At 38.8% G+C, this 267,612-nt stretch overlaps 3 protein-coding genes and 1 non-coding gene across 9 annotated transcripts; 1 reads left to right on the forward strand and 3 right to left on the reverse strand.

Moving 5' to 3' along the window:
* Positions 1 to 8,855: 8,855 nt before the first annotated feature.
* Positions 8,856 to 195,261, reverse strand: CCSER2 (coiled-coil serine rich protein 2). 5 transcript variants are annotated; one of them, XM_045783492.2, is made up of 11 exons: positions 195,031 to 195,261; positions 167,229 to 167,434; positions 150,278 to 151,727; positions 148,992 to 149,188; positions 111,933 to 112,023; positions 102,773 to 102,935; positions 90,089 to 90,284; positions 56,830 to 56,913; positions 51,067 to 51,153; positions 41,671 to 41,760; positions 8,856 to 13,688 (listed from the first exon to the last, which is right to left on the reverse strand). In XM_045783492.2, the coding sequence occupies exons 3-11, from the start codon at positions 151,686 to 151,688 to the stop codon at positions 12,867 to 12,869; spliced, it is 3,141 nt and encodes a 1,046-aa protein (XP_045639448.1). In that variant the 5' UTR covers positions 151,689 to 151,727; positions 167,229 to 167,434; positions 195,031 to 195,261; the 3' UTR covers positions 8,856 to 12,866. The 5 variants fall into 5 exon arrangements, with proteins under 5 accessions (XP_045639448.1, XP_045639447.1, XP_045639451.1 ...); XM_045783494.2 differs by lacking the exon at positions 167,229 to 167,434 and adding an exon at positions 26,596 to 26,680 and having other exon boundaries at positions 13,444 to 13,688; XM_045783493.2 differs by lacking the exon at positions 167,229 to 167,434 and adding an exon at positions 26,548 to 26,680 and having other exon boundaries at positions 13,444 to 13,688.
* On the reverse strand, positions 123,074 to 123,179 carry LOC123783157 (U6 spliceosomal RNA). The gene has a single exon (XR_006777139.1). It is a non-coding gene; the product is annotated as a U6 spliceosomal RNA (small nuclear RNA).
* Positions 195,262 to 240,844: 45,583 nt separating the features above from the next.
* Positions 240,845 to 252,080, reverse strand: RGR (retinal G protein coupled receptor). Of its 2 annotated transcripts, XM_045783598.2 has the most exons (7): positions 251,818 to 252,080; positions 249,802 to 249,958; positions 248,551 to 248,672; positions 245,706 to 245,859; positions 244,152 to 244,269; positions 241,934 to 242,047; positions 240,845 to 241,495 (listed from the first exon to the last, which is right to left on the reverse strand). In XM_045783598.2, the coding sequence occupies exons 1-7, from the start codon at positions 251,894 to 251,896 to the stop codon at positions 241,364 to 241,366; spliced, it is 876 nt and encodes a 291-aa protein (XP_045639554.2). In that variant the 5' UTR covers positions 251,897 to 252,080; the 3' UTR covers positions 240,845 to 241,363. The 2 variants fall into 2 exon arrangements, with proteins under 2 accessions (XP_045639554.2, XP_087719099.1); XM_087862973.1 differs by having other exon boundaries at positions 240,845 to 242,047.
* Positions 252,081 to 254,708: 2,628 nt separating this feature from the next.
* On the forward strand, positions 254,709 to 263,218 carry LRIT1 (leucine rich repeat, Ig-like and transmembrane domains 1). The gene is made up of 4 exons (XM_045783137.2): positions 254,709 to 254,830; positions 256,877 to 257,343; positions 260,896 to 261,201; positions 262,245 to 263,218. The coding sequence occupies exons 1-4, from the start codon at positions 254,709 to 254,711 to the stop codon at positions 263,216 to 263,218; spliced, it is 1,869 nt and encodes a 622-aa protein (XP_045639093.2).
* The last annotated feature ends 4,394 nt before the right edge of the window (positions 263,219 to 267,612 follow it).

The raw sequence follows: 267,612 nt of genomic DNA on the forward strand, positions 1-267,612 counted from the left end.
GAATTTACACTACCGTGAAATTATTTTTGGTAGCCAGACTGCATTTTGTATTTTTCATTTCACCTAGCATCAACACTGAACAAAATGGGTCCTTCATTTATAACAGTTGCATTTATAAAGCATTTAACTCTATTCTTGCAAATAGAAAGCCTTCACTAAACATTAACCCTTATTATGTGCAAAGCTTCCTCATTGGGCACCAACCTGGGGGCCAGAGTAATGGTATTTCCCCAGTGTAGTCTCTACCAGCAAAGTGGCAGCAACCCCTACATTCCATGTTTCCTTTGACACTCGCAGTATCTTCTGCAGTTTTCAGTAACAAAGATGACTTTGTTGAATCTAATTTTTTTGTTTATACTGCAGCAAAAAGAGTTTACATTTGGAAAACAAAATTCAAATTATAGAATTGAATATTCTTTCTTTAGAGTGTACCCATCAGACATTGTAATCTACCCCAATGAAGGCAGCTTAACCTTCCTTAAAGTGTCTTGGTTCCCATGAAGAATAATCTCCTTCCTCTCACTCCCTACTCCTCATCTCTATACCTCTTACTGTGCTAAAAAGTATATATGTATCAGGCATGAGGCTCTATATTCCATTTGAGGAGCATATATCTAAAACCATAGGTCCTACAGTCTGGCATGCTCAGCTTCCCAAATGCCTCTATACTTTATTTCTAAGATTCCTAATATTTCAGTAAGGGAAAATACAGATGAATTTTATCACAATGTAGGGCCACCATTTGGGGCCTAGGCAGTCAGCACCTCTGGCAATGTGTGTTTGCAGGAATAAAATACTTAAAGCCTTCAGTGGGGCTCTCAGAACCAGGAGATCCCAGACTAGGGAGTCCAGAGGCTCTGCACACTTTATGTGCTTCCTGGCTCCATGGGCCTGTGTGACAAGCCTCTGATGAAGTGAGCACGGGCTTTACCCTCCTTGCCCTACAATGCTGTCCAGGCCACTAAAGACCACAGCAGGAGTTTGTGGCCACAGGGAATCTCTCGAGTTTGTCCCACATCAGCAGCCTGAGCCTCAAGAGGGCCATGCAATCAGACCAGGAAAAGAAGGAAAAAGACATCCACATTGGAAAGGAGTAAGTAAAACTGTAACTGCCTTTTTTTTTTTTTTTGCAGATGACATGACGCTATATGTAGAAAATCCCATAGAACCCACAAAAGCCCTTTAGAACTAATACATAAGTACAGTAAGTTGTAGGATACCAGATCAAGATGCAAAAATTATTATATTTTTATATATGAACAATGAATAATCCGAAAGGAAATTAAGAATGTAATTCCTTTCACAATAGTCAAAAAAATAAATAAAATCTTTAAAAGTAAATAAATAAATAACTGAAGAGATATTTCATGTTCATGGATTAGGAGACTTGGTGGTGTTAAGAAGACTATTTCCCCCAAATTGAACAGATCGCATGCAACCCCTATCAAAATTCCAGCGTGCTGTTTGCAGAACTTGACGAAATGATCCTAAAATATATATGGAATTATAAGAGGCCACGAATGCTCAAAATAATCCAAAAAAAAAAGAACAAATTTGGAGAACTATAACTTCCTAATTTCAAAACTTACCATAAAGTTACAGTTAGGGTAAAAGCAAGGTCCTTGTAAAAGGTTAGACATATGAATCCATAGACCCTAAAAGAGAGCTGACTGTCCAAAAAAAAAAAGTTCTTTATATTTGTGGTTAATTTATTTTCAACAAAGGTGCCAAGACCATCCACTGAGTAAAGGATAGCCTTAACAAATGGAGTTGGGACCACTGGATAGCCACATGCGAAAAGATAAACTTTAAAACTTTAACTCACACCCTACACAAAAATTAATGCAAAATGAATCACAGACTTATATATAAGAGCTAAAATAATAAAACTTCAAAAAGATGACATAGGGGAAAATCTTCAAGACCTTAGATTAAGCCAAGATTTCTTAGATATGATACCAAAAGTACAATGTATTTTTTAAAAATTGACAAAGTTGATCTCTTTAAAATTGAAAACTTCTGAACTTCAAAAAACATTACTCTGAAATGAAGACAAGCAGTGGATGGGGAGAAAATATCTGCAAAACACGTATCTGGTAAATCTAGAATATAAATAGAATCCTCATACTTCAATAATATGACAAGCAAGCCCACAAAAAAAAAAAGGACAAAAGATTTAAATAGACATTTTACCAAAGAAGATTTATGAATGGTGAAAAAGCCCATGAAAACATGCTCAGCATGGCAGTCATTAGGAAACCACAAAGCAAAACCACAATGAGACACCATTTCACACCTGGTAGGGTGGCTGTAAAAAAATACAAATGATAACAAATGTTGTCAAGGATGTGGAGAAATAAGAACCTTGTACGTTGTTGTAGGGACATAAAATAGTACAGCAACTATGGAAAACAGCTTTGTGGTTTAAACAAAAATTTGTCCTATGGCCCAGCAATTCCACTGTTTAAGGTATCCACCCAAGAGAGATGGAAACATATGTCCAAACAAAGACTTACACATGACTGTTGTTAGCAACATGATTCACAGTAACCCCAAATTGGAAACAATGTCAATGCCCGTCAAGAGCTGAATGTGGTGTTTCCATGCAATGGAAAACTATTTAGCAATGAAAAGGAATGAACCGATTCATTCTATGAATTGGATGAACCTTGGCACATTATGCTAAGTGGAAGATACTATACCCAAGAGACTATATCTTATTTGATTTCATTTATATAAAAAGTTCAGAAAAGGCAAACTTATAGAGACAGAAAGTAGAATAGTGATGCCTAAGACAGTTAGGGGCAGGGAGTAACATTAATGAGCATATGGGATCTCACCAGGGTGAGGAAAATGTTCTAAAACTGATGTATACTGAGGGATGCACGATCTGGCAAATTTTTAAAAAAGCATTGACTTGTATGCTTGGAATGGGTGAATTATATGATATGCAAAGTGTGCCTTGATAAAGTAGCATTTAAATAAAAAAGTAAAATGAGGCCACACAGCTTTGGAAAAAACAACCCACTTTATCTCCCTCCCAGTGAGTATCAGCTCTGGGAGGGCGAGATGTGACAGGCAGGGGAATGAGATCTTATTTAAGGGTGCTAAATCAACATAAAATACAAAGACCTCAGGGAGGCTGGGGCAACATCCTCTTGCCTATTGGGAACACTCAGAAACTGGAGCAAGAAAGTATAGACAGCAGGAATCAAAAGGGGTTAAAAGGGGCGTTGTGTCTTCTTGCCCACGTCATGCAGAAGAGGAGCAGCCCCTCGCCCCATTCCCCACAGAGCCACCCGCCCCCTGATCTGCACAGCTCGCTACTCTGAACATTCGTCTCTTCTCTCTTCTCAGCCCCTACAGAGAATCAGACGTTGGATGCATGTGGCACAAAAGCACATGTCTTTGAAGTGCTGAACTTGTCACATACGATTTACAAGTGTCGAGTGGCATAAGGACAAAATGGTTAAGCATGGGGGGCTTGTTCAGATAAAAGGAAAAATAACCATTTCCTAAGGCAGGAGAAACACAGTCCTTAGTCTAATAACTTCATTTGCAGTTAGAAGCTACTGGGGAAGTGGTGGTGAGGTTAGGCCACCAGCTACAGAAAAACAAGTATTGATGAGAGAGACACAGTTGTCATAGGAAGAATTCTTTCTGCACAGTGAGTGAATACACGCTTGGATTTTCACCAGGTTGCTTGTTAGGGATTCTTTTTCCTGTTCTGCTTCTCGACCGCGTGCAGTTGTGTGTGGTGTTCCTTAGGGGAGGAAGCTGTGAGCTGGCCCTGGACTGTTCAATCCTGGGGGCCTGGACTCTGGCAGACTTTTCCCACTCACTCCAAACTGCATTGAAAATTTAATGTTAAGGAAACCATCAATCAATGGTATAATATAAAGCGGAAGGTCTTCCTCCTTGGCTCAAAGCAAGCAGAGCTGGGTGGACTATTCTTCAGCTTGCCCAAGTTTGGCCAAGACAGGAGGCAGCAGAGACTGAGATGAACTGACCAGATGAGTCTTTGGTCTGTAATCAAAGCATGGCCAGGCAAAGCTCTGAGACTTGTGTGTTCTGGTTTCTAGCATCACTGAACCATACTTTAAAAATCTATACAAGCACATGATGATAGACCTGAAGGTCCGGTTATATAGGATGAGTTAATATCCCACAGCAAACAGCTCTAATGATGCAGTGGGACCCAGGTAAGGATCAATCAACCTATACAGATTTTCACTCATGGCACTGACATTTGAGAGCTTGTACATAAAACCAATGACTAATAAGAAAACAGTACAGGGAGAAGGGTTGGTATAGATATGAGTATCTCCAGGCCCAGTTAGTACATGCTAAGTGTGTAAACTATTCAAGTTTGGGAGAAAGATATTTTGTCACTGATAGTGGCCCTACCTCTGATACAAACCCCAATTACCAAACGCGAAATGGAGTAAAACAATGATGCAGTGGCACTACACTTGGTGTCAAACAATCTGCCACTAGCTGTGTCTTTGCATAAATGACTTAAAATTTGCTGACACATCACCCTATACCAGGACACCGTGAACAAAGATGGTTCACCACTCCGTGGCTGTACCCCTGTAACCAGAGACTGCTGGGCCTGGGGACCCTGCAGGGGGTTGAAGGAAGCCCAGGACACATCTATTCCTGCTCCAGAGAAGTGTAGAGGGACACAGGAGACAGGGAACAAGCAGCCGTAGGAAGGGGACAGTGCAGGTAGATTTAAACAGGTAGGTGAGAAGGAATTGGCTCTAATGGATACTGACCAATATACTGATGGGTTCCTGGGGGTCATGCCAGGGCAATGGGCCCAGAGGCCGCTAAAGGAAGGTTTCCAAAGCTCCTGCCATTTTCTTCTGGCTCGGACTCTCTCTACATGTAAGGATCATCACTGCCTGCCACATCTTTTTGGAGTGCCTTCCTCTAGGGTTTTACCCATGCTGTTGAGTGGGGCAACATGGTTAGTAAAAGTAACCATTTAAGAAAATGCAATGATTTTGTATGCCATGGATTTTAATAATAGTTCCAGTTCCTGTCCAATAGCCCCAAACGTATGTCCTTGCTCCACGTAAGTCTGGTGGGGCACAGGTGGTGAACATGTTGTGACATACTAGTGACATCTCACATTCCGTTTTATCATGTTCCTAGAAAACTAAGTATCTTCTATTTCAAATGTTTTAATTCACTGTTGCTAGTTAATAAGAGAAATTTTAAAGAATTGAAATGCCCCACTCCATCCCCCACCTTTTCCCAACTTCAGCTCAATTGGTTGGGGGTTTTCAAATTCATGGTCACTCTGCAGGTCTTATCCTGACCTTCCATTTGTCTACTCATGTAACAATGTATCAGTAACCAGATAGAGAGACATGAGTGTCAGTCCCAGAGGAGTGGTGGAGAGGACCAGCTCGCTCCAGGGTGTTGAGGGCTCCCACTGAGGAACGGCTTTCGGATGCTGTGCACACCCAGTGGAACCAAAAAAAGCTGGACAAGATGGAACCCTGAAGGATGAGTAAGGTTCAAAGGCAGACCAGGCAGCACCAGGAGCTTGGAGGAAGCCTGGCTGCACTAAGGATTCCTGTCCTCCTTAATTTTACTAAGTCACAGCCCAAGTCAGCTGGGCTCAGGGAAGGCTCTAGGTCTACTTCTGGGTTCAAAACTTAAATGAGGACTGTAGGATTGTGGTGCTAGCCACGAGTAAAGTCAGATTCCTAAGGACAAGGTGACCCAACTTTCCTTTCCCATAAAACTTTTTCTCTAGGCTCAAAATAGTGTGCGTGCTAGGGGAAGTGGGGTGTGGAATAAGGAGAATCAATTATTGAGTGCCTTTGTGCCAGGTGCTTTACAAATGCTGCCTAGGCAATAGAAATGACCTTGCTATTTAAAACAAACAAAAAATCCCCTTTCAGACTATAAAAGCACAGTCTCTTGATTTAAAAAAATATATAAGATGAAGATCAAAAAATAAAACCATCCATAATCCTATCACTATTCTTAACTATTGTTCTTTTATCTAGGTCTTCATAAGCACATATAAATTGGGATTGTCCTGCATTCACGGCTTTGTTACTTTGCTTTTGTCCCAGTTATGGTGTGAGTACTTTGAATAATTGTTATAATGTGAACACTCTATTTTTTTAAGACATTAAGAGACAGTCTAATTATTTTCATAGTGGATTTTCCTATGTGAATAATTTAATTATCCCCCTCCTGTCAGAAATTTATCTCCCATTCTTTTAAATCACTCTTTGTATACAAAGGTATATAAATGGCCTGCCATTCTATTTGCCTCACTCTACTTGCTAGCAAAGGTCAAGTTTTCATGTTTCATTATACTTTTGTCTGTGGTTGGTCCATTCTGCAACTTCAGTAATGTTTTTTAACATTCACAAATGATTGTAAGTCCATGGTCTCCTCTCCTCCCTTAAATTCTTGGGGAGCTCTGAAAGGCAGCTTACTATGCTCCCATTCCGCAGCCCTCAGCCCAAGCTCCCTTTAGAGGGAGAGCAGCCAGACCAAGATCTAGGGTTCTCAGGAAGTCCTGAGATGAGCTGCCTAGGTCAGGCCTAAACCCATTCCCAAAAGTCTCCTCTAAGCTCTGCCTAACCTTGGATGTTTGAACCGGACTGCGGTAGCAAGGTGCCTGGAGTACATGTGTTTGCATCTCAGCGTTAGTCTGGAACACAACTTAAGAAAAACCATGAATTAATAATTCATCAAAGATCCTCTTTTTTCTTTTCATTGTAATTAATGAAAACTACTTTTAATTTACATTACATAGATGTAACATTTCATCTAAAACTTGTTATCAAAACTCCTTAGAACTCTAAAGTATTTTGAACTAATCATGTCCTTAAAAAGGACTTAAGTTGGTTGAATGTATCATTACCCACTACATATTATGTGATAATAATTTTTACCTGTAGTTGAATAAAAAATTCTAACACAAATGCACATTTGCCAAGGGAGAATGGTTTTGGAGGTAGCCCTCCACTGTTTGGGGATCTGTCTGTTCTGCTGTAATGTGATCTCTTCCATAGCAGGAACGGTCTCATTCCTCCGCTACAAGATCAAATCCAGGGTTTGGCACACAACAAGCATTTTAACAGTATTAATTGGGAGGAATCAAAGGAAACTGATACCTTTTTCACTTTAACAGATGAACATTTTAGATGTATTTTTGCAGAAAACTATGATCACCTAAACTATTACCAAAGAAGCATTATTCATACTCAAAATGAATGCCTGAATAAATTTAGTGTGGATTAGATCAGATGACAGGTCACGTTCCCAAATCTGGAAAACAGCAGTACTGTTCTTATGGTTGGGAAATCAGAGAAAGGCCTGTAAGAAACAGTTTCTCTTTTGTTTTTTTTTTAAAACATGGATGCTAATTTGAGGATTTTGGGGGAGGAATTCATGAATGAGGAAAAGGCTCTTCCAGATGACCTAAATTTCTCCAGAGAGATCACACAGCAAAAAATGGCAGGTAACCAAAAATATCAACTAGGCCATACTAGATTTTGTATGTATATGAGAATGGGACAGAAGGAAAATAAAGCCTGGGCATGAACTGTGTGAACTGAATGTTAGACTTCAGGTAGACTTCAGAATGTGAGATCCTATGGGCCAAGGTCTAAAAGGGAAGGTGATTTAAGAGAGTTGAGAAGCCTCAAAATTAAATCCTGACTGATGACATAAGAAAGAAAGGGCAAAGATTTTAAGAATATTTGATATGGCTAAAGAAGGAATTCCTGAATCAAATCAGATTATCAAAGGGAAATGAAGGCATGTAACCAATAATTAATACAGAAGCAAAGATGTGAATAGTAAAAGGCAGTTAAAGCCCAGAATGGAATGAAATGAGGGGAAAGGAGTTTTCCTGTTACGTTCTAAACAAGATGATGAATAGGGCATTCCTGCACAGGATTAAAATCACCTGCAGCTCCTTCAGCTCCATGAGGCAGGAACCACATGGTCTTCACCTCAGTACACCCAGCAGCTAGCACAGGGACTGACTTCCGTAAGATATCCACAAAAATTACTTAAACCCCATTAATAGAAGGATAAGTCAGATTCAACTTCTATTTGTCTTTCTGTGGGGGGGAAAAAGGATTTTCAGAATGGAAAATGTGGAATGAACACGAGAAACAAATGAAATTACTACACTTGATAACAACCTGAAAAAGAAAAATTTGGAGTTAAACTAAGAAAGTATTTGCTAATAACTCAGAGGGCTTTAAAACTGATACAGATGTCTTAGGAGGTGGTAAATGTCATTATTAAATTTATTAGTAATGAAATTTCCTTCATTCTTTTTCCAGCATTTATAAAACCATTTGGAATTAATATCACTGCGTCAACTTTTTATATCCCATTATATGATTACCATATAAATTGGAAAATAAATTATAAATGCCCTGTTCCTTTTGTTCCTAAAAACTACATAAAATTTCATTAAGCCCTCTTGTTGCTTCAAGCTTTTTAATGTATGTTATGTTTAAAAAAAACAAAATAATTAAAATTATAATGTCTGCCTCTCTTATGCAGTATTCTCACTCAAGGTGCTAATATTTTAAGTAAAACTTATGTTATCCCAATCATTCGTCCGAGATAAAGCAGGCATTTGATTAAAACGGAAACTGATGTTTAGATCACTTACAGAGTCTGTGGAAACAGTACACTATTGTTCACCTCCTACTCAATCAGGGCTCAGAGTGTGGTATGTGTGTAGAAGGGAGCATGTAAAATGACACAGTTTGAAAATCACCCGAATGAAGAGCATTTTGGATCTTTGTGGAAAAAAAAGATATCCAAGAAAAAATACACTATGGAAGGCAGTGTTGAGGACAAGAAAACTTTTATAATTATGAACTTTATTTTTATTTACTATGCCAACATTTTCAGGGAAGAGACTTTACATCCAGTTTTTATAACTCATTTTACAAGCAAATTCTAATATACAGTATTTACTCTGGTTTTTAAAATCAACGGGGAAAACAATCCTGCAGGTATTAAAGACTGTGGTGTTTTTGTTTTTAATTAGTAATGACTTAGAGACTTTAAATTCGTAGGGTATTATTTTGTTATGGTGACGCTCTAACGAGGAGAAAGTGGGTAGCTTTTCCCCCAACACAGTTAAAATAGAAGATGTATCTTTAATTCATAGCATAGCTGTAGATCGGCACCCACCATCATAATCATTTATCCAAGTGTATTCTTTCAAATTGCTGCAGCAGAAAAACCGAAGGGAGGTGTGGAAAGAAAATTAGAAAATGTAATTCAAGCATCAGAATTAAGAAAAACAGCAAGGCCATCATCCTCAAGGAAAAACATCAGGTACTGGTATTACAGCTATAATTAATTTTCAGATGTGTGCACAGGCATGCAAACATAACCACCTGAACTAATTTATACACACGAAAACGACTGTGTAAGAGGAAGAGTAAACTGAAACTATGCTGCAGTCTTACTGAACTTCATTGCAAGCCTAGTTGGTGACTCCAAATTACATCATCAGTGCCCCAGAGACCAGGAAACCATCATGACAACTCTGCTCAGAAATGAAAAGTACACTTCTGTGTCTGTAACAACCATCTATGCTACAGGAAGACCAGAAGTGACAGCTATGGGAGGGATCGTGTTCCTTGACGCGCTGAGTAAAATACTTAAGGGTACCATGAAACATTCAAAGAACTTAGTGCTTTAATGAGTAAAGTGACATGCTGAGGATATAATTCTGTGAAAGGCTGTACTTCAAACAGCAACAATTATAGAGAAATTCATTTCAACAAAGAAAGCCACGCCCAAGAGGCATTTCGATATTTCAGGCACAACTCCAAGCAATTAAGCTCATTTAAAGTGCAAATCTGATACTTTCTCTCATTATTCAGATTTTTACTTGTTAAAATACTTACTAAGTTCCCTAACATCTATATAAATACAATGAACATAGTCTATATGCCTGAAAATATTGCACAAATTAAAATGAGACTCCAAAAGAAAAATGCTAGAGGGTCTCAGTTATTAGAAACATTCTAGATGATATAACTATATAATCCTTTGTTTAATGCCTTAAAATCATCTGCACCTGTGCTGATTAACTCCTTAGGCCAAGCTTTCGCTAAAGAATTTGATGTACATCCATCCCATCAACAGCTGAATGTCTAATTCTACATGATCTATTACTTTTCTCATTCACAAATGTGAAACTTCACCAACCCCCACAAAACTTTTTCTTCAGGATTTACAATTCATATACTGCAGCCATCTTCACTGAAATCACAAGAACTCAGGAAAAAAGTGATCTGCGTTCCCTTAGAGGAGGATTTTGGCACAGAGTTGACTTATAGAAGCACTAAACAGAGATCAAGCCAAATCTGAGAGTGATCCCTGATTATTCAGGTGAGTTAGAGCCTCACCTCATTTCTGACTTAATTACTATGGAGTAGTTTTTAAAGAAATACTCATGCAGTTTTAAAAAGCAAACTGCAGGCAAAACTCGTTTTGTACAAGCATCCTAGATTTTTTTCTCTTAAATATATTATGCTTCATAATTATATTGCTGAGCCAAGACTAAGGCTCAACAAAAGCACAGAGAAGTTGATAAACTGATGGGTTACTATTTCTATAAATTCATCAGGGAGAAAAAAATAGAGCAGGAAAAAGACTGGAATAAACAAATTGCAGGAGTCAACATTTTTATATAACAAAGATATTTCCCTCAGACTAGGGGGTCAAAAATTAAGCAAAAGTTTTGAACTTTTCTCTTAAAGGCCTACTTGTAAATAATATTTTACAAGAGTCTACACCAACTTCTAAATAAACCCAAAACCAATTCATCAATGTTTACTTTAGGAAAATACAGTGTGATAACATCCCATTTGCAATATATGAGATCAATTTTCTTTGTCCTTCAAGATGATACACCACATGTACCCACTTACAGCTGCCAGACATCACTTCTTGTCTCTATGAACAAAGAAGAGTTTGCTGAGACGTCTGAGTACTTTACACTAATAATATCTGGACTACGTAAAAATCTTTCTGACTTTTAGAGCTTCTCTGACAAAAGTGCTGTTCAATGAGACTATGGTACTAGATTTGTGTTGCTCACCTGTTACCAAATCCAAGAATGTTTTTTTTTTTTTTTGTATCCAGTGAATGGCAAATTCACTGAATGGTCCTCTGGTAGGTAAGGGAAGACTGCACCAAAATGACAGTGAACAGCTCTTCCTAAATTTCCACTAAAGCACTTGCTGATGTTTTCCTTAAAAGGGGCAATTTCACCAGTGTACATTTTTTAAATGAAATCCCTAGAACTCTGAGTGACTAACTTTTTGGTCATAATCACTTATGATACATTTTTGGTCAACTGATCACAAGAAAAACTGACTTTGTAAGAGGCTGTCTGAAAAACATTAATTCTAATTAAAGCAGCAACAGGTGAGCAGCCTAAAGATGACATGATTTGGGAGAACAGAGGGCAAATTTACTGAACCATCTGATGAGTGGCCCGCGGCATGATGGGGTAGTGCATATGGTCCCCTTGGCGGTTCCCCAGCTACCTTCCTAGAACATTAAGATAGCTTTTAACACCTTTTAATAAAACACAATGTCCCCTCTCCAATTCTATTTTTTGTCCCAAATCTACTTCTCAAGAAACTGCCATTCAAACACACTAACATAAAAGGGAAACCTGGAAAACTCAGAAAAACAAAAACTTAAGAATTCCAGCTTTCTTAAGATAGTCTTACTTAAATTTATAATTATTCTCAAAATATTTTAACTGTTTTGCTATAGAAAATAGTTTCAATTCTGTGGGGTATTTATAGCTCATCAAAGGTTTGTGCAAACATTTCAAGTCCATTATTCCAGTCTTCAGATATTAGCAGAAAGTCAATAAATATAAATATCATAATAAAGACTTAATTTAAAATATAAGCTGTGGAACCTTAAAACAGCTATCACGGATCCACATAAGCCTACAGGGCTCAAAACAATTACCAGCCAAACTCTAGCACCAACAACACATGTTACAAAATGAATACATCTTCAGGTACAGGTTTCAAGATGTAACCCAGGCTTTCCAAAATTTATGGAATAGCGAAAACAAATACAAATGGGGTGTGTGTGTGTGTGTGTGTGTGTGTGTGTGTGTGCACATGTGCACGCACGAACAAGATGCTAAAGCAACATATAATTGGTTTTCATATCACACGAAACATTTTTAGCCAGGGGAATTTGGTAAATAAATAAATACTGAGACTAACTGGCTGATCCTAGCAAGGAAAAATAAAACTTACATAGACTTCCCATTAAAAGCCTGATCTCTTTTATTCATCACAAAGCTTTTGCATAGACCTTTTGAATACACAAATCACTGGCCAGAATTTTACTCACAGTCTACCATCTTCAATTATCACCGTATCTTTAGTTAAAACAGTGACCATATTCACAGGAGGGACAAGTGAAAAAGAGTGAGGCTCTAAGAACCACATTTAATACAGACCTTAAAAGGACTATATGAACAAAAGCACATTTCTTGCCTGCTAAGTGGAATATTATGAACTTTCTGATGTGCAGAGGGATGGATAACATGATTACAGCCTTCTGCAGGCCTCTGAAATGGGTAAGCAAACTTTTGTGTTTACCTGAGACAAATATGCTCAAATGCTGTGTACTTCAACCAGGATATAAAATGGAAGAGCCAAACTATTAGAAGCTTCCACATTTTAATTTTAAGATTTGCAAGCTTTCAATGGAACCTCCATCATGGTAGCAAACTGCACGTAAAGCTATTACAGAACAGACTGTTTTTTAAAAAAACAAATTGGCAGGTGATGGCTATGCATTTAATGTATCTTTGGTTTAGGAAGACGGGAGTATCGATTAGAGGCCAAACAATCCCCAGAATTCAAATTGCCGTTCAGATTCTGCATGATTTCTTTTCTTCTTGTTAGAGGCCTTGGGATGCTTGTCTTGGCCTGGAAGTTTTGAGGCTCTAGTTGGGAGCTGCTTATTTGTTTTTGTCTGAAAGAGCCAGAAGGGGGGCGGAGCTTAGATGCTTTTGGATTTGGATTACTTGCAAGATTTGTTTGACTAGATGTTGGCTGAAGTTTTGATGAATTCCATGGTGTGATTATTGGTGACTTTTTACAAGTGGGAGTCCTACTTGGAGATGATTCAGAAACTGGAGGAGGTACCAAAGAATTTGAGATGGCTGGCTTACAAAGCGGTAAGGATTTGGGCTGGGATGTGTAGCCCTCCAGTGAAGACTGATTTTTTCCAACTCTCTTAGTCTGGTCTACTGTACTTGACTGGGGAAGCGTCTGAAGGGAAGTAGGTACAAATTGCATGTCACTAATTTGATTATTTGCCGAATGATAAGGCTCTTGAGCATTCGTGGTCATGTTCAAGTTTGCTTCAGAAGGTGTACTCTTAGTAGCCACATCCTCAGCGAATTGTGGGCTTGAAGAAAAAGGCCGGTCTTCCAGACCATAGCTGCTTTCTTGCTGTAAGCTGTGTGTAAAGCTTTCATCCAGATGTGCAACACCCTGCTGTATGCCCTGGACTGTGCATTCACTGTGGGCCTCGATATGTTGCGGCTTTATTAGTTTTCCCTGGGCGTGGTCTGTGGGTCTGGGAAGGCTGCTGGAAGGCTGTAGTACTTGAGGCTATTAAAAATAAAAACAACATTAAGCAACAATTCACTTTACAAATGCCACCCAGAATTTATATAAGTTCCAATTAGGCTGTGTTGATACTTACATTTTAATATGAGAAGTATATGGGTTTTTTAAATAGAAAAATGTACTGTATGGTGACTAACATAATATAATAAAAAATCATTATTAAAATAAATAAATAAATAAATAAATAAATAAATAAATAAATAAATAGAAAAATAAATTGCAATATTCAAGTGAATTCATGAGACACATACAAGAGTGATAATGCAAACAAAAAATGATACAGGCAGTAAACACTAAACAAGATTCTAAATCAAACAGGAAAAGATAAATCTTAAAGTACTTATTTATTATAGAAAAAAGATTTCCTGCCTTGATTCATTAAGTATTTAAAAATTTATATGTAAGATGGCTTGACAGAGTATCTATAGCACTTTGATTTAATCTTCAGAAGCACAGATAAAAACTATGACCATTCAGAATATTACCCATTTTAAAGACTTTTTTTTTTTTTAAAGGAAAGCTGTATAACACTTTATCACACTTGGCTAGAGAAAGTATTAATTTAAAAGTGTCAAGGTGCTGTACTTCTATCAAGAGTTAAAATTACCAGCAGATAAACAAAGCTTAGATTGATTATATTCTCCGTTGATGTGAAATTCTAATTATTCAAACAAAAACAGGTCAATACATTTAGCTAATACTAACCTACCTTTAACATTCTTGTTGAAAAGTTTCAGAATAAAGTGTTTTCACAGCTTATTTGTTCTGTCTCACTGCCATATGAGGAATCAACTAAGGTTCTGGTAAATGGAAAAGACTTACCCTGCCCAAGAGTGAACATTCATTTAAGATTTAAAATGATCAGTCTTTTGAATAACAACTGAGAGTAAAACGAATTTGAAATTACCTGTAACTTTTTTTTTTAAGATTTTATTTATTTATTTGACAGGCAGAGAGATAGCCAGTGAGAGAGGGAACACAAGCAGGGGAAGTGGGAGAGGAAGAAGCGGGCTCCCATTGGAGGAGCCCAATGTGGGGCTTGATCCCAGGACCCTGAGATCACGCCCTGAGCGAAAGGCAGACGCTTAACAACTGAGCCACCCAGGCGCCCCTGAAATTACCTGTAACTTGGAACTAAAGCTGAAGCCTACAATAGCAAAACTCTTTAGGCCAATTTGCCTCACACACATTTCTCTGGAGCTCACTGTGTGATTATATTCTATATAAATCAGAGTAAACATGCAACTCTTGGGCAGTCAGTAAAGAAATATGAACCTTAAAGTTATCTTTCAATGGCCCAGATTAAAGTTAGAGTATATGGGGCAAAGCCTACTGGTCATATCCTATTACAGGGGAGGTTATTATCAATGTATAAACACACTACACATAATTTTCTACTAAATAATGTGGGCCGAAAATATAAAAAAGTTTGCCAAAGGGCTATGAAACATAAACTTTAAAGGGTCAGCTTTTACTAATAACTTTTTTTTTTTTTGCTACACTAATCCACAAATAAATCTACACAGTATCTCTAATTTCTCCAACAAAAGGGGCAAATCTATTTATACTGCATCATTCATGTTTTGTCACTTTTTCACCTCCTTCACCAGTATTCGATGATGGCTGCTGGGGCCAGGAGTCAGGCAAATTATGGCAGGGTTAAGATGACTGCGAGCAAAGTTTAATGACTTGTAGTTGGAGGGCAGGCCAGGATGACTACTCAAAATTCATACAGAATATGTTACATTAAACTCTTATTTTAGAATATTTAAAACAAATAAGCCACCTCAGTTTCTGCTTCAAGCTAAATTTACTAAACTTTAAAGTCCAATGGGCATTTTCGCAATAAATCCCCACAGAGATGAATAAACTGTCCTTCAAAAGAAGGTACTAAAATCACCAGGTAATGACAATTAGCTGGGATTCCCTAGAAAAAAATGACAGTTCCAAAGTGATCATACATTTTAGAAAAATTACTAAAAATATACAGCGGGACGATATTAAGCAAAGCAAAATTTACCAAAAGGAAAAAAAAGCAACCAAAGAAGGGAAAGGTGGCAGCAAGAAATGGCTGATTGAAATGGGGATTTCCTTTCCCTTTTCACCTCTTTTCAAAACTTTCAAAAACATCAAAAGATATTCTAATCTTGGGTTAAAAATCACAAAGCAACTTAAGACCTTTGAAAATATGCATAACAATTGAGAAATGACTTTATTGTAATATGCTTATTGCTAGTGAGAAAAAAAGTATAAACATGTGCTATCAGCTCAAAGCATAAAAAGGTATAATTTCCTAATTAAGTAATAAACTTATCATTAAGATAACCAAACCTCCAGAAAAGGGGCACTGTGAACTGTAGATAAATTATCCATTTGTACTGATGATAGTTGTCCCCCCTTATCTGCAGGAATAGGTTCTAAAACCTCCAGTGGATGCCTGAAACCGCAGCTAGTTATGAACCCTATATTTTCTATGTTTTTCCCTAAACGTACATACCTTTGATAAAGTTTAATTTATAAATTGGGCACAATAGGAGATTAACAACAATTACTAATAATAAAAGAGAAAAGTATAACAGTAACTGTAATAAAAGTTATGTGAATGTGGTCTCTCTCAAAATATTTTATTGTACTGTGTTCACCCTTCTTCTTGTGATGTGAGATGATAAAAGGCCTACATAATGAGGTGAAGGGAGGTGAATGATGTAGAAGTTGTGACATAGCATTAAGACTACAATTGATCTTCTGACAATATGTCAGAAGGACAATCATTTGCTTCCAGATGGCAGTCAACAGCAGGTAACCAAAACCATAGAAAGCAAAACGGTGGATAAAGCAGGGGGACTACTGTACTTTTATTACCCAGCTGACTATTACTGCTTATCAGAGAACTAAATGCAAGTACAACAGGAAGTCGTGCTGCCTGTATTAAATGCAATAAAGCTCCATATCGAATATTAAAGAATTAGGAAATAATCAGGTTTTTAAAAATAACAAAATTTTTAGTTTTCTGAGAGTAGGTTAAACAATATATAAAAAACACCTATCACTTAATTACAGTGAATAAATTAGTGGTTTCTAAGTGCTTTATAAATAATGCAGATTTAATATTTTTATTAAAAGTTATTTTAGTGGTATGATCTAATTTCCCTATCCCCAGATAAATGTCCTGTTTTATTATTTATTTGGAAACTAGTTTGGAAATCAATTCCACCACTGTAAGAAAAAAGTCTCTCGAAGAAGATGAAGAAATGACTACAGGGAGGATCAAGAAAATGACTTTTACAGGCGGATGACTGTGTAGAACTGGTTATCCACGAAGGACTGAATTGTCATTAGCTACCTGCGGGCGAGTTAAACAACAAGCTGCCTCTTCACCTCTAGTAAACAAAGCAAAGATGCGTTCTGATAGCCTGTTGTTTGCAGCACAATTTCCCCCAAATTCTAAGCATGCAACTGTATTAACATAAAGGCAAGATATTAACAATTCTTCCTGCCCACATTCATTACTGATTCTATGCCCTCAGACACCTTTAGAATGAATTCTAAATAAATAAATAAAAAAGATCCCATATTCTCATGGATAATAAGACTAATAGAAGGAACATCAAAGACCATTCATTTTTTTTAAAGGTCTACAATATATTATGTGTTGTACTAGGTATAAAAAAATATGGAGCTGAATACAATGCTGTTCCTATGGAACCTAGAGACCTAGTGAGGGAGATAGGTAAACAAATGACAAGACCATGTCTCAAGCATAACAATATATGAGAACAAAAAGAAAAATTATGCCTGATTGTAGAGGTCATAGAAGGCATCCAAGAATCACAAACATCTGAACTGAGTTTTAGGATGAGTTAAGAATTTGCCAAGTAGACAAGAAGGGAAGAACATTCAGGGGAGAGCACCAGTACATGCTAAGCACAAAGGCAAAAAAAAAATATGGTATGTTCCAGTAACTTCCAACTGTTAGACTGAATTTGGAGATCACAGTGTTGGTGGAAAAGCACAGGCAAGTGCCAGCTCATACCTCCCATCAGGCTAAATGGTTCTGACTTTATGCAGCAGATAATGGCAGATGCTGATAAATTTTAAACAAAGGAATCATAAGATCCAATGTGTATTTTACAATGCTATTTTGGTAGAATTAGTGAGGAATGTACAGGAAGGGTGACTGTAGGCAGAACAGCCAGGCAGTATGTTATTGCTAATAGCCCAGATGATAAATTATAAGGGTCTAAAATTAATATACTGAAAGCAAAACTGGAAAGGATTGAAAGGTTTTTTTTAAAGGTGGTCAGGCAAGCAGCTGTTTGGAAGGAATTCAAGACGCGTTACAGGTTTCTTGCTTTGGAGATGCATGATGAGGTCCTAATCTGTATCCACCAGCCCATTCATTTCACAGCATCAGCAGCCGAAAAGACTCAGAGGACAAAAGGAATCCCACCACCTATTGAGGGGTGGGGCAGACTGCAGGAAATATCCTGTAGTCACAAATAAGTAGAGCTTTAGTACTCCATCCTTGCAACTTTCAGAATGGTTGGTTACTGAAGCTTCAAAATGTGGGCACATCCCCAGGCTTGAAGAGCTAAGCGCTTCTAACTAGACCCAGTAATTCCATGTCTTACTTTAGTTAGATACATAAACCTCAGCACACCATTCTGAGAATTCTCAGAAGCAATGGTTACAGGTGTCAAGGTCAAGAGTGAGAGCGGCACTACTGGATAACTGTGCAGGGGACTGGTAGGATCTTCAGTGACAATCTTAAACATCTATTCTGGGCTGCCTACAAAGATAACCAGAGATACGAGCTCCTTACAGGAATGTGCCATGTTTTATTTGTTGTTGTAGTTGGTATTCCTAGTATTTGGCACATTGTAGGGATCAAATACATATTTTCTAGATAAACTAATAAATAAATGAAATTAATAAGTAGTATATTCCAAAATTGCTTCTTTGGTAATAAATGACCAAAATAATACTTCCCTATTAGGTCAGTGATAAATAACCAAATAAAAAAAGTAAAAAAAAAAAAAAAACCTGATGAAAAAGAAATCTTATAACAGAAAAAAAAAGTTTTCTTTAAATAAGTTTGGGGTTAGCATAATGATTAATGTTTAGAAGGGCAGCAGGAAGAATTATAAGTTAACCAGAACACAGCACCTCTCATGACCTACTAGCTAAGCTACAAATATTTTTTATCTGGAGATCGACATTTCTGGATGAAATAAGCTGGGAAAACTATCTTAACAAGCATTCAACTATTTTCCATTTCTAATCCTAATCATTAAATATGATTATACATGTAAAACATGTAGCATAGAACCTCCTAGCACATCAAAAGGGCTCAATAAATGTTACCTATGATTATTAAAATGTGTGAGAATGATGAATTCAAGCCATCGCCCTTTTGTAACTGTGTTTTGAAAAAAGGGGGCAAGTTTTATAGCAGTATCCTAAAGTAGTGGCTATAGAATAAGAGCTTTCCAGGCTTCAAATAAGTATTTCAGTCATGTCAGTTATATCTAAGTGTTTTAAATCCATAGCAGGCATATCTGATATGATATAGAAGTCAAGGTTCCTTAAGTACCTTCCTGAAGATAAAACAGAGCTAGGACATGCAAGGCACTTTAAAGTATAGAAAGAATTTATATATGGCTATATGGAGGAGCTAGTACAACACAATACTGAATCACTTAGCTTTTGGAATCAGACTGACCTGGGTTTGAGTTTTGACTCCATCACTTACTATTGGTGAGTTACTGAGTAAATTATCTTACTACTCTGAGATGGAATTTCGTAATTTATAAAATGAGGATAATAACAGTATTTACAACTTACTGAATTGTTTTAAATAATAAATGATAACATGCATACCAAATTGCTTAGTATAGTGCCTAACACATTATAAATACTTGAGAAATGCTATATTCTGGGCTCTGAGAGAACAGCATTTCCCTTCTTCGAAGGGTGAAGAGTCAAACACTAAGTTTGCATGTAAGTTTGCATGTGTGATCTCTAATTATCACAAGAGCCTCAGGGGAAAGTACTGTCTCATTTATGTAGAGAGTAAACTGAGTTTAAAAGAAATTAAGTAACATATTGAAATTCACATACTTTAGCAAATGGTAAAGCCAGAATTTGAACTGACAGAGAATTTAAAATGCAGCACTAAAACTTTATTATTCTGTGTTACTTGGGTAATTCCAGTGAGTTCACAGACTTTCAGAATATGTAGTATAGCAGGAGGATTATTTTAAAAAGTTAACAGGCAAATTCAATACCAACATTCAGATACAAACTTCCCGGATAATACCCTATGTCTTTCTCAGCTGATCTATCCTACACAAGATAAGTTTCAGACACCAAACTCAAGCCACACTATGCAGCAGTATTTTGGGAAGAAAAAAAAAAAAAGGTCCAAGTGACCTACTGGAGGAAATACACTGAACACAAGGAGAGGCAAATTAGCACTCATCACTGAGAAAAACTTCACCTTCACTGTTTCCTACCATTTCAAAGATTTCTAGCATTAGCATAAGAAAAAATACTCATAGCAGTTTCTGTAAACATTTTTTCTAGAGTTACCAAACGATAAGATGCCAGTTAGAAATGTCAAATCCCGACTGAGAAAAATATGTCTAAGTGTGTAAGGTAGAAAGCAGGAAATGTTCTAAAGCATAATAATGCTACTGCGTAGCAGACAGGAATTACTTAAAATTATTTTCTTGGTACATAGAAGTTTATTATTATTATTATTATTATTATTATTATTAAATACATTTTAAAGGCTAAAAAGGAGATGGAAATGGAGCCATCTGTAACATGCCTGTATTGTCATGCAGGCTCTGACATGCATCATGCAAACTGGGAAAAAAAAACAAAAACAGAAAGTGACTATGAGGAAGGTGGTAGGAAAAAATCTGAAATTGTACTGTACCACGCTTTGTCAGAGAAGTAATGGACTAACTTCTCAACTCCTTGCCAATGGCATAATGGGAGAGCAGAGACAAGAAAAAGACAGGACAATGGTGTCAGAGACCACACACAACACCAAGGAACTGCCATGACTGGGTATAGCAGCCAACAGTATTTGCTTAGCTTTTGTTGTGTTTTTCCAGGCAGTATTATTTTATTTAGTATATTTATGTAAAATGAAAACATTTTAAATAAATTTATACTTTCTTGCTAAAGAGGTTTGCAAGTTAATATAAATATTCATAACCACAGAACAGTATATGTAAAACTACTCACACTTAAAAGGAATCACTTGAAGAATCTTACCAAATAAAATATTGAAAGGGTTTTGACACAATTTAATATTCATATTCCAAAGATCTAAAAAGGTTTAGCCACATGTAATCCCTTACGGAGCAAGTAGAAATTATTTCTTTAATAATTTCAGAAAGCCTTGCACATTATAAACTAAATACAATTCAATATTAGTTTACTTTTATTACTATTGCTGCATTGAAGACCAATTAAAGTATAATCTGATCTTCACGTATGTCTGTCTTAAACATGATGTTCTAATTTATAAGGGAAGCTCCACACATCACTAGAAAGATGGAAGACATGACTGGATCGCGAGTATAACTAGATGCAAAGAATTTTGCTCTGTAATTTACATGAACCCAATTACAACTTCCAAAGTTTTCTAGGAACTAGGAATGCTCTTATTCCTCTAGATCTCAGAATGATGCCTCTAGATCTTAGAGAATTTAGAGAAGATAACTGATTGATAAATAGAAATTACATATAAACAAATTCTGAGATAAGGAGTTCAACAGCTTTTCTAAGTTGATCAGTTAACTTCCTTAAAAACTATCAAACTGATTAATATTGACTTAAGTAATAAGCATTTACAACCGAGGCACAATCAGTGTGAGATGCTTATGTTCATGAGTCTTTATCTCTAAGACACAGAACTCATTAGCATTTAACCTCTGGGATTCAGAGTAGTTCAGAAAACAAAACTAAACATCATAATAGTACCATTCCATTGCTGTGACCAATATGCATGGTATATTTATCCAGAGTACGATACTGCAGGCATTATGGTACAACAAATACGGCTAACAATTTTTCAATCTACAGAGCAGGTTGTTATAAAAGTCTTATGCAGAAAACATCAATTGCTGTGTTTCTCATAATTACAAAGTGCCCAGAGAAACTAGTTTATGGGGCAGCCCCCTGGACCATGAGTTTAATGCACATTTCCAGTCAATTAACCAATGACTAACATAAACAGCACTTGAAATTAGCTACAAAAATGGACAGAGTGTCATATTCTATATTATTTGTTCAGTTTTTACTGAGTTACCCTAGTTTCCATTTCACTGAAAATATTTTATTTTTATGAAAAGTCACTCCCAGAGCTAATTTCTCATTAAAGCACTGAAGCTAATGCTACCCTTACATACAAAATTGATTACAGTCACATGGTAGAGCCAATCAGCTTGAGCCACATTAATGTACACCTTATGAACATGTTTGGCAGCTCAACAATACACATCAAGTGTTTTCAGAAAGTGCACAACCCTCTGATTAAGCAACATCCTTCCAGTAATCTATCTAAGAGAGACGGTGAAACTGATATATACACAAGGATAAATGGCATTGCAAGGATATCTCTATTTAATAGGGAAAAATGGAAACATCAATGCCAACAACAGGAAAAGATTAATTATAGTACAGCCACACAATAATGTATTATCATGTACCCATTAAAATGGTGCTTTTAAGAAATATTTACTATATTGAAAATGTTGATATAATGATACTATGTGAAAAAAGTAAAACAAAAAATTAAGAAAATATGAGAGTATTATATGTTCTAAGAGAAAGTACTATTTCATTCAACTTTTATCTGAATTTTAAACACACTCACATGTTTGTTGGGCTGTTAAGTACATAGTTTCATTTAGTAAATACACACTGGGCTGTGATATAAAATGAATTTTAAGTGTCATTTGTCAAAAAGGTTTGTGAAACATCCCCTGAGGGTTATAAGAGAAGGAGGAGGATATAAGACAATGTAATCATCATCCTTAATGTAATTCTGGGTGGAATAGTTATTTATTATAATATAAATTTAGAAATCAGGCAATGCTAATGCTATATCAAGAAACTGCCAAGCTATTAAGACATAGGTAGGTGCACTTATATTATTTTTGTTGTTTAAAAACAATTTTGTCTCACCTAAGTTACTGCACATTAAAGGTAAAGGTTGGTAAGATTTCTAAATTCTTCCAATCAAGGTGTTAAAGAGCAAATTTAAAAGTCTTTTTAGGCATGACAAGAAATAGGTATTACTTCAAAATACACTTTTTGAAAAGTCAAGTCCTCCTAAAAGTATATGCTCTGACAAGAAGTGCGACTTGAGATTACTATTAGGGCTTTTTACTTGCCAAAAGCAATTACCTTTATTAAATTTTCCTACTATGAGGTAGGTTATTTATCATTCCTAATTTTATACATTGGAAATCAAAAAGACTAAACTAATGTTAGTTAAGTCAATTTAGACAAAAGCTGAAGTCAGGACAACAAGAAGACCCCTTCTATGTCCAAAGGTAGGTATTTTCTACTAGACCAGAGAAAAATTCAATTTGAAACTGGAAGACAAGCAAGTTGAGACTAGTAATATACTCAAGAAAAGAAATGGAAGTCACAATTTCCTGACAAAAAGAAAAATATGTAAAAACCAGGATTTTCCTTTTTTCTCCATTCTTCTAGAGATATTCTTAAATTCAGCAAGAACATCCTTGGCCAATGCAGCTTTCCTAAGTGACCAAAGCTAAGCACTCCCTGTAAACATTAATTATTTCACTCTTCACATATCCAGAACAGGCTATCTCATAATGCTGGAAGGTCTACCATTCCTATAAATTAAAAACAAAAACAAAACCAGATTGTCCTTACTGAAGCCTGCCTGACTTTTGCATTTAGAAGAAAAGTCAGTTCACTTATGTTGATGTTCAAGAGGGCCTCGAAAAGAATTTATTAATGAAACAGATTATAATAAAGAAGAACTCTCTCAACTATCTACCATCACTTACAGAATTAACCTCTCCAAAAATCAGCCCTAGGAATCACATACTAACTAAACATGGAGACAAATATTATTTTACTAAATATAAGTTCAGTGTAGGAAGGGGGAGATCTATTCCAAACCCTATGAAAACCACTGGACTCCATACCTTTCTTTTCTATATATTTTTAAAAGATTTTATTTATTTATTTGAGAGAGAGAGCACGTGCATACATGAGCAAGGGGAGGGGCAGAGGGAGAGGGAGAAGCAGACTCCCCACTGAGCAGGGAGCTTGATGTAGAATTCGATCCCGGGGTCCCAGGATCATGACCTGAGCTGAAAGCAGATGCTAAACTGACTGAGCCACCCAGGTGCCCCCTTTCTATATTTTAGAAAAATTAAAAATATTCTTTAAAAAATTAAATTTCTGTATTTTAGATAATTTACATATAATTCTATATTTTATATTCTATAAAAATTCTATATTTTAGAGAAATTTAAAATATCTTTAAAAAATTAAAATAATAATAATTTTATTAGTAAACTGCTTTGGCTGTTCTCAGCGTAAATCCAAAGTAGTGTAGTAGTTCAGAACATGTTTTTCCTCTAAAGGAACCTTCCCCACTCAATAAGAGGTATCAAAAAGCCATTAATAAGCCATCTAATTATCACTTTCCACAAACAGGGTCCTACAAGTCTCAATCATCAAGTTCCAGGGCCAGTTCTCTTAGCTATGTAAGCTGTCTAGAACCTACTCAAGAAAAGACTCCAATATGTATTATCTTCTGATAGGTGGCTAACACATCTATACTCTAGAGAACAAAAACTTTCTCCTTACTAATTTAAAGATGAGGAGAAGGAAGTTTGATCTACAAAAGCCAGAAAGATCTTGATAGTGTTGCAAGACAGTGCTTCTTCACAGTTGGGAAATGGAAAAGGCAGCTCTAACCCAAGAGGAAAGAAGGGAGAAACATTTAAAAATGGAGGGCCAATGACTCAAGGGAGGGACAAGAAAAGTCTAAAGCTTTGCAAATAAGAAACTAGTGAAATGAGTGTTTCTAAGAAACATGTTTTAAAAATAAACATAGGGGCGCCTGGGTGGCACAGCGGTTAAGCGTCTGCCTTCAGCTCAGGGCGTGATCCCGGCGTTGTGGGATCGAGCCCCACATCGGGCTCCTCCGCTATGAGCCTGCTTCTTCCTCTCCCACTCCCCCTGCTTGTGTTCCCTCTCTCGCTGGCTGTCTCTATCTCTGTCAAATAAATAAATAAAATCTTTTTTAAAAAAATAAATAAATAAAAATAAACATAAATCTTTGTTTTCAATATGACATAATTAACTTAAACTTCAATTCCACATTATAGCTAGCTGAAGGGAAGGAAAACGAGGGAGAAGAACGGTAGGGTAAGAGGATAGGAACTAAAAGGGAGCTATAGTAAATTCAAGGAAGGGATGTTAATCTGAGGTGAACCTGTCAAACCATGCAATTTACTAGCTACAAGCCTAAAAATATATTATTACGTTATAGCTGCCCTTTGAAAGTCGGATTAGTTCACTAGCGTTTTAAAGTAATTTCTTATGTGCTACGAATACTTAAATACAGAAAGGAAAGAGAAGTACTTGAAGACAAGAGAAGTAAAAAGGAGGCCTACAGAAGTGGTAGGGGATGGAAAAGGAAGAAGAGGAGAAGGAAGAATCCCTCTTCTCATTGCTTCCACTAAAGAAATTAACTTGCTACTAAATAATTTGACATAAACACCTATACAAACTTTCTATTCCATTTTCTTTTAAACAAAAAACACACAAGGGAAGCAGAGGCATAATAGCTAAAAAAATAAATAAATAAACCTCAAACCTTGTCTCAAATTCATACTGATACCTCATAATTTTGCTTCATTCAATAAATGAATTTTTATTTGAATAAATCACATTTCTTAATTTTAACTGCTTAAAACTTTGGGACCTTTGATACTTCACATGGATAAAGATAATTTATGAAAAAATTGATCTGAATCAAAAATCAGGGTAAATCCATGCAGGAGGCATGAAAGTGACTGATTGACAATAGTAATATCTCTTTTTCATTAATATTAGCTTTTTTGGGTGACTTTTCAAAAAAGATAAAATATAACCAACTTACCAGGTATACTTAAGTACATAATATAAAATAATAAACACTGTTTTGGAAAGCAGATTCAATGTAAACAAAAATTTTTTTAAGTCAAACAATTACTAAATCATTAGAAATGTTAGTAAACCATGCATATTCAAAAGCCATTTTCTTCTGTACTGTAAAGCAGCTGATGAATTACAAAAACATATTAGTTGTTAAAAAAAACCCCTTGAAATGATTAAATTAGAGACTTCTTTTAGATGACAGTGAAATGCAATCAAAGCTTCTTGATTAGGAAATATTTAAAGAAATGTGCAATGGTCTAGTAAGCCTGCTCCCTCAAACAGTATGCATCTGTCCATGTCACTGCAGATAGTGCGTACATTTTTGAAGTAGCTAGATAAAAAAATTGTTATTCATATATCTCAAGGTCACAAAAAAAGAAAATACATTAAAGGCAGATGCATGTCAGTAGGTCTAGGGTCACTGGCAATAGGTTTAAATAGCATTAGAATGAAATTAACTTCAGATAGTTCTCCTAAAGGCTCTAAGTAGAAGTCTATTCACATGCAGTCAAAGGAAGGGTTAATTAAGAGAAGAGAGCCCAGGGAGTGCTGGTTTAGCACATGCCTGCAGGTCACTCTGGACAGGAGATGGGGTGCTGGGGGAGGGACAGGTCATGCAGAAGGGAAATACCATGAATGGGAAGCCAGAGCAGGATAGGAGTGAGAGACACAGACTCACTCTGTCTGCGGTGCGGCGGAACAGTCCGTGGGATCCCCTGGAAGGAGCCCTGCCAAGGAGAGAAGGAGGGAGCAGAATACCCACCCTGTGCAGAGAGAGACAGGGTAGGGAGGTATAATAAAAAAGGGAACCGAAAAATAGAGAAACCAAAGTCATACTTTAAAAAAAAATAACAACAATAGTGTTAATAAGAAGACAGATTTCATTTTTTTAATATATGTAGTTCAAATGATTAAAAATACATCATAATTCAAACCTAGGTATTATTCATATATTTAAAAAATTATTTTCCCCTAATATTTATAGTTAATGCATAAGAAATGAAATACATATTCTTTCTGGTATACATTACATTTATCATCATATAATTCTTTTTTAAATAGCAGATTCCAGTCTTTTAAAAAAGTGAAAGCATTTAAAAAGGGAGATAGACTTTTAAGTGTTAAGCACAGAAACTGTATCAATTATAAATCAGGCAACAAAAAACTATCATACGAAAATTTTTTATTTCTTTTTAAATCATAGGTTTTCAGAGGATTAGCAGGTAAAATAAAGAACGCTAGCTGAAGATAGCAGAACCAACACAGCATTAAAAAGACTTAGGATGTTCTGAGAGTGAGTACTGTCAAGAATGTGACATACAGGCCACAGGTTAAACATGCATGCTTTTTAATATGAGTAACTTATGGCTTCTTATATTTACTTAATAACAGGTTATCAGAATTGGAATACATCTGCAATGGCATTTACTTTAATTTCCTCACTTTCCAGATAAAACTGGGTTATCAAGAAAAAAAATCTGTTCAATGTCTCACAAATAGAACCAGACTGGGTCTCAGGTCTGTTCCTACCACCCTCACCAACTGAAATATATCCACAAATAAAACTATTAAAATACTAACAAAAACAATATCCACAAACAAAACTATTAAAATACTAACAAAATCATCAAGGAAAATGAGCTGTACATCATTATCATACCCAGTTCAATTTTCAAAAGAAAGTCTGCATAATTTTTCAAATTAATCTGACATAGAAATAATTTATTAGAAAATTACTAATGTAGTTTTATTGGTGTTTACAGATTTCATAAACACTCGTCCAAATAAAATTTTTTTCCACTTCTGGTTCAATATTTCTTGGTTCAGTTCAGTATAATCAGATACTCCAAATTTAAGAGTAATCGTATCTACACTGCTCACTATAAAACAAAAACAGAATGATCCACTTTCTATGTTAATGAAGAGGAAAAACAGCTCCCAGAAACCATGTGGAATTAATGATTTTTAGAATATCCTAGTAAATAAAGATCCTATCTTTTGAAATTATTATCTTTTCTCCACTAATTTAGCCACAGATGTTTGTGAAAATAGCTTAGAAAATATTTAATAGGGTGATAATCCCAAGTGTTCTCCAAAGATATTGCCTGATACAACTCTATTTTGCTGTTTCAGAAATATTTTGGTTCAAAAGCTTTACAGAAAACAAATCCTCAACCAAGAAGGGGCGTGCACTTTTCCTATAGTTTCACCAGGGCCAAGCTTCTACCCACTGTACTGGGTGAAGACACCTTCAGATGGGGATTTTTGTATATAAGCTAAACCAGCAGCCAGAGATTCCTTTTCAAAGAAATAAATTCTCTCTGGAGGTTTGTGAAAATAGTACTGACTGGGGGCCAGGGGAACTGTTTTTCTTTGGATCTTCTGTAAGCTTAAAAAAGTCACTGATCTTCTCTGAGCCTCAGTTTCCTCATTTGTAAGATGCAGGATTAGAAAGTGCTAGAGAATGAATTATTTGTGTTCCCCCCAAATTGCATATGGTGAGACCTATTCCCCCAGTGTGATGGTATTTGGAGGTGAGGACTTTGGGAGGTGAGTAGGTCATGAGGGTAGAGCCCTCGTGAATGGGATTCTTGCCTTTATAAAAGAAACCCAGAAAGCTGTCTTGCCCCATCCACCATGAGAGGACACAAGAAGATGGTTGTCTATGCAGGCCCTCACCAGACACTGAGTCTTTGCTCTTGGACCTCCCAACTTCCAAAACTGTGGGGAAAAGATTTCTATCGTTTATAAGCCACCCAGTCTATGGTGTTCTATTATAGCTGCCCGAACAGACTAAGACAGAATGGTTCATCTCTAAGAAGATCCTCACTTTCAGTTCTTAGAATTCAGTTACTCACATATCTGTCCTTATCCCTACTCCAATCATTGTTATCCTTTAGTTTTATAACTGCTTATATAGCATCTAAAACAATCAACTTTTTATTAAATTGTCTCTCATGATAATTCATTAGCTCTTTGAAATAATTTAAGTGAAAGATCTGTCACAATACCGAGAACCTGGAAGGAGTTTTAAAGGATGTTAAATGTCTTACCTTCTTTGCCTAACAGTCCCTAACACACAGCAGGCTCTAAATAAATGTTTATGGATTTAAACGGAATTAAATGAAGCTATTAAAAAACAAATGAAGTTACTGTATTTAACTAGAGATAAAGCTATAACATCAGGCCGGGATACACATTGCAAGCACCTAAGAATTTTAGAAACAAAAATAATGATACCCGTCTTCACTCACCCAAGATCAACAAAACATGATCTCTGGGATAGGCTTGAGCATGAGAGGTAAAGAGAGACAACCTTGTGAAATAAATACATAAATAGCTCTTGCCTGCTCCTGCTAAGGGGCACCCGTTTATTACCAGGTGAACAGCTGTCATTTCAGCTTATGCCCAATAAGGCAAAAAATATTACTCATTTTACTTACTTCACTTTAAATGTCTCCTTCCACTTCTCCACCCATCTACCTAATTCCTATCATGCCTTCCAAGCCCATTTCAAACCCATTCCCTAAAAGCTTCTCTGGATCCTACCTGAACTGATTATGATCATTCTTGTTTATAAATATCGACATCATTTGGTGGGCATTTGTCTCAGGGAATTTTTCTTCTGCTTTTCATTATGTTGATTTGAATATTTCTCTTTTTCTTCTATGAAATATAACCACCCTGAGAATAATAGCTTTCTCACTTTTCTTGGTGTCAATTATAGCTTCAGTAAGTGACTTTCACAGAACAGAAATATACTTTGATTAAAATTTAATAGAAGTGGTACTTCCAGTTTCAGCACAAGATGGAATAGATAACACTTCCCCCTTTTCCTTCTGCAAAGTACAGGCAAAAACTCTCGACATTATATATAAAACAAACAAAAAACTCTGAAAGGTGAAGCTAAGAAGATGATAAGCTAGGGACTTTGAAAATCTGAGGACAAACATAGTAGAAAATTCTTGGGGTATCTTTTCTGCCTAACGTACCCTAGACTAGGTGATGGAGAAGCCAGCACACAGAAATGCCAATGGGCATAGATAAAAACAAAAACAGAAATAGTGTCAAGAAAATCCTGAACCATGCCAAAGAACCAGGAAAGAGGTAGCTTAGCAGTTCACAAAACCTGTATACAATGACCTGCTAAATGCCACAGGAAAAACTGCAGCCCCAGCCCTATTCCCAACAGAAAAGACCGACGATGGAGCCTAGGCTTCCTTCCCTGGCTCTATTATTGTCTTATGTCACTCTTAATGTATGTATAGGAAATATTTAAGACACTTATAAATGGGGGAGAGAAAGGAACTTTGGGCAGAAAGGTTCTCTACTTAGCAAACTACTAAGTTATCTATGTATAATACCTATAATACCTAAGAGGTATAAGTAAAATACAGAAAGGCAAGAAAAAGAAAACAGAAACAAATAAGAGAGGAAACAAAACAAAAAATAAAATGGCAGACTTAACATATCAGTAATTACATTAAATATAAAGGATGTATAGACACCAATTAGACAGACTGGCAGAGAGGATAAAGAATCATGACCCAATCATATACAGGACACAAGAAATTCACTTTATATATAACAATATAGTTGTTTTAAAGTAAAACAGGAAAAAGTTATACCATGCTAAAAATCACAAGAAAGTAAGAATTGCTATGTTAATATTAAATAAAGGAGGATTCAGAGCAAATTACCAGGCAAAAAAGTGACCTTATAAAATGATAAAAGGATCAATCTACCAAAAAGACACAGTGACCCTAAATGCATAGAAACAAAAACTCAGAGAACTGAAAGAACAGCCAAATCCATAATTGCAGTTGGAAAGTTTAACACTCCTCTCTTAATAATTGATAAAACAACTAGACAATAAAATCAGCAGTGATACAGAAGGACTCAAGGACACCATCAACAATCAGGATCTAGTCAACATGTATAGAATACTTCATTCAGCAAAAGCCAAATAAACATTCTTTTCAAGAGTCCATAGAACATTTACCAAAACAGACCACAGTGTTATGTAGGCCACAACACGAACCATAGCAAACTAAAAGAATAAAAATAGCACAGAACGTGTTTTCTGACCACAATGGAATCAAATTAGAAATCAGTAACTGAAAAATGATAGAAAAATTCCCAAACCCTTGGATACTAAACAATGTAATTCATGGTTCAAAGAAGTTTCAAGCGAAATTGAACACACACATGCATACACAAACACACACACTGAATACAAAAGAAATGAAAGTTGTAGAACACAGCTACAGCAGTAACAGAAAAGAGAAAAAAAAAACCCAAATCAATAAGCTGAACTGTCACCTTAAGAAATTTAGGGAAAAATACCAAAATAAACCAAAAGTAATTAGAAAAAAGAATACAATAAAAAGCAGAAACTGCAGAAATTGAACACAGAAAAACAGAGGTAATCAAGGAAACAAAAAGTTGGTTCTTTGAAAAGTTTGATAAAATTGACAAACCACACTACAAATGATAAAGATGAGAGAGATGATTCAAATTACCAAAATCATGAATGAAACAGGGTCACAATACAGATCCTTCAACCATTAGAAAGGGATACTATAAACAACTCTACAGTCATAAACTTGACAAATGAGAAGAAATGGACAAATTCCTCAAAACCACAAACGATGAAAACTCATCTGAGATGATAGAGATCATCTGAATAGATCTATAACAATTAAAAAAACTCCCCCCAAAAGAAATCTCCAGGCCTAGATGGTCCACTGGAGAATTCCACCAATGTTTAAAGAATTAACATCAATTCTACGTAATCTCTTCCAGAAAACAGAACTAGAAGAAAGAATACTTCCCCCACTCACTTATGAAGCTAGAATTACCCCAACAGAAAACCAATAAGGATAGCATAAAACAAAAAACCAGAAATCAACAGACTATTACTCCTCATGAATATAAACATAAATAAGCTTTAATAAAATATTATTGATTAGAATTCAAAAATATATAAAAGAATTATACACTGTGATCAAGGGGGGTTTAGGTCAACAAGACTGATTCAAAAATGATCAATGCAATCAACAGGCTAAAGTGTAAAAAAAGACATGTTCATATATATTAGTATAGCAAAATGACTGAATAAAATCCAACACACATTCATGATGAAAATTCTCTGCAAACTAGGAATAGAAAGGAAATTTCTCAACTTGATAAAAAGCATCTTTCAAATATCTATAGCTAATTTTTATTTAATGGTGAAAGACCGAATGCTTTCCCCCGTAGATCAAGAACATGACAGGAATGTCCACTTTCATCATTCTTACTCAACATACTATTGGAAGTCCTAGCCAGTGGCATAATGTAAGAAAAGGAAATAAAAGACATATAGATCAAAAAGTGAGAAAATTGTTCCTATTTGCAGATGACATGATGGTCCACACGGAAAATCTAGATCTACAAGAAAAACCCAGAACTAGGAAGAGAGTTTAGTAGTTTATAAGATACAAGATCCATATACAAAAGTCTGTTGTATTTCTAAATACCAGCAATGAACACATGAAACTCAAATTTAAAAGACAATAAATACCATTTATAAATAATCACTCAATATGATGAAATACTTAATAAATCTAAGAAAGCATATGCAGAACTCATATTCTGAAAACTAAAAATGTTGATTAAAGAAATTTTAAAAATGATTTAAACTAATGGAGAGATATACCTTATTCATGGATTGGAATACGCAACATACTAAAGATGTTAACTCCAAAATGATACTTAGGTATAATACATTTTCTCTCAAAATCCTGGCAAGATTTTCTTTTTTTAAGATAAACACAAGCTAATTCTAAAATGACGCGGAAAAGAAAATAAATTAGAATATATAAACAATTATGAAACAGAAAAAGTAGAAGGAATCACTCAAGACTTTTTACACTTACAGCAATCAAGACAGTGAAGTATTGGTGGAGGGGTAGACACATAGATCAATGGAATGGAAAATCCAGGAGTAGATCCATACAAGTATATAGTCAACTGACTTTTGACAAAAACGCACAAGTAATTTAATAGAGAAAGGATAATATTTTTTAAAAAATGGTGCGAAGCAACTGGGTATTTGTAGGAAAATAATGAACCTTGACCCAAACCTCATATCTTACATAAAAATTAACTCAAAATGGATCACAGATTTATTTATTTATTTTAAAGATTTTATTTATTTATTTATTTATTTATTTATTTATTTATTTATTTGACAGAAAGAGAGAGAGAGAACAAGCAGAGGGAACACCAGAGGGAGAGGGAGATCAGGCTCCCCACTGAGCAGGGAGCCCAATGGGGGGCTGGATCCCAAGACCCTGGGACCATGACCTGAGCAGAAGGCAGACACTTAACTGACTGAGCCACCCAGGTGCCCTGTGGATCACAGATTTAAATGTAGAATGTAAACTATAAACATCTCAGAAGAAAACAATATTTTCAGTGTCTTGGCCTTGGTAAAGAGTTTAAACATAAAGTAAAAACCACAATCCATAAAAGAAAAAATATTGATAAATTGAACTTCAAAATTAAAGTCTTTTACTCTTGAATGACTCTGTGAAGAAGATGGAAAGACAAACTATTGGGGGAAAATACTTGCAAACCATATACCTTACTCTTATGTAAGGACTCAGGAGTATATAAAGAACTCTAAATTCAATAGTAAAAAAATAAAAAATCAAGTTAGAAAATGGGAAGACACGAAGATATATTTCAAGGAAGATGGCAAATAAACACAAAAAGGCATCAACACTATTAGCCATTAGGGAATTAGAAATAAAAACTACACCGATATATCAATATACATTTACTTAGAATGTCTAAAATTAAAAAATATTAACACTACTAAATGCTGATAAAGATGCAGAGAAACTATCACTCATACAATGTTGATGAGAATCTGTTCTGGCAGTTGTGATAAACAGTTCAGGAATTCTTTTGAGTACTAAACAGAATTGTCATATGACCCAGAAATCACACTACTGGGCATTTATCCCAGAGAAATGAAAATGTGTATCTGCACAAGATCCTCTACACAAATACTCAAAGCAGCTTTATTTGTAATAGCTAAAAACTAGAGTGATCAAAATGTCCCTCGACAGGATGAAGTGGTTAAACTATGGATCACCTGTATCAATGGAATACTACTTGGCAATAAAAAAGGAACAAATTATTGATAGACACAACTTATTGGATGAATTTCCAAGGTGTTATTCTGAGTGAAAAAAGTAATCTCAAAATCTTACACACTATAATATCACTTACATAGCATTCTTGAAATGACCGAATTATAGATATGGAAAACCAGATTAGTGGTTGCCATTAGGAATAGTAGAGGAAGAAGGGAATGATTGTGACTATTAAAAGGCAGCACACAAGGCAGAACTTTGTAGTGGTGCAATAATTCTGCATCTTAAATATGGTGTTGTTGCTGGAATCTACACAGCAATAAAATGGCAAAGAACTACATATATACTACTGTCAATTTCCTGGTTTTGATATTGTACTGTACTTATATAAAATGTCATCATTGTGGGATATTGGGTGAACCATACAAAGAATCTTTCTGTACTATTTTAATAACTTTTTATAAATCTATAAGTATTTAAAATAAAAATAGAGGAATAAAACCATAATGCATATTAGAATAATAATATAGAGGAAGATTATTTAAAATGCTGATTATATTGGTAGGGTCATATTTTCTTGGGGAGAGATAGAAAACATGTCTAAGAATATTTTCATCCTTAGAAACTAAAGGTAATTTCCCTGAGTATGAAAAGAAGAAAGATTATTTACTCCTTTCAACAGTAAACAACTGAAACAGCTATAAAATACATCACTAACTAAACCCTGAGATCAGGCAAGTTCAGAAATACTAGATATCTGAGCAACACTAAGCAGTAACACTAAGAGCAGGTATTGCCTCCCCTGATTCCCTGTCTATTGGGAGTGTTTCTAAAACAATAGACAACTTATGGAGAAGAATTTAACTTAGAAACTTAGAAGACTTAGGATTTATAAGATGTAAGGAAAGGGTGGGAGACCTGATCTACAGCAAAAAGAGCAGAAGCAACGCAAGTTCCCAGATGCACGGACCTGTTCCATTAGTGAGTGCTGGAATACGCCACACTCCTGAAGTGTACCACAAGTGATGGCAGTTTTAAGATGGATCTGAAAGCCAGGTCTAGTCCCCAAATCTGCAACACATGTCCACCTTCCTCTGGTCCAGAAACAGCCTCATTCTCCTACCAACTCATTTACCCTTTGCTGTCTGCTCATGAGGATCATAAACTAAGAATCAGGCAATATCTTTGACTTAATATCCAAAACCCTTAGCACACTGGGATTGAAATATAGAATTAACTATCCTAATTTCACTGAATGAACAAATAAATGGCTCTATGGTTTAAAAGCTAAAGGAATGTACCCTATTTTTTGGGGGGGGGGTTTCATTAATTCCTGCTACTTAGTTCAGGTTTAAAGCCTAATCCAATGACCAACACACAGAACTGAATTATGGATAGTCTGAAATGAAATGCTGTATAAATGTAAAACACCCCCAAATGTCAAAGACTTAGTACAAACAAAAACCAAAACTCAGAAAGTAAAAAATCTCAATATCTTCTTTTTATTGATTCCATTCTTAAACACTACTACTGGGTTAATAAACTATTTTATTAAAATTAATTCTGTGTGTTTCTTTTTACTTTAATTTGGATACTAGGAAATTTACATTATATATGCAGCTCACATTATATTTCTACTGCAGCACTAATCTAGTGGACACAGAGTGCATAATTCTTTCTTAGTTGATGCCATGAACTCATGAAGTTCCCTAAGCTCTAGCCAAGAAACTACCTTTTGCTCATCTGAATCTACTTTGAATCTTCTGATGACTTTTAAAATGAAATGGTAGATATGAGATGCTTTCTGCTAGAGAAACCACAGTAGTTTCTCTAAAACACTTTGTTTTATATAAAACAAAGAGCAGTAGGTATGCATATGAATATATTCCACCCAGGGGGAAGAATAAAATCTACTTGTAGAAAAACATACCTGGGATATCTGACATACAGTTTAATAATATGCATAACATTCTAATTATACTTTAAATTGGTGGGACATTAAAAAAAAAGTAAAGGAAAAAGAAAACATGAGAAACAGAAGTGTCTGAACTCAGGGTTTTAGAGGCAACTTCATTTCTCTTAAGATAAAGCCTAGCAAGTCTTCACATAAAACACTGTGTGAACTCTGTGTGGGATAAGACAAGGAACTGTGAGGCAATTCCTCCAGAACACTTGTAGCTTTTCCCTCAAACAGCTGCTTTTTCTTACCGCAGAGGTGAGAACAGATGAGCGTTTTCACCTGAAGCTAGAGTGTGGGGGAGTTTTATCTTAACACTGAAGACGCGAAACTCTTCCTGATTCATGATTAGTTTGCCTATTTCTCCCTCTTCTGGGAGAGTTTAGGAAGCTTCCTAGAATGGTCTTTCTTGCTCCCAAAGGGTCTGTGGCACTTGGCACTACAACACTGAGCTCTCCTAGGAGATGAAGCTCTATCACTAACGATTTCTGCCTTCCATTCACTCAAGTCCCCTCCACACCCTGAGTCTACATCTCCACCTAACTTCTCCTGAAAGACTGATTTGATCAAGTGGCTTCTTGAAAGCTAACAGGATTACCCATTTCTCAGTGATCATTAAATTGCTAAGAGTAAAATCTATGTGCTGCCTACATCCTTGATGTACAAGTCAGTAAATCAAAGTCTGTATTATACAAATGAAATGGATTACCAAAGTAGAAAACTTTGGTAAATTCCACTGTTTTCTAACTACAGTGTAGATAAACTTTGCTTCTTCAATGGATACTTTAAACGAAGTTTTAAAAATGCTTTCTATAGTTCTGGCATTTGGTATTAGAGGGTGCCGATTTAGATATCCTTAAAATTTATGACTAGATAAGTCACTCAATTGCTAAAATCATCATATTTAATTTGTTCTTAGCCTTGAAAAACAATTCTATTTTTCAGTCAGTGGTTTCAGATGTATCCATGAAAGTTACAGTACAATTGTTTAAAAATCAGTGTAAAGCTACACATAACAGGATTCTTGTTGTATTGTCATAAATACAGGCGGCTAGCATGTGATGTCTCAGCTACAAAGATGGCTCCTGTCAGCATTTAGCTCACTGAAACACAGGCCATATTCAATAGTCTGTATCTAAAAATGACTAGACATCAACAATTTAAAAATAATTACATGATCACATTATAATTATTTGTTTAAACACCAAAGTATATGTACATGTTACTTAAAAATAGTTCTAGTGGCATATGCTATATATAAACAATAGTGAATATAAATAAAGACCTCCACAAAGAAAGAAATCCTTTAATTCCCTCTGGAATATATATGAGTAATAATATAACACCTCTCCAATTGCGATAAAATGAAATACCAAAGTTTAAAATCAGCACATTAATCTCTCATAAAAATCAACTAATAATGCTCCCAAATCAGGAAGGTGTACAGCGTAAAAGAAAAAGGACTTAAGAGAGAGTCCTCTCAAGACAAATCTTTAGGTTGTGATGTTCCTTTCATTTAATATTTTATCTTATCTCCCAGGCAAGCAAAAAAAAGGGAGGGAGCAGAGTTCTTTAATAGTACATATAGCATGCTGCTAGGAAGTAGCAAACTCCTTCTCCTTCGGAAATTATGAACAGTTGACATGATTTCTGTGATATGTCTGTGATAAAGTTTTCCGATTTTATGTTTTCTATTTTATAAATAGTTATGATAGGAACATACTTGACTATGATATTTTGAACTATATGCATAATCCAGTAAATCTGAGACATGAGAACCTAATTCTAAGCACAAGGAATTGCCGATAATGCTGACCATACTCTAATTGTCGAATTTTTATAAGTTACATACATATCTATCAAATACACCATAAAATGGATTAAATCTTTGATTCACTACTAGAAACTAATTCTAAGAGAACATTTTTAAATGCATATAAAATCATCTTTCCTCACCTCTTTGCTATCTAATAAAGTGAGTTCTTAAAATATGAGAGAAAACTAGTAACAGATCTAATTGTATATATTCTGAATTTCAACTGGTAGGCAACTTTCCCACTGATACAACAGAATTTATTCCTACGCTCGATTTTAAGAGTAATCCAGTGGGTCATTATGTGACAGGCCAGGTAGATCCTTTGGGTCCATCTTACAATCCTTTCTGTGAGATTCAAGGGGATAAATAATAAGAGAATTGATGGTTTGAGTCTAGAATTTTTTTTTTTTAAGATTTTATTTATTTGACAGAGAGAGAGGCATCGAGAGAGAAACACAGGCAAGGGGAGTGGGAGAGAGAGAAGCAGGCTTCCCACTGAGCAGGGAGCCTGATGCAGGGCTCGATCCCAGAACGCTGGGACCATGACCTGAGCCAAAGGCAGACGCTTGACGACTGAGCCACCCAGGCGCCCCTAGAAATGTTTTCTTTTTTGATATTTTGGCTTCTCTAGTTCATCTGAGATATTTAAATAAAGGCTCTGTAAAATGCATATATTGTGAAAATTTAAAATTTACTTAATGTGCAAATCTTCAAACATTGATGTTAAATGCTTTGAAACTATATTGGAAATAGATTAAAAATATTTAATTCAGTCCAAGATAATGCTATTTATAAGAACATACCTGTACACAAATCAATAATGTCATATCTTTAAAAATAAACTTTTATACGTTTATACATTTTAAATGAATCTTCTCACATAATCACCATCTTTCCTCACATAATCACCATCTTCCTAGTGTTCCTAGTCTTACTTCAACTATTTTTGTGCGAATGATTAGATACCTTCCACACTGTTGTTGTTCTTTTCCATGTTCCCCATTTCACCACTTTATCTGGGTATTCTGTCCCTCAGATGAGAATATTTCACCAGAAGCACACTTACCACTTTCCTCTGAAGGTAGCATCTTCTCCTATAGCTCATTCTTATCTCTTTTCCCTCTTTCTTTCCCTCCCTAAATCAGAAATCCATCTCCTTTATTTCCCTTCATTTCTTCCAAAAATGTCTATTTTTTTTCATGTTTCTTTCCATATCCTAAATGGCTGCCAACAAGTATTATGGATGGTATCTCTCTCTTCTTCACCATCCTTCTCTGCCTTCTACTACAACCGGATTTCTTCCTTGGATGCCAGAAAATATTCTGAGGACATGCTTACATATGCCTCACAAACCTCTGAAGTAGATTTTACTTTAGATCCTCAACTAAGTGTGTAAAGAAGGGCATTTAAATTTCCCAAGATATTCAGGGAATGGTAAAGAACAAGGACTCAGACTATAACTTTCAATCTTCCCCAAGTCTTATTAGCCAGATAAAAAAATGGTACCTACACTCAACCTGGGGATTTTGAAACATAACACATTTTGATTCCCCAAACTCCTACCTAACAAACTCATTGTTGCCAAAGAACGATCCCCCTGCACCTCCCCATCATCAACATCCTGTTTAAAGATGTTGCGTTCCTGCTAAAAAATGAACATGTAGAGTCAAGTATAACTTTTTAGAAGAGAAAAGAAAATCTTTATTATAGTAAATGGTTTCTAAGATAATTTTATTTCAAATGAATCCTAAGGCCAAAAATAAAATAAAAATCAGAGAATAAACTCAATATTTAATGTTAACAGTTAATAATTATCATTCAACTAAGTAAATAAATACATGTAACTACCTCTTTAACTAAATACAACTCAGTAAAACTACTTTTCTAGTAATTCCCGGATAAAATTTTTTAATTCTATTTTCAAATGGGCTTTACACCAACTTCGACTACTTCCCTAAAAATACAACTGCGTTGCAGCCAAAATCATATATTTACTATTGCCTAAATGGATCTTCCTACCTCATCACCTTTACTTGTACTATTCATTTTGTCAAGGATATTTCTTCCATTTCAATCTGCAAAACCTCTCTCAATCCTTCAAGGCTCCTCACTGTGCCTTTGGGGGAAGGACCCTTGAACTAGCAGTCAGTAGCCCGATGTTAAAGAGCACTATCTCAGCCACTGATTATGGAAATTTCAATATACCATTTAATCTCCCTGCCTTTTGTTAACTTAGATAACTATAAAACAAAGTTGCTAAGCCAGGTGATTCCTATATGACAAGGAAGCCTAAAGTCTGGGTTTGTTAGCAGTGCTAGGCTGGAAAACTGACCTTCATTTCACCCAAAATTAAAGTAAAACTAACTGAGGAATGTCTTGGGGTTGCTCTGTACCATTTACTTTTGTCTGATTAACAGCCAGTTTTCAGAACAGAAAGATCGAGGAACACAGAGATGGTATAAAAACACCCAGGAGGATGGGAAAATGGAACCTCTCACACTTAAAGAAATCACCTGTCTACTCAGTAACTGTCTGAAAGCACAAACACCTGTGAGGAAAACTGGAGAAATGGGAAAGCCCAACCCCCCCCCCCATCTAGAAGCAAGAGGCATAGTCTTATTTTACAATTTCCTTCAAACAGGAAAGTTCCACATCCTTTAAAGAAATACTGTATCATCTCTGTCTATTGGCATCTTTTACTTTCTAAAATTCAACCACAACCTTCACCTTTTTCACCAAGTTCCCTGATTCTTCCAACTAGACTTTCCCAGTCCTTTGAACATAACAGACTCACTACACTTTTATCACATCACCAGTTCCTTTAATAAACGTTTGCTAATGGAGGAAGGAATCCTTTTTGGTCTGTGTAATTTTTACTTCTACTTCAAGAGCCTAATAACTGAGATGGGAGAGGCTCACAAACTTTTGTTGAATAAGTTAATTATTAGCATTGCACCTTATGTAGAGCACACAAATGAAGAGAGTATTTTATAAACTTTAAAGCCTATAGCTAAGTTTTAAAAATTGGATTGTTGATTATATTAACCATTATGGTTCCCTGTTCATTTCTCTTGCTAGGATTCCCCTGCTAAAATAAGGTAAAGAAGAGTCAAAGGTGGCTTATTAGGCATTTTCTTAACAAAAAATGTCTATTAGTTGGCATCCAACAACAGGAGTATGATGACTGGATGGCCATGTGATGATTCTCTGGTTCAGGCACATCCTGCACTAAGTTTCAGAACTCAGATTAAATTATGGTCAGTGTATATTAGCCTAAATCTGTTTTAAAAAACAAGAAAGCATGGTTACTTTCTACTGTTCAGAAGAAACCATTCCCTAACCATGCCTAAAACATAAACTTTACTATCTGTATCTTAATGCATGTATACTTCTTAACAGCCTCAATATTTGAGTAATTATAATAGAATATATTTGAAAAGTTTCAACAACAACAAAAGAATAAGCTACATCACATATTTCCAGACAGTCATGCTGCTAAAGAGGGAAGACTGCAGTTTTTGGATTTCTGTTTCTTTTAGGGCATGGGGAAATACTACTCTCATAAATACATGCAATGAGAGGAGACTAAACACTCAAATAAAACGGGCTATTGTGTGCAGAACGGAAAAGCTAGTAAATGCACATTCATTTATATAAGACATACAAAAGCAGCTTTAGAAAGCACACAAACACCTAAGAGACAAGAAAAATCAACTTAACCTAAAAAAAAAATATATAGCCATGGCAGAGTCAAAATTATTAGATTAAAAAGAATGGAACAAACATCAAAAGAGTAAATGACATGAGAAGAGGTTAAGGGCATATGTTACTTACAGGAATTCTTCTCCAAGGTGTTTGGGTATATTTATCAGCATATGTGCATTTTTCCTCTTTAGATTTTTGGTGGCAGTTACACCGAGTTGCCTGAATAAAACCATAAATGTTTACACTGGTATGATTCTATATATACACATATACATACAAAAATAGAGACTCTCTTAAAGGGTAAAAGACCACCATCCGAAAAAAAGGGCAAACATCCAGGTCTATTCAGTAGTGTCCCATCTTATTCAGAGACTGAATTCTAGAGTCAGTCAGTAAAGCTAAAATTTTGAATAGTAAAAATTAACCATGGGAATCTCTTACATTGTCCATAAACACACTATCTATGATCTTATGTATACAAATATATATAATACTATGTATATAAATGTAGAATATATATAGCAACATACAGATTACAAAGAATACAATTGCAAAATATAGTCTCTAAACTATGATGATACTATAGTCACTACACCATAGTTTCTTAAATTCATTTTTGATAGCACTCTATGGATATTAAGTACCACCAGTCCACAGGTTGTCTATTCACATGTGTAGTGCTTTTAAGCCCCCTTAATAATGTGTTAACCTTATTGGACTAAAGAATTTGACAAGATCCATCTGACCATTTCAGTTCACAAATGAATTCTCTACATATGATTTCACTCAAAGCATAATCATTTAGTCACTTATACAACACAAAGCAATGTACCTATTGTGGAAACTTTGGTCTCTCAAATAAATAATGATTAAATTTAAAAAAAAAAAGAAAAGATTGATAATGAGAATTTCTCCCTAGTGTGAAGTTGGAATATAACCATATTATTTATTAAACAACCTCACTGGAGGTAAACATATTATCTTGTAGGAAAACCTACATCACAAATTCTTGACTACTGCATCAAATTAAAATTAGGTATCTATTTTTAAAAATTTACCAAATTTCAGAATTTTTCTTAATTTTAATCAGATCATTTCATTTTCCATCTATAAAATAAGATCTAATTAAAAACAAAAATCTCTGTAATGCAGACATTTTTCCATTCCTTACAGTACAGACATATTTCCCATTCCTAAGAAGTGGGATAGTGACTGAAACAAAATTCACTATATAAGTAGGCAACTTAAGAGTCTCACGGGGGCACCCCGGTGGCTCAGTTAAGCATCCAACACTTGGTTTCGGGTCAGGTCATGATCTCAGAGTCCTGAGATGCAGCCCCACGTCTGGCACAGCACAGAGTTTGCTTGAGATTCTCTCTCTCCCTCTCTCTCTACCTGTCCCCTTGCTCATGTTCTCTCTCTCTCAAAAATAAAATTAAAAAAAAAAAATCTTAAAAGAAAAAAGAGTCTCACAGAATTCACTATAATAGGATGTAATTTTAATATATACAGAAGGTATATAAAGAAAATATAAAATATTTATCTTAATGTGAGCACATTATGTATTCTATCCTGACTACTGCAATTCCAGAAGTAATTTCCTTTTGTAGTCTATTTAACTAACATATGAAGAACACCATTTGGCAAATGTTTGAATTTTTCATAACTTGAAACACCTAGTTTTTAGTGACACTTCAACAGATGTAAAAGAACTATCCAAATCATTCCTTGTCCAAATGCTTTTCTTTTTGCTGACAGATTGTTTGGATGCTCACATTCTGTGTTGTCCCATAGTCAAGGAAGTGTATCCTACCTTTTGACCCAATGATGTATTTTGATTAGTGAACCAATCAGATGAATCCCATTCCACCATGCTTAGGAAGGGACAAAGAATCCAAACCTAGCCAATAAAACATGTGAAAAGTCTGGGTAATTTCTGAGAAAGTGCTCTTGATTTTAAAAATAGGCATGCTAGAGGGATGCCTGTGTGGTTCAATCAGTTAAGCTTTTATATATATATATATATATATATATATATATATATACACATATATATATATACATACATATATATACATACATATATACATACATATATATACATACATATATATACATATATATACATATATATATACATATATACATACATATATACATACATATATATATATATACACATACATATATATATATATATCAAGAATATATATATCAAGATAAAATTGAATAGAGTGAAAAACGGGCTAGTATGGGGCACAAATCTATAAAACATAGATGTGAAAAAAATAAAAGTTAAAAGTGACTTAAAAAACATAAGGTGGGAAATAATCTATTTGAAACAGGAACAGGGTAAAAAAAAAAAGAAAGATTAAGAAAAGAAACAAAAAAAGAAATGTAAAATTTTAGCGGGAAGTATAGAGAGTCGTGAGCCAACACCTGGAGGTCCCTATATTATTTTCCCCTGGTGCTAGAGTTTTACAGTCCTGTGGGAAAAAAGCTTATCATTCACCTGTTCTTCCAGTCTGTCTTCTGGGGGAGGGGCCTGCTGCTCAGTTTCTCAGGCATCTTTGCCTGGGTAGAGATGCCCCACCCCTTGTCAGGGAATGGGCTTAATGTGAGCTGGTCGGCTGTGTGGCTTTTGTTCCCTGGCGTCTTTCCAGTTTTCTTTAGAGGGTCAGAGCAAATATGGCCATGCAAGAATCTCTGGCCCAGAGCTGCAAGGTTGCAGTCCCCTTTCTTCAATAAATCCTCCAGGTCAAGCCATCTCTACTTCTGTGCTTACCAAACTCCACGGACTCAAGCTATTTGTGCCAGATGCAGCTTTCCCAGGAGGAGTTACGGGGACCTGTGAGCGTCTCTGTGCTTTGTGACTTTGCAATTGCTAGCGGCCCTGTGCTCACGAGTGCACCCTCTTCCACAGCTCCCAGGTCACACAGGGTGCTGCCCCAGTGTCCCTTCAGAGGTCACATCACCCTGAGAGCTGTTGCCCTATCATGGGCACAAGCTGTTTTATATCTCCCTGAGGATATTAAACAGCCCGCACCTTTTAGTTCTTTTCAGGGTGGCCAGGCAGAGATCGGTCTCCCTACTCAAGGTTTATGGTGACCAGAGTTGAGAGCCCCTTCTGGGCTTGCTGACCATAACCAGTCTCCCCTGTTCTTTCCAAGTCTCCTAGAATCCTGAGACCACAATGATTCACCTAGAATTCTGTCCTATTCATCCCCCTGTGCCCTTTACAGAAAGGGGTGTCTTTCACTAGAGCACATTCCCAAGGGTCCCGGATTTTTGCTCCGGTGATATATCACATTCTGGTGGCCGGCTTATGGAGGATCTCTCCCCCATCCGCTTATCTTCGGATATTTCTCCCGAAGATTCAAGGTTTCGCACCTACTCCCTTGCAAAAAGTAGTCGTTTTTCTGCTTGGAGAGATCCAGATAAATCTTCTTACATCTCAGGTTGAATTTGTTATGTTCAGAATGGTTTGACAGATATCCAGCTAAATTCAAGGGACCAGATGAAAGGAGGTTCCCTACTCTGTGGTCATCTTGCTCCCCCCATCCCAGAATGTTCTGATTATATCTGTTAAATCCATCCATCCCAGTGTGCCATTCAAGCTCCCTGCTATTACTGTATTACTGTCAATTAGTTCCTTTATGTTTGTTATCAACTGTTTCATGTATTTGGGTGCTCCCATGTTGGGTGCATTAAATATTTACTATTGTTATATCTTGTTGGATTGTCCCCTCAATGATTATATAGTATCCTTCTTTATCTCTTGTTACAGTCTTTGTTTTAAAGTCTATTTTGTCTGATACAAGTACTGCCACCCTGACTTTTTCACATCCATTTGCATGATGTTTCTCCATCCCCTCACTTTCAATCTGCAGGGTTTTTTTGGTCTGAAATGTGTCTCATAGCAGCATATAAATGGGTCTCATTTTTGTTATCCATTCAGTCACCCTAAGTCTTTTGATTGGAGCCTTTAGTCCATTTACATTCAAAGTAAATACTGATAGATATGAATTTATTGCCATTTTGTCACTTGTTTCATGGTTGTTCTATATTCCTTCTCCGATCTTTTCTTTTCTTGCTCTCTTTCACGGTTTGCTGGCTTTCTTTAGTGATATACTTGGATTCCTTTCTCCTTATTTTAGATTCCTTTCTCTTTATTTTTTGCATATCTATTACTGGGTTTTGATTTGTGGTTATCATTAGGTTTGTATGTAACATCTTCTGCATATAGCAGTCTATATTAAGTTGATGGTCACTTAAGTTTTAACTCATTCTTTACTCCTCTCCTCTCCACATTTTAGGTACATGGTGTCATATTTTACATCCTTTAATATTGTGAATCCCTTGACTGATTTTTACAGATATACTTATTTTTACTGTTTTTATGTGTCTTACTTTTCTTACTCTTACTTACGGTCTTTCCTTTCCACTCAAAGAGTTCCCTTTAACATCTCTTGCAGGGCTGGTTTAGCGGTAACTCTTTTAGCTTTTGCTTGTCTGAAAAATTCTCGATCTTACTTTCTACTCTGAATGATAGCCTTGTGGAATAGAGTATTCTTGGCTGCAGATTTTTCTTTTCAGCACTTTGAATATATCATGCCACTCCCTTCTGGCCTGAAGTTTCTGCTGAAAAATCTGCTGATGGCCTTGGTGGGGTGGGGTGGGGAGGTCTCCCCTTGAATGTAACTGTCTTCTCTTGCTGCTTTTAAAATTTTCTCTTTATCACTACTTTTTGCCATTTTAATTACTGTGTTTGATGTGGACCTCCCTGGATTAATTTTGTTCAGGGATCTCAATGCCTCCTGGATCTGGATGTCTGTTTCCTTCCCCAGATTAGGAAGTTTTTAGCTATTATTTCTTCAAATAAATTTTCTGCCTCCTTTACTCTTCCTTCTTCTAGGATCCCTATAATATTATGCTTGATGGGAGTCTCTGAGTTCCCTAAGTCTATTCTCATTTTGCATAATTTTTTTTTCTCTCACCTGCTCAGCTTGATTACCTTTCATTACTCTGTCTTCCAGGCCATTAATTCATTCTTCTGCTTCCTCTCGCCTATTTATTCCACCAAGTTATATTCTTAATTTCATTTGTCGTGTTCTTCATCTCTGATTGGTTCTTTTTCATCTCTTTGTTAAGGATCTCACTGATGTCTTCCACTCTTTACTCAAGTCCAGTGAGTGTCTTTATCATCACTACTTTAAATTCTTTGTCCGGCATATTACTTCTTCTATCTGCTTCCCTTAGAAGTCTCTTACTGTGGTTCTGTCCTGTTCTTTCATTTGGGACATACTTCTCTGTCTCCTCATTTTTTCTAACTTCCTGTGTCTGTTTCTATGTGTCAGGAAAGTCAGCTATGTCTCCTGCTCTTGAAAAGTAAAGCCCTTATGAAGAAGAGGTCCTATAGTGCCCTGCAGTGCAGTGTCCCCTGTTCCCCAGGCATTTCGGGGGTGGGGGTTCTCCTATGTGTGTTGTGTGTGCCCTGTTGTGTCCTGGTCACTTTTTCTTTTAGTCCAATTGTTTGTAGAGGTTCTCTTTGCCTGTTATGGGCAGTGTTTGGTCCCTGGCCGGGGTGCACAATTTTTTAACACCTTGGGCTTCCACAGGGCCTGCTGCCAATGGGCCTGCTGCCAACCCAGCCTTGCAAAATGCCTAGGTCAGGAGACAGTGTTGGCAAGGTTTGTACAGGTCTTCTGGGAGAGGGGATCTGCAGTACTGGGGACTGAGGCAAATGTGACTTGGAAGGGTGGATCCCCCAAAGCATGAGGGGGTGGGCAGGGCGTGGTGTTACCAAGTTAGGTAGTGAATGTCGGTACTTGGCTAGTTCACACAGGTGGCCATGTGTTTATGCTGAGGGGTGGAGGAGGCAGATGGTGCCTGCTGTCTCCTTTGTTCCTGGTGAAATCCCTCAGCAATCCCTGTCACTCTGGGACATGCTCCAAAATAAGTAAACTACTCTCCCTTACATACATCCCAGCTGCTTCCATACTGTATCTCGTGGGTTGTTTGTCGTGCTATCTCTTTAAGGGCATTGATTCAGCTTCCTCTCACTTTTCAGGCTCTCCCAGATCCAAGCTCACTGATTTTTAAATTCCAGGCTTAAAGTCCCCCTGTTGTAAGAACTCATGAAATTCAGCCCCTCTTGCTTTCAAAGCCAAATGTTATGGGGATTCACCTTCCTTACACAGGTGTCCCAGTATGATAGTCTGTTTCTCTCCCTTCTCTGTGCCTGGGGCTCCCTCCCCTCTGCCGATGGATGCAGTCTGTTTTGCTCCCAACCACATCTCTGCCCTTCCTACTCTCTTCAATGTAGCTTTCTCTCTACTTTTAGTCACGGAGTTTGTTCTGCCTGCCTTCAGGTCATTTTCTGGGTTATTTACACTGATGTGAGTGTTATCTAGTTGTATCTGTGGGATGAGCTGAGTTTAGGGTCCTCTTGCTCTGCCATCTTCCCAGCCTCCAAAACCTTCACATTTTTGATAAGAAAAGCACTGGAGGGGCTGGAAACTGCCTATGTCATTCAGCTAATTAATACTGAAGGCAAAACAAAGTCCTTTATCCCCTTTTAAAATTCTCTTGATTTGAAAAGTGACTTTGTAGAGTTCCATTACTAAAGTAGGTGATGAGCTCTTCCAAAATAAATATGATTTCTAGGTTTAATATAGCAAATATAGAGAACTTCAAAGCACCTCTTGCTGAAAAGTAATGCTTTCACTTTTCTTCTGTTTTCTTTCTTTAGGATTCTCTTAGATATTTCTAAAACCTTTCTAAAAGTTATCTGCAAGGTAAGATATTGTTCAGGACAATTGGGCCAGTCTCTTCAATAAGTCAGTATAGCAACAACATAAAAGAATTGTTCTAAATGAAGAGACCTAAGAAATGTAACTAGATGTAATGTACAAAGGCAAAGAATATTTTTGAAACTAGGGAAATCAGAAGACGGACTGGATATTAGAAGACATTAAGGATTTACTATTAGTTGGTTAAAGACGATAATATTTCAGCTATAAACCATTCTTATTTTTTAAAGAAACATATTAAGATGAACAAAACACTATTAAAATTTCTCAGCATAAAAAGCTTTACCTTTTCAGTCCTTATTAATCATATATCAATATAAAGTGACCTCTTTTCATAATTCTTTACATCTTAAATTCATTTTTCTATTGCAACCCCAGCTTTTCTGATGAGAATAATTTCATTGTCTCACCCAACCTTTTATGTTCAGCATTATTGTACCATTTTACTTGATCTAAATTTCCTTTATATACAAAGAAAATTAATGGGTTTTGCATTAAATCCTCAATGAAACTAAGGGAGATAAGACCATTTTCATTTACTGTTATATTTTCACCTTTGATCTAATTTCTGTCACCTTAGTTCTGCTCTTTTTAGATATCCTTGGTATTTTTGTACTTTCTATGTCTTTTTTAAACTTTATCTTTTGCAAGATACATTATTCTAACCTAATAGTTATCTTAAAGCATTTCATAAACATTTTATAATTTGTGAGTATATCAAAATAATTTAAAAAATAATTTTAGATATCCATTTGTAGAAGATAAAAACATCAGTACTTCTGACTTCTTCAGGATATTCCTTATTTCCTTCCTCAAACCTTTAATGTAAACATTTTCAAGAATTTAATAATAAATTAAAATTTTAAAAGCTAAAAACTTCTAATTTCAAGAAAATAAAAATGTGTGAATTCAAAAACGTCCAACATTCAAATGATACATAATTACATAAGATAAAATAATGAGCAATAAGTTTTCTCCCATTACTGGTTGGGAAGTTTATTTCATCTAGCATACCTAAAAATGGCTTTCTTTCTTTCTTTCTTTTTTTTAAGATTTTATTTATTTATTTGACAGTGAAAAAGAGAGAGAGAGAGACAGCATGCACAAGCAGGGGGAGCAGCAAGCAGAAGGAGAAAGAGAAGCAGGCTCCTCACTGAGCAGGGTCCTGGGATCGTAACCTGAGGCAAAAACAGACACTTAAAAGACTGAGCCACCCAGGTGCCCCAAAAATGGTTTTCATTTCATTCCTCATTCATTTTCATCTTTACCTCCTAATTCTTTTTTTTTTTTTTTTTAAGATTTTATTTATTTGAGAGAGTGAGAAGCATGAGCCAGGCAAAGGGCAGAAGGAAAGGGAGAAGCAGACTCCCTGCTGAGTAGGGAGCCCCCATGTGGGGCTTGATCCCAGGACCCTAAGATCATGACCTGAGAAGAAGGCAGTCACCTAACTGACTGAGCCACCCAGGTGCCCCCTTTACCTCCTAATTCTTGAGTTATTTTTAAATTTCTCCCTCAAGTATTTGGAATGCATTATTAAGCAATTTTACAAAGATAACCGGGTGGCACAGTTTTAAAAATTTGTTTAGATATAAAATATGAGATATAAAATTCTTTAGTGTACTCGACACAATTCCTGTGCTCTGTAATATATTTTTGCAAAATCTGAAGCTCACTTAATTTCCTAGTGCTGTTTTTCTTCTCCCTGAAAACTGGCTAGGTTTTTATCTTTAGTTTTGAAATACAAATATTAAGGTATTATTATTTTCCTTTTTAATTTTATATTTGGTAGGCCCTCAATTTGCAATATTCATTCATTCGTTTTTCATTTAAGTTTTCTTCATACTCTTAAAACATAATATCTGATCCACTTGTCCTTATTATTTATTCATGAGTTGGATCTCTGTGATCTCACCTCAGTGGCTCAGAGTTCAGTATATCCTTTATATTCGAAGTGATATTAATATTTCATATTACTAAATTACTTTACTATACCAAAATATGCTTTTGACTTCCAACAAAGATTTTCCTTGGCCTACTGTCATTTTTATGACACTATGTTATTATCCTGGCCTTTTAGATTTTACGAACTAAATTATAATTATGTCCAAGACACTGCACATATTGTTTTTATATGAGACTAACATTTGAAATTGTAAAAATTATAAAATTATAAAGATCCAAACATGAGTCTGAGGGATCACTCAACATCATCCACGGGGAAGAAGCATTTTCTTGGAATACTGTTCACTCTGACAGTCTTAGTGACAGAAACCTAAGCCTAAAATCGTTTCGTTTCTGCTCTCAGAAAAAATGCCCTGTCCTCAACTCACCAGTTCATTTATTTAAACATATATGAAGAGAGACAATTACCCTTCATCAATAACATGAACGTAAGTTGGTGAATTTCAGAATCTCCAAATGAAGGCCACTGAAAATGGATTGATGAAGACTTTCTTTACATTTTGAATACTTAATGTTTAGACTAAACTTTCTTAATTTTTAGATTGAAGTAAATCACATACTTTTCAGAGTGCATATAATCTAAATATAATATAAAAGTGCAACTCTGAAAGCCAAAAATGAAATCAAATTCCAATTCTGGCCAGACTTTTATTAAAAAAAACAAACAAAAACAAAACCCCAAAAAAACCCCAACACATATATCATGCAGTTTGAAAAGCCTCTACTTTATGTACTACACTATAATACTTACAAGCTGATGTTCTAATAGTTGGATTTTTTCATCTTTTTTCTTTATTTCCTCTTTAAGTTGTTTTATTTCGTTTAATAAATCTTCATTCTGAAATATTTAGAAAATTAACAAGCATTAAATCAATGATGAAAACTGAATAATGAATGGTTTTTGTTAAGGGGAAAACTCTTTTTTTTTTTTTTTTTAAGATTTTATTTATTTATTCGACAGAGATAGAGACAGCCAGCGAGAGAGGGAACACAAGCAGGGGGAGTGGGAGAGGAAGAAGGCAGGCTCCCAGCAGAGGAGCCTGATGTGAGGCTCGATCCCATAACGCCGGGATCACGCCCTGAGCCGAAGGCAGACGCTTAACCACTGTGCCACCCAGGCGCCCCTAAGGGGAAAACTCTTTTTAAATATGCCAGCTATTAATCTATACACAAACAAACACCTATTTTGGTCTTCTAAGAATTCATAGTGTAGGGGCGCCTGGGTGGCTCAGGTCGTTAAGCGTCTGATTTTGTCTCAGGTTATGATCTTAGGATCCTGGAACTGAGCCCCTCCTGGGGCTCCATGCTCAGCGGGGAGCCTGCTTGTCCCTCTTCCTCTGCCCCTCGCCACATTCATCCTCTCTGTTTCTCTCCCAAATAAATAAATAAAATCTTAAAAAAAAAAAAGAATTCATAGTGTAATGGAGTCCAACATGTGAAAAATGAACAATAACAGCAATAGAGCTAGCATTCATTAAGTACTTATTAGGTGCTAAGAAGGAAATACTTTTAGATATCTAAGCATTTGATCCTGAGTATGACCCTGAGACCCTGAGGTAGATACTACTATCCCCCTTTGCAGATAAAGAAATAGGGACATAGGCCAACAGTAAAATAAATTACATATAAAACAGTAACTTCAGGTAGATTTAAAGGGATATATGAGAGTTGCCTATCAAAAACAATGCAAGGCACAACCAACAGAAGAACAGGATAATTAAGGGCACAGAGTCATTTCACAGCTGGTTCAGAAATCAGCAGAAAGATAAATATGCCTGGCAGGGTAACAGGGAGATTCTTTTTCCATGAGCCACTTTCCTGAGAACTGCCTGACTCAAAGACAAAATACCCTGTCAATTCAGTCTATAAGAAATTCCTAATAGTATTAAATGGAAACTATTGTCAAGTTAAGCAGGATTCCAATTACATTTCCAAGTGTAAACTATCATTACCTTATAGTTAGTCCATTGTGTTTACTACTATTCAATTATCCAGAAATATATACTGAGGAAAGAGTACAAGCAAGGAAATAAGAATATATATACATGAATGATATATCTTTCTGGAGAGAAAATATGTAAGCAAATAATTATAATATGTTGTTACTGAGCAAAGTATGCCATCTCTTGCAGATAATTTGGAACAAACACAAAATATTGCAGTCTCTTTAACAAGAGATCAGAAATAGACATTTTACAAAGGCTTTAACATAACATACAAGCATCACAAACAATGGGGAAGAAAAGATTTTTGTAATGCTGTTATGTATACTGCAATTGGACAAGAATGTTAATTATATATAAAAAAAGATTTCCAGGTGAATTTAAAGAGTTTAATTTTTTTAATCATAAATCAGGACCAAGAAAAGAGAGAATCAGATTGCAGATCATGAAGGATACAATTTTAAGCTATGTGGCAAATGAAGCTATTAAGAAACAATAAGTGTATTTGATTATATAAAATTTTAAAGCACCTATATAATTAACATTAAAGCTAAAAGCTGGTAAAAACCTATGCAAATATGACAAAGGATTTATACTCAAGATTATTAAGAGCCTGTTCAAACATACAAGATCATTTTCTAGGCCCCAAAACAAATAAACCAGTTCTCACAAATATACAGATAATTGGTAAAATATTCTACATGACTTGTTGAAGAAATGCAAATTCAAGTATTAAGGTATTATTTTATAGGTATTAAGTTGGTGGGAGAAATATTCAATGTGATTAACAAAATTGCAGGAAAAATGGTACATTATCAGACCTCAAAACTGGCCTTTCTGAACAAACATATGGCTGTACATAGAAGAGTCATAAAAATGCTTGTACTCTGCTTCAGTTGTCCCACTCTGGAAACTATGCCAAAGAAACGATCCTAAGTATGGAAAAACCCACAACAAGGTATTATTTAAAAGTTTACAAATTTATAATTGTCCAAAAAGGGGGAAACTGAAATACAATGTAGCAATCTGATGAAATACTATGTAACCATCATTCAGTCACTGCTAGGTCCTGCCAGTGTTGGAGGAAAGAGGCCTGAAAATGAAATCCAAATACAATGTGATAACATATTAATAGCCAACACGTATATAGTACTTAACTTTAGGACAGGCAGTGCTCTAAGGACTTCACACATGAAGATGGGCAAAAACATATCAGGAAATGGGGAACTCCAGTGAAGTCTTAAAGAATGAGTAAAAAGTTCTGAATTCAGACACAGAAGTGTATCAGGCTTTGGATTTTAGAGTAAGAGATTCTCAGTATCATACAACAATACAGAGATGAAGGCAAGCACAGCATAGCATAGGAGAATTACAAGCAACGATGTTGTCACACAAAGGCTGTGGGTACCAATGTGGTTAGTAAACTAAGCAAGGGCTAAATCATAGAAGGCCATGAACATCAAGCAAGGCCTAATAAGCCAAGGGAGTGACAGTGCATTTGAGATGTCTTTGACAGCAGTTTAGAGAACCAATTTGACAACAACAACAACAAAATTAGGCTAGGGAACTTGTTACCAAGATGTAATACTTCAGATGACGTAGGAGCTTGAGCCAAGAGAGTGATAACAGGGAGAAGGAGGAAGAGCAGGAATCAAAATTAGGAGATTTTGGTGATTGTCTCCAAATGGAGGAGCACAAGGGGCAGTCAAGAGTGATTACCATATTGCTAGCTTGGGTGATATGGTGATTAGTTGTGCCACCAAAAGAAATGGAGAATAACAGAGGAGAAATGCATCCAAAGAGGAATATTTGTGAGTTTTAGATATACTATTTGAGGTACCTGTGGGTGGGACACAGTGGAAATGTTCAGTGGGTAAATGGATCATCAAGTATGAAAGAGAAATTGTATATGTTATCAACACATATGTCATATATACAGTAAAAAGTTCAAAGAGAACTGGACAAAATATATAAATCTCTATTCTAAAGAAGAGAAGGAACCTACAAAGGAAATGGGAAAACGTGAAAATGTTAAGGAGTGTAAGGAATTTTAGAGAGAAGTGACATAAAAATCAAGGAGCTGCTTTCATCTTTCCAGGTTTCCATGTTAATTGGACAAAGGTTTAAGGAGAGTCAAGGAAAGGTTTATTTGGTTTACTGAATTTATGACAAATTTATGATACAGAAATTTATAAACTGAGGGGCGCCTGGGTGGCTCAGCCATTAAGCGTCTGCCTTCAGCTCAGGGTTGGTCCCAGGGTCCTGGGATTGAGCCCCGCATCGGGCTCCCTGCTCCACTGGGAGCCTACTTCTTCCTCTCCTACTCCCCCTGCTTGTGTTCCCTCTCTCCCTAGCTGTCTCCCTCCCTGTCAAATAAATAAAATCTTCAAAAAAAATTTATAAACTGAGGATAAAGAGAAAGCACAGAAAGCACACTGAAGAGAGATGAAAGGAGGAGGTGGTAGTTAGGTCCTTAACACCTGCAGAAGATAGTCAAGAATCTACCAAAGGATGGTCTTCCACAGCACAGTGGCCATTTTTGTCCAATAACTAGAATAAAGTGAATGAGAATGGTAACAGATACAGGTAAGTCAGAAGGCAGGTAGCAGATCTTGCTTGATGAACACAAGCCCACCTGCAGAAACTGAGAAGAGTGGCTGAGAATGAGGCCTGAAGAGAGCTAGTCTCATCAGGGGAATGGGAGAGGGAGCTGTCTTGAGATAAAAGAGAGATTAGAGACATGGCAGATCCAGTGGAGATTTTAGACCCTAAATTTGCCATGACACAAGTCACCATATTTGTATCATTTGAAACTGTACTGCTAAACCATCTTGGATGAACAGGGGACATAACTGGGAATCTGATCATCAAAGTGCAAGAGTCTAGTGTACTGGAGACAGTATCAGCTATAGCATCTCACCTTGGAAAAGAAGGAAGACTAGGAATGACCTGCTTGGAAGGAAATGGAATAGGGACAAGAAATAAATACTGTATACTGTTAATAATATATTTATCATGTAACATTAAATATATAGAGAAACTATAAAGGAACACAGAAAAAATAGACACTAGTTGTGTAAAAAGATTATTTTATATGTAAAATTTTTCACAAAAAAGAATGCAGGAAAAGTCAACTTTACTTTAAAAATGTCAGTCACAAAACTTAAAATTGAGAGATGATCAGAGACCATCTAAGTCAATGGTTCTCAACAGGTGTGTATGTAAAAGTTTTTTTTAAAAAAGAGATGTCCTACTGCAGACCTGCTAATTGACAATACTATACATACCCACAACAGGATGGAAGCACAGAGATGGGAAGAAATTTGTGCAAGAAGAGGTAAGGTAATATGTTGAAAAACTAAGACTAGATAACCAGATGTGACTATTAATCCTATATTCTTTTGATTTTGGTTGTTTTATATACAGTCTTGTTCCCACTAAGTCATCCCACATCCTACGAGAAAATTAGGCTTCTCTGACCTCTAATACCAGCGTTGGCTACTTGACTTGTTTTGGAAGTGAAATAAGCAACATGCAGGCAGAATCCACATGTGGTTCTGCCAATGCTCTTTTCCCTCAGGTACAAAAGCATGTCCCAGGATAGGGGCTGATCCTTTAGCCTGGGTCCCAGAATGAAGAAGCATAGAGTCCTGGCTGATCTACAGTCAATATGCGACATATTGAAAAATAAGAAGTGAGAAATACATTTTGTCACTGTAAGCCACCAATATTTCAAGATTATTTGTTGACTAGCAAACCCTGAAAATAGAATGTAAAAGAAAAAAATAATTTTACTTGGAAACATTAAACCAAGAATGTTTTAGTGTGCTTAAGAAATATGTACTTCAGAAATAACTGCAAAAGAAGAGAGCTTTTCTTTTTTTAAAAAAGATTTTATTTATTTGAGAGAGCAAGAGATTGAGAGAATGAGTGGGGGGAGGGGCAGAGGAAGCAGCAGACTCCCCGCACAGTAGGGAGCCTGACGTGGGACTCGATCCCAGGACCCTGGGATCATGACCTGAGCCGAAGGCAGATGCTTAACCGACTGAGCCACCCAGGCACCATTTTAGAAAAGAGCTTTTTTTCAACTAAAAATGAGAATTATAAAAAGTATACTTTCAAAAACTAAAATGCTTCTGTTTTCTATAACTATTACTTTTAAACATGAAAAAAGATAAATTAATCTCATTTTCTGTATATTTCTTCAATGTTGTGATTATATGAGGAGTACTTGTTAGTCATTTTAATTGGTAGTTATATTTTAAAAACTGTTATTCATAATTATCAAAAAGAATTTAAAAATTTAATAATTTCTTGATTTAAGAAAAAGAATCCCACACTGGTAATATCATAATTATCCAACTAATAAAATAAATTCAAATTAAAGTACCACAATGTTATCATTTTAACTTAGTAAGGGAGCAAAAGTTAAAAGCAGATCTAATTAAAACTCAACACAGCAGAACCTCAGGTTTTAATACATTTATTATTAAATGTTTTAATTGTTACTGCTTTATAATTTTAGTAATAAAAAAGAATTTTGAAAAATTTGGCATGACTCCTAATCATACCTTATATATTTGATCACCATCTTCTGGTTCTGGACTGGACGGCAATGAGAGTTGAATATCATGCAATGAACCACTTCCATCATGCTGTCAGAAGAGAAGGAAAACATGAAATTAATACAGTAAACTGCAGACACTCATTTTAACCTGAATTCACCCCAACCAAATGCCAGCATGGCAAAGAACAAACAGGAAATAAGATTTTAGAAATCTCCTTTTCATCCCTATGTGCAGGTAAAAGGAAATGTGGAAGAAAAAGAGAGCTAGTGCAAGAATAATTTGTGGAAATAAATAAGATACTATATGAGTGGACGAAGCAAAAAGCCACTGAAAGTTTTAGAGAAAAGGAATATGGAAAATTTCCTAGAAAATTTGAAGATTATCTCACCTACAAAAAATACAAAATGAAAGTCAAATTAAATCTGCTTTAGTTTAGATATAGTTTTTTGAGTTTTGTTTTTGTTTTTTGTTTTTTTTTTTTTTTTTTTTTTTTTTTTAGTCAGAGATAATAACCCAACAAGGCATGGCCACAAAAGTCATTTGATTAAAAATACTAGACAGGAGTATACACATTGCATGACTCTATTTATATGAAGACTCAGAGCCGGAAAACTAATTTATGGTGCTAGAAATCAGAACAGGAGTTGACTCAGGGGAAAGGGGCTACTGACTGGGAAAGAGCATTAGGGAATCTACTAGGATGCTGGAAATCTCTCTTGACTATATGGTGGTTATGTGGATAGGTACATATGAAAAGTTCAAGTTGTATACATAAGATTGGTATACCTTAAGCACCTTACTGGAATGTATGCTACACTTCAAAGAAGGTGAAAAAATTAAACTTCTCATCCTTAAATGCAGTAACAAAAATGACAAGATAAGAATTAAGGCCTAGCCCTTGCTGAACTGGTTAGGAATAATGAACTAAGAAATGGCATGTTGAATAATTCACAGATAACTCTGAGAAAGAAGAACCAGTAAAGAATATGCCTAGGATGATGGTGAGGGACTGAGCCCCTGACAAAGGCAGCACAAACATGTGGCTGGACACCTGGTTTGTTCAGATAGTACCTAACTGCCTTGGGATACCCACTGAATCAACAACCTTCAAGAGTGCTACCATCATAATCCTCCTCAGACATATCTGTCCTGAGGAAATCTCCTAGACCATAGAAATGTCCTGTATTAAAAGAAGAGTGTTAAAGTAGAAGACATAAGCATGTAGGTCATTTTCTTCTTTATTTACTATACTGTACACCCACTGAATCAGAATCTTTAGGTATGGGGTCTACAAATGTATATTTAGTAAAGTTCAATAGGTAATACTGATTGACAGCAAAAAAATAAACATTTGTCAAATTTCTAAAATAAATAAAATTATATTTTTATTGGTGATGTCATATGGAGATTAAGAATTTGACCTGAGAGTGAAGACAAGGTCCTAATGAATAACAAATGTTGTTAGAATGCCACATTAAATGTTTAAAATAAAAAAGAAAGAAATTTTACAAGATTCATCTCCGTAAAAGTTCATCTCTGCTGTAAATACCTTGACATATAAAAACAGTCCTACACATAAACTATATATCTGAGAAAAGAGGAACTGTAAAATCTGACTTATTTTCAAACATCTCAATTATCATCTTCCTGCCCACTGAAAAGCAGGAACCCCAAAGAATGGGACACAATACAAGTATACACCATTTTTGTCTTGGACATGGTTATAGCTGTGGAAAGTAAGTAATAGAACAGGAAAAATAAAACAACAGCTTTCAGGGTGGAGGAACAAAAAGGGGAGCCCCAGGTAAAGAGAAAATATCATGGAGACCATGAAGTACCAGCTCAGGAAAGTGACTCCAGAAAGCTGTACATATGTAACTTTCTAGGTTCACCCCTCAGCAGCACTTCGCTTCAATCTGATCCTAAACATTATATCAAAGACTTTGAGAAATAAACTAAGACCATTGCCCAGACCCAATCTAGCCTCTGAAAGATGTATACTAAGAACAGATCTGACAAGCATGGCAAACGCTTTGAAATAGAACTGACATTACAACCACAATCCAAAGGTGGCTGGCTTGGAAATTATAGCCTGAATCCAACCAGAGTGTTTACCTGCTTTAAAATTAAAACAAAAAAACAAAACCCCAAGAAACCCCACAGTATTCTCTGTAGCATTTATTTATTTTTTTAATGTTTTTTTATTATATTATGTTAGTCACCATACAGTACCTTTAAACAAAATACAGTACCATTTAAACAAAATTAAGTGTCTCATAACAAAATATGCAAAAATATACAATCCAAAACTACTCAACCCACAAACAACAAGGAAAATCTCAACTCACACAGGAAAAGACAATCAATAAACACCAATGCCAAAACAAGACAGAGTTTGGAATTAATTGAAAGAGATTTTAAAAGAGCTATTATAAAAATTCTCCAAAAGTAAGAGAGAACTCCTGAAGGGAATAGAAAGAGAAAGTCTCAGCAAAGAAACAGAATATATAAAGTGGAAACACATGCAAATTTTAAAACTGAAAAGATTCAATAACCAAATTTTAAAATGCACTAGCAGGACTGAATACCAGCATTTGAGATAACGGACTGAACTTGAAGACAGATCAACAGAAATCATGTGATCTGAGTCATGAAAAGAAAAAAGACTAGAGGGAAAAAAAAGAACAGAGCCTGCTGAGGGAGCTATGGGACAAGAACGAAAGATGTAATAATACTCATATCATTAAAGTCACAGAAGGAAGGGTGGAGGGCAAAAAAAAAAAAAAAAGAAGAAGAAATAATGGACAAATACACCTCAAATCTGGTGAAAGACATAAATCTACATATTTGAGAATCTCAATGTAAAAGAATAGAAAATAGACAAAGCATGCTCTCTGAACATAAGGGAATTTAACTAGAAATCTTCAAACTCCTGCAAAGTAAACAACAAACTTCTAAATCATCCATAGATCAAAGAAGAAACCTAAGGCAAATAAGGAATTATTTTGATTTAAATGAAAATGAAGATACCACATTATCAAAATCTGTGGAATTCAAATAACACAATACTTAGAGGGAAAATTACTGTAGGAGATGCTTACATTAATACAAAGGTGTCAAATCAACAACTGGAGCAAAATAAACACAGAACAAGCAGAAAGAAAAAAATAATAAAGAGCAGAAATTCATGAAATTGAAAATCAAGAAACAGAAATAATGAAACCAAAAACTGGTTATTTGATAATTGCGAAACTGCCAAAGAACAAAGATAGAAGGCACAAATCAGACACATACTAGGACACTGAAAGCATACATCAGGAATGAAAACAGGGATATCACTACAGATGTCTCAGGCATTAAAAGTAATAAGGCAATAATCCTATGAGTGACTCTATGCATACAAATTTGACAACTTACATGTAATGGAGAAATTACTCAAAAACCACAGACTCAAAACTCACCCAAAATGAAACAGACAACCTGAGAAGATCTCTGATTATTAATAAATTTAATTCATAACTTGAACCTGTAAAACAAATATTGAAGGCCGGATGTTTTCCTAGCAGATTCTTCCAAAGTTTAAAGGAATAATATCAGTTCTACATAATCTCTTAGACAAAACATAAATCAAGTTAAATTAGAAAATTAATCAAATCAAGTTAATGAGCCTTGGGGTGCCTGGTCGGCTCAGTTGATTGAGCATCTAACACTTGATTTTGGCTAGGGTCATGATCTCAGGGTTATGAGATTGAGCCCGGCATGGAGCCTGCTTAAAATTCTCTCTCCCTCTCCCTCTGCCTCTCCCCTGTTTATAAAAAAAAAAAAAAAAAAAAAAAAGGCGGCTAGCACTTTCCTGATAACAAACAAAGACAGTATAAGAAGACTTCTAGATCAGGGCACCTGGGTGGCTCATTCAGTTAAGCGTCTGACTCTTGATTTCAGCTCAGGTCATAATCTCAGGGTTGTGAGATCCAGCCCCATGTCAGGCTCATGCTGGGTGTGAAGCCTGCTTGAGAGTCTCTCTCTCTCTCCCCCTCTCCCTCTGCCCCTCCCCACTCCTTTCTCCCTCTCAAAAAAAGGAAAGAAAAAAAAAAAAAGGATGACTTACATATCAATATCCTTCCCAAAAAGTCCTAAAGACACAAAAGTCCTTAACAAAACATCTTTCAATCAAATTCAACAATATATGAAAAGGAAAAAAACAATCCTGAACAAATTGAGTTGATCCTTGAAATGTAAAGCTTATTTAATAGTTAAAAAGCAATGTGATTACACATATTAAGAGATAATCTATATGATTACCCAACAGATACAGAAAATGCTTCTGCCAAAATTCAACATCATTCATGACAAAATCTCAGCAAACTAGGAACAGAAGGGAACTTGCTCAACCTGATAAAATCTATCTTAAAAACCCTCAAAATTAATATCACATTAAGTGAAAGACTGAGTGTTTTACCCCTAAAGCCAGGAACAGGTATTCTATTATACTAGAGTTTCTACCTGGTGTAACAAGGCAAGAAAAATAGAAATAAAAAAGGAGGAAAAGAAGAGATAAAACCATCTCCATTCAGGTAATATAATTTAGCTGTAGCAATTCCCAAAATATCTATAATAATACTAATACATGAATTTAGGAAAGTAACAAAATACAAGGTCAATATATAAAAATGTACTATTTCTATGGTAAAGAACTGAAAATTGAAATAAAAAAATTACTTCTATTTACATTAAACCAAAATCCACGAAATAAAAAACAAACAAAACTAAAAAAAAATCAAAATCTAAAATTCTAAAAAAAAGAAATATTTAGGTACAAATCTAACAAAACCTAGACAAACTCTCTACATTAAAAACAAAAAAAAAATCAATGAAAGAAATCAGAGGTGACTTACATAAATTGAGAGGCATATTCTGTTAATGAATTTAAAGACTTAGTATTTTTGAAATGTCAATTATCTTCCATATTTAACTACAGATCATTGACCACCCCCCCAATTCCCAGCAGAATTTTTTGCAGAAATAGAAAAGCTGCTTCTAAAATCTATACGGTAAGGCAATAGAACTAAAACATCCAAACACTTTTAAAAATAGAGATGGGAGATAACATATTACTTCAAGACTTAGTATAAAGCTATAGTAATCAAGAGAATGTGATATTGGCAAAAGGACATTGATCAAAGGCACAAAACAGAGTCCAGAAATAGACCCACATATATGTTCAAAGGCATTTTTGACAAAAGTACCAAAGTAATTCAATAAAGAAAGGATGGTCTTTTCAACAAATGGTATTAGAACATCCCTATACAATTAAATTAACTTCACTCATACCTCATACCATATACAAAAATTCTCAAAACAGTATGCAGACCTATATGTTAACTTAAAACTATAAACATTCGCCAAATAAACAGAAAATCTTTGTAACCTTAGACTGGGCCAAGATTTCTTAAACATGATACCATAGAAATGGCCATAAAAAATACTGACAAATTTGACTTCAAGAGAAGAACTTCTGCTCTTTAAAAAACGATTAACAGAATAAAAAGAGAAGCTATGAACTGGGAGAAAATATTTGCAATAATTCAGGTAAAATACTGAGCATAGTGTCTAACTCATAGAGCGCTTTTATAAACTGTTAGCTATTTTTAAAACAATAACAACAGTAAAAATAATGATAATGTGAAGTTCTAGGGTTTTTAATGGACTTCATTAACTCAGAATTGTACATAGCTGCCGAAAAAGCAAATTTCATTTTTTCAATATTCATTTGTTTCATCATTTACATGCCTGCTAAAGTACTTACATATAAATACATAAAGAACTATAAAAAATCAGTAATAAAACAGACAACATTTTTGTTCATGGGCAAAATAACAGATACCAAAGAAGGTACACAAATAGTAAATAAGTACATGAAAATATGCTCAAAATCATTAGGCATTAGGCAAATGCAAATTAAAACCACAGTGAGATACTACTACACATTTATGTGAAGGGCTTTTGAAAAACACAATACCAGGCACAGGCAAGGTTGCAAAACAACTACAACTTCCGTTAATCGCTGGTGGGAATACAAAATCAGAGAGCCACTTTGGAAAACAGTTCAGTAATTTCTTAAGTTGAATATATACTTACCATACAACCCAGAAATCCTACACCAAGGTACTTACCCAAGAGAAATGAAAACATGTACACATGAAAATCTGTGCATAAATGTTTATAGAAGCTTTATTCATAAATATCCAAAACTGGAAAGTGACACGAATATCCTTTGACTCGGTTAATGGATAAACTATGGTAAACTATGATACATGCATACAATGAAATACTACTCAGCAATAAGCAGGAACAAATTAGTGACATGAGGACAGCATGAATGAACTTGAAATTAATTATGGGAAGTGAAAAAAGCCAGACTCAGAGGCCTATATATGATTCCATTTATATAACAGTCTTGAAAAGGCAAAACTACAGAGACATAAAAAAATATTAGTGGGTTTAAGGATTGACTGTAAAAGTTAAAAAAAGGGGGGGGAGGTGGAATTTTGGGGATGACTGTAATACCTATGCAACTGTACAGATTTGTCAAGCTCACAGACTATACCACAAAAAAGGCTGAATTTTAGTGCATGTAAGTTATACCTCAAAAGAGCTGTACTAGATTGAATAGTGTCCCTGTAGAAATTCATGCCAATCCAAAACCTGGGAATGTGACTTCATTTGGAAATAGGGTTTTTGCAAATGTAATCAAGTTGAGGTCATAATGGATTAAGCATCAAGCTTAAATCCAATATGACAGGTGTCTTTGTAAGAAGAGAGAAATCTGGGGACACACACACACACACACACACACACACACACACACACACACAGAGGTTATGTGAAGGTTATGTGAAGATGGGAGGCAGAGAGCAGTGATGCAGCTATAAGGCAAAGAATGCCCGTGACTGCCAGCAACCACCAGAAGCTACAGAAGCAAGGGCATTCCTCTCCTAGATCCCTCAGAGAGCACATGGCCCTGACAACACCTTGATTTAAGATTTCTAGCCTCCAGAACTGAGAGAACAAATTTCTCTTGTTATATGCCACGCGGTTTGTTGTACCTTATTATGGCAGCCCTAGAAAATTAATAAAAGACCTGATTAAAAAAAAATTAAAAGCAAACGAAAGGAGAGTGTAACACCAGACAAATCTCAACAATGATGAGAAAAATAAAACTGACATACCGATATTATTATAACACAAGAGGCAAGGTAGAACAAAGATAAAAAGTATTAATGAGGATAAAAAAAGACTTTAGTGATCAAAGAAACACTCCAACAAGATGATATGCCAATCACAAACATTTATATTCCTAAAAAAATAGCCTGAAGATACTAAAACAAAAATTAACAGCATTAAAAGAAGAAATTGAAAAAAATGTAATTATAGCAGGAAATTAACACTACTCTCAGGAACTCACAGATCAAAGACAAAAATTTAGTAAGGATGAATAAGATATAAATAATGCAATTAAAAAGCTTAATATAATAGATATACTGCTACCTAAAATATAGAGAATATATGTTCTTTTCAAACAAACATAGAATGGTCACAAAAATTGAACATACTCTAAGCCAGGGAATAATAAATTATGGTCCACGGCCAGCCAGATGTCTATTTTTATTATAGTCCATGAGCTTAGAATGGCTTTTACATTTTTAAATGATTCCATTTTAAATGATTTTATAAATATCAACATAAGAGCTACAATTTTTCTTCTAGCCCAAAAAAGCTAAAATATTTACTATGTGGCCTTCTAAGGAAAAGTTTTCCGACCCCTGCTTTAGGACACAAAAGCAAATATTGACACATCCCAAAGAACTTATATAGACGCTCTTTTTTATTAATGTACTAAGACTAGAAATCAATAAAAAATGAAAGCCCATACACAAACCAGTATTTTTGAAAATTGAAAAAATATTATTCTAAGTAACATAAGTTTATAGTATAGGCCAAGACAATTGAGAGTTACTAATGTTTAAGTTATTTGCTATGCCTCAAAGAAAAAAAAATTCCACTTTTTTTAACAGTCTAGCAGTCTAGATTTAGGCAATCAAAGAGGGAAAAATTTATTTCCATCAGAGTACAAGAGCCTAAAGAACATGAATAAAATCTCCAACTGAATCAATTAATAAAACCATTTCCCCTTCAAATAACTCTGACACTAACCAATGATAGCACTCCCTACTAAACTTTGACTCAAATGAAAAGTACCCAAGTCTAGGTTAGGAAAAGCTTTTTTAAGCGTTAGAGGGGGAAGAAAAACATAAAACGGACAGAAAACCTTCTCTTTCTAAAAAACACTGAATAACAATCATGCATGCAATGTTCACGCTTCATATTACATATACTAATAAGTTAACATTTATTGAACAATGCTGGCACTGTTCTAAGCATTTTGCATAAACATATTTAACAAACTCACAGATGCAAAAATACATAATAACTATAACACACCACTGCATAAAAAATAAGCAATTCATAGTTAACTGATTATCCAAGTATGCTGGGCCGCTTTACTAAGTGAAGTGTCTCAGAAGCTTCTATGGGTTCTAGTTAGGATTTTTGAACTCCAAATACAATTAACCTTAATTAACTCTTGTGCCATTCACATTTTATTTAAGATTCAAAAAGATAGATAAACTTCCCTTTATTCTAAAAGCATTAGGAGACTACTGTCAGCAAGTCATCTTTTACTTTTTTCTTTTAACATAGCATCAAGGTAAACTTTTGTTCTAATATTATGACTCTTCCACATATTAACTTATTGGAAAACCCTATAACAAACTCCATCTTACCCAAGCGGTTCTTCCATGAGTTTGCAAAAACTGGGATCTTCCTATGAGTTCCAGAGCAGCTGCAATGGACATGGATACTTGAAATGACTAACAAAAAAGTTTGGCAGCGTTGACCAATCTCTGCTGACAAGCATCATCAGTGATGTCAACAAAGCTGCCTTGTTTTTCAGATATGCTACAACACAATCACAAGAGGCATCCTAGGAAAGGGAGTAGAGGAAGAGGAGAGATTGATTTTTTCATTTTCTTTTTGAAAAGTTGTTTCTTTAAAAACAAATGTATATGGATGAACAATCACATCACATCACAAAGACTCCACAATGTGCACTGAGAATAATTTTTGAGTAATGCTGTAATTCATCTATGGGATTTAACATCTAATCATTCAAGCTATATTTGAGAGGATTTCTAAAACACAAACTTATAAAGCCTGATTTTCAGTAAGAGCTTCAGAGACGAGGTGATCCTAACAAATGGTTGGGACAAAGATATTTTTAAAACAGAAAAAGCTGGCATTTCAATTGACTAGAACATTGTTACATATGGACAGGTCTGTAATATTCTAAGCAAATATTTACAAATTTCCTGTTTCAACTTTTATACTGAACCTAATTATATATATCTGAATCAGGATATCCTTCTCTATAGATTTCTTTTGTCACTTGAAATTATTAGTTGTAAATTTCTTCTAATTTTTATAATTAAAAAAAAACACACCTCTCCAAACCACCTGTTTACTATAGTATGAACTAAATAACTGCTTCTATACTACTGAGTTTTTCCTCAACATTTCCTTTAAAATCCTTTTGTGTCCAATTGTTTTTTAGTAGATACCTCAGCACATATGTCTGCATTTTCTATTCTTTTCCACTGCTTTATGTTCCTATCTGTGTCAGTATTATATCCTACTCTAAAGAGTTCCCGCCCACTCCCCATTCTCTTTTCATCTTTCTCAAAGAACGCAAAGAGTAAGCTCTTTGGTGTTAACAGTTTTGGAGTCACTTTCATGAATACCACAAAGGTGTTTTGATTTTGATTGAAATAGTATTACATCTATAAAAATAATACCAGGAAGAACTGTAAGTTCCAATCATACACTCAGTTTGTATCTTATCTTCTGCCCTTCGTAACATATCATTTTAATAATTACTTAATGCTTATATGTTCTCCTAGAGTATAAAGTAGCTGCCTTGGTTACAACATTAATATCCATGAAGTAAGTTAATTTTCACAACATTTAGCCTTCCTATAGAACATAGGTATTTTCTTCAAATCTTTTATACAAAATTTTACAGGAGTCTTTATAAAATGTCACGAACATCTTTCAGCGTATTTACTGATGATTATTTAATGTTTTATTGATGCAGTGATCATTTCACTAATTTCAATTTAAATCTATGATTTATTATCTTGGGAGTTTGGAGTATAGCATTGTTTATGTACTAAAACAGGTTTATCCTGGGGGGAACCATAACCCACAATAAATAATTTATAATCCAACCCAACATACATGTTCATGAATATCTGTGCATGTATGTGTGTGTCTGCATATATCTAAATAAGGATGGATGAGGTGACAGTGGACATACAGATATGGATATCACATTAAAAAACAAGTTCTACATGCTACATGTGATGTCCCCGATAGTGCCTATACTATTCTACTTTATTAGGAAAAAATTCTAGTTATAATGGTCAAAATTTATTTCAAAACCCACTAACCAGTTGTAATGTGTAGTTTTAACAACAATTCACTACGTATAAGACAAGAATTGTGTCATCTTTCTTTTTATCTTTGTTATTACCACAATCTTAGTACAATCTTAGTACTCAACAAGTGCTTAATAAAATATACTGAATGATGGAATAACACTAATTAAATGAATACTAAAGTAAATGGAATTAGCTTTTTGAGCAGCCACATAAAATTTTGAGCAATGCAAGCAATTTAAAACCCCTGACCTTCACATTTTTATTGTTACTGTTACCACTATTGTTAGTAATACCTAACATTTATTAATTACTTTTATGCATCAGACATTATGCTTAGCATGTTATTTGAATTTCCTCATGCATTCTTTACAATAGTCCTAAGATAGGAGCTATTATAATTTCTGTATTTTTTTATAGGGAATTTGTCCAAGACCACACAACAAACAAGTAGAAGAATTGGTCTAAATTCAAATTTTAATTTTTTGAAATTACATTCATTCTTATTAATTTTCATCATTAATATTTAGAAATTTAGCATTTTCCCAATTACCCCACAACTAAAAACAACTCAAATGTCTATCAACAGGTATATGAGTAAAAATAAAATTGTGATATGTATGTGTATGTGCATATATATATATATATATATATATATGCACACACAACAAAATGCTATTCAGCAATCAAAAGGAATGAACTACTGATACTTTCAAAACAGATGAATATCAAAACCATTATGATGAGTGAAAAAACCCAGAAACAAAAAGAGTACACACTGGATGATCTCATTTAAATGAATTTCTAGAAAAGACAAAGCTTTAGTAACAGGTTTGAGAGAGGACTGACTTGAAAGGGACATGAGAGGATTTCAGCAGCTATAGAAATATTCTTTATCTTGATTGTGGTGGTGGTGGTTATACAACTGTAGATATATTCATCAAAACATATAAATTGTATATGTAAAATGGGTACACTTTATTTGAATGTGAATATTACCTTAATGAAGTTGAGAAAAAAAATTTTTTTTTTAAAGATTTTATTTATTTATTTGACAGAGATAGAGATAGCCAGCGAGAGAGGGAACACAGCAGGAGGAGTGGGAGAGAAAGAAGCAGGCTCATAGCGGAGGAGCCTGACGTGGGGCTCGATCCTGTAACGCCGGGATCACGCCCTGAGCCGGAGGCAGACGCTTAACTGCTGTGCCACCCAGGCGCCCCGAGAAAAAATTTTTTTTTCTAACTTGCTTCTTCCTCTTCACTATCTTTTCCCTTCCTGAAAAGCCATTAGGTGAGACAGAGCAAGATAAGTCTCTACCCAAAAAAAGCCTGAGTAGAGAACAGGTCCCTGCAGGGAGGGGCAGCTTACCAGGCATGTCAAGAGTCCACAAGACTGAAAAGGACATCCATAGAGGGAGTAGGTGAACAACGTGATATCAGCCAAGCCTGAGTGGAATGAGAAGGGCACATGCACTAACGGGCAGCCTGGTATGGACTGTCAGAGTCCAAGATGACTGAGGGGGGCATACACACATGAGATGCCCTGGAGAGGGCTACCAGAGCTCAAGCAGCATGAGGACGGCATCTATTCAGGAAAAGAACTAGTGCCAGGTGTCAGAAACGATTATGGCAAGAAGTGTGTCCATGTGCAGGCATCAACTGACATATGATATCAAGCCCAATAAGATTAAGGAGGCATCTATGTGGGGAGGGAGACTGGTGCAGGATGTCAGAATCCAGGGGGCTGGTTGACAAGGAGTTAGAGCCCAAGAAGGATAAGGAAGGTGTACACTGAGGATGAAAAGAAGCTATGTATGGGGATCTCACTAAGATACAGAATCTTAACAGGGTGAGGAGAGCAACTACACAGGAGATGGTGACAGCAGTGGCAGGAAATTGGTTGTACCCTGGATGGCTGAATAAATGAATAAATATATTAAGGAAAACAGAAACCAATTTTCTCACTGTCGTTGGAGAGAATTATAAATACAGAAAAAGAGAAATGCTGTATTTAGACTGGAATTAAACTTATGAGAACAAACCCACAGTTTTCAATACATAGAGACAGATACAGAAATAAAGTTATAAGTACACATATAAATACCCACAAATACACACATGCACACTCACACACCTTGAGGGGGCTTAAGGGCACTGACAGCCCAATAGCAATAAGCACACCTAGCCCCCAAATCTTGGCTTCTAAATATCACTCTCCACTACAAGTAACCAGGGTTCCTTAAAAAAATGACTTTCCAGATAGGAATAGGGAAAATACTAAATAAGAATGGGGTATCTTGCATTGCCAAAAAAGTACTCAGAGAATGATGGGTACAAGAAGTCAAAAGCACACAGAAGTCAACCTGAAAGTGTTCTCAAATGCCAAATCTTGGACAGTGTGAGCATCACAGTAAATTATATTCACAGATTATAAATGATGATATAAAATCAGGAACCATGAGTACATGCATAATTACATAAATAATTCAGTGAATAAAGTGGAAATCTAACAAGGAATAGGATATTTATATAGTTTCAAAATTCCTCCCTATAAAATACTTATTACAAAGGGGGAAAGAGTAATGTCAGAGTAGAGAAGGCTAATAGATAATACCTTTATCAAGTGACCGGAGGTAATATCACTAATGAGACAAACCGAAGTCATGAGCCACCTGAGGAGAACAATGAAGCACCTTTTCTGTGATATTCCTGTTGAAGATTTGTAACCTGAATCCAATCACATGGCTACAAAGACAAACCCAAACTAGGGGGTGTTCTGCAGAATAACTGGCCTATAATATTAAAACGTGTCAAGGTCATCAAAGGTAAGGAAAAACTGAGGAAGTACTGCAGTTTGAAGAAAACTAGACACATGACAATTAAAAACAGAATGTGATTCTGAATTGGATCTTTTGCTATAAAGGACATTATTAGGACAAATGGCAGGCCCTGAACAGGCTCTGAAGATTACATGGTAATAATGCATCAGTGCTGACTCCCTGATTTTGATGACTGCATTGTGGTTACATAGGAGAAAATCTTTATTTGTAGGAAAAGCACACTTAATATTTGGCAGTGATGCACTCAGCAGGCAACTTACTCTCATATGGTTCAGGGGGAAAAAATTATGAAACTTAAAGCACTTAAAATGTTTTTGTAAGAACGACAATGGTTTTTTTTTTTTTTAAACTTTCATATTAAAAAATAAAATAAAAAACAAATTTCCTTCATCTCGTTAAGAGTCTCCACAAAAAAGCTACGGTGGATATCATGTTTAACAGTCAAACATTGAAAACACTCCTGTGAAGTTCAGCAGCAAGACAGGACACAATTCAATATTAAACTGCAATTCCTAGCCAGTCCATAAGGCAAGGAAAAATACAAACACTGAAAAGGAAAATGAACTGTCATTACTGCAGATTATATAATAATCTAAATAAAAAATTCCAAATAAATCTATGGGTAAATTATTAAGTAAGTAACAATTGTATCTAGAGTGCTGGATACAAACTCGATAATATATCAAGAGTCTACTGTACTTCTGTAAACCAGCAACAATCCGTCAGAAAATGATAGCACTTAAAATAGCAACAAAAACTTAAAGTACTAGAAATAAATCTAAAAAAACTATACAAGTCTTTTAAATAAAAAAGTGTAAAACTTTATTGAAAAAAATTCTTAAAACAGAATCAATGGACTTATTTATATCATGGTTTTGGATACTAAGTCTAAATATTCTAAGATGTGGGTCACCTGGGTGGCTGAGTCGGCTAAGTGTCTACCTTCGGCTCTGGTCATGATCCTGGAGTCCTGGGATCTAGCCCCGTGTCAGGCTCCTTGCTCTGCCTGCCACTCCCCCTGCTTGTGCTCCTGCTCCCTGTTCTCTCTGTGTCAAATAAATAAAATCTTTTAAAAATAAATAAATAAAATAAATATTGTAAGATGTTAATTCTTTCTGAAATTCATCTATTAGTTCACTGTTATTCCCATTAAAATCCCAAAAGAATTTTTCATAGGACTCAACAAAATGATTCTAACATTTTATGAAAAAGCAAAAGACTAAGAATAGTCAAGTTATTTTAGCAGAAGAGCAAGATAGGGAACCATGATGATGTATTAACAAGCCTTATTATAAATGTTAGATTCTGTTACTTGACACTGGGATAATGTCACATACATGCACAGGCACTGCATATCCGAGGAAAAACAGTGGATTCTTAATACTTTTAGTACTGAAGTCACTGATTATTCACATAGAAAAAAATGAAAGTGGATCTCTATCTCACACTTACACACACTGAAATCAATTCCAAGGTATTTGTAATTAAATTGTGAAGGTCAAAACTCTTAATTTTTTAGAAAAGAAAGGGAGATAATGTCTATAACCTCAGGGCAAGGAGAGATTTCTTAAAGACTTCTGAAAGGAAAAAAAACACACACAAAAAGGTCTGATAAATTCAACTACATTAGACTTGAGAATATTTGTTCATAAAAAGATTACCACAGAATGAAAAAGGAGGCTACAGAAGGGAAGAAGATATCTGCAACACATATAACAAAATACTTATATCTAGAACATACAAAAAACTCTAACACACACACACACACACACACACACACACACACACACACACACAAACAAAACACATGACCAGGCAACAAACATTCCATAAACATACCAAGACACTCATCTTTATTAGTAGTCAAGAAAATGCAGAGTTAAAACCACAATTAAGTATCACTATATTCCCATCACATGTCAAAAATTAAGAAGCTGGATAATAGCAAGTATTGCACGGATGTAGGACAATGGAAAACAGCATAAACTACTTACGGGGAGTGAAACAGATTGAACAATTTTGGAAAACAGTATGGTATTTCTAGAGTACAATGTTTCTATGTCCCATGATTCAGAAATTCCACTCCTAGTTAATCCAGAAGAATTTTCACACCTATGTAGCAGGAAAACGTTCATACTATTTGTCATAGCAGAAAAAAAAATGGCAAACTGGAAAGAAACAAAGTGTACATCAAAAGTAAAATGGGCAAAGAAATTATTGTTCATAAAATACAGAAATGAAAATTTATGAAACAGAATATAAATATGAATGAACCTTATATGCTGAATTAAAGAAGCAAATCACAGAGAAACACTTACAGTATAATTTCATCTATATAAACTTCTAAGAGAGTCAAAACTAGTATCCATAGGACTACAAACTTAGTTAAAAATTAACAGAAAAACAAGGGAAATGCTGGATTCTGGAAGAGAAGTCACTGCAATCAGGAAGCAGTACAAAGGAGTTTCTTGATGCCTCACATTTCTTAGCCCGAGTGTTGAGTACAAACGGTTTCACATTATTCATTTAATTGTACCCTTTTGTTGTATATGTGTTTTCCACGTATATTTCATAAAGGTTTTCCCCCCTAGAATGATGAAAGAAGCCCAGAGATAAAGAACCATGAGTTCCCTGGCTTTTCTGTGGTTCTCTGCTACCAAGAGGCATTATTTCAGCAGCTCCTTAACTCTTAGTACACTCACCCAGGATGCTGCTGCTTTAAATATTCCATCCATTACACACACACACACACACACACACACACACACACACACACTCCCTCACTCACACAGAGAGCAAGAGCCAAGGTAGGGGACAGACAGGAGCATTAGAACAGGGAAAAATTATTGGTTTTATTCTCAACATTGGAGGTGAGAGGAAATAATGAAATAAAACATTTGTATATTATACTTGACCGCTCATAAAACACTATTATACACTTCTTTATTTTCGTCCCCTAAACAGGTAGATAGGGTATGAATCATCAGGGCCAAATATTTTACAATCCCAAAGAAAATGTCAGAAAGAGGTATCATCATGCTCTTCTCATTATTCCATCTTAGAGTTTTCATTTCCTACCCCAGGGTCAAAACAGATGCTGACAATGATAATATGATAAAAGCAACTGGGAAAATAATGAAAAGAAATGGGAGGAAAGCAAATGGATGGGCATAACTACTTTGGAAAACTGTTTTTGCACTATATACTAAAGCTGAATATCTACATACTTTATGACTCAGCTACTCCACTCATATAGACCCAACAAAAATGTACATATATGTTCACCAAAAGACACATACTAGAATATTATAGTAGCATTATTCATAGTAATCCCAAACTGGAAAACTGCTAAATGCTTATCAACTGTAGAACAAATAAAGCAATGTGAATGAATACAGAAAATGGATGACTTACAAACAAAATATTCAGCAAAAGAAGCCAGATACAAACAGAGTATATACAATTTCACTTATATAAAGTTCAAACACAGGCAAATGAATCTATGTTTTCAAAAACTGGTGGTCACCATTAGAAATGAGGGGTAGTGATGCTTCTGTTTGGGGTTTCTGGTAAAGCTCTGTTTCTTCCTGGGTGCTGACCACATGTGTATTTTCAGTTTGTGAAAACGGAGACAGACATTTACTAACTATACCCTTCCCTACATGCAAGTGTTTGAAACGGTATACAGAATTAAAGTAAGGAGACAAGACACCACTGAAAAAAAAAATTTTTTTTGTATGTCCCCATGTTCCAGGGTAGGATCAAAATTCTTATTTAAATATCTCCAAATTAGGCAACACAATAAGAGAAGTACTAAACTAGAAAATTTCAAAAGCCCTGAGTTTAAAATGCATTCTGCATTAGAATGCAACTGTGTGACCTTGAGAAAAACAATTAAATCTGAGAATCTCAATTCTGTCATTAAAATAAGATGACTGCAATCCTCTCTGTCCCACAGTGTCTTTGTGATAAAGAAAATAGGGTACATGAAAGTGCTGTTTAAACTGTGAAATAACCTTGAACTACATACAACCAAAACAAAAAATACATCAAAGCCCAAATAAAATGGTTTACAATTTTAAATTTTATCTGTGTGCAATGAGGACTGTTCAAGTGAATGTTTAAATATAGAGGCCTATTTAATAAAGATTCCATAACTGTGGGTTTGGCTGAGGGGATGCAGGGTGATGGTGAGGAGCTGGGTGCTGCCTTCGCATTCTCCTCTCCCTGTTACCCTCAGTGAATCTCCTAAGAATGCCACTGTGTGCAACAGGCCTTAGAGTCATGATTTTGAGGGGAGGAAAATCCTGGCTTTATCACTAATTAGCTATCTTTTTTTTTCTAAATAAGATTTACTTATTTTAGAGAGCCCATGAGGGTGGGGCACGGGAGTGGGAAGGAGAGAAGCAGACTCCTCACTGAGCTTGGAGCCCTATGCAGCTCAATCTCATGACCCTGAGATCATGACCTGAGCTGAAATCAAGAGCCCGACGCTTAACCAACTGAGCCACTCGGTGCCCCACTAGTTAGCTTTCTGAGCCTCAACTTCTTCAGCTGTGAGATGAAGCAACTATCATCGACTTTTCAAGGACCAGAGATAATGTACATTATTTAAAAAACCAGAAAAATGCCCAGTATGCATTATAAACAACTATATAAAAGTTTTACATACACACCTCTCTAGGACATATGCATGAAAGAAAGCACAATTTTAACTATTTTCAAAGGAATTAAATTTAACAAATTTAGGCTAAAACTTGGATGTCTGCAACAGCCTCTTAAATATTATGATTTAAGTCATTCCCTCTGCTATTCGTTTTCCACAAATCCCTTCAAAAAATATTTTTAAAATTTCAATTTGGCCATTCACTCATCTGGCTTGATACTGTCTAAAGAGTAATGCTCAAGCTCCTTTTGTGGCACACAGGACCTTTACAATCTGCCCTAAACCTTGTATCACTACTGCCTCTTCTCTAGCATCCTATGTTTTAACCATATCCTGTTACGAACTGATCTTTGAATAGGACATGTATTTTTTTCAGTAACTTTTCCAAAATCGTAAATACATATCATACAAAATTAGAAATTAGAAAATGTAGATTTAAAAATAAAAGACATCACATTCTCACCATCCCGGTATCATCACTATTAACACCTTAGTGCATTTCCTTCTGGAGATACACCTATATAGATATATGACTATAATGCACATACTGTTTTTTTTTAATGATTTTTATTATTTTAGTCACCATACAGTACATCCCCGGTTTCCGATATAAAGTTCGATGATTCATCAGTTGCGTATAACACCCAGTGCACCATGCAATACGTGCCCTCCTTACTACCCATCACCAGTCTATCCCATTCCCCCACCCCCCTCCCCTCTGAGGCCCTCAGTTTGTTTCTCATAGTCCATAGTCTCTCATGTTTCATTCCCCCTTCTGATTACCCCCCTTTCTTTATCCCTTTCTTCCCCTACCGATCATCCTAGTTCTTATGTTCCATAGATGAGAGAAAGCATATGATAGTTGTCTTTCTCTGCTTGATGTATTTCACTTAGCATTATCTCCTCCAGTGCCGTCCATGTTGCAGCAAATGTTGAGAATTCGTTCTTTCTGATAGCTGAGTAAATATTCCATTGAATATATGGACCACAACTTCTTAATCCAGTCATCTGTTGAAGGGCATCTCGTCTCCTTCCACGATTTAGCTATTGTGGACAATGCTGCTATGAACATTGGGGTGCATATGGCCCTTCTCTTCACTACATCTGTATCTTTGGGGTAAACACCCAGTAGTGCAATGGCTGGATCATAGGGTAGCTCAATTTTTAACTTTTTAAGGGACCTCCACACTGTTTTCCAGAGTGGCTGTACCAACTTGCATTCCCACCAACAATGTAGGAGGGATCCCCTTTCTCCACATCCTCTCCAGCAATTGTTGTTTCTTGCCTTGTCTATTTTTGCCATTCTAACTGGCGTAAGGTGGTATCTCAGTGTGGTTTTGATTTGAATTTCCCTGATGGCTAATGATTTTGAACATTTTTTCATGTGTCTGTTAGCCATTTGTATGTCTTCATTGGAAAAATGTCTGTTCATATCTTTTGCCCATTTTTTGATTTGTTTATTTGTTTCTCGTGTATTGAGTTTGAGAAGTTCTTTATAGATCTTGGATACCAGTCTTTTATCTGTAGTGTCATTTGCAAATATCTTCTCCCATTCCGTGGGCTGCCTCTTAGTTTTTTTTGACTGTTTCCTTGGCTGTGCAGAAGCTTTTTATCTTAATGAAGTCCCATAAATTCATTTTATCTGTTTCTCTTGCCTTTGGAGATGTGTCATGAAAAAGGTTGCTTTGGCCGATGTCGTAGAGGTTGCTGCCTATGTTCTCCTCCAGAATTTCGATGGATTCCTGTCTCACATCGAGGTCTTTCATCCATTTGGAGTTTATTTTTGTGTACGGTGTGAGAGATTGGTCAAGCTTCATTCTTTTGCATGTAGCTGTCCAATTTTCCCAGCACCATTTATTGAAGAGACTGTCTTTTTTCCACTGTATGTTTTTTCCTGCTTTATCAAAGATTAGTTGCCCAAAGAGCCGAGGGTCCATTTCTGGGTTCTCTATTCTGTTCCATTGGTCTGTGTGTCTGTTTTTGTGCCAGTACCATGCTGTCTTTGTGATCACAGCTTTGTAGTACAGCTCGAAATCCGGCACTGTGATGCCCCCAGCTTTGTTTTTCCTTTTCAACAGTTCCTTGGCGATTCGGGGCCTTTTCTGGTTCCATACAAATTTAAGGACTATTTGTTCCAGTTCTTTGAAAAATGTCCTTGGTATTTTGATCGGGATAGCATTGAAAGTGTAGATTGCTCTGGGTAGCATGGACATATTAACTGTGTTAATTCTTCCGATCCATGAGCATGGAATATTTTTCCATCTTTTTATGTCTTCCTCAAGTCTTTCAAGAGTGATTTATAGTTTCTAGAATATAGGTCCTTTACGTCTCTGGTTAAGTTAATTCCAAGGTAACGTATGCTTTTTGGTGCTATTGTAAATGGGATGGATTCCCTAATTTCTCTTTCTTCAGTCTCATTATTCATGTACAGAAATGCAACTGATTTCTGAGCATTGATTTTGTATCCCGCCACATTACTGAATTGCTCTATCACTTCTAACAGTTTGGGAGTGGATTCTTTTGGGTTTTCCATATAGAGTATCATGTCATCTGCGAAGAGAGACATTTTGACTTCTTCCTTGCCGATATGGATACCTTTTATCCCTTTTTGTTGTCTGATTGCTGTTGCAAGGACTTCTAGTACTATGTTGAATAATAGTGGCGAGAGTGGGCATCCTTGTCGTGTTCCTGATCTTAAGGGAAAGGCTTCTAGCTTTTCCCCATTGAGAATAATATTTGCTGTAGGCTTTTCATAGATGGCTTTTATGAGATTGAGAAATGTACCCTCTATTCCTACACTCTAAAGGGTTTTAATCAGGTAAGGATGCTGTATTTTGTCAAATGCTTTTTCTGCATCAATTGAGAGGATCATATGGTTCCTGAGACTTTTCTTGTTGATATGATGTATCGCACTGATCCATTTGCGAATGTTGAACCACACTTGCATCCCAGGGATGAATCCCACTTGGTCATGATGGATAAGCCTTTTAATGTACTGTTGGATTCTATTAGCCAGGATCTTGTTGAGGATTTTGGCGTCCATATTCATTAGGGAAATCAGTCTGTAATTCTCCTTTTTGATGGGGTCTTTGCCTGGTTTGGGGATCAAGGTAATATTGGCCTCATAGAATGAGTTTGGTAGCTTTCCTTCTGTTTCTATTTTTTGAAATAGCTTTAGGAGAATAGGTATTATTTCTTCTTTGAATGTTTGGTAGAATTCCCCAGGAAAACCATCCGGGTCTGGAGTTTTGTTATTTGGAAGGTTGTTTATCACTGACTCAGTCTCTTCATAATTAATTGGCCTGTTTAAGAAATCAATTTCTTCCTGTTTCAGTCTTGGTGGTTTATAGGTTTCCAGGAAGGCCTCCATCTCTTCCAGATTGCTTAGTTTTTTGGCATATAGCTGTTGATAAAAGTTTCTAATAATCCTCCCAATTTCCTTGGTGTTGGTTGTGACCTCTCCTTTTTCATTCATAATTTTATTGATTTGGGTCCTTTCTCTTTTCTTTTGGATAAATCTTGCCAGTGGTCTGTCAATTTTATTAATTCTCTCAAAGAACCAGCTTCTAGTCCTGTTGATCTGCTCTACTGTACTTCTGGTTTCTAATTCATTGATTTCTGCTCTAGTCTTGGTCAACTGCTTCCTCGTGCGTGGATTAGGCCTGTCCCTCTGTTGCCGTTCCAGCTTCTTGAGGTGAGAATATAAAAACTGCATTTTAGATTTTTCTATTCTTTTGAGTGAGGCTTGCATGGCTATGTATTTCCCACTTAGGAATGCCTTTGCAGTATCCCATAGGTTTTGGACCGTTGTGTTTTCATTCTCGTTGGTCTCCATAAATTGTTTAATTTGATTTTTGATTTCCTGGTTTATTGAGTCATTCCTGAGCAGGATGGTTCTTAGTCTCCAAGTGTTTGAGTTTCTTCCCAATTTTTCCTTGTGGTTGAGTTCCAATTTCAGAGCGTTGTGGTCTGAGAATATGCAGGGGATAATTTCAATCTTTTGGTATCAGTTGAGACCTGTTTTGTGTCCCAGAACATGGTCTATTCTTGAGAATGTTCCATGGGCATTAGAATAGAATGAGTATTCTTTGGTTCTGGGGTGTAGTGTTCTATATATATCTATGAGGTCCAACTCGTCAAGTATGGCATTTAAAGCCTTTGATTCTTTGCTTAGTTTTTGCCAGGGTGTTCTGTCTATTTCTGACAGTGGGGTGTTGAGGTCCCCTACTATTAATGTATTTTCATCTATATGTCTCTTTATTCTGGTTAAGAGTTGGCTTGTGTATCTTGCTGCTCCCCTGTTGGGGGCATATATATTTATAATTGTCATCTCCACTTGTTGGATACATCCTTTAAGAATAATATAGTGCCCTTCTGTATCTCTAACTATAGTCTCTAGTTTAAAATCCAATCTATCTGATATGAGAATTGCTACCCCAGCTTTCTTTTGAGGTCCATTTGCATGAAAGATGGTACTCCATCCCTTTACTCTCAGTCTGATTGTATCTTTGGCTTCAAAATGAGTCTCTTGTAGACAGCAAATGGATGGGTCATTTCTTTTTATTCAATCTGCAACCCTGTGTCGTTTTATGGCAGAATTTAAGCCATTAACATTAAGACTGAGTACTGAGAGATATGATTTTAATGATGCCATGTTGCCAGTAAAGTCTTTGTTTGTATTGGCTGTGACTTTCTGTTCTGTATCACTCTTGGGGCCGTTTTACCTTTATAGAACCCCCCTTAATATCTCCTGTAGGGCTGGTTTCGTGGTTACAAAATTGGTTAATGACTGGCGATTCTGGAATGTCTTTATTTCTCCATCAATTCTGAATGACAGCCTTGCTGGATAAAGGATCCTTGGCTGCATGTTCTTCTCTGAAAGAGCTTTAAAAATGCCCCCCCACCAATCCTTTCTCTCATTCCAGGTCTGTGTAGACAGGTCTGACGTAATTCTGATATCTTTGCCTTGGTACGTGAGAAATTTCTTTGCCCTGGCCGCTTTCAATACTGTATCCTTGGATCTAATATCTGCGAAATGCACTATGACGTGATGTGGTGTAGGTTGGTCATGGTTGAGCTTGGGAGGGGTCCTCTCTGCCTCTTGGACACGAATGTTTGTTTCCCTTGCTAGATTAGGGAAGTTTTCAGCTACAATTTGTTCAAATATCTCTTCTAGACCTCTGTTTTTCTCCACCCCCTCGGGGATGCCGATGATTCTGACATTGGATCGTTTCATTGAGTCAGTAATCTACCGTAACCTACATTCATGGGCGTGGATTTTTTTAAGTCCAGCTTCTATTTTCATTTTTTCTTCTACTAACCCATCCTCCAATTCGCTAATACGTTCCTCTGTCTCATTTACCCTGGCCGTCAGAGCCTCTAGTTTTGACTGCATTTGGCTCATAGAATTTTTAATTTCTGCCAGATTCGCTCTCATTTCCGCCCTTAGAGATTCTATATTCTCATTAACATTTTCGTTAATACTTTTTTCAAGTCTACACATCATCTTGACCATTGTTACTCTGAATTCCATTTCTGATAATTTGGTTACATCCATATCCATTAGTTCTGTGGCGGAGACCATAGACTCATTGTCTTTTCTTTGCTGGGGGGGACTTCTCCTTCTCGTCATTCTGATGAGGAGAGGTTGTGGGGTTGTCCAGAGCGCAAATTATTGACCGGGACCCAGGCCGTGAGCCCTTGTTTTATAGGGATCTTAGGGATGTGGGCTTCTTCTTTAAAGATTTTATTTATTTATGTGGCAGAGAGACAACCAGTGAGAGATGGAACACAAGCAGGTGAGTGGGAGAGGAAGAAGCAGGCTTCCAGTGGAGGAGCCCGATGAAGGACTCCTTTCCGGAACGCCAGGATCACGCCCTGAGCCGAAGACAGACGCTCAATGACTACGCCACCCAGGCGCCCCAGTATGTGGGCTTCTTGATTTTTCAGTCTGCTTTCTGTGGGAGGGGCCTGCCGCGCCGATACTCAGGCAACCCTGTTTGGGTAGAGTCTCCATGTCCCCTGCGAGGGGGGATGGGGATGGGCACTCTCTGAGCCGGTATTTCCAGGCTTTTGTTCTCTGGCGGCTTTCCCTGGCGGTTTGCTGTGCCTCTTCTGAGAGTCAGAGCAGCAGCGGCCGAATCTCAGCCTCTGTCTCAGAACAGATGGATTGCGGACCGTTCTCCACTGATGTTCTGGCCACTTTAACTCTGTTTCTGTTGGTGCTGCTCAACCCTGCAGCGTCCCGGGATGCGCGCCCCACACCTGGCGTCCCAGCCCTCACTTCCAGGGCCGGCGCGTCTCTGTCCTTTGTGTTTCTAACACCGCCAGCCGCCCCGCGCGCGCTCCGGAAGCTCCCGGTCTCAGTCTGCTTCCAGTGAGCACACCGGAGTTCGGAGTTCCCTGAGACACCTGGTGTCCCAGCCCTCACTTCCAGGGCCAGCGCGTCTCTGTCCTTTGTGTTTCTAACACTGCCAGCCGCCCCGCGCGCACCGGAGCTCCCGGTCTCAGTCTGCTTCCAGGGAGCACACCGGAGTTCCGGAGTTCCGTGAGAAGTCTGGTGGCGTGCGCTCCCCGCTCACGGTCAGTCTGTTCTCTCTCGCACGGGTGCCGTCCGCGAGTCCCCTGGCTCCCCCGTGCAGGTGGCTACGGCTTCCCGGCGCCCGAACGCGGCGGCTCCCTCCCCCTTCCGTTTATCTTCTGAGATCTGTGCACGGTTTCACGGCTCCCCGCTTCGTACCTCGATACTCAGCGCTGGAGATGTTCATTTGTAGAGATCCAGATGCATCATCCTGCGTCTCAGGCTGATTCCGTGGATGTTCAGGCTGGTCTGGTACCTATCCAGCTCGACTCAGGGTACCCGCTGAAAAAGGGGTCCCCTACTCCTCCGTCATCTTAACTCCTCCCACATACTGTTTTATAACCTATCTTTAGTCAATGATCTTTTTCTTTCCATTTCAGTAAATTTCTACTTCATCTAAAACATAGGCCATATTCAAATTTCCCCCAATTGGCCAAAAATGTCTTCTATAGTTGATCTGTCAACCAATAACCAATTTAGAATCTCACATTACATCTAGTTGTCCGTTAAATTTCTTTTAATGTAGCACTTTCACCTCCCCACATCAACTTTTTAGGACACTAACAAGTGAAAGGGATATTACTGTTTTTCCTACAGAGTTTTCAACCATATCAATTTGTCTGGTTCCTTCCTTTTTCTTCTATCACCTGTTTATCCTATAAAAAGAAAGTTATAAGCAACGGCTTGAGGAATTAAAATTAAATGGTTTCGCTAGACTATATTATGCACAATTATGTGTATCACATAGGCAGACACATACTATCTGGATAACTCAACTCATTAATAATGGGAAAACCATCTCTGGATTAGGGTGATAACTGTTTGATCTCTCCAGTGAACAAGTATGTTTTTTCTTGCAACCATAAATAATTTATATGGTGTTACTTTGGCACAATAAGAACTGACTAGGAACCCATTGCCCATTCACCTAACAGTTATAGCAACAATTAATAATCTTGGCATAAAGCAGACATTTCTTTAGGGCTTGTAAAATAATGTTTCTCTAATTTTATCACACCTTTTACATTTATTTGCTGGCATTCTTCAGCAAAATTCAATCCTTTTTCATTAAGGATTTAGTTACTGAAATATAGATGCCACTTTAATTACTGAAATATAGATCCCACTATAAATGCAATATAATTGCTTAATTCTTCTTATTAATAAACATTTTTAAAGTAAGAAGTTGTATTAAAAGTTACCTCAAAGTGTATCAAGTGAGCACTGCTTTTTCTGGCTTTCTCTTTATTGATTATCTTACATACTCATGGGTTTTCCCACAGTCATTATGACAAATACAGCTCATGCTCTCAAGAACCTGGAACTATGTTCATGCTGATTCCACAGATCTCCGCCAAATTCTTCACCTGATAAACTCAACTTACAGTTTCCCATCTTCTCCATAATGCCATAGAATGAATTTCTTCATCTCCAATCCCAGGGCAATTTTTCTATTTCGTATACTACATAAGGACACCTTTAGTGTAATATTTGGTTGCATATCTTTTTCATTTCCTGGACTTCTCTTTCACAAGTAAGGCTAGTATCTTTCACCAGTGTTACTTACAGTTTGATTTGCAGATCACTTCGGGCATGAAGTATTTTCTGCCTGTGACACAATAAAAAGCTTGTACCAGACTATAAATCAACTAGTTACTAAAAACAAGTTTAATTTTGGCTCAGTTTTTTTCTTTGATAGCAAGAATTTCTGGAAGAAGGATGAAATGTGTTTACTTTGATTTTGGCAAGAGCTACTTTAACTCTCCATGGACTAATACCAAACACTTGTACAAGCTACTTGAATAGCACTGTCCAGTCATCAATTCACCCTTAACTGCCAGGAACACAAAAGAAATATAAACAATTGTTTGTAGAGAAAGAAGGCAGTGTGCAGGAGTAAGGACCATGGATGTGTCAAAATATACCTTCTAAGTTAAAGGATAAGTCACTGCATCTGGATCCTCCTATAACCAAAAAAGATGTACAATACGTAGTAGGCATCTTTGGATTTCAGGGGCAACATACTCCTCATTTGGGTGTGTTATTCTAGCCCACTTACTACGTGACCTAAATAGCTGCTAGTTTTCAGCAGGGCCCAGAAGGTTCTGCAACATGTCCAGGCTGCTGTGCAAGCTGCTCTGCTGTGTGGGTTATATGACCCAGCAGGTCCCATGGTTTGGAAGTGTCAATGACAGATAGGGATATTGTTCGGAGACTAGAATGGACCTTTGTAGGTGAATCTCAGTGCAGGCCCTTACAATTTTGGAGCAAAACCCTGCCATCCTTTGCAGATACCTACTGTCCTTTTGAAATACAGCTTGTGGCCTGCTACTGTGTCTTAGCAGTGACTGAATGCTTAATCTTGGGCCACCAAGTTACCATGCTACCCGAGCTGCCCATCATGAATGGGGTATTATCTGACACACAAAGTCATAAAGTTGCAGATGCATAGAAACATTCCATCATCAAATGAAAGTGGTATAAATGTGATTAGGCCTAAATAGGCCCTAAGGATATAAGTAAGTTACATGAAGAAGTGGCTCAAATGCCCATGGTCCCCACTCCTGCTACACTACCTTCTCTCTCCCAAACTACACTATGGCCTCATGGGGGGTTCCCTAGAATCAGCTGACAGAGGAAGAGAAGACTCAGGTCTGGTTTACAGATGGTTCCATACGATATGCAGACAGCATCTGAAAGCGGACAGCTGCAGCACTACAGCTCCTTTCTGGTACAGCCTAGAAGGATAGCAGGGAAGGGAAATCCTTCCAGGGGACAGACCTTCAAGCACTGCATGTGGATGATCACTTTACTTAGAAGGAAAAATGTCCAGACATGCAATTATATACCAATACATGGGCCAATGGTCAGGGATTTAGAAGAAACATGATTGGAAATCTGGGGAAGAGGTATGTGGATAGACCTCTGTAAATGGGCAAAAACTATGAAGATATTTGTGTCTCATGGGATAGTCTGATCCACATTCCTGGATACCAGTAAGCCTCTTTCCCCAGTGACCTCTGTCATCCCCCAATGGGCTTATCAACAAAATAGCAATGATAGCAGAGATGGAGGTTACACATAGACTCAGCAACATGGCCACCTTGGCTTTGGTCATTGCTTTGTGCCTAACCTGCCAGCAGCAGAGATCAACACTGAGCCCCTGATATGACACCACTCTTTGGATGATCAGCCAGCTACCTGGTGGCAGGTTGATTATACTAGACCACCATGGAAAGAACAATGTTTTGTCCTTACTGGAATAGACAATTACTCTGAATATGGATTTGCTTCTCTATTCACAATACTTCTATCAAAACAACCTCCATGAACTTACAGAACGCCTCCCCAATGTGGGTAAGCCTCATCCAACCCACTGAAGGCCTGAATAGAAGAAAAGGTGGAGTAAGGGAAAATTCACTCTCTTTCTGTCTGTCTTCTAGCAGGAATATTGGTCTTCTGCTGCCTTTGAACTCAGATTCATTCTGGAACTTAACTGTTGGCTCTCCTGGTTCCCAGCCTTCAGACTCAGACTAGAATTATACCACCAGCTCTCCTACGTTTCTAACCTACCAACTGCTAATCTTGGGATCTCTCAACCTCCATAACCACATGAGCCAATTCCCTATAATAAATCTCTTTCCCCCCCCCCCCCCTCTCTCTCTCAGTTCTTTCTCTTTGGAGAACCCAGACTAATTCCAAAGGCAATTCCTCCAAACTGGTAACAGACACTAAAGGGAAATCTAGAAAATGCAAAGGTGGTTTCTCATTTGTCCTTATCAAGTACGGCCTCTTGATCAAGTCCTCAAGATCAAAAAAATAAAGACAGCAATGAGAGGCCACTGGATTAAGAAATAACCAGCAACTAACCAGGTAAGGCAATTACAAAACTGTCTGATTAAAATCAATCTAACATACATTTACTGAGTAGTAGGTAATAGAAATTTTACATATTTGTATTTTTTCAGGAGCTCTACAAAATTCTGTTGTTTCTACTAAGCATCAGGCTACAGAAATCATTTTTTTTTTTTTAAAGATTTTATTTATTTATGTGACAGAGAGACAGTCAGTGAGAGAGGGAACACAGCAGGGGAGTGGGAGAGGAAGAAGCAGACTCCCAGCGGAGGAGCCTGATGTGGGACTCGATCCCGGTACGCCGGGATCACGCCCTGAGCCGAAGGCAGACGCTTTAACGACTGCGCTACCCAGGCGCCCCACAGAAATCATTTTTATGCTACTTACATTTTCATTAATCATTTCTCTTTAGTTTCCTTTTATGAATTTAATTCTATCTTTTTTTAAGATTTTATTCATTTATTTGAGAGAGAGAGAGAGAGTGCACAAACGGGCGGAGGGGCAGAAGGAGAGGGAGAAGCAGACTCCTCACTTTGCAAGGACCCCAACACGAGGCTCAATCTCAGGACCCTGGAATCATGACCTGAGCCAAAGGCAGATTCTTAACCAACTAGCCCAACCAGGCGCCCAATTCAATTCAATCTTGTAAGGCAAAATAGCCTAACTAAACTGCTGAAAATAATTAAAGAAAAGATTTCTGTCTAAATTTAAGGAACACTGCCTTGAGGTAAACCATTTGGAAGAGAGAACAGCAAAGTAAGCGAACCTAAGAGATAATGCAACCACCTCTTTCTTTGTGGACATTCTTCTTTCTGAGCTAGCACTCAATCAAATCTTGCAGGGCTTCATATTTTACTGAAATCAGGGTGACTTCTCCCTATCATAATCAATCTCTTATGAGTAGGCCCAAGCAGATACTGGTTACCAGTGCTTATTTAAGTTCTTATGTTTGCAAATGAGTGCAAACCCCCCCCCCCACAGCAAATCCAGCAAACAAGAACGTGCAAAGAATAATCAAATTTTGAGCTGTGACAAAATGAAATTTCAAAAGAAGGCATTCACACAGCTAAAGTAATTTTAAAAATATTTTTACTATATTTTTAAAAAGAAGAGAACCTTTTTTTTAAAGAGAGAGTGGGGGAGGATGTGGGGGGGAGAGGGAGAAAGACTCTTAAGCAGGCTCCACACCCAGTGCAGAGCCAGAGGCAGGGATGGATCTCACCACCCTGAGATCATGACTTCAGCCAAAATCAAGAGTGGATGCTTAACAGACTGAGCTACCCAGATGTCCCAACAGAAGAGGATTTTTGATTAGAGATACTTTTATCTTTTCTTTTAAATGTATAATGAAATGATGGAGAAGAATTTTTAAAAACATATAAACCATAATGATAAAGAGAATTACAAAGGTGACAGAAACTTTAATAAGTGATTTAGCAGGACTGGAAAAAGACATAACTGAAGTATGTATAGATGGAGAACATGGAACAAAAGAGAACCAATTTGCTCTGCACAACCCCAGTGAGGGTCAAAATGCTAGATACAGGAAAAAATGAGAATATGACCTATCGGGGTTAAAAATGATGGGAATTAACTGGAAGTTTGCATAAGGCAAGAACAGACTTCCAGTCTTCCACCTCTATTCCAAGCAAAAAAATTAGAGGTTGCTTCTCTGGAGAAAACAGAACAACCTAAGAAGGAAAAATCCTCCACTCAACAGATATTGAGGGTCCTCCAGTATCCATCTAGTACTATAAAATCAAGCCAACCAGTTGACCAGCCCAGCCCATGTACAAAGAATCCTGAATCAACTTTTTAATTCTTCACTCTTAAATATTAATGAACAACAAATAATCATTAGATATTTGAAGACAGATTCCAAAAGAAAGAAACCAAAATAAACACAAGGAACAAAATGACTATTTGGAAAAAGAGAGATAATACAAGGAACCTGAGAAATCTTAACAAAACCTAATAGGAACACTCTACTTAATATAGTCACTGATAAAATAAAAATTGAAAGATATGAATAAGGAATGGCATATAATAGAGTTCCTGGATACTGAGGATACAATTGCCAATATAAGTAATTCAACAGAAATGGAGAGCTGAAATACGATGTTGAGGAAATATCCAGAAAAGATAATCAAATCCGAAGGAAAATATGAAAGAAAAAGAGAAAAAATTGAGAATCAATTCAGTAGTTCTGGTTTGTAATTACCAAGGATTCCGGAAAGTTACAGAAAAAATTAGGTAAAAAAAAAATCATAGAAATAAGAAAATTTCACACAATATAAATATAAAAAGAATCTACTAAATTAAACATACATTAAATGGGAAACATACAAACAACTACAACAAAACTCAAATCCCAGGACATCTCTGTGAAACTACATAATGCCAAAATAAAAGATTAAAGTGCCAGGAAAAGAAAGAAAAAAGATTAAAAATCTCTCAGAAAAATAAAAACAGGCTATATAAAATGTAAAATGGATCAGAATGTAGACTCTTCTCAGTGGTTAACCTGAATCCTAGAAGAGCAATGCATTCAGACCTCTAAGGGAAAACTCATTTCTTCCATCCCTGACAAATCATTACTATTAAATATTAGAGTAGATAAAAGAAATTTTCAGCAATGCAGTAACTAAAAAAAATTTACCATCCATCTACCCTCTCTCAGAAAGTAAAGATACACTCTAGCAAAATGAAGAAATTAAAAAGAAGAAGAAGAAGAAGAAGAAGAAGAAGAAGAAGAAGAAGAAGAAGAAGAAGAAGAAGAGGAAGAAATAATAATAATACAAGAAATAGTGGACCCAATCCTAGAATATGACAAAAGGAAGGCCCTTCATGATAGCTCTAGAGAAATCTTCAGACGGTAATCTGTTCAGACTAAAAAGGTTGACTAAGATGGAGAGGACAGAAACACTGCATTTTCATTAAGTCTCTGAATACTATGTGAATTTTTTACAACTATGTATATGTATCACACTGAACTTCTTTAAATTTAGTAGTATTAAACAGGGGAAAAATATAGGTAGTTATATGAAATCTTAGACTCATTCAGCTTTTAACTTCTACTAGCATTTTGGGAAATTTCAAAGATGCCCTAAAAAGATTCTACAATTTTTCTTTTCCTAATTTTGTTTTCATTGCACAAACAAAAAGTAAAGTTAACTCGATCAGTGTTTACTGTAACATTTCAGAGGTCATAATGACAGAAAAGAGCCATCAAGAGAGTCACAGTTTTTCTTCAAGTGTCTAAAAAAAGTCTTCTATTTTTATGGTGCTTATCATTGGTTACCAATTCATGTATTCTCTCTTGAATTATACTACTTCTCCCATTATTAGACATGATCTGCTCTGATTAGCTGGTATTTATCATGCTTCATGTTTTAGAGCAATAAACCCAGACACAGAAGAGGGTATGTGGTATATGTATAGCATAAGGACTGATTCAAAGTATATATCAAACATATTTTAGTTATTCCCCACCACTTCTACCTTCTCTTTCCTTTAACTCTGAAGCTTCTGATGAGAAAATCTCCCCAGACTAGTGAGCAGAGAAATACTATAAACTAGAGTCTATCTCCTAGTTACAGTTAAAATTTTAAGCTCTATGTCTGGAAATTTCAGTCATGAAATCTCTTTCTCCCTCTAGAGAAGTCCCAGGATCTCAGATCTGAAAAAGATCTACTTCTTGCTCCCAGCCATAGCACAGAAAAAGTTTATTTTCAAAAAGTAATCCAACATCCAAAATAATGGAGAAAAGAAATCCGAAGAATCCATAATCAAGTACTTATGTAACAATTTTCATGACTTTAACAGGATATTTACACTAATCGTCATTACTATTACTAACACAGGAGCCGTTATTTCATTTCAACTAGCCTTTACTGAGCGTGTATCAAGAGACTGGTTTTGATGGACACCAGGAATTCTAAGAATTGGTCCCTAAGAACCTACAACATACAACCCTGAGGAAGGTAATCCAGAAAATAAGTTCAGCAGAGAAGCTAGATTGTTCATTCTCAACCATAATTTTAAGGAAAATGTGGCTAGTCTACAAAAAATAAACATAGCTTTAAAAGTAACCAAAAGATACCCATGATTTAAAATTAGTATTTTATTCAAAAAAAATTAGTATTTTATTCCTTAGTTTTCTGCTATTCATCTGACCTTGTCTGAAAGCTTGAACAAAAAAAAAGTACTACTGAGTGAGAAGCCAGGTCCTAACATCCGCTCACCCTGTGTCTTTGGACTTTGGACAAGTCACATCACTGCTATGAGTCTAGATTCCGCCCCCCCCCCCCGCCCAAAAAAAAGTGAAAGGACTAAGGAAGACTAAATTTGAAGGTTTCAAACAAAAGTTAAATTATATGGCTATGATTATGTAAGTAAAAACTGCTGTTTATTTCCTACAGCCACTGATAACTAAATGCCTGAATACTAATCTTCAGTTGTTAGATCTCTAAATTTACAACTACTATTTCTAACTCTGTCAATAATCTTATAATGCGATAAGGAAATAGGAGAAAAATTGGTTTACCAAATATCACACAGCTCATAAATGCTGGGGACTGTACTGAAAGCATCACACAAAATCCCACGTTTTTTCTTCCAACAAAAGTTTGTTATGTATTATTTACAAGCATTATTTTTACAGAAATTTGAATAGACATCAGAAACCCAATTAACTTAAAAAAAAAAAGTAAAATCAATCCATTTTGCAATTCAAAATATCAGAGCTAAAAATGTTTATATATACTCACCTGATGCAACAGACGTTTCAGTTTGAGTAACTGAGTTTTTACAGCAGTACAATCTTGGACCATGTGCCGGAGCGTCATCTCATCCAGTATCACTGTATTTTCGGGTACATCTACAAATATCTTCTGAGCCTGGAAAAAGGGGGTCCCTCCATAGCTTTCAAAATGACCCAAAGGAGATTCTCTATAGGGAGAGCCTCTGGAAGGGCAGGGGAAGAAGTTGGAGGGAAAAGATATACAATATAATTTCAGAAAGAAATAGGGTAATGAAATTATTGCAGTGATTATTACAAATCATTTACCATTATCACATAGCCTTTGACTTTTGTTTACCTCAGACACTGAATTTGTTTCCACCAAAATTTCCAATCAGTTCTAGTTCTCATTAATATAATTATCTTCTGCATTCTTCCCCCTTTTTGTGCATTTTGAACATTGGTGAATAAACCTTATTCCTTAGGAAATGGAAGAAAAACAAAAAACTCTAGGGAAAGGCCTTGCCTGAAAAAAATTATACTTATTTTCCTTGCCTGAACAGACTGCACTTTAGCTTTTGACTTTCATTGGCCTCTTGAACTTCACATCTTTTTTTAGCCCCATAACTATGCTACCTATGTTAATTCCCAGTTTGGTCACACACCCCTAGTTTCTGATCCTTTGTTAGTTCCGGCAAAGAGTTAAGACAGACAAACTGTTGCTTCTTATTTTTTTACATTATTGATAAATTTTCTTTTCCAATAAAGGTTAAACTTGGTTTTATAAAAGTCTTATACACACCACATATTTCCTAACTGTAAGCTATATTTTTTAAAAAATCGACTCTAAGAAAGTTTAAACTTCCCTCTAGTTTCATACAACATACATACTGAAAAAGCAGGAAAAAAAATAACTAGGGCTAATGTGTTTCATGGATGTGAAAAACAATGTTTTAATCAGAAGTCACTTGCTACAGCCATTTTGAAATTACTACATTCACATAATACATAATTCCAGTTGGTTCTTAAGACATGAACTTTTTATACATGTAAATATGTATAAATATAAAAATTAAAAATATATAAGATATATAGAATAACACACTGAAAAAGTATTCTCTTCAATATAATGGCTATGTTAACATATCAGGATTAAAGTTAAATTCATGATGCATTAAATTTGCAAAAGCCACAACACATTAATTTTTAACCAGACTGAAAAAGTAGAAACATGGTTTTCACTAAATTTTCTAGTTTTTAAACAACTAGTCCCAAATCTCTAAACCCTTAAATATTCAAAATAAGCCTGGTTTTCACAAGATTGTATTTCTCTGAAACTGTTTTCTGTATATGATTTCAGGTCTGATTGTTTTAATCCAAGAGGAAAAAAAATTTAAGAACTTTCAAATTGCTGATCTATAGCTGAGACCTATGTGTTTATATATAACTTTGCTTTATTTTTATTGGTTCAAATTAGAGTTGAATTATTAAATTTAAATACTGATCAATTAATATTATTTAACTACTCATTACTGAATAGATGGGCAATCTATACATGGAATGATAAAAAATATATAGTAATAATAAGTTAGCAAAGCAGTAAAACAAAAATATAGAATCATCTGGCATATGAAGAGTAGAGATAAGCAATATTTTCAGAGAAAAAAGTTGACATACTTTGGAAGATTTTCTTAGGCAGAAAAGAACCTGGGATGAACTATAAAGTATGAGGTTTGAATTTGACTGGAATGAAAAGTGAAGGCTTTCTGGAAAAAGAAAATGAAAAGCAATGGCACAAAGTACAAGGCATGTTTTTCAGGGACAGGGACACTTTTAAATATGGCTTATGAGGCCAAAGATAGCCTGAATCCAATTTATTCTTTAACTTCATCCCTTAACACATCTGCCTCCCTCAGACTGACTTCTTAATCCACAGTCAATTACCTGAGATTGCCTGAAGCACACTACAATCTCCCTCATCTCCAAACCTATGTCAATCTCTCTGTATCCTGGCCAGGCTACCCACCCTGCCCTCCACTGCACACTTGACCTGAAGAATGATAACTCTTCATCTTAAATTAGTTGGCATTTCCTCAGGGAGAGCTTTCTTAATCCCCCAATGGAGGGCTTCGTACTTCCACAGGTGTCCTTCTAGAGCCCTCTAGTATGCCCCACTATATTACCTGACATAGTATATTGTGTTGATTTGCAATCTGCGGCAAATTATAAACTCCATGAAGACACAGACTGTATATTCTTTTCCTCTGTATCAGAGACCAGTTAGCTTTTTGTTTATTTTTGTTGCTGCTTTCACTGAATGATTAAGGATCATGGATTTTTAACCAGTAGGTTGTTTCTTTTCAAGCTTCCATCGCTGAAATTCTAAAGTTCTTTAGTTCTACTTTAAAATTATAATCTGGAAGCAGTTACATTAAAAAGTTCCAGTTAATAATCAAATTAAACTTTACCTGCTATGTTACCAAGTGAATAAAACAAAGATTAGAAAGGGAAGAGACTGAAGGAGACTGCTCTGCAATCTACAGTATGAGAAATAGGTACAGAGTAAAGCTTGTTTCAGGCTGACTAAATATTAACCACATGGAAGGAACTAATGAATTAAAAACATTCAAAGGAAGAGTTACAAGTCTTTTATCACTAACAGTAGTGAAAGATTAGGTATCTAGAAAACCACAATGGTATAAAAGAGCCACCTCTTGACTAGGATTACGGTTTAAGTCCTGACTGACAATAACCAGCTACTGAAAATATTTAATGTCTTTGGGCCATAATTTCTTTAACTCTCAGTGTTCTCCAGTATGAAATAAACAAAGTTCAAGCACCTTAGGTTGAAGTTCAAATACTTACCCCATGAGTTCCAAAATGAAACTTACATCTCCTCATGCTAAAATGCTACTTCCTCTAAAAGCCCTTCCTGATTCCCTCAACTAGATAAAATTAGCACTTAAGGATTCTTAATTTATTTAGTACAAATTAAAGAAATCTATATAGCTATCACCTCTAACTAGATTACAAGCCCTCTGCAAATAAGACCATATCTTATTCATTTTCATATTACCTGCACACATTACCTGAGTTCAAATCTCAGCTTTGTCACTTACTAGCTAGTAACAGGACAAGTTACTTAAACTATCCTTCACTTTTTTGATCTATAAAATGAGGATAATACGAGTACTTACCTCATTAGATTGGTGTAAGTCTCAAATGAGGTAATATATGTTAAAGTGCTTGGAATAGTGCCTGATATATTGTAAATGTTAAATAAAAACTAATTGCTATTGTATTATTGTTGTTACTATAATTTGCAACTTCTTTATATTGAAAAAATTTTCTAACATAAATGTCAAAAGCATACTATAATGTCATATAACCTTCACCTATATTCTTCAATTGATACATTTTAACACAATTTGTTTATACTTGTGTATTTGGTGTGAAACGATCTGACAATACATTGGAAATAACATTACACCTTACTGAACTTCACTGGAAAAAAATGAAAATAAAGGGGAAGGTCAAAAGAAGACAAAGATGGAACAGAAAGCAAATATATAATGGGTTATTTTCAGAAAATAAAAGGACCCTATTAAAGATAGGAGAGGAAAGAAAATAGAACCGGAAGAAAATGAAGATTTTGAGATTCCACATTCTGAGAGGATGATGCAGTTCACACATGGGAATCTGAACCTTAAAAGAGAATGAGAGATAAAATCACTTTCTAGGAGTACAAGCACAAACCCAGGGTTGAAGACATAAAGAAGGTAAAGAAAAAGAAACATGAAAAATAGAGAAATTATTGGACACAACACCTCATAACACTGGACAGTAAGCAGTGTTTTAGCACAGGCAGACTCTCTGCAGCTGACCACAGGCCAGGCAGGCTATTGAACATGAAGAAATGAACCATTACAGGTATGGATTAAGGCAAAAATGAGTTCAGTAGTTACAAAGGCATGAGAAAGAAATGTCCACCATCACCAATTTTATTTAACATTGTTCTAAATATAGCCAATAAAATCATCCCCCCAAAATGGGATCGGAATAACTGTAAAAAGGAATCTCTAAGAGATAAGCTTTTGTTTTTAAACCATTTAAATTGAATCCATACAATAGCAGCACCTGCTATTCAATCCACACACCTAATAATCACAACACTGCATAATCATTATTGCCGTTTTAAAGGAATCTCCCCAAATTACGTGGCTGTACCCATATACTTATATCCTTCACTTCTACCCAAGCTTCTTGATTACTTCGATGTGTCATTCTGTGCTAATCTGAAGGTTTGTGATTCACACATTAGCAGTTGGAAATGTGTATGTGAGAGAAACAGGGAGAAAGAGAATTTTTCTTCTTCATTTATTTCCTAATCTGAGTCACACTTTGATTTCACAAAACCTTTAGTGTTTCTTTTTTCACCTTTAATAAAAACTGTATATTAAAAGTTAAATATATGTATTTTTATATTCATGGTTATTATATTTTTTCAATTTTAGATTCAATACAATCTCAATCAAAATCCCACCAAATTATTTTGTGAATTTCAACAAAGTGATTCTAAAGTTTATATGAACAGGAAGAAGAGCCAGAATAAACAATAAAAAGAAAAAGAAAGTCTGAATACTGACCCTATCTGATTTCCAGACTTACTACATAAAGTGAGAGTAATTGAGACTGGTGCAGATGAAAAAATAGACAAATAGATCAGTGGAACAAAATAAAATATATCCACACATATAGTCAAACGATCTTTGATAAAAGAGCAAAGGCAATTCAAAGGAGACAGGATAACAGAAATACCATATGATCTAGTAATTCCACTACTGGGTATTTGCCCAAGAAAACAAAAACACTAATTTGAAAAGATACATGCACCCTTATGTGTACTGCAGCATTATTTATAATAGCTGAGATACGGAAGCAACCCAAGTGTCCGCTGATAGATGAATGGATAAAGAAGATGTGGTGTGTGTATGTGTGTGTATGCACACAATGGAATATTACTCAGTTACTAAAAAAAAAGAAAAGATCTTGCCATTTGCAGCAACATGAATGGACCTACAAGGTATTATGCTAGGTGAAACAGGTCAAAGAGAGATAAATACCATGATTTCACTTATATATGGAATCTAATAAATAAACAAACAAAGAAATAGACTCTTACATACAGAGAACAAACTGATGGTTGCCAGTGGGAATCTAGGTAGGGGGATGAGTGAAATGAATAAAGGGTATTGATGGGTACGAACTTCCAGTTACAAAATAATAAGTCACAGAGATGAAAAGTACAGCACAGAGAATATAGTCAGTAATATAATAATGTTGTTTTGGTGACAGATGGTGATGATCTTTATGGTGAGCACTGAGTAATGTACAGAACCGCTGAATCAATATGTTGTACACCTGAAACTAATATAACACTGTATGTTAATTATACTTCAGTAAAAAAAAATAAAGAAAATATAGGAAAAGAAAAAAACAAAAAACAAAAACAAAGGAGACTGGATAGTCTTTTCAACAAGTAATACTAGAAAAACTAGAATCCATAGAGAAAAAAAATGATCCTTCACACTGTTCACAAAAATTAACTCAACATGTATCAAAGACCTAAATGTAAAATGTAAAACTACAAGGTAACAAAGAAGAAAATCCAGGTGACACAGCATTAGGCAACAACTTTTTAGATATAATACAAAAAGTATAATCCATGAAAGAAAAAATTTATAAACCTGACTGCATAAAATTTAAAACACCTGCTCTTTGAAAAAAACACCATTAGGAGATTTGAAAAGGGAAGTCACAGACTGGGAGAAAATATTTGTAAAATATCTGATAAAGGTCTGGTATCTAAAATATACAAAGAACTCTTAAAATTCAGTAAGAAAAAAAAAACAACGAAATTTTAAAATGAGCAAAAGTTCTAAACAGACATCTCACTAAAGAAGATGTACAAATGGCAAATAAGCATATGAAACAATGCTCAACATTATACATCCTTAGGGTACTACAAATTAAAACAGCAATGAGATATCACTACCCACCTATTAGAACGGTTAAAATTTAAAACACACCACCAAATGCTGGTGAGGATATGTAACAACAGAAGCTCTCATTCACTGCTGGAGAAAATGTAAAATGTACAGCCAATTTGGCAGTTTCATACAAACTAAACATCTTACTACATGATCCAGCAACCGTTGCTTCTTGTTATTTACCAAAATGAGTTCAAAACTTACACACGTAAAGGTTTAGAGCAGCTTTATCCATAATTGCCAAATTTTGGAAGCAATCAAGATGTGTTTCAGGAGGTGAATTGATAAACTATAGTACACCCACACAATAGATTATTATTTAGTTATAAAAAGAAACGAGCTATCAAGCCATGAAAAGGCATGGAGGAAACTTGAACGCATATTGTTGAGGGAAAGAAGCCAATCTGAAAAGACGACAACTATATGGCATTCTGGAAAAGGCAAAGCTATGAAGACAGTAAAAAGATCAGTGGTTGCCATTAGTATTGGTGGGGGCTGAGGGAGAAGGAAGGGATTATACAAGGAGGACATGGGAGTCTAAGAGCAGTGAAATTATTCTGTATGATAGGTAATGGTAGATACAGATCATTATGCATGTGTCAAAGGCTACAGAATGTATATACAAAGAGTGAACCCTAATGCAAACTATGGATTTTATTAGTTAATAACAGTGTATCAATATTGACTGATCGATTGTAACAACTAATCTGAGATGTTAATAATAGGAAAAATTGTATTAAAAAAGGTGAGGGAGTATATGAGATTTCTCTGTGCTTTCTGCTCAATGTTGCTAAAACTAAAACTGTTCTAAGAAATGAACTCTATTAATTAAAAAAAAAAAATGACAGAAGGAAGTATTTCCAGAATGGAAGAATAAAGATCTCCAAAAAGTCCACCCCTCCATAAAAGCACTGAGAACACTGGTGAATTTGTCAAAATCAACTTAGTCATTACCATGGAAAACAACCAAACGCCTGCCACAATCAAGGAGCACTTATAAAAAAAAGAAAGAAAGAAAGAAAGAAAGAAAGAAAGAAAGAAAGAAAGAAAGAAAGAAAGAAAGAAAGAAAGAAAGAAAGAAAGAGAGGAAGGAAGGAAGGAAGGAAGGAAGGAAGGAAGGAAAGAAAGAAAGAAAGAAAGAAAGAAAGAAAGAAAGAAAGAAAGAAAGAAAGAAAGAAGGAGAGAAAGAAAGAAAGAAAGAAAGAAAGAAAGAAAGAAAGAAAGAAAGAAAGAAAATGGAAAAAGAAAGAAAAGAAAAAAAAAGAAGAGAAAAAAGAAAAAGAAAAGAAAAACCCACTTGAATCTTGGTGAAAACAAACTCTGTGGATTTTAATTTACTCTATTGCCATGCCTATCTCCCCAGCTCTGTGGTAGCTTGAAAAACAAGAGGCTTACAAGCATAATAGCAGTGAAATTCAGTAATTACTAGGGGGAGGAGTGAATGGTAAACTGGGTTTGGAATTCTTTGAAAAGCACCATTTCCAGAAAAGAGTTACTATTTGATCTAACTAGCACCTCCCTAGAAAAGGTCCATTCTCAGTTGTTGTTTTATTTGACCCAATTCTGAGGTTTCTCAGTGGGAACAGCCTTATCTCTAGCGCATTTGTTGAAAAAAATCAGTGCAATTGTTTAAAATTTCAAGCTGCCACAGATGGGCGATCAAAACAAGAGGTGATCACAAAACTTAAAAGAAAAACCTGAAGAAGGAGATGCCCACAGGAGGCTTTGAAATGCCCCAGCATATTCTTGGACACAGAGAAGGCCATACAGCTGTGCAGGGCTGTGTGCATGCCAAGGAAATACCTGGGAAGGCCTTCACCTCTCACCCTTGGCTGACCTTGAGTCTCTGAGCAAGGAGGAAATGAAGGCTAAGGCAGAGCTGCAAACTGCTTACAAGGTTACTGAAGGTATCCCTAAACACATACATATATAAAGCCCCTTGGCAAAGGCTGGGATACTTACTAGTTCAAGGCATTTAAAAAAAATTGTGGTCTAGTCATTAGCTCAACAAACTCCAAGATATATTAAATTAAGAAACACATAAAATAAACTATCAAAAGCTAAAGAAAAAGTGAGAATCCTGAACAAAGCAGGAAAAATATGACTCATTAGAAGACACACTCAGTAAGATTAACAGCTGATTGTTCATAAGAAAGCACGGGGGTCAAAAATGTTAAAAGGAAGACTGTCAACCAAGAATTCTATATCTAGAAAAATTAATGAGTCTTAAAAATTAAAGAGAAATTAAAACATCACCATATTAAAAAAAAAACTGAGAGAATGTGTTGCTATCAGATGTTCACTACAAGATAAACTGTAGTTGGAAACTTTAATACTTCCTCCTCATTAATGGATATAACTAGGAAAAAGGTTAGCAAGGAAACAGAAGACTTGAACAATACCAAAAACTGACAAAACTCAGTAGATAACTATCTACAGAGATTAAATTAGTAATCAAAAAACTTTCCACAAAGAAAAGCCCAAGCCCAAATAATTGCACTGGTGAATTCTATAAGCTCTTCCAAAAACAGAAATGAAAGAAACACTTTCCTACTCAATCTATATGATCATAATACCAAAAGCACACAAAGACATCTCAAAAAAATAAAATTATAGACCAGTATTTATTATGAATATATACACAAAAATCCTCAGCACAATACTAGCAAATTGAATTTAGCAATATATAAAAGGATTATATACCATGACCAAGTATTATCTACCCAAGAAATCCAAGGTTGATTCAACATATTTTAATCAGTCAATGTCATATACCACATTAAGAGAATGAATGCAAAAAAAATGATTATCTCAATAGTCACAGAAATAGCATTTGACAAACTCCAACACACTTTCATGACAAAAACACTCAACAAAATATGAACAGAAGGGAACTTCCTCAACTGATAAAGACTACCTATGAAAAAGCAGAGCTAACATCATACTTAACAGTAAAAGACTACATGCTTTACCCCTAATATGAGAAAGGCACAAATGTTTGCTCTCACCACTCCTGTTCAACGCTGTATTAAAGGTTCTACCCACAGGAATTACGCAGGAGAAAAAAAATGAAAAGCACCCAGGTGGGAAAGAAAAGTGTAAAACTATATCCATTCCCTGATGACATGACCTCGTTCATATACAGAGACTCCTAAGTAACTACGGAGTTAGGAGGTTAAATGAATCATATACATGAGCACTGGAGGTATTCAGGATTGCACCAAAGCTTATAATGAACAGGGAAAATGAGCCAAGGGTCAAGATTTTTGTGAGCAAGGGGTAGGGACCAATAAGGAGGATTTGATACAGCCAAATGCCCTAAGTCTCAAAGGAAAGAGACTGAAAAATACTTTGATTAGAAGCAAATAAGAAGTGAAGACAAAGACCCCAACTCTAAACAGTAAAGTACTGGAGAGACTGGAAAATAAGAATCCCTCATATAAAAATACTACTGGAGAATTAGTACATTTAGGAAACAGATTTCAGTTGTAATCAGGAGAATGTAGGCAAAGAGTAAGAAAAAAAAAAAGGTAAAAAAAAGTGAGTTTGTTAGGATGTGAGAGAATTCCATATAGCATAATGGAAAGTATAGGGAAAGAAGGAGGTTGCGGGAGAAAGAGGAGTGAAAGGTTAGGCCAGATGAAAAGAGAGCATAGTATAATGATAAAAATAAAAGGAAACTGTTCAGTGGTTCTGAATTACCAGTCCCCTAAATTATGGATGAGACAGATTCCTATAATTAAAAAAAAAAAAAGACAATGATGGGAATTAAAGAACAGAAAGGAAAGGGAACTTAACGCTCAAGAAGTCATAGAACAGGAAGAGATACTTTTACACATGCAATGTCAAAAAGGCGTTGGGATTAGTGCATCCAAACTTTTTAAAATCAAGGCATGGAGAGAAAAGAATAGTTTTAAGGTGTACTGGAGAGTAAGGCTTGTCCTGAATGGGGTTTCGCTCTGTACCACCCAACCTCATAACTAGCTCCAGGGGATCTAGATATACCAAACCCAGATGGCCACCTCAAAGGCTGAAGGGATCAATAAAATGGTTAACCTATAACTATTCATGACAAACCAGTGTGCCCACTCGTTGGGAAGTTCTGCATTGAGCCAAATTAGCAACACCCAAGAAAAGGTGCCTATCTCTTTCCTCCCAGAGAATCACCAGGGTGGATGATCCACAAATCACTAGTCCCTCAAAACACACCGTGTAAAAGTGATCTGCGGTCACGTGTTTTGTGAAATGGCTACATATCCTATCTTTTACCACATTTTGCAAAATCATAGTACTATATTTATGTATTAAAGGCAATGCAAAGTCCACTTTTAAAAAAACTCATTTAACATTAATTTGTTTATCCCTGTACTTATTTGATCAGATAATCGCTCCTCTACACCTATGAACATCCAGGAATATGGTTTTTGGAAAATGTTCTTGAACTTTCTGAAAGATGACTAATCAGTCTCAGCTTGATCATTCTCAGGGACAGAGATTACTACCTCTATCCAGGTAATTCATTCCATCTGGAACAGTCTGATTTATAATCTCATTTTAAGCTGAAATTTGCCACTCTTTATCTTAAAATAGGAAGTTTTGCTGTTAGAGATCACATCTATTCATTCCTCCAAATGACCTAGCAATCCAACTATAAACTTAGTTCTCTAAAAATGCCACAGTACTGATACATGGTTTTGCACATGTTATTTTTTCCCATCTGAATACTCATCCTTCTCCTATAGAAACCACTCCTCTGCAGTCTCTAGTCACACTTACCAGTTCAATAGCAACTTCCTTTACACACCACTACCTTAGACAAAAACCAGATGCTGCATACTTCTGGAGTCCTATATAAATCACTTTAATTGAGGCACCCATCATCACTGTACTGCAATATACCTGCCTCTCCCACAGACTCAACATCCAAGAAGTATTTACTACTCAACTTTGTATGGGATGGAAGAGGCACATGAATCTTCTACATAACCAATAACTGTAATGACTCCAACTGAGCTCATGCATTACATAATTGTTTTTAGCATCCTCAGAACAATGCTCTAAGAAGCCATTACCAATCCACAGCTATCACCTCTCACACTATCTCCAAATACATCCCAGATTGAGAATTTAGCACAGGGTTCAACACATAGGTTCTCAATGAGTATTTGTTAAATGGATGAATAAATCTTACCAGAAGTATAAGCAATGGTTCACATTTTAGTTAGCCTTCTAAATTTTCATAAGTTGGCCTTAAATTTACCTTCTTATAAACCAAATATCAATGAGGAGGGAAGCATAATCTTTATTATTTGCAATTATGACTATCTTTACATCATATTCTTGCCTGACAATAACAACTCTCTGATGTCCATTGTTTATCAAAAGCCCAGCTATAAAAAACAACAGCCAAAATAATGCCTGGAAAAATATATACTCCATGTATTCTTCTAGATCTTCTACATTTTATCCTTTTATCAAATTATACCAACAGAAGGATTCTTAGTTAAACCTCATTATTTTGTGACCCACTGCAGAACTGCCTTTTCTCACTAGTCTAGAGTTCTTTGTAGCTTGCACTGAAGAACACGGGTAAAAAATGGACTTAAGGAATTTATCATTTCTATTTTAGGAAGCTGAAACCTGTTCCACTATACCACAAAGTATTCCCCTTCTAAGAATTCATGTAAAGCAGCTTCTTTCAAGTTTCTGTCTCATGAAAGCAAGTCAATTCAGGAGAAACACATTCTTTATCTCGTGTTATAGGATAAATCTTGTAATGGATCAAGGTCTGTTCTTTGTTTTTGCTGCAAGGATTCTTAGAACCAAATTTTTTTCTTACTTCAAGAACTATATGGGGTCATTTTCCTTCCATTGTTTCCTTATCCAATTTTATTATCTGTATGGTAACTGTGCCCCAAAATGACCTCAAATCCCTAGTGAAATGAGATGAGGAAGTGAAAAGGAAAAATATTAATAATAACTACCACCGCTGGGTGCCTACTCTAAGCCATATACTTGCTCAAGCACTTTTGTCTCTCATCCTTGAACACTGAAAGAAAGCTATTATTAACTATGTTTTACAGATGATAAACTGAAGTAGGGAGGGTTTTAAAAAATTATTTAAGCTCACAAAGCTAATTTGTGTCAGGCCAGAGATTGATCCCAGGTTTGATCAACTACAGAGCCATATTATACATAAGATCTTATGAAATTAAAAACTATGCTATGCTTCAAAAAGGAAAAGAATTCTGGTATTGTACAGTATCTTCTGTTTCTAATAGTACTTCAGAAACTTTTACTTTATCTATAAGCAAAGAAGATAAGTCACTTGGCACTAATGTCATACATTATTTTTAAAATAATTAACTTTAACAAATACAACATATAATCATTCCCAAATGAAAACTAGAAAATCATAACAAAACATGAAGTCCAAATAGCAGACATAAATAAAATACTTTTATTTATGATAAAGCTAATGAAAAAGGATTTGGGCCGAAAGGAAAGAATTAGACAAATTATTCCAATTAGTACCACACATAATTTGCAATATTTTTTGGTGCCTCTAAAAACCAAATTAAAAAATAGTTTTGAGGGGGCAGGAGAATATTAGGATTCAAAATTAATCAAAAGATAGGAAATGTAATCTAAATTAGACTCACCTGCTCAAGTCACTTTTTCCATGGTGATGATAGTGGTCAGGATGGCTGAGGTGGTAATGCTCCTGTCCACTCCACCTCTGGGGTGGCCTTTTCCAAAATCCTTCCTGAGACTGCCGAACATTTCTGTCTGACCGGTCAAAGCGGTTCATATTGTCACACTCCACTAGACAGATTCAAAAGCAAAACACTATTAACATGTACACACTCTATAAAAGTTAACTCTTAAGCTTGATAATTAAATGCTGCTGAGAATATAAAAATGATATGCTAAAAATACCAGCCATTTATATTAGCTAATCACAAAATCAAAATTTCCAGAAGAAAAGTAACCAGTTCTTTTGGTGAAAACTGAACTTTATAGTATTCAAATTGAAGTAAATTATAAAACTTTCATATCACAGGCACTTAAGTAACAACAGTCCCAGTGTTTTAAAACAAGCAAATTATCCTTGTTGTCAACATTATACATTTTAAACACCAGTAATCAGTTTTTAGTGGTTTTCATCATTATCACTAGCTGGTTCTGACTTCAGAATGAAAATGATTTAAAAAAGTAGAAGATTTTAAGTCTAGTAGAGAACTCATTCCCAAAAATAAATGCCACAATTAGCTTTCACCGATTTCAAGAAGCACAAAATAAGTTTTCATCACCAAAAAATCATATTTTTTAAATTAAGCTCACAGTTTAGAAAGTAAGAAGCTTCACTCTGTCTACGGTAGAGCTTGTTCAAAAAGTCTAAAATGCCACTGAAAACAAAGCCAGTACTTTGCAGCAACAAACGGTACACTCCCTGAAATCCAAATGCCACAAAAACACAAGAAGAATCTCCTTGAAACACCCCAAGCTTCTCCTTCACTTACCCAAACACTTTTTCCTCACATATCTGAGCACTCACTAAGAGAGTTACTTTGTACAAGGGAGACATTGTGTCGCCGGCTGCCTACTCAGACATAGTTGCATACAAGGCACTGACAAACAGGCCTTCCTTCCTGCTCAACTCCCAGCCCTCCCTGTGGGAAGCAAGCCCAGTTTACCCTGTGACTCCATCTTCGCTCAGTGGTTACATAGCTACTGAGTTAGGACTGTTACTAAAAATACAACTGAACACTAACTCAAGCCAGGGACAGAAAAGGTTTCTCTAGTCTGAGAATTATTACATGAGAAAGTTCAAATCCGGAATGCTTAGAATTCCTTGATAAAGAAGCTGTAGAAACCAATGTATTCCCTAATTTTCAAAAATTCATTATTTAAACGTTTACTTTCACCTAACCTAAAACTTGAATTTGAAATATGGAAAGTATTTCATTACAGTACACCACATAAAAACAAACTTCCCCACTTCAAAAAAGTAGTTAAAATAAAGTACAGATGTCCAATTCTCATATACACTAAACTCACTGTAACATATTTCTTCTAAATACATAATCGTTTTGTATAGCTTTTTAAAATACTTTGAAATTTTGTTCATAACCTTTAGAGAAATCAATTGTGGGGAAAAAACTATACATTTTAAAGTTAAAAAAAATTTAAAGGAAGATTTTTTAAAAGAAGCCTTACATTTGAAATTATTTCAATTTCTTGTCATTTTATTGAGATAAATTATAATATATTCTTAATCTATTTTTTTTAAGTTCAATTACAGAAAACCTGACTGTTAGATAAATAAAGGCATGGTGACCATTATAATGAAAAAAATAAAGATTTTTTTCTCATCTCAGAAGATGAGATCAGAATAGAAAAATAAATTTAAAATATCCTAAAAAGGCTTAAAACTGATTTTAATTCACATTTGTATTACACTCAGAGACTCAGTTAAGCTCATGAAGTATTTCAACATGGCATTTAAATGTCACTTTAGTTCAAGCAATTCTATATAGCTAGAGATAATCTGTATCTACTTTTATCTGAATTCATTAATTCAGGCAAGTAAAATTCCACTCACTCCCCAAACAAGAAATTCTGTCATATGTAATTAGGATATCATTGACACAGGGCATATGGAGTAACAATAAGCAAATGAACCAGGCAAACAGGCCAGGAGATGGGGTTAAATACTGTGGGATATTAAAGTGCATAAAATTGATGTGCCACTTTTGTTTTTGCTAAAGAGGCTGTTGATAACTACAGAGAGGCTACAGATTAAAGCACTTTTATTGAAACAAGAACTCAACCACAGGCACAATGGCAAATAAACAGTGGAAACAAACATTTGCCATTACCACAAAAGACTATTGATAGACACTGAGATAGAGGGGCCTAAATTCTCAGATAAATGACTGCTCCAAGACTCTTAAAGGATTCTTCTTACATAGTTGACCTTTGAACAATGTGGGTATTAGAGGTAGGGACCCCCTGCATAGTCAAAAATCCCTGTATAACTTTTGACTCCCCAAAAACTTAACTACTAACAGCCTACTGTTGACTGGAAGCCTTACCAATAACATAGTCATTTAACACATATTTTGTACATTATATGTACTATACACTGTATTCTTACAACAAAGTAAGCTAGATAAAATAAAATGTAAATAAGAAAATAAGAAAAAATGCATTTACAGTACTGCACTGTATCAAAAAAAATGTTAAGAAAATCATAAGGAAAATAAACACATTTACAACACTCTCCTTTATTTGTTGAAAAACCCCACATATAAATGAACCCACATATTTCAAACCTGTGTTGCTCAAGGGTTAACTATACTCCTATCTGAGGCACCCACCAAACATATATTTATATAATTTAAAATGTTACTAAGAAGATAATGTGAAATAACATTAGTGGTGGTTTCTTAGATAAGATTAGGGGGTTCTCTGACAGAATGAAAGAAATAATAGAGAAAAGAAAATGGAAAGCAAACAAAATTACAAGATGGAGATAAATCAAAACCGTTTCCATAGCCAATGATGGAATGGACAAAGAAGACTAAGAAAGGAAATAAATCCCTCTGAACATGAAATACCATAGGGCATGATGAGGCAAACCAAAACATATCCTGGTTTGAAAAATTTTAACCCAGTGTGTTGATCACAGCTCTCTACACACCATTTCACCCTAACTATGCATTTAGGACTAGAAAATAAAGAAAGGCCCTGTGAAAGAGGTTGCCAGGTCCAAAAGTAAAAGGCAGCAGGTTTTAGTTCTTTTACTGTAAGCAGGAGACACAGATAATATCAGGACCTTTATTCTCTGGAAAGGGAAAAAGGATCTAATACAGATAGCTAACTGAAAGGTATGGGACATGGGATGCCTAGATCTACCACTCATCACACTCATTTCTTCTGATTTGATAAAGGAACAAAATATAATACCAAAAGTAACCTAGATTATTTCTCTGATTATTTAAAGTCATAGGAAGGTAATGGATGACACAGGTAGTATTTCCACCTGTGAATAACAATTGGCTACGGAGATGACAGGAAGAAATTAAACATTACAAAGCCTAGAAAGAATGAGCTTTGCAGGAGGTTTTACAATCTGATCACAAAAGCTTTGAACTAATATTTGGTTTGAAAGTAGAAAAGTTCATCTAAAAAAATATATCATGAACATTGTTATTGCTAAGCACAATTAGCACTGAAAAAGAAAGATAAATTTCCAGAAGAAAATACAGTAACTGGAAACTGATCAAGGACAATACTATAGAACTCATATGACTATACCTCAATAAAAAGCAAAAATGTGGCCTTAGGAAATATAACACAAAGTACAATTTAATAGGAACCATAACTTGGTGGTATGGGATTCAGGAAGTAATTAGAAAGATATCTTTCTTTCTTTTTTTTTTAAAGATTTTATTTATTTATTTGAGAGAGAGAGAGAGACAGCAAGTGAGTAAGAGGTGGGGGGAGGGGCAGAGGGAGAGGGAGGAGCAGACTCCGTGCTGAGCAGGGAGCCTGATGTGGGGCTTGATCCAAGGACCCAGGGATCATGACCTGAGCTGAACTTAACCAACTGCCCACCCAGGCGCCCCAGAAGACATCTTTTTCAACAGAGAAACGTTTAAAAACAGAAGGAGTAGATGAAATAGCACATGTAACAAGGTATACACTATGGAAACATCATAAACCTCAGGATTAAACTATAAATATGCCAAATGCCAGGCTTTTTTTTTTTTAAGATTTTATTTATTTATTTGACAGAGAGAGAGAGATAGTCGGTGAGAGAGGGAACACAAGCAGGGGGAATGGAAGAGGAAGCAGGCTCCCAGCGGAGGAGCCTGATGTGGGGCTCGATCCCAGAACACAGGGATCACGCCCTGAGCTGAAGGCAGACACTTAACGACTGAGCCACCCAGGCACCCCCAAATGCCAGGCTTTAATCTGTAGGCAATGAGTGACCATTAGATGTTCCAGAGCAAGAGAATAAAGGAATACAACTGTGTTTTTTATACAATCTGAACAGTTCATTTGAGAGACACTTTAGAACAAAAAAGGAGCAAATATCAAATACTCAGTAGTCTGCCAAAAGTAATTCAGACCCAAAACTGTTTCCTTAAGAGAGTCCTTGACAAAGGTAAAAGGAAAAAAATGTAAAAGAATTAAAACAATTTTGTCTTTCAGATCCTTCCTAATCACAACTAAAAACTGAAGTACTTTCTCTCTTTATTCTTCTTCCCTCATTCTACACTCCTCGATTTTGCTCTGCCCCATCTGTCCCTTGACCTGTTTCCCTACTCTGAAGCTGGCCAGAAACCTCAAAGGCTCACTTGATCTCTTAAAGTTAAACCTCCTTCTGAAGCGGGAATACCCTGTAAGACTGATTTTTAAGACCTGGTCTCATTCTAAAAGCTGAGAGTCATGGCTGCATGTTTTCTAAGATCTAAATAAGACTGGGAGAAATCTGCAGAGGAATTTAGAATAGATATAGGAATTGGTAATCCAGAATCTCGAGATCTATTATCCATTAGTTCATATATTAGAGGGAACCCCAGGTGCAAAAAATAAAATGGAAAAGGCACAGTGTGAAGAATCTGAAGGTCATGTAACTTAAGAACCCATGACTGGTTGTGTAGAAGAGGAAAGAGTTTTTTTCTTGACCCTTGTAGGGTCAGAAAATTAAACTGACAAGACAGATTAACAGACGGAAAGCATACAAATTTATTTAATATGATATGTGACATGGGAACCTTCACAAGGAAATAAAGACCCAAAGAAACAGTTAGACCTGTGTATTTTTATGCTAGTTTTGATAAAAAGTGGTCACTTGTGGAGGAATATGACAGGTTAAGGAGTATGAGGTAACTGTAGTAAACTGAGGGAAACTTAGCAAGCCCTATTTTTTTAGGATTCTTCTTGGGAGTCTCTTTGTCTTGGAAATAAGAATGTGCCTTTCCTCTAGGTATGGGGAGGGTACCTCTCACATGAGGGTTTTAGGACCTGTTTCAGGGAAGGAGGGTGAGGTCAGGAGGAGGTCAAAGTGACTTTCCTGCTTCTGCCACTTTCTCAAACTCCTTGAGCTTAAGCTATTCAATATGCCAAGGTGCCCTATTTTGGGGTAGTACATACTGAAGTCCATCAACTGCACAGGAAACTAGAAGAGGTTAGAAAAGGACTTTCAGAGGCTGTCAACAAAGTCTTCTCTATGAATGCAGATCGAGCTCTGATTCAGTTCCGTAAGGAAAGAAAGGATAAATCCACTGCAGACTTCAAGAGTAGACTCACACCTTTACATAGCATTCAGAGGTAGATTCTGAAAGAGATGTGATCAATCTCTCTTCTCACGTTCTGTAAAAGATTTTCAAGTAGAAATAGGATAAACATAGCCTCATTGTCAGACTTCTAATACTTGGAAAGAGCCTTAGAAAAAAGCAGAATACAACTCAGAATAAAATGACGTCCTTCACATATCACAACTAGATGCCTCCACCACAGCCAGGTAAACACTAGAGGAAGAGGTCTCTTAGTGCACTTACAACAGCAGGGCACTGGAAAAACAAGAGTCCTGCATTGCCTAAGACATAAAAGAAAAAATAAAGTAGGTGATTAATCAAAGTGTTCTGAAGGGGAGATCAAGTACTCAATTTCCAGTTTTATCCTTGCACTCAAAAGATAATTTTCTCTAAATATTAAAAGAAAATCTTGCAAATGTTTTATTGCTACAGGCACTACGATATCAACCCTAAACCCTACTATTGTTATATAATCTCCCCCTCAGTGTCACCAAACAACTCAGTTATGAATATTTCCAAAAACTCTCAATTCCCAAATCCTACACCATAACAACCCAAGAAACACCTGACCAACAAACATTCGTTCCTCCTTTGTGTTATCACATATGCTACCTAATAGGTCATGATTTACTACACAAATGTAATTGCCAGATGAACATCTTCGTGGCCACCTCCTTGAAATCCCAGAAGATCCCTTATTCATAACGAAGTCATAACAAGCTTGTGTCCAAAGTCAAACCCAAACTTAAGATCTCAACAAGGTCTCAGACTTCTTATTGGTAAAAAATCCACTGATATTGGCAGAATTAGCAATGCTGAACACACCAAGCTTCAGAGTGACCCATTTAAAACTCTACCCAAATTCGTATAATAGCCACCAAAACCAGAAGCTAAAGAGAATGAAAATCAATAGTCAAAAGTATATTAGAAGACTCCTTTAAACTTAGTACCAGTCCTTGTAACATTCCTATCCTCCCAATCAAAAAAAACTCAATGGGGGGTATAGTTATCCAGGACCTCAGAGCTATAAAGAGAACAGTCATTCCTTACTCCCCAGTAGTACCAAACCTGAATACTATTTTATGTTTGGTGCCTCGGAAAGCTACATATTTTAGACTTATGTTCTGCTTTCTTCAGTGTTCAGTTAGCTGAAAACAGTCAATACCTGTTTGCCTTCTCCGAGGAAAATCTACAATATATGTGAGATGTTATACCTCAGGGGTCCCTCCTACTTTTCACAAGTCCCCAGCCAAGATCTCAAAGACTTTAAATTTCCTATGATTCCAATTTTATGTAACATGAGGTTAACTTTTTGTTGTCCTGTAAAGATGAGGCAGGCTCTAATACCGATTCCTTTAGCTCAGAAAGGGTATAAAGTTTCCAAAGAGAAGTTAAAATCTGTCAAAGTAAAATGCATTATCTAGGATGTGATTTATTCCAAGGAAGTATTTCCCTCACTCCTTACTACCAGCCCTTAAAACTTCACATGAAATCTCTTAGATCAACATCTCATTTCCCCCCATAACTGGCCATGGTTATGTTTTCCCTCTGTGTTCTACAATATTTTTCCACTTGTTCTTCCAGGCCACTAATTTGGATTTCAACAGCCGCTATGCTTTCTGTCATCTACTGAACTGTTCTGTTAGGAAATCCAGAAAGCACTGTGCTGCAACTGTATTTCATTAAGTGCTTTCACTATTATACCTTGGGCCACTCTAATCCTGGGAGTTCTGTTGTTTTTCCCTATTCTTCCTGAATGTTGGCTGTGCTTTTTCTTTCTCAGTTGACTGGAACTCAGCTCTGGTTGCCAGAGTATCCCAGGTGACAGAAGAACCATGAGAAAGTGCTACAGTCTCTACCCCTGTGGTAAAGTAGATATTGTTCTCAGCTCTTCACTCTCTCCTTTAGTAGACTTATATATTTAGTGTCCTTTGCCACAGCGTTTCTCACTGCAAACAGAATACACTTTCCAGTCCCACTGGTATTAGGCTTGGCCATATAACTTGCTTTGGCCATCAGAATGTGGGCAGAAGTAACAGTGTGTTGGTTCTAAGTCAAGACCCTAAGAGATATTATATGCATGTTTCTGTTCAGCCTGTTGTCCTTCTGCCATCTGCCATGACAGCAACCTGCTCCAGGTAATCCTGGTCTCAAAATGAAGAAACAAGGAGCAGACCTGAACTTGATCCCACAGCCTGAGCTGTTCCAGCTAATCTATAAATCCATGAATAAGGAAAATATATATTTATTTTGAAAGCCACTGAGATTCTGAGATTGTTACACAGCATCCTGGCAGCACGGAGGGGAAAAAAAGTGACAAAGGTGAGCTCCTAGTACCCTCAATAGCACTAGAACAAATACCTGCCCTCTCCGAAATATCCCTGAATTTTTCTAAAATCATGTATAAAAAGGACTTCACCACCTTGCCGCTGAGAGGCCCGAGAGACCAGGCAAATGTTCACTGACAGGGAATCCACAGATCTTCTGGAGCCATTCCTCTTCCCAGAGGATTCTCATTTCAACCCTTGCCCCAGGGGCTTTTTTAGGCTGGTCTCTGATTCTGGATCAGTCCTTAAGATAGAAAATCCTACAAATATTAAGTCAGTGGGGGCAAGAGTACCTAGGTCCCTCTTGCATACGGATTGTCTAAATCTCTACTCCAGCAGTTACTGGGATCCAAAGAGGAAGAGAGATTGGATGTGGGAGTAAAAAAAAAAGTGGAATGATTCATTCAGGAGGTCACCATTTTCCTAGAATTAATCTTTTTAAAATTTTCAGAATTGATGTTTTAAAAATAATATTCATCCTTAGTAAAACTTATTTATCAGAAGTAAAACTTAATGAGTTTTACTGATGTTTCACAAGCCAAATGATATCTGTTTCCCCAAATTATTTCTTCTTAGAATCAAAATGAAACAAAGGGAAGAAAAGCTGGATATATACACAAGGACAAAAAGGACAAATCCTATCTATTAGGATTTTTTGTAATAGAGATATACAATTTTATTGGATCACACAAAATTATATCTAAGGCCTACAAAATCAAGGTTTTAAACATTTAAATAAGTTTGCAAATGAATCTGTTTAATATCACTTAAGAATGATTCTCAGTCTGACAAGACTTCCTCCATTGAGACTAGGAAGTTTGTAAATAACAAGTATTAAATTGGTCCTAGACAAGCAGCTCAATGATATATGCCTCTGGAGTCTCAAAGTTGTCCTCGCTTACCATTTTATTTTTTTATTTATTTAAAAAAAAAAAGATTTTATTTATTTATTTGACAGAGATAGGGACAGCCAGCGAGAGAGGGAACACAAGCAGGGGGAGTGGGAGAGGAAGAAGCAGGCTCATAGCAGAGGAGCCTGATGTGGGGCTCGATCCCACGAGGGGCTCGATCCCACGTGGGGCTCGATCCCATAACGCCGGGATCATGCCCTGAGCCAAAGGCAGACGCTTAACCGCTGCGCCACCCAGGCGCCCCTCACTTACCATTTTCAAGAGGAGCATCCTCAGGCAAATCCACATCAAGCATAAGGTCATCGTCCTCAAGGTCACATGATTCAAGATTATTCAGAATATCCTGTGAACAAAAGCAGTAAAAAATGCTATAACCTACCTCAAAAAATGTATGTAATCATTAGTTTTAAAAACATCACTCTATGATAGTCTGAATTTACTCAATGTTTATGTTATAAAAATAAATTTTTAGATAAAATTTTTTAATAAAAAAGATTCAGTTTACTTGTTAAACTATCTGTAACATTCTTCTCCTACTCTTCCTCCCACCAAGAAATTTTTAATTCATTTTTAAAAACTTACACAATGCTCACTCTCTGTAAGATATTGTTCTAAGTACTTTACAAATATTAATTCGTTTATTTAATCTTCAAAATAATCCTATGATTTAATGGTTAGTACAATTACTAGAAATTAATGTACAGAGAGCCAAAATAGGATGTAAACACAAAAGGTCTACCTCCTGAGTCCGTGCTTTTACCAATTTCCTTGATAACATGAATAATCAAAGCTGGTAAAGAATCTCCCAAAACTTACTCATATTTGGTGTGAGATGTTGTGTTTATTATTGGACCACTCATGTAAAATAACAAAAGCATTTAACTACATGATTATTCCATTTCCTTTCTTGTGCCAAACCCACCTACTCTTACCTTCAGCACCACTACTATCCTGGCTTGGTTTGCCTTAATTTGTTTTTTCTATAAAAGACAAATAGTACTGGACTAGTCAAACTGGTATAAGCAGCCACTCCTGGGTTCTATTTGCAACTCTGCCAGCTCTCACCTATCCTGAGAAAAGTAATGTTTTGCTTTCAAAGACTCGTATTCTGAAGACTAACTAGCAAAATAAAAACTAGTTTAAAGTCAGGAACTCAGTTTGACCTGTAGCCCACTAAAGGATCCTTCCAATCCAAGAACTGATTCAATACTGCAAGACCTTTCATTAGTATATATAAATAAAAAGATTTAAAAATCCACAAATTTTTAAACAATTTAGAGATTATGGACTTGAAAAACTCTTATAGATGGGGGATGTCTACTTTATTACAGATGATATGAATAAAATTAGAATTTGTTTCCTATGTTGGGTATTCCACCCAAAGCTTTCCAATTTTGTGTTGTTGGCCTTCCTTCCACAATGCACTGAGGACTAAAAGCAAATGGAATAATTGTTTCTGAAAAAGCAGAAACAAACAAACAAAAACACCTCTGGATAATTATTTAACCTTGACACAAAAAGGGATTATTTCACAGAACCGCTTTCCATCATGAAATATCTGCTGTCCTTAACAGATAAGTCTTCCTAAAAGCAAAAAAAAAAAAGATGGACATGGAAAAAAACTGGCAAAGGCCGTAATAGACAATTCACAAAATAAAAAATAAACAGCCAATAAATATGTAGGAAAAAATGCTAACACCAATATTGATTTACCACAATTGAAAATAATCTAGTATTCATTAATATTCCAGATAGGATTAGATCCATAAACTTTCTGAAAGCCAATTTGTCAATATTTAACTAAAACCTTTTTTAAAAAGACAAGTTTTTCCTTTGTCTTTTTAGCCCTCAGACAAATGCAAAAAAATCTATGTGTTAAGTATGGTTACTGCAGCATTATTTAGAATGGCAAAAAAGTAGAAATGCCCAAAAACAGAAAAATGGCTAAACACAAAGTATGACACAGTCATACAAGAGAATATTATGTTTTCTTAAAAAATAATAATGAAAATATATTTACAGACATGGAAAGATGTCAACTGGGGAAAAAACAGACTGGGTTGTTTCTAATCTTTTGCTCTTACAGATGTTTTGATGAGTCCCTATAAGTCAAAAGGAAATTAAAATAAATGAGTCTAACTGTGTATTAAGTTGATGGCATTATACTCAGAGAGAAACTATATGAGGAAAAAATTTCAAACTATTTTCAGTAGTTACATTATGGACAGTAGTACTGGTGTCATTATCCTGGTTGGGCATACATGGGTATAAATAAAAACAGTTATATTGGTGTTTGTTGAAAAATGGATTCTCATATTTAAAAAAAGAAAATAAGGATGTAAAAAACAATGAAATTAAAACCCTATGTTCCTGAATATAAGTACAAAGTATTGGTGTTAACACAAAATGTTTTTAATCTTAAATGAAAAAATACATTTTTCCACTGAAAAGGCCTAGATATTAATTTTAAAAAACTAGGTCTATAAAACAGAATGTACAGAATTATCCATTTTATGAAAAAAAAAAAAAACAATAACACTGTATAACATGCAAAGAAAAAAGCTGAAAGGAAGCCAAAACATAGGTTATGGAGTTTTTCTTTTTCTTTGTTTTCTTTTGTTTTTGTTAGAGTACTTGCATTTTCTCATTTTCTGCATTAAGCATTGACTTATGTACTTTTACTAAAAAAAAAAAACCATATCTCCTACAAAAACATTTAGCTGTCTGTGTATATATAAGTATGTGTGAAACAAATTAATGTTGGGTGCCCCAAGCCAGCTCTGATAAATAAGGATGCAGCAAAGAATCAAAGGCAATAGAGAACCTCATTTTCTTTTTTTTTTTTTTTTTTTAAAGATTTTATTTATTTATTCGACAGAGATAGAGACAGCCAGCGAGAGAGGGAACACAAGCAGGGGGAGTGGGAGAGGAAGAAGCAGGCCCATAGCGGAGGAGCCTGATGTGGGGCTCGATCCCACAACGCCAGGATCACGCCCTGAGCCGAAGGCAGACGCTTAACCGCTGTGCCACCCAGGCGCCCCGAGAACCTCATTTTCTAAATCTAGAACAGGCCTTGGTTTGCTGAGACACACCAATCAGGAAAAGCCGCACTGCCACCACTGCCAAAAAGATGTTCAACTTTTAATGACTAACTAAACCCTACATTTGTTTTGTGTCATTTTCTGTAGGTTTCATTTTATAATGAAAGGTTTAAAAAATTAATCTTAAAGAATGAGAATGAGCCTGTTCTAACGAATGTCAAAGTAACAGAATAATTATGATATCCCTCTTAGAAGGTACTAAAAAAGCCCAGTGGAAAAGGAAGGGGAACACAGTTATCAGTAGTTACAGGAAGGAAGGGAGGGAGGGGAAAACATCCATATTTATGCCTCAAACTTAACACTCACCAATAAATCATTGCATATGTTTCATAAATTTATCTAGTCACATGGGAAGATGGTCTGTAGCATGGGGGTAGGGGAAACAAGACTGCATATGTAAAATATGACTTCATCTTTAATGCTGAAAAATACATCAGGATGGTGATAAGCCAAAGGATTATTACAATTTTCCAATATGTGAGGTAAAACGTACTTATGCTCTTTATATTCTTTTTTATTTTTCTGTAGTAAGCTTTTATAATATGCAAAACTTCATGCTGGAAAAAGTCTACCCTTCTTGGCATCAGCAGAGAAGTTCAAACCACAGAATCCTAGCCTGAGTGTGGGAACCCATCAACCTGACACATCCCTTAACCACACTAAAAATCAGAGCTATCTGCCCCTCTTAACTTCACTCAAACTATCCTGAGCCACTTTGGGTACCTGCCCTGCTCTCCCCAGAAAGCATCATTATGTGAGTAATAAATCATTTCATACCCTCTTAGTATACAGTCTTGACATCTAAACAAATTTGGGGAGAGGGAAGTTGACCCTGTCCCTCCACATGGCAACTGAAAGACACACTCTCTCTTTTTTTTTTTTTTTAAGATTTTATTTATTTATTTGACAGAGAGAGACAGCCAGAGAGAGGGAACACAAGCAGGGGGAGGGGGAGAGGAAGAAGCAGGCTCCCAGTGGAGGAACTTGATGCTGGGCTCGATATCATAACGCCGGGATCACGCCCTGAGCCGAAGGCAGATGCTTAACGACTGAGCCACCCAGGCGCCCCAGAAAGACACACTCTCAATAACTCTGCACATATAGTAACCAATATATGGAAGGCACAAGATATACCCACGTCTTTGTCAAGAGTTTAGCTAAACTACTCTATATCACTGCTTTGGCATCCATTTTGTGTGGACAAGGCACCTGCAGGGGACTTGAACTGAAACTAGCCCCTCCCATGAGTTCATGCCCTACATAATAGTCCCAGCATCACAAGCAAATGTAAATTCCTGATATGACTTCCCAACAGTCCTGGTGAGCAATAATCACCCTGCCTCCCAGGAAGGCGGCCTTCCCCTTGTGCGCCCCTTAAATAATCCCACGTGGGGCTTATCAAAACTCTGCTCTTTTCAGTTTGAACTGACCAATTTAGGAATCCCAAAGCACTCTAATCATCGACCCTAATGAAGTCACATTCCCCAGGTCCTGTGACTCTCCCTACCTGCACTTCTATGGCCCCTCCAGGCATGCCAAATACTTCCTTTAGAAGCTGTTAGTAATAAACTTCTCTATTTCAATTTCCCTTGTGGTCTTTTACTGAACTTGGGTTCACCATCCAAAACTCCAGGGCTCTACTTTACAAATGTTAATTTAACAAAGTTTCAACAGTCCTCCGAGGCTACCTGTCTTCCCTCAAACAGACAGTTCCTTTACAGTATGGTAATGGCTCAACTACCATGAAAGCACAATGGATGGATATCTAAGTCTTGGAATGTCAACGAAAACCTAAAACAAAGTCAAGTCAGAGAAAATCTAAAGGACAAGCAAATATGGGGGCCTCTAGAACATGGAAGAGGGGAATACCTTCTGCATAAACAGTATGCTAAGGACAAGGAATCAAAAAGCATAATCTATTCTAAGTGTTAGCAAATTTATTTTTAAATGACAAAAAGTAAATACTTAGATTTTGCAGGCCCACAGACAAAATCAGTATATTATATAGGTACATATATAACCATTTGAAATGTAACCACCTAAAATGTAAAAAACATTTTTCAGCCTGTGAAAAACCAGGTGGTTGTCCACATGTAGCTTATATGACACAGTCTGCTGACCTGCTCAATGCAAATAATTCCAAGTAGTTCATTAATACTTGTTAAGGACTGAGTGTCTGTATTTTCCCAAAGTTCTTATATTGAAGCCCTAGCCCACAATATGAGGGTATGCGGAGCTGGGTTCTTCAGGAGGTAATTATAGTTTTAAACAGCGTCATGAGGGTGGGAATCCCCTAATGGGATTAGTGTCTTTATAAGAAGGGAAAGAAACCAGAGCATACACTCCCTCCCTCTCCCAACCACGTGAGTATATAGTTAGAAGGTGGCTGTCTGCAAGCTAGGAAGAGGGTCTTCACCAGGAAATGAATTTGCCAACACCTTGATCTTGGACTTCTAGCCTCCAAAACTGTGAAATAAATGTCTGTTGTTTAAGCCACTCAGTCTACAGTATTTTCTTATTGTAGCCCTTGGTGACTAATACACCACTCAAACAGAGTATAACAGGAAAAAACAGAGAAGTAGATCTACATCATGAACAACTATTTAGGCCATATTAAGTAGTTTGGACTTTATGTCAATGAAAGGGGTATGACTGATGAGTTTTCACAAGTGGTAAATTGAGATTCACATTAAAGAAACATTATCCTGGCTGCTGTGTACAAAATGAATTTAAGTAGGGAAGAAAAAGCAGTTTTGCGGATACTGCAGAATCCATGTGACATATGATGGTGGCCTGACATTCATCAGTGTCAGTGAGAATGAAGAATAAGCAGTTATGAAACATACTGAGGAGTTAGGATCTATAGAACCAAAACTCGCTGAGAAGTAAGGAAGGAGCCATGAATAACTCCTTGGTTCCTGGCTTAAGAAACAAATGGATAATTCCTACTCATTGAAATAAAGTATAAAAAAAGGAAAATCAAATCTGGTAGGAGATAAAAGATTTAATATCTAATTTTAGAACCTGGTAATTTTGACATGCTTGCTGCATCTTGAGAAGACATGTTCAGCAGATGACAATATATGAGTGTAGAGTTGGGCAAAGAGATTTGATATGTGGGAGTCAGCACCACAGATGACAGATAAAAGATGCTGAATAAGGAGTTTCACAAAAGAGACAGTGCAGAGTTGAAGACTGGATTCTAACATCTGTTTTAGACAATTTTCCCCTATTCATCTTTATAGGAGGTCTATGTTTCTCAGAGTTATATCAGAGATATTACTGAGACTTTTCAGTAAGGAACCAGGCAAAGAGAGAAAGAAAAAAAAATTGATCTACTGTAATTTTTCTTCACCAGCTTAGAAATCTGTCATCTGTACAGGTTAGGAGCTGTATTATTATAGAAAGAAAGAAAAACATGTAGCATGGAGACTGGTTAACATGGGAAAGAGTTTCTGTTCCCATGTTTGTTACGCCAGGCTCCTCTAACTGGCAAGCCTGTACTTACTGAGAGCCAATATTCACATATATCTGTTTTAGTTGGGAGACCATCTAATAAGACCATTAGCTGGGAGTACGACAAAGAAAACCTAAGTCTGTATATTCTGGCTCCCAGAGGCTTCCCACAAGACTCACTGGAATTAAAACTCTGAATACATATTAGCAGAATCATCACAGGATTTCCTTGACTTCTGAGAATACCTTTCCATTCAAACAGAGCAAGCTATGAGATGGTGGGCCACTTCTTCCTTCCATGAATCCCTCCTTAACTAATAAACTGGAGAAAGCCTCCAAGTTTTTGAGAAATGAATAGCACTATCACTATCTGCTATAATTATCATGCAGTAAAATTAATTTTTTCTTATGGTACATAGTTTATGAAATTTAAAATACATATTAATTTGTGTAAACACCAATACAATTAGGACACAAATAGTATCTTCAACTGAAAAATCTCCCTTGTACTACCCAGTTATATTTACACCTGCCACCCACCCATATCCCCAACAAACAATCCTCTGTTCTCCATCACTACAGTTTTGTTTTTCAAGACTGTCATATAAATGGAATCATACAGTTTGTAACCCTTTCAGACTGGCTTCTTACACTCAACAGACTCCCTTTAAGATTCACCTAAATCAGGGCACCTCGGTGGCTCAGTTGGTTAAGCGTCTGCCTTTGGCTCAAGTCATGATCCCAGGGTCCTGAGTTCAAGTTCTGCGTCAGGCTCCTTGCTCAGTGGGTAGCCTGCTTCTCCCTCTGCCTCCTGCTCCCCCTGGTTGTGGTCTCCCTCTCTCTCTCTGTCTCTCACAAATAAATAAATAAAATCTTTTAAAAAAATTCACCTAAGTCACTGAATATATCAATAATTCATTACTTTTTATTGCTGAGTGGTATTCCACTGCATAGATGTACCAGTTTGTGTATCCATGTACTCACTGAAGGACATTTTGGTTTTTCCAGTTTTTAGCTATTATAAATAAAAGTATTACAAACATTCATGTACAGGTTTTTGTGTGAATACAAACTTTCATCTCCAGGAGTGGTGGGGATTGCTGGGTGACATAGTAAGTGTATGTTTAACGTCTTAAGAAACTTCTAAACCATTTCTCAGAGTTGCTGTAAGGTTCTGCATTCTACTTATCAGTAAGACTGGCCTTTCCCATACTTGACTGCAAATCTGAAGACAGCATCTCTTGTTTCCAGTTTAAGACCTTAGTCCCTGCTTCCAAAGAGCTCAGTGGAGACCTTATTCCAAAAAATTGTTTCTCTGTTCTAACCTGTGTGGGGTTAACTGAATGACTGACACAAAGTGCATGTCTTTGTTTTGCCTAACTTGGAATTCACAAAGGGTGGAAAAGTAATGGGCATTGCTCAAACCCACTGTGAGGCAAACAATCCACAATCACCCTGGAGCAAAATATTATAGTTGACACACATAACTGAATACTGAGAGACTAAGAAAAAGGCTAGGGAGAGTGTTCCCTTGGGAAATTAGATAATTCAAAGGTGCCATGTATAGTGGGGAATTTATTTATTTATTTATTTGAGAAAGAGGAAGTGCACCTGTGCACATGGTGGGGGAGAGGCAGAGGGAGAGAGAGAATCTTAAGCAGGCTCCACACCCAGCATGGAAGCCAACACAGGGCTCAATCTCACAACCCTGAGATCATGACTTGAGCTGAAATCAAGAGTCAGATACTCAACTGACCGGGCAACCCAGATATCCCTATAGCTGGGAATTTAGGAAGCCACAGAAAAATCCAGGGCAGGATACATTCTCAGTAAAGACCAAAGAGGACCCAAAGCTTTCAACTCTAACTGATCTCTAGGCTCAGAAAAAGTAGTAAGTGAAGGTTAAGGCAGAGTTGTAAATCATCAGGCTAAGCACTGAAGGAGTACCCGAACAAAGAGCCAAAATGCAAAGATGAAGGATTTTTTTTACCACAATTAAAAATTAAGAAAGAACAATTAACTGTTAACTCTTAAGAATTAAGAGAGTATACAGTTGTAAACTTACATTTTTGCATACCTACTTGATGCCAGGTATTGTGATAAGCATTTCAAATAAATTATCTTGATTTGGTCCTCATGAAAAAAAAAATCACAAAAATTTCAATAGCAGATTTGAACAGGGAGAAGAAAGAATCAACAAATCTGAAGATTTGTCCATTGCAATTATTCAGGCTACACAGAAGAAAGAAAAACAATGAATAAAAATAAAAAGCCCAATCAAAACCACGATGAGATACTGCTTCGCACCAGTCAGAATGGCTAAAATTAATAAGTCAGGAAACAATAGATTTTGGTGAAGATGCAGAGAAAGGGGAACCTTCTTAAACTGTTGGTGGAAATGCGAACTGGTGCAGCCACTCTGGAAAACAGTATAGATGTTCCTCAAAAAGTTAAAAACAGAACTACCTTATGACCCAGAAATTGCACTACAAGGTATTTATCCAGAGGATACAAACATAGTGATTCAAAGGGGCACATATACCCCAATGTTTATAGCAACAATGTCCACAATAGCCAAAATATGGAAAGAGCGCAGATGTCCATCGACAGATGAATGGATAAAGAAGATGTGGTGTGTATACACATACACACACACACACAGAAATATTACTCAACCATCAAAAAGAATGAAATCTTGCCATTTGCAACAATGGGGATGGAACTAGAGATTATTACGCTAAGCAAAATAAGTCAGAAAAAGACAAATACTGTATGATTTTATTTTTTATATGTGAAACTTAGGAAACAAAACAGATGAACACAGGGGAAGGGAAGGAAAAATAAAGTAAGATGAAAACAGAGAGGGAGGCAAACCATAAGGGCCTCTTAACTATAGGAAACAAACTGAGGGTTGCTGGAGGGGGAGGTAGATAGGAGGATGGAGTACTGGGTGATGGGAATTAAGGACGGCACTTGATGTAATGAGCACTGGGTGTCATATGCAACTGATGAATCACTAAATTCAACCCCTGAATCTAATAATACCCCATATGTTGATTAAATTGAATTTAAATAATATTTTTTTAAAAGCCTGAAAGGTTTCTGAATACACAGTCAAGGCATTCCAACATATGTATGCTAAGAACTTCAGAAGGAGAATGAAAAACAGGCAGAAAGAATATTTGAAAAAATAATGGCCAAAAACTTCTCAAATTTGAAAAAAGACAGGGATTTACATATTGAAGAAACAAACTGAATTACAAAAAGGATAAACGCAGACAGCACACCAAGACATATTATATTTGAATTCTCAAAAGCCAAAGATAAAGTGAAAAGATGTAAAGCTCCAAGAGAAAAACAATGCACTATATGCAAGGGATCCATAGTAAGATTAAGAGCCAAGTTCTCATCACAAAGCATGGAGGCCAGAAGCCTATGGGATGGCATGTTTAAAGTGCTGAAAGAACACTCAACCAAGAATTCTCTATCCAGAAAAACTATTCTTCAAAAATGAAGGAGAAATTAAGAGATTACAAAATAAAACCAAAACCCAAAAAACCTGAGTTTGTAACTAGTAGGCCTGCCTTACAAAAATGCTAAGGGGAGTCATTCAGGCACAAATACATAAAACAAGAATTTTATGTTAATGTGTACACAATGTATTAAGGTATAATTTGTGAAAATAACATAAAAAGAAGGGGAACAAAACTTGTATAGGAACAGAGTTTTTGTATACTACTGAAGCTAAGTTTGTATCAATTAAAAATAGGTTGTCGTAAACAGGATTTTCATTGTAATTCCTAGGTAACCAAAAAAATATTTTAGATATACACATTTGAAAAATTAGAAGAGAATCAAAATGGTATATTGTAAAAAATCAATTAAACCCAACGAAGCAGCAATTGAGGAAATGAGAAACAAAAGTATAAGACATGCAGGAAAAAAAATAGCAAAATGAAATAACAAAATCATTCTATATCTGTGACTACTGTAAATGTAAATGGATTAAATACCCCATATGGCAGAGACTGTCAGTGTGGTTTAAAAAAAAATCCAACTGTACAGTCACCTTAGACTCACACTGTATCCAAAGACACATATAGGTTAAAAATAAAAGGATGAAAAATATATTCCATGCAAACAGGAACCAGAAGACAGCTGGGTGGCCACACAGCAGACAAAACACTTTAAGTCAAAACTACTACAAGAAATAAAAAACAATATTATATATTGATACTATCTGAATTAATCGAGAAGATTTAACAATTACAGACATGTATGTACCAATCAATAGAGCAAAATATATGAAGCAAAGATTGACAAATTTGAAGGGGGAAATAGAAAGTTCTACAATAATACCTGGAAATTCAATACTACACTTTCAATAATGAATAGAATATCTGGATAGAAGACTGTTATGGAAATAGAGAACTTGAACAATACTATAAACCAATTAGACTTGAAAGATAAACATACATATAGGTACAGATATATTTAAATATATATAACACATAGATTTATATTTATATAAATTATAAATATGTAATCATATTTATATTACATTACATATAAAATAAAAATTCAATTATATAAACATACATATATGTATACATACAAAAGAAAAAAAATCTACCCAACAAAATCAGACTACACATGGGACATATTCTCCAAGATACAACATGTTATTCACAAAATAATCCTCAATAACTTTTTAAAAACTGAATTCACAAGAAATCTTGGTCTAAATTACAAACCATAACAGAAAAACCTGGAAAATTCACATATATGAAAATTGAACAATGCATTTTTTTAAGTACTTTGCAACAGGTTTTTATTAAAAATTTGGAATGCTTCACAAATTTGCATGTCATCCTTGCCTGGAGCCATGCTAATCTTCCCCAAATTGTTCCAATTTTAGTATATGTGCTGCTGAACCAAGCACTGAACAACATATTCTTAATAAACTGATCAAAGAAAGATCACAGGAGAAATCAGAAAATACTTAAGAGAAAAATTAGAGTGAAAATACAACATACCAAAACTTATGGAATGGAGCAAAAACAGTGCTCAGAGTGAAATTTTTTGCAGCAAATGCCTACCTTAAAAAGAGAAGAAAAATCTAACACTCAATAATCTAACTACAGCTTATGGAGCTAGAAAAAGAATAGAAAAATAACCCCAAAGTTAGCAGAGGAAAAAAAAAATAAAGATCAGTGCAGAAAAAAATATAGCAGAAAACAGAAAAACAGAAAAATCAATGAAACCAAAAGTTGGGTTTTTTGAAAAGTACAAATATGACAAACCATTAGCTATACTGACAAAGAAAAAAAGACAGACAAAACTAAAAATAACTAAAATCAGAAGCAAAAATGGGGACATTACTTCCAACCTTACTAGAACAAAAAGGATTTTAAGAGAGTATTATGAACACTATGAACAACAGTACACAAATTAACAGATAAATGGACAAATTTTAGATGCATAGAAGTTACCAAAATGACTCGAGAAAAAAATAGAAAATCTAAACAAACTTATACAAGAGACATGAGCAGTAATCACAAACCTCCCAATAAAATAAAAACAACAACAACTTACCAAATCAGATGGCTTAACTGGTGAATTCTACCAAAAATTTAAAGAATTAATACAATTCCTTTTCAAACTCTTCAAAAAAATATAACACTTCCTAATTCATTCTATGAGCACAGAATTACCCTGATACAAATGCCAGACAAAAACACTACAAGAAAACTACAAACCAATATCCTTGTGATATGAATATAAAAATATAAATACATAATAATAAATTCAACCAATCAGCATATCAAAAAGATTATATGCCTGGGATTTATCCCAGGAATACAAAGATAGTTCCAGATATGAAAATCAATCAACGTAATATACCGCATTAATAGAAGAAAATAACCACATCACCTCAATTAATGCAGAAATAGCATTCGACAAAATTGATCATCCTTTCATAACAAAAATATTCAGTAAAGCAGAAATATAATGGAACTTTCTCAACATGATAAAGGACCTTTGTAAAACACCCATACCTAATATACTCGATAGAAAAAGACTGAAAGTTTATTTCCCTAAAATCAGAAGCAAAACAAGGATGTATGCTTTCACCATTGCTATTCAACAATGTACTGGAGGTTCTAGCCAGAACACAAGAAAATTAAATAAAAAGGCATTTGAATTGGAAAAGAAGTAAAGCTATCTTTTTTCACAGATGACATGATTTTACTTTTTCAATACTGTTTTGATATTTGGGGCACCATAGGATGATATATATATATATATATCATGAATCCACAAAAGAACTACTAAAGCTAATAATAAACTCAGCAAAGTTGCAGGGTACAATATCAACACTGAAAAATCAGTTATTTTTTTTCTACACACCAAAAGGAACAATAAAAAAAAAAAATTAAGAAAACAATTCCATTAACAATGGCATCCAAAAAAAAAAAAAAAAGCCTAGAATAAATTTAACCAAGGAGGTAAAAGACTTACATGCTGAAAAGTACAAAATATGGCTGAAAGAAACTAAAAAAGACCTAGATAAACAAAAAAGACATTTTGTGCTCATAAACTGTAAGAATTAATGTTGTTAAAATGGCTACTAATCAAAGTAATCTGTATTTTCAGTGAAATCTTTCAAAATTCGAATGGCCTTTGTGGTAGAAATGAAAAAAACTGATTTTAAAATTCAAATGAAAGTGTGAGGTGCCTCAAATATCAAAACAGTACTGGAAAAGTACAACAAATTTGGAAGACTCATACTTCATGGTTTCAAAATTTATCTTGTGATCAAGTAATCAAAAACATGTGATTACAGATTACTACGGTATTCAAAACGGTGTGCTACTGACAAAATGACAGACATACAGATCAATAGAACAGAACTGAGAGAACAGAAATAAATGTATACATCTCTGGCTAACTGATTTTTGGCAAGGGTGCCACTATCACTCAATAACGAAAGAGTCATCTCAACAAATGATGCTGAAAGAGGTAAATGTCCACATACAGAAGGAAGTATGGGCTGGGGAGGGGCAGGTGGGGAGTAACTACTTAATACCTGGGTACAAGGTTTACTTTGGTGTGATGAAAACATTCTGGAACTAGACAGAGTGGTGGTTGTACAATATTGCAAATGTACTGTCACTGAGATGTTTGTTTTAATATGGTCAATTTTATGTTACGTGAATTTCACCTAAAGGGAAAAAAAGCTGCTGGAAATTAAAAAATCATTGCCCAAAGATCTTACAAAATTACTTGCATGTTTAACCTTTGATTCAACATCACAATTTTATGTATCTATCCCCAAAATATAGAAAGATAAGGTTATTTATCAAAGATTTACTTGTAATAGCAAAAGCATATTATTTCATATGCTTAAAGTTGAGGGAAAATAAATATATACATATTTGCTAACTTTTTCTAAAACCACTGGAGTAACAAAAAAAATGTTAAAAAATTTAAACAAAAAGAGATATATTCATATCTCTTCCACTACTTAGCCTCCATAATATTATATTCTTCTGTAATATAGTTATTATTTGGATATTTGGGTTGTTTCCAATCTTCTTACTATTACAAACAATGCTTGAATGAATCCCTAAAAATCTAAAGTAAAATGTTATACACAAATCCAACTATGTATCAAGTTCATGGAATAACGATTCAGGGAGACACTATTTAAAGTAGGAAAATAAGAAAAAAAAATCCTCAAACTGTTTTCAGTAATTATATTGTCAGTGGTAGAATTATTATTCTAAAACCTTCACAGAACAAAACTATCCCATCAACTGCTGCATCCCTAAGGGTAGCCTCTATCATTAAGACTTCACCAAGCAGTTCTGGTTTTACAATACTAGGAAGGCATATTATTTTACATAAAACATTAAGGTAAAGAAAACCAATCATTTCACATAAAGCCTGTTTAAATATTCCAGGTTTCATCTGAACTTTTCACCTGAATCCCATTAATCCATACACTACCATATTCTCTCAGTCTAAAAGTAGCCACAGTCAGGACATCATCAACAGGTTTTGATACCGAAGCACAGAGGGCTCCTGTGTCAAAGAGTCCCAGAAAGGTCTCGCTTACACCCAGTCACCATTTTACCCATTTGTAAGGGACCCAGACCCTTCTTCAATCTTCATTTTAACTAATCTACCAGACCACTGCCCCGGGTAATTCCAGGTCAGGTTTTTCATTTGCATCTTTGCCTTTCACCTTTGAAATTCTTCCAAACTGGGATAAATAGGGGGGACTTATTTAGGGCCCTTTAGGGTTGTAGGACCAACACTGGCTTTCACTGGTACACTCAATCTTCAATAGTGCTGCATTAACACCTCTGATTCAACCTCATCAATGTTCGATATATTCATTTCTAATAACCATCCAGCCTAGAAAGGCCAAGTCCCTAGGCTCGCTCCCCTTCTGTCTTCCCCTCCTTTCTTGTTAATGGTTCTTTTTTTTTGGGGGGGGGGGGAGATCTTCAAGGGAAATGGAGACAGCAAATATGACAAAGGTTCTTGAACAGCTGCTTGGTTTTACAGCATGGTTACATGGGATGCCCATGTAAAAGGGGCCCCCTTAATCATAGCAGTTACCATGATCTGGGTAAGGGACATATTCAGTAGATGACTATCCCAATCACCATAAAGCCAGTCCAGCAGGGCTTGCTATAAGGTATACATCCACTTCATCTAGGGTTTTCCACTAGGCATTTATAGAGGAAAAACAGTCTCTCTTTTCGGGCAAACAAACTTCATAGCAGGTTTTATCCAGTCCACCAGGCTACCTGCTCCCTTGGGAATAACCTACTCTATACAGCCATTTGTGACTGTTATATAGTGAGCTGTGGGTCCTATATCAACCAAACATTCTCTTCCACTCTATAGCATTCAAAACCAGATACTGCCCCTCAATTAGTCACTCTCACAATCCATTTCAGTAAAATTCTTCAAGAAGCTAATGACAAACAGATCCACAAAATGAGACAACTCCTTGGCACTATAACCACTGGTTTTAGAAGTTTCTTGGTTTTGCCCTCCCTCCAACTGGACTACTTTTCTGGTAACCAGAAGTCATAGCAATACTGTCTGTTGTCCTAGAATAATTTTTCCAATTGTGGGTGGCTTCAAGACTATTGGTTGTAGTCCAACTGACTGAAATCTAAGCTTGGCTCAGCATCAGAATCAGCTCCAGAACTCTATTACTTTCATTTTAGCTATTACACATAACAATAATCAAGGAATTGTATATTTAGTTTGTTTCTTAGGTATGTATCCAGTGAGCCATCTCATTAGGAGTTGATTCTATCATCATTTCTGAATTCCATCCTGTAAATTTGCCTTTAGTAATGGATCACAGCACAGCTGCAGTTTCATATTATGTGTGAATATATAGCCATCTAAAAATAAAAAATCCCAAACTCCTTTGCCCCTTCATCCTTTCTCTTCTCAAACCACATGTTTCAGTGAGTCAGGGTTGACATAGCAAATTTCACTTTTTATGAACCAAACTCCAATTGGACTTTTCATGCTAACCAGAGTTAAAACAAACTTCACAGGATAAAAGCACTCCCAAAGACTGACCTCAATTCAGACACCACTAGCTAAAACTCAGGGGTTCCCAGGCCCTAAACTTCTGATCAAGTGGCTACAAATCTAGAGGTTCCCAGTACTTCCTCAGGTTCAATAATTCACTAGAAAAACTTACAGAACTCAGGAAGGCAAAATAGTTTACAATTACAGTTATATCACAACAAAAAGTGTATCAATCATGCCCAGCCAAAAGAAGACACACACAGAGCAATGTCTGAGATGATCCCAAATGCAAAACTTCCGTATTCTCTCTCTGTGGAGTCAAAAGAGGTCACTTCCTTGGTATAGTGATGAGTAACAATATGCAGAGAGTATTGTTAACCAGGGATGCTCATCTGTGATTCAGTGTCCAGAGTTTTTATTGGAGTTTCATTACGTGGGCATGATCGATCAAATTACTGGGCATATACTGAGCTCAATCTCCAGCCCACTTCCCTGCTCCTCAGAGGTCAGACTAATTTTACATGGCTCAATGCCCGAACCCTATAATCACAGGTGTGGTTTTTCTTGCATAGTTTACCCCATCCTGAGTTATCTCATTAGCTACCTATTAAGGCCATCATGAACAGAAACACTCCTGCCACTCGAGAAACTCCAAAGATGTAGAGGTTCCCATGCACAAACTAGATACAAAAGCCAGCTGAATTCTTTGTTATACAACATAAGACTTACTATAAGACAAAACAACACAATAAGACAGCATGTTATTGGCTAAAGAATAAACACATAGGGGTGCCAGGGTGGCTCAGTGGGGGAGCAGCGGAGGGAGAGGGAGAAGCAGGCTCCCTGCTGAGCAGGAAGCCTGACGCAGGGTTCTGTCCCAGGACCCTGGGATCATGACCTGAGCGGAAGGCAGATGCTTAATGACTGAGCTGCCCTGATCAACAGAACAGAACAAAGCTCAGAAGTGGACCCACACAAATATACTCAACTGATTCTGACAAAAAGGAAGAAGAGGCAGTTCAATGTAGAAAGGACAGTCTTTTCAACAGTGCTGCAAGACTATAAAACTTCTTAAAGTAGAAAACCTACATGACCTGGGGTTTAATAATGATTTGTTAATTAGAATACCAACAGCATTATCTTTGAAAGAAAACACTGATAATTTGGAATTTATTAAAACTTCTGCTCTGTGAAAGACACTTTTAAGAGAATAAAAAGACAAGGCACAGACCAAATATTTTCTATATTTGTAAAACACATATCTGATAAAAGATTTACATCCAAAATATACAGAGAACTCCTAAAACTCAACAATAAGAAAACAAATAAATAGATCTAAACTGACACCTCACCAAAGATATAAAGATGACAAATAAGCATATGAAAAGACGCTCAGCATTACTATTAGGGAATTGCAAATTTGAAAACAATGAGATACCACTGTATACCTATTAAAATGCCTAAAATCCAAAACATTGACAATACCAACTGCTGATAAGAATGCAGAATGGTACAACGACTTTGCAAAATAATTTGGCAGTTTCTTTTATTTTTTTTATTTTTTATTCTTTTTAAGGATTTTATTTATTTATTTGACAGAGAGAGAGAGAGACAGCCAGCGAGAAAGGGAACACAAACAGGGGGAGTGGGAGAGGGAGAAGCAGGCTCCCAGCAGAGGAGCCTGATGCGGGGCTCAATCCCAGAACGCTGGGATCATGCCCTGAGCCGAAGCCAGAAGATCATGCCCTGAGCCAAAGCCAGACACTTTAGGACTGAGCCACCCAGGTGCCCGTGGCAGTTTCTTTTAAACAAGGCTTTTTAACATAGCCTTACCACATGACCAAGCAACTGCACTCTTTCATATTTTCCCAAATGATTTAAAGAAACATCTATTCACAGAAATATCTGCATGTGGATATTTATGGCAGCTTTATTGATAATGGCCAAAAACTGGAAGCAACCAACATTTATTTCCTCTGACAGATGAATGAATAAACGAACTGTGGTACATCCATACAATGTAATATTATTGATCAATTTAAAAAATGAGGTATCTAGTCACAAAAAAGACATGGATGAATCTCAAATGCATATTGCTAAATCAAAGAAACCAGTATGAAAAAGCTATACACTATATGGTTTTAATTATATGGCATTCTTTAAAAGGCAAAACTATAGAGATAGATCAGTGTTTGCCAGGGGCTCACTGGGGAAAGCAATAAACAGATGAAGTATAGGGAACATTTTAGGATGGTGAAACTACTCTTTATGATACTGTAATGGTGAATACAAAACATTAAGCATTTGTCAAAATCCACTGAACTTTACAGGAGAAGGAGTAAACTTTAATGCATGCAAATTTGTTTAAAAATCTTTTAGGAAGTCAGGGTCCCTGGAGGGAGTGCAGAATGTGACAGAAGTCTAAATGTATTTATTACAAATGTGTGAAACAAACTCACTGAAGGGGATGAGTGGTATAAGGTGCTGACCTAAGTAAATTCAGAAATGAATGGAGTCTAAGGCTAAAGGCTAAAAAATTCTATAAGCACTGTACTCTAGTTGATAAAGTTGTTCCCTATTGGTGTACAAATTAACAATTCTGAAATGATTATACATATATACTGGAATTGAATAATTACATAAATGGATGGCTGATAGTTTTCTTCCTCTTAGAGTGGGAGGTTACAAACAGGCAAGGGGAAAAAGCAAGAATGATGCACATGGTAATGGATTAGAATTGGACATATCAACATGTGAACTCATGTTTAGCTCAAAATATAAATGGTTACATACAGAAATATTTATAGGTATGTGTATATACACAGGTTAGTAGACACACATATATCTCTTCTTTCAGTGGACAAAATCTAGAACCAAAACCCTGGTTCCACATACCTCACATGCAAATTTGAGTTTCTAATACAATTCTTCAATTAGAAACTAAGGCTCTTTGGGGTGCGTGGGTGGCTCAGTCGGTTGAGTGTCTGACTCTTTTTTTTTAAGATTTTATTTATTTATTCGACAGAGATAGAGACAGCCAGCGAGAGAGGGAACACAAGCAGGGGGAGTGGGAGAGGAAGAAGCAGGCTCATAGTGGAAGAGCCTGATGTGGGGCTCGATCCCACAACGCCGGGATCACGCCCTGAGCCGCAGGCAGACGCTTAACTGCTGTGCCACCCAGGCGCCCCGAGTGTCTGACTCTTGATATCGGCTCAGGTCATGATCTCAGGGTCATGATATCAAGCCCCATGTTGGGCTCCATGCTCAGCAGAGAGTCTACTTGAGATTCTCTCCCTCTCCTTCTGCCCCTCCCCCTTCTCATGCACTCTCTCTCTCTAAAATAAATAAATAAATCTTAAAAAAAAAAAAAACCCTAAGCCTCTTCAGAGAAAGGGCTCATTCCAAGACTGAGGCAGGAAATATAAAGATGAGTCTGGAGTATCTTATGACAGAAAGTTAAAAAAAAAAAAAAAAGGTACCCAAAACCAAAATAACAAAAAAATACACTGATAGGGGTATGAATTAGAACCAAAAGTATAAAATATGTTAAGTCCATACTGATATAAAGAAACGATGGGATAAATAAATAAATGAAGGATGAGACAAATCCCATTCCATCTTGCAGTAGAAATATAAATAATTTATACAGAGATACTCCACACTTGAGGTGGATCATAACTAGCTATTCCTTAAGTGTGGGCTGCCCAAACTGATGTTTCCCAAAGAGTACAGTATGGAAAGATAGAAGAAAAGAAAAACTTTACTGTGGAGAAACCTGAAAAACACTGTCTTAAGTCAGGGTCAACAGCAACAACAATAAGTCATATTGACAGTATGCATCCTTGCTGTGATGTGAATGTACTTTAACTCTGTGGTCTTCTGCCCAAAAACATATTTCTCCAGTCTAATCATAAGGAAAGCATGAAACAAATCCCAGTTGGGCAACATTCTAGAAAATATCTGACTAGTAGTATTCTTTAAAACTTCCAAGGCCATCGAAATCAAGAAAGTCCAAAGCACTGTCATAACCAAGAGGAGTCTAAGACATGACTACTGATTGTAATATAGTATCCTGTATGGAATCCTACAACAGAAAAAGAAAGGGAAAACTGAGAATATCTAAATAATATGGACTCTCAGTAATAAGATATCAATATTGGTTCACTGGTGTGGCAAATAAGCCTAAATATTAGTGTAATATGCTAATAAATGGGGAACCTGGATGTGGGATATACAGGTACTCTTTATACTATCTTTGCAATAATTCTATAAATCTAAAACTCAAAACTGATGAATTATTGAACCCTACATCTGAAAATAATGATATACTGGCTAATTGAATTTAAATTAAAAAAAATCTAAAACTCAAAAGTTTACTAAAAATTGAACATTTACTAGGATCTTAATGATATTAAGAAATGACTTAATTTTTTAGAGGTACAGTAATGAAATTTAGCTATGTCTGAACACAAGTCCTTCTCTATTAGTAAAACATTGAGAAATAACTATTATAGTTATTTAGTGAAATATAATATATATATATAGAGAGAGAGAGAGAGTGAAATATCTACATATAAATGTACACGTGTACATTTACATATAAAAACTTTAGGGGTACCTGGGTGGCTCAGTCGGTTAAGCATCTGCCTTCAGCTCACATCATGATCTTAGGGTCCTGGGATTGAGCCCTGTGTCGGGCTCCCTCCTCAGCAGGGAGTCTGCTTCTCCCTTTCACTCTGCCTCCTCCTCCCATTCATGCTCTCTCTCTCTCTCTCTCTCTCTCTCTGTATCTCTCTCTCTCTCAAATAAATTTAAATAAATATTTTATATTACATTATTATATCATATAAATCATGATGATGTGTAAGACTCACTCAAATTAATCCTATTTGGGGAGAGGAGTGGGTGAACAGGGATATACATGAAAAAAGGTCATGATTTTGATCATCCTTTAAGTTGAATAACTGGTATAGTGAACACCCTTGACTCTTCTCTCTAGGTTTGAATAGGTGTGAAATTTTCTATAAAAAATTAAGTAACTGTCTGATTTAAAAATTTAACAGAAAGGGCTCTTTCTGTTATACATTAGGAAAGGAGGAAAAAATTAACAGAAAGACTCTAAGAAATCTCTCAGAAAGACAAAGGACTAATAATAACAATAATAATAATAATACAGAAATAGAAAAACAGGAGAGAATAGAAGCTCATAAGCTCATGTGAGATATAATAACCAACTATTAGAAGTTCTAAGAAAAGGGTACAGCAACAATGGAGGGGATAAAATAATACAAAAGAAAAAAATTTCCAGATTTGAAAAAGATAATGGATCAAACTCCTCATTTAAGAAGGCTTCAAAAATTACTGTTTGTAATTATCTCATAGATACCCAAAACAGAGAGAGTGAAAATAAATCCAGACTAACACTCAGCCCCAGTAACTTCTAATCCAGAGTTGTTCTTTGTCTCTCACTCCCATCACAACACTGAAAAAATCCCTGCTCAGAGAAATTTCAGATGTACTATTGCTACAAGACTCTACCTGAAATAAAGGCTGAGGCAGTTAGTCTAACCGTAAAGAAAACTTAAATGGCCGGATGTGATGACAGTGACCAAGTTTAAATAACTTATAAAATATCACTACAATACAAACATTTTACAGAAGAAATTTCCTTAAAATAGAGCTTATCTTAAAATATTGACATGTCTACACAAATTCTTTACAAGGAATACCCTATGACACAAAAATCTTAAAAAAAAATTAAATGACCGTTCATCATTGTATTCCCTGTGAATTATGTAACTAGAAAGAGAAGACTTCAGCTATAGCTCAATGCTTTATAAATTTCTCTTTTGCTCTCAAGAAATGCTCATCTTATATTTTCCTCCATTCTTCCCAGGAACAAACCTACTTTAATACCCAGGTACACCTTACAAAAATAAACACAGTATACAGGGTCACAAATCTAAGAGCTCCAGAAGAAGAAATGACTACTCACTGTTTCATTTTGGGATCTCCATGCTGAAATTATGATTTCTCACAAAATATTTTAAGAATTCTGCTGCAATAAAAACAGAAACTCCAGAGAAATGAAATAATTTTCCTGGTAAAGAGAATAATCCCTGGAATAATACCTGTGAATATGTTAGGTTACACAGCAAAAGAGGAATTAAGGTTGCAGGTGGAATTATGGCTGCCAGTCAGCTGACCTTAAAATAGGGATTTTATCCTGGATTATCCAGGTGGGTCCACTGTAATCACTCTTTGGAGTGCAAGAGGGAGGCAGAAGAGAAGCAGAAGAATGGTCAAAGAGATGCAGTGTTGCTGGCTTTAAAGATGGAGGAAGTGGGGAGGGGGTCATAATCTAAGGGCAGCTCTTTAAAACTGGAAAAGGTAAAAAAAAAAAAAAAAAAAAAAAAAAAAGGATTCTCCTTCTCCCCCAGAGCCTCCAAAAAGAATGCAGCCCTGCTGACACCTTGATTTTAGCACACTGAGACCTGTATCTGACTTCTCACCTATAGAACTATAAGATAATAAACGTGTGTTGTTTTAAGACACTAAGTTTGTGGTAATTTGTTAAAACAGAAAAAGAAATCAAATATATTCTGCTTCTTCAAATTCTATAATAAGACTTATTTCTGTTTCTTCTGTTTCTGAAAAGGAAGGAAAGAAGAGTCAGTGTGCGATCTTGTGTGGGACTTCTACTGGAGGTAGGTAAACTGTCTCTGTCTTGTCAGTCTTGTAATATGTTGTAGACTTTGGCAAAAAATCCAAGTCAGGTTCTGCTTGACTTGACTTAACCCCTTTTTAAATTTACTTTAGCCTTACAGGTTTCAGATGAATAATTTTAGCCACACTGATTATAACGGTGGGTGGCAGATTTCAGTTAACATGTATGTTTGTTGAGAGTGTAGCTGAGCTATTCCATCATATTGCTGCCTAGGCATACATTTTTGGCCAAGCTGCAGCTGCCTGCAAGGGCCTTAACCTGATTTTAATGCCTTGTGCAAGTACAAGCCCTAGATAACAGCCCACAGTCATAAGCAAATTAAGTTCCTTGACTCCCAACACCTTCCCCTTGTATGGCCCTTAGGTAAAACCCCTGTGAAGCTTAACCAAACCCTCGCTCTTTATGGTCTGATTGGACAATCCACCTTAGCCCAGGAACCCCAAAAGCACTCCACCCACAGACCCTAATGAAGGCATGTGCCCCAGTTCCTCAGTCTTTCTGTCTGTACCCTGCCTTGATCTTCCTGTGTGGTCCCACAAAGCAAGGGGTATACTTCCTCCAGGGCCTGTGAGTAGTAAACTTCTCTATCTTTGTTTCTCTTGTGGTCTTTTGGCTCACCATCCAGCACCCTGGAGGCTCTACTTAAAAATGTTGATTTAACAAAATCACAACAATGTTTAATAAACTGAAATGCCAAATGCATTGGTGATTTAGTGTAATACTCTTGTTGGATGATGGAAAAATGAATGTATTTAATGCCCCCAACTCCTTCAGTAGTCTGAATTTCCTTCTTTGAGATTCAATTTTCTTTCCTTAAAACCAGTCTGAGCATCAGACTTACTGCACATTACATTAAATGGAGTTTAATATGCTGTTTCCTATGCCTAAAATGAATGTTTACCTTCTCTTTTCATTGGCCAATTGGTCAATTTTGTATTCATTCTTTTGAAACTCAACTCAGATGTCACTTCCTCTTTGAAACCTTCTGAACACACACACACACACACACACACACACACACACACACACACACACACAGAGTTAACCTCCCTTCTGCATTACTTTGAGACCACATGCATACTAATCATAGCATGCTTATCACTGACATAATTACAGTATGGTAATTTATTTATAATATATCTGCCAATCATACTAGACTTTGTATTCATTAAGGACAAAGATGGCCTTATCCATATGAGTATCTTCAGCAATTAACAGTATGTCTGGAACACAGCAGAGGCTCAATACGTAATTACTAAATTAAACTTCAGATTGTAATAAACAATCTATAATAAATAATATAGAGTGAAGAAAAATATTGTGTTTGAAGGGTCACCACAACTATATTTGATAAATTTAAACTTTTTTCATATATAAAAGTTACATTAACAGGTCAAAAAAGAACCTACAATAATAATTAAAAGCAAACAGAAGATTTACTAGTTCGGCAAAAAAATATAAATTAAAAAAAATTTAGTTTCCTCATCTCATTTGTCCCCTTTAAAAAAAAAAACAAACTGAGTTGTATTAAATCTTTCTTTGTGTTCAAGTTCTGTATTCTATATCACAGCATAGCTGAAAGTATCAGTATCAGTTTGAAATTTTCATTTACCTATATTAAGACGGTCTCAACTTTCTGTAAGCTGTCCCTCCACTATGACATCCATACTACTGTCACATTTTTAGTTACTTGTACCTCGCTATTATGACACGTGGTACCTTAGAAACTTACTTTGTAAATAGGTTATGTCACAATATGAATGGAAAAATACTGAATAGTATTAAACAGTACCTTTAAGTTTTTCTATTTATCTCAAATTAAATGGCATGTCATCACAGCACCCATTTCAACAAGTATATATTGAGCTCTTACTTAGTGCCAGAAACCTAAGAGTGATGAGAGAGATAATGAAATATCAAGTATATTCCAGTATATTCTCCTACGTAGTAGGAGATTAAAAGCAACCAGACAGACCAGCATAAGATGACAACAACCCAGAAAGAACCAAAGGAGTTTAGATTTGACATTACGAGTAACGGGAAAACCATCAGAAAAATAACAAGTCAAACCAACAATTTAGGATGATTTTGGCAGAATGAACAGAAGCAATAATATTATCAGAACTTCTAAAACTGAGGAGGTAACACTTTTCTCCCCTACAGTTAAAAAATAATTCAGTTTTGCCAACTGTACCCACTAAACCTGTTTTCAAAATCACCCACCCCTCTAGACCTCCACTTTGCCACCACTTTAGCCCAAGCCACTGCCATCCTTCTTCAAGAACAGTAGCTTCCAGCATCTTGTCCAGCTCCCTTCTAATTCAATCTTCATACAGAGCATTTTTTAATTGTAAACCAAATTATGTCCCTTTCAAGCTTAAAACCCTCCATCAGTTCCCTTCAATTTTTAGGACAAAGATCCAAATCCTTTGAGCTCCATAAGAGCTCTGTACTTACAGCCTCCTCTCCTGCCACTCCTCCCTTCTGTGTCAGTAGTCAAGCTAAATAGTAGTCTTCTCATAGTTCCTCAAATATTCCATAATCCCTTCCTGCTTCAAGGCCTTCTCATATGCTGTTTACTAAAACAGGTAACATCCTCGCAACTATATATACCCTTTTAATCCTAGGGCAACTTAGCTTGAATATCATTTCCAAAAAAACGCCTTACCTAACACCCACACTAGACCAGGTCTTCCAATAACATACTTTCATATGTTGTAATTCTCCTCTGTAGAACTTTCCTCACTTATTAATTGAAGATAGTTACTAAGTTGGCTAAATATTTCAACTACATCTGCCTCATCAGGACATGAGCACCACTAAAATAAAAGCTATAGCTGCCTGACCAATGTATCCTCAACATCTTGCACATAACCGTCACTCAAACACATAATGGATTGATGGATGCCTTCCACTGGAGGCCAGAGAGAGAACAGTGCTAGAAATAACAACAAAAAGAAAAGTGAATGCCTAAAGAGCTTACACAGACTTATACTGAGTTTGAAAAATTAATTTCTGAATTTTTAAATTATCTGTAGTTTTCTAACGCAGGAGTCAGCAAACTTTTTTAAAAGACCAAATAGTAGGGGCACCTGGGTGGCTTAGTCAGGCAAGCATCTGACTCTTGATTTCAACTCAGGTCATGATCTTAGGGCCCTGGGATCAAGTCCCAAATAGGGAGTCTGCATGCCCCCCCCCCCGCCTCAAATAAATAAATAAATAAATAAATAAATAAATAAATAAAATCTCATAAAAAGAAAAAAGACCAAATAGTAAATATTTTAACATTTTAGGTTTGTAGGCAATACAGTCTCTGATGCAACTATTCAATTCTGCCATCGCAGCATGGAAGCAGACACAGACTATATATAAATTAAAAGGCGTGGCTGCACTGCAATTAGCAGTCTGCAGGCTGCAGCTTTACTGGCCCCTATTAATATATCCCAAAGAAACAGGAGGCAGAAATTAAACAAATGCAAAAAAATAAAGCTGTTCTTTCATTTTAAACTCATAAAGAAGCTTTTCTTGAGATGCCATACAAACTTCCCCAAATTCTGAACTCAAAATGGGTTAACATGTATTAATTAAAAGCACACATGGAATCTTCCTTTAACGGTCAGAATTAAGTACATCTCCTCCTTTAATGTGGATCATAAGTTTCTGTTGAGGCAGCAACAGAATGTATTTCTGAGGAGAGTACAGAGCACACAGTGGAAATTTAAAACACATGCTGAACAAATGAACAATCCAAACATAGATTAGCCTTTCCCCTTTTCATTCTTCTAGTCTACTATAGTTGGGTGCAGACACAAGAGGAGAAGCAATTAATCTGTATGTTTAGATTTTCAAAAAAGCATTCTCCAGTAAGACTGCACAGGAACAATTTTCCAAAAGGCAGACGTTTAATAACAAAGAGAAAACAGAATACAGCAGTAAACACCTTCTTTACCTTAAAGATGAAACCCAATATAAACTTATCGTGCCACATCACACAGTATAGACAATAAACTGGGAGCCAGTTTATTCCAAGTTTTAATTCCTCTGTGTCTCTTAGGTGATTGTGTGACTTAACTTTTCCAGGCTTCAGTATCCTTATCTATAAAATGAGTGGATAAGAGTAAACGATCTCTATGTTCTCAATTCTATAGTGTCTAATTTTTCTGTATATTAAAGACTATATAGCATTGCCAAGTGGATGAATGGAAACAAATGCAAAATCTCATAAAACTGAATAATGAAGGGTGGGAAAGGGTAGTATACAATCTCCATTGTGATAGGTATGACCAATAGATCTAAAATGAAAATTCAGAGTAAATGTATAAATTGCCAGAGTATATATAGGTCCAATGTCCAAGAAAACAAAAGCTGGGAGTTATAAAGTAATCCCATCCTCCTTTTATATAAAATCATAGTTCATAGTGCAGCACACCTAGCATGCTGAACAGATACATCTCAACAGAAACACAACAGAAATGCAGGACAATTAAAATAATGAAAGGAGTGAAAACAGTCCTTAGGAACAAGACAAAAATGAAAAATAAACAACAAAAAATGCTTTTACCTCAGTCAGAAGAAATCTAGATCTGTAGTTACTTTAAGCAGCTATTGATGTAAGGCAATCAATAATATCAAACAGATACATTTATCATGTGCACTGTTAGCAAATAAAGACTATATTATACTTTGTAATCAACACTGTGCTATTAGTGTTACACTTTCTTCACAGTACTGGACACTGTTTTTAAGTCAGTGTCTATAAAGAATTTTTCCTAAAAATTGAATCAAAATACCTAAATTTTAACAGACCAATGATTCCACCATCCCCTTAGTTGCCTTTCTTAGAAATCAGTCATCTTTAAATTCCATGCCAATTTATAGAAAATACAAACACACACACACACACACACACACACACATACACACACACATATTGCTGTAAGTTATTTCCAGTTATTGGAAGATATCAAATATTAAGAGTAAAAATATTCAAATATCTCCAGATAATAAACCTATGATTAACTACAGTGATGACAAACCTTAGTGAAGGCCACGTCAATAACTATGTCATCAGTTTAGAATAACTTAAATTGAAAAAAAAAATGAGTTTGGCTAAACTATGCTTAAAATTTAGTATTTTATTTTTAGTACTAGGGCTAAATTTGTCAACCTCAAAAGAATAATTTCTTCAAATGAATAATCGTATTATTTAAAAAAAAAACTCTAATATGCAAGGCAAAAGAATAATGGCCACCTCAAAGATGTCCATATCTTAATCCCTGGAACCTGTGAATATGTTAGGTTACATGGCAAAGAAGAATTAAGGTTACAAACGAATTATGATTGCTAATGAGGAGACCTCAAAATAGGGTAGTACACTGGTTTATCTAGTTGGGCCCGACGTAATCACAAGGGTCCTTAAATGAAAGAGAAAGACAAGGTCATAGTAACCTTGGCAGGTTGAGTCAACCTGCCATTGCTGGCTCTGCAGATGGAAGGGGCTGTAAGCCAAGCAATGTGGGCAGCCTCAAAGCCAGAAAGGCAAGAAAAGAGATTCTCCTCCAGACCTTTCAAAAGGAAAGCCTTGCCTACCTTTCTTTTTTTAGTCCAGTGAGGGCCTGGGTCCTATAACAGTAAGATAAGTTCGTGTTGTTTTAAGCTACTAAGATTTTTGGTAATTTGTTACAGCAATAAGAAAAAACTAATAACACCTATAGATTTATAAATGTGTTTTTAATTAAAGTCTGAATCTGGTTACAAAAACAATAAAAATCAGAATGCCTAGTATCCTTAATGAGATTTTCTAAGAACAATTATTTAGTTCTTTATTGCTACAAATACACAACAAAGATAGTATTATATGTGCTATATGTTTTCCAAATAAGTACTATTTTTCCTCTCTGAAGCAGTTTTACAATAGATGCCTGTTAGATCTTTATGGTTGAGCCGATCCCAGATTCTCATAAATCCTTCCAACACAAGACACTGTGCACTTTCCTCATTGATTATAATTATTTTCACTGACCATTTAGATAATCTAATTCACATTTCCTAAAAATCAGAGCAGTTCATGTCAAACTTTGAATCTAACCAGTATCTGAAAAATGAACCTTTTAGCTATCTGGACACTTCTAGACCCAAATTTCCATATTAATCACATAAAATAATACAGATTCTATAAAATTTATTACATATAGAAGCATTTCTCATGATTTTTACGAATTTTTTTATCATTTGCTTTGATAATAAAACAGATACATGTACAGGTCTAGGAATGTTTATACTGTACCTATATTATTAAGATTAAGATGTCCAACAACATCTTCATAAATATGCTTTCAAATTAGCAGGTAGGATTGGGGGTGGAGGAGTGAGGCATAAGAAGTCAGAGACTGAGCAAGCTAAGGAAGGCATACATATAAAGGGGCAGTGAACATGGGAAATTAGAACCCAAGTAATGTGAAAAGAGCATCCATGCCCAGGTTGGTCTAGTGTATCAGGGCTTGAGCACATCAGGGGTAATGATGAAGGGTGAAGAGGGAGCATCTGAGGCAGGAGGTTGGCCTGGAATGAGATATGAAAATTTAAGCAGAATATATGTGGGAGATGGCCTGATACAGTAAGTCAGAGCCCAAAAAGGGTAGAGACATTATCCATGCATGGTGGTGACCCACTGTAGGGGTTTCAGAGCCCAAGTAGGATGAGAAAGACCTAAATGGGAAAGAGGAAGTGGTGGCAAAGAACAGAAATCAGTTACACAGAGGAAGACAGATCAAATAAGTACATATTTTAAGGATAACAGAAGCCAGTTTTATCACCATCAGAGAAGGGAGGTTACAAATATAGAAAGGAGAAAACTAGAATGAATCCTGTGGCATTGGATTGGAATTGGAGGTATTAGTGTGAACTAGTGGTTTTCAAATATATATAGATAATGTAGAAACAAATACTGATGTGAATGTGTATGTATATAAATACACACACACACACACACACACACACACACACACACACACACACATACTTATATTCCCTAGTTCTGTCCACTGAAGATGCCTGGAAGCAGCAACTTTTCAACAGCAGTGAGTATACCTAGCCCCCAGAATTTGGCTTCAAAAACAGCATTTTCCATTAAAAAGAACCAGGGCTCTTGGAGGAATGGCTTTCTTTCCCTTTAATACATTTATGTATTTGTGAACAGTAAATAATATTGTTTTATATGTGTTTTTACAACTTATATAAGTGATACATAATGTTCTGCAACTTATTTTTTAGTTTTACATTCTTGTGGTACATGTGTATTGTAAGTGTAAGTTCATTCATTTTCACTGCTTTATAATATACTGTATAATATCACTTAAATATGTTAATTTTTTAAATTTCCCTGCTAATGGACATTTGAGTTATTCCTAATAGTAACATAATAATAATAGTAATATAAGCAGAGCGACGAACATTCTTATTCATGTCTCTGATCATGTATGTTAGGGTTTCTTTAGGATATAAACTTAAGAATAACATCACTGGATCAGAGCATATTTGGATCTTCAACTTTACTAGATGCTGCCAAATATTTTCCAAAAATGACTTAGCAATTTATCCTTCCCAGCAGTGAAGAAAGATTTCTATTGTTCGTCATATGCACCCCACTTGCTATTATCTGACTAAAATTTTAGCCAGTCTGTTGAGTGTGAAATTGTAAGTCTCAGTACACATTAGCTATTTATTATTTTATTATCTCCTATCTGTTGTATTATTTTGCTTTTTTCTTATTGATAAGGAAAGTTTATTATGTGGTCTGACTTTAATTCTTGTTAAATGTGTCACAAATAATCTCTCAGCCAGTGGCTTTTAACTTTGTTTTTTATTTATTATCTATGTCTAGTTTTAAATTTTGATGTAATTAATTTTTTTAAGATTCTATTTATTTCTTTGAGAGAGAGAAAGAGCATGAGCAGGGGGAGGGGCAGAGAGAGAGGGAGAAGCAGGCTCCCCGCTGAGCAGGGAGCCCAAAATGAGACTCGATCCCAGGACCCTGGGATCATGACCTGAGCTGAAGGCAGCGCTTAACCAACTAAGCCACCCAGGCACCCCTGATCTAATTAAATTTAGTGATTTTGGGGGCACCTGGGTGGCACAGCGGTTAAGCGTCTGCCTTCGGCTCAGGGTGTGATCCCAGCGTTATGGGATCGAGCCCCACGTCAGGCTCTTCTGCTGTGAGCCTGCTTCTTCCTCTCCCACTCCCCCTGCTTGTGTTCCCTCTCTCGCTGGCTGTCTCTATCTCTGTCAAATAAATAAATAAAATCTTTAAAAAAAAAATTTAGTGATTTTTTTTCTTGATGGTTTTTACTGTGTGTCTCTGTGTATGTGTGGGTGTGCGTGTGTATTTAAGACATTCCTTCCCATCCTAGGACCATACAGGTATTTTGCATATTGAGAGGCAATACAGCACAGTGATTAAGAACCAGGGCTCTGGGATAAGCTAAATTAAAAATCCCACTCTGTCATGTACTAGCTGTGTATCCTTGGATTCTCTCTGTTTATTCCTTTCTTTTAAGATGGAGATAATAATAATAGCATCTACCTCTTGGGCTGCTATTAGGAAGTACATGCCTGAATAGTGTAACAGCCATGTGATACCGGTATTATTTTGAGTATCATCTCTGACTATCTCATGGGGTTGCTATAAACATTAAATAAGGTCATATATATAAGATACTTAATGCCAGGACTATAGCAAGAGCTCAGTAGACATCACTACAATACCATAAAGATGTTAAAAGATAAGATAATCCAGGGGTGCCTGGGCAGCTCAGTTGGTTAAGCATTTGCCTTCGGCTCAGGTCATGATCCTGGGGTCCTGGGATCTAGCCCCACATTAGGATCCCTGCTCAGCGGAGAGCCTACTTCTCCCTCTCCTCCCCACTCCTGCTCTCTCTCACTACCTCTCTCTCTAATAAATAAAATCTTTGAAAGAAAAAAAAAGAGAAGGTAATCTTGAATAACTTTTTTGTTGTTGTTTTTAGAGAGACAGCATGCCTGCAAGTGGGGTAGGAGGGTGGGGGGCAGAAGGAGAGGGAGAGAGAGAATCTTAAGTGGACTCCACACTCAGTGCAAAGCCCAACATCGGGCTTGATCTCACGACCCTGAAATCATAAACTGACCTGAAATCATGAGTCAGACACATAACTGACTGAGTCACCCAACGCCCCCTGAATAACTTTCACCAACAAATGACAACTTAGATGAAATGGAAAAATTCTTTAAAAAGCAACACACACAAAAAAAACCCTATATATCTTAGTGGGCATATCTACTTAAAACATTATGTCTGTTATTAAAAACCTCTCACAAAGGAAACTCCAGGTTCTAAAGTTTTCATTTGGTGAATTTGTAGACATTTAAGAAAGAGGAACATCAATTTTCCATAAATTCCTTGAAAGGGCAAAAAAACAGGGAATACTTCTCAACTCCTGTATGAAGCCAGCACAACCCTGATACCAAATGCGAAAAGAAACGAAAAGATAGAGCCATCTTGCTTATGAACAAATCTAAATAAACTATTAGGATATCAAGCCCAAAGACATTTAAAAGAATAACACATCACAACCAAGTGAATTTATTCCAGGAATAGAAGGTGGTTTAACATTTGAAAATCAAGAAATGTAATCTACCACACTAACAGATAACAGGAAAAAAAATTTTTGATGATTTAAATAAATGTAGAGAAAAATTAACATCTACTCACACACACAAGAAAAATTACAAGCAAATGAAATGGAAGGGAACTCGCTTAATCTGATGAAAGATATCTATAACCACCCCCCACCACAAACACACATAGAAATTTTAATGGTGGACTATTAAAACTTTGCTGAAATTCTATCAGCATTTCAATTCAACGTTATGTTGGAGGTCCTAACAGGTCCAATAAAAGGAAGGGTGGGGAGATGGAGACTTTTGCAAATGGTATGACTTCATAGTATGCATAGAAATTCCAGGCAAATTATTAAAACTAATAAGTGAATTCCCCAAGGTCACTGGAAAAACAACTCAAAATATAAAAGTCAAATACATTTGTGCATACAACAAAAACTAAGAAAATAAAATTTTAAAAGTGGTATAATTTAGAACAATGAAATCAAATACCTAAAAATAAAGCAAATATGTATAAATTTTTATAAAAAACATTAGCAAGAAACATTTCTGAAGTCCCAAGTAAATGGAAGAACACATCACATTTACGAATTGGAAGATTCACTATAGTAAACGTGTCAATTCTTCCCAAACTGATTTACAAAGTTAATGCAATCCCATTCAAAATCCCTGAAGGTTCTTTGCAGAAATTGATGTGTTCACTCTAACAGTTAAAGAGATTGCAAAAGGTGAGCTAGGGAAACCTTGGAAAAGAAAAAGTTGTAAGACTTTCATTATCAGGTGTCAATACTTAAAGCTACAAAAATAAAAACAGTATAGCACTGACATAAGGATAAAAGAAGAGACCAATGAACTAAAAAGTCAAGAAATATATTGATACAATCACTGATTTATGACAAAGATGACTCTGCAGTAGAGTAGGGAATAAAAACTTCTCAAGAAAAGAAAAAAAATTAATCTTGACCTCTGCCTCATAACATGCACAAAAATAATTTCCAGATGTCTCATAGATCTAAAAGTGAAAGCTAAAAAACAAAGCTTTTGGAAGAAAACATTGAAACATATCTTCAAGACTTTGGGGTAAACAAAAATTTTGCAGTTCAAAACAGTGCTAACAACAAAGGAAAAAGATGCAAACTGCACTATATTGAAATTGTTAATTTCTATTCAACAAAAGACACTATTAAGAGATATAAAAAGCAGCCATATATATGAAATATATACATACGTATATAAATGTGTATGTATAGGTATGTGTAAAAAAAACTTATATCCAAAATATACAAAGGGATTTTTACAAACTAAAAAGAAAAAATACGTACAGCTCAATATAAAACATGTCACAAAAGAAGATATCCCAAGGGCGAATAAACATATGTGAAGGTGCTCAACAAGCAGTTATCACAAAACACAAGACAAAAATCTCAGTGCAATACTATACCTCCACCAGAATAGCAAAAATGCAAAAAGACACACAACACCAAAAGAAAGTGGAATTTCTAGAATGCTCATTTACTACCAGTGGTACTGTAAACTGGCACAACCACTTTGGAAAACTAATAGCATCTGAAGCTATATACATAAATAACTAATAATCCAGTGGTGCCTCTCCTACATATTTTACCAACAGAAATGCATAAATGTTTACCCAAAAACATGTAGCAAAATCTTCCCAACAGTACCAGTTGCCAGAAACTGGAAACAACCTGAATGTCTATCAATAGCAGGATAAAGTAAGTTGTGCTACCTTTACACAAAGGAATATTATATAATAAAACAAGAAACAGACTATAAGAAGTACAAAATATTGAATCAAAGAAGCCAGATATAAAATACCCATGTTTATAATTCTACTTATATGAAGTATAGGCAAAATTAATCTATAGTGATATAAATCAAAACAGTACACCTCTGGGGAGGGGTTGAAAGAATGAAAAGCACAGGAAACATTCTCGGGTGACAGAAATATTCTCTATCACAATGTGGATGACTTAAACAATTATATACAAATATTCAAAATTCTCTTTGTTGTATGAAAAATATTTGTGTATTTTATTTAATGTAAATTATACCTCAACAGAACATTATTTGCATTTAAACAAAAAAAATTGCCCAGATTCTAGATAAACACTATACAAAGCAGTCAGTCTACAAACTGTTAGTTAGGGTCCATGACAAGATAAGGAGCTTGCACCACAATGATTATCAATGCACTGCTTTTTTCAAAGAGAAAGTTTTACTATGAAAACAGTTATCAACTAAACTAAATAGTGGGTTGAACTAAAATGTGTTAGTAGTGACATAGTTGATACACATTCTAATGAAAGCTCCTTATCTTGACCTGGGCTGGAAGGAGCACTTGTTGTAGAGAATAACCCTGACAGTAGCTGGGGAATGGGGGCGGGGGCATGGGCTTTGGTGAGAGGGATAGGGAGGCCAAGAAAAATGAGAATATGTTAAACTTCTTTTTGGATTAAGTTTTAAATATTTACTTAAACTATTCTAGGCCAAAAAAAAGAAAGGAGAAAAAGTGAGACAATTAAAAATAGTAGTAAGGTGGCAGAATGAAGTCCAAGTATATCAGTAAATGCAAATATAAAAGGACTAAACTCACTGGTTAAGAGAAAAAGAGAACCTGTAATTTAAAAAAAATTATAACCTATTTGCTATGTATCAAAAAGGTTCATAATAAAAGGATGGAACATACATAAATAAAACTGATAAAATATACTCATACCTGAAAAAAGGCCTTAAGACAAAAAGCATAATGAGGAATAGAGATCATTAAATTATGACTTTAGGTCCAATTTCACCAACAAAACAATTCTAAACAGGTACACACCTAACAAAATACACTCAAAATATAAAAAGCAAAAAACTGATAGAATTTCAGAACAAAAATAATAAATCCACTATCACCATAGGAGATCTTAACACTTTTTTCAACATTCGCCATCAATTCTCCATCCTTTCTCAGACTTTTTTCCTCTTAAATCAGAAGCTCTGAGATCTTAAAGACTAGTGGTCAATCTAGGTGCATTCTGAACTCTTTTAGAGGTGTCATTAAGTTATAGGAACAGTGAACTGAAAATAGTGGGAACCTCTGAAAAATGTTAGGTACTAAGTGGATTTGCTGCCATCTGCTGGACACAATGTTCATTCCTAGTTTGAACATACTTGCTTTAAAAAGTCCTAGTAAGTGAAATAAGTCAAGCAGAGAAACACAATTATCATATGATTTCTCTCATCTATGGAACATAAGAACTAGGAAGATCGGTAGGGGAAGAAAGGGATAAAGAAAGGGGGGGTAATCAGAAGGGGGAATGAAGCATGAGAGACTATGGACTATGAGAAACAAACTGAGGGCCTCAGAGGGGAGGGGGGTGGGGGAATGGGATAGACTGGTGATGGGTAGTAAGGAGGGCACGTATTGCATGGTGCACTGGGTGTTATACGCAACTAATGAATCATCAAACTTTACATCGGAAACTAGGGATGTACTGTATGGTAACTAACATAATAAAAAAACATTAAAAAAAATAAAAAATAAAAAGTCCTAGTAAGAAAGCACATAAGGCCCTAAAACTATAATCTTTACTAAACTTCCTTTATCTAATGAGAGGTACTCCCTCTAAATTAAATGTGTCCTCTCTATGTCTGTGCAATTTAAAAATCCTCTGGTAATGATGCTTATTTTTTCCAAGTCACAGGTTTATGAGAGTATAGAAAATTACAATGCCTAAAATCCACTTGGAATTTAGTATATCCATGAAGACTACCAATTTTCCCATACAACTACTGGAAAATCATATTTTATATACTGAGTAATTATAATGAGTCACTTCAAACACACAAACTACACTTTACTCATACAGCATATTAGCCACATTACTTGAAACGTCTCTTAAAATATGCACATAATAATGTATTATGGTAGGTCTTCTACTGCTCACCCATATCTGGTTCCCTTGCCCTCCAGGCACACAGGAAAATTACACTTCTTGCCCAGTTAGTACTTAAGATTAGTTAGGGTCAATAGGTTGTGAGTGAAAGTACCATGTGCCATCTTCAGGCCACAGCGAGTAATTGCACATGTGAGACCTAGCAGCATTCTTCCTCTGTAACCGTGACCTTTTGATGGGGCCTCAAAAGATGTGAAAGACACCTTCTTTTGGTGCTGGTGAAGATGGTGAAGATGGTGAAGACGAAAGCAGCCTACAACACTGAAGTTGCCCTACAGAGTTTTCCAGACTTACAATAGACTTTGGAAGAGTAAAAAATAAGCTTTTATTGTGTTAAGCCACTGAGTTGGCACTTAAATGTTACCTCAGCGTAGCCCAGCCCAGGATTTCTCAACAGTGGCATTACTGACATCTTGGGCTGGATAATCCTTTGCTGTGGATACCACTGTAGGGCATAAAGCAGCATCTCTGGCATCTTCCTACTGTTTGTCAGTAGCACTCCTCAATATGACAACTAAAATTAGATCCAGACCTTGCCTTCCTCCCCAACTTTGAGAACCACTAGCCTAGCTTACCCTGAATACAGTATATCTATCTATCTATCTATGTCTGTGTGTATATAATGAATGAGATTGTATTTAACTCAAGTTTCATGTGACAAAAATATATGCTTTACTATGTAATAAGGTCAGATGTTTTGTAGGCCCTTAACAGATATGAATTTCCTTTTCTTAAACTAGGAGCGTTATTTATAAACTTAAAAAAATCCAAGCAGTATCACAAGTCTTTCCATAGTAAGGTAAACAAAATGTTGCCAAAGGATATATAAATTCATACGTACTATGCTGTTCATTTCTGAGGACTCATAGCTCCCAACCGGATGGACATTTCCAATGGGCTCCAAACCCTCTTCATCCCACATGTACGTTCCATCAGAGCTATCAGATGGAGAGAGCTCAAATGAAGAACCGGCTCTGTAATCTGTATCTGGTGAAATCAAGTTATTCCCAGAAGTATGTTTTGTACATTCACTCCTGTCTTCAATTGATTTTAAGAAGAAAAAGAAAAAAAATGTTATTAATTCACAAAAATATATTTCTCAGGTTCTAAAAATATAAACTCTAATAATTTAATATAGCAAAAAAAAACTGGCAAAAAAGTATTACTAACTATAGCATTTTCTAAATCCTAAATAATAAAAAGATCAAGAGATAAAATCTTAAATAACCTACTGAAATGTTTCCCAATACACATAAAGAAAATTCATTGAGCCACCTTTCACTTCCATAACATTTCTAGAATTATAAAGCCTCATATTCTTTTAATATTTCCTACGATATTTACTTTTACACATTGGCCATGAAACTCCTTACTCTGTATATATCATTTAACCTTGCAGTTGCCTCCTTACAAAAGAAATACTTGTTCTGGCACTCACTTCTAACTAGAAGACCCTCAGTCAAGGGTTTATGCGTATCCCTTCAGTTTGCTCTTTTTTCAGGCTATATGGGCACAAAGATATAATTTCTCCAGACTTTTAGTACCAGGATGACCAAGTATAAGAGGAAATGTTTAACGGGTACTAATCTCACTTTTCTCAGTTAAAAAAATAAAGTTCCTCTGAAAAGTATACAGTTTGCTAAACAAGAAATCTAAGTCCTCCTTTAAAAAAATGAAAATTTCCTAGGATAAAAACATTCATTAGATTGGACATAACCTATATTATTATTAGCTCATTTACCCTTTGGCACAGCTTTACTCTAAACAAATAGCATCTATTACCATAAGGGAAGAGACGGACTAAAATGGCATGCCACTGTTTAGGGAAGCCGGGGAAAAGAAAAAATTCTGAAGCAGTATGGACTAGGCCTGTACATGAGAGTCAAAGAAGAACAAAGGTAAGATACATTAGGGAAGAGTATTTTTATTGTTGTTTTAAGTAGTGAAAAATAAGACTGGGAGAAAAAAATCACAGGACAATAAAAGGTGCCCCGCCCCAAATTTATCTATATCCATCCCTCCACAAAATTGACAGTATCTTGGAATTAATCAAAAGGTAATCTTAAATACAAGTTCTATTATATTATCTAGGAAAAAGCAAACAAACTTAAGAATATTAATATTTACCAGTGACACTTATATCTATCCACTCGTCAGTTTTGCTTTTTTCATTTTCCTTGGGGGAATCAAATATATCCTTTGGTGGTACATTTTCATGCTTTTCTTCTTTGAGAGAAATCTCCTCTGGAGTTATTCTAGTTCTGTTGGAGTCTTCTATATCTATAAAATCATCACTAAAGTCTTCACTTAAATCATTCTTATCAGAAGATGACAAAGACGACAAGGAAATATCATCCACATCATCACTCAGGTATCTAATTTTAGCATTATGCTTCATGGTCTGGTCATTTTCTGTTCTATAACTATCATTTTCAATTAGTTCTTGGTCCTTATTAGTAGCTCTGTCCTTAGCGATAAGTTCAGCATCTTCTTCTACACATGAATCAGCAGGTGAATTTTTATTACCATCAACTGTGATACTGCCAGAAAATGGAGGTCGGCTAGATTTCAGTAGAGAGGGATGAACCATCCTATAACCCAAAGTAGAAGTTACACCTGGGCCATTTGGTAAAGCCAATTTCTTTCCACCAGCAGCATAAGGCCTATTAAATCCATACCCTAAGGGATCATTCCCATTGAGTACTTCTGACTGCCGGGAATTTCTTGCTAGCATACTTGACCTCAGAGGCACTCTAACGGGTAGCTGTTGGTTCTGATAAGGCTTTGTAAGATCTGCAGCTCTATTGAAGGAATGTGATCTGGTTATTGATGAAGGTGGAAGGAATGAATTCTGAATGGAATGTGAAAAACTTTGTGACCTTACCATTTTTTCACAAGTAAGAGATTTAATATTGTCTAGGGATTGTGCTAAGCCTTCTCCAGAACTGCTTCTGGTGGCACACGAGTTTGCTCTAGGCCTTTGTATGCTACCAGCTGAACGGTTTCCATACAATCCATTCAACTGTGATTTTGGAGCACTGACTGAAGAATATGAAGTCCTTCCTAATAATGTGCCTTTGGTGAATTTACCCAAACTAGATGGTCCAGACAAAGACTTTTGGTTTACCTCCTCTGTCGATGACACAAACATAGTGGATGGCTTTGCTAACTTTGATGTGAGTAAAGAAATACTTTTCAAGCCTCCCTTTACCCCATTTTTATCAAACATTCCTTGAGTAGGTGCATGTTTTTCAGGATCAGTTACGTTATCATGTGAAGTGTGAGTACTGTTACGCTCTTCAATACTTTGTGCACTGAGCTGGTATTTAGTTGCCGTTCTCCAATTAAATGAATGGGATGATGGACAATCAGAGCCATTATTTTTGATGTAACTTTTGACATTGCTATTCTTGGAAGTTCCCAATAAATTAACAGGTGTCCCATTTGGCATTGGCTGCAGTGTACTTCTCACAGATTTTGTTCCATATTTTGGCAATTTGGAACCCAAAAATGTCTTGATTTGTGTTTTTTCTTCCATGAGCTATAAGATGCATTTGTTCTCAAAATTTGACAGAATCTGAGGAGACAAAAAAGCAGATTAAACATTCCTAAATAAGCATAATCACATGGGTTATTACATAATAAGAACATATATCCCTAGACAACGACATGCAGCAAAGCCCAAAACCTACTTATGATTCCTACAAAACTCTTAATAAATACTGAATGCAATAATTAAATTAATAATGTTACGAGAAAGTAAAGAACATTTTTATAAACAATTTTATAAACCTAGGCTATGCATGACAGCAAAATCCAGAAATAATAAAACTAGACTGCCAATTTTGACTGTATTTTTTAAAAAAGAAACACTTCTATAGAAAACACATCTTCCAATTTCCAATCCAAATTATTTTTTTCACTTTGGACAATATTATCTCCTTTAAAGTAAGAAAATGTGATTTGTTATTTTTTAAAACATATGTGATCTTATAAAAACTGGAATACATTTTTAAAATTCATTACTAAAGTCACGGTAGGATATAGGAAAAAAATACAAAAGCACTGAAAAGATTTTTCTGACATTAACAATGGAGATATCAGGTATCATTTTAAGCAACTACCTCAAAAAAATTTCCAACTGGTAATATAAATAGATACTACACTAGATGTCATGGTGAAAAGTATAGTGGTTTTAATAAAGTTGATTAGTCCACTAATCTCAACCTCTCAAATTTATTTTAAAAGTAACACAAAACACCAACACAAGAAGGTTTAATGCACAGACAAGAGCATAAAACTAGAAACACCTAGTGTCCTGTATTTAACTGTTTGATAAGGTATGACATATGTCACATGGTGAGATTACAAAGAGACAGATATACTAAAATGTTTATCCTAACATTAACAGAAATATAATATGCTATATACTTACTGCTCACTATATGTTCACCATGATTATATAAAAATACTACAAAAGCATACACAAGTGCAAAATGTGAATAAAAGAAAAATATATGCCTTAGGGTCACTGATGGCTTTTAAAATTATGTATCTTACAACACTGTAATTTGTTGGTTTTGTTTTTTTAGTAAAAAACAAACAAACCTGATTCTAAGCCATCCCTATACTTTCAAAATTGAGAGTTTCTAGAGTATGTATATGTTATTGCTTATGTTAAAAGTAAATATTTAGGAAATCATACAGACATTCAAGTAAAGATGGTGGGGTGAAGCAGAATTACAGAACTTCCCTATCCCCAATAACTAAAAAAAGAGAAAGAATATGTGTGTTTGTGTGTGTGTGTGTGTGTAATTTTTAGCCAAAAACTCACCAGCTTCAAGCAAAAACTGCTTAAACTAAGCACCTCTAAACTTTAAAGTAGTGGACAGAAAAAGATTCTGTACAATGTGATCTGGCTCCTAGTCTGATGACACTACCTGAAAACAGTAACGGGGAAAATAGGTGAGTCGATAAAACTTCAAAGTTTTAATAACATCCTCCAGTTTGGATAGATATATCTGGTTTGGCATGCCATGGGGAAGTCCAGGAAAACATCTTCAGCACCAAAGCTCTGAAATCTCAGCAGAGGAACAGTGGGACCAGAACCTATCAACTACCAAGGCACTACTCTGACTTGAAGGAAGGGTCTGAAGCCCTTAAAATTATACTACACCTACAGCAGGATGGAGTGAGGCTAGCAGACATTGAACAAAACCTAAGGAGACAGGAGAGCCTGCAGCACCAGAAGAGTTCTTCCCACAACACCACCTCATACCCTTCAACCACAGAGAAGCAGACAGAGAACAGCATACAACTGCTCAAAAGGTGTATTGAGGGGGTGCAGTAAAAGGAGGAGACAAAATCACAGCTGAAGTGAACAAGACATTAATGGGAATTCACCCATGCTCTATCAGGGCAAATACAAGTCTTGATCTAGCTATTAAGTCTCTACCTAGAAAGATAAAAAGAAATGGCCACACAACTGTATACACAAGGGAGTAGAAGGAAGGAGAGAAACAAATAATGACTATAGCGAGCAGAACAAAGGAAGAACCCAGACTGAAAGAAAACACACACAAGGAAATAAGGCAGTTCCCAGTGACAGAGAACAACCTAGTAAGAACAGGTAAGTTGAAATCTGCTAAGGAAATCAATTAGGAAGTAAAGAACCAAAGACTGAAAATCAAACTAATTGGCAAGGAGAAAAGTCTTAAAATAACCTGAGTACTGAAGACAAAAAAAGATAAAGACATCAGAGCACTTAGACAGAAGATGTAGGACAGAGATTGAATGGAAAGATAATTAGTATCCCTGATACAGAATAACTAAACAAATAGAAGAGAAAAAGCAGGTAGACATAATAGAAACTGTCCCTAAAGTAAAGGAGAAAAAAAAAAATCTACAGAACAGAAGGAAAATTAAACCACATATCTAAGTACATACCTAGGTTAAGTTAATAAAATATCAAGGATAGAGAAAGAACTAATTCTCCAGGAATGCAGGCAGAAAAAAAATTACTTTGTAACAATGATTGAGAGTTTGATTTCATGGACTGCCATTTACTAATCCCTGAAGGTTTATAGAGACCTATTCTGCATTGGGTAAAAACATAAAGGAGAATTTAGAATTTGATCCATTAGTCATTTGTTCATTTATCTCTTCTGTTTACCTATTCTGAGCTCAAATCAATTAAGAATCTCACACTGACCAGAAAGAAGAATAGCTCTTTGGTATCTGGACAGGTCAGGTTTTGTGCTTCTGTGTTAATTGTATAGCCACAGCTAAAATTATAGAATTAGAAACAATAAAGTCTCTTACTGTCTGTAAGGCTATGTATCTATAATTCAGGAAGTTCTTTATTTCTCATCCCAAGTACATATTACCTGGAGGGTATTAATAAATTAAGATTAAAAAGTCTCTTAAAGCAGCTCTGTTCTGTTTAGCTTATTGATAAATATGTATTTATATAAACTGATTATCAAAATTCCCAGAAAATAGGAAAATTGATGTTTTAGTATTTTAAATGTGTTTTTAAAAATTATTCTTACAGAAACTAACTCAGAAAGGTTTTAAAAATCAAGTTCACATAATTAAGGTTAAGTATCTGGCAAACAAAACTTGTTTAATGAAACAAGTCTGTCTTCTGATTTATCAGTGTTAAACATAACATAAACATATATTTTTATTCCAGTAGAGTAACTTTAATGAAACACATATAAGCTTAGTGATCAAATAAGCCATTCTTACTCATACAACAATGTTTAAGCTTATGAAAATATAAATCTGTGTTTGAATGATTATTTTGGGACGCACGGGTAGCTGAGTGGGTTAAGCGTGTGCCTTCGGGTCAGGTCATGATCCCAGAGTCCTGGGATTGAGCCCTGAATCCCTGAATCGGACTTCCAGCTCAGTGGGGAGCCTGCTTCTCCCTCTGCCTGCCACTCCCTCTACTTGTGCTCTCTCTCTCTCTCTGGCAAATAAATAAATAAATTTCTTTAAAAAAATAATAATAAATTGAATGGTTATTCTGACAGCTTTTTATTTCAACAGTAATTATGTTTTATAGTCAGCTTACACATAATTTTCAAGAACTTTAAAGGTAACTTAAAACGTTGGGTTAATCTTAAATTGAATTAATTAATGAATAATCATTGACTTACTAGATCATTTCTAAGTATGACAGAATGCTAAAACATTGATTACAATGCATAATTTCAAGTGTATATGCTTTTGCTTCTTATTACAGAAGCTTCTTGTTATTATACAGAAAGACTATAGATCTGGGACATGTAAATGAACACACTATTTTTGCTACTCTGAGAAATTGTACACTGGATCCCACTTTTATAAAGGTAGCATGATAGAAATCACATAAAGACGTAAGTGCACATATATATATATATATTTGAATACAACAAGGTGTTAATAGTGGTTACCATTAGGGAAGTGAGAATTACATGCAGGGAAACTTCTTTTTACCTTTAAACCTTTCTTATTTAAATATTTTAAACATGCCCATATTTTTGCAATTTAAAAAGTTTTAACTAAAAAACTGTGTCTTAAAAATGAAAATCATTTATTCAATATGAAAACAAGACTTTTTTTAAAGATTTATTTATTTATTTAGGTAATCTCTACACTCAATGTGGTGCTCAAACTCACAACCCCAAGATCAAGAGTTGCATGCTCTTCTAACGGAGCCAGCCAGGCACCCGTCAATATGAAAACAAGACCTAACAGGTTTTTTTTTTTATAATGATTTTTTATTATATTATGTTAGTCACCATACAGTACATCCCCGGTTTTCGATGTAAGGCTCGATGATTCATTAGTTGTGTATAACACCCAGTGCACCATGCAATATGTGCCCTCCTTACTACCCATCACCGGCCTATCCCATTCCCCCACCCCCCTCCCCTCTGTAGCCCTCAGTTTGTTTCTCATAGTCCATAGTCTCTCATGTTTCATTCCCTCTTCTGATTACCCCCCCTTTCTTTATCCCTTTCTTCCCCTACTGATCATTCTAGTTCTTATGTTCCATAGATGAGAGAAATCATATGATAGTTGTCTTTCTCTGCTTGACTTATTTCACTTAGCATTATCTCCTCCAGTGCTGTCCATGTTGTAGCAAATGTTGAGAACTCGTTCTTTCTGATTGCTGAGTAATATTCCATTGTATATATGGACCACAACTTCTTAATCCAGTCATCTGTTGAAGGGCATCTCGGCTCCTTCCACGATTTAGTTATTGTGGACATTGCTGCTATGATCATTGGGGTGCATATGGCCCTTCTCTTCACTACGTCTGTATCTTTGGGGTAAACACCCAGTAGTGCAATGGCTGGATCATAGGGTAGCTCAATTTTTAACTTTTTAAGGGACCTCCACACTGTTTTCCAGAGTGGCTGTACCAACTTGCATTCCCACCAACAATGTAGAAGGGATCCCCTTTCTCCACATCCTCTCCAACAATTGTTGTTTCTTGCCTTGTCTATTTTTGCCATTCTAACTGGCGTAAGGTGGTATGTCAGTGTGGTTTTGATTTGAATTTCCTTGATGGCTAATGATTTTGAACATTTTTTCATGTGTCTGTTAGCCATTTGTATGTCTTCATTGGAAAAGTGTCTGTTCATTTCTTCTGCCCATTTTTTGATTTGTTTATTTGTTTCTCGTGTATTGAGTTTGAGAAGTTCTTTGTAGATCTTGGATACCAGTCCTTTATCTGTAGTGTCATTTGCAAATATCTTCTCCCATTCCGTGGGCTGCCTCTTAGTTTTTCTGACTGTTTCCTTGGCTGTGCAGAAACTTTTAATCTTGATGAAGTCCCATAAATTCATTTTATCTTTTGTTTCTCTTGCCTTTGGGGATGTATCATGAAAAAGGTTGCTTTGGCCGATGTCGTAGAGGTTGCTGCCTATGTTCTCCTCTAGAATTTTGATGGATTCCTGTCTCACATCGAGGTCTTTCATCCATTTGGAGTTTATTTTTGTGTATGGTGTGAGATAGTGGTCAAGTTTCATTCTTTTGCATGTAGCTGTCCAATTTTCCCAGCACCATTTATTGAAGAGACTGTCTTTTTCCCACCGGATGTTTTTTCCTGCTTTATCAAATATTAGTTGCCCAAAGAGCTGAGGGTCCATTTCTGGGCTCTCTATTCTGTTCCATTGGTCTATGTGTCTGTTTTTGTGCCAGTACCATGCTGTCTTTGTGATCACAGCTTTGTAGTACAGCTCAAAATCCGGCACTGTGATGCCCCCAGCTTTGTTTTTCCTTTTCAACAGTTCCTTGGAGATTCGGGGTCTTTTCTGGTTCCATACAAATTTAAGGACTATTTGTTCCAGTTCTTTGAAAAACGTTCTCGGTATTTTGATCGGGATAGCATTGAAAGTGTAGATTGCTCTGGGTAGCATGGACATTTTAACTATGTTAATTCTTCCGATCCATGAGCATGGAATATCTTTCCATCTTTTTATAAGACCTAACAGTTTAATCTAACCAAAAGCAAGTATTCAAAACTAAGTTTAATATTATATAAAATATACTTAAAAGGCAAAAAAAAAATGGAAGTTGTCTGAATAAAAAACGAAAGATTTTTTATTCAATAGGTAGAACGTTTTCATAAATTACCATTTCAATTTTTCTAGACCTAAACCTCAATTTGGTATTTTACTCACCAATTTTATCTTTAAAAATCTATTCTAAATTATTTACATTCCATAACTCTAGTTCTTATCCTCATGATCTCGTTCTGTATTATTACAGAGGCTTCCTATATTATAAAGACTCCCATCTCACTTTTATTCAAACTGTCAAGTTACACTCTTATAGCACAAATCTGATCATATCCTTCTACTGATTAAAAACTATGCATGGCTCAGGAACAGCAAAATAAAACCCAAAATCCACTACAGAGATTAAACTTACCTATTTGTTTCTACACTATCTTTGCAGTACTATACATTCAAGCCAAGATGCACTATTGGTCATTCCCCAAAATCTATCCTGTATTTTCTACCTTCTATGCCTTTGCTATTGTAAAGATCCACCTTGAAGGCCCCACCCTCAAAGTTCAAATCCCTACACCCATAAACCTTCCCAGTTAAAACTGATTTCTCATCTTTCTCTATTACATTTTCATCAATAATATAACTGAGTCTGTCTTGTAATTGTGGGCATGTCTATTTGACCCATTAGAAAGTCAACCTGTTAAGAGCATAAACTAAGTGTTACATACTTTGGGGCCTGCCACAGGACCACAAATTCGAAAGATCCTCAACTTTGAAGTAAATTCATAATCTCTTAGTGCAAGTTAATTTAATAAATACTAAATCAATACTGAAAAATAACTTTGTTTTGTAGGCCTGTGAGTAACTGGTAGCAGCTGCCTTGAGGATTAGGTTGAAAAAGATTCTGAAGTAAAATCTAGACTCTGATAAATTATCATGATCAAACAGCAAAAATGACATGACCAGAAAAAGGGACAGGGGCAGTATCCATGTCAGATGACTGCCATCCCATTTTTTTTATAGTAGTCTTTTATTATAAACATACGTTGTGTGTATATAAACATACACAAAACATACTTCCACACCTACAAACACCTTCAGGATAACCAAAAGGAAACTGGTAACAATATTAGATATAAGGGTCATCTTGCAATGGGGCGCCTGGGTGGCACAGCGGTTGAGCGTCTGCCTTTGGCTCAGGGCGTGATCCCGGCGTGATGGGATCGAACCCCATATCGGGCTCTTCTGCTATGAGCCTGCTTCTTACTCTCCCTCTCCCCCTGCTTGTGTTCCCTCTCTCGCTGGCTGTCTCTATCTCTGTCGAATAAATAAATAAAAACTTTAAAAAAAAAAAAAGGGTCATCTTGCAAATCACTAAATAACACGCATTAAAGATCTGTCCTCTGGTGAGTCAGTCTATGAGTCAGAAAGGCTTTAACATTTTCCTGCCTATCACAAGTAGACCAAGCACAGAACATTCTATTCTTTCACTTCCCTATTCCTCTATTTTACTGTCTAGAATGAGAGTAATGTATATTATCTCCCAAGAACATTTTAAGTATTAATAACTTAGAGGCACAAGATAAGCCCACGAGAAAGACACACTACCGCTACAAAGTGCTTGGGGTGACACCACTCAGAACAAAAACAAGAAAAATTTATTAGAACCTGAGTGCACTATTTCCTATCAAGAGTATTTACTGATTTCTAAATGCACAAATGATTGTAATAAATGAAATCAATCATGTAGGGCTGTGGTCTTAAGTATAAACTAATCTGATGGCTGAACTGTAAAGCCTGCATATCTGCTTATATTATGAATACTGTCACTTCATTAGTTGATTGACTACCTATTATCTTCATGAAACTTTCTCCTGTATTTGGTTATGTAACTATGAAATGAAACAAAACAGACATTGTGAGTCCGCCTCATTTTAGCAGCTATGCTACCTCTGATGAACTTTCCCTGACATGCATTCTGTTAAATGACTGAAGAATGCAGTCATAACAATTTGAAAAAGTACATGCTGGCTACAAAATCTAATGATATCATCTTCTCTGAAACACTTCAATATTGTCTGTGAGCTTTAATTTAATGTTGAACTAAGAATAATACCTGGCACAGGGCTTGGAAATGTCTGAGATTTTCTGATTTAACTTCTGTAAAATGATTTTTGAAGTATAGCACATTTACAGTATCGGTATTTCACATTTGAAAGAATGTTCAAAACTACATATAAATTTCTTTTTAAAAAATTAGTAAATCAGGGGCACATGGGTGGCTCAGTTGGGTAGGCTTCTAATTCTTGATTTCAGCTCAGGTCACGATCTCAGTGTCCTGGGATCCAGCCCCATGTTGGGCTCTGTGCTCAACAGAGAGTCTGCTTGAGATTCTAGCTCTCCCTCTGCCCCTCCCCCCAACAAATAAATAAATAAATCTAGTAAATCTAATTTTGGGGGGGGTTGGGTTTTTTTTTTTTTTTTTTGGCTTTGGTTTTGGTTTGTTTCATGCTTTTAAAAGGAATCCACAATTGGATGGGAAGGGAAAAGAAAAAGCAAATTTTACTGAGCATTTACATGATGGGTATATGCTTACCACTCTACCCTGTTTAATCTTCCTAACATTATAAGGTTGTGGATGTCCTCCCATTTTAAATAGATAAACCAAGATTTGGAAGCTAAAATACTTGTCCAAAAATTCATGAACTACTGAAAAGGATTCAGGTTCAAGTCTACCTGATTCCAGGATCCATGCAGACAGCCTTCCTGACAAAGCAATGAAATACTTTTTTTTTTTTTAAGATTTATTTATTTATTTGAATGAGACAGAGAAAGAGAACACATGCGGGGGCAGGAGAGGGGCAGAGGCAGAAGGAGAGAATCTCCAGCCAGTCATGGGGCTCAGCAGGATCCCAGGACCCCGAGATCATGACCCAAGCTGAAATCAAGAGACTGAAGCTTAACTGACTGAGCCACCCAGGCACCTCAGGAATGAAATATTTTAAGAGGCTAATTGAGAGGTACAAGAGTGAAGGAAAGGACTGGATAATTAAGGTTAGGAAAGCATAAATACTGCAAAGAACCTAGGTATAATTAAACGAGAAGTTTTGCACAGCAACAGTAGAAGCTTTCACCTTTTCAAACTCCTTTCATATCCATTACCTTATCATCTGAGGAACCACCCACTCACATTCTTTTTTTAGTTTTTCAAATAGCTTTTTAGAAGGTATGAACTGCCTGCATTTTGGCGATTTACACAGGCATAAATTCACTACTGAGACCCAGAGCAATTAGCTGAAGAGCAATGCAGATGGCTGCATACCCATAACCAGTCACTTCTTAATATGTGCTTTCATATTCAGATAAATATATCTTAATTTAAATTTTTTTTTAACCTTGTGTTACTCAACCACTTACCCCAAATCCCCTTCTGCCCTGTTTCTCCTAGCTTTCATCTGTGGCATAAATTGATTCAAAGGCTTGAGTACAATAATCAAATAAAAATGACACCTTCAGCCAAAAGTAAAGGTTTAAAACAGTACTTCACTCCTTGCGGATTGTTTGTGGTTTTAAAAAGAGCACACCAAGCTCAATACAAAGCCCCATTATTGTATCAAGCTGACTTTTTTGTCCTCCAGCTACGACTTGTTACTACTCAGGTAGATGGGGATCAAAGCAACTCCTGAAAGTGAGGCTTTAAATTACTTTGTGGCTTAGGAACATTAAATAATGTTATTAAATGTAGATTCAAGGCATATTACTTTCTGAAGTTTTAATTTAAGGAACAGGAGAATACCACCAGATAAAGAGGAACCAGAAGCTCCCCTGGCCAAACCACAAAAATTCTCTCCAAACTTTACCATTTAGTTCTGATAAACTTAAATAACTGTGTGGGGTATGCAAATGACATTAAGGTGCTGAGGGCTAAGTAAAGATGATAGGTGCCAAGCTGCTTGAATATTGATGAAGCCTAACACCCGACTAGTAGTTGCACTGCCTTTTAAAATAGTATACAGGCGTAACAATTAACCATAGACATTTTATAAAACACTGGGTATTGAAAAGTCACAGTATGCATTCTGTTAGCATTTTAGTCTATTTAGGACTTGCTCAAGCGAAGTTCCTAAATTAATGGCAATGAGAACAGGACTATAGAGAATCAAGTTTCAGGGAGAAGAGTGACAGGGGTATCATTAACACAGATGGATCATTGCTAGGCTGTAAGCTCAAGGATGGCACAGACTGAGTTTGATACACCAGTATACATTACCCAACCCTCAGCTTGCTCAGTATATGGCAGACACTCAATCAATACCCCAAAATGAAACATTTTATTAAGATTTAGATGTACTGAAAGAATGATATCATAGAAAAATAAATTTTAGTAGTAATTTTGACTTAATAGAATACAACATTGTAAATTAAAAAAAGAGCTAACTATTGGTTACATGCAACAATATAGATGAATCTAGCAAGATCATTTAAACAAAAGAATCCAGATATTTAAGAGTACATAGTGTGGTTCCATTTATAGAAAGATCAGCATGCCACTTCCACTTAGGATGTAGAAAGCTGCAATGAGCGGCGCCTGGGTGGCGCGGTCCTTAAGCATCTGCCTTCGGCTCAGGGCGTGATCCCAGAGTTCTGGGATCCAACCCCACATCAGCCTCCCCTGCTGGGAGCCTGCTTCTTTCTCTCCCACTCCCCCTGCTTGTGGTGTTCCCTCTCTCGCTGGCTGTCTCTCTCTCTGTCAAATAAATAAATAAAATCTTAAAAAAAAAAAAAAAAGCTGCGATGAATGTCACTACTACCTAACAACCTGGAACAGCTAGATAATCAAAATCCTAACTTTTCTTGAGCCCATCAGAAGACAACCAAATAAGCCAAATTCCAAAGGGGGCCAAGAACCTCCAAGAAGAGACATTTTTTAACAGTTTCACTTTTGGCAGAGCATAAAAGAAAGAAGTGACCATCATGAGGAGTAATAAGCTCATATTTTCATGGATGCTTAAAAGCCAAATGTGGAGTAAAATGTCAGCTTGGAATAGCAAGCTCTTTTCTATGGGCCTCAACCTACTATTCTAGGAAAATACACCAGAGAGCCTCCTCTCAATGGCACAAGCATGCAGGAGGTAAGAGGCTAAGCTGCAACAAGGACAAAGCCCCACTAGCTTCTATGCATCCTTCCATTTTACGCAGCAAAGCCTTAAACTGCTGGGGAAGGGGCTGCAACCCTCTTACTCCTGGGACACAGGGAAAAATCCACTGCACCTAGGGAAATAGAATGGAACATAAAAAATGTTCAGTTGATCCATTTCTATAAAGGGAAGGTCAAGAACAGGCTAATTATGATAATAAGGATGAGGACAGAGCACTGGTTCACCAATACTGGTGTGTATCAGAATCACCTCGGAGGACTTATTAAAACAAGATTGTTGCCGCACCCCCATCCCAGAGTTTTCAAGTCAATATGTCTAAAACAGGGTCTTAAAACATGTATTTCTAATAAGTTCCTAGGTGATACTGAAGTTAGTTACTGATCTGAGGTTAACATGTTGGAATAGAGATTACCTCTATGAGAAGGGGTTGACTGAGGTGCTTGTAACAATCTATGACTTAATCTGGATGGTGTTTCTCAGGTGAACACTTAGTAAAAATTCACTAAGAGGTACATTCTTTAAGATTTATGCACTTTAGGGGCGCCTGGGTGGCTCAGTCGTTAAGCGCCTGCCTTCGGCTCAGGGCGTGATCCCAGGGTCCTAGGATTGAGTCCCGCATCGGGCTCCCTGTTCGCTGGGAGCCTGCTTCTTCCTCTCCCACTCCCCCTGCTTGTGTTCCCTCTCTCGCTGGCTGTATCCCTCTCTGTCAAATAAATAAAATCTTAAAAAAAAAAAAGATTTATGCACTTTATTGTATGTAAGTTATAACTCAATTTTAAAAAAGCACTTTATTATTTATAAGTTGTAACTCAATTTTTAAAAAAAAGCTTCTCTAAAGAATTAAGTCTTTACACTAGTATTTCCTATATTTCAAGGCAATCAAATAATTGATGATGAAAGTTTTCCTTACAGAAGAATCATAACAAATGCAGAAAAAATGAAATTACAAAATAACACAACCAGATATACTTGTTGTGGTTAGCAAGCAATCCCTAAGGCATTAATATATCCAGGTAGCAATCACTAATGACTGTTAAATCCATTATGTGAAAAGAACCTGATTCTGAATCAATCTTAATGTCCTGTTATATGTACAAGAGGACCTACACAGTACCATCTATGAAATATTCTTGCCAAAACAAACTCAACTTGAATCTATTCAAGACTCTAGATCTACCAGTTTACAGGAAAGACAAGGAACAGAAAGACATGTTAAACATTAGGACATCACCAGCCAAATCTAGAATGTGAAAATGCTACAAGAGGAAGGATTAAGTTTCTTTCCTCAGCAAATAAACAGGAAGAAAATGTTACAAATTTAAGAGATATATTAACCAAATGCAATGTGTGGACTTTGTATGGATTCTAATTTGGATTTTGTATAAATTCCAATTTAATTGATTAAATTTTAACCTCCAGTAAAATAAATAATTGTTTTTGAGACAATTCAGGAAAATCAAGCATGAAATGAGCATTGGATCATATTACGGATTTTATTTTTTGTTGTTGGTAGTGTTAAGAGTATAATGCTCATACCTTAAAAAAATATATTATACATAAACAATACTGATAACTGCTAAAAGCTGAGTGATAAAGACACTGGAGGGGGGATTCACCATACTGTGGAGAAATCTATTCGATACTCATGTAATTTTTCCTTTAAAAAAGTAAACATCAGGGCACCTGGGTGGCTCAGTGAGTTAAGCATCAGACTCTGGGTTTTGGCTTAGGTCATGACCTCAGGGTCCTGAGATCTAGCCCCAGGCCCATATCCGCACTCAGCAGACTCTGCTAGAGATTCTTTCCACCCTTCCTCTCCTTCCTCTATGCTTCTCCCATCCCCCCCCCCAAATAAATAAATAAAATCTTTAAAAGATAAATAAATAGTAAAAATTTTAGAAAGTAAATTTCAAATAAGGGTGTTTCCATAAGAGGAAGAGAAATGTAATAAAATACTACACTTGTTCCCCCTCCTCTTCTTAGCATTCATTCTCTCTCCAACCCCCTCTCACCTCTCTCTTCCTTCCCTTCCCCTCAACCAACTAGGAGTACTTCTCTTTTTACCTCAGTAAGTGTCAGTTTGTAGTTCGATTCAGAGAACTCCCAATGTCTGGATCTCTGCAGTTAACTTCTCCCACAAAGGCCTCTTGATTTACCAGTACCATAAGCCGAAAGGCTTGAGAGTTTCCATCAAGAGAAAAACTATCTTGTAAAGTGACAAAGGGTAATGGTTATGAGGGCTGTGGAGTTACCCAGATTAAAATCTTAACACTCATCACCTCCTAGGAGTGTGGCATAGGACAAAATATTTGGTCTCTCATTAATCTCAGTTTTTCATATGTAAATGATAGATAAATAATAGTACCTTATCAGGGCGTTTCTCTTAGGCTACTTTGTTTTTAGATTAACATAACAATCTAATCTGATGAAGCCACTCCAGAACTGCTGTTTTAACATTTGCAAAGGGTTTTCCTTAAAACACTATCAGATAAAAAGAACAACAGGCACCTCTGACCTTTACCACACGAAAGTGCTACTCTTCTACTACAAAGCTCAGAAATGATGCAGAAGTGGCTGTGTAACACGTTACTTTGTGGTTCACAAAAGTGAGATACTTAATAATTTATTTTTTAGGTAAAACAAAATTTTTCACCAAAAAGTCTAGGTCACAATGCAGTGTATCCATTTTCAGTTTATCAGCATGGCACAGAACCTCTCTCTAATACTCCCTGCTCCTTTCCCATATTTAAGCTTTAAAAACACAGTATTAAAAATATATATTTAATATAAGACAGTATATTATATCATAAAGCTCACATTTTAATACTAATCTCGAATATAACTGAACAACAAATAAGCCAAGCTGGTAAATTAGGTAACAAATTGTTCTGATAACCAAGTACTGATAATGTACAGAATTAAACAGTATACATTTGGTGCAAGAGCTATAGTAACACCTAATGGAAGCTTTCTCTGATGATTCAGGAAGCATCTCAAGTCCACAGGATCTGTCTCAGAGTTATCACAACAATTCAGTTATTTCACTGAAAAACTGAAATAGAGACTTCACTGATCAGAGATTTCTAGCTAAAAGAATAGCTGGATTGCAGCCCTCCATTCTTACAGAATTTCAAAAGAATGGTCATTCACGCTTTTTAGTTCCTTCAGAGTTGCAAGCAACCATAAAGCAGATAAATCAAGTTTCTGGTCCATTTTTGAATTATATACAATAGTATTAGTAATGACTGAATTAACTAATCCTTTATAAATAAAGCTCTAAAAAAAAATCTACCTGTAACTGAGAGTTAGATGTTTCCATCATTTGAATCAGTAATAGTGAGAGGAGGTTATAGAGTTCTTTAGAGAAGTGGACTTCACAAAGCCAATCAGGACCACGAGGAAAGAATAAATGCTGAAGGTTCACAGATCCTACATACAAAGGCTCCTCTACTCACTTTCAACTCATAAGCTTTTGTACATGTGAATGAAGCAAAGTGAACATATGATTCATATGAAAATATGAGTCTTTTTTTCCTTCAGTAAGTCTGTTTGTACATGCTCATCAGCATGGGCATGTTACCAGGAATGTGATACTATAGATTTTTCTTGCATAAGCCGACTACTGGAACTAATGCTCAGGCAAAGCTGCAGAAAAGAACTAGGTTGACCTTAGGTCACCATCTGACTTTTCAAGGGCAATCGTGACACCTCCATGCTAACTAGAACCTAACCACAAACAAGATGTCCTTTGTCGTTACATATGTCTTCCAAATCACTAGAGATAGAGGAAATGAAGATAAACAACTGAAGATACAAGTCTGTTCTCTATGAAGTCTAAATGGCTAAACTACAGCCAGCAGGTAAGGAAAGAAATCTGGCCTGAAATTAAAAGGAAAAGAACCCATAGCTAAAAATATGCATTAAATCACACTCCCTTCTCTAAAAACTATTACTGTATGCTTTCCATAACACTATTACAATGTTATCTTTAATACCATTTATTTGTTGACCTAACATTTACTGAGCACGTATTATAACCCAGTCACTGGACAAGGTCCCAGGGAAATAGTAGTGACTAAAACAGACATAAACCTTGCATTCACACAGCAAAGGCTGAACACGCATGTACAGACAGTAAAACATGCATAAAAATATAATCAGTGTTATAAAAAATGGTATCAGGACATACAATGGGAACCAAATCCAGTGGGAGGGTAAGGGGGGGATCAGGGAATTTTCAAGGTTTCTATGGATAGTGTAGGTAGTCATCAGGCCAGGATTATTCCACTAATTGCTTATAAAGGCTCATGGTTGATTTGTTGAGCTTTGGGACTCACAGCTCCCACAACATACCAAGGTCTCCCACTATTAAACATAGAGTTTCTTCTGCCTGGAATGCACAACACTCACCCTTCACACATTCTTCATAGTATCAAGCAACCTTTGCAGGGCCCAGTCCAGCAGGCTAAAGTTGTCAGCTTCTGTTTTGTCAACAAACCGAGATGCTCCTCAGACCACTTCAGGTTTATGTTCTCTCCACTGGAGGCCAAGTTCTTTGAGAAACGAGACTATGCCTTTTACTCCTCTGTTTCTTCACTCTAGCGCTAGGATATAGCCTGGCACAAAAGTGGTGTTTTATAAATGTAGGTTGTTTATAAATGAACAGCATATCCCTTAACAGCGTCTTGCTGAGAATTGTTAGTTTTACTTCAAATCCACAATATTAATATTTTTGTATAAAAAGCATTAAGACAGCTTGACAGAAAATAGGCAGTATATTTCAACTAATATCTGAGGTCTTACAGAACTAGCTTATAGCTTCTGTTTATAAGCTTCTCTTTTCCTAGGCAAAAAAGGTACCCAAATTCATGATACTGGTTTTTTTCTCACCCCTCCACAAACCACACTGGGTTATGAAAGCCGATTAACAAGCCAATCTCTTTCCTGATAGCTTCTTTCTGGCTTAATAATTGATTACAATTTGGAATCTCAATCCCTACCCATATCCATGATGCCTAACCCTTTAGTCTTTTTCAAGAAGAAGCCTACAATTTTTGGTATAAAACGTCATTTAAAAAAAACTAAATTACAAAAGAAATTGGACATGACACAATCAGTCTCAGTCTGATTTTGTTTTTTACCTGCTGACCCCTTGTGTGATTTAATTACAAAGTATTTTATTTTTAAAGATTTATTTATTTGAGAGAGAGAGAGAGCATGAGCAAGAGGGACAGAGGCAGAGAGAATCCAAAGCAGACTCTGTGCTGAGATCTACATGGGGCTGGCTCGATCTCAAAACCCTGAGATCACGACATGAGCGGAAACCAAGAGGTGGATGCTTAACTGACTGAGCCACCCAGGTACCCCTAGTTACAAAGTATTTTAGATAATTACCCCGCAACTTTCAACAGCAACTAGGACACCCACACTTTAACAGTTTTAAAAAGTAAAAATCCTCAAACTAGTTAACAGCATTTAATCAATCCTTTGAGTATTGACACTGAGAATCTTCTTGATTTGGCAAATATCAAAGTGATTAAAGTTAGGTGCAATGTTTCCATCTATAAATTGATCAAGATGTATGGATAAAACATAAGGACCATTAAATATAAGAACAATCATATTGTGCTTAAGATCAACACAATTCAACTTCCTCCTCTTCAGGGAAACCCTGCTTAAGACACAGCATACCTACACCTCCGATTACTACACTTTCTTATTAAGCAGCTATGAGACAAAATCTTGAAAACTAGACAAGGTAAGATAAAGTACCTGCTAGGAGAAGCTTAAGATCTATTAAAGGAATTCCTATCTAAAGGAAGAATGTCTCATTATGGTAATAACTTATATTTATTCAGATATCAAACATTTACTGAAAGCCTATTACAAATCAGGCTCTGTGTTTGAGGATGCAGATTACAAGACATTCCATACAGAGAAAAAGACATATAGACAAGAAAAGAGCCATGAAGCTCTATAACGGCTACAGGAGAGTATAGAGTAGTACATGTGGGTACACACACAAAACACAAAAAAAATTCCTTAATTGGGAGAAGGCGATATCATAAAAAGCTTCATAGAGGAGGCAATATTTAAGCTGTCTCAAATGATAAATAGCAAATAATAATAAAGACACTGAATGTGAAAAGTAATACAGCCTAAGAGCATAAACGAAAGCACAGAACCAGCGTGGTACATTCAAGAAACAGTCATTAACTATTATGAAACCCGGTAGAGAACAGGTTCAAAGAAATGCAGCAGGAGAAGAGAACATTGGAGAGAAAACAAACCCACAGAAAGCCTTATGTTTCATACTAAGAAATGTGGACTTTACTATAGGAGTTAGGAAATCGAAATTTTGAAATGATTTCAGTATGGAGGATCGACTAGAGGAAGAAAGGGAGATAGATCAGGTTATAACATGAGAAAAATGGCAAGGAATGTAACAAAAAGGTTAGAGAAAAGATAAAAACACAAAAGATATTAGTAATACTGAATCATAAGAATTTTATCACAACAGTGGGCACAAAATGAGAGCACAATATTTAATTGGAATAAATGGATGAATAATTAAGTGATTAAATGCAGGGGATGAAAGAGAAAATAGGGTTCAAAACTTCAGGCTTTCTGATCCGACAGAGGGTAGTACCTTTAACTGAGGGCAAACATTATGTCAAGAAAAAAGACCATGAACTTAAGCATGTCAACCTGACTTTGCGGTACAGGTGGGGTGTTTACTAGTCATGTAAAGAAGTCTAAAACGCACGGACGACGTCTCAGTGGAGATGATGATTTGAGAATTGTCAACATAAAGACAATGGTCAAATGTTCCACCAGAAACAGCTGAGGCCACCTAGGAAAGATGCAGAACAGGAGAAAAAGGCTAAGGGCACTGTCCAGAGGATCACCAACATTTAAGGAATGAACAGAAGAAAAAAAATGCAACAGAGAAGGCTGAGAATGTATAATCCAAAAGGAAAGGAAAGAACTGGAAGAGAATTTTTAAATGGTAGTGACAATAGGGTCAAATTCCACAGATAAGGAAAGAAAATCTAAAACCTAAAAAGAATGATTTGACTTAGTAGTTTACATATTTGGTCGCTTTTGCCAGAGCAGTTTCAAGATGCAAGATGAGGCACAGACAAATGACTACAGTGAGTGCAAGAGTAAAAAAAGATAAAGAAATGAAGTCAGGAAACATAACTCATTCTTTTAAAGACAAGAAAGAAAAACGCAATAGTTTTGTTTTTGTTTTTCTAATTTTGTGCTCTCTTTTCTGTTTCTAAGATGCAGGGAAAGAGCTAAAAGAGAAAGCTAAAATATTTTTTTAAAATGGTGGGAACAATAGCTAGAGCAAACTCGCATAGGATACAAGATCTAGGTGGACATCGGTCCTATGATAACACTTGGAATGTTAGACAAGAAGACAAGGCAAAGGTTCTGATTTATTGCTGAGTTGCAAAGAAGGTGGCAGCTTAACAGGCACACTTGTCAGGGCTCTAGCCCCAGGAACACTGAACACTACGACTACAGTAGCCACATTGATTGTAGGCCCCATCAGCCCACTTTAGTGAGGACTGGCTGAACCTGTAAGGGTATGGAAATTGTACTTGCAGCTGAATGGCAGTAGAGAAAGTAGAGACCAGGTCTTGCTAAATGTTATGACCACACAGGAAAACCGTGCAATACACACAACTTTGAAAATGTAAGTATAATGAAAATGCCTATAACATATAATCAGTAGTTTAATTAAAAGATTCATTTTTAAAATTCTCAGCATCCTGCACAGAGTCTGACATAAAACACAACAGTGCATACAAATGAATGATGTTCTAGGGAGAGCTCAGGCCAAAATCCCAAGAGACAGGAAAACCTGTGGAAGATAGGCTGTGCAGTGTCCCCATGACTTGAACAAGAAACTCTTCTTCCTATGGGACCAGGAGGGTGGAAAGACCTAATTATCCCCTGCTGAAGACAAGAGAGGACAACATGGTTGTGAGGGGCCTTAATGATAACAGCTAATTTTTATCAAGAACAGTATGTGCATGGTACTGTGTTAAGCAGTTTATAAGAATTATCATATCTTAACCTCATGACAACACATTAGAAGTACAGTTATTCTCATTTCAAAGATGAAGAAACTGAGGTTTGCAGACATCGCATAACTTGTCCAAGTTCATATGGATATTACGGGACCATGACCACTAAACTCAAATCAGTGGCACTCAATATGGTGTGTAGTGGTAGTAGCAGTGGTAGGAGTAGGAGCAACAGCAGTAGCATTTAATATTTTTATAGCTCTTACTACGTGTTAGGCAATGTTCTAAGGATTTCACAAATATTAACCTGTTTAATCTTCACAACTACTTTAAGAAGTAAATACAATCTTTCTTTTACAAACAAGGAAACTAAACAGAGAAGAGCTAAGCAGCTTTCCCAAGGTGAAACAGCTAGTAGTAGTGTGGCTAGGATTCAAATTTAACCATTACCTTATACAGCCTCTCTCCAATTCATACTAAGCTAACACTCAATATACTTGTGTTTTCCAAAGTGCTGATCACAACATAAATTTATTAGTTTATGACAAGCAAGTTTTGTTATAAATGAAAAGACTAAAATAAAATGGACCCCCATTTTTTTCGCAGTACCTTCTTTAGTGCTGGACAAGGTGGCTGAGATCCTGGAGATGGCAAGCTGCAGGAAAAGCATTAAGTAATGGGTATGTTTAGTTCTGTAATGGGTGGGGAAGGAAGCAAATTTAACAGTGGAGAAGTACTCAAGAACTTATTCATGGAGCACAAATCAGGAAATCTCTTTCTTCTTTCATGAGTATAAAAGTTTCATAGAATAGATAAGAGGAAATGTTTAAGGGTTATTCAAGGTAACTGTAAAGTAACTGTAAAGAAACAAAAAACAACTTTTTTTTTTTTTAAAGAAAGCAACACTTCAGGGAAACTTCTAGAAGAATATGAGGAAAAGGGTGGGGAGCTGAGAGCAGAAAGCTGAAGATGCTCAATTTAACTCTAATAAGAAAAAAAAAAAAGCCACCAAACACAAGTATGCAAAATTAAAAGAAAGAAAAAAAGAACCAGTTACCAGAGCCTTTAAAGAATTGAAAACAAACAATATACAAATAGCGATTTTTTTCAAGAATATCATAGTAAGAAAAAAATTCATTTTTTAATAGTGAATGTAACATGGGTAGGAACTGTATCTTAAAATAACATTTTTTAAAGTTTATTTTTTTTAGTAATCTCTACACCCAAGGTGGGGCCTGAACTCTCAATCTTGAGATCAAGAGTCACATGCTCTTCCAAATGAGCTAGCCAGGTACCCCACGTATCTTAAAATAATTCTTTATGCAAACATAGCTAAAGCTAAGAAAATGATATCTAAATCAGAAGAATACTACAAACAAAAAAAGAATTAAAGTCTCTTCTACATTAAGCCAAAGAAGATACTTCTCACCACAAAGAAATAAGAGGTGGCTAAGAAATCAGCAGAGGAAAACGAAAAACAATGCTCTAAATAGGGAGATGACCCCAAAGAATACAAAAACACTAATTCAAAAGGATACATGCACCCCTATGTTTACTGCAGCAATATTTACAATAGCCAAATTATGGAAGCAGCCCAAGTGCCATCAACAGATGAATGGATAAAGAGGATGTGGTGTATGTATACACCACACACACACACACACACACACACACACACACACACACACACACACAGAAACACACACACGAATATTATTCAACCATAAAAAAGTAAAAAAAGACTTGCAATTTGCCACAACATGATAGGAGCTTGACAGTATAATGCTAAGTGAAATAAGTCAGTCAGAGAAAGACAAATACCATATGACTTCACTCATATGTGGAATTTAGAAATAAAACAGATGAACAAAGGAAAAAGAGAGAGAGAGAGAGAGACAAACCAAAAAACAGACTTTTTAACTATAGAGAACAAACTGATGGTTACCAGAAGGGAGGTGAGAGGAGGAGGAATGGGTGTAATAGGTGAAGGAGATTAAGAGCACACTCATCTTGATGAGCATGGAGTAATATATTGAATTGCTGATCACTATACTGTATACCTGAAACCAACATAATACTATACGTTAACTATACTGGTATCAAAATAAAAATAATTAAAAATAATAAATAAACAGGAAGGTGACTAGAAAGAGCACTAGAAGCAGAAGTGGCTGATCCAGATGATGCAGAGAGAAATTTTGAAAAGCAGTTTGGAAAGAAATCTTTAGCAAAAGGAGAGATACTGAACTGGAAACTGGTCAGCTCCATCATTTTAAGGAAGTTAAAGAACAAATAAGGAAAATAGTAGCTATAAAATGACAACTGAAAAATTTTCAGTGAGACAAGACAGATGAAGGAAGACTGATATTTTTGTAGAGAGTAAGCAGGTGAAGTTCAGGGAAATCTAAAACTTCTCATTAAAGCACAAATAGAAGGCAAAAAGATGTTAGACGAAAATATACATCGATGTAGGTATTGATTGTTTGAAAGAGAAAGACATCAGATAGAAATTCTGATTGATGTAACTGAGAAATCAAAATCAAAACTGTCTGAAGGTGAAAAAGAATTATCTTATTTGGGGTGAATTACAAAATAATACTAGAATGAGCCACTGTGAGGGAAAACACCAGCAAAGGCGAACAGAAGTTCTGGATTGCCTCAAAAGGCTTTATCTGAATTCTATAATCAAGCTGTCAATGAAAGATTAAAGTAGATTAAGGATTGTAAAGTGGTGACAGACTCAGTTTCTTCATGTGCAGTGATTCCATCTGCGTGTGGTACTGGCCTTTTTTTTTTTTTTTCTTAATTTGAGAGGGAGAGAGAGTACACCAGCATGAGTGGGGGGAAGGGGAGAAGGAGAAGCAGACTCCCTGCTGAGCAGGGAGCCCACAAAGCTAGGCTCAATCCCAAGACCCAGAGATCATGACCTGAGCTGAAGACACAGACTCAACCAACTAAGCCACCTAGGTGCTCCTGGTACTGGTCTTATTGTCAGATCAAAAAACCAAGGCATATCACATTCAGTGGACTTGGAGTAAGAAACTTGCCTGCAGTGTTTCTTAAAACCTGAAACAGTACAATAAAATTATTTTATGTAAACATTTTTGCTTTTGTAAGTGTCTCATATAAGGAAAACCAATATAGAACCTAAGATGGTTATAGTTTCAGCAGTTTCTATAATGATCAGATGGATTTTCAAAATTAATTTTGCAACATTTCATAGTCATTTTATATTTTGGAAATTAAATGTATTGTAGTAATATCCTAAAGCAGACTTCTCCTATTTAATAATAAATCAATATCCTTGCTACACATACAAGAATAACACAATATAAAAAATATCAGAAGGCATCATGCATACATAGCGTTTCATGACACTTCAGCTTGTTACGTGTGTGTATACGTGTGCAGCATGTAATATGTTCTAAACATCCTAAGATTTAAAATACACAAGGATAAAACATTTTTATGTAATGTCTAAGAAATTTTTTTACACGTAGGTAGTCCTTAAAATGTAAAGAACTTATCAACAAACTTTTGCATATACAGAAATCTTCATTGGCCACCACTCATCCAGAGTACTGCTCCCCTCATTCTTCCTCTTTCCCCAGGGACTGTCCCATAACCAGCTGATCTGAGTGGACACTGCCACCTTATGGCCAGTGCAAAGAAATGTTTGTCTTGGGGCCCTGTTCACATACCTCCTCTCCCTCATTCTACCTTCAAGATTGAGCCTCTTTTGCCTTAAAAGGATCGTGCAGACAAGTTACCATTTTGTCTGTCTTCACTCTCATGAATAACCCTATCTCATACAATTTATTATGGCACTGTCTATAGAACTTTCTGTGATAATGGAAATGTTCTATATCTGTCCCATCCAATACTGTAGACACTAGCCACATGAGGCTATCGAGCACTTAAGAATGTGGCTAGGGTGACTGAGGAACTGAATTTTTACTTTTATTTAATTTTAACTCATTTAAACTTAAATAGCTATATGTACACAGCTAGTAGCTACTATAATGGAAAGCACAGTCTTACTTACAAACATAAAAACAAAGTATTTATCCTTCTCTCCTTCTGTCTTTTCAAATTCTTGCCCAGTTATTATTTCAGAGGGTAAAAACCTCCTATTTATTTTCATTCCGTTATGAATCACAAAATGGGCCTATGGGAGATAGATAAAGCTTGAAAAACAGATAAACCACACCTATCAGAATGGCTAAAATCAACAACATAAGGAACAACAGGTGTTGGTGAGGATGTGGACAAAAAGGAACACTCATGTACTGTTGGTGAGAATGCAAACTGGGGCAGCCACTGTGGAAAACAGTATGGAGGTTTCTCAAAAAGTTAAAAATAGAACTACCTTATAATCCAAGAATCTCACTACAGGGTATTTACCCCAAGAATATAAGAACACTAATTCAAAGAGATACATGCACCCCTATATTTATAGCAGTATTATTTACAATAGCCAAGATATGGAAGCAGCCCAAGCATCCATCAACAGATGAATGGATAAAGAAGATATAGCATATATGGGCACCTGTGTGGCTCGGAAGGTTGAATGTCCAACTCTCAGCTCAGGGTCCTGGGTTCAAGCCCCCTGCGTCAGGCTCTGTGCTAAGCATGGAGTCTCCTTGTGTCTCTCCCTCCCCCCACTTGTGTTTGCTCTCTCTCTCTAAAATAAATAAACAAAATCTTAAAAAATAAAAAAACAGATGATGTAACATATATATACAATGAAATATTATTCAGCCATAAAAAATGAAATCTTGCCATTTGCATTGACATGGATGGAGCTAGAGTATAATGCTAAGTGAAGTAAGTCAGTCAGAGAAAGACAAATACCATATTATTTCCAGTCATATATAGAATTTAAGAAATAAAACAAACAAGCAAAGGGGGAAAAAATAAGAGAGAGAGACAAAGAGAGCGAGACAGATAAATCAAAAAACAGACTCTAAGCTATAGAGAACAAACTGATGGTTACTAAAGGGAAGGTGAGTGGGGAGATGGGTTAAATAGCTGATGGGGATTAAGGAGGGAACTTGTCCTGATGAGCACTGAATGATGTATGGAATCGCTGATCTCATATTGTACACCTGAAACTAATATCACACTGTATGTTCAGTAACTGGAATTAAAATAAAAACTTAAAAAAATAAAATAATGAGTAAATAAATAAAACTATTCTGTCCAGCATGGTTATTCATTATTAGAAGGAAGATTGGCTGGAATATCCTAGCTCATCAGAACCAGAAATGGAGTCTTCTCTTATACCTTTTAGAAAACTGAAAACTTTCCACACACAAACTCGCCATACGAAAAATATAAAATGGACATCAACAAAAATAGATAAACCAGATAAAAGTAACTTCTTAGCAGGAAAAATATTTTGAGGTGAAATTAGATGTAATAAATAAAAGTGCTATTAACCTCTATACCTTTGAAAATGCCACGCTGTCATACAGTGTACTTCAATAAACCAGAATTTTAGAACTGGGAAATTACAGTTCATACAGGAAATTGAATTCAAGAAAGTTAAAGAATTGCCATTCAGAGTTTGTTGACCACAGAGCCAGCCTTTCTGACACAGAATGGGCCCAGCAATTCTTTCAGAATTCACTCAACAACCACTTACGACAAATTACTAGTTACAAAGAATAAGAAACCCTGCTCCCATTCTTTCCAAGTGTCCACCTATCTCCTTAATGCTCCTCCAATAAAACCTGATTTTTTTCACACATCAATTAAAAGAATATTTCAATCAATTTTATTTTCTAGATTTAATTACTAATATCCAATGGTATCATTTTCTATTATTTCTGGTTGACAAATATAAAACAATGCCTTTATGAGAAAAAAGCTTCCCAAGTTTGGACATTATTAAATAATTCAATTCTAAAGACATTTTTCTTTAAAAACAAAGTATGGATTTATTTTTAAGTTTGCTCTTGAATACACTAGTTTTAGCATATTAAGTAAGCTTTTTCTCAGAAATAACTGTCTAAACTCTAGTTGTAATTACTACTTAATTATTAGCTTTGATTAAAAATAATACTAAAATAGTAACCTACTTCAGGACAACAGGAATTACAGTATTGGTACAGAATATTCAAATAATATAGTAGCAGTGCCTTCAACAAATAATTTAGATAGCAAAAAAAAAAAAAAAATGCCCTACACAATCCCTTGGTCATTCAGTGTCCCTCAGGTCTCTAACCCAATTTGATATGTCACCATCAAAAATTCAAATGTTTTTTAATCTCAAGGAAACAAATTTTGCTCCTTAGTTTAACTTTAGCAATTTTAGCTGATGAGTTCAAAGGGGTTAACAGTGTGATAAGGCCACAAAACAAGCAATCTTAGACTACACTAGAAGAAACACAGTATCATAATCAGAGAAGTTAATGCAGACTATTGAAGGCTCACTTACCTCTAGCTGGAATGACACTAACAGTTCTTAGCATTACATTTTCCCCTTATTAAACTAACTATAAACTAGTGAGTTGGCTATAACTAGATATGATTTAACATTTTACTTATTAAGTTATTTTAAAGTATTTCTCGCATTACTCTAGTTACATTTATCTTTTCAATAGCTATAATATATTACATTGAGATAATAAGCTTAAGTCATTTAATCACAAATTACTAGACTAAAGATAAGACCATCTTTATTCTTCAATATACCACTTTTAGAGTCACCCTGACAAAATGGATATATACAGAGGGGATAAGGGTGAAGAACCATGTTACATAATGCAAAGCATTTACAAATGTTTTAGCCTAACCAACAGAATATATGATTGTTACTATTGAATAGTTTAAGGTGTCAGAGAGGCACAGAACTAGGTTCAATGGATAAAAATAACAGAAAGGCAGTTTTCAGCTCAAAGTAAACCTTTCAAACTATAAGAATTACTCAACAAGGTAATGCACTACCACATAAAACACTAAGCTGTGCATCTGAAAACATTCGAAAACAAGCTGAATAATCACTTGCCAGAGAGAGTGCAGACTCTTTACACTGAATGGGCAGTAGGACCAGATAACCTCTCATGTTTCCTTTCACTAAGCATATTCAAATATTTAATCTCCTGCCATGTTCCCAGCAATGTGCTAGGTGCTAAGTATACAACAGATGACAAAATACACATGGCCTCTATGGTTTTTGCAATTACAGTCTAGTGTAGGAGACAGAGAAAAAGAGGGGAAAAAAACAGGCAAAAAAGTAACTACAAATCATAAGTCCTGTTGAAGGAAAACAACAAAATGCTCTAAGGAGAAAAACAGAAGAATGGGCATCAAGGAAGGCATCTTAGAGGAAAAATATTGAAGTTATAACCTAAAGAAAGAAGAGCTAGCTAGACTCTAGTGCTCTGGCCCAACGAAAGGCCACTGAAGGTTCTGAGGAGAGTGACATGATCTGATTTTCTTTTCTAAAAAATAATTCTGGTTGCTTTGTGGCAAATGAATTGGAAGGGAGAAAACACGGAAGCAGGGAAATTAGTTAAGAACCTAGGTAGGAAGGAGCCCAGATGACAAATGATGATGGACTGGGCAGGTTGAAATAGATGGATAGAAAGTAGTAGAAGAGTTGAAGATGCAGGCAGGGCTAAACAGGCGCTATAGCACTTGGTGATAGATTAAATGCAAGGGATGAGGAAAAAGGGAAAGAGAAAAATCAAGAATGACTCTCAGGTTTCTGGCCTGAACAACTAATCAAATGGTGCTGCCATTTTCTGAAATGTAAAGAATGGGGGAGAGAGATTTGGAGTAAAAGGGGAATCCAACTTTAAGTTTCTATGATTTTCTTTAGACCCTTAATAAAAACTTTCTATTAAAAAAATCTCATTATTCATTTTCTGCTCTTTAAAAGCCAGTCTGTGTAAGGGTAGAAACGCTATAAAGGAGACTTGGTTGGTGAAAATTAAAAAAAAATTGGAATACAAATTATTGTATTTGTACAATTATTGTACCAGTGCTAAATTTAATAAGTCCATAACTGCATAGCAATTAGATTTCTTTTTTTTTTAATCCCTATTCTTAGGAAATACATGTGGAGGTATTTTGGGGTAAAATATGCAACTTACTCTCAAATGCCTGGGGGGGTATGTGCATGCATGTGTGTACAAGAGACCATTTATATGCATATAGACATATATGTATATGCATATATAAACACATGTATATGGAAGAGAGGAAATGATAAACAGCATAAAATTTTGACAATAGGTGAATTTGGATTAAGACTATTTGAATATTCTTTGTACTATTTTCATTCCCGCAACTGTCCTCTGAGTATGAAATTATTTCCAAATTTTAAAAAAATGTTAAGCAGTCAATACTACACTTATCTTATTCATGCTAACTAATTCTAATTCTTTTCGATCCATCTCATATGTATTTCCCCCCAACCAGCCATCCTTCTTTTCCATTACCAAGAGTAGTGTCCCCATCAGGGAGACAAGCAGCATACACAATAGCTCCACAAAGACAGCATGACAAGAAGTCGGGGCTATAACAACAGACTTCTTGCAATTTGCAATTTCCCATGACATACAGTATCTGTACCTCTGCTCTCTGGAATGTATTAAGTCCTATGGCCTGATCTATATCAGGCTGCTAGATGACAGCTCTAAGGTTCTGTATTTTTGCTTCTCATGTAATAAATAGCAATAAAGCTCACTACAGAATGAGCATGGTCATGTGACACATGCCTGGATTAAGTGCTCCTCCTGTATGCTCCCATACATCTCCGGGTATAGCAATTGTCACCCTATTTTACTTTTAAAATCATATCTACATGTGTTCTACTTTCTTTACAAACTGTGAGTTCCTTAAGAACAAGGACCACAATATATTTGGGTTTTTTCAATTCCTAAAGACTATCATAATATGTAGAAAAAACATTCAATGAAAGCTAATGAGTGAAAAAATGAAAGTTAGTGAAAAAAATCTAAATATGTATGACTGCAGTTTTACTAGAAGGTATTCTATTTCTTCCCCTTGGACATAGCAGTACATAGAATAAGTCTTACTCTAATTCCATAGTAAGGGAGACATAATATCTAAGTGTTGCTGATAAAGAACTGAAAATGCCAGTAACACTATGCACAAGTACTGTTTACTTCAACAACACAAGTAATTGTAATTTTATAAAATATGATTAATTAAAAAGTAAAAGGGTATTGTAGGCTGATGCCTAAGCACCAACTACACCTTAAAATCAAAGTACATTTATATTTAACCTATACTCGCTACTGGCCAATCAATGCAAGGAACAGTTCAGTGACAAGAAAATACATGTCATAATATTTTAGGCAGAACTTTGTTCCTTATTATCAAAGAGTCTTTAAGTAAAATTATGTAAGGTAAGAATATTCAACTTAGTAAACAAATTAAAAACTAATAATTTTACTGTGAAAGGCAGCATTTTTTAAATGCTATAATTAATCTTGCCGAAGAATGTATGATTAAATGAGAATATACATTAAGTACTCCAAAAACAAAATTATAAAGCAGATATGCATCCTTAAGCAAAATGACTATACGTTAACATTTCAAACGTCCCAACTATCAAATGCTAAAACACCAAATGCTTAAAAGATACTTCTGAACTTGTAAAATTAACAAAACTTAGTTGAGTCCCTAGTAGGTTCTGACATTCTTTCAGCACTTAGGGCAGAACCCAGAGATTCAAATCCAAACAACTCAAATCTCCTTCCAGTCCCTTAGACATTAGCTCTTCCTCTGTTTCAAGCCTAGTACTGTTTTTAGATCTATTTGTGCTTTATATCACGTCCCTCCTGCACTCCTGAGAGCTTCCTGATACTTGGCACATTTTCCCTGTGTGCTGCCCAAAGTTACTGCTCTGGACTCATCTTGAGTTGCCCAAATACTCCAGCCCCATCTGGAGAACAGTAGGCAGCCAGCTCAGCCATTAGATCCCTGGCAATGGTGAGCATGTGCCTCTAACCATCCTCTTCTGCTTTCTCCAATTAATGAAAGAAAGAATACAATGTCTCCTACCCAGCTGGGTACTCCATCTACATCCTTTCTGTCTACTTTTCTAGTTCCCTTTATTTTCCCAACTCATAGAATATAATGCACATGTCGAATTTATTGGGGGGGGGGGGGACAGAGGTAGAGAGAGAGAATCCCAAGAAAGCTCCACACCAAGTGCAGAGCTCAAAGCAGGGCTCGACCTCACAACCCTGAGACCATGACCTGAGCCAAAATCAAGAGTTAGACACATAACTAAGCCACCCAGATGCCCCGCACATGTCAATTTTTAATAATTCTCAAATCCATCCTGTCTTCTTCAACACAACTTAATCTAGACTTTTATCATCTCTGCCCAGTATTCTAGCATAAATCTCCTTAATTCCCTTCCTTCAGCTTCCTCTCCTTAATCCACCCTTTATACTTTTCCCAAACAAATTATAAACCCGATCATGTCACTCTTCAATTTAAAACCCTTCAATGCCCCCCCCCAAAAAAAAGGCGTTAAAACAGTACTAACAACAGCAGCTGGTACCTATTGAGCACCTGTGTACCAGGTACCTGCATTACCTTATTTAAATCTCATAACAATCCTGCAACATAGGTATCTTTATTATTCTGATTTTGCAGATTTAAGGAAATTGAAACATGGAGAAATCACATTGTCTATCCACAGACACACAGATAGTAAGCAAGTACAGCTAAGATTACAAAGGCCTTCCAAATATGGCTTTGGTATTCCTTTGCAGCTGTTCTCTCCTACCACTACCCAATAAACCCTGCCTTCCACTCATGTCAAACTACCCAAGGATCCATTCCCAAACTGATCTTTCAGGACTCCTTACTACAGTACACACTACTCCCTTAGCTCAAAATGCCACTCTGGTCTACGTTGAGAACTCTCTCTGAAGCCTTTTTCCTTTCTTTCCTCCACAGAAGAACTCCTAGCCAGAACAGTATAACCCAAAATGACACACACACCCCATTCTCAACTTCAGAATGCTACAATACAGAATGCTCAAATAGATTTTCCAAGGTAACTTCTAAGTGAGAATCTAGTGCTAGCCTCATAAACCCGAAATTCACTGGAAAATTAATAAAGATCAACAATACAGCAACAGCAAAAGCTAATAAAAAGACAATTAATAACTTGGCAAAATATTTGCAATATATAAAATTCAATTATTTAAAAATATATGTTAACTCATTCAGAATATAAGCGACTCAAGTATGTTATCTAAAATTTAAATTAAAAAAAGGAAAAAAGAATATAAAGGACTCAAGTTTTAAAGTACTTTCTTCTGCAAATTTGACTTCTAATGTTACAAGCAAGACAAATTCTATCTAAAATCTATTAGCAAACCAAGAAAAAATTTAAAAAACTAAAGAGTTCTTCTTTGACTATATCTGAATTCAGAAAATAATGACTTAATACTAAAGGACTTGTGCTTATGAAATATATTAGATGACCTAGAGGTAGTAAGTATGGTACCACATCTGTAGCATCAGCACATTAGGCCAGTATCTTCCAGGAACATGCAAGAATGGTATCAGGAGTCTCTCCTGGGTACTAACTGATGGTTAAACAACATCTCTTCAAAGTACTACTCAAATATGTTAGCTTATAATTCCCCACACTAAAATTCTCACTTTTGTCTATTCATAGTCTCAAGATCCTTCCATAGTTAACTGCTCTTTAACTGGCATTTGAACACAAAGCACCAAACGTTACTTTCGAACTTATAATATCTTTTCTAGTTCATTAAGAAAATGTCCTATAAGATCACTTCTGGTACTTGTCCCAGCCAGACCTCTGTCTCCCTATATCTTTCCTTGCTTTTTCCCTTTAATTCTTAGAAAAAAAATTCTTAATCCTTAAGCAAACTTGTACAAAGCATAAATTATTTAACAATACCATTTTATAGAGATACTAAGAAACTGACCTTTAATGGATACACAAAGATTAATGGATTTTTTTTTAAGATTTTATTTATTTATTTGACAGAGAAAGACAGTGAGAGAGGGAACACAAGCAAGCGGAGTGTGAGAGGGAGAAGCAGGCTTCCTGACAAGCAGGGAGCCTGATGCAGGGCTCAATCCCAGGACTCTGGGATCATGACTGAGCCGAAGGCAGACGCTTAACGGCTGAGCCACCCAGGGCCCCTGAAGACACAAAAATTAATCCATGGTTGAGGTGCTATTCTAGGGTAGCAGACACAAAATTATTTTGCCTTTGGCATTCCTCCAGAATGCAATCAACATGCATTTCTTATACAACATCCAGGATCAGGCAAAAGACTTACTTTAAAGGGACTTTTTACAATGGTCTACTCAGGATTATAGAGCCTGGCCCAAGGAAACAGTAAAGGGAATGGAGAGAGAACAACTCCAACAACAGCAGGACTTCCCAGCTAATGGAAAATGAGGGATAGGAGACCAGAAGTCAGGATGATTCCCAGGTTTATAATTTGAGTAACTGAGTGACTGGCAGCATCATTAACCAAGATAGGAAAATGAGGTGAATACACGAGTCTGGAGAAAAACACATACTTAATTTTTGATGTTTTTAAGTTTCAGGTTTTCTGCTAGACAATCAGGTGGGCATTCTAAGTAGCTCACCTAAGGACTGGAGTGCTCAAGAGGAAAACAGGGCTGAAGAAATGAATACAAAGGAGATAATGAAAAATAACCTGTGTTCCAAGAAAGCATGACAGAATGAAGACAAAAAGGCCAGACTGAAAACCCTGGGAAACACGAACATTTAGGGATGGGTTCAGTAAAGACAGCTGAGAAAGAATAGGTAAGAAAGAGAAACAGGAGTGATGTCATGAAGGCAGAGAGGGTGTTACGAACATTGGCATGATCATCTAAAAGGTTCACACTAGATTTAACAACTAGGAACTACATCCAAGTACAGATACAATTTCAGTAAGTAGAAACATCCTGATCCTGGATGTTGTACCAAGAGTAACAACACTGCTGGGATGGCAGAATGGCTCAAACAAGGCAAAAAAGGAAAAGTATGAAGTGTTTTTGGAACAGAATGTAGAAGGGTTTTGCTGGAATGGAGAGTTCATGCAGGAGAAGAAAGAAAGTCTGGGCCAAAGCCTTTGCATTCCAGATTGTATTCTATTTTGGATTTTATTCCACAAGCAGGAAGAAGAAAGACTAGTAGCTTTTTTTTTTTCTTTTAAAGACAACGAATCAATCTGATGACAGGATTCATGATGAACTGTAATGACAAGAGAGGTAAGGCAAGACAAACTATTAAGCAGTCTTAAAATTATCTAGGGCCTGAAAGAGGTTGGTAGTATCCAAAGTAAGAATTAAGGAGTATATAAAAGAGAGATGTTCTCTACTCCCGATGTGCCCTAGATATTCCACTATTCCTATATTACTATACTCCTCATGTACAACAATAATTTGTAGACTGAGACCTTCTCTTATTCAGCCTCTCATCACGAGTACTAACATATCAGGAACAAGGGAAATGGCCAAAAAATGTTTGCTGAATTAGAACAGAACTCAGTAACGGTAAGATACAGAAGTGAGACTTAAAAATACTACACAGAAACTTAAGTAACTTACAAGACAATGCTACAGAAAATACTAATGTAGAAGTCAAGATCAAGTTTAAAATGAGTTTAAGATATGTTTAGGGTAGAGAGGGTGAGTAAGGATAGCCAAATAGAAACATCGAAGAGAAAAAATTGAAACCACAGAGGAAAAATATTCAGATATTCAGACAAAAAAAAGATTTGAGATACATAGTGAAATCAACAAATCTCATTATTTGCTCAGAACAAATATTTAATAAAATATTAACTTCCTAAGACACTTTGTATGTGACTCTGTCTTTAAGAATGCTATCTGGGGGCGCATGGGTGGCTCAGTTGGTTAAGTGTCTGCCTTTAGCTCAGGTCATGATCCCAGGGTCCCGGGATCGAGCCCATCATCAGTCTCCCTGCTCAGCGGGGAGCCTGCTTCTCTCTCTCCCTCTGCCTCTCCCCCAGCTTGTGCTCATGCTCTCTCTCTCTCTCTCAAATAAATAACTTAAATCTTAAAAAAAAAAAAAAAATTGCTCATTTGTATAATCTTTACAAATTAAATTGATGTAAAAAGCCCAACCAAATGGGTCAATCAAAACTGGGTCAGTGTTGAATAATCGTCTGCTTTACTCAATCATTCATTCAACAAAAATTTATTGACTGACTCTAAGTTTGGTGTTGAGGCAAGTGAGACCAGCCATGACAGCAAACAGATTAAAATACAGCAAATACTACAACAAAATAACTGCAAAATGTTACAGGAATACAGGTAACAGAGAATACAATGGAGGAGCGGTAGAGGTGGCATGGTAAAAATATGCCCAGAAGGTTTCCTAGAAGAGGAGACTTTTATTTGGGTTTTTAAAAAGACGACCTGATTTAGCAAAGTATCTAAGAAGTTGGATGGTATTCTGGAAAAAAGGAGTATTACATGCAAAAGCATAGAGATGTCAAAGAGTTTCTCGTCTTCATAGAACCATGACGGAAGATAACGGCCACATCAAATGGATGACTTTCTGTACACCAACAGCCAATATGACCACTATCCTGTGATAAGAAACATCAGATATGCATTAGAACCCAGTAAGGAGCACTCCAAACCCCTAAAGCGGAGTGCAGGTATAGGCAGGAGGTAGGCTAGAAGCAAAAAAAAAAAGGTGTCTGACTTCCGTAGACAATAGAAAGCCACAAAAGATTTTTAAGCAACAATAAGACCTTATCAGATCTGTTTCAGAAATTCAAAAGTCAGTAGTATGGATAAGTGGCTAAGGGAAGAAAATCTGGAGGGAGACCAATGAAGAAGATTAAAAAGCAACTGCAGTAATGCTTCAGCACTAAATACTGACAACTACTTACTCAAACATAAATGAACCACAGAAGGAGGCATATAAAGTAGTGTAACTATAATATGGGCTTTCAACATAAGTTTCTGAGCTCATCTCAAACATCAACTCAATAATCAGAAGCAATTACAGAATAAGTGTGGTCAGGTACATTAGAAAAAAAGGAAAAAGAATGGCCATCAAATCTTTCTCTTAAAAATACTTGACTTACATTTTAAGAAGTTTTCTTTTTAATTAAATAATTTTTTTTCCTTTTTTAAAAAGCATTTCACAGTAAAACTACCACATCGGACAGAGATTACCAAAACAGAATTTAGAACCACAGGGCATGCACTGTGCAGAACTGCTGAGAACGATAAACAGGGAAAAGTTACCAGACAAAAATAGGTTAGCAAAAAACAAAACAAAACAAACAAACAAAAAACCAAAAAACACAATCTTTATTACTTACGTATAAAACCTAGTTTTGAACTGATAAAAATTCATCAAGTTGGGGGTAGGAGGTTCTCCTTAACACCTCTCCCCACTAGCCACTGTCTTAATTTGAAAGAAATAGGTCAATACATAATGACGTATATATGATAATGACAGACCCTGGGTTCACAAATTAGGATTAAATTAATTTCATTTATTTTTCAAAGAAATAGCTCCTTTATTTTTTTCTCTCTCTATTGGATCATTACATCAACTAAAAGCACCCATCTTTAAAAAAATAACAATTCCTTGTCTCCACATCCCCTCTAGCTATCACCCTGTTTTTCTCATCTTCAGTTTATAGCAAACTCCTTGAAAGAATTAGTTGTTTCCAATTCGTCTCCTACAGTTCTCTTTTAAACCCCCCTCCAATAAAGTCTTCATCACCACTAATCTGCCAGGAACTTGTTACAGTCACCAATGATTTTCATACTGTTAAATCTAATGGTCACATCCTAGTCATGGATCTAATAACATCTGACACAGCTGTTCACTCAGCTGTTCACTCACTCCCTCCTCCTTAAAACATTTACTTGGCTTCAGGGATACCATTCACTCTTAATTCTCCTCCTCCTTCATGGAGTGCTTCTTACTCTTATTCTCTTAGCTCTAGCTCTTCCTCTCCCTCTCCCTGTCAACATTACAGGATCCTAAGGCAAAATCTTTGGGCTTCTTCTCCAGCCACACTTCCTTCCTAGATTATCCTAATTCAGTTCCCAGGGTACTTAACACACTATGCCAATGACTGGAAATATGTATCTCCAGCCCACACCTCTGGCCTGAATTGCAGACTCACGTATACCTCATTGTCTGGACAATCATTATCTCCCACCTTGAATTGCTGCTGGAGCCTCCTGAATGATCTCATTATACCTAGCCTCAGATATTCTGTACATAACTGTTGAGAGGTCTATTTAAAACAAGTCAAAACCTTTCAGTGCGGGGCGCCTGGGTGGCTCAGTCGTTAAGCGCCTGCCTTCAGCTCAGGTCATGATCCCAGGGTCCTGAGATCCAGCCCCACATGAGGCTCCCTGCTCAGCGGGAAGCCTGCTTCTCCCTCTCCCACTCCCCCTGCTTGTGTTCCCTCTCTCGCTGTCAAATAAATAAATAAAATCTTTAAAAACAAACAAACAAACAAACCTTCCAGTGCTTCCCACCTTCAGAATAAAAGCCAAAGTCCTACTGGCCTACAAGGCCATATATGATCTATCATGCACCCCTCTCCCAGTACCACCTATGGCCCCCCCACCTCATCTTCCACTAATCATGCCCCTCAATGCTTCCAGTGATCTACTTGCCACTCCTCAAATAAGGCAAGCATGATTCAGCTACAAGATATTTGCCCTCATTTCATCTTCTTCACTCTCCCCTAATATCTGCACAGATCAGATCACAATCTCACTTCTTCCATATAACTGTTCAAATACCATTCATCATTGCAGCCTTCTCTAATCATCTTATATAAAACAGCACCATCCTCCTTGCATGCTCTCTGCCTTATTCTGCTTTTTCTCCATAGCGCTATAATCAGTGACATATTGCATATATACTTGTTTATTTTCTGTATCTTGTCATTAGAATTAAAGTTCCACAAGGGCAAAAAAATGTGTTTTCTTTACTGCACTATTATTAGCAAGTGCTCAGTGGGTATTTCTTGAATGGATGGATGGCATGAATCAGGAAAATCTAGACTCAGGATCTGGTCTCAAAGCCTGGGTTGAGGAAATTTATTCTGTAGAACTTCTCAAGTCCTGGGAAAATGCTGATTGCCAAAAGCAACCATGAAATGAAAAAAATAAACCTGAAAAAATTTTTAAAAATAAAAGGAAGAATAAGAAAAAAAAAAAATGGCCATCTCTGCCTCCCCACTCCCTGGATATGTTTCCTATAACCTGGCCTACCAACTCAGACCAAAATATCACCAGACCAATTTTACACTTAAATAGCTGTTACAAATAGTTCCTCCTTTCTAAACTATGATTGTCAGAGAAAACTGTAACTGCCAACCCCAACACTGGCTGCCAAGACATAATGGTCAGAGAAAGCTCTCAAATTTCCCCAAAGCACTCAGGCTGCAACCAAATACCATTAATATGATGACAACAAAATTCAAAGTACCTTCTGGTGTCTGCCTAAGTTAGCCATCCCTAGTGTATTCTCTAGGGGCTCTGTCATCAAGATTATGGTATTTTGGTATGGGGGGAGGGGTGTGTTTGAGGAAGCTGGGGGGAGGACAGAGAGAGAAAGGAAGAGAAGCAGGAGAGAGGGAGGGAGGGAAAGAAGGAGGGAGGGAAGAAGAGGCTGGGAGGAGAGGGAGAAAGAGAAGGAATGGGAATTAAGTCAAAGAAACAGGGCCTGAATTTATTTTTTGTATTTTAAAGAGAGGTAGACTGCCAGGGAATGGAAAGCATCTACTAAGCTATACGATATCACATTATAGAAGGACCAAAACCCTGAGACATCCAGCATTCCTCAGCTAAAAAGCTGTCTTGCATCTCCCATTCCCACACATAGAATTGAAGATACAGGGTAGGGGGCCATGACAAATTGGACAGTTGGGAGAGGTGATTGGGGTGAAGAGAGTGGTAACAACTCAGAAAACAAGGAAGAGAAAAGTAACTACCCATTTTGTTTTCTCTTTTCCCCTTCCTATTGTACTTACCAAGTACAGAAAACAGCCAGATGAAAACTGGGAAGAAGGCAGAGAGTGAAGAGTAAGGATGCTCTGAAACAAATAACAGCAGAAGAAATCAAGCACAAATTCCTTCTCTAAGTGGCTCTTTGAAAACCAGTCATATGAAGTAAGTTAGAAACCGACCAAGGAAATTTAAAACAAGCCCCCACACCTTAGATAACTATAGAACTGTATAAAGAGAACAGAGATTCTTAATTATTTGGAATGATGGTCCTGGGGCATGTTTAAGATAAACAATCCTCAAAGATGATCCAACTATATTCAAACTGATCAACATGGAAAAGTAAACAGGTGAAAAACTTCAGCTTTCATTGATCCAGTCTTTAAGAATCCTCTGGCTTCTCAAGGGTTCTAAATCTCAAAACAACCAATCAGAAGTCTTGAAAGTCAGAGAAGTAACTGGGGGAACATTCTGCAATCAACTCAGCAGGGAAGAGCTGAAAACTCACAGATTACCCCTAACAAACTCTGATTTGCCAACACACTTAAAAAGGAAGGAGGGTTCTGACTGGTTGCTCTCATGGGCTGAGTCACATCCCAGCATCAGCACCACCAGCACATGTTAGAAGCTAAAGAAGCAGGAAATCACAGGATACTCTGAGAAAGGTACCGGAGGAAAAAGTAACAAAGTAAAGACGGCTAAGCCATATATAACTGCTGGTCAGAAGCATATCACACTAGGACACAACAACCAGAACCGTTTGTAGCCTGAAGTGGCATTCTGTATTTACTTTTGTGCTAATACTTCCCTCTCAAACTCCTCCCCAGTCTGGCACTGACTGACAGCCAATTTCTATAGCTTCTCTTCCTCCAGGCACTCTTTGATTTAGGTGATTTGGTGTTTCCCACCCCCAATTCAGTCTTCTGCCTTCTCCCTGTATTAGCTCATCCCGTATTAGATCATTCCTTCTACTCAGTCCCTGTCCTTGAAAAGCACATAATCCAGTGGGGTAAGCAGACGTGTCACTAGATTAGATGCAATACATCACACAGTCAATCCTATGAAAGAAATATAACAAGGTGCTGGAAGCATGTATTCATCTGTCATTACCCTACTCCATATCTTCCAAATCAACACTCCAGTTTCCCACTCTCTTATAAATCAGTTACTAAGTCCTGTATCTTTCCATAATATCCCCTGATCTCCAAATTCACTTTGCATTTCAGGCTTCATTTCTCAATATGACCTATTCAGCCACTTCCTATCAGAAACAATTCAATATATTTCCACACCACCACATCAGCCAACTCCCTAAAAGCCATACCCTATCATCCCCTTGCTTTGAAACATCTAATATCTTTCCAATGCCTACAAGATAAAGTTCAAATCCTTAGCATAGAAAAGAAGATAATACAATTCTCAAACAGAGCCTTTTAAAAGTAGGCAGACTGAGCTCCAGTTCCATGGCTTACCAGCTGTGTTACCTTTGGCAGGTCCCTTTACCTTTCCAAGTTTCCTCATTTGCAAAGTGAGGATATGAAAACAACCTACCCATGGTTGTTACGAGAATTAAGTAAGCAACTCCATGCCAAGTACCAGCACAGTATCTAGCATTCAATCAATGTTAACTACTATCCTGGGATATCTCATCTATCTAGAATGCCTCACTTCCCAAAGGAAGCAGACAAACAAAGTTTTACTCTCATATATTTTAGAATGATTAACAGTAAGAGTTAAATCAGAAATGACCTTCTGGTTAACCATGAACCAACAAAAACTTCAATTAACCAAAATTTGCTTTCCTGAAATTTTTGTCTGTCAAAATTTACTATAATTTATTTAAAAACAAGTACCCATTTATTTAAAAAAATAACTAGATTAGTTTTGTTTTGTTTCCTATTCAAGTTCAGGAAGGAAAAAAGCAGCTGCTTACCAAAGGAAACTCAGATATTTATAGATTCTCTATTATAGTATAAAATCCACCTAAACTAAAATCAATCCCAACTGTATATATAATTTTCTAAAGCTATATACATAAAACAAACTCTAGAAGCTTAAGAAACTAAAAGTGTATATCAGATAGATGGTAGAGTGACATTCATTCTTAGACCTCATGATCAAAAGATGAAATCACAAAAATTTTTTGTAAGTCAGTGATTTTAATAATTTTAAAAACTGCCAAATCCACAATAATAACAACAAAACAGATTAGACACATATTTTAAGAGATTCATATATTTATGATGTTAAGTGCCAATGAAAATTGGTAGAAAGACTCCAATAAATTTATGGGCAAGAGACAATTCATACAAAGGAGAAGGCAAAACTAGAAAAATACTGCATTTGCTTTTCTATTGTGGATAGTGATGTTAGACAGTAGATACCTTTACACCTATTTTTAAAAAACAAACTTTTTTTCTAAGATTTTATTTATATTTGAGGGCAACTCCCTCTCCCTCTACTGTTCCCTCTGCTTGTGCTCTCTCACTCTCTCTGTCAAATAAATAAGTAAATAAAATCTTAAAAAAAAGATTTTATTTATATTTGGGAGAGAGAGAGAGATAGTGAGAGAGAGCATGAACAGGGGGGAGAGGGAGAAGCAGGTTCACCACTGAGCAAGGAGCCCGACGTGGGGCTGGATCCCAGGACCCTGTGATCATGACCTGAGCTGAAGGCAGACGCCTAACTGACTGAGCCACCCAGGCACCCCTAAAAAACAAACTTTTAAAAACAAAAACCTATAAAAGTATGATGAAACTAGTCAACTGAACTGCAGGAGGCAGTATAAATCAATAAAAAAAACTTTCAGAAATAAATCCGGCAATATTTTTCAAAAGTGACAAAAACCTTCATACCCTTCAACCTTGTAATTCCCCTTCCTGGGTCTTTTTAGCCTAATGTAAAGAAGCAAAACAGCACAGCTATATGATAACTGCATTAATAGCAAAACAAGAAATAACTTGGATGCCCAACTATTAAAAGTAAGTAACTCCATTTACTGTAACATTGTATAATTTAAATGTACAAAAAAATATAGCAAAAAGAAAACACTAAATATGAAAAAAAATATTAAATATCACATTTATGCTTTGATTATAGTATAAAATCACATACATATGGTGAGAATTTAATGAGAAGAAAAACTAAACTTTTTTTTTTCTTATTTCTTTCATCATTAAGTTGTTTGTAAAAATAAAAGCCTGTTGGAGTTGATCAGGCCCCCTACATTAAGTACACATTTCAAAACTGGCTTTTCAGAGACATAAAACCACAACTGTCCATTTTTTCCCCAAAAAAAACCTATCACAGAGGAGTAATCAGATAGGCTCTTCTCACATAGGGACTAGCCATACATGTAATTTTAGCCATGCTACTAGCCATCTGTAACCTTATTACATTAAAATCTCATTTTACCATCAAAACATAACTGTATGTGGCATCTCCATATGGGAAGCAGAAGCTACTTGTTATGGGGCACCTGGAGAGAAGGCCCCAAGCATTGAGGTTAAAAACTATCCAGCCAATGGAGTAGTGAAGGTCAGGTTTCTCCCCTATCCCCAAATGAATAATCATGTTTCTCACCACTCAAGGGCTCTAAGTTCCTAAGAGTGGCAGCTAAGCATTCATGGAGGGAGAAAATACAAGCTGATTTGTTCTCCCTCTGAAAATTGGCAGCTTCCTCATTTTCCCCAAAAGCACCATGAAATAATGAAAAATACACAAGCATGAGGTCAGAAGATGTGGGGTACAACTGACTCTAAGCAACCTCAAATAAGGCACTTTTCTTTCGAGCTTTAGTTGCTTAATGGGTAAAATTTTTACAGTTGAACCAAATAATTTATTAATTCCTTCAAATTCAACATTCTATTTATAGACCCCTTTACTAATACATGTCTATGACTCTCAAAACCTTCCACTCAGATTGTAGAACAATTATTAAGACTTAAAATTAGGAAACTGGAGGCAAAGGTAAAATAAAGATAGTAAAATCGTATCCCATATCTGTCCTTTTCTACCTGCATGACCTTGGGCAAATTACTCTGCCTCAAAATAAAGTCCTAAAATCAACGAAGCAGCAATCCTTACTGGCCATGCCTTTTTTAGTTTTGCATCATCAAATGTATTGGTTTTTTGCTGTCATAACTGGGGTTTCATTCCCAACCAGTAACAATTCTGTGTTCTTGGATATTTAAAAGTACCTTGCATACCCATCTTTTCCATGTTTTCTGATACTGAAAGAGATAGCTAACAAAGTTTGACTATGTTAAACCTATATTCAGGATTAAGAGCATTCCTCAAAAATGTAGTCAATAAATAGTTGAGTACCTGTGCGACGTTAACAGTATATGTTAGAGTTGCAAAGGCCCTTCCCTGAAGAAACCCAAAAGTCTTATGGAGACAGACATATAAACTAATCATTACTAACTGACAAATGCTAAACGCAGAATATATGATGCGCTTTTGGATCAGTCAAGACAAGGGGGATAAGATATCTGGGCCATTTTCAGAGGTGATATTTTCAGTAGGTCTTGAAGAGCAAATTGTTTACTAGGCAGAGAAGAATTCTCAACAGAGGGAACAGTGTAAAACCACAAAGGAAGATGTCGTTTTCAGAGAACTCTTAAGTAGTCTTTGTATGGAAAGGCAGGCAAAGTGGTAGAAATGAAATCAGAAATACAAGTTATCAGAAATTGTGAAGGACTTTTACTTTTATCAAACACAGATTATGTAGAGTCACTGACGGACTCAATAACCTATACTGAGTCATCGATGGAAGCAAAGTCCCCTTTCTCTAGCACACAGTCAAAGGAGTTGAGTCAAAGCAACAAACAAAAAAAATGCAGGTCTCAATATGGAAATACAGAATAAATGGCTGGTTGTTGCTGTTGTTTTAAATGGAGAGTTCCTGCTCTTAGAATGGGTACTAGCAGTTTCTTACTATGGCAAATTAATACGACACTGAAGTGAAAGAGTATGAATTATGGCTAAAGGATTCAAGAAAGTGTGTGTTTTTTACCTTAAGATTCTTTGAAGTCAATGTTGTTGAGAACACCAAAGAAAACAACAAAATAATACTAAAGAGCTATAATAAATCACAAGAGGTAAACAGTAGTCTAAGCAGACTGACTTCAGGCGAAACATTCAGGAATGTTTAAATACTTACCATATATTGATTGCACATAAGACATGTTTTGTGCAGAAGGGTATGTTAAATTCCTTTTGGTTAAGGAAGAGCAGCCACCACTAAAATCTTTAGTCTAAAAGATGATGAGGTTTTTTTAACTGGGAAAATTAATAGGTTCCATCATATTTTAATGCTCAGAAAAAAAGGAGAAAAGGAATGCCTTCTCAAATGGCTACTCTCAAAAGACTAAAGCTCAATTTTTATCTCACCAATGGGAGCAAAATATCCACATTGCAAAATGGGACCACGAAGAGTCCCTGCATCAGTAATTTCCACACTGCTAAGGCCTAGTCTTGCAACTGCAAGCCTAACTGGCTGGGTAGCCTACAAAGATGAATTTGCAATTATTGAAATGCAAACTCAAGCTCAGCCACCGACGAATACCTCAAAGGAATCATTCTTCCTTTGACTTTGATTTAAAAAAAAAAAAGTAGGAGCATAAAAAACAAATATATGTATAAAAACAGCAGATGTCAAAAGGAGAGAAGCAGCATCTGAACCTATGGCAACGGTGTGGTCCACCAAAGTTTGATCTCAGGATGTGTTTTAGGGTGTGTCTTTGTTTTGGCCCAGTAATTAAAAAAAAAAAAAAAAAAGAAACCGTCATTCGGGGCACCCGGGTACTTTCCCCTGTCAACCCTCACAAGCATCCTGGCTCTGAAATCACTGGGTAACTTGGCCTCGCCCTGATTCCTCCTGAGAGAAAGGCACAGTCCCAGCGCCTGAGGCCCCCGGCGCGCCTGTCACAGCCCGGGGGCGGGGGGCGTCCGGCCTCCAGGCTCCACTCCTGCCCCTCCTCAGGCGGCTCGCGGGGAGCTGGAGAAGGTGCCGGGAAGGCGGGAGGCCGGACAGCGTCACTGCCTCACCCCAGGTGCCTGGGCCCGAGACCCACCGCGCCCCCCTCCCTGGACTGTCGTGGGCGCCCGCCCAGCCCCGATTCCGGCCCCGGCTCCCTCTCGACCCCGACTCTCACCGTGCGGAGGTCACGCTGCCTCCTCCGCCGCGGCCCGGCTGCGGGCCACCCAGTGACCTACAGGCCCAAGGACCGCAGGTGAGGCGAGGGGACTGCCCGTCACATCGCCGCCGGCCCCGCCGCCGTATCCGCAGCAGCCAGCATCGCCTCCGCGGCCTGAGGGAGCGCCTGACTCCAGAGACACCGCACCCCCTCCCTCGGCCTGCGCCCGCCCTGGACTCCGCCCTCCAGGGCCCGCGCACCGCGCGCGCGCAACCCCGCCTCCGGGACCCCCGTGCGCAGGCGCAAACCCCACGGGGCCGGGCTCCGCCTTCAGACGCGCCCCCGCTGCCTGACTCCGGCCTCAGCCCACCTCTGGCCCCGCCCCCATCCCGCGCCTGCCTTTCCCAGGCTCCGCCCCCAACTCGGGACCCGCCCCCCCTCCCCCCCATCCACTGACCTTGCCTCTCTGCCCCCTGACTCAGGTATCTTCTAGGCTGAACCCGTGAAGCCGGCCCTGCGGCTGACCTCAGCCTTAGCTGGCGCCTTGGACTAACAACATTTGCTGCTTGACCACGGTCAAACTTGTCAACTCCACCTCCTGACCCCGAGAAGTTAATAGTCTGAGCTTCAGGACTGACATGGGCTCCTCTCCCACCTTTCAGTGGCGTGAGGATCTCCATCATTGTGTCCATCCCTGTTCCCTGCCCTCCCGTGCTCTGGGGCATGCCTGAACCACGCACCCAACCCACCACACCAAAACACCGGGCCTTGCTGAGGCTGAGGGGAAGGAAGAGGCATCCTCAAGTGCTGAGACTTGCAGCATCTCCAAGGCACCATCAATCTGGGCTCCCTTTGCCAGGAATTGGTTCCTACTCTCCATTGGAACTTCCATCACCCACAGGCCTTCTCCCGTTCCTTTCTCTCTCAGTGGCTGGCTCCGCCATGAGTGCTAGCCTGGAGGTCTCTGAGGTCTGAGTGTTAAAGTCCGCAAGCTGCACTTATGTGGCAAATAGACTAGCTGCTCGCTGAAATCCTTGTGGGCTGCACTTATCAACAGCTCTATTGCAATAAATAACATTTAAGGACAATTCTATTGTTTATTAATGGCTCTTAAAAACAAAGTATACATATTTAGGGGAAAACCATAAATATATATCCCTTAAGTATCTTAGAACTCTGTAACTCCTTTCGTCTCTGCTTTTTCTCAGGTCAGGACTGTCCAACATTTTAATTAGCTCTGTGTTTTTTCCTCCAGATTTGAACATTCAAATTAGTTTTATACAGTATACATTTTCTTATAATTACACGTTTATCATTTTTCCTTATTATTTATTGTATTTCATATTTGCTCGGGGATCATACTCCATTTTCTTGAGCTATATCCTTTGAAAGTTATTTTTAGTTGAAGCCCATTAATAGTAAATTCTGTTAGTTTTTTTTAGCATGAAATATTTTATTTCATTTCATTCTTGAATTTAACATTAAGCTGGGGGTAAAGTTTAATGTGAGAATCTTCTCAAACATTTGATGTTATTATTCTACTGTATTCTAGCTTTCACTGTTGCTGTTGATAATTTTTGATTGATTTCTTATTGTTTTGGGGTAAACTGTCTATACACTGGGGATGTTTTAAGATAGCTTTGATTTTAACATTTTGTAGTTTTATTATTACGTGGCTTACAATGGATTTCATCTTATTTATATTGTGCAGTGTTTATTGTGCTTCCTAAAACTATAAATTGAAGTCTATCATCATTTCCAGGTGAAAAAAGAGAGAGAGAATGTATTTATTTATTTATTTAAAAAGATTTTATTTATTTATTTGAGAGAGAGAGAGCATGAGCACAAGCAGGGGGAGGGGCAAAGGGAGAGGGAGAAGCAGACTCCCAGCTGAGCAGGTAGCCTGACCTGGGGCTCCATCCCAGGACCCTAAGATCATGACCTGAGCTGAAGGCAGACACTTAACCAACTGAGCCACCCAGGTGCCCAGAGAGAGTATTTTTTAAAGTCCATCTTTTCCTCACTGATTTTGATGCAATTTGATGTTTGGGTCCAAGAGTGAATGGTAAGAAAGAATTCTTGAAATGTTTTTGGTGCAAAAAAGGTGGTTTTATTAAAGCACAGGACAGGACCCCTGGGCAGAAAAAGCTGCATTTTAAGTCTGAGGAATGACTGATTATAAAGGGTTTTTTATCCTATGGAGGGGGAAGGTGAGGCTCCAGGAAATGGAATCTATAGGTTCCTGGAGGTCTGGCTATTATTAAGATTGTGTTTTTCTTGTAAATCATTAAGACAGTGACAAACTGAGAGTTTCATGTCCTGCATGACTGTGATCTTTATCAGTTGACCATTTGTTTTTCCTTTCTTTGTTCTTGGGCAGTCACGAGTGCCTGAGGAATATCACACATCCCACTGCCACCTTGAATGTGTGGGGGGTGTATGTGAAGTGTCAGTTTGCCTTTTGTTATCTCCTCATTTTTCCCCCTGAGCAATTTTGACCCTTAAATTTTTAAGATCGTTGAAGGAAGAAGGTCTTATCTTCTGTAGCTTCTTTCTGCTGAACAGGGGCAAAGAGATGTCCCTACTTTTGGGTCAATATCAGTCAGGGCATGTATAGGGGACTTATGAAAGGTGAAGGCAGCTGAGTCCAATGTGGACTCTGTGGGTGGTAAGGACCATCTATCTATGGGAAGTTATTGTAGGGATGGAGTCTCAGCACCAAGTGGAGAAACTTTGAAAAAGGCAATATATTAAAGTTAAAATGGCTATAAGAATGAGAAGTCCAAGAAAGAGACCATAGTCCTTCCCCAAACCAGGGACTTAACCAATCATTGAAAGAGAGGGAAGGATTTTGTAGAGTCTTAAGTTGGGTATTCATATCTTTTAGTAGTCCTGTGACATTTTTGTGATAACCTGGGATATATATACAGAGCACTCTGTTTTAATAATGCCACACGTAGCTCCTTATGCAGCGGTTAGGACATCTAAAGCCATTCTATTTTGTAGAACCACTTCGTGCATTTGTGTGACTTCAGTATTAAGTAAAGAGATGCTGTCTTGTGAATCATTGAGTGACTTCATGGTATACTTATTAAGGGCTTAGATATGCCAAATTATGCTTTCTAATCCTACAGATGGAACAAAAATGGATACTAAATGGTCATACCATTGAAAAACAGATCGTGTTCATCTTTGTTTTAAATTGGAAAGATTAGGGGCACCTGGGTGGCTCCATCAGTTAAGTATCTGCCTCAGGTTATGGTGCCAGGGTCCTGGATCAAACCCCTCATTGGGTGTCTTGCTCAGCAGGGAGCCTGCTTCTCCCTCTCCCTCTGCCTGTACCTCCCCCTGCTTGTGCTCTCTCGCTCTCTCTCTTTCTGTGTCAAATAAATAAATAAAATCTTAAAAAATAAATAAATTGGGAAGATTAGCCAGGGTACTGATGATGTGCACATGAATCCAGGCCAAACTTGAGGTGCAATGGCCTATCCACCCTGGAGGAATCTAGGGCCATAGGTTAGTTCCCACATAACCACTGGGTTCCATTTGGAGCTAGCCAGCCGATTCCAGGTCGCCTTATCCAATCAGTAGCAAACCAGTCAGTAGTCTGGAGTATATGGCTTGAGAAGATGTTTCCAGTGATAGCCATCCTAAATGTCCGGTGTTATTTTGGGGTATAAAGATTTTCCCCTCATGATTAATAAGCCAGTCCTATGCATTTTTGAATATCCTCGTTCCTGGTTATGTGAATGTCTTGGTCTGAATAGACTGGAGTTAGGGACTTTATTGGAATCAAGACTGGTATGACTTGATATTTATTTTGTGCTGCCTGCTTGGCTGCACAGTCTACCAAATTGTTTCCTTTAGATTCTAAGGTCATATCCTTTTGATGTCCTCAGAGGTGAATTACAGCTACCTCCTTAGGTAGGTGTATAGCCTCAAGAAGCTAATGATTTCAGGCCCATATTTGATTGGAGAGTTATTGCTTGATAATAATCCCCTTCCCTTCCAAATTGCCCCATGGGCATGTAGCACCAGGAAAGCATATTTGCAGTTGATATAAATATTAATTTTTAGACCTTTTGCCAATTGAAGAGCACAGGTAAGTGCTATTAATTCAGCCTTTTGAGCAGAAGTGCTTACTGGAGGGGCTTTTGCTTCAATGGTCTTAGTTAAACTATAGCATGTCCAGCTTTTCTTTCTGCCTAGTCATGAAGCAGCTGCCATCTGCACCTGTGGATTGTAAACCAGTTGTCATCTGCATTTTCAGTAGGAGAATCCTTCAAATCTGGTCTGCTAGATCAGATAAACAAGATCGATAATCTCTGACCAGTCATGTTCTAGCATAGAAGTATGATGTCAGGTACAGGCATAAGGATAGCTGGGTTAAAGTTTGACAGGTTTTAAATATTATTTTAGGTGTGTCTAAATGCATAGCCTGGTATTTAATAAGTCGGCCTCCCATCATCCATTGGTGGCCTTTGGTCTCCAGGACACTTTGGACCTGATGTAGAGTCATCAATGTCAAAGATTGTCCCATAGTAAGTTTTGAAGCTTCTTCTACCAGGAGAGCTGTTGCAGCCACTGCTCAAAGATAAGCTTGCCACCCCTGTGCTACATTATCAAGTGACTATGAAAAATAGCCCACCGGTCTGTTTCACTTCCTAATCTCTGGATAAGAACTCCCAAAGCTTTGTCCCTGTTTTTCTGTTACATATAAATGAAAGATTTTTCTAAATTTGGTAAAGCCAAAGCTGGAGCTGAGGGAAGCTTAGCTCTTAATATTTGAAAGGCTGTCTGCTGGGCTTTAGCCCAAAGTTTCTTCATCAGGACCTTTAATTGAATCACACAATAGTCTGGCTAAAAGCCCAAATCCAGAATCCACAGGCAGCAAAAACCTGCATGCTTAAGAAAGTACGGAGTTGTTTTTTTCATGACCAGGGGTCCTAGATCTGATATAGCCTTTTTCCTGTTAGTAGACAGGGTGCAGTGACCTGGTGTTAGTTCATATCCCAAATATTGTACTTTCTATTTAGACATTTGTGCCTTTTTAGGGGAGAAGTGATACCCTCTGTCTGCCAAGAAACTAAGTAAAGTTATAGAATTACTATCAGATGTTCTTTTGTGGGACTACAGATTAAAATATTATCCACATATTGAACTATAGTCCCTTGAGAAAGGGAGATAGCATGGAGGTCTTTACTAAGTGCAGCCCCAAATAGGTGAGGATTATCTCTAAATCCCTGCAGCAAGACTGTCCAAGTTAATTGAGCAGCCTGTGAGCTTAAAAGTGAGGCCCATTCAAAAGCAAGTAGCAGTAGCCGCTGTGTTTCTTCACTTAGAGGAATGCAAAAGGTGTCTTTTATTTTTTTTTAATATTTTATTTATTTATTTATTTATTTATTTATTTGGCAGAGAGAGAGAGGCCATAAGCAGGGGAAGCAGCAGGCAGAAGGAGAGGGAGAAGCAGGCTCCCCACTAAGCAGAGAGCCTGACATGGGGCTCAATCCCAGGACCCTGGGATCAGGACCTGAGCCGAAGGCAAGACACTTAACTGACTGAGCCACACAGGTGTCCCAAGAAGGTGTCTTTTAAATCAAGTACTGTAAACCAGTTGGCATCACCAGGGCCCTGGATGAGAATAGTATATGCACTTGGCAGTGTCGGACAAGTAGGCACAACTGCTTCATTGATAGCTCTTAAATCTTGTACCATTTGATAGTCCCCATTTGACTTGTTTGCTGGTAAGATTGGAGTGTTATAAGGAGATTGACAAGATTTTAAATTACCGTGTTTGAGAAACTTATCATGTAACCCAGCTTTTGCCTCAGGTTTTAAGGGGTATTGTTTTTTATGAGGTATAGTGGTTGAGTCCTCTGACATCATTTTAACTGGTTGGGGCTTTAGGAGCCCATCCTGGGACATGGAAATCCCGGACCTGTGGATTTACTTCCTTCCAGATATTAGAAGGAATATGGGGGTAAGGTTTTAATTCTCTGGGTGTTAAAGAGAACATGCCATCCATCCTCTTCTTTAGTAAGAGCAAACCGGCTCCCTAGTTTGTACATCAAATCTCATCCAAGTAATGGAGTGGGACAAGATGGAAAGACTAGAGAAACATGAGTGGCCAACTGACGTCTATATTTACAAGTTAGAGGCATTCATTGTCTGGTGGCACATTTTATTTTATTTTATTTTAAAGATTTTATTTATTCATTCGACAGAGAGACAGCCAGCGAGAGAGGGAACACAAGCAGTGGGAGTGGGAGAGGAAGAAGCAGGCCTCCAGCGGAGGAGCCTGACATGGGGCTCGATCCCAGAACGCAGGGATCACGCCCTGAGCCAAAGGCAGACACTTAACGACTGCGCTACCCAGGCGCCCCTGGTGGCACGTTTTAGTTTATCATTCTATGCCAACAACTTTATGGTTAGAAAGACAAGTAGGGCCAGAGTGCTGAATAAGAACAGAGTTAGTGGCTCCTGTATCAATAAGAAAATTGATACACTTACCTCCCACATCCAGGATAACCCAGGGCTCAGTCATCTTGATATCAAAGGGAGTCAGACCAGCCTGAGGGCCCCATCAGGCCAGATCCTCCAGTTCCTGCTCTTGGGTGGGGAAGTGAGTTCCTGTCTTCCTCTTTCTCTGGAGTTGAGGACAGTCTCTCTTCCAAGGTCCTTTTTTCTTACAGACAGGACATGGCCCTGGTGGAAAGCCTTTGTTTGGACATCTTTGCTCCAGTGTCCGAATTTGGCCACACTCACAGCATGGGGTCTTACCTGACCCTTTGTCTGATACTGGCAGTTTCTTTGGCCCTTGGTTGGTCTGGTGTTGTGGGGAATCTGCAGTAGCAGCAGCCAATATTTGAGCTTGTATTTTATCTTGCAATTTAGCTCTCCCGTCCTCTTCCTGCTGTAAGGCCATACCTCTATTATAAAAGATTCCAGTAGCTACCTCTCGTAGGTGCTGGGTGGGGGTTTGAGGACCTAAAGTCATTTTAGTCATTTTTTGGCAAATGTCGGGTGCCAATTTATAAAATGTGTGTTTAGTATAGTTATTCCCTCCGGTGAGATTAGATCCAGATTTATGGATGGTTTCTCTCAAATGACCCTGAAATAAAGCTAGATTCTTGTCAGCTCCTTGAGTAACTTCCTGAATTTTATCAAAGTTTACAGGTTTAGAGAATCCTTTTTTCATTCCTTCTATTCAACAGGAGATTGTGGTCTCGTCTTTCCTTTTCCCTCTTTTTGGTAATTCCTGTGAGATTCAGTATTGGGAACAGCAGTGCCCCCTACTGGATAATTATCTCTATCTCCGGCTGCCAGCTCCTCAGCAAATTCTTGAGCCCCTGCCCAGATACAGTTCTTTTCCTCAGGGGTGCAATAATGAATTAATATGATGTATATATCTTGCCAGGTCAAATCAAACATAATAGATAATTGTTGAAAGCCCTCCATAAATTGAGAAGGGTTTTTGGAATATTGTTCTAATTGTTGTTTTATCTGAGTCAGGTCTGCCATGGAGAATGAGACATGGACTGTAATTGTGCCCATTTTTCCATTACCAACCTCCCTAAGAGGAGGCAGTCCAGATTTAGGTGGAGCTGCCAGATGATAGGGGGTTCTGCTCCTGGTATATCCAGCTGGGATGGGAGCAGAGGGGTCCTGGGCTTATAAGGAAGAAGGATAGCAACAGAGCCTGTGTCCTCTTTGTTTGGACTGGCTGGTGATTCCTCCAGTAGCCCAGGTATATTAGGAGGAATGGGCCTATTTAGACAATCATCATTCAATATGTCCAGAGGGGGGGTTATTAACTTGGTTGGTGGTTAAACACATTCTTCAAGAGGCCCTTAGGTCAAGGTCCTGATTCAGGGACATGAAGGCCTGGACATAGGGTACCTCAGTCCATTTGTCCTGCTTTTTTGCAGAAGAGTTCTAACAGATAGATCATATTGAAGCTTAATGTCCCACTAATGGGCCATTTTTCCTTGTCTCTTAAGGAGTACTGAGGCCATGCGGTGTTACAGAAGATCAGCTTTTCCTTTGTTAAATCTTGTAATCCAAATTGATTCCAGGGGGTTACAAGGCATCCCAAGGGAGAATCCTTGGGAACTGAAGAAGATCCCATGTTCCTAGAAAAGTAGAGAAAGTCCATTGCCAAAAAAAATCCACCCCCAACTTCCAGGTGGCATCCCATGCAGGATATATCAGAGATTCCTGGTGTCAAAGAGACTGGAGGCATCCCTTGAACAAAATTGCTACAATCACCACCCTGACTTGTAGGAGGGACGTGGGTGTCCCCCCCCTCCACTTCCCCATTGCATCTAGGCTACAAATGGTGCCAGTGAATGGACCAAAATGTTATGCTGTGCCATGAAGAACCTGCCATTTTTAACCCAGGGAAAACACACAAAAAAGTTTTACAAGTAACCCAATTTAAGTAGTTAGTGGGAGACGTTAATGGAAAAGAGTAAAGATAAAAATCCACCATGATCTAATCAACATTTCAACACATGTAGTCCTTACACCCGACTATTCTGGGAAACAGTCCCTGTTGGGTTTTAAGTCAGTTGGGTAGTGGTTTCAGCTGGCTCCAGGTAGAGGCCAAGGTGGTTAGACCAGAGATGTGAAGGGGATCACATTAGACCAATGAGGAGGAAACTTCCCATGAGAGTCTTAAGATTGGCAGCTGTCCTAGTGACTTAGGTGGCTGCCCTGTGCCCAAGAAAAGACAACTTTGTATAAGGACAGAAATGATGAGAGGGCATCAAGTTTCTGGGTCTTATTACCATTACGGCCATGGTACTAACTTCCAGCCAAAAGGCAGGCTCCTCCTTATAGAGTAACCATGGGCTAGAGCATTGCAGCCTGAGCAATCAACATGAAAGTGTTCCAATAAGACTGTACTCCTTGAAAAGCGCCTGAAATGGAAGTAAAGGAAGAGAAGAGGAAGTACTTACCAAGTTTGCACCCAGGCTCAGAGTCCAGATAAGAAGACCTGAGCCCCACATGGAACACCAAAATGATGAGTTTTGATGTTTGGGTCCAAAAGTGAATGGTAAGAAAGAATTCTTGAGATGTTTTTGGTGCAAAAAAGGTGGTTTTATTAAAGCACGGGACAGGACCCCTGGGCAGAAAAAGCTGCATTTTAAGTCTGAGGAATGACAGATTATATAGGGTTTCTTATCCTATGGAGGGGGAAGGTGAGGTTAGGGCTCCAGGAAATTGAGTCTATAGGTTCCTGGAGGTCTGGCTACTATTTTTTTTAATGTTTTTTTATTATATTATGTTAGTCACCGTACAGTACATCCCTGGTTTCTGATGCAAAGTTCGATGATTCATTTGTTGCGTATAACACCCAGTGCACCATGCAATACATGCCCTCCTTACTACCCATCACCAGTCTATCCCATTCCCCCACCCCCTCCCCTCTGAAGCCCTCAGTTTGTTTCCCAGAGTCCATAGTCTCTCATGCTTCATTCCCCCTTCTGATTTCCCCCCCTTTCTTTATCCCTTTCTTCCCCTACCAATCTTCCTAGTTCTTATGTTCCATACATGAGAGAAATCATATGATAATTGTCTTTCTCTGCTTGACTTATTTCACTTAGCATTATCTCCTCCAGTGCCATCCATGTTGCAGCAAATGTTGAGAACTCGTTCTTTCTGATAGCTGAGTAATATTCCATTGTATATATGGACCACAGCTTCTTAATCCAGCCATCTGTTGAAGGGCATCTCGGTTCCTTCCACAATCTGGCTATTATTAAGATCGTGTTTTTCTTGTAAATCATTAAGACAGTGACAAACTGAGAGTTTCATGTCCTGCATGGCTATGATCTTTATCAGTTGACCATTCGTTTTTCCTTTCTTTGTTCTTGGGCAGTCACGAGTGCCTGGGGAATGTTGCACATATACCACTGCCATCTTGTGGGTAGAGAGTACATGAAGGGTCAGTTTGCCTTTTGCCCTCAATCTCATCAATTTGAGATGCTGCCTTTGTCATGTATTACCCTTACAAATGGAATGGAGTTTATTTCTGGATTTGTAAATTCTGTTTTATTGATCTTTCTGCATATTACTGGACCATTACCAAAATGTTTTAAATATAAAAGCTGTATAAGGTTAACCCCAAGCCTCTCCATTGCTCTCTTCTTTTTTTTTTTTCCCGGAGTTTTTCTGGATAATTCTGCTTCTCTGTTCCTCAAATTTTACAATCAACTTATGTGGTTTCAGAAAAAAAAAGGAAAAAAAAAACACCACAAACTTTTATTGGAATTGGTCTGCATTTATAAATTAGGGAGAATTGACCTCTCTATGAGGTTGTATCTTCCTATCCAGCAACTTGATGTCTTTCCATTTTTCACATTCAGATTTGTGATTTCTTAGTTATTTCACAGTTTTCCTTCTTTAGATATTATGTATTATATTTATGCCTTCGTATTTTATGTACTATAATAAATGGGGACTTCTTTTCCATTATGTCTTCTGTTTCTTGTTTGCATGGATGAAGGTCTTTGGGTTTTATACGCTAATCTGATGACTTTTTTTTTAAAAGATTTTATTTATTTATTCGACAGAGATAGAGACAGCCAGCGAGAGAGGGAACACAGCAGGGGGAGTGGGAGAGGAAGAAGCAGGCTCACAGCAGAAGAGCCTGACGTGGGGCTCGATCCCATAATGCTGGGATCACGCCCTGAGCCGAAGGCAGACGCATAACCGCTGTGCCACCCAGGCGCCCCTGATGACTTTTTTTTGTACCTTACTAAATTATCTTGTTTGTACTACTTTTCTCATTAATTCTTTGCAGTTTTCCAGATATGCAATTTGTTCTCTGTAAATATTCCTGGTTAATGCCAACTCTATATTATATGATAGAAGACATAATGACATTATTTTGTTCATTACTCGAAAAGCAAGTAAGGAGCTAACTTTTGATATGTACATCTACCATAGCACTCTCTCTCTCTCCCTCTCTCTACATATATATATATGTTTGTATGTGTATATATATATATATATATATATATATATATATATATATATATATATATATTTATCATGTTAAGGATATATATATATATCAATTTCTTGTTTACTGAGTGTTTTGACTTAAAAAAAACACACAAATAGTTGTTGAATCCTGTCAAATGCCTTAACTACAACTTGTAGTGGAAATACTTACATATTAATGGACTTTCTAATATTGCCTTCTTTTACATTCTTGAAATAAACCCCTCTAGATCACAATGTATCTTTTAAATTTGCTGTGAGATTCTATATTAAGCTTTTTGCATTGACATTCTTAAGTGAAAATGGTCTGTGGTTTCCTCTTATTGGAATAAAAATCTTTGGAACTTATTCCAAATAAATCTGAAGCTTATTGGAATAAAAACCTGGCAATCCTTATCAGGTTTCGGATTAATATTGTTTGTGCTTCCTAAAATGAAATGCTCTAAGATAATTTAAGTAACAATGGAATTATCTGATCCTTAAAGATTATGTAGAATTTCTTTGTGAAACCATTTGTCTTCTTCATATATTCTTTGTGATTCTTTGTGTATTTCTTCTTGTGGAATAACCCTATAGCCTTTCCATTTCTTTTACATTAACTCGTTTTTTAGATTTTCTGTCTCTCTATTAGGATCAATTTTGGTAAGTTGTGCTTGCCTAAAAACACACCTATTGAATCTTCTAAGTTTTTACATTTATTTGCACAGTTATACAGAGTATTTTCCTCTTAAAAATTATTTTCTCTGTTTTTATGCTATTTCCCCCTTATAACTTCTATTTTTGTATATATGTACTCTCTCCCTTTTTAAAGATTTTATTTATTTATTTGAGAGAGAAAGAGAGAACAAGTGAGGGGGAGGAGCAGAGAGAGAGAGAGAAGCAGGCTCCCAGCTGAGCATGGAGCCCACTGTGGGGCTAGATCCCAGGACCCTGAGATCATGACCTGAGTGGAAGCCAGCTGCTTAACCCTGAGCCACCCAGGAATCCCTGTACTCTCTCCCTTTTTAAAGCTCAAATTAGCTAATGGTTTCTGTATTTGTGTTTTTCAAATACTTAACTTTTGGATTTATTAGTTCTACTCTTTTCTGTTTTCCAAGTTATTATTTATAAGTTTATCTTTATTAATTCCTTTCTTCTTTCTTTTGACTTCCTTAATTTTTTTCTCACTTTCCATTTGGATGTTAATTTATATTTATATTTTCATTTTAATTGTACCGGGTATTTCAAGCTTTAAGGCTTTGCTGTGATATGTGCTTTAGCCGTATCACAGAGATTCTATGTTGTGTTTTCATTATTATCCTCAAGAGATTCTACTATTTATTTTTTGTTTTCTCTTCATCCAGGTAGTTTTTTAACAGAGTGTTTTTAACTTAACAGGAAAAAGAAAATTAAAACATTTTAAGAAATTCCGTCATTGGGGCGCCTGGGTGGTACAGCGGTTAAGCGTCTGCCTTCGGCTCAGGGTGTGATCCTGGCGTTCTGGGATCGAGCCCCACATCAGGCTCTTCTGCTATGAGCCTGCTTCTTCCTCTCCCACTCCCCCTGCTTGTGTTCCCTCTCTCGCTGGCTGTCTCTATCTCTGTCGAATAAATAAATAAAATCTTTTAAAAAAAAAATTCCGTCATTAATTTCTAAAAGTTTTATTACATTATGATCAGAGAATGTTATTTGTATATTTCTATTCTTTGGAATTTCTTGAGATTTTCTTGGTGGCCTAATATTTGCTCAATTTTCATTAATGTTCCATATTCACCTGAAAAAAAAGGTATATTCTCTTTTTATAGGTACAGAATTCAGTACAGTTTTATAGGATCTATTTATTCCTCTTTCCTGCTTAACAATAAACAGAAAACCAAAATTGTAAGACACCGAGGGACAACCTTTAACATGGAAGACAGAGACTCAAAGAAATAGACCTGAAAGGAAACAGAAATTCTGCATGAAGAAGAAAACTCCCCTCCATACACTCCCCTCCACAAAAAAACTATCAATAGTATTGTGCAGAGAAGAAAGAATATTGCATTCATGAAGCAAGAATAGGTGTTATTAAAAAGAAATGTTCTGAAAACACAAAAGAGCCCTTAAAATGAAAAAGATGCAGCAACAACGAAAACTCAACAAAGGGGATTGGAAATAAAGTTGAAAAACATCTCCTAGGAACTGACACAAACAGAAAAGGAGATTGAGAATAGGGGATAAAATGATTTAATTAGGTCTCCTGAAAGTTGGCCAAAGTCCCCAGATATCAAGAGGAAGCCCCTCATTGCAGATGAATCACTGTGGGTTAAGGGCTTAGTAGGCTCTCCCATGAGGCTGGGTAGGCAGGCCAAGTGCCCACCTGTAGTTTCCTTTCCCCTCTGTGAAGCCTGACCTGGCTATTTGCCTCTGGGTGCATGATGGCCCTTCTGATATCCTTCCTGGGCACTTCAACAAAACTCCCTATGGTTCTCTGCCCCGGTTCACACTGAATCTGACCGTTTCCAGTCTACACACCACAGATGGGACCACTCACAGATGGATCAGGCACGGGACCCCAGGTCCCAAAGGCCTTCTTCCTGTCTTCTACCCTCAGCCATTTCTTAGGATGCGGGCTCCAAATTCTTCTAGTATCACTGCTAAAAAACCCTCATTTTGTTTCTTTTCTGGCATAACATGGCTTAACATCCTTTCAGGCAAAGCTCAAAAAGGAGTTCTGTTACCAATGCAAAAGTGGTAAGTTGAGGAGAGCCTACCAATCCTTAGAAACACAATGGCCACTCTGCTCCTGCAGGGGTGAGAGGAAATGCCTTAATTCTTTCTAGATGAGTCACTGTTCCTGACGATGGGCACAGGCCACTTGCTAAAGCGGCAAAGACACTAATGCAGGTTTAATTTTTATACCTGGAATAAAACACAGAATTCCATAGGGCTCTTAATACAAATACAGTGACTGTATGTGTACTGTTATGGAAAACCACCAGGAAGTAAGTTTAAGTGAAAAACCAAGTTTCGCTGTGTTGATGGAGCCTGACCGCCTGGCTTAGAATCCTGGCTCTGGCTTTGTGACACTCTGCTTTGTGAGGCTTTAGGCTAGTTACTTACTCTGTCCTTCAGTGTTCATATCTGTAAGTGGGGATTAAATGAGGTGGTTATAAAAATACAATGAGTTGATATAGGTAAGCCCATAGAACAATGCCTGGCCCATAGGAAGTGCAAAATAACTAGATATTATTATAGCATGCTCCAATGTATGTAAAAAAAATAATGAAGATGTACTAGGGTTGTACATTTATTTAAATTATTATTCAGACAAGCAGATATATTAGTTTGCTATCACTACCATAACAAAGTACCAGACTGTGTGGCTTATACAACAGAAATGTGTTTTCTCACAGTTCTGGGGGCTGAAAGTCCGAGATTGAGGTGTCAGCAGGGTTGGTTTCTTCCGAGGCCTCTCTCCTTGGCCCGTACATGGTCATTTTCTCCCTGTGTCCTTTACATGGTCTTCCTCTGTGTCTGTGTCCTAATTTCCTCTCTTTTATAAGTACACACATCATATTGGATTAGGGCCCACCCCAATGATTTCATGTTAACTTCATCACCACTTGAAATACGCTATCTCCAGTACAGTCACATTCTGAGGTACCGAGGGTTAGGACATCAACATATGAATTCTAAGGGGACACAGTTCAGCCCATAACAGCAGAGAAATTTAAATTTCTTTGTTAGACTGTAACTAAGCTGCCTTTTACCCTGAGTCCTTATCTGATTTTTTGGGGGGACCAAATACTAAACTATCAATCTGTTTAAAACTTAGACATAGTTAATCTTTTAAATGATACCTTTGAAGCAGTCTGATCATTTCTGGGCAAAAGGGCCTAGTATCTCCATGGCTTTCTCCATTCCCTGCCTCTCTCTCTAAGAAGGTATCTTAGAAGGTATGCGGGTAGGGGAAGGCTACATCTTTCAAGACTTCACGGTGGTAGAGACAAGTTCCAGTCCTCAAACATGATGTCTCCTGCCTCTTCTGCCCCCTGTCTAGTCTTCCAGACAGAATATTGCAGGGAAGTAACAGGAGATATAGCTCTCCTGACTTATACATGGCTCCCTAGTTCTCCCTAGATGTCTTAGCCTCACTTTAGCTCCTGCAAACACAGAAGATCCTCTGAAGTGTGTCTGTGATCCTGGGTAGGTGGTTAAACAACGGGCCAGGGAGGAAAAGGATGACGGGTGATTCCAAGGCTCGTGTCACTGAGGACATTATAGAGAGGCCTTCTAATAGCAGGGGCAAGGATTCTAAATTAGCATGCAGGGTACATAGCAAATGAGTTACGTGATGAGCCGGCATGCACCTCAGTCTGGGATAGTGGATGGAGCCACTCCTCCAAGCAGCTTCTCCAAGCAATATGGACGCTCTGAGTCAGTTGGCAGCCCCTGAGCACTTCCACATGACCCATCCGATTCAGAGCTGAGCAGAGTGCAGGTGGCCAGGCATCAGCAACCCAGGAAGGCTTCTCTCAGAAACTATGCAAATTGCCCTAGATCTTTAAGCTGGATAATATGCCCATGCATCACCAGCCAACAGTGGTGCCAGTGATAGGACACCATCTGCTTAGTGACCCATGGGCTGCCTTTCTTGCTTCATCCCAACTGGCTCCTATGTCAAATCTGCTTCCGATTTCCCTGATTCTGGGGATCAATTACAGAAAGGATATCCATCCCAGACCACTGACCAGTGGCCGGTTCTTCTAACAGACATAAGAAGAAGGTGTGTGCCCTTGAGAAGTAAGTGATGTGCTCATGATGGAGAGGCAAGAAGTCTGTTTCCGACTCTGTGGGTCAGGCAGGTGTTAGGTGAGGGTCTATGAATACATAGGTGTCCAGGGTGTCAGCTCAGTAAAAGCGGGCATATTGGAATCCAACCTCCCAAAAGAACAATTTCAGACTGCCCTGTAACCCTCTCTGCCCTGCACCCTATGCACACTGTATGACCGCTGCTTGGCTTACTCACTGACTAGGGCTGAGGTGGATTTACTATGTAGGTGGGAAAGGCAGGGGCTGAGAACGGCGGATAGGTTTTAAAATCAACATCTACAAATTAACCATTGCCATTACTAGCAGCAGAAATTTAAAAATGAACATTAAAATCTGATTCTTGGGAATTCTGAGAAGATGGTAGTTTATTAATTAGGATAAAGTTGAGATGAAAAACAAAATGTCAGCAAAATTCAACCTGACAGAGGTTACGACTAGACCAAAACATATTCCTCCCTCATGGAAAAGTCAGGGTTTATGTAGTTCCAAGTTGGTAGGTGGGTGTGGCTCCATCAAGTCTCTGGAAGTCCCTCTACCATCCCTAGGGTGTGGCCCTCATCTTCAAGGTCTAAGTCAGCAACTGTGATCTAGACAGCAGGGCAGAGAAAGGAAGGAAGATAGGGCAAAAGGCATAGTCCAGCAGACTCTTAAGGTGGGTTCCTGTAGGTGGCCACAGGCCACTTCCTCTTACATTTTGTCAGCCAAACTCTGGTTTGTGATCACAACTAGTTATGGGAGGCTGGCAAACGTGTTCTTTCTTCTCTGCAGTTCTGTGCTCAGATACAATCTACAACCACCGAAGAAAAGAAGAGTGTGTATTAGGGACAGTTGCTGCGACAGATGACTTCAGGGCGTTGTCTGGTCCCTTCTCCCTTCATTTCACTCCTTTGCATTATCTTGAGCACCAGGGCACGAAGCCAGGGGAGGCGGGAGACTCTGTCTCCCCCTGAGCCATGGAAATCACTGGGGGAAGGAACAGGAACAGAAAGCAAGCAGGAAGATTGAGTACTTTTCCATCCTTTCCATCAAGTTGCTCTCCAATGAAAATATTATACAAGAAGCAGCCATCAGGCAGGTTTTAGAGCATAAAAGAGGAAAGATTAAAGAAGAAAAAACCATAAAGTACATTGAGAACAGGGACCATGTCTTCCTACACAATTGCATTCTTGGCGCCTAGAATACAACCTGTAATGTAGTAAGCATTCAAAGCTATTAGTTGACTTGGGGAGGAAAAGGCTAACTTTTGAGGAAGTGATAACGTAATAACCTGCATGATCAAGGCGTAAGGAAATTAAGATATTGTACAGCCCTGGGCCCTGAGAAGGATGCTGACTGTTCCTTGTGGAAAGTGACCCCTTGTTTATCTTACACGATAAACACTCTGATAAAGCAGAAAGCATTGCTGATTTGATATTGCTGAGCCTTGCCCTCACTATATAAATGCCATTTGTCTGCTATGGCTGGGGAGGTTTTGTGACTCTGGGCTCCTTGCCAGGCGTCAGCATGTCATTGTTGAAGGTCCACAGACTCCCTTCCAGAAAGAGCCATTTCCCTTTTCAACTCAGCTGTTCTGGGAGAAATTAAAGTGCTGTGGTTAGGACTGCTTCATTTCTGTCCACCACTGGCAGGAAAGCAGGGAGAATTGCAGGGAGGGTGCCAGCCACTGGGGGGGGGGATGTTTGGGGGGTGGGAGAACTCAGGGGGTACCTCTTACTGCAAGCTGCAATGTGGGGAACAGAGGGTAGGTCGGGGCGGGGGGGGGGGTCCTCAGAATGACCCAAGACATTTTTCCAAAAGTCAAAGAAAGGTAATGGCATTAACAGGAAAGAGCAGCTCTCTATGTGCTGATACGGAGCTCTCTCCAAGTCAGGATGGAAAGGGAAAAGCCAGGTGTAGAGTAGTATGTATAGTATGCTACAGTTTGCACAGGGAAAAAGAAATACATGTATATATACAAATATTTGTAAATTCAAAGGCCATCTCTTAGAAGATACTCAAGAATATGTTAACTATGGTTGCTTTCACTAGGGGGGATTCCATTACTAAGAAATGTGGAATGAAAGACTTGATTTCACTCTGTACTCTTGTGTAGTTTTTCTTTCTTTCTTTCTTTCTTTCTTTCTTTCTTTCTTTCTTTCTTTCTTTCTTTCTTTCTTTCTTTTTTTTTTTTTAAGTAAGCTCCACTCACAACCCCGAGGTCAAGACCTGAGCTGAGATCAAGATTTAGACACTTAACCAACTGAGCCACCCAGGGACCTCCCCACCTTGCATAGTTTTTCAGTGTTATATCATGTGCAAAAAAAAAAGAATACCACTCAAGGGGTGCCTAGGTGGCTCAGTCGGTTAAGTGTCTGACTCTTGATTTGGCTCAGGTCATGATCTCAGGGTTGTGGGATGGAGCCCCACATTAGGCTCCCTGCTCAGCGGGGAGTCTGCTTGAGATTCTCTCTCTCCCTCTGCTCCTTCCCCAGCTTGGGTGTTCTTTCTCTTTCTCTCTCTAAAATAAATAAATAAATCTTAAAAAAAATACCACTGAAAACAGGAAATAAATAAAAATTATATAATAATAATACACAACCAAAAAAGAAATTACCAGAATCATTGGTTGAAGTAAGAAAGATGGAGGGAGGAAACGGCAGATAGGATTAGGAGCCAAGGCTATGAAGTGAAGTAAAGCCAGGAGCCAGGACAGTGTGATGTGAGCAAGCTGGAAAGAGAGCAGGAGCAGGAGAATATCACAGACAGAGAGCCATTCTCTGGGCTGGGTAGGACAGACTGTGTGTATTTCATCCCCCAGGAGAACCCTACCACAATTCACTTAGAAGATCCCAAAATACTCAGTTTTGTAAGATGCACAGGGTGACGTTACTGCGAAGTTTAATGAGAGGACAGGATGAGGGACAAGTCTTTCTAGCTGGAGATTTACCATGTATCTATCCAGGTCCTGGCTGCATTCAGTGCTACCTGCTAGCAGATGGCTGTCCTAAACTTAATACTCACAGGGGTGATTCTGGGTTCTGTGGCTGATTCAGACATCCAAGAAAGGAAGGATAAGCCCAGGATCTCTTAGCTGGTTGGTATTCAATTGACCTGGGGTGAATGGGCCAGGGGAATCCCAGGAAGTTGGAGGCTATATTCTCTTCACTTTACTGCCCAATCTGACAATTCCCCTATCCCCTGAGGAAGATAAGAATTTTAGCTTGCCTTGTTGGAAAGGAAGAGGAGGGCTGAGAGAGGGGAGAAAGGAAGCACCAATCTCCATAGATCTAAATTGGCGTTACGTCCAAATTCACAGTATCTACGGCAGGATTTTAATGTCTGTAGAAATTAAAGACAAGGACAATGCTACATGTTGAACCAGTGGAATCCAGCCAAATGATATAAAAAGATAAACTTTTGGCCTCAAATGTTTTATTATATAAGAGGAAAGATTATGCAAGGGGTAGTACTAATGTGAGGAGATGCTGCCGAGGGCTTGCGAAGCTGTCTGCAATAGAAACAGCACATATGACACGATCCCATTTATGTAAAATTACCGATTTCTATGTGATTGTGAAATATACCTTTAACATTGTTGATGCACATCAACAAAGCTTTCCATTTGAGATGTTAGCAAAAAATAACAAAGAAAGCTAAAAATGAAGAACATCATAAAGGTAACGAAATTACTCAATCTGAAAATAGGAAAGGAGTAGAATTAATAAATAAACCCAACTCAAGAAGCATAAGCAAATAGAAGAATGTCCAGCAAATGTAATAAAGAAAAAAGATAACATAATTTCTACATGTATCAAGGACAATATTTTGAAAACATTGAACTATGTATTTCTGAATATTCTCTAAATCATGTTCTCCAGCAGCCACCCTGCCATTATGGCTCCGGGGAATGTGGCCAAATGTCCACCACAGGAAGAAGGAGGAATTAACAATGGAGAAGTGATTTCCAGACAAGAGGGAAAATCAAAGAAAGCCTTTCTGGGTCTAGGGGGAAAGGAGATGAGAGAGAGAGAGAGAGAGAGAGAGATACATATAATGTCAGGTGCCAGTGTCCTTGTACTAATCTATCTGCACGTTTAGATTCTAATGTTAAAATGGGGGAAGATGGTAGGGAAAAATTGCCCCTTCTGATAGAAAGGCTAAAACAAAGAGAGCTTGTATTTCTCTTCCACTTTGGTACTCTAGAAGGATGCCTCTCACAGGGAGCTCCCACATCATTTTAGAGGACAGGAGGTGGCATGGAATGCTCATCAGAGGGACAGCTAGAGGAAGTGCTCCCCTACCCCCTTCCTGGTTTCTCCTGTGGGACACAAAGACTCCAGAAATTCTCTTGAGATCCCAGTAACGTGTGGAGTAGGCAGCTGAGTTGAGAAACAGTGAGCCAGCCATTGGACCACCACAGTGAGAGCAAAGTGACCCCAAAGTAGAGGCCATAGTGGAGATGTGGTCTAGGGCTCCACAAAGTATGGCCTTTGGACCCACCTCACCTGGTAGTCTGTTAGAATTGCAAACTCTCAGCTCCATGCCAGAACCTCCTAATCAGAATCTCTGGGTGTGGTGCCAGGAATCTGTTTTGACAAGCTCTCCAGGGGATTCTTCGGCATGCTGCAATTCGAAAAACACTGGTGAAGATAGCCTGGCCAGGAGGCTGATGGAGAACGTGTCTAGACTCAGAGGAGTTGGGAGTGGGAGGCTCAGTTGGCAGAGAGGGGCTCACAAAGACTTCGGGTGCCTGCTGGACCCCATAGTCAGATGTGACAAAGTCCATAGCTGGGAGATCTGCCCGAGGACCTGCCCCTCCATGTCCCCAGTGCACACTGTGCTCCAGTCCATCCAGATACCAAAATCAGAAGTGAATATTGATGGATGATTTATCTCTAATAAGAAACATAAGCCAGAAGAGAGAGCTAAACGTTGAAATAGCAGGTCTAACTTGCTGCCGGGTCACCTGGGCCCCAGCTATTGCTTGTCATCCAAGACAGCACTGAGATGGTGGGGTTGTGTCAGAAGCCCCTCTCCCCTCCCACACCTGTAAAGTCTCCAGGGCCTCCTCTCCCAACACCAGCCATACAAAGCAGACACACTTCCATTTTCTAAATAATTTCATAGATCTCAGTTTTTATAAAAGTCACGCACACACATGGCTAGGAGTGCTAAGAGGAGGAGGATGACAGTGATAAAGCCAAACCTTGCCGCTCCTCTGACCACACCCCAGCTCTTCCTGGACAAGCACTTTAATCCCAACATTAGTCTTAGACATTCTCCCTTTACTTGCTATAGATTTTAGCTCTCTTACGTCACCTTCTCTTCCCTCCATTCTCCCAATATAGCTCTATTACTATTTTTGGTTAAATCAATAAACAGAGGCTACATTATTATGTTGACATTGACAATGTTCTTTGTAGAGCTAGGGAGTGTGTTATGACTACAGGTCCTTTCTTGTATAGCTTTGGGTCTTTCTCTCCTGGAGTCCTAACATGCTTTCTTTTCTTTCATTAAATAATAAACGCAAAGACGAGGCCTCATGGTATTAGGTATGGAGTTACCTCCTTTTTTTTTCAAGGAGATAGAGACCTTTCCCAGGGCATCTGTCTGCCTACTCTGACCTGGGCCTGCTGCCCTGATGTCATTCAGAGGCTTTGATTAGGGAAGTGGAAGAAGAAGTTTTATCTCATAAAAGGTGGCAGTTAGCACTTCTCCCTAGAATCCAAAGAGCACTGAGGAGATGAGCCCCTCAGGGCACCACCCATGTCCTAATCCTGCTATGGGTCTCCTGCTTGCACCTGCCTCACTGTGGTGACGTCTCTTTCTTTAAACCTCCACCCACCATTTGGGCAACACACCCCCCAAATGAGGAACAAGACTTCATTTCCCACGCCCATCCTTTTATATGGCTCTAGCACCTTTCCCCAAGTCTGGGTCTTTCATCCCAAGCAGCGCCCTGGGGAACTTCTACCCCGTCACCTAGTCCCCTGCGAATCCTGGGCCAGGAGGGGCTTTGGTCCTCAGAGGCCGGTGGTGGACGTGCATGCTGCCTGCCATTTGGTCAGCTTTCCTTTGTCGCATTCCTACCAGCCTCACCTCTTCTGCTTCCTCAAATGATGCACCCATTAAATCCAGTGCCAACGCCCACATGTCCCATGGAAGAATACCAATGCTAATTGTCAGGGACAGTGCCCAAACCTACAATGAGGAAAGCGCTCTTCCCTGACCGGTCTTGTAATTAGTAACATACCTCTCTTTTTCCTGGGAGTCAGTACGCTGCATTGTTAAGGGATGTCCTGTTTGGTTTATCTCCTTGGGGCTGGCCTGCGAAATGAAGAAGCCATATTATGCTTTGGAGGGGGCCCCCTGGGTTACCCCAAGAGGGACTGTGAAATGTCCCTTCCAACATGCCTTCATTTCATTCTCAGCCAAGAGCCTTTGGTCCCCCAAGTCCTTCTGAAGGAAAGGGATATAATAGCCAGCTCTTCCCAAGCAGGGATAGGTGGTATGTTTCCAATTTTACATGTATCAGGGAAAAAAGAAACTGGAAGGAAATGCACCCATGTATTAGCAGTTGTTATCTCTGGGTGTGGACATAGAAGTGGTTGCTTTTCTTTTTTATACTTTTCTGCATTTTCTTATTTTAAAAAAGATATCTATCATGAGGTGCTATCTAACAAAATTTTTTAAATATTAAAAATTATCTATGTATCTATCTATCTATCTAGCATCTATAAAGTAGGAGGGGTAAAAGAACCCATCTTGAGTTTGAATTGGAAGTAGGTCTATTTGGACACATCCGACCACTGAGGTGTTAGGAGCAGAGGTCACTTTGCAAGAATGGGCACCCCAGGATGGCAGAGACTGGTCACTGTTGGATGCCCAGCACCTCGAGCAGTGCCTGGTCTTTGAAGGAGCAGGGGAGTGAATAAACTTTCCCTACCTTCTGTAATGCCTTTTCTTGGTGTAGTTAAAGCAGGGTGTTTGTCTCTAGAAGTTTTACTTACAATATCCTGTTCTCCTGGCACTTGGATATTAAACACTGGGCTGCGAGACAAAGCCAAGAGGTGCCAGGTCTGGCCTCCTCCCTGATGACCAAGTTCCTGACTGGATCAGGCTCCACCTGCAGGAATTCCTCCCCTCTCATTCACTCACCAGTGCATTTTAAAAACATACTCTGAGTGCCCATTATGCACCGGGTACTGCTCGAGGTGCTGGGCATCCAACAGTGACCAGTCTCTGCCATCCTGGGGTGCCCATTCTTGCAAAGTGACCTCTGCTCCTAACACCTCAGTGGTCGGATGTGTCCAAATAGACCTACTTCCAATTCAAACTCAAGATGGGTTCCTTTACCCTTGCTACTTTATAGATAAATAGGTAGATAGATATTTTTTAATATTTAAAAACATTTGTTGGATAGCATCTCATGGTAGATATCTTTTTTAAAATAAGAAAATGCAGAAAAAAAGAAAACATATATATAAAAAAGAAAAACAACCACTTCTATGTTCATACCCAGAGATAACAACTGCTAACACACGGGTGAATTTCCTTCCAGAAGTGTTCCCATCCATTAGAGCTATCACCTTCCATTCTGTACCACACTCAAGTGTGTATAGAAACACTTCTGAATCCCTTCTGTTCGTGTGGGTAACTCAGCTAGCTACAGTCTGGTGTGAGGTAGGGCCCAGGAACTGAAGAACAAGACTCTTTAATTACAACAAGCTTCTTTAGCGTATAGATGTCCTTTGTGAGGACATCTGCAAGACCCACAGAAACTTCAGCAATATCAAACTGGGGGGACGATTAGGATGCCAGGTTAGGTCTCCCAGGACTGGAGAGCCTCTCTGGAAAGCAGCTGCAGATCCACAGGGGGGTGGCAAGTTCTCATCTGGGGGAGGGAGTCCCAGGGAGAGCTGACACATTAAAGGGATAATGCCATCCTTCTGGCGGTTGGTACTCACAGAGGAGTGAGCTCAGCTGTCATCTCAGGGTGTAAGGGCCTCTTCCCCCAACCTCTTGACAAAGACCACAAGATCCAGGTCGGGATCCAGCCCCAGACAAGTGTCCAGCAGAGAAAATGAGTTGGACACAAGGTCGGTTAAACAAGGACAAGAAAAGGGGTAGCCAGGGATTCAGTGGGCACTGGACATGAGGCTCAGCTGTGGCTCAGCTGGGCGCTGAGGCCATGATGTCCCCCTGTCCTGGTTGGAAATATTTCAGGACGTGGGTGGGGCTGCCTTTGCAGAGGAATGTCACTGACACTTGCACAGGGAGGGCCTGGGGCATGGATGCCCTATCCATCTTGTCTTTCAAGCTCCACTTCAGTGAATATGGAGACATGCTAAGGAGTGTCTCCCTTTTATTGTCAAAAATTTGCAATTTTTCCCTCGGTGACCTGGATCATGGCATGGTAATGATAATAATAATACTACTAATAGCTAAATTGTATTGAATACTTTCCATAGGCCAAGCACATAACATACATAATTACATACAATCAACCTTATTATCCCCATTTTACAGATGGGAAAGCTCAGGCTTATAAAATTAAGTACATGCCCCTAAACCACACAGCTAGTGGAAACAGTATGAATGCAGACAATCTGAGTTGACACTTAACCACCACGCTATTATCTTACCATAAAAGTTTCTTCCCTAAGTCTGTTTATTGCTGAACCGACTGCATCTCAGGCTTCAAGGAAGGCTCCTGGTCTTAGTATGTGAAGCCCATTCTATTCACTGGGGACCTAACCACACACCAGGAAATCCTTAGGTTGCTGTCAAGCATTGGCACTCTTAGGTCACTGTCTTAGGACACTGCCAATTCACGTCTTCAAGGATGACCTTACTTTCTTCCACTGAGTAGGAATGTAGCTAATTCCTGGCTCTCTCTAGCACCAGGAGGAGCTCCTCTCAAGGCTGAAGAAGTCGGTGTGCAGGAAGCAGTACTCCCTGGCTTCAATCAGACCACTACAATAATAAGTAATCAAAAGTTATTACCTAATCCAAATGCTCTTTAGTTCCTCCTAGGTAGGCCAAGGGTCTTCAGTGCTGTCAACTTTTTGGAAATAGCAGCATCCAGAGTATAAGGAGCTGGAGCTTTGAACTGAAAGACCCCTGGAATTAAATTCTCTCTCTACTGCTGGAGCTGACTCATAGGGGTTCGAGAGAGCTAACTGTGGGCAATTTTTCCCAGCTGTCGTGATAGCCTGAGCTTAACCATGGTGGGAATATTTATAGCACAGAGCTAGGTAAATACTTAAACTCAGAGCTTTCTAAACTGTTTCTAGAAATAAGGCTATGAGCCCACCACTGGCCCACATTGTCAGAACAAGACACGGGCAAGGTCAAAGTCTCTCATTCATGCCTCTGGTTTTTAGTTGGTGGTTTTCTGACTACCTCTATACCACACAGGGGAAGCGGGAATTAACATGATTGGTATATTAGACATGTATTGCTGCATAACAGATTGCTCTGAAATTTATTGGCTTAAAGCAGTAGTATGTCTTATCTCTCGTAGTTTCTTCGAGCCAGGAATTTGGGAGAGACTTGGCTGCGTGGTTCTGGCTTGTGGTCTCTTACAAAAGTGCAGGCAAGATGTCTTCTGGATTTCCACTTGTCTGAAGCCAGAGCTGGAGGACCTGAGCTAAGTTTATTCACTCCTATGGCTAGCAGCTTCACGCTGACTGTTGGTGGGAGCTATCAGTTCCTGATTACAGGGACTTTGTCATCGGATTGCTTGAAGATTTTCACCAGGTGAGAGCTGGGTTCCTCCTGAATGAATAATCCAAGAGAGCAAGATAAAAGCTGCAATGTGTTTGATGACTTAGCTTTGAAAGTCAGATTTAAATTCTGCATTTCCACAATAACCTGTTGGTCACGCATCAGCCCTCTTCTATGTGGAAGAGAACTACAGGAGGGTGTAAATACCAGGAGGCAAGAATTATTTGAAGAACTTGAAGGCTGCCTACCAAAATTTGTATAGAGAAATTGTAATTTGCTCATCCAAGAGGACTGGTAGCAAATCATTTTCTCCTAAATCCCATGGCCACCTGCCTGATATCTGCAGCAAATAGGTTTTTTTTTTTTTTCCCTAAGCAATAAAAAGGGGGGATGGCCATTGGATGGGCAACGAAATGACAGTGTCTGCCACATTATACACTCTCCAGACAAGAAACCCTTCTTGTGCCCCCTGTACAATTGGCCTCTACATGTTTCCTCCTAGCTTATTAACCAGAATAAATTGCCCTTGTGTCTTCTATGCTTGGTTTGCACAAGACAACTTTGTGTCTCTCTGATTGAATAGACAGCCTTTCATGGGGTGGGGCTGTATCTCTGAGCAGAGAAAAAAAATAAGGCTTATGTGCAAAATAGAGTTTCTTTGCCTCTGAGGAGACAAGGGTAAATGCTTCTACCACATTTGGCCTGATCACAGGTGCATAATTCTGAAGCTGCTGCTTGCTGGGTTAATATCCAAGTGGAAGGAAAATGTTCTGTGACTGCTCCCTTGGCAGTTGTCTTTGGAAGGATTTAAAACATTTTCAGAGCAATGTACAATGAAGGCAGGAGAGGTGAGAGCAGTTTTTGTAACAAAGTATTTATGATTATTAACATTTGATTCCTTGATAGTATAATGGCACAAATGAGTTCCAAGGCAAGAAGATACTGTGCCCTTCACATCACAGACTGTGTTTTTCACTCAAAACTTTAATATGGAGAGCTCAAAACAATAAGTGGTTAATAAATCTTCACCTTGTAAAAAGCTTTGGGTAAAGCAGATGCCACGACTTCCTCTCTGGATTCCCTCCAATGCCCAAATTGAAGACTTAAACCCAAAAATTCTCAAATAAAAAATGCGATGTGTTTTCCTCCTAACAGACATATAACTAGGTCTGGGACAGAAGGCTTTGAAAGTAGCTTTCTTTATTAATTAGATCATTTGTCCCATCCACCTCTAATGAGCGTACTGTGTAGAAAATCACACCATGCACCAGACGCGCCAGACTCCATTGAGCCATTTGTGACGGGATCACTAGGCAGGCAGATTAAAGAGCTGCTTTACACAGTGGTGTCTGGGCTTCAGCAAGGCACGGGGTGAGTACCCCCTAATTACCACAGAGACAGAAGTGAGGGATGGGGCTGGATGGCTGTATCATAGGGACAGTCATAATTGGTTGTTTTCAAAGAGTCCCAAAGGACAGTCTCTATTGACCTGAGGTTCCCCATCTCTTCCTAGACACTCTTAAACGTGTTCTTGTCAAAATCCCTCATAACAGGGTCTTTCGCAGAGCTAATGTTTTTAATTTTGATAAAGTCAGATTTGTCAGATTTCTTTCCTTTCCTTTTGGTGTCTAGTCTAAGAACATTGTGGCTGGTTCTACAGCCTGTAGATTTTTTTGTTAAGATTTTTTTCTGAAAGTTTTATAGTTTTACACTTTATATTTACATCCATGACCCATTTTAAGTTGATTTTTATATGAAATGTCACACTTCGCTCAAGTTTCATTTTTATTTATTTGTTTTTTATGCCTATGGATGTCCGATTGCACCATTTCAGTACGCTTCTGCACCCTCACCAAAAATCAGGTGGGCGGGGTGCCTGGGTGGCTCAGTCGGTTAAGCATCTGCCTTCGGCTCAGGTCATGATCCCAGGGTGCTGGGATCGATGGAGCCCCACATGGGGCTCCCTGCTCAGTGGGGACTCTGCTTGTCCCTCTCCCTCTACCCCTTCCCCCTGCTCATGATCTCTCTCCCAAATAAATAAATAAAATCTCTAAAAAAAAAAAAATCAGGTGGGCGTATTGGTGGGGGTCCTTTTCTGAGTTCTCTGTTCTGTTCCACTGATCTACGTGACTGAACTTCTGCCAATACTACACAGTCTTGATTCCTGTAGCTCTATAATAAGCCTTGAAACTGGGTAAATGGATTCCTTCCAGTTTATTCTTCCTTTTCAAAAGTTTTAAGGTATTTAAGTTCCTTTGCCTTTCCATATACAATTTTTAAAAACCTGTATCTATAAAAAGTTTTGCTAGGATTTTAGTAGGAATTACATTACACCTGAATATCGATTTAGGGAGAACGAATGTCTTTACTGTGTTGAGTCTTCCAATTCATGAACAAGATGTGTTTCTCCATTTATTTATGTCTTTCTTTTTAATTTCTTTCACCAACACTGCACAATTTTCAGCATGTAAGCCCTCTGTTTGTTTTGTTAGATTTACACCTAAGTATTCCATTGTCTTTGAGCAACTGTAAATGGTACTGTACCTTAATTTCACATGCTGTTTGCTAATATATAGAAATACAATAGATTTTTGTATGTTTTTCTTTTTCTTTTTAATTTTTTTAAAAGTAGGCTCCACACCCAGCACGGAGCCCAACATGGAGCCTGAACTCATGACTCTGAGATCAAGACTTGAGTTGAGATCAAGAGTTGGATGTCTGAGGCTCCAGGCACCCCTGTACGTTTTTCTTTAATCCTACAATCTTGCTTGTAGGAAATTTGTTAGTTCTAAGAGTATATTTGTACATTTGCTGGAATTTTCTATGTAGACCCTTTGTCATCTGCAAATAGAGGCAGTTTTATGTCTTCCTTCCCAATCTGTATGCTGTTTACTTCCTTCTCTTGCCCTTATTATGCTGGTTAGAACTTATAGTGCTATATTGAATAAGAGTTATGAAAGTAGACATCTTTACTTTGCTTATGGGCTTGGGAATAAAGCATTTACTTTTTCATCTTTAAGTATGATGTTAGTTCTAAGATTTTTTAGATGCTCTTTATCAAGTTAAGGAAGTTCCCCTTTATTCTTATTTTTCTGAGACTTTTTATTATGAATGGGTGCTAAATGTTATCAATTTTTAAATTTACATCTGATGATATGATTGTGTGATTTTTATCTTTCAATAGTCTAATCTTGGTGGACTACATTGATAGATTTTCCCGTATTGAACGAGCCTTGTATTTTTGGGAACTAAGCCCTCTTGGAACATGATATAAAATTGTTTTTATGTATTGCTGATTTCTATTTGCTGATATTCTAAGGGCTTTTGCATCTATATTAGTGAAATATATTGTTCTATAGCTTTCTCGTTTTGTCTTTGGTTTTGGTATTAGGGTAATGATAGCTTCTTAAAATGAACTGAGAAGTTTTCCCTCCTCTTCTGTTGTCTAGAAGAGATTGCATAGAATTGGTATTAACTTTTCTTTAAACATTTGATAGAATTCTCTGGGTTTGCAAATGTTTCTGGGAGATTTCAAATTATAAATTCAATTCCCTTAATAGTTGTAGGGCTATTAAATTATCTGTTTCATATTGGGTGAGTTGTGGTAGTTTGTGCTTTTTAATGAAATGGTCCATTTCATCTATGTTGTGAAATTTATGTGTATAGAGTTGTGTGTAGTATTTCCATATTAATCCTTCTGCTATCTGTAGAGTCTGTAGCAATACCCTTCTTTCATTCCTGATATTGATAATTTGTGTCTTCTTTCTTTTATTCTTACCACTCTTACTAGAGCTTTGTCAATTTTATTGACTTAAAAATCTGAAGATTTTCTTTATTATTTTTCTGTTTTCAATTTCATTGATTTTGTTCTTCTCTTTATTACTTCCTTCTTTTTGCTTGTTCTGGGATTATTTTGCTCTTCTATTCATAGATTCTTGGAGTGAGAGCTTAGATAAGTGAGTTAAGACCTTTTCCCTTTTTTAAAAAATTGAGATATAATTGATATGTAATATTCCACGGATTTCACATATACGCCATAATGATTTGATATATGTATATATTGTGAAATAATCATCACAATAACCCTAGCTAATAATCATCATCACACACAGCTACAGATTTTTTTTCTTGTTTTTAGGACTTCTTAAAATCTATTCTCTTAGCAACTTTCAAATATACAATACACTATTGTTAACTATAGTCACCATGCTGTACATTACCTCCCCAAGACTTATTTATTTTACAACTGAAAGTTTGTAACTTTTGACCACCTTCACTCAGCTTGTCCACCCACTATCCCCTGCCTCTGGCACACACCAATCTGTTCTCTGTATCTATGAGCTTGGTTTATTGTTTTAGAACTTGTGTTTTAAGATTCCACATATAAGTGAGATCATATGGTATTTGTCTTTCTCTAGGACTTGTTTCACTTAGTATGATGCCCTCAAGTCCCATCCATGTTGTAGCAAAATGCAAAATTCCCTTCTTTTTTTGTAGTTGGGTAATATTCCGTTGTATATATACCACATTTTCTTCATCCACTCAACCATAGGTGGATACTTAGATTGTTTCCAGGTCTTGGCTATTGTAAATAATGTTGCAATGAACATAGGGGTGCAGATATGTTTTTGAGTTAGTGTTTTTTTTTTCCTTTGGGTAAATACTCAGAAGTAGAATTGCTGGATGATATGCTAGCTCTATTTTTAATTTTTTGAGGGATCTCCATATTGCTTTCCACCTTTCTTCTTTTCTAGTAAGTGCAGTTAGTGCTATCAGAGTCCTTCTCGGCACTGTTTTAGCTGTGTCTTACATGTTTTCATACGTTGTACTGGGTTAAATGCCCTTTAAAAATTTCCCTCAGGACTTCCTCTTTGACTCAAGGATCATTTAGAAGTGTTTTGTTTAGTTTCTCAGTGTTTGGAGGTTTTCCTGTTAGCTTTCTGTTACTGATTTCTAATTTGATTCCATTGTGATCCGAGAACACACTGTATAGGATTTTAATTACTTTAAATTTTATTTTATGGCCCAAGATATGGTCTACTTTGGTGTATGCTCTGTGACCCCGTGAAAAGAATATGTATTCTGCTGGTGGTGGGTGGGGTGTTCTATGCGTGCTGATCAGGTATGTTCTTTGATGGTGTGTTGAGTTCCTCTATACCCCAGCTAACGTTCTATTTAGTTGTTCTCTCAATTGTTGACAGGGAGGCATTGAAGTTTCCCCCTGTAATTGTGTATTTTTCTAGTTCTCCTGTCAGTTCTATCAGTTTTCGCTTCACATATTTTATAACTCTGTTGTTCGGTGCACACATTGAAATCGCTGTGTCTTCTTGGAGGAATTTATACGTTTCTTCTGATATAAAATTCTTTTGACTCTGGTAATTTTCTTTGCTCCGAAATCTCCTTTATCTGGGATGATGTAGCCGCTCCTGAATTCCTTTGATAAAGTTTTCCTCTGTCCCCTCTGTTCTGCTGTGAAGCCCATTCACTGAACTTTTCGTTTCAGTTGTTATATTTTTCTGTTCTGAAGTTTCCATTTGGTTTCCCTTTGTATCTTCTGTTTGTTTGATGAGGTTTCTCTTTATATCTTCTGTTTGCTTGATGAGGTTTTCTAATTATTTTTACTGTTTCAAGCATGTGTGTAATTGCTTGTTGAAATATTTTTATCATGGCTGCTTTGAAATCTTCGTGTAATAACCCTAACTTCTTTCTCATCTTGGTGCTGGCATCATTGATTATCTTTTTAAATTCAGTTTGAGATCTTCCTGGTGTTTTGCATGATGAGTGATTTTCAACTGAAAGCGGGACGTTTTCATATTATGTTATGAGTCTCTGGATCTTCCTTAAGTCTGTTTTATCTGGCTTTCTGAGGCAGGGGATGGTGACACCTCCGAGTTATTTATGGGTGGAGGAAGGAGTCCAAGTTTTCTATCTGGCCTCCATTGATGTTCAAAGTGGAGAGAAGCCTCTACATTGCTGCTGGGGAGAGGTGAATGTTCAGGCTCCCACCATGTTCTCCACTTGGGGGATTGATTTAGTTGAGGAGGAAAGTCCTTGCTCCCTACCAGACCTTCCCTGATGCCATTTTTTTTTAAAGATTTTATTATTTATTTGACAGAGATAGAGACAGCCAGCGAGAGAGGGAACACAAGCAGGGGAAGTGGGAGAGGAAGAAGCAGGCTCACAGCGGAGGAGCCTGATGTGGGGCTCGATCCCATAATGCCGGGATCACGCCCTGAGCCGAAGGCAGACACTTAGCCGCTGTGCCATCCAGGCGCCCCTCCCTGATGCCATTTTGGCCGGGGTGTTGGGGTTACAGCCTCACAAGAGTGGAAGTACAGCCTCCTCACTCAGTTTTTCCTGGTGTGGGTGGGGAAGGGGACCATAATTTTTTACATCGTGTTTGATTGAAGGGGGGAAGTCATTGCCTAAAAGTTTTCTGTTTTGCTAGGCTTTGTCTTTGCTATAAATCTGGCTAGAGAATATTTAATACCTCTGTATGATGATTAGAATTATAATGGTGATATTTCATAATGCATATATATAGATGTCAAATCACTACGTTGTATACTTGAAACCAGTAAAATATTGTATGTCCACTATACTTCAGTTTAAAAAAAAAGCCAATGAAAGGTCAAAAAAATAAAAATGACTATGAAAAATAAAGTATTCAGATGTAGAAGAAACAGCCACTGAAACATGGGTGGACAAATGGGGCTGGGATCGTGTAAATGTGGTATAAAGCCTGTATAGAGGAAAGGAAGGCACTAGGAAGGAGTATCAGAATGTGAAGTGGGACCTTACTGCCCTGGAGAGGCATTGCTTCGGGACATGATTGTAAGCCAGCAATTTCAGAGACTTGAGAGCTAGGAGGACAGCTTGTGTCACTTCTTCAAGAAAGCCTTCCTGGATCCTTCCGTTAACTTTTTTTTTTTTTTAAAGGTTTTATTTATTTATTCGACAGAGATAGAGACAGCCAGTGAGAGAGGGAACACAAGCAGGGGGAGTGGGAGAGGAAGAAGCAGGCTCATAGCAGAGGAGCCTGATGTGGGGCTCGATCCCAGAACGCTGGGATCACGCCCTGAGCCAAAGGCAAACGCCTAACCGCTGTGCCACCCAGGCGCCCCCTTCCGTTAACTTTTAACTTTCCTCTGAGCTCCTGTAGCACTTTCAATTCACAGACCATAAAACCAAGACATAGGGTAAGATATATATCGAGATATAATTCACGCACCATAAAATTCACCCTTTTAAAGTGTACAATTCAGTGGTTTTTGGCATATTCACACAGTTGTGCAATCAATGCCTCTACCTAATTCCAGAACAGTTTCGATATTCCCAGAAGAGCCCCGTATCCATTAGCAGTCACTCTCTATTCCACGTTTCCCCTGGTCGGGCAACCACTGATCTATTTTCTGTCTCTACATGTTTGCCAATTCTGGACATTTCCTATAAGCGAAATAATATATAATGTGGTCTTTTGTGTCTGGCTTTTTCCACTTAGCATAATACTTTCAAGATTCATCCATGTTGTAGCATACGTCAGTACTTCGCTCCTTTTTAGGCTGAATCATATTTCATTATATGAATACACTACATTATCCATTCATCAGTTGACATTTGGATTATTTTCACATTTTGGCTATTATGAATAATGTTGCCATGAATATTAGCATACAAGATTTTGTGTAGAAATACATTTTCAGCTCTCTTGGGTATATACCTAGGAGTAGAATTGCTGGGTCACATGATAACTATACGTTGAACTTTTTTTTTAAGGAACTTAAAAATTGTTTTCCAAAATGCTGTACCATTTAGCATTCTCACCAGCAATGTATGAGGGTTTCATGTCTGCACATCTCTGTCAACACTTGTCATAGTCAATCTTTTTGATTATAGCCATCCTAGTAGGTGTGAAATGATATTTCATTATGGTTTGGTATTATTAACTAATAACTAATGATGTTGAGGATTTTTTCATGGAATAATTTGTCATTTGCCTATCTTCTTTGGGGAAATGTCTATAAAAATATCTTGCCTGTTTTCAAAAATTGGGTTATATATCCTTTTATTGTTGAATTGTAAGAACTTTTTATATATTCTGGATACCAATCTCTTATAAGATATATGGTTTGCAGATGTTTACCCCAGTCTGCAAGTTGCTTTTGCTTTCTTGAGTATCCTCTGAAATACAAAAGTTCTTAATTATGAAGTCCAATTTGTCCATTGTTTTGCTGTCGCTGCTTGTGTTTTTGTTATCCTATCTAAGAAACCAGTTCCTAATCCAAGGTCACAAAGATTTATGTCCATGTTTTCTTCTAATAATTTTATAGTTTTAGCTCTTACATTTAGCTCAATGGTGTATTTTAAGTTAACTTTTGTGTATGGAATGTGGTAGAAGCCCAACTTCATTCTTTTGCATGTGCATACCCTGTTGTCCCAGCACATTTGTTGACTGTTTTTTCTCTTTTGATTTATCGTGACATCATTGTTGAAAATTAGTTGATCATATATGTAAGGATTTATTTTTGGACTTCATCCTATTTATTGACCTATATGTCTGCCCTAGTGACAGTAGCGCACTGTTTAGATTGCTGTCACTTTAGAGTAAGTTTTGAAGTCAAGTAGTGTGAGTCCTCCAATGTTGTTCTTCTTAAAGATCATTTTGGTTGTTCTGAGTCCTTTGTATTTCCATGTGAATTTTAGGATCAGATTGTCAGTTTCTACAATAAAAAATCAGCCAGGATTTTGATAGGGATTGCAATAAATCTGAAGACGAATTTGGAAAGTATTGCCACTTTAACAATATTAAGTTTTCTAATCCATGATTATTGCCTGTTTTTCCATCTATTTGAGTCTTCTTTAATTTCTCTCAACATTTTTTATGGTTTTCAATGTACAAATTTTGCACTTCTTTTGATGAATTTATTCCTAAGTATCTTAAAAAATTTTCTGATGTTATTATAAATGGAGTTGTTTTCCTAATTGAATTTCCAGATTATTCTCTGCTAGTGTTTAGGAAATTGTTAATTTTATTCTGATTTTGTATTCCACAACCTTTCTTTCTTTGTTACCTCTGACTGTGTGTGTGTGTGTGTGTGTGTGTGTGTGTGTGTGTGTGAGATTCTTAGAATTTTTTATATGAGATCAGGTCATCTGCAAATAGAAAAGTTTTACTTTTTCCTTTCTAATCTGGATGCATTTTATTTCTTCCCTATTTGCCCTCCAGTACAATGTTGAAGAGAATTTGTAAGAGTGAACACCCTTGTCTTGTTGCTGATCCTTGGCAGAAAGATTTCATCCTTTCACCACTAAGTATGATGTTAACTGTGGGTTTTCATTGATATACTTACCAGTTTAAGGAAGTTCCCTTCTATTCCTAGTTTGTTGAGTGTTTTTATCATAAGAAGGTGTTGGCTTTTTGTTAAGTCCCTGTTCCATGTCTATTAAGATAATAGATTAATGCTTTTCCTTGAAGTTATAAAAGTTTGGACCATTATTTCTTCAAGTATTGTTTTTGCCCCCTTCTCTTTTGTCTGTCTTTCTGGGCCTCCCATTATGTGCATGTTGATATTCTGCATTATGTCTCACAGGTCTCTGAGGCTCTGTTCATTTCTCTTAATTCTTTTTTCTTTCTATTGTTTATGCTAGAAAATCTCCAGTAGTCTATCTTCAAGTTCACTGATCCTTTTTTTCTGCCTGCTCAAATTTGTTGTTGAACCCCTTTAGTAAGTTTTTCACATCAGTTACTGTATATTTCAACTCTAGAATTTTTATTTATTTTTTAGAGGTGGGGAGAGGGACAGAGGAAGAAGGAGAAAGAGAATCTTAAGCAGGATCTACACCCATTGCACAGCCTGACCTGGGGTTAATCTCACACCCTGAGATCATGACCGGAGCCACCCAGGCACCCCACAACTCTAGAATTTTTATTTAACTCTTTTTATAATTTTTTTTTTACTGATACTGTATACATGGTGAGACATTGATCTCATAGTTTCCTTTAGTTCTTTGAACATGTTTAAAATATCCGATTTAAAGTCCTCGTCTAGTAAGTCCAGTATGCGAGCTTTCTCAAACAGTTTCTATTGATCACTTGCTTTCCTAGGTATGGGAATGCTTTCTTGTTTCTTTGCATGCCTTATAATTTCCTGTTGAAATTGATATTTAGGAAAATTTCCTTAATAAACACTTCTTGGATTGTTGGAAGATTTTGGTTAATGTCCAGGGTTATGATAACATTGATTTTCTAATTTTTTGCCAGTGTTCTCATTGCTTTCGTGGAGATTTTCAGACGCCCTTAATTCCATCATTTCTGCTGACACCCCATAGAATTTTGAATTAATCTCTACTCTAGCACTTATAACAAATGGTATGTATGACCTACTTTATTCCCCTGTTAGGCTGTGAGCTCCCAGAAGGAAAGGATTGTGTTTTACTCACCTCCTTATTTTTCCCTTCCAGAGCAAAACCAGGTGCTTGGTAAATAGCAGGCTGTTGTTGAAGCAATGCGTGACTGAACCCCTAAAGAAGGTAACCATTGAGAAAAAGTTTATGTTGACTTGGGATGGTATGGTCTTATTTCTTAATCCTGGAGAATTCTGGAAAAACTATTCTTGCATTTGTATCTAGACAGTTCTGAGAATTTGTATCCCAATTGTATCACTTCTTAATAGAGTGCCCTAAGGCAGTTTTCATAATCATTTAGAACCTCAGTTTTCCATATACGCAATGTGGATAATAATACTTAAGATCATAATATTGTGATCCTAGCGTGGTTCAGAGGATTAGATGAGATGACACATGTAAAGCCCATAACAGTGTAAGGCAATACTGCTCATAATTATGAGTGTTTATTATTCTTGCCTTTCCTAATTCCAGGAAGCTTTAATCATTTCCTGTTTAATTCGAGCAAGGGTTTGGCAAATGCACTTGCTAACAGCAACTGATGAACAATGCTGTCTTCAACTCCCTCATGCCTGAGCTTCCACAAAGGCCTTCCTTGAAACTCATGCAGACAAACAACCAAGGTGCTTCATCCACGGGGCTCATGCACTAACAGAGCTATGAACAGAAAACACTTGCTGCCCTGTGGCACTGGCCAGGTGTGGAGACAGAGACTGTGAGGCAGCTTTCCTCTAGGACTGGAGGGTTTAAAGCTGGGGAAGGTAGGCAACCCCAGGACTTACCTAGAAAGGAAAGCAACCCTACAGATTCATGAAAAGCAAAACAGAGGGGGTCTTCAGACCTTCCAGGATGATGGTCCTGGGGAAAGAGGGTGGGGGACAAGTTGTGCCGGGATCTTTCTAATTTATTTACTTTCTAGTATGGCTTTTCGTGGGGGGGGGAGGGTTTCTTTTTTTTAATCTTTGAAAACAACTAACCTAACCCAAACCCCTTATTAGATAGATGAAAATGCAGACCAGAAAAATTCAATGAGTCACCCAAGATCAGACAGGGGGGAAGCAGCAAAGCTCCAAGGTCGGTGTTGTTCTGACTGGGAGTCCAGGATTTTTTCCATCTTATCTGCTGTGACCCTGTTAAGTTACCTCTCCTGTCTTGAGTCATGTACGTATCTCATCTCCAAGAATAACTTATCTGACCATAGATACTTGGATCTACGGGGTTTGGAGGCTAGATTTAGAATCAAGAGGTTGGGGTTCAAACACAAGACCTGGTGTCATCAGTGAACTTGTGTGAATCATTGTTTTCATCGAAAAAATGGGGCTACAAATCCCCTTCCTACTTCCCTCCTCTGCTTGTTCTAAGCATCACAGAAATAAAGACATGAAAAAGAATTTTCATTCTAATTTTTTTCATCCACATATTTACGAAGATCCACCATTTATTCCCTTAGCAGCGGAATACTGATACTCGTGACTTTGTTTGGTTTGGAAAATCACTAGCCCTAACACTTTAATCAGAATCCTAGGCCACCCTGCTTTTCATGCTAATCCCTGGGCTAGGAGTCAAGGAGAGACTGCATCAGTGGCTTGAAGTTTGTCACTCTGTCCCACACCTACAGGACGCCGTGTGCTGTGAGTGACTCCACCCAGCACAACTCCCTTTAGCTCCTGCTTATATTTCCAAATGCTCCCTGGACTCAGATACTTGAGTATCTAAGAGACATCTATATTTACTCCCCTCCAAGCTTTTTGGTCTTAGCCATCTTAGCATGACACCTCCAAAAACTTCGGTGTCATCCTCATGTTCTTTCCTGCCTTCAAACCTGATATAGTTTACAATAATGGCAGTTGTATGTTTCTCCTCAACATCCATGTGGTTCTCCCTCCCCACGTAGCCCCTATGTCATTTGGGGAGGAAGGATCACACCCATACCTTCGTTGGTCCAAGCCAACTAAGGTAATCTCATCTCTTATCCATGGGGATTGTGTCTAGTAACTCCCATCAAAGCTAATCAGTCCACTGGCAATGGAGGTATAGTGGGGGCATTAAGCTAACTCTCTGATCCATTCTTCTGGCAATAGACATTTCTTCAGAGATGGCTCGATCAATCCCACAATCAAGATTTTTGTTTTACAGTTGTTGGAAACAATGCCTGCCCCTCCTCCATGCAAATAAAACTATCTTTCCACCATGTATGTATCTTGCTCTTGAAGCCCTCTTGCAACCATGTATGGACTCAGCTTAAGGATAAATGGACACAGAAAGGGTGAGGAATAGATGGAGTGGGCCTAAGAATCAGAAAAATAAGTCCAGAGCCCTGATCAAACCTTGCCTCCATCATAGTTTTCATTTTTATAAGTTTGTAAATCATCCTTACTTTCAGAAGAAAATTAATATCGAGTTTTGTTTCCTGAAATAAAAAGAATCAAACTAGTAAATGTATTCAAACCACTAGCAAATTGTTATATTTGCTTCCAAAACCATGTATCGTATCTGTTCACTTCTTAACATTACCACCACCATCACTTTCCTCGTTTCAAGGCAATAGCACCGGAAGCCTGGACTGACATGACAGTCTCCATTTCACCTTCCTACCTCCACTGTTGGCTGCTCCAATGTAGTCTCCACACGGAAGTCAGAAAAACTAGTTAAAAATGGAAATCAGATCTGGCTACTTTTCTGATTAACACCCTTCAAAGACTTTAATTTGTTCTTTAAAAAAAAAACCCTAATCTATCCTTTCTATCCACTACTTCCCACCCATCCTACCTTGCAGCCCTGCTGGGCGTGGTCCCTGTATCTCCTACTGCTTCTCCTCGACCCCATCTGCTCCAGCCTCACGAATCTTTATGTTCCTTGAACAACCACACCGTTTCCCACTTGCTTTTCCCTCTTGCTGGAATGCTTTTCCCCCTGCCCTCCACCTGACTGCCTTATTCTCATCCTTTAAGTCTGGGATCAAATATCACCTCCTTAGAGGTGTCTTTGCTGACCACCCTCCCAGTCTCTTCCTATCTTTCCCTTGTTTATCCTCTCTAGGGTGCTTATCGCAATTTGTAATGATCTACTTTATACACTTACTTGTTTATTGTTGCTAGAATGTAAGGTGCTCACGAGGACCTTGACTGTCTTGTCTAAACTGTGTCCTGATTTATAATTAGGGTCAATAAACATTTGTTCAATGAACACCCGAGAACCCCTCAGCAAGAAGAAACCTGTGTGGAGATGTTCCCAGAGCGCCACCCAGTGGTGGGATGAGGCCTGGCATGGAGGTCAGTGGATCTCCACAGCCAATGACACACCTTTAACATTGATTGGTCTGACCAGGTCTCTCACCGCCGGGTGAGAGAGACTAAATGAACACCCCAGTCAGCTGCTGGGACTTGAAGGCCAGGCAGCTGGGATCACGTTATACTGCGCTGCTCTGGCCAAACACATCACAGCTTCCGCAGCATCCCCTTCACTTGGAAGCTTGTTAGAAATGCAGAATCTCGCCCCCACCCCAGACCTACCAAGCCAGAGTCTGCCCTTAACAAGATCCCAGGTGATCCTGTGCATTTTATGGTCTGAGAAGCCAGGCTCTCTCTTTACCACCTCAAACTGCACTGCCTGCACCAATACCTGAAAATCTCTGAGCCTGGAAGCTTCCCCAGGCACTATGACCTTAAGCAGTGTGCTTAACCTTTTTATGTGTTAGTCTCTCAATTACTTACAAGACCTGACCCTATTATCTTGTAAATGATATCATGGTGCTAAAACAAAAAGCCTTGGGCCAAGGATCTCCTGCTGGTCTATGATCTTTGGGATTTGGGGAATTAGTAAGAGAAAGATGAAAGCAAGCTATAGGGCAAGATGAAGGTAAGTAAAAATAAAGGACTTCTGGAGGAAGATGTGTATGCATATGTATGTATATATTAATATGCATGTGCGTATATATATGCACATGTGTACATATCAATATACACATATTAATATGCATATGCCTATATGTTATATAGGTATATGTACACATATCTGCATGTATTATATATTAATATGTGCATGTATAATATGCATGTTATGTTATATGCACATGTGTATATTAATATGCAAATGAATGCATGTTATATATGCAAAGGTGCATATATATCTGCATGTGTGTGTATATTATAGATGCATATGTGTGCATAGATGTTATATATGCACAGATGTGAGCATATATTAATATGCATACGCATGTATGTGTTATATATGCATATGTGTGCATATATTATATGTTATAGGTGCGTATAAAACAGCAGAGAAGACCTCAGAGATGACTCAGTAAATCTCAGCTGAATCACTCTTTGTAAAATGGAAGTCCGTAATACCCACCCGGCCATCAGTGGTTCTTAATCCTGGTTTGCACATTAGGATCACCTGGGAGCTTTTAAAAGTCTCAAGCTCAGCCAGCTCTTCAGACGAATTACATCATTGTCTCTGTGGGAAGGACCCAGACATCAGTAGTCTGTAAAGCTCCACCACGCTTCTCGAGCTCTAAGTGCACACAAATTACCCAGTGGGGGATTGTTAAAAGCTCATTCCGATTTGGGAGGTCTGGGGTGGAGCCCGAGAGTCTATATTTCTAACAAGCACTTGGGCGAAACTGTTGCTTCTGGTCCAGAGACCACACTCTGAATCACCAAGCCCCAGATGATTCAAATGTGCAGACAAGTGCGACGACTGTTTCTAAGGGTGTGCAGGAAATTAAATGAGGCAGTAGATGTGATGTGTGCTGCATATAGTTCTCTCTCAACCCTCGTAACTTTCCTGTAGACCCTTTTCTTGAGTGACTAATAAGAAAAATCAGGGGATAGCAAGGAATAGCTGATAAGATCCCTGGTGGAGGGAATCGAATATTGCTGAACACCCACTCTGTGCCATGTGCTTTAAATTATGCCACCCAGTGAGTCCATTTGGGTGGGCATGGAACAAATTCAGATAAGAACCTCGCTCCAACTTGGTCACACACTACATAAAAGGCAAATCCTGGATTCATGCCTCGGTGTCTCCAATGCCCACACTTAAGTGCTTTCCAAGCTGCCATGCTGCCTCTCCCCGAGCAGAGTGAAGGACTTGCATGTGTTTCCACAGCTGCAGAAGGAGGGGCAGCTGGGCTGAGGGCGCCTTGCAGGGAGACAATGGAGCCCATTGTAGGAGCAGCTGGATGGATGGAGGAAAGAACAGGTGTGTGGTGTCAGGCCCAGGGAACAGCTTACGACGGGAACAGCAAGTTACCACAACCAAGAGGAGAGGAAAGATTTAGGGATTATGATTTTGGCCTTCACCCAAGGCTTTTCCAGCACTCGTGACCTTAGAAACATTACCATCACCAAATGCCATTTACTGCATATTTGTTGAGGCTCGGGCTGCTTCTCCGAGTGTAGTTCTCGGAATGCCCTCCTAACCAAGTCCCATGTGCGGGAAGACTTTGGAGATTTATATTTGGTAGGCTTCCAGTGACTGTTCTGTCAGAAAAGTGAAGGGGAACTCTGTAGGGCCATCTGGGCGTTCTCTGACCAATGGGCATGCAGTTTCTGTTCCCTTTAAGGAGAGATGGGGAATCACATCATCATCTGAGGTAGAAAATAGCTAGACAGCACGCTTCTGTACTAAGAGCAGAAAAGAAAGCTTGCCTGAAATCCTGCAGGAATCAAGAATTCACCCAAAGGGCCTCATCAGGGAACTCCCAAGCTCTTCGGAAAGGTACCGCCGGGGCAGCTGCTCAGGATGAATTTATCATTGAGTTCGCACTGCCACCTCGTGGTAGAAGCTAAGCACTGCGTGGTCCTTACCTGCCAAGTATTTATGCATATCAGATCTTTGCTTTTTTTCCCTCATTTTCTTTTCATTTAGCTTATATGACAGGATAGAGAGTAATGATATTTACTGAGATAGGGAAAATAATACTGGAGGCAGTTTGATGGGAGAGAGAGTGAGCTTGTATTTGAGCAAATTGAACCATGAGTGTCTCTAACAGGGAAACAACAGAAATCCTATCAATTTCATGGCAAGGAGAAAGATATAAATAAATTAGGCCTGTTACCTTGCTGTTGAATTTATTTCTCTATGTGGAAAATCTGCAAAAATCCCCTTACTTTTAAGCAAAAATATAGGTGTAGTTTAGCATAATTAATTTATATTTCCTTTTTTTCTTTTTCTTTCTTTTTTTCTTTTTTTTTTTTTTTTTTTTTTTTTGCTAATCAATCAGACACACAGTCCCTCCCCTCCGCAGAAAAGTTGTTCCAGTGGGGATTTGGGGGCAGGGGAGGCTAGGGATTGTACATTCCTATACCTCAGAGATAACTTGCTATTTTGTTCGTGACTGTAATTCAAGTCCATTTGTCAATAGGCGGAGCCATCTTTCCAGCAAGAAGATGGGGTGGGGTGGGGGATATTATTCTACTGTACTTTTACTCTTCACAAAAATAAACTTTGAAACAAATGGCTTTGAGAATGGTGGGTGATCTTAGAAGACGAATTTTGTGCCTTTTAAGTTGGGTTTCATACAGTTCTAGGCTCTGCAGAGGTGAGATTGGGTGGGTACTCTGGGTACTCTGGGCGCTGGTGAGCAGGTGGCAGCAGCCCATCCCTTCTGCTGAGCTTTGGTGTAACGTTGTATTAGTCTGCTCTGGCTGCCATAACCAAATACCACTGCTGGGTGCCTTAAACACAGACATTCATTGGCTCATAGCTCTGGAGGTAGAAGTCCAAGATCAAGGTGGCATCAGGGTTCATGTCTGATGAGAGCTCTCCCCTTGGCTTGCAGACATTGTCTTCTCACTGTGTCCTCACGTGGCCTTTCCTTGGGGCATAGGCACAGGGGAGAAAGGACAGAGAGAGGGAACTCTCTGGTATCTCTTCTTACAAAGAGATTAGTCCATTAGATCAGGTCCCCACCCTGATGACCTCATTTCATCTTGATCATTTCTGTAAAGACTCTGTCTCCAAACATAGTCACATTGGGGGTTAGGGCGTCAACGTATGAATTTTAGGAAGGGACGAAACCATACAATCTCTAACATACATCTTGTTTGAAAAAGACTTCGACTTTTCATAGAGTCTGAAAACCTCGTGTCCTTGTCTGAGCCCGTTCAGATTGAGAAGACAGAGAGGATGGGCCAGAGAGGGCTTGTGATTCACCCAGGCCCCCCAGTGAGAGGATGGCAGGGCTGGAGCCTCATCACCACACGTGAGGGCTGCACGGGGCTCTCCTCCCCTGTAGGTTACATTTTGAAATTAATGGAGGCATACAGGTTCACAAGTCAAGCCACGAAAACTTAAGGGAAAATCCAGAATGGGGCCGAGATGCTCTGCACATTGAAAGTCAGTGGGGGACAATGCTGTGGAAACACGTGACTAAACCAAGCACCCCATGCAGCTCAGAGGGCTTGTTTAATTTACCTAGAATGAGGGAAAAGAATTTAGTTTTGACCTAAGACTTGCAGAGATTCTGGAGGAAACTTCTGGGTAATGTTGATAATGCTGATTACTACATCTGACTCCATGTGTGTGGACACAGCCAGACCCTAATCTCTGCTTTTGACCTTCTTCACCAGATTAGCACAGTTTTTACTCACAAAAGCCAGGAAGAGATAAGGAAGCATGCACTTTTTCTGAGGCACTGGAAAGGATCTCAGACCTGTCTCACGCCATCAGCACTGTGTCTGACACAGACACGGCATCTTTGCCACCACGAGGTCCAAGCAGGAGCTGGGGGAGAGCGTGATGGCAACAGAGATGGATGGCGTGGGCTGGGGGACCGGGCTGGCGTGTCCCCCAAAGCCCGTTGTGTCTGTGTGTGGAGGGAGCAGGGCACTGTCCCTACTAGTGGCACTGGGGGCCGCATACTGGCATGGAGGAAAGAGACCTGGGGTAGACTGCTCAGCAGGAGTCTGAGGGGGCAGGAGAGTGAGGAGGGAGGGGGGACGCTCACCAAAATCAGTGAACGGAGGGGGCCAGGAAACAAACACTTCAAGGGGACAGAAGTAACTGCTTTCTTCATATGTTTTCCTGACTGTAGAATTGCCTGATGTATTCTATAGTGAACAGGGAGAAAATCAGCAGGCAGTTTGAGGGCTGTGAATGGGCCTGGGTGGGGGCTGGGCAGAGCCGGGGAGCCTCAGAAGGTTCCAGGGCTTTGGGGGTTGTGCTCTAATTTTTTTCAGGTGCTGACCATCTTCTAGGGACTGGCTGATTCCTCTCCTGCCTGGTGCCTGTGCCACGGGCTTGCAGGGAGGTGGGCATCAGAAAGGACCCAGCTACCTCCTTTGTCCCTCTGGCCCAGGAGGTGAGCTGCTCCGTGGAAGGACAGGGTAGGATGCTGGAGGGCAGTGGCAAGGAGGGCAAGGAGAGCCTCTGCACACAGTGTCCACAAGGACTTGAGATCCTTAAAGTGCTTTGGGACATGGGCAGAGAAGCTCAAAGGTGACAAGACTCCCTAAACCCGTTCCATGAGGGAGAGGTGGGGGTGTGGGGAGAGACTTGGGGCTTCCCATGGGGCTTTGGTCATTCCCCGTGGGACGCTGCTTCAGGCCCTGCCATCTCCTGCCAACCCAGTCCAGGGTGGAGATGCCCTGAGCCCACCTTCTCCCCTCTACACAGGCTTGGGGTGCAGGGCTGGAGCTATAGGCGTCCTTGACCGTGCCTGGCCAACCTGCATCCCTCCTCACCTCTTTGAGCACAGGCAGGGGCAGCATCTGTTTGGGGACACTGGCTACTTGCTGGGCATCCTCACTCTCTTCATCTCCCTCCCCTTCTCTCTCTGAGTCTGGGGGTCACCTCCCTTCTCTTCTCATTGTGTTCCCTTGTCCCACCTTATGGGGTTCGTGTCTTTAATGGTGGAGTGAAGGGCAGGTCCCCGGTAAAGACAATTTAAGGACTCATGGACTGTGGGGGCAGGGTCAGTATCTCTGGGCTCTGGATGCGATCACGTCTGTGGCCACCCACTCAGCCCGTGTGCGAGCCCAGCTCAGGCCCCGGGACTTCCCCAATCAGTCCCACTGCAGGGCCGAAGACAAGGACCCCGCTTGGTCCCTGGAGTGAGGCTGAGCGGCATCTTGTCCCCCCAGCACCCAGCTCAGGGCATGGTCTAGAAAACAGGGCTGTGGGAAGGCTGCTGTCCTCTCCATTCCTCTTGGTTTTGCCAAATGACTGTACCAGCCTCTGTTGAGTGCAGACTTGTGAGTTATGTTTAAGTGACCTGATTGTCCGCATCCGCAAAGCTGAGAGGCAGGACCTGGTACACAGGGACCCCAGATGCTGTTCTCGTGACCACCCTATCCCCACCCCCCTGGGGACCTGTTTCTTCCCTGCTCCGAACCTGGGGTTCGAGCTTCCATCTTTCCTGCACCCGAGTGCCTGGGGCAGCCGGCTCTCCATCATCAGACCTTCTGCAGAGCCCATGACCTTCCTGCCAACAACCTCCATTTCCCTCTGGGACAACGGGCCCTGCCCAGGTCTGTGCACCTGCCACACCTTGTCCCCAAATGCTGACTCTGCTGGAGGTGCAGATGTCCATCTGGGAATGGGGACCCCATCACTGTCACAAACCCAGATGCCTACAGGCTCTGCAGGGAATATACAAGCCCCAGTTGAAGGAAGGGGACCAGCCCCGGGCAAAAGGCAGAGCTGCCTTGAGTTCTACAGACTGTCTCCATGGAGCCTCCTCCAGGCTGGGGCGGGGGGGTCATCGTCAGACATCTGGACTTTTAAATACATTGAGTTTTTAATGCTGGCAACTAAGCAGCACGCAGCCAGCTGTCTTTGATGGGCGGGTGCTGGTGGCTAACTATCAGTGAGCACTGAATGTGCCAGGTGATGTTCTGGTCCCTTCTGCACGGTGAAGTCACCATGTCTGTCACCACATCTCACAAGCTGGGAAACAGATGCACACACAGTTGCTTGCACCAGATCTCATTTTAATAAGCAGCATTGGAACACTGTCAGCCTGGGTGGGCCCTGCCACAAGTAACTGGGAGTTTTCGTGCCTTTCTCTGTAAGACTCTGAGCCCTAACAGCTGTTTTAATGAGCTTCCGTGTGCGTGGTGAGTACACATTATCTTGCTTAAACCTCACTGCTGCCCCGTCGAGGCCTTACATTACAGGTCAGGAAGCTCAGTTCCGAGGGAGTGACTTTCCCAAGGTCTCCGTTTGGAGGGCTGTGATGGAAACTCATGTCTGTCTGGCTCCAAAGTCCCAGGTCCTCCCTTGCAGCCTGGGTGCTTTCTGAATCCCCCATGTCTGATGTAGGGCCAGGCCCAACAGGGCCATCCCGGGGGGTGGGGGTGAACAAGTGTCTGGATCTTGGCTTCGGAGGCTGCTGGGCAGGGCTCTGGGGCAGCCTCCTAGCACGGGGCTCAGTCTAGGGTGTCAGAGGTGGGCCTGGGTCTCAGCGCCCCCCCCCCCCCGGTGAACCTCACCGGGCTCGGTCCAGCTCGCTTCTCTGCGGTGAGAGGCACTGCCAAATTCCCCTGTGGACCATCTCACTGCCCACGGCATAGTTGATGGCATTGATCGTGGGCACTGTTTTGGCAATGAGGGCAGGCACCTGTTGGGACAGAAAGATTCAGGGAAGAAGCCTCACAGCCTCGGTTCCTCTCCCTGATCCCACGTGGTGACCCTAGTCCCACCCCCACGCCCTACCCCACAGCCACCAGTCATCTGTCCCCAGCTGGATTCTGCAACTCGCAAGGCCTCCTTGACCAATTGTCAGATGATGTACAGAAACACATTCCGTCCTGGGCACCAGTCTCAGCCTTGGTCCCAGAGTGTGGCTGTCCCCATCCTCTCACGTGAGGCCAAGGCAATGTCGAGCAGCAGCCCTGTGTGGGCCCCAAGGCACGCAAACTCCCAGTGCAATATGAGTGTTCAAAGGAAGAGAGGGAGAGACTACCAGGAGGCCCGAAAGCAGGAAGGAGAGATGGGGCAAGAGAGAGAGACGCAGAGACGGAGAGACTTCTAACTCTGGTCCGGGAGGCGTCTGTACCATCTGCAGCCTGGGGGAGATGGAGCTCACATCTGCAACGGTTGCGTAGAGATACAGGAGGGCGTAGGGGCCCCAACCGAACAGCAGCGTCCTGGCTGGCAGAGTGGTGTTCACCTGCGGAGAGAGTGTCGCGGGAGGGAGGCACTGACTTGCTCTAGCTGGCTGCGACCCCACGCGCCGAGGGCCCAGGTGGGCACTCCGCAGAGCGGGACAGCATGACCCAGCTGTGGGAAGGGGCTGAGCCGGCGGACCTCGGGGCCAGACGGGCCTCTCGGGCGTGTCAGCTGTGTGACCCTAAACCTGTCATTGAAGCTTATTTGACCTCAGTTGTCTTGTTTGCAGAAATGGTTTGATAATGCTTCACTTACCTGGACGCAGGGACCAGGGGGCCGATAATGAGCTCCCTTCCTGGTCCCCGCTCCTTTTGAGGAACTCTGGGCTCCGTGAGTGTGGCTGGGTGAATGAGGCTCCCCAGGCTGAGCTGCCCTCGCACCTCAGCCCCAGAACCAGCTCGCCATCAGCTGCTGCAGCCTCCTGGCGGGTCTACCTGTCCTGGGTTCTAAGCGGCTTGTAGAGAGCAGGCCCTGTGCTGCCGCCTCTGGCCACAGGGAGGCGCACGACTTGCGATCTAATTTCAGGATGAACGCTGCTTCCCGCACCCGCTCAGATGTTAAAAGGCTAAAAAAATCAGTGCCTATTTTCTTTGACTCCGCCTCCCTTTAACAAAGAAGGTGACTTAAGTTGAAAAAGGCCACATTTTTTTCATGAAATAAAAATATGTTAGTTGGGAGACATTTATTCTCTTGAATTGCCCCTCCCTCATTCCAAAAAAGAAAAGAAAATGAATCATGGAACACTACGTCAAAAACTAACGATGTATTATTGTATGGTGACTAACATATCATAATAAAAAAAAAAGAAAGAAAGAAAGAAAGAAAAAAGAAAACAATGTGCTTTGCAGGGACGGAGGGGCTCCGGGGCGGAGCTGAGGCCAGAGGAGCATTGAGCCCTCAGAGGAGACAGTGTCACCTCCGGAAGCCTCTCTGCTCTGGACCGAGGTCCCTGGGCCCACCCGAAGCGACGCGACTGTATGCTGAGGCCGTGGCAACTGATGGTTTCAAGTCAGGCCGGGGAGGGGGAGAAAAGAAAACCGGTGTGGCAGCCCTCTCTGCTGGCTGATTGAACTTCCAATAAATGTGGCGACTTTGAGCACCCAGTGGTCGGGCAGGCAGCACGGAGGACAGCCCGGAGGCGGTGAGGGGCAGGAGAGCATGAGCCCAGAGCCACCATTCTGGTCCCCGCCCAGCCCTCGTCCTCCAGCTGACTCAGAGCAACCTGGATCTCTGGCTAAAATAGATACTTATGGTCCTTTTCCAATTTACAGGGGAAAAAATATATATATAATGTGGCAAATTAAGTGTTTCAACAAAGATTGAGTGTTTCTTTTCCGCACTATGACCACTTGGGTCATGGAGTCCCAGACCCGGGTTTGATCCAACTCTGTTATTACTAGCTGCGGGGCTTGTAGCTAGTTACTTATCAAACCCTTACAGCCTCAATTTTCGAGCCTGTGGCAAAGTGATAACAAAACCTTCCTTCGACAGTGGTAGCGAAGATGAAATGTCTTAATGCACAGAAAAGCAGTATGAGTATCTGATTTTTTTTTTTTTTTAACTTCGGTGCTTGTTACAGCTCATTTGCTAGAGATTGTCCAGGTAGAAAACTGTGGAAAGGGGATATTAGTGCAGAAATTCAGAAATGGCCAGGAGGGCTTATTTTGAAAGATTGTTTTTCTTGGATAAATGTGCTTGCAGATGTGATTTTATGTTGTGGATAACAACAGTCCGTGCCTGTGATTAAATTAAACATCTTAGAGCAATTTAAAAGGAGCATTTGAAAAGTACATCATTTTGTGCCAACCCTCATATCCTTGGGAAGAATGAAATGTAACAGCATGGATGGGGTCCAGCAGGGTGCCCTGGCACTTGAGGTTATGGGGTCCGGTAAGTCTGAGCAGTCCTGACCCTTCCTCCCAGGTCTTGGCAATGCCTAGCAATGGGGAGGGTGCATTCTTGCCCTAACACCCCAAGCTCTGTGAATGCTGAATTTTTTCCTGATCACTGAAAACACAGAAAACCCCTAACTACTGTCTCTCACATCATTCATGTTCCCTGAGAGGGACAGAGGGATTTCTTCTGCTCTGGGAGCTGGTCCTCACCTGGAGGTGGCCAGTCTTCCTGAGTTTCTGCTCCATGAGCCGATAGGATATGAGTGTGATGAAGAGAGGCAGGAAGAAGTTGAAAAAGGCCATGGTGAAGAGGAAGCTGATGAAGTTTCTGCAGGCAGAGCGGGCAGAGGAGTCAGGACCATCTCTCAGAGGGAGGTGGGGGAGATCAGCTGCCCTTGAAGGCTTCGCACTCTTTGCTCTAGACAGCCACATGTGAGGAACTGTTCTCATCAGACAAAAGCTCTCAGTGTGGTCGCCCCCGGGTCCCATGCAGACTCCGCTTAGAGACAGGGAGCCACTAGGTCCTTCTTGAACTTGCCTTTAGGAGCCAGAGGGCCGAGATGAGGGAGAGTCCTCCTTGAACTCTCTGTGGGGCAGTTCAAGTGCCAGTCCTGCTTTCCATATGTGCCCCAAGCATGGAGAATGGGACACTTAAGTTTGGGAAACATGTTTACCAAGTGGAAGATAGGGCAGTGGCCCAAGAGGAAGGATCATCCACAGGGATTTGAAAAGGGTCCGCAGATGACTAAGAGACTGGACACTGTGTCACTGAAGAAATCATCGAAAGGACCACAGGAGAGCCTGGGGTCCCAGAGAGGGTCATGGGAAAGTGGGAGTGCTGACCAGGACCAGGTGGGAGTCACAGGAAGGCAGACTCCCATTCTGTGAAGGGAAGGCCACGTTACCTTGGTGCTGCCCAGTAGGGAGGGGTAGGAGGAAAGGCTGCCAGAGGACTGGACACTGGCTGGGAGGGTACCTGTAGGTACCCTTCCAGGACACTCATACCAGACTTGGGTTCTCAAGCAGGTTTCACCTGGAAAGCCTGTCGTCAGGGACAGATGCATCATGAGTAAATATGTAAAGCAGATGAGAGCAGCGTGGCTCGAGTAGAAGCAAGAGGGGGTCTGGAGCCCACGTGAGCCCTCCCCAAGATGCTCCCTAAAGGGTCTCTCTAAGCCCTGGTGTCCCCAGAGCCACATGGATGGGGCCGCACTAGACAAATGCTCCATGATGGTGGGGGCCATCATGCATCAGTCTTGTCTCTCTAGGGCTTGGCCCAGGGGTTGGCTCACAGCAGATGCTCAGGAAATGCAGAGAACTAAACTCTATGCCAGGGAGGTCCCTCCCAATGCAAAGACCTTAACGTTCTTTGACTGTCTTGAGCAAAGGACACAGCTCCCTTTAGAAACTGATCAAGTCAGAGCTGGAACAGCTGACTGTGCTGAAGATGGCAAAGGGGTCATGGGGCTCAGCGACTGTTGTAACTGACACAGGCCAACAGCTCACTGGGTAGTACTCCGTCTTGGGCACAACTTTATACCCCAGTTTGTGCATAACATGCCCAGCACTTGGCCGGCTTTCAGAATGGGTTTTCCCTAGTCCCACGTCAACTTGCAAGTGGGAATCAGGACCAAGGAGTTGAGATCGTCTGGCAAATGTTGACATTTCCCCCATTTGGATTCTCAGCTGTGACATTGTTGTTATAAGAACTCAAAGCAAAGATTTCCAAGGAAGGGAGCCTTGAAGCTGCTTCTTCCCCCTCACCTGTCCACCCTGGAGTAGTCCAGGGTGCAGCACGTTCCCAGAGGCTCATAGTCATAGTGGCCCCAGCCCAGGAGGGGCAGTGCTGCCCAGAAGGCAGAAGAAAGCCACACACAGATCACCAAGGAGATGGCCGTGTTCCATGCCAGTTGGCTGCCTGCATGGGAGAGAGGAGGAGGTCAAGAGGAGGTGCTAGCTAGGCAGAGTGCAAAAGAATGGACTTCATGGTCACACAGAATGTTCCTAAATCCTGGCTCTGATGCTACTAGCTTAGGGCCTCAGGCAAGCTAAAAGTTTCTCTGAGCCTCTATTTTCTCCTCCACGAAATGGGAATGATAACCCCTGTCTCAGAGGACTGTTAGGAAGAATAAAAGAGATAATGGGTGGTGAAGGCCTCCTAGTAGACACCTATACCATCCTCTTTAGAGGACGGAGAAGGAGGGAGTAGCAAAAAAATGGGTGTGCTCCCCCAAGCCAGCTAGGAAAGAAGCATGAGCAGTGGCTCAGGTGAGGGTCATAAGGGAGGGAAGCAGAAGTCCGTTGCTCACACAGAAGTCACTGTCCCTGCTTCCAGGATACCCTCGGAGACTCTTGATTTGGGGTGCCATCTCAGTGCTGAGGGCAGGGGCTCGGTCCCAACAGCGTTTTTCATGTGACCCGTCCCACTGACTTAACCTCCTCCATGCACCCTCGTCCCACGCCCCTCTCTGTAGCAGCCTCATCCAGCCCTTCCCATCCAGTGGTTCTCCTGGTCCCGGCTTCAGAATGCTTTTCCCTTGGGCCTCCCCTATCTATGGTCTATTTGTCATGTTCTCTTGTGGACAAGGCCCCAGGGCAGAGGGCAGGACTCCAAGTGGGGTTCGATCCGAAGAGAAGAGCAGATCTACACCCTCCCTCATCCTGACAGCGCCTCCACTGACAACAGCCCCGGATCCAGTTGGCTTAAATGTGTCCTCCTGCTATGGACTGAATGTTTAAGCCCCACCAAACTCCTGCGTGGAAGCCCTCATCCCGTGCGATGGTATTCCAGGGGAAAGCCTTTGAGAGGTCATGAGGTCATGAGGTTGGCGTTCCCTCAATGTGATTAGAGCCCTTATGTGAGAAGACACAAGAGAGATGATCTCTCTTCTCCATGTGATGACACAGCAGAAAGGCTGCTGTCTGCAAGCCAAGAAGTTGGCTCTCGCCAGAGCCCAGCCGCGCTGGCAGCCTGATCTCAAACTTCCAGGGTTGAGAAACTGCGAGAAATCCATTTCTGTTGTTCAAGCTGGTTGGTATTTTGCTATGGCGGCCCAAGCTGATGAAGACATCCCTCCCCCTAACTGTGGACACAATAATTAATATCTACCATGACCCATGTATTGCTTTTTGGCTTTGGAAATGGATGACCACGGTGACATGTCCAGGGTCACCCAGTACGGAGTAGATAAGCTCACACTCCCTCCTTTCCCCTCCCCTGTTTTCATATTGCTGCCGGTGCAGTCCAGCTCAGGAAAGGCTTTGCTCTAGGGACCATGAAATAGGGATCAACTGCTCTATACCGAGGGAGAGAAGCGTGTTGCTGTCTGAGGAGGTGTGCAGTGTGTATGTGCATGTGTGTGAGTGTGTATGTGTGTGCACGCGGTGGTCTGAGGGAGCTCCGGGGCCAGACTGGGACAGGAGCAGCAGGATAGGAGCTCCAAGGTCAGCTGGGGCAGGTGGAACTAACCTGCCCCTAGAAATGATAATCTTCGTTCCGATCATTTCTATCAACTTTTTGGCCTGGGGAGAGGTGTGCAACTTTGCCAAGGGCGTGGGGCTGTTTATGTGGAGTGAGGGCAGATCTGCAAATTCCAAAGGGGCCGTGCCCCAGGCTTCAGGCCATGCTGCCATGGCCACCACAGCAGCCTCCAAGCCAGGCAGAGCCACAGTTCAGGACGTGGGGCCCAGGAGACAAAGGGAGGGATTGCCTCAGGAGGCATCCAGGCCATGCCCGATCCCCGCTCTGGCTCTACTAGCTGGGTGACCCTGGGCAAGCGACTTAACTTCTCTGAGCCTCTGATTCCCAGTCTGCAAGTTGGGGTTTATGATGAGGGTTAGCAGAGTCACAGCTCCCCAAAGTATGTTCCCATATCCCTGGTGGTGAGTGGGATTCTAGATGGCCGGTGGGTGAACATGTTTTTTTATTTTAATGTGTTCTAAAATTATAAGGACATTAAAGTTGTGATTTCAGAGATACTGCTTAGGATGAGACTGGAGCAGGTGTTTAAATTTTTTTTAAATAAATCGCTTTAAAGGAAAACAGTCAGGTAAATAACAGAGCAGGTGGTACAGTGACATGGCCAATTATGAAGGTGGTATTTGACAATACAGCTTGGGAAATCTGGGGCTGGACTGGTCTTCATGAAGCCCTGTAATGGTGAAGGTCCCGTAGAAGTATGAGGAGCAGGGACACATGCCCACTACACACACACACACACACACACACACACACACCGCCTCTCTGCCACCCAAAGGGGCCTGTCTGCAAGGGCATTTTCTTATCCACGATCTCATTTGATTTCCAGAATAAAACTGGGAGGTTGCTTATAAAAATCCGCTCTTAGAGGAGACAGAGGTTCAGAGAGGACTCCTGACTTGCCTGAGGCTGTGCTGACATTGAGGTCACAGGCAGTCTTTCCAGCATGTGCCCTGATACCTTTCCTGTCCATTCTCCCCGCCTCCCTCCTTTCATGAATGCCCACACCACATACTCATGGACACCCACGCCCACCCACACTCCCCTGGACTGGGAAACACCGAGCAGACCTTTGTCCTGCTCACCCTCAGTGTGTAGACATCTCTCCCCTCTGGGAGCACAAAGACTTACGCGTGCAATAGTGGTGATAGCGCCCCCAGGCGATGGCCGCGCTGCTGCATATGCTGGCCAACGATGCGACGAAGCCCTGGAAACCATGAGCCTGGCAGCCCTCAGAGCCGTAGGGCCAGCGCCTGTGGGAGACACTGGGGCCGGTGACGCCTTCCCTCTGTTCCTGCCCTTCTCCCACACCTGCCCCTCAGGAGCTTGGAGGGCACCCTCCTGAAGGTTGGCCCAGCTCCCCAGAAGAGGGCTTCATTGTCTGTTTTTCCTACGAGGAAACAGGAGCCCCAGAGGGCAAGTCCCCGGGGAGAACGGGTGGAGCCTGATGCAAACTCCCTGGGCTCAGTGTCTTTCGCTGCACCTCAGTAGGACCAAAGGGTCTCTCCGTGTGCTCAGAAGCCTCCAGCGAGGAACACCCTGGCAGGAAAGCCCATGCCTTTATTCTATAGATAGGGAAACTGAGGCTCAGAGAAGAAAAGGCACTGAGCCAAGGTCAGACAGCAGATGAAGGCAAGGTCAGAGCATAGACCCCAGGGCTCCCAGCTCTCAGCCCCATGGGTCAAGCAAGTGTAAAAGCTTCCATTGCCCCCTCCCTGAACCCAGGAAAGGGCAGGAGGAGATCAGGGCAAGGAGTCCTCACGGGTTCTGACCCCCCAGACTGGTCAGCCCCGAGCATGCACTCCCAGGTGGACTCCAGCCTCCATTTGAGTGCCTGGAACCAGAGCAGGAATGTTCTGTTCACTTAAGAAAACAATCTTGTAAACACTGGACATCGTGTTGAAAGATCCTGGTTTGCACTTGGTTTGCACCTGGTTTTAGACACCTGTCAAAATCCTGTGGGCTTTTGCAAACACGTCTGTCGGGCTTTGTGGGTGCCATGCATCGTTTTCAGTTATTTCCACGTAATAATAAGTGAATAATTCCAGCCACATAGGAGTTAGGTAATAATAGTCAACTTACAGGAGAAGCCAAGAGATAGAAACACGAAGCCAGGACTCGAATCTCGGCAGCCTGGTTGCCGGGCCTGCGCCCTTCATCCCTACAGTCAGCCAGCTCTGCAGGTGGGTTTTGAGCAACTCCTGTGCTCCAGAAATCAGCCGTGGCTCTTCAGGGATAGTTTGGAATTTGGATTTAGCCACATACTGCCTGCCCACCCTGTCCCTGACAGTTTTCTATAGGTGGGAAGAATGGCTCTGGCCTGGCTGCCCAGAGCCCAGAAGTCAGGCCCCTGAGCTCAGAGAAGGGGTGGGGGGCTCGTACCGGAGGAGGCTGGATGTGGCTGCAACAAGGGCATTCAGGCTGATCCCAGTGTCCGCCAGAGCCAGGCTCAGCACCAGCAGGTGGGTGGGGGTCCGCAGCTCCGGGGTCTTGCAGAAAGAGAGGATGGTGAGACTATTGAGGCAGAGGCCAGCGAGAGCTGGAAAGAAGGGGGAGGCTGGTGTCAGGGCTGGAGAGGCCGCCTGGGCTCAGAACCAGGGCCTGGGGTGGACGGAACCTCAGCAACCTGCCCCCTTCGCGCTCGGCAGCCTCGTCCGTGCAGCTCGTCAAACATTTCTGAGAAGGGCTGGCTCTCAGATACTGCAGCCTGTAAGATGTACACCCTGCCTCCTTCTTACTCAAAGCTGAGGAAGAAACCAATAAGGTGCTGCGCGGTTCACACGGGGACAGTCGCAGTCACTGACAGCTGCTGACACTGTCACAGGGTGGGCACCGGGTTGAGCACCTTCTGTGGGTCCTCCCGCTCTGTCTTCCCCTGGATGCTGTCCTCCCCATGTGCAGCTGGGAAACAGGCTTAGAGAGACTAGTTGACTTGCCCTGAACTCACAGCTGGTGAGTGGCGGAGCTGGGACTCAGACTCACGTCTGTTTAATTCCAAAATGCCACTCTGAGAGGGAGAGCCTGGGAGGAGGGGTTGAGGTACGAGCTGAGGGCTGCCCGGGACAGCAGGCGGTGAGGTGAGCGGGAGGGGGCAACCTCAGGCAGCAGGCAGACCAGACCTGGAGCTTTCGCTCAGTCAACCAAGCTGCTCCTCTTGCTCTCTGAACCCTGGCTTCCCCATCGAAAGGGAAGAATGGGGAACGATCCTGCCTTCAAAACTCCAAGTGCTGGGGCGCCTGGGTGGCACAGCAGTTAAGCGTCTGCCTTCGGCTCAGGGCGTGATCCCGGCATTATGGGATCGAGCCCCACATCAGGCTCCTCCGCTATAAGCCTGCTTCTTCCTCTCCCACTCCCCCTGCCTGTGTTCCCTCTCTCGCTGGCTGTCTCTATCTCTGTCAAATAAATAAATAAAATCTTTAAAAAAAAAAAAACAAACAAACTCCAAGTGCTTACTAGGAGGACAGGGTGTGGAAGAGCCTTCTAGAAAAGGGGAGCAGCATGTGCAGAGACTTAAAGTGGTAAAATTTCAATCATGTTTGAGGACTGAGGGGTTGCTGGAAGGTGAAGTTCCTAGAAGAGAGGAAAAGGGGCAGGGCCCCCACATGATGGTGTCTGGGGCCTTTGGGACCAGCCTAGTGGCTGCCACTCCTTTCTCACTGTGCATTCTCGTTGGGGGAGGAAATGGGCTGCTGATTTCTCTGGATCATCTGTGAACAAGGGCTGCATTCCCGATTAACCTAGTCCTGAGCTGACCCACCTCTAGGGTCTCCAGTCCCAACTCTGGCCTCAGGGAGCATCTTAGGGATTCTGGGCTGAGGCAGGCACCTCAGGGAGTCAGACAGTCCCTGGAATGGAAATGCATAGGGCTGGGGAATGGACATGGTGGGAGCAAGGTGGAGCTGGAGCGGATGGGGGCAAATGAAGTTAAATCCTGAGTGTCTATCGAGGCTAGCACTTCACACCCATGCCTCCTTCTAACCTTCACCACCACCCACTTGGGGTCTGAGAACCTGGCTGACTGTTATAGTCACACGGAGAGCCGGTGACAGAGCTGTTTGTCTCCAGAGCTGATCAGGGGCCTGAACTTATATGAGATTCTTAGCAGGATTTCCAGGGTGTAGATGAAACTTTCTCCCCGCTGGAGGGACATGAAAAGGCCTGAACCTGGTCCTTGGTCATGTTCTGGGCAGATGTCCTTCACTCCCCGGACCTTGCCTGGCTTCTCTCTCTTGGCTCCCAGCCTGCATCCTGCATCCAACAGGTGCACCCATCAGAAGCCCCATGGGTGTAGGCACAGAGGAGTAGGGTTTGGGGACCTCTTCTTGTCAGCTCCATAGCTGTGGCCTGGATCTGGGAGGCCACTGGGTCCCCGCTCCACCCAGGCCCTTTCTGGCTCACCTTCTACCAGCAGCACCGTCCCCACAGCCAACACCTCCAGCTCCCCGAAGCCGGTGGGCAGGGACCCAGATTCTGCCATGCTGGGCCCTTCTTCCGGCCAGCCTGGCTCTTCTCTGGCTCTCTAAGCCAGGCCCCACCTTTTAAAGGGCCATTCCACGTGCTGGCGCATGCAGGTGATTATGCTAGACCTTGGGCTCCTTCTTGCTGCCCCCTGCCCTAAATTGTGCTTTTGGCCCAAGTAGAAGGAACCCATTCACCAGTTGGACAGTGCAGCCTTTGTGAAGCTGGAATGGAACGCTTTCTCATTCGTTTCAGCCCAATCAGGCAGGATTAAGGTCCCAGAATCCAAATGGTGTGTGGCTGAGAGCCAAATTAGAAAAGAGTTGCATAACCAAGGACAGGGTAGGGAGCAGAAAGAGGGATTTGAGCGGCAGCTGTGCCTGAGAATTGGTTAGGAGCCAGGCCCTTCCATGTGCGTCCTCACGAGCTAAGGGCAAAGGATGATAATTGGCAAGCCAGCCGTTGTCATAGAAAGAATCCCAGCTGGGACCAGAGACGGAGTTTGTGATTTGGAACCTGCCTTTAACCAGCTATGTGCACTGGGGTGGGACGCCTGGGGTCTTCTCAGTTCCCTCCTTTGCAAGGTAAACAAACATCTTTTCCCACGGCTTGCATCTGTCTTGGTTAGAAGAATAGGTCATGGATCTGGCCTCTAGGGCTGCAGCTCCCAACTCCCACAGGGCATTTACGCTACACAAGCATAAAAGTCTCCCAAGGCACGAGCTTGAAACAGAGGGGCTGCTGTCCTAGTGGTCCCTCGCCCCGCTAAGAGCCTTGGCTCCTACAAATGAGAAGGAACGCATTGGCCGATGGTGAAATTTACATCCAGAAACACTGATCTAGAGTGATTTCACTCATTTTCAGATAAAGAAGCCAAGGCCCGGAGTTCTATCAGCAATAGAGCTACAGTTTCGGCCCCGCTAAGAGCCAGGCACTGGGCTAATCGATCTGAGGATGATTCCTACAGCAACTTCATGAATTAGAGACCACCAGCCTTTGCATTTCCTGTGAGGAAGCAGGCTCAAACAGTTAAGAATTCATACAGTGATTTGTGAATGAAGCTGAAACAAAAGCGTGATCTCCTGTCCCCAGACTCCGGGTCAAGCAGCTCATTCTATTCCATAAATGTTCACTTTCCGTGCTTTTCCCGCTGTGGGTCCCCACTTAGTCAAGCGTAAGCATGCCGCAGGGCTGAGCTGACGGCCCACATCCTCCTGGAAACTTGTTAACCCAGTTACCCCTTTTACCTAATTTCTATCTTGCATTGCTGGTTCATACCTATGTCAGGTTTTTTTCATGCCTACAAGATCACAGAAGCCTTCAAGGGACAAGGGAAAGCAGGACAGGGCCAGGAATCTAGGGTAGAGCTCAGTTAGGCCAAAGAGAGACAGGAAGACATCCCCAACAGAAGGCAGAAAAGGCGGAGTTGGGAACGGTAAGGGCTGCCCTTTTTGGTTTGGGGAGGAGGATGGGCAGGTGGGAAACATTGAGAAAATCATATTGGCTGGTTTGGAAGAGAGGAAGAGAGGGAAACCAACATTTCCTGGAAGCCAAGATTGTCAAAACAGGCCTGGGACTTTATGCGTGTGCTGGGGCCCTGGGTATCTGCTTGGTCACACTACTTTGGTCTAGGCTTTCCTAGGCCTATAGGTGTGAGGGACTGGGGAATCTTCTGGAAAAGCCGAAGGAGCCAGGAAGGGCAGGCTGGACCAGAGAGCAGAGCCTTGGGGTCAAACGTGAAGATTGAATGAGTGAAGGGTGGTGTCTATGATGGGATGAAGTGAGAGGCAGGCAACAATCAACAAAAACTAAAAGTGCTTTCTCTAAGAACTTCTGAGATCCTGCTCTGGGACTTTCCTCAGAGTATGATAACCAGAGGAGAGGGACGCTCTCTGCCTTTACACAGAACACCTCACGCCTTTGTCATTGATGATGATGTCCATGAGGGCCTGGCCTGGACAGTGCGTCCTGAGACTGGATGTCCAGGGGGCATTCAGGGAGGCAGCTGCTTGCTCAGCAGAGTGAGAAAGTTCGTGAGTCCATGGGACACGCCTCTGCGGTCTCCCCCAGATCTTCCCAATATCTTTAGGACCAGGTGCTTGTAAGTACCAGTGAAATTGAGTGGTTGCCACTTAGGAAGGAGCTTCTATTCCCACAGGCCATGAAATCAGGGAAACTTGGGATGTTTAATATTCACAAACATGCAGAGTAGAGTCACATTACTTCCCTTTTTCAGATGATGAAGAGACTGTGTAACTTACCAAGGTCACAGCCTATAAATGGAAGACCTGGGATTTGAACCCTGACCCTTGAGCTTGGGCTCTTTCTAATGTCTTTATCACCTTCATCTCATTTCTTTTTCCCAAGAGAGAATTTCCAATGGCCCTCATCAGAGGCCAGGTCTGTCTTCATCTTCTCTGAGCCCCCACACCCCGGCAATCTGTGGAGCCCACCGGCCTGGCTGGCATGGGGAGACTTGGCAGCTGCACAGCCAAGCTGGCCGGTCCAGGAGCCACTTGCCCCTGGGTGGCTGCCCACCCGCCCCACCTTGCCACTCCCTGGCCTCTCTGGGCCTGGGGCTGTTGTCACGGAAGAGGATCCCCCACCCTCACCCTCAGGGCTGAGTGATTCCAGGAGCAATAAGCCGCTGAGTGCTGTGGCCAGGGCTCCCCTCCCTAATCCCCAGTCTGTCCCTGTTTATCCGATGGCCTCAGGAGGAGGGGGGCGGGGAGGGCTGATGAGCCAGTGGGCAGCTGCTGGGCTTCCTGGGCTGGGATGACAGAGCAGTCCAGGGACAGGCCCCTGCCCGGGCTACAGAGGAGCCAGGAGCCATGAGGGTGGCAGTGGGCATGCTCTGGCTCCTGGCCCTCTGGGGGCACCCCAAAGCCCAGGGCTCCTGCCCTTCTCAATGCAGCTGCAGCCTCCACATCCTGGGCGATGGCAGCAAGGCCAGGTATGGCACCAGGTGTGTGGGATGGGTAGCCCCCCCCCCCGGCTCTGTAGCAGCTAGGCTGGGTGGGGAGGGCTGGATGCAGGGCCCCTAGAACATGGCTGGGTGAGACCTCCATCTTCTGGGCCCTTGAGACCTAGGTAGGGGGCTGGTTTGCTCTGCATTGTCCTCCAGCCAGCAAGGCATGGGAAGTACCAAGTCCTTTCACACATGGGGGTGGGGGTGGGGCACAAGTGTGCCCACTCCGGGAAATCCTCCCTGAGTCCTCTTCCAGGATCTGGTGGTGAGGAACCCTCTGAAGGGCAGGGGGAGTCTCCCCTTCCCTCTTTCTTTTCCTCTCCTTCCTTTCTTCCTCCCATTCCACCATCCTCCCTGTACCTCCCCAGCCTATTTTCTCCCAGGCCTCTTCCATTCTCTTGCCTCAGCTCCTGGGGGTACACAATCACATCCCAGGTATTTCTTACCATCTCACCCGTAATGCGACAACCTGTCTCCTCACTCTGGCCCAGCCCCCAGGAGCCATTTCTATGGGCTCTCTGAAAGACCAAGAGTGCCCATTCAATGCAACCAAGCACCCCTCCATCCTCAGCCTTTTCTTTCACTTCTCAAGCCCCACCTGAGCCCCGAGAGCACCTCCATCCTGTCCTCCTCCCCTTCCATGGGATGTTCCAAAGCCCCTGTGATTTGTGGACCCTCGCTCTGCCTCCATGGCCCACTCTCCTTTTTCTCTCTGGCAGTCTTCACACTGTCTTTTTCCTGACATCTTCAACTTATCCACTAATGACCATTGCATTTCCCAACTTGCTCAGGGATTTTAGCTCCTGGCGCAGAGCCTTTCCTACCATCTTTTTAACACTTTGGAGTTGCATTCTCCCTCGTCTTAGATGGGTGCCAGTAGCCGCTGATGGTTTCTATCAGGACAGCAAGTTATCAGTGTGACTCTTAAAGGATCCTGGCAATGGGTGTTGTTGGGTTGATTGGGCGCGAGGGGATGGAGAGAATGGAGAGGCACCCCCGAGAAAGGATATCCCACGTGGTCTGAAAAACAAGAACTCCATTCTTGACCCAAGTCTCTGATGCTTCAACTGATACAGATCAGCAGATGCGAGGATGCTCTCCCCAAGGAAAGCCAGGGCTGAGCCCTGAGCGGGCCAGGAGATAGCGCGTGGCGAAAGACAGTGACCAGGGTGATGAAGAGTGTCTGCTGTCCCTACCTCCCACAGAAAGCACCGGGCTCAAAGTCACACAGCATCGGGGACAGGCCTGGTCTTAGAACCCAGGGCTTAAAGAACAAGGTTTAGGAAGTCACTGTCCGGGCAGAAGGACCATCGCAAGGAGCTTGCAGTGCTGAAAGGCCGGAATTTGTGACAGTGGTCAGTAAACAGCATTGCACTCCGACAGGTGACAGATACGCACAGCGGGTACACACATGATCTCATTTAACCCCCGAAACCACCTTGTGAGGTGGAGTCCATTCCCGGAAACTGAGGAAATAGAAGTTATATAATATCTCAAGGACACATAGCCAGCAAGCAGAGAGGCCAGATGTGACATTATATATATATATATATAATGTATATATCTATTTGAATTTATATTTATATATTTTTAATGAAGAAAAGCCAAAGCGGTCACAAAAATTGAGGTGTAATTTAACAAAGGAACACTTCTAACACCTACGTGCAGTGCCGCAATGCACAAAATCTCAGGATTTCGGAATACTCTTCACTTCAGTGCACAGCGGGTGGTGCGAGCTGTAAGGGGAGATAACAGTTTAAGCTCGGGGTCCTTCAGGCCGGTGACGAGACCAGGGGCCCCCTGGGACGCCCGTGAAAGGGTCGGAAAGCGAGAGCCGCTCCCCTCCGCGCCGAAGGTCAATCAGGTTCCCGGCCATGCCCAGGGCCCACCGCAGCTCCGAGCCGGGTTCTGGGGTCCGGTGTTCCCGTGCAGACCAGGAGAGGCCTCGCGAACGGAGGTCCGGGAGGGAGCGGGGGAGGATCTCGGACCCGACAGGACCGTCGCTCTAATGTCCCGCATTTCTGTGACCAGGACGGTGGTGTGCAGCGACCCCGACATGACCCTGCCCCCCGCGTCCGTCCCTCCGGACACGTCCAGACTGCGCCTGGAGCGGACGGCCATCCGCAGGGTGCCCGGGGAGGCCTTCAGGCCGCTGGGCCGCCTGGAGCAGCTCTGGCTGCCCTACAACGCCCTCAGCGAGCTCAGCGCCCTGATGCTGCGGGGCCTGCGCCGCCTGCGCGAGCTGCGCCTGCCCGGGAACCACCTGGCCACCTTCCCCTGGGCGGCGCTCAAGGACGCCCCCCAGCTGCGGCTGCTGGACCTGCAGGCCAACCGGCTCTCCGCCGTGCCGTCCGAGGCCGCGCGCTTCCTGGGGAACCTCACCTTCCTCGATCTCTCCAACAACCAGCTGATGCGGCTCCCGCAGGAGCTGCTGGCCACCTGGGCTCACGTGCAGACTGGGCCCTTCCTTCCCGGTCACCGCACCAAGCTAGTGCTAGGTAAGAGGCGGTCTCCTCCACTTGGAGCCACCTTGGGGAGCCTGGGGGTCTTAGGCAAATTATGAAGCCTCTCTGAGTCTCTATTCCTTGCCTGAAAAATAGAAATCATGCCTGCCTTGTGGGTTCGAGTGAAGATTGGATGAGAGGCACACACTGGCCGCTTTGGAGCTCAAGCTGCTGCCAGTTCAAATCCCAGCGCTGCCTCTTACTAGCTGTGTGTCCCCGGGGAAATTGCTTAGCTTCTCTGTGCCTTGGTTCCCTTCTGTAAAGAGAAAATGATGATAATATCTATCTCAAAAGGTTGGAGTTGTGGGTAAAAAGACAGTCCTTAGCACACAGTAGGTACATGTGGCAGGCACAGCGATGTGCCACCCAGGTCCCCGTCAAAGTAAGACTGGCTGCCCAGCTTTTGCAGGCGCAGTCAGCAGCAGCCTTCAGCTGTCCGCCTTTGCTGCAGAGTAGCCTTGCCCGAGACCACCCACCCTTTCTGGGTACAGCCCCCATCCGAAGACTTGTGAGGTGGGAGTCTAATGCCCAGCCACTTGGCATGGCTATAATGGGCTATTTCAGCTCCGGAGTCCCCCAGGGGTTCCCTAGGCCCCCATTCCTCTCAGCTCCATGTCTCCCTCCTGCTTCCTTCCTTCCTTTCCTTAGTGAACATGCAGCATGCTAATCTTCATCTCAGGGTTTGCTTCTGGGAAACCCAACCTCCAACAATCTTCAAAGCATGTGAACACCCCCATCCCCTTGAGAGTCTCCTCGGAGCACTAAGTATGAAGACATGGCAGGAAGGTGGTCCTAGCTCTTTGCTCATTGGTCAGTCCTTATTGGCCATCTGCATTAGTGTGGTCCTGAAGCTTCCCTAAATGTCTTGCCCCCTCATAGAATTTGACCCTCACCACATCCCAGGGGTAGATAGGACAAGTACAATACCCTTTGTTTTACAGATCAACAAACACAACCTAGGGGTTAGTAAGTAGTGGTTATGTCTAAGGTTAGGTTTAGGCCTAAGTCTCATGTCAGGTAGACCGGGTCTCTTTCCTCTGTCCTATGTGGGGATGGGAACCTTGGTGGCATGGTGGCAGAGGGTGGGTGATGGGGAGTGGATGAGTAGTAGCAGAAGGGAGACTTCCTAGCGAGATGTGCCTGGAGTATGCCTTGGCTCATATGGGGTTCAGCACGAGGGGCTGGAGCAATCTTAGAATGGTTTGGGGCAGTTCCTGCCCTAAGGCCCAGGAGAGTCTCAGGAGGAGGGAATATTTAGAAGCCTCACTGCCTGGAAGCAGGGCAGGGAACGGCAAGCCCCATTCCAGCTCCATCCACCCTGCAGACTTTCTCACCTGATAAAGGGTAACATAAAGTATAGTACTTACGTAGAAAAAAATATTTATTTGAAAACAAAATTTAATTAAGTGCCCTTGAAAAAGCATTTTTTTAAATCTCCAGGTCATGCAGCGAGGAGAAGGCCCCCTGAGACTCAGTTTCCCAAAGCAGAGTTGAATGGGTTACACCAGCTGACCCCTCTCCTTGATTCCTTCTTGTTTGTAATGAACCAGTGGCCTACCAGGTGAACCAGATCTCTTTTCTTGCCCAAGGCACATGCATAGCCACAAGGATGACAGGTGGAATAACTCATTCCGGAAAATTATTAATTTTGATTTTAATTACATAACTCACACCTGGATATATGTAAACCTTTAAAGTATTACAGAAAAAGCTAAAGACTCTTTTGTTCCCTCTTCTGATTCCAGTTCCTACTCCCCCTTCTAACAGGTAGCCACTGTTATGTTTATTTGCATGTTCCCCCATCTTTTAGAATGCATTTACATCATATCTATATCTATATGCACATAGAAATTCTTTCTGTGTTTTACATAAAATTTCATATTGTCTAGACCATAATGTATGTATCAACCAGCACTAACTTTTTCGCTCAACAATATGTCTTGGCGATCTTTCTAAGTTACTACGAATGGATCAATTTCATTTTTTGTAAACTACTGCATAGTTTTCCATAGCATAGTGATACTACAGTTAATTTAGCCATTCTCCCTTTAATGGGCCTTTAGATTGTTTCCATTATTTTACTAACACCTATGATGACACAGAGAACATTCTTGACAATGCATCCCTGTGCCCGAAGACAAATGTTTCCCTAGGATAGGAACTGAAAAAGGGATCCTAGGTCATGGAGTATGCACATCAGATATTTTGATATGGGTCTGATTGTCTCCAAGCAGCTGGGCCAGCTCTGACCCCTCATAGTAGTGCGTGAGACCAGCCATGGGTTGTTCCCACTCTGAAAGTTTATTGTCTATCGATGTGGGGGTCTTAGCTCTAGGTGCTGGGAATAGAGCAGTGAGGTAGATGAAAATCTCTTCCCTCACGAGGCTAATAATGAAAATGGTTGGAACATTTAGCTTTTGCCAGTCTGAGGGGTATAAGTTTCCCTGTCATCCAACTTTGTATTTGCATTAAATCTTCGGGGACTCTTTTAGAACAGGTGAAAGCCAGCTAGCTCATCACCACAGCAGGGCACTGATGATTCTCAGGGTACAGATGTGTCATTAAATGTGTTTAACCAATGACACAGGGTAGCAGCTGCCAGAGGGATGGGGTGAGGATGGGTGGGGGAAGGAACTGGCATCTTCCCAGCTCGTGTTCAGAAGGACCAGAGAGTCATGGATGTAGAAGCAGATGAATGTAACCTCCTCAACCCTTGACATTTCCCCTTCCAACTCTATCAAATATATGTATGTAAATAAATCATAGGCCATTGATTCTGAGACATACCATCAAATTTAATAACAATGTTTGAAGGATAAAAAGACACCACATTAAATGCATTCATCTCATATTTCAGAAATGCAAACATATAAAAAGGAATTGTGCCTTAGAAGTGAGGACACATGATACCCCTCTATCTGTAGAAGGCTTTTGGGCAGGGTGGGTACAGTGACCTACTTTCATCTTTATAAAGAAGTTCAATTTTAAAGTAAAGAGGGCTGGAGATATGACATAGGATTTGATTTCCTGGCCTCCTCACTCCTCCCCCTTTGAGCTTGTGCCAAAGGGACCATGGCTCAGAACAGTCACCCTCATTGCTGGGGTGATGCTGAAAGTGCCACATGAGCTGGGAGGACAGAGGCCAAGGGTCAGGGGTCATGAAATATTTTGAGAAATGGATTTTGGCACATGGTAGGGATTGCTGAAATGCTCACTGCCTGACCAGTAGCCTGAAAGGATCAGTCCAAGAATGGCAGCAGGAATTGCCAATTTTGTCAGCACGCTGCATGGCTGACCCAAATGCTTAATGTGATTTATCTGTATTTACGCTTATAGCACCTCTGAAAGGGAAGTACTGCTATCATTCAAGATTAAGAATCAGCCTTAAGGTTCCACAGCTAGTGAGGCAAGGAGCCGGACCTGGAGGCCAGTTCCGCGGACTCTGAGCTCAGGACATGCCTTATCTTCCCTAAGGGGGAAGAGGAGCTGGGCATGGGGATCTGAATATCAAGGGCTCACCTCTTGCCTCCCCTCTCACCCCTGCAGGGCTGCAGGACAACCCCTGGGCTTGTGACTGCCGCCTCTATGACCTGGCCCTTTTCCTGGAAGGCTGGGCCCCAAATCTGGCCTTCATAGAGGCCAGGCTGAAGTGCGCCAGCCCACGCAGCCTGGCCGGAGTGGCCTTCAGCCAGCTGGAACTGAGGAAGTGCCAGAGTCCGGAGCTCCGTCCAGGGGTGGCCAGTGTCAGGTCTCCACTGGGCAGTGCGGTATTGCTACGTTGTGGGGCCACCGGCGTCCCTGGGCCAGAGATGAGCTGGAGGAGAGCCAACGGGCGTCCACTCAGCGGCACAGGTGTGCAGCTACAGGGACTGTACAGGCTGACGGGGGAGGTCGGGGGACAATGGTTCTCAAACTGTCCTACGGGTTCCAGGAGCCACTCCATCCAGGCTCACCCTGGGAGGAACAAGTGCTGCCATTTTGATGGAAGATAATCTTAGTATATTTAATATTTAGAGTAAGTGTCCAAGTTGTAATTGTCAAGCCAGTATCACGAGGAGTAATTAACCATGTGAGTTACCATCTATTGAGCTCCTCTCGTGTTAAGTATATTCCTCACACAATGTCATCGAACTTTAAAGAACAACCTGATTATCCTTCTTGTTTTGTAAGTAAACAGACTCTGAGAGTCTATGTGCTTGGCTTACAGAGCACAGCCTGTGTTCTTTTTGCTGTATAGACAGAGATAGTTCATCTCCAGCAAGGGATGGTGGGGTTTGCAGGAGTCACGACCCACCCATGGGCAGAAAGGGGGGCCAAGGAGGAATAATTTCTTAGTGCCTGACCACAAAACCTCATGTCTCTCATCATTTTCTTCGGTGTCTCCTTCAATTAGGTTGGCAAGTGTTGCTCTAAGACTGAGTTTGAAATCAATTGACAAACGAAATTGGATAAGGATCTCCATTATGTAAAACAGAGTTGAAAATGCTAGGATTGAGGTGGCAGTGGGTCTGGACAGGGTGGCCAGGCTGGGCCTCTGCCTCATGCTCACCCTGACCCACCTTACCCCCCCGCCAAGCGCTGCCTGCTGCCCTGAGGAGTCCGTTCCGTAGGACTCCAGGGTCCTGAAGAATGTTGCTTGAACACCTCAGATTTAGAAGACAGATCACCTTTAGACTTGGCCTGAGCCTAGGTCTTCCCGCTTTGAGCCCCGGTAATCTTGATGCCCTTGGCTAGTCTAAGAAAAGTTGAATGACTCCCAGTGTTTTCTCGGGAGGACAAGGTCTGCTGTGTATACAAGAGCATGCACAGTCCAGGGGCTGTGAACTTGGCCCTGGCGGGAAGCTGGGGGCCGACAAACCCATTCATTTTCCCATTTATGCCTTTTCCCCCTGCAGTGCACCAGGAAGTCTCCAGCGATGGCACGAGCTGGTCGCTGCTGGGCCTGCCTGCTGTGTCCCCCCTTGACTCTGGAGACTACGTCTGCCAGGCCAAGAACTTCCTGGGCGTCTCTGAGACTGTCATCAAACTGGCCATCACTGAGCCTCCGGCTTCCACGGAACGGAGTGGGAGCCCAGGGGCACTGTGGGCAAGGACAGCCGAGGAGGCAGAAGCTGCAGCATACAACAAGATGGTGGCCAGGCATGTCCCTGACATCCCTGGACCTGCTGTCCTGGCCACTGGGCCCCCTGTGCCCAACATGAAGGGGGAGCTGACCCTCCAGCACTTCCAGATGGGGATCCCAGGAGAGCGCACGAGTGGGCCGGCAGGACGCCAGGAGGCCCGAATGGTGAGGTCTCTCAAGGTGGTGGGAGACACTTACCAGAGCGTGACCTTGGTGTGGAAGACGCCCCAGGCCTGGAACACGACCTCCTTCAGTGTCCTCTACACGGTCTTTGGGCAGCGCAACATGCGGCGGGTGTCTGTGCAGCCTGGGAAGACCAGCGTCACCATCCACGGGCTGGCGCCCAAGACCAAGTACGTGGCGTGTGTCTGTGTGTGGGACCTGGTGCCCCAGAAGGAGCAGTGTGTCATCTTCTCCACGGACGAGGTGGTAGATGCCGAGGCCACTCAGCGGCTCATCAACGTGGTGGTGATCAGTGTGGCCGTCGTCATCGCCCTGCCCCTCACCGTGCTTGTGTGCTGCAGGGCTGTGCAGCGGCGGTGCCACAAGTGCCACACGGGGGGCGCGGCCGAGGCCACGGGGGCCTACGTCAGCCTGGAGAGGCTGGGCCACAGCGAGGACGGCTCCGAGGAGCTGTCCCACCACAGCCTCAGCGAGGCCGACAGGCTCCTCTCGGCCAGGTCCAGCCTGGACTCTCAGGTCTTGGGCACCAGGGGTGGCAGGCGGATCAATGAGTACTTCTGCTGAGGGGCGCGCTCCCCTCCAGATGCCTGCACACCTGCTCCGGTCCACTCTCCCTCTGCTCCTCCCACCTGCTTACTCTGACACCTGGGTCCACACCCACCCACTCTTGGCCGCCCGGGTAGCTGCTTCCTTGTACATTTACACACAGCGACAACCGCGAACACTTACTAAGCACTTACAGTGTGCCAGGACGTATTCTAAGTGCTTTATGTACATTAACTTAATTCAATCTCATCACAGCCCTTTGCAGCAGGCCCTTCGTGTTCTCCCCATTTTCCTGGAGAAGAAACCGGGGGATTAACCAACTTGCCTGTATCAGTCAGTTTTTTCTGTATAAGAAATAAAAACAAAATCTCAGCAGTAAGCAGCAGTAAGCACTCATTTTCACACAATGACAGGGTTGACCGGGGTGGCTCTGCTCCATGAGTTCTATCTGGGGCCCAGGATGGAGAGTCCGTGGCTACTTGGAGCAGACTTCTTTCTCGGAGGGGTCGGATGATATCAGAGGAATGAGCAGAAATACATGTTTCTTGAGAACTGGCACGCTGCCATCGCCGCCCATATCCTACCTGCCAAAGCGAGTCCCATGGCCAAAGCCAACTTCCACAGAGCAGCGAAGGACAGTTCTCCCAGGGAGGTGACGGTGGGGCAGGAAATAGTTTGCTGAGCAGTGATCTGATCTACCACATTGTCCACAATGTCCACAGCTAGGAGGTGGCTGGAATCTGGACCAGGAATGGGTCCTGGAGTTGGCAGTCCTTGCCACTCCCCTCTCCGGCGTCTTGATTATGTTTATGCGAACTCATTGACACTCACACACACGATGTCTTTATGCATTAGCCACACTGTACAGTCATATACACAGAGAGACACCCGCTGTGCCCTCCCTGTATACACTTAAGGATTCTAACATTTTTTCCTCTGGGTGCCATTCTGCCTAGATCATCATTTAATTTTCAATAAATTCTATAGGTTTGGATAATGCCAAAGAGACTCCTGCTCATTTACTCTTAGTCTGGAGGAATCTGAGTCTGAGAGGCCGTTCATGGTGGGGTGCACAGTACATTCAATGCTGTGGGGCACACGGCTCACCTCTGTCCCCATGTAGCAGTTATTTGACTGAAACTTACCTGGGTTCCTGAGGGTGTCTCAGGGCCTTCAGGAATTATTCAGGAATTTCCCATTTCACAGTGGGATTCCTGTACAGTTTGCTTAAAACTGGGAAACCGCTGAGATGTTGTCTCTGCATGCAAGTGAAAGTGAGTGTTCCCAGCCAAAGGGTCAAGGTTGTGTCTTGTCTGCAGGACTGAGCTCTAACGAGGGAAGCATCCAGGGTGTTTGGTGCCAAGGTCGTTGGATAACAACTGAGGAAATTTGGGGACAGCAAGTGATCCAAGGAAACTATTTTGCTGGTATCAACTAAGAGACCCCATATTGTGTTGAACCATTGCCAGATATGAAACAGTGTGATGTAATGATTTCTTTTTTTTTCTTAAAGATTTTATTTATTTATGAGAGAGAGAGAAGAGGGAGGGAGAGAGAGAGAGAGAGAGAGAGTGAGCAGGGGGAGGAAGAGAAGGAGAGGGACAAGCAGACTCTGTGCTGAGTGAGGGGCTCAATCCTAGGACCCTGAGATCATGACCTGAGCTGAAGCCAAGAGTCAGACCCTCAAACAGCTGAGCCACTCAGGTGCCCCAATGCAGTGATTTCTAAAGTTGCTGTACTCCCTCTCACATTTACAAAACACCTTGCAACATATGACCTTACAACATATTTTCCTGTTTTCTTTCATTTGATCTTTATAACAACCCATTATGGAGGCTGAGCTGCTTGATTTTACAGATGAAAAAACTGAAGCCCAATGAGTTGAATAATTTATAGAGGGTAGTGTTCGATTTTTCTTGGAGGGTCTAAGCCTTTGATAACTTTCTGCCAGGCTGCGGGTCTTTATTCAGTGTTGATCTCTGAGATGCAATCTATAGCAAGTTCACTATGGAAATGGATTTTTTCAAGTCATTGAAAACCATAAGAACCATAAGACTACCAGTACACTTGAGCATGGAATTTCCATATATGAATATTTTCTGTCCATCACCTGGAGGATACATCTGACTATAACTTACGGGCCATAGCCATTGGTAAGAGGAATTATTTGGTTGGAAGATGACAAAACCACTGTCTACATCATGGGTCAACAAACGTATATCCTGCAAAGAAAATCAGATAGTAAATATTGTAGGCTCTGTCACTACTACTCAACTCCTATGATGGAATGTGAAAGCAGCAGTAGACAATATATAAGTTAATGGGCATGGATGTATTTCAATAAAAGGTTATTTACAAAAACAGGTGGCAGGCTGGATTTGGGTCCCAGGCTATAGTTTTCCAAACTCTGATGTAGATTTATCAAGGTATTTCTGCTTTTGAGACCCAAGCCTCAATTCTGATTGTTTAATGTATGAGATTGATGGGCACTCCCCAAATTAGAACAAATATAAGTGCAATAGATTATTGACAGAGCCAAACAAGATTGAGCAATTATTGGCCCAAAGACAACTAACATCCAGTCAGTTTTATTAAACCTTGTTTAAAGAAAATTAAAGAATTGATAGCAAGAATTTGTTAGTATTTATCCAAATTCATGTGTGTGTGTGTGTGTGTGTGTGTGTGTGTATGTGTGTGTCTGAGAGAGAGTTCAAACTTTTCAATGATTCATTAAGACGTACTTTGATGGTCTTGATGGAATGACCCCCAAGATGGTCAGCATCCTAATACCCACCTGTCAGTCTTCTTTTGTGTGTTCTCTTTTCCCTTGTTTGCTCTTGTAGAGAAGAATCATCCTGGATTATGCTCATGAATGAATATTCATGTAACTGGAAAAAACGAATTCCCACTGTGAAAAAATAAAATGATGTCTGGTTTATATATTGGTCTTTTGGTATATGAGTCTGGTTAGTATAAGTTGGCCCCTGAAAACCTGCTTAGAGTCCAGGGAAAATAATTTCTGGTCTCCCAGTGATGAAGACCAGCCTGCACCACGGTGATCCTACAGCATGCTGTCCTTGGAAGCCTTGTTTGGAGGTTGATTAAAATTGTGGCATCTCCATCGTGTCTTTTTCTGACTGCAACATGGTTATATTCCTTTTGACCTAGGGAGAGGGTATGTCCCATGTCACTTATCTCAAGTTACACATGTAGATTGTAGGGTACAAAAGGCAAGTAACAGAAATTGTATTCTGGAAAGTGGATGTAGGCTACTGAAATTAGGCTATCACTCAAGGGACTCAGTTAACAATGTGTTTAGAGGTCCTAGAGCTGAAATTTTTGTTTTAACTATCATATAATCCAGTAGAGACAAAAATAAACTTAAAAGTACTTGACCATGTTATTTGATTGCAAAGGCATTGTAGTCAGGATAGGTTAGGCTGATGTTATGCTACCAATTATTCCATTTTGGTGGCTTAACATGAAAGATTTATCTCTGCTTTTACAGAGGTCTTGAGTCTGTGGGGAAGTGTGGATGGAGGGAGGGCTCTGCTCCATTTATTCACTCAGGGACCCAGGCTGATGAAGACTCCACCACCTGGAATATCAACAATTGCTGTAACAAGGGGAAAGAGAAACTGGAGAATCACATAGGGGCTTTTAAAACATTATTTCCTCTAACATTTCATTAGCCAGAATATTAGTCACCTATTAGTCACCAGCCTGCCTATTTTAAGAGAGCTTGGGAATGTAGTCATCTGTGTGTCTATCACAGGCATGCCACAGAGCATGGGTAGCCAGGAAGACATCTCAGATATGGTTGGCAGCAGAGGGAGGAGTGAGGGAAGAGCACCAGCTTGAGCAAGAGGGAAGACAGCATGTCTGCTTCTTGATATGTCACCTATTTCTCTGCCTGAGCCATCCCAAAGCTCTACTGACTTTGGGGTAGCATTTTCCGATCGAATAGATAGAAAACTGTCTTATTAAGCTTCTATTAAGACTAGCCAGAGAACCACCAGCAAGAAGTTAGTTATATCTAATTGTTTCATAAACAGAGTGACCCCCCTCTCTGACAACTATCTCTACCAATAACTCTAAGCACCAAGTTCCCTGAAAACATCCTGCAGGAAGGGAAATGGGGGTGTCATATTCTCAAACCCCTTCTCCTTGTTGTTAAATCTCTTGAGTTTAGGGACACCACCTAGTTATTCAAGGTAAATGACATAACCCAGCTTAAATTGTCCCGGTCTCTTGCCTTAATTGACAACACAGCTACACCCCTGTGCCCATATGCCAAATAAGAAAACCAGAAGATGAGGGGGTCAGAAGAGGAGAAGGAGCAGTGCAGAAGAGGCCTGCATAATTCCAGAGATGACATGCCAGTGGATGTTTTCTCAAGCTTTCAGCAAACT

The sequence above is a fragment of the Ursus americanus genome, chromosome 6 (assembly GCF_024610735.1).
Source record: "Ursus americanus isolate L20-20 chromosome 6, mUrsAme1.1.p, whole genome shotgun sequence".
NCBI lineage: Eukaryota > Metazoa > Chordata > Mammalia > Carnivora > Ursidae > Ursus > Ursus americanus.

Coding starts and splice junctions, on each gene's coding strand:
- LRIT1 (XM_045783137.2), top strand. CDS start 254,709: ATGAGGGTGGCAGTGGGCATGCTCTGGCTCCTGGCCCTCTGGGGGCAC. Junction 254,831..256,876: donor GGCGATGGCAGCAAGGCCAG/GTATGGCACCAG, acceptor TTCTGTGACCAG/GACGGTGGTGTGCAGCGACC. Junction 257,344..260,895: donor CCGCACCAAGCTAGTGCTAG/GTAAGAGGCGGT, acceptor TCACCCCTGCAG/GGCTGCAGGACAACCCCTGG.
- RGR (XM_087862973.1), bottom strand. CDS start 251,896: ATGGCAGAATCTGGGTCCCTGCCCACCGGCTTCGGGGAGCTGGAGGTG. Junction 248,673..249,801: donor GCCACATCCAGCCTCCTCCG/GTACGAGCCCCC, acceptor TGTCTCCCACAG/GCGCTGGCCCTACGGCTCTG. Junction 245,860..248,550: donor CTATCACCACTATTGCACGC/GTAAGTCTTTGT, acceptor TCTCCCATGCAG/GCAGCCAACTGGCATGGAAC.
- CCSER2 (XM_045783491.2), bottom strand. CDS start 151,688: ATGGAAGAAAAAACACAAATCAAGACATTTTTGGGTTCCAAATTGCCA. Junction 102,936..111,932: donor GGATGCTCCTCTTGAAAATG/GTAAGTGAGGGG, acceptor GAATCTGTCTAG/TGGAGTGTGACAATATGAAC. Junction 51,154..56,829: donor ATGGTGATCAAATATATAAG/GTATGATTAGGA, acceptor TAAATATTTCAG/AATGAAGATTTATTAAACGA.